Raw genomic sequence first — 288,358 nt, forward strand, 5'->3', positions numbered from 1 at the left:
CACAGGGGATGAGCTTATATCTTAATACCTTAACTACAAAAAGAAATCATTTTGTCTACCTGGGCACTAGTCCAAAGAACATTAACTATAAATGGATAAAAGAAGCATTGAAACCTTTTCCTAGGGCTATGTCTATCTGAACACAACTGAACAAGATGAGGAGAAAGCTATTTCATTAATAACAATAAAACTACATTTCACTTGATATCATCATACTGAATATTCATAATTACCAAACTATGTGAAATGAAAAGCCTTTAAAATATAGAGACTTAGCAGAAAAATTCCAACCATGTATAGCCAGGACAAAGTAGATTTCATCCCTGTTCTTCTCTAGGCTATTAGAGTTGTCTCAAAGATACTTTCAGTAAGTCAAAAGAAAAAGAACTATTACATTGTAATGTTTTTATTTAATTATGAAAAGTAGCAATTTGTGTTTTTCTATGCAATATTCCCCAGACCATGAAACATAAAAGAAGAATATCAGGTTAGTGACTTCTTGGTGGAATAAAAGTTCATAGTGGGTGATGTTAATTTCTTTTTTCTTTTTTGTTTTTTTGTCTTTGCATCCCCAGAGCTTTGAACATTACTTGGCAGGTAGTAAGGACTCAGCAAATGTTTGTTGATTGGTTGTTTCAGGACCATTTCTAGCTGAATTTCATGAAAAAGATGAGAAGAATGAAATTAATTACAACCAGAATAATGATATTAACATAAACTTATAATACAATTCAAAGATTGCAAATGGCCAGATATGGTGGAACATTCCAGTAGTCCCTCCTATCAGGAAGGTTGAGGATGGTGTATCAATTGAACTCAGGAGTTATGAGCAGACATAGGGCTAAAAGAAATCCGGTGTCTGCCCTAAGTCTGAGGCCAAAATGGGGAGCCTTGGAAATGAGGGCTACCACAACAGAGGATCAATCTAGCACAGGTTGGAAAAAAGAAACTGGTCGATGTTCCTACACTGATCTGGGATGGGTTCTGACCCTAAGCAGCATATGTTCTTCAAGTCTGAGATTTAAAAAAAAACAAACCCTCAGTTTCAAAAAAGTCTATGAAGTATTTTATATCTAGTATCTTATTCGATCCTCACAACAACCTTGTGGGATAGCGACAACTGGTATTATTATCCCCATTTTACAGAGGTGAAAACTGGGGTTTTAATCAATTCAGCGATCAGCTCTAGTCATATGTCAAGTGTCAGAGGTGGGACGTGAACCCAGGTCTCTCTGACATCCAGGCAGAAGCACTCTCTCCACTCCACTGGTTACATATTAACAACCGTTTATGAAGAGGACAAAGACTATGATTACTCTTGTACAGTCTTCTTGTGAGAGTCCATTTTCTGTTTAGAGTAGACAGACCTCTAGGCGGTGGGCGTGTTGGATGGAGCATTCGAATCACAACCAAGAAATCTTGGGTTTAGATCCCCAGCCTCTCACTGTGTGGTGACCCTGGGTAAGTCACTTCACTTCTCTAAGACCATTTTCCCCACCTGTCAAAATGGAGACAATAATAATACCCCCTCAGAGAGTAATTGGGAGGAGCCAATGATGCTCTCTATATGAAGGGCTTTGCCAGGACTGAAGGATGATATAGGTATCAATTATTTTTGTCTTCTTATGGTGCTATGGGAAGAATAGGAGATTTGAGGTCAAGCTTTGCCATTTACTACTCATTTAACTTGGGGAAAGTTATTTACTCTTCTAGTCCTTTGTTTGCTCATCTGCCAAATTGGGGGGAGGGGGATGTTCAACTAGATGGCCTTTTGTATACTGTGGCAAACATGAATGCAGACATACATGCAGAAGAGGTGGTTTCAAATCCCAACTAAGGTACTTATTATCTGGGTGACCATGGGCATGGAGTTCTCTTTCCAATGGTGATCTGGCCTGGACTACTTCCTTCACATGCTACACACATGTTTTTTTTTTTTTTTGAGGGGCAATTGGGGTTAAGTGACTTGCCCAGGGTCACACAGCTAGTAAGTGTTAAGTGTCTGAGGCCGGATTTGAACTCAGGTACTTCTGAATCCAGGGCCGGTGCTCTATCCACTGCGCCATCTAGCTGCCCCTACACACATGCTTTTTGTTGTTGACCATGGTTTGCCCATCCAGACACACTTCTGGGCAATATAGATTTTTCATCCACTTTGGATTTTTTATATAGATGATTAGGCCGATTTCATTTGTAGGACTTTGGTGAATATGTAGGATTCTGGGGTTCAGTATTATTAGTATAAGGAGCCATTGGTGGGGCAGGACACTAGAACTTAGAATCCAGAGTCCCAGAACTTGGTTCAAATTCCAGACCTGCTACTTATAGCCTATGTAACCCTGGGTGACTTACTTCAACAATCTGAGCCTTTCCTCCACCTCTGCAGGTCCAATATATAGTGTAGGTCCAATATATAGATAAATAGATGGATGGATGGATGGATGGATGGATGGATGGATGGATGGATGGATGGATGGACAGAAAGGCAGGCAGAGAGACAGACAGAAAACAAAATACTTTGAATAGAAATCATGAACTGACAACAGGAATCCTCCAATTTGGACTCAGGACAATTACCATAATACCGCAGGTCCTTTTAGGTAGTTCAAGGATAGAAAGGGAAGGATACCAGGACAAGGTTGGCTCCGACCCTGTGTGGGACTGGCAACTGAGCCAACTCACCCTGCCCTGCAGTAGGCTATCACATCAAAACAATAAACATTTATTAAGACCCTCCTCTGTGTCAGGCCCTGTGCTAAGCCCTGGGGATACAAAGGCAGGACAAGAAACAGTCTCTACTCTTAAGGAGCTTACAATCTAATAGGAGAGAGAACATGTAAATAATTATGTGTTGTTGATCCATTGTGTCTAATTCTTCATGACCCTATTTGGGCTTTCTTAGCAAAGATACTAAAGTGGTTTGCCGTGTCTTTCTCCAGCTCATTTTATAGATGAGGAAACTGAGACAGACAGGGTGAAGTGACTTTCTCAGCATCACACAGCTATTGTTTCATTTAATCCTCACAACAACTCTAGGAGGTAGGTGCTGTTACTATTCTCATTTTACATATGGGGATATTGAGGAAGACCACGGGGCAATGACTTGCTCCAGGTCACACAGAGAGGAAGTTTCTGATTCAGAATTAAAACTCAGGGGTCTTGACTCCAAGTCCAACAGACTCTTCATTGAGCCATTTATTGGACTTCATATTCCTAGTAGCAGGAGTTGAACAGCTTAAGGCTAACTGACTTCTAAATGTGAAAAATAAGAATCCTGAACTTGGAGTCAAGAACTGGGTTCAACTCCTGCCACTGACATTTTAATCAATCAAAAGTATGTATTAAGGGGCAGCTAGGTGGAGCAGTGGATAGAGCACCAGCCCTGGAATCATGAGGACCTGAGTTCAAATCCGACCTCAGACACTTAACACTTATTAGCTGTGTGACCCTGGGCAAGTCACTAAACCCCAATTGCTTCACACCAAAAATATATATATATATACATATATATACATATAAATATAAATATATATATGTATGTATTAAGTACCTGCTGTGTGCCAGGTACTAAGGTAAGCCCTGGGCATATTACTTCCCTTATGACTATTACTACCACTATTACACAACTAGATGGCACAGTAGATAGAGTATTCCATCAGGTCTCAGACACTAGCTGTGTGATCCTGGTCAAGTCATTTAACCTCTCTTTGCCTCAATTTCCTCTTCTGGAAAATAAGAATAATAATAGCATCTGCCTCTCTGGGCTCTTGTGAGGATCAAACGAGATAAAGTTTGTAAAGCACTTAGCACAGTGCCAGGCATGTGGTAGGTGCAATATAGAAGCCGTTATTATAATTAGTCATGAGGTTTTACCTGTTTCATTTGATGCAAAGACAAAACCAAAAGCTCCCTCAAAGAGCTTACACTCTAAAGGGAGAGACAGAAGGCCCAAATGTATGTGTATGTGTATGTGTATGTGTATGTGTATGTGTATGTGTATGTGTATGCGATGTTATGTTATATTGTATTACATCATATCATCATATCATATATATATATGCATATATACAAGACCCATGCAAAGTGTACACATATGTGTATACACATATGTATACATATACATAGATATATACTATAACAAGCACATTTGTAAATGTACTTTAATAAAATTATGTATATGATGTTATATGTGTATGTATATATGCATATATACACACTAGGCCCATACAAAGTGTACACAGTGTGTATACACATATGTGTACATGTACATAGATACACACATAACATGTGCACGTATGTAAATGTACTTTAATAAATAAAAATAATGGTAAATAAATTTTGAATATTTAAATTCAAATACCTTTTAAAAGTTTAAATGTTAGATTAAAACATAAATATTCACATTTTAAAGTAAATATTTGAACTTTAAAATTAAACCATAAAACATAATGTTTTAAATATCTAATATCTACAAATGTATACATGTATTGTGTTACAAGGTAACTGTGGCAAAGGCCTCTGGCAGAGGATGTCACTTGATCTGAACCTTAAAGGAAGGGGGGAGGAGACTCCAAGGGGGTGGAGCGGAGGCTCCGGAGCATTCTAGGTATGAAGGACAGCCAGTGCAAAGGAATTCAAACAGAATAACTGAACCAGAAAGTATAGAGAAGGCTGGAGAGGTAGGAAGGGGTCAGGTGGTAAAGAACATTAAATGACAAAAAGATTTGATTCTAGAGGAACTGTATGATCATGGATGGGTCACTTAATCTCAGTTTCCTAGTCTTTACACAAAGCAGATTTGACTAGATGGCTCCAGATATAAATTTACGATCAAAACTAGATGAGAACTCCAGACAATGTGGCCTTTTAATAATTTTTCAACAGCTGACATAGTTGAAATAATTAATAGAGCCTGGAAGACCTGGGATCAAATCCTGTCTTGGCTACCTACCATCTTACTTCAGGGCAATTTAAGTTACTATCCCTCATCTATAAAATGAGGGGATTGACCTAATGATCTCTAAGGTCCATTAGAGAAGACATGTTAGCACATGTAATATTCTATAAAGGTGGGCACCACTCCCTCCCCTCCCCCTGCCCTACGGTAAAGAATAACCCTCTTCTTTTCCAGATGGGAAAACCAAGGGCCAGGGTTGCGTATGCAACTTGTTCAAAGTCACATAGCTGGTTTGGGGGCAGTCATCCATGCCACCAGCAGCAAAGACATGTTGTGGGGTGGGGCAGGTGATATGTGGTAGAGGTTGCTACAAATCTGAATAAAATATTTATGGAGAAACTAATAGAAGCAAATAAGGATCCTATGTTATTTCTCGTCATATTAGAAGTTCGTAAGGACCCCTTCTCTTCTTGCATAGTTGAAGCAGAAGGTCAAAAGGAGGGCAGTTTTCCAGCTCAAACCTGTCTGCCTGGATTTGCAAAATCACTAGGTCTTAAAACAAAACTCTAACTGAAAGGCATCATTATTATTCAAAATTCCTTGAATGCCAACAGCTTGCTGGGCTGCTCTAAGAAACAGAGAATTAGGAGTCAGACAGCTGCTGAGCAGAGACAGAGTGAGCATACCCTCTCTTTGTGCCTAGGAATGCCAGGAAGGTGGGATGGAGGCAATCTGGTACCATAGGAGTGCTAGCTCTGGAGCTAGAAGACCCAGGTTCAAATCCCAGCTCTTCACTGTGGCCTTGGACAAGATCCCTGGCTTCAGTTTCTCCATCTGTAAAATGAGGCAGGGGAAGGACAAGATGGTCTCTGAAGTTCCTTCTAGCTCTAGATTTATTACTATGATCTCTAACAGAATTGCATTAAATAGGCCTCTGAAGTCCTCAGTACCAACAAGTAATAAGTAAAGTAGTAATAAATATGATTCCAGTATACTTTCCTGATGAAATCCTCAGGAGATCTGAGAGACTGCCTGCCTGCTGTGGTAGAGACGGAACCAGGCTGGGATGCAAGGTCTCCCTTGGACTTGCCTCTATGTATGAATCAGGTCAAAGGATCTCTAGCTGGAAAGAGCCTCAGAAGTCACTTACTCCAACTCCTTCCTTTTACAAATGAGGAAACCGAGGAAGGGAGCACAAACACCTCATGGGATGACAAGGAAGCCAAACTGTGTGAAAGCAGGCAGAAGAGGATGATCTAATCCACCCATCAGCCAGCCAAGCTTTCATTGAGTATCTACAGCACTGGGTGAAATTCAGGACAGAGACAAAAAATAAGTCAGTCTTTGTCCCCTTGGAATTGGCATTCTACCGGGTTTTCTCTCTTCTAGCAGGTTTTGATGCAACCACTATGTTGACAATCCTGGAATATTGTTTAATTCTAGCTTTTAAATAATTTCCTGGCATCTTTTCTAAGACTTCCTCCCTGAGAGAGGTGGAAAGAAAGTGACCCGCCCTATAGTTCAAGATGCAGTGGAAGGAGCCTGGTAGATATGGAGAAAACCGCAGCTTTGCCACTTACTATCATTGTGACTTTGTCAAGCTACTTCACCACTCTGGTCCTCAGTTTCCCCATTTGTAAAATGAGAGGAGAAAAAGAAGAGACATCAAAGGCCATTGAAGCTCCAAGTCTTCTATCAATCAACAAGTATTTATGAATCACTGTGTGCCCAGCAAGGTGCCACACAATAGAATGTCAATACAAAGAAATAGCAAAACCTGGGCAGTGCCCTCAAGCTATTTGCATGTTATCAGGGTAGACAACAGTCACATACTTAAGTACAGACAAAGTCATTTGGCCTGCGGGGAGGCCTGGTCAGTTCGAGAATTCAAAGGTTTTCTCCAAGTGGAAGGGAGGGCTGGAGCTGAGTTCCAAAGGCCTGTGAGGAGGGTTTATATATCCCTAGATGTGGGAGTTTCTGCTTCTAGTTTGAGGAAATGAGCTTGGGTTGGCAGATAGGGAGAAAAAAGGGGGAGAAAGAATGCCCTCCAATAACGATGCGTAAGGGGCTAGTGGTACCCTGAGTGTCCCCAAAGGGGAAGATTCTGGGTGACTGAATTGATCTGGAATAGGGAAAGGACAAGAGTAGAATAAGAGTGTTAGAGAGGATGGAAAGAGCGAGGAGCTGGGAGGAGAGGAAGACAGAAGTGAGGGGAGGGGGGAAGAGAAATGAAAGAGGAAAAAACTGAGGGAAGAGAAAAGAAATGAAGAGGAAAATGGGAGACAGAGAGGAAGAGAGTTGAAGGAGGAGGAAAGAGCTAGAAAGAAGAAGGTAGGGAGCTTATGGAAGGAAAGATAAGGGGGAGGAAGAGGAGGGAACTGAAAAATAAAGGAGAGGGGAAGATGAAAGAGAGAGATGGAAGGAGAGGCATTGAGAAAAGGGAGAGGTTGTAAAGAAGGAAGGAGAGAGAAGAAAGGAGAAAGGTTGAAAAGAAGGAAAGAGGAGAGATAAGATAGAGGGTACCCTGGAAGAGGGAGAAGAAAGGCGAGAGGCAGTGAGAGAGAAGTAAAGAGAGAGGGGAGAGAAAGGAAGGACGAGAAGGGAAGAGGCAAAAAGAACAGTACTGAGAGAAAAGAAAGACATGGAGGAAGGGAAAAGGGAGAGAGAGAGAGAGAGAGAGAGAGAGAGAGAGAGAGAGAGAGAGAGAGAGAGGAGAAGAGAGATAGGAGAGAGGAGGGAGAGAGAGAAAGGGGGGAGGGAGGAGGGGGGAGAGAGAGAGAGAGAGAGAGAGAGAGAGAGAGAGAGAGAGAGAGAGAGAGAGAGAGAGAGAGAGAGAGAGTCATGTGATCCACTTGCCTGCTCGTTTAAAGCGTCCGCAGCCCGTGGCAGAGCGAGCTAGCGAGCACAATCACAGCTCTCGGCACAGGGGGAGCCCGACCTGGAGCCGGCTCGTGCGGTTAATCAGTGCTGCCTCCCTCCATCCCATGCCCGCATTAGTCCCCTGAAGTTTTACAGCCACCGAGGAGCCCGAAGCGTCCAAAGAAGAGGGGACAAGAGGGGAGGGGGACGCGGAGAAGGCCACCCCTCCCGCACACGCTGAGCAATAAAGCAAAGGAAAAGAAAGGAGCCGGGGTGGGGGGAAAGGCGGAAATATGGCTGGGGCAATTATAGAGAACATGAGCACCAAGAAGCTCTGCATTGTCGGTGGGATTTTGCTTATTTTCCAAGTCATCGCTTTCCTGGTGGGAGGCTTGATCGGTGAGTAGAAGATGCAAACTTTCCTGGCCTCGTTCGGCCTTTCTCTGCGCCCCCGTGGTCTCCCTGTGCGCCCCCGTGGTCGGCTCCCTGTGCGCCCCCCGGCTCTCCTCCCTGTGCGCCCCCCGGCTCTCCTCCCTGTGCGCCCCCTCGCTCTCCCTCTGCGCCCGGGTCTCCCTGTCTCGGTCGGTCCGTCCGTCTCCCGGGCTCTGGCCCCTTCTTGCCTCCTTCCTCCGCTCTTGTTTGGCTCCTAGTTACAGTATCACTGGCTCGCTTCTATGATCTAATTAGTCTGCCCATTGTCGCTAAGAAAGCCCAGCTCCATGGGGCTCCGTGGGGCACATTTCAGTCTAGTGCCTAAGAGAAAGGCAGGGGAAGAAAAGTTTTGGCCTAGTTTCAGTATCTACTTGAAAGAAAGAAGAGGGAAGGGGGGGCGCCCGGAATCCTAAGCATGGCGACGGGGATCGGCCGGGGAAGCGCTCGCCTACAAACTTGATTTCTTTTTCTTTCTGCTCTCCTCTCCCTTGGCTCTCCGGTTCCCCCACTCCCCGCGGCCCGCCGCGCCCCCCCACCCCCCACTTTCCTCTGGCTCCCAGAGGGCGACGTAATCCACTTTGTTAAGCACCCCCGAGCCTGGGAGATCGGTGGCAGGCGAGAGCCTCCCAGTTCGAGGGGGAAGGGAGGGCACTGATAGCAGGCAGGGGTGCAGAGCGAGCGTCAGGGTGTGCTCCGAGGAGGGGGTGCGGGTTTGAGCTGGCCGCGGCCCCCTCCCCCAGCTCCCTAGGCCTGGGACGGGCCCCTGAGAGGCAAGTTTGAGAGGTCACAGCTGGGGCCAAGGGGAAAGAGCTGAGGCGAGGAATGTGTCCGAAAGGGGGTACACTTGCTCCCCTTGACTTCCAGCAAGTCTTCCCCTGCCCGCCATCCCGCAAAATAAGCGTGGCCCCTCTCCCCGAGCTGGGATTGTGGCTCTGTCCCAGTCAGGGGCCACTGACAGCGCCCCCCCGCGGCATTTGCCTCCTGCCCTGCTGGGGGCCGGCCAGAAGATCTGCGCTGTGAGACCCTCTCTTCCCTCCGGCCCCAGCGCGGGGACTCCTGGAAGCGAAACCAGGCTAGTTGTCCCGGCTTCCTTCCGGGTGCGGGCTGGGCCGGGCCTGGCCGCCCCCTCCGGGCCCCGGTGGGTGCCCCGCCTCGCGCGCCCCCCGCAGCCGGCGGGCATCCCCGAGACCAAGTCCTCCCCGAACTTGGCAGCGGGCGGGGGCCGGGCGGGGCGCTGCTTCCCGCTTGTTTGCTGAAAGTTTGGCCAGCTGCGGGGCTCCCGGAGCCTCCTCGGAAGGGAAGCGCTGGGGGAAGGGGAGGGGAGGGAGGGGAGGGGAGCCGGATTGTAAACTCTCGGTCCCTGGGCGGCAGCCCGGGGGCTCACAGGATTCCAGCTCTGATGCAACTAGGCACCTCAGAGACCACCAACTCCAACTCCCTTCATTTTGCAGACGTGGAAACTGAGGCACAGAGCGGGGCAAGGATCTACCTGCCCAAGGGGCACAGGCAGCTAGCTCATTAAGGAGCTGGGCTGGGATTCGAACCCAGGGCCTCCGACTCTCGAGCCAGTGATTTTTCCGTATCCCGCTGCTTCCCGGACTCGGGAAAGTCTACGAGTCTCTCCATGCACTGTGGAGCTGGGTTTTGGTGCAAGCTAATTAGGAGTCTGTCTGGTCCTGCAAACCGCTGCTACATCCGAGCAAATTGTTTGAACAAAGGAGGGGAGGAGGGGGTGGGGGGTGGAACGCTTCTCGGCCCGGATGAAGCCACGGAGCCCTCACGCCGCGCTGTCCAAAGCTTTGCCGGTGCCTTTGGAGACATATCCCGGGCTCTCAGCCTCACGGCACGCTGCAGCCTCCTCCTTGGCAGCGGGCAAGACTTGATTCCTTCCGCGCCTTTCCTGGCTTAGGGTTCTCCCAGGGTTCCCAGGCAGGACCCGGGCTTCAGCCGCCGCCGCTGCCACCGCCGCTGGCAGCTTCCCTCTCTCCCTCCTTGCCTCCCTCTTGGAGGCCACTAGCCGTGATTATGCGCCGGTTACAATTACAACCCTCTTGTCTCCCTTGATGAGCACTTGCACCGAGATGCCATCCGATCTTTGTGTGATTTCAGTGGCAGACCGTAATTAAAATTGCTTACACCTTGTGCGCTTGGAATTAAATTGGCCTATTATCCCTGTCTGACCTTCATCCTCTTTGAGGTTTCTGCACAAGCAAGGGGAACGGATTATGGGGGGGGGGGGAGAGAGATTGAGAGATTGAGAGGCTCCTCGCCTCAAGGAGCCCATTATCAACTGTTGCAGGTTGGCCAAGGGGTGGGGGTGGCAGAGCTGGGTGAGCATTGCCCCCCTTGCCACATACCAGGATGAAGGTCAGAGAAAGAAACGGAGCCAAGAAAGTGAGCTGGTCACTGTAAAAATCGTCTGAGAGACAGAGAATGTTGTACTTGGAACCTGGAAGGCCTAGGCTGGGATGGGCCTCCCTCGCTGGCCCAGAGCAAGCTGCTTCACCTTTCCTGATGTGGTTTTTCACCTATAACTCTTCCTGTATTCCATACTGCCCTCAGATCAGCAATTGTGAGTATCACATGAGATCAGGCACCTGAAACAGTTTGTAAACCTGTCAACTCTTTTTCACACGTGTGTGGCCATTTTAAGGTTTACAAAGCACTTTAAATGCCTTAGCTCGTTTGATCCTCATGACATCTTTGCACGGTTGGTGCAAGTATTACTTCTGTTTTACAGGAAGGAAACTGAGGCAGAAAGCCAAGTGTCTTGCCCAGAGTCACACAGCTAGTAAGTGATGGAGGTGTTGAACTCCAGTCCAAGGCCTGATTCCAAGTGCACTGGAATAGCTTCTCTTGCCTGCTATTAGTATCAGTGGAGGGAAGAACTTCCTTGTCCACTATGGGCAACAATGGGATGGCTTTCCTCATTAGGTAGGCAGACACTAGATGCCAGTCATGCCATTTCTGAGCTGGAAGGGCCCTCAGAGGCTACCAAGTCCAAGTCTTTTGTTTTATAGAAAAGGAAACTGACGCCCAGATCCATTGACTTGCACTGGCCTGAAGGTTTTCCCAGTCCAGAGCCCAGGGGCTTCCTCTTACTAGAGGACTTTCCCCCTTTTCCCCTCTTTCCCTTTACCCTCTTTCTCTCCCTTAATTGGCACTCTTGAAATAGAGGCAGAATGACAAAGTGCATAGAAAGCTGGTATCCGAGCCAGAAGACTCCTGAAATCTTGGCTGTGTGACCCTGGGTAAGTCCATTAACTCTTCAGTCCCCTTAGGTAGTTCTAAAGAATAAAAATTGTGGAGAAAGTGCTTCCCTGCATTAAGAAATGGCATTTTCTCAATGGGGAGTTCCCTAAGGAAGTGAAATTCCAAGTACTGGCCTTCTCTCTCTACATCCATCTGTGCTAGCGGTCAGGGAGCTGGCCTTGGACCCAGGAAGACCTGGCTCAAGTCCTGCCTGATGCCTCCTGGATGTCTTGCACTCCCCTCTCAGGGTTCTGGGTCTTAAGGCCCTGAAGCTTCAGACCAGCATGGAGCTTTCCCAGGCTCATGGAATCCTCAGTCCTGTCACTCTCCCTCTGGAAATTCTGGAATTTATTCTGTAGTGACTTTCTTGCATATCTGCTGTTCCCTCTCCTGCCTTCACTGTAAGCTTGCTCTGCGGGCAGGGACTGTCATCCTTTTTTCCCCATTCCCAGTTCTTTAACTACTATAAGTGGAAGGAGTGGTGCACTTGTAAACTAAGAACTTCATTTGCATTTTGATTTCTGCCTTTTATTACTTGTAGAACCATGGGAAACCCCTCAGTGGCTCTGTGCCTCAGTTTCCTTTTGTGTAAAATAAGGGGCTTGGGCTACATGGTGTCTCTGGACTTACAGCTGGAGAGCTGTGATCAGAATTGCCTGGGTTCACATGGGTAAGACATGGCAGGCAGATTCAAACCCAGGCCCTTTGACCCCAATACCGTTTCCACTGCAGTCTACTGCAATGTTATAAAAACCTAGCCTGTCTTTTCTGGGCTTGGCTCATACTGAAGACCCTGCCTGCGAGGCTGAACCCAAGTCCCAGAGTGGCCTGTCCCTACTGATCTCTCCCACCTCAGAAGGTTGCTCATATGCCTTAAGTGCTTTCCAACTCCCTTGGAGCCTTAGATGATTGTTGATGGACCCTTCCACCTTGGAATCCAGGGGCATCCTCATTAACTCGCCTACACCCCAGCTTAGTCTGTGCTTCTGGGGTTTAAGCATTTCCAGGCATTAGGGGGAGATGGGAAGAAAAGAAACATAGTCAAGTCGCCAGGCTTGTCCCTCCTGTGGGCATCAGTTCCCCCCACTAGGATCTAGAATTCCCTTTGAAGTCAGTGGGATTCCTGTATGTGAGAGGGGAGAGACACACAGGCACAACAGGGGGTTGGGGTGGGGTGGGTACACAGTCCGGAGGGGCTACAAATACCACAGGCTACACACATGCTTCTAAAATCATGGGAATGATTTTAATACCTGTCTACCGGCTGTATGAACCGGTCATTTGGCCTCTACCCTCCGGAAGGCAGGAGAGAGAGCTGGACTTGGGAATCAGGAGGGTTGTGGTATCTGTTGGAATCCCTCCTCTGACAGTAGCTGGGTGCCCCTGGGCACATCTCTTCACTTCTCTAAGACTCAGTTTCCTTATCTGTAAAATGAGTCCTGTAATAATAGCTATGATGTCTTCCTATTTCATTATCAAATGAAATAACGTCACTTAAAATAGCAAAATCGGGGGCAGCTAGGTGGCGCAGTGGATAAGCACCGGCCCTGGATTCAGGAGGACCTGAGTTCAAATCCGGCCTCAAACACTTGACAATTACTAGCTGTGTGACCCTGGGCAAGTCACTTAACCCCCATTGCCCCGCCAAAAAAACAAAACAAAACAAAAAAAACAAAAACAAAATAGCAAAATCAATTATTAAATGAAGGGGAAATTGAAAGACAGAGCAGGAAGGATTATATGATATAGACAAGGAAAATGCACTGGGCCAGAAATCGGGAGACATAATTGCTGATCTCTACCACTGGCTTGATTGTGTGACCTTGGGCAAGTCATTCCTTTGAGCCTCAGGTTCTTCATCCACAGAGTGATGAGATCAAAACATGTCCCTAAGGTCCTTTCCTGTCCCCAAAGTCCATAATTCTAACTCCTGGCCCCTTTGAACACTTTGTAAATCTGCAATTCCCACACAAGTGGTTACTTATGCAATTTTGTTACTTGTTGATTTGTATTAGACCTAAAACAATACCCATCTCTGCATTCTACTGGATGCTTCCTATCTCTAATTGAGTTTTTTAAAATAAGTTTGTTTCCCTTATTTATATCCACCTTTTTTTGGAAAACAATTTAATAACATCCCTTTGGTTTTGTGGATGGGAGTCTTATTTTTTTTCCATGTAGTCATAACTGACATTGATAAATGAATTTCTTGGCTTATGAAACCCTCATGGGGAGCTCTGAATTAAATTCAATTTGATAAACATGTATTAAGTGCCTACTATGTAGAAGGTACTGTGCTAAGCTTTGGGGATACAAAGAGACAAAAGACAGTGCATGCCTTCAAGGAGCTTACCATCTAAAATCAGGAGATGATGTGCCAACAAATATATACAAGATGAACCATGTACAGGGCAAATAGGAAATCATTAAAAAGAGGCAAAATTATCAGGCCCATCTCCACGCCAAGCCACAAGAATTATATTTCTGCTTTTAATTTGTTGTTTCCCCACATTAGAATGTAAGGTCCTTGAAGATAGGGATCCGTTTCCTTTGTCCTCACATTCCCAGGCGTAGAATTTAATGATTGCTTGTTGGTCCATAGAAACTCCTATAGTAAAACTACTCTAGGCGCCAAAGTTGGGGTTTGACCCAATGGCTTTGTTGTGTTTGTTTGGGGATTTTTTTTGAGGGGCAATAGGGGTTAAGTGACTTGCCCAGGGTCACACAGCTAGTAAGTGTCAAGTGTCTGAGGCCAGATTTGAACTCAGGTCCTCCTGAATCTAGGGCCGGGCTTTAACCACTGCGCCACCTAGCTGCCCCCTCGATGGCTTTGTAAGATCCCTCCTAGCTCAAAATCATAATGGTCCCAGGTCCCCTTTGTTTTCTATGGGATTCTCCATTCTAGAAAGGGCTTCCACCTCCATTAGTCCAGCTGATCCTAACATAGTCAGATGAGATAGGCTGGCCAGGTGTCATCCCCAATGTAGAGTTGAAGAGAAATGAAAGTCACGCAGCTCAAAGGGGTCAAAAACTAGGGTTGGAACCTCTGGCTCCTCATCAGTGTAGTCTTGCATCCATGGCTCCTCATGTCCATGGAGATGACCCAGAGAAGTTATGCCAAATGCAGAAAAGATTTTGGAAATAGTGAAAACTCCTTCAGTTTTGGAGCCTCTGTCTCCTCCAGTCCCACAAACTAAACCTTAAAAAATTGTGAGGCGCCAGACAGAACAACACGGGACTTTGGCTGTAAAAGGGAGACCTTGACAAATGGATACATCTCACATGTAGTTGTCAGACCCATCCAGTCAAGCAACATGCATTTCTTAGGCGTCTGCTGCATTTAAGTTATTTGAGCTTAAAGTTGCACTAAGACTCTTGAGACACACTGTGTGTGATTATTTGAGGAGGGAGAAATTATGAGGAATCAGGGAAATCAGGACTTCCTGTGGGAGGTGGCGTATGAGTTGAGCGGTAATAGTTGCCAGGGATTTTTTTGGTCTGTTACCATCTAAAATGAAAAACCAAGAGGTTAGGAAACTACCTGCAATCCGTCGCTTTCTTCTACTTCCTCAAATGAAAAGAAATCCCCTTTAATGCTTTTCTTTTATTCATTCTATGGACATTTTACAAGGCCAGTCATTAGCTAAGAAATATGCTCTCCCTCATTTGTCATTAACTAAGTGGGAAAGTTGAAAATTCATTTTTAATTGGATTGCAAAATGCCAGTTAATTTGTTCCTCCCAGTGGTGGGGTGAAAGGAGCAGGGATTTGAAGTCAAAAGATCTGGGTTCGAATTACAGCTCCCCATGAACACCTACCTGTTAGAATAGTAGTTGTAAAATGAGGGGGTTTGGACTGGATCAGGGCTTCTTGGTCTAGGGTCCATGGACCCCTAAAGGCTTTTTGGATAGATTTCAGGAAATCTGTAAACTTGGATGGAGAAAAAAATACCTCTTTATTTTCACTAACCCCTAACAAAGTTGGGCACTTTTTTCATTTATGAGTGTAGGCAGTGACCTTATATTCTGAGTAGGTGTCACCAGGCAGCCTCGTGAGGAGATTAAGGGCCCTTGGACTAAAGGATCTTTAATGTCTCTTCCTGATATTTAAGTACTATGAGCCCTAGTCTGGGTCGCTCACTAGCTTTGCTACCTTGGGCAAGGTCACAGAAGCACTCACAGCCTGAATTTGCCCATCTATAAAATGGGAATAATACTTTCCCTACCTGCCCTTAGGGGGATAGTGGTGAAGATCAAATGAGAGCCTGTATGTGAAAATGCTTTGTAAAATGCTGTTAAGAGACAGCTATTTAATTAATGAAGTTGGCAGCTGGACGAGAGGAAGAGTTAAAAGGGGAAGAAGAGTCTGTGCTGTCACTGACACGTATCACCCAACCTCAAGGTCACACAAAGTGTTCTTGCTCATCAACTTCTTGGTTTCAGCATCTTCTGTTAAAAAAAAAATGAAGAAAGGGGACCACTGTTTTCCAGAAGTCACAGAATTACTTCTTTTTAGCGCCTAATGAGGCCTTAGGGGCTATCTAGTCTAAATACCTGATTCTTGTTTTTATATCAGCTTTCATTTCTAATTATATTCCATCTCTTCCTCTTTCTCATTCCAGTGGTCCCCTAGGAACATAGATTTTAAAAATAGAATAAAGGAAGGGAGCAAATATTTATTAAAGGCCAACTATGTGCCAAATACTAGCATAACAATCTTGGGACATGAGTGCTATTAGGATCCTCATTTTACAATTGAGGAAACTGAGGCAGACTGTGGTTAAGTGACTTGCCTAAGGTCACAGAACTAGTAAGTGTTTAGTGCTTTCTGACTCCAAGTCAGGCTCTCTATTCACTTTGCCATCTTGGCCGTTAGGTGGATCCAACATGCGTATCAGTGGGCATCTGACAGTGCATTCAGCTCTCTCTGGGGCTGCCTCTCCTGGGTGTGAACAGCAGAGTTTTTAGCCTTTGATGCTGTCTTGGGGAAGGAGCACCACTTCACTGACTGAACTCACCAAGGAGGGCCAGGCTTAAGTAACTGTCTTATCCCTGGCATCTGCTGTATTGACCCAGCACCTTTCCTAGAAGAGGCCTTGTTGTAGGGGAAGCCCCACATGTGAGATGTACCCAAACTTTGTTTTCTAGGTTTTCCCTGGGGGTGGAGTCTGTAAGGAAGCAGAAGGTGCTGGAAAAGCCTGATCACCTCTCTTTGGCCTCCCCCAGGACTGAAGCTGGTGTATGTCAGTCCAGAGCACAAGCCTCATGAACCCCTCCCCGCCGGTAACATCTGGGGCATCGGCTCCATTTTACAGATAAGGAAACAGAGACCCCAAAAGACAGTCATTTGGCCAAGATCTCACAGGAGAAGTGGTCAGTTTGGACTCTGACCTCAGGACTTCTGCCTCCAAATTTGATGTGTGCCCCATGATACCGGTATCTGTCAAGCAGAGAATGAGGGAGCTGCCTGCCCACTCTCCTCTGCTGCCTTGTTGGTGTGTGCCCGCCTGCCAGTGTAATCGTCCGGACTTAAGATGGGGTGCATACCGTTAGCTGTCCCTCTAAGCTTCTGTTCTACTTTTGGGGGGATTTCAAATGTGTGGAATTTGAAGAGGAAAAAGAACATTGCAGATGTCTCTAGTTTGGAGGAGGGCTGAGTATGTGTATGAGTGTGTAAGTATGTTAGTGTGTGTATGTGTGCATGCAAGTTGGGGTGTGTAAGAGTGCGTGTGTGCGTGTGCGTGTGCGTGTGTGTATTCCCCCCAGCAGCCTGGTACTCATGCCCTATCCTGTGTACCTGTTGCTCTTTAGTCAGGCAGGTCTTCTCTGTTAACTCTGCCCAGTTTGGGAATCCAGGGGGATTCCTGGATGCCGTCAATTAATTTCTTTTCTTTTGCAACTGGGCTCTGGATTGGGGAACTTCACTTATGAAGGCAGAAGCATTCCTTGGGTAGTATTTCAGAACAAAGACTGGGGCCCATGATCTCCTGGGTCGGAGGAGCTCAGGATGAGGACCTGCTCTGTAACGGCAGCCTTAGAAAGTTTCCTGCAATGTCAGAGGGGAAGCACTTGGCCCAGGGTCATAGAGCCAGCATGGACCAGAGGCAGGATTAGAACCCAGGCCCCTCCTGGCTCACCTTTCTTTTCTCCTCTCTGAGAAATCCCTGAGGTGCCTTTTAGAACTGCTCGAAAACCCTCTCACTTCTCACAGATCTGAGGAAGAAAAACATGAGCCTTTTTGTAACTGAGCTTGGATTTTCTTAGTACAAAAATTAAGGATGACAACACTGAGTTGGGCAGGACAGGAAACCAAGATCACGCTGGAGCACGCTGATTTACATGCTGGGCTTCAGGGAGCACTGACGCCCTTACATTTTGGGTTAGATTTCCATTTTTGAAGGAAGAAGCTTTCTTTATATTTCTTTTGTTCCCATTGGAGGCGGGCAGTCTCCCAGAAATGAATGGAGCGAACATTTGACTTTGAAGTTTTCAAAAGTCGGCCTGGAACACAGTTCTGGAGCCAAGCTGCCCCTCCCCCAGCCTGCTCCCCAGACCAGCCAAGCTGAGGGGCTGTTTCTCAAGATCTCCTGGGCTGCGGGAATCAAAATCACCATGATCATCACCATCCTGAGAGCTGGCTCTTCTATGGTCCTTTACTTTTGTGAGCCGTGTTACACAGGCTGCCTCCTGGGAGCCTCAGGACCAGGCTTCAGGTAGGAAAGCTCAGGGAGGGGCATGGAGCTCGGGAGCCGGTGAGGAATGACTGGCAGCAGTGAGGGCAGGCGGCCTCCCCTGGGTGCGCCGAGCCGAGAGAGCCTGGTCTTTGAAACCATTTCATCCAATCCCCCGTTTTACCTCAGAAGAAATGGAGCGAGGCCCGAGTGACGGGGGATTTCTTATAGAAAGGATCTCATATATCGTCCCCTCTAACCTCCTTATTCTACAGAAGAGCAAAATAAGGCCCCCACCAACATTTAGTAAGTGCCTCCTCTATGCCGGGCACTGAGCCGCATGCTGCAGTTACAAAAGAGGCAAGAGACAGGCCCTGGCCTCCAGAGGCTCACGGTCAAATGCGGGGGGGGGGGGGGGGGGGGGGGCGGCAACATCTGTACAAAATACATGGGCAATGACTCAGGGGGAGGTGCTGGGATTGGGAGGCTAGGGAAGGCGTCCTGAAGCACCTAGTTTGGTTGGGTAGCAAGCATACGTGTGTCTAGCTATATCTATATAGATAGACGCCCATACACAGACGGGCACAAAATTCTATAGAAGATGAGCCCAAGGCTGCGTGAGGACAGACGGCGCCAGCGCGTGCATGACTAGGCAGGGCTCCAAGTCAGAGGGGATGTGGTGTTTGAGACAGACCTCGAGGGACAGGAGATCCCAAGGTGAAGGGCATGGATGGGCCTCTTCGACAGCCAGGACAAGGGGTCAGCAGAGCCAGCTGGTGGCATGTTGGGGGCCTGTGGGCCTGGACTGGGTGAGGAAGGAAACAATGTGTGAGACAGAGAGGAAATGGACTGGTTTTTGAGGACATTTGCATGTCAAGTTGTTCCGCGTGTCCCAGGAGGCCTGGAGACAGGGCCTGATGAAGCCAAGCTGCGTGTCTGGAAACATATTATGAGTGGTGTCCTAAGGTGTGTACCCGTGTGCCCCGTGTATCCCCCGTTAGGATGGGAGCTCCTCGGGAGCAGGATTGCTTCTGCCTTTCTCTGGTCTCCCGTCTTCGTACAGGGCCTGGTGTATCCTTAACGCCCAATCAATGCAGGCGACCCATTGACTTTATCAGCAGGAATGCCACTCCCCCTTCCTCTCCCTCCAGTTATCCCAGTGGACATCATAATCATTCCAATTATCTTCCTAGATAGAAACGCTCCTGCTAAGAGCCAGGGCGAGTCTGGGGATGGCAGGTTTGTGGAGGAGGGGGCAGCAGCCGGACTTCCGGGGTAAACACAAGTGACGCTGAATTATTGGGCATTTAGGAAGAACAGGTGGCAGGGGCACAGATGGGCACGCTGCCCATTCCCCTGCTTGGCTGGCAGGGCCAGCTGGAGACACTTGGAATGCACCAAGAGAGAATAGGGAGAGCCTCAAACTCAATCGGTTTTTTCTCTTAAAAAGAAAAAAAAAAACCAAACCCCTTTGAAGTTGCTGGAGTGGGATAGGGCATAGGAGATAGTGACCCAAATGAAACAGTGATTGCTTCATGGGACTTTCTTCCTAAACAAAGCAAAAAATTAAAAACTAGAAGTTTGGTCAATAGCTTTTATTTTTGTAGCAACAGGGAGGCAGTGACAGCACTGTGAACAGAATACTAGATTTGAAGGTGAGGGACCAGAGTGTGAATCCTACAGGCCCTTGATGCTGGGATCTTCACCTTTCTCATCTCTAAAAGTGGGACAGGAGGGACATGGGATGGCCTCAGCGGTTCCTTCCCAGGACCTAGAGACTCTGCATTGCAGTAACACTGTTGCAATCAGTGACTTTACTCTCTCTCAGTCTGGATTTAACAATAGCCAGCAAGTACATAGAACTCCAGAGTTAACAAAGTCCTTTTCAGAGACAGGGCACCTTGTTTGAACATCACAACAATCCTGGGGAGGCAGATACTGTTTATTAGCTCCATTTTACAGATGAAGAAACTGCTTAGCCCAGTGCCTGGAATATTGTAGGTGATTAGTAAATGTTTGACGGATCGATTGAGGCAGACAGAGGAGAAGTGACCCATCCAGGGTCACCCAGCTAGGAAGGCAGGAAGGAGACGACTTTCTGTCAGACTCCATCTGCCATCTTTTTCAGAATTCCTTTTTCATCATTTCTGACTGAATCGCATCATGACCTTGCGACCACACCCCCCAGTTTGTTTGGCTCTTCCCCAGTCGGGGGGACCCACTTTGCTTTCAAGTCTTTTGTACTACAAAGAAAGGCCTTCATGTCTTTCAGTGACAGTTGACATTGAGGTGGAAGGACGGAAGGCACTTGTTCTGAATGAATGTGACTGAGCTCTTTGGGCCACGGCCTCCCTGAGAACAGGAGGATGCTGCTTTAGCCATGTCGGCGCATGCCAGGCAGCCATTTCCCTGCCGGCTCTAGCTTTTCCTCGATCGCACAGTTATGAGAGGTCCAGCGCTCCATTATCTTTGCCTCGTTGGCATGCCTGCCCCGGGAAGGGGGATCTCACTTGTGCCATCCCTGGGCTTACAATTTTGGAAGGCCAGCCCTGCATCCTGTGCAGGTGAGGGGGAAGATCATTGCAAGGCAGGATTCTTTGCCGTCCTAGTAGCCAGCGTGGGGAGGCTTTCTCAAAGCTGATTGATTGATTGATTGATTGATTGAGAACTGGGCATTACCTGGGAAGGCAGCTTGTTCAAAGGGGAAAGAAGCCCAAATAGGGAAAGAATGACTTGTCTAAGACTTCACAGGAGGCAGAGAGAGGTAGAATTTAGATTCTTGATGGCTCTGACTCCCACTTCGATGCCCCCCTCAGATTTATCAGAGGTCACAGGTAGTAGGACAGATGGAAAGCTGGAAGGTATCAGAAAGGGTGTCTGGTCAGCCCCCATCATCGGCAGCCCAGAGACGTAGCATGGCCTAGTTGACTTGAGTTCAAATCCCAGCTCAGGTGTATATGAGGTCTGGGACCCCTCCCCCACTCCAGCCCCAGCAAGTCAGTTTTCTCATTTGTAAAAGGAGGGAGGTTGGGCCATGGCTTCTAAGGCTCCTTCCTGGCTTTAAATGTATGATCTCTCTTTTTTTTTTTTTTGAGGGGCAATGGGGGTTAAGTGACTTGCCCAGGGTCACATAGCTAGTAAGCGTTAAGTGCCTGAGGTCATACCCGAACTCAGGTCCTCCTGACTCCAGGGCTGGTGCTCTATCCACTGTGCCATCTAGCTGCCTCTAAATGTATGATCTTAAGAAGGAAGGGAAGAGGGGCCAGCTAGGTGGCACAGTGGATAAAGCACCGACCCTGGATTCAGGAGTACCTGAGTTCAAATCCGGCCTCAGACGCTTGACACTTAGTAGTTGTGTGACCCTGGGCAAGTCCCTTAACCCCCATTGCCCCTCAAAAAAAAAAAAAGAAGAAGAAGAAGGGAATGAGCATTTATTAAGTACCTTTTATGTGCTAGGCATGGGGTTAAGCACTTTACCAAGATCTCATTTGATTCCAAGAGGGCTCAGAAGCACATTGACGAGAGTGGGATGGGGCAAAGAACAGGCCAGTCAGAGCCAACAGCACCTGCTTCCTGTGCATTCCGTTTTGCACCCACATGTGCACGCCCAGGCACACCCGCACCAGGCAGCCCTCATATGCGGATTTCTGTCATTTTGGAAAGTTCATTCTGCACTGTGGCAGAGAATGCCCGGAGACTCCCCTCCTCTGTAGGGAAGAATTCCCGCAGCCCTCAGTCTTGGCAGAGGCCCCAGGAGCTCGTGGAAAAAACCCAAGACATGAAAAGGTTGTATCTGTTTAGTTCAAGGCCCCCTTGATTCTTCTCCGAATGGTGGCCCACCAGGGGACAGTGCCAGGAATCCGAGGTTCCCAGACAGACTTCCCTGCTGGGTTAGCATGGGGAGAGTGAAGGTATTAAAGTCCCAGGCTGGCCAAAGGCAATCCTTTTTTCTAACTTTCATTTGATGGGAGAGTTAATGTAAAAGGACCATTATCTAGGTCATGGAAAAGGGGAGTCAGGTGCGTTGTCCAACTGGAAATTGCAGCAACCTTTTTTCCAACAACCTCATCTCCCCAGTAAACCTTACAGGGAAACTGAGGGAGACTCAGGTGATTAAATATCCCTCCCCTCTATGTTTTACCTGCTTGTGCCCAAATTTAGGGGGGTGTGACTGGCTATGGTCCTTCAAGTTACTTTTCTTTAAATAGACTGTACCTACAAGTGTCTCCTGGTGAGCCGCTCTCCCAATGCAGACAGCCATCTAAGCTACAATTTAAAATCTTAGAGACTTCGGTGGGACATGGAGAAATATGTGTCAGAGGAGAGACTTGAAACGGGGACATTGCTGTGTCATAGTGTTATACACTTATACTAACTCTGGAAAACACCAATGTACTTTTCAGATAACCTTTCAAGTTTCTGTAGTTCTTTTTGTAAAGCTCTGGGGAATGAAACAAAAACCTATGTCTTTGTTCACCAGGGTAAGCCAATGTAGCGCAGCAAGGTCCCGATTAGTGTGGGAAATGATTGAACCCCATGGTCACATGAATTTGAATCCTTTCTCTTCAAGGTTATGATCATGGAAAATGTGATAATTGTTCTAGCCCAATCACCTCACAGGTCAGAGCATTCATTATTTTGCCACTTTGGACCCACCAAGCTGTCCTTATCTACAAGGAAGGGTGAGTCTCCTGTGGATTACACCAAAGAGAGGTCACAAGGTAGCTGTGAGACTTCAGTTCTCTTGGCCTCAGTTTCTTCCTCTGTCAAATGAGGAAGGTGGCAGAAATGTTAGCTAAAATCCCTCCCATCTCTGACATTCTGGGAAATGGACACACTCTCCCTTGAACTTCAGAAAAACCTTGTAGGGGAACAATAACCAAAGGGGCAAGGGTGCAGACAGCTCTTTAGGGTTTGCAAAGGGCTTTTCTCCCCTCAAAAGCCATGAGGTGGCTAGAAGGGAATGAATATCTTTGCTTCACAGGTGAGGAAAGAGCCTGATAGAGGCCAGTGACCCTGGCTAAGAGTAGGGACGGGTGGGGGGTGGGGTTGACATCAAACGTCAAACTTCTGATCCCTAGTGCCAGGAGCTTTCCTTAGACTGACTCAGTTGCCTCCTGAAATGTATTTCATATTGCAAGTGGGAGCCGGGATGTGGCAGGAAGCAGTTTCCCTGTTACCCAGTAAAGCTTCCTGCCCTCTGCCCCAGCCTGCCCTTGGCCTCAACAGTCTAGTGTTCTCACCAGAAGGCAGAGCTGGTGTATTTTGTTGTTTGGGGCAGCCTGGGATTTCTCTGGTGTGGGCACTTCCTCTGACATGGTGGGCACCTGCTTCGAAGTGTAGAGATGCCGAGGCAAGGTAGTGATGATAATAATGAACAATAGCTGCCTTACAGTACTTTGAGAGGCAGACCCAGGGGAAGATGATTTGTGTCTGGAAAAGAGTGGAGATTCTGGCTCAGGAAACCTGAGTGTGAATCCTAGCTCTGTCACTTTATACCATTCTACTTCCCTCTGCCTCAGTTTCCTTATTTATAAAATTAAGAAGCTGAGGCATGTGGGGGTGGGGGGGCTAGGTGACCTAAGATCCCTTCCAAGCTGGCATCCCCTGATCTATGAGATATGTTGACTCCTCTGATCCTCTCAAGCACCTCGACTTTGGGGAGGGACCTAAGCTTTCCTTGATCTTCCTCCTGGCTTTTCTTCTAACTCTCTGGACCTTACTTCTCTTCCCTGGCTGTCTTCTCACCTTGGTGGACCCCCAGGGGGCTTCCATTTGGAGGAAGGACTTGGGCACCGCCTGGAATTCCCTTGATAACTCTGCATCAGAATCTTTGACCCCTGACACCAATTCCTAGCCCCCCCCCCCCAGCCCCCACTACAAGAGGACCATCTCTCCCCCTTTCAGGACAAGGTCTCTTTCTGCTTGTATTTACATTCCTAGAGTTTAGCATATAGTATGTCTGGTGCATTACGAGGGTTAAATAGATGTTTAACAGCTGTCCTTATTTAACAAATGAGGAAACTGAGACTCAGCTTCCACACCATTTGGTGAGGGACATGGAACAAAGCTAACCACAGACTTACTTTGGGTCCTCCAAGGAAATTCCCTTCTTTCAGAGGCTGAAACAAGAACCCTGGTGCATTCCAAAACAAGAAAAAAGAAAAAGTGGACACCCCACTGAGGGTGGCCCTGAGCTGAGTCTGGAGAAAAAGCCTGAACTCTAGAGGCAGAGGAATCTTGCCTTTGATGCTTAACATCTGTGTGACCTTGGGAAAAATCATCTCCGGCGCCTCCGTATCCTTCTCTGCAAAATGGGAATGGGGTAGGGTGGACTAGATTATCTTTGAGGTCCCTTCTGGCTCTAGAGCTGTAGTTTACAGTGATCCTATGAGGAAACAGGAGTATTTTCATACCCTTTTATAAATGAAGAAACTGAGAAGTTGTGACTCTCCTAGGATCATGATGTGTCTTTGAATGAAAGCCTAGAGAGGGCTTAAAGTCCTGACCACACAGATTTGACAGCAGAGACAGTCGGGCCACCACAGAGCTCTGAAGAGGGCAGCCAGGGTTCAGAAGGGACAAGTCCAGGGTCACCTGGAGGGAAATGGCAGAGCAGGGACACAGGGATGGGACATGTCACAGCAAGCTGCCGCCATCTAGCCTCATAACATGTGGGTACCATAATATTCATTATGACATTCATTATGACATTCTTGGAGTTCTTACAACTCTATTAACTCTTCTATATCTTTTTTTAAAGCTAATAATAACTCTAATTCCCCAGCCCCTCCCCCCCCTTTGTGTACTTCATTCCTTAGTGAATTTTGTAAAGGGATACACCTAGCTAATCTCTGGTGGGGTGACATAATTATACACATTCAGGCTATTCGGGTGTGGGTTTCAAAATACATCATGGAATAAGAAACAGGATTCCTTCCTGGCTCTGAGGGTGTGGTGCCTTCCCTTCCTCTTGCTTGAGGGAATATTGTAATTTAAAATGAATTTCTCTCTCCCTCCTTTTGTCCTGCTTTTCTTTCTTTCTTTCTTTCTTTCCTTCTCACTTTCTCTCTCTCTTTTTCCTTCCTTCCTTTCCCTTTCTCATTTCTCTCTACTCCTCTCTACTCTTTCCCTACTTCTCTCTTTTTCTCTACTCACCCCTCCCAAATGCCTTGAAGGGATTGCAACCAAAAACTATCTGGTGTGTTTTCAAAGAGCAAGAAGCAAGAACACCCCGCCCTTAAGTCCAGATTGGTTCTACTGAAGAAGAAGGCATAGGTGGGGGATGGGGCAGGGATAGTTAGTTGTCATCCCTGTTGTTTGAAGAATACTGCTTTCTGAAGCCTTCCCTGTTTTGTGCGGGGCGGCTGGCCTCAGTGAGCCCAGGAATGCCTCTGAAGAGGAAAGTTCACGTCCTTACATTCCAGCCTTGTCAGACTCAGCTCAGCTAGTCATGGCATGTGGGAAATAGGTCTTGGGTTTGCATGCCTGGGCTTAGGAAGGGGCGTGGGGGCCCTTGAATGGGCAATGTCTGGTTCTCCAGTGCAGAAGCTTGGAAATACCTTCTTGTACCATTTAAAATTACACGTGGCTACTTCCAAAGAAGAGCCTCTCTGGATGGTATCAGGGGAATCAGGCAGCCCAGCAGTGTTGTGGTTGGTGAGAGTGAAGCACTTAGGGGTGAAGGATCTGGGTTTGAATTCTACCTCAAACACTTATCCACTGGGTATCCTGAACAGAGCATGCATCCTCCATGAATCTCCGAGTTCTCATCTGTTGAAGGAAAGATCTGGACTCATTGATCTCCAAGGGTCCTTGCTTCTGTGAGTCGCTAGAATTGCTTCTGCATGTGTCCTTAGGAAGAGGCCCTACCCCATTGGCTACAATCCTGGTCACCCTTGGATGAGGTGGGTGGAAGTTGCAGGGTTAGCCCTCCTTCAGGACCATCCCAGGAGAGTGTTGACCAGAGACACCAGACCCTGATGGTGGAAAGCTGGTCCAAGAAAGGGGTCATGACCCATGTGGCATCACAAACAAGAAACCTGGGAGGACTGAGGGGGGCATTCTCCCCTACCTCCATGTTGATCCCCTGGGACAAAGCTCTGGTCACCCTGTCCTTGTTATACCTCTGCAAGTTGTCCCTTTAGGTTACCTTGTGCATCTACAGGTTCCACACCAGGAACCCAGTTCTTGACCTGAAGGGTAGCAGGCTGATTCTGGCTGTGGGGCCTTGGCAAGGCTCTTTCCCCTCTTCTGGGGTCACAGAGTCAGACTGAGCAAAATGACCAAACAACGTGGCTTGTTTGGATGAGGCTGTTTGCATGATGTCTCCCCCATTAGATGGGAGCCCCTTGAGAGAATGTTCTTGCCTGTCTTTGTATCCCCAGCACTCAGCATTGTGCTTGGCACATAGTAGGTTCTTAATCCATGTTTATTGATCAACTTCCATTGACCACATGCCACTTCCTCCTTTTTATGTCTCAGATCAGGTAGAATATAAGCTTCCTGAGGACAAAGGCTGCTTCATTTTTGTCTTCTTATCCCAGATGAGAAGTCTGAGAATGGGTGGGCTTTTTCCTGTATGATACTGTAGTCTACAAAAATGATTTTGTTTGCCTTGCGTCTGGAGCAAAGTTTTCCTTAGTAAGTATTTGGTGGTTGGAATGAACACTGAAAGGATTGAAATTTAAGGAGATCCTCCCTCTCCCCTCAAAACCAGACGAAGCTCATGTGGCAAATATTGGCACATACTAGAGATAATAGGACGCAAATATTTATTTCAAACTAGTAGTAGGCTTCCACCAGTCGCGGACGACCATGGCAAACTAAAATGATAATATCTACCTCTACTCGGTTGTATTTAAAGTGCATTTGCACAGATAGGAGAAATTGTAGTCAAATGATAAAAACAAAGTCTAAAATTCTTGCCTCCGTAGCTGCCATCAATACTGTTAGCTGTGAGCCCAGTGACTTTAGGAAGGTCATGGAGTCTCAGATACACACGAGAGCTTTGCTTCTTCTCTCCCCCTCCTGTGCCCTTTTTCTGTAAGGAGGAGGACTTTTACCTTTGCCTACCTCACTGGACTGTTGCCTTCATGAGCTCTTAGAAAACTGAAACTCGGCCAATCGATGTGGTGGGCTGAAGATAAAATTCCCAGCCTTCAGTGAATTCACTGACTCGGAGAGATTGGAGTTTTAACCCATGGCTTGGGGTGATTTTTTTTCTTCCTTTAACAAAATCAAGATGGATATGATTCAGTTCTTTAGCTGGTCTGGCTAATCAAAATGCTCTGTTCCACTTGGATGTTGCCTTCACTTTTTTAGAGGTTAGTTGGAAGTTGAGGGACATGAGAGAGAGGTGTGTGGGCAGCATCCCCCTAACCCCTTGTACCTCCCCAGTTAGTGAATTCCTCCTTTCACTGACCGGTGTTGGTTGTAACAAAACCTTGCCCTCTCATCCAATGGGCTTCTTTCTTGTTTGTAGCAACCCATCAGCCAGACCTTCATTAAAGCTCTAGCCCATGTGCTGGAGGTAACGTCCAAGGGTCAACATTCTATGGGCAACCCCGAGGCTGTTTGGCTGCCTAGTCCTACTTGGCCATACCCCCCCCCCATGTTGTCTGGTCATTGTCAGCCCATGATGCTATTTATGCTGCTTCAAGCTTGTAGAGCCTCACTGTCACTTTGGGTCATTCTTAGCATCATAGATCTATAATTAGAAACAGGTGTGGGCTGGAGCCAGCTGATTGTTAAATTTTCATTGTAAATATTTACACGTTAGTAATCCACAAAGGCTACAAATTGGGGACTGATTTATTGTTTTATTGTTTGTCCAGACTTAAGAAAGTGATGCAGAAAATGTAAAAAATGCCCATTAAACTGAATTGTGGCCTGCTTATAATCCCCTTCCTCCCCTCCCCCAAAGCTGGTTGTTAAATATTCACTGGTATACCACTAACTGGAAGGAACCTTTGAGGTCATCAGGGACAACTCCCTCGTTGTACATGTGAGGGAACCAAGGCCCAGAGAGAGGAAATGAACTGTCAGAGTTTGTCTGGGTATGAAGTGGCTCCCTTGGGCTCTATATCAGGCACTTTCCACTATATGATGTTGCTTTGGCAGAGTGTCTCTACGTGGCCCTCTGTGTCACCTCCAGCTTTGATGCCACCACTGGCAGCCACCTACCATCATTCGAAGAATATTGATTGGTTCCCACAAAGTTCTGTCAGAATGGCCAGAATGGAAGCCAGCCGGATCCATAGCTCAGAGGCCAGTGGGTTGAATGCTCCTGCTAGAGGAAGGTGGTGGGTTACAGTGTCTGGGGTCCTAGAAGACTTGGGTTCCAATCCTGACTCTGACACTCACACCCCCTCAGTTTCTCCTTTTGTAAAATGAGGACTTTGGGTGCCTTCCAGCTACAAATCACGTGATTCCCTGACACCTTACTCCCTCTGTAACCTTGAGCAAAGGACGTGATTCCGCCCCGAGCCCTCAGTTTCCTCCTCTCCGGAATGATGGAGTTGGAATGGAAGGCTCCTGAAGTCCCTCATAGCTCCCAGTCTCTGCTCTGGATTGCTGTAGATAGTAAAGCCAATGATGTCCAGTGGCCTCCTGGCTGTTCCTCATGCTCATCCCCATGCCTGGGCTTCTCCCTCCTCATCTCCTGGTTTAACCCTGGTTTAAGTCCCAGTTAACACCCCACCTTTTACAAGAAGCCTTTCCCAATCCTTCCCTCTGCTGATATCTCCCATTTACCCTGGGGGTAGCTTGTTTGGGTAGTTATTCACATGCTATCTCCCCCTCCCCTTTTTTTTTGCAGGGCAATTGGGGTTAAGTAACTTGCCCAGGGTCACACAGCTAGTAAGTGTCAAGTGTCTGAGGCAGCATTTGAACTCAGGTCCTCCTGACTCCAGAGCCAGTGCTATATCCACTGCACCGCCCACCTGCCCCCATCTCCCCCTTCAGATCAAAAGCTCCTTGTGGGCAGCTCCTGCCGGGCACCTCTTTGCATCCCCAACACTTAGCAAAACACCTGGCATTTAGGATTAACAAAAGGCATCTGTGAGCCTCGGGATAGTCTTCCTGTGATGACTCTCTAGCTTCAGGAGTTCTCAGCCCAGAGTCTGGGAATTAATTGTTTTAAAAATGTTTTGAAAGTCGTATTCCAACATAGTTGTTTTTTTTTTGTTGTTGTTTGCTTGTTTTTTGGTATTTCTATTTTCTTTTATCCATTTAAAACCCGTATTCTGAAGAGGTATCCATGAGTTTGGACTGACTGCCAAAGGAGGTCATGATCCCCCCCCACACCCCCCCTGCCAAAAAACAGGTTAAGGATCCCCAGACTATTCATTCAACCAGCCTGAAGAGGTGTCAGTCTCTTCTTGAAGCCTTCCTGGCTTGGTTGGACCTGTCAGAGCCTGTGGTTTGCAAACCCTAAGGCCATCTTTATGCTATGATGAGGAATCAAAAGAGGTTTCTAGGTTTGTATCCAAGGTAGTTATTTTTGTATTTAAAAAATCTTTTTTGTAATATTTCTGATCAATTTGACAGTGCTTTACATTGGCAATAGAGAAATGGATTTGAATTCTGCCTCAATCCCTTATTCACCGTATGATACTGGATAAGCTCTAAGCTCTCTATATGTTCTGTCCCCCAGCAAAGGATAAGCTCCTTGAAGGCAAGGACTGTCTTGTGTCTCTTTGTATCCCCAGAGCTTAGCTAGGTGCCCAGCACACAGTAGGCACAATCAATGTTTGTTGATTAATTGTTGATTCCTTTCAACCTTAAAGCAGGGATTCTTAACCCGGCATCCATGAACTTTTAAAATTATATATGTATGTGTATATATAGAGAGGGGGGTGATGGATGGATAGATATAGATACAGGTAGCTATGTTTGCACAGAAACGGTTTCCTTTGTAATCTTACGGATTTTTATTTTATTCGTTTAAACACATTATTCCAAGAAAAGGTCCATAGACTTCAGGAGAGTAGTAAAGAGGTGCATGGCACAAGAAAGTTTAAAAACACCTACCTTACAGCCTACACTGCCCTTGGACCAAGCCTCTTCCCTCTCCCAGTTTTCTCCCTTTTATTCTGACACTCTGAACTTTCACTCTGCAGCTGACTCCCAAATCCCTGGTGCTTTTTCATGGTGCACCTGGTAATTTGAAGGCCTTTTAACCTCGTGGAAGCCTCAGTTTCCTTACCTGTTAAGTGGGGACTGTAATGCCTGGAGAACCAACTTCCCAGCATGGGAGCCACATGAAAAAATGCGTGCCAAGCACTCTGGAAACTTGGGCGTGCTGTGGAAATGTCAGCCGCAGTTAGTGTTGTTAGGACTTGTGAGATATTGTCGCCAAAAATTAATACCTGCAGCCCAAGCCTCTCTTGGCAGCCTCTGAACCTGTATCTCCAAAGACCTCCGGGACACATACTATTGGCACCTCAAAGTCAGCACGTCTGATGGGCCCTGGCCTTGTTGTAACATCTTGCTGTGGGAGGCTTCCCATCCACACACTCCCTTCCAGGATTCTGATTCTGCCGTTGGTGTCCAGGTGGGCTCTCCCTTTGGAGTGTAAGTGCCTGGAAGGCCAGGACTCTTTGTACCCCCAGGGCTTAGCCAGGTTTCCAAGCTCCTAAATGCTTGGTGATTGATGGAGGGAGTGCACCACACCCCAGATGGCTGCCTATTGATGCCTTTGGAGTCTTCCTGTTTCTTGGAACACAGTCCTTCTCATCTCCTCCTCTCTGGGAAGCCATCCCTTGGCTCCCCCAGTTGTTAGTGCTCTCTCCTGTGAGCCCCTCCACCCCATCCCAAGAAGTGGGAATGAAGACTCCCTGAGAACAGGGGCTGATGCGGCTTTTCTTTTACTCGCTTGTTTTTATTGTATTCACTTCAGCCACAATCAACCATAGCACGTCCTTAACAGGCTTGTAAATGGAAGTCCCTTTCTCTTTTTCTCCCTTGTTTTTCTCATCTTGTAAGATGATTAGATGACCACTGAGGTCCCTTCTAGAGCAGGCGTCTATGAGGAAATGAGTCTGGGGAGGATCTCGGGGTCAGAGGTTTAAGGCTGGAGGGAGCTTCCAGGGTGGGGCATATCTGGTCCCACTCTCCCATCTGACAACTGGGAAGACAGGTCCAGCGAAGGGAATGGACTTGACCAAGGGGACGTGGGTTATAAGATCATAGATTTAGAGCCGGGGGGGGGGGGGGGGGGGGGGAGGGGAGGGACCTTAGTAGCCATCTAGCCAATGAGGGACCTGTAGAAAATGAAGTCTTGTTCATTTCTTTGGAGGTTGTCTTTCCTGGTAGAAGGGAGCTATGTTGGGAGTGAATGGGAGAGGGGGCTCTGTTAAGTTTATGTCAGGAGGGTGATGGTTTGTACAACTGTCCTACAGAGGGCAGGAAGGAGGTCACCCATTCTACTCAGATTCCCAAATTCTCTAGAAACACTCCCGTGTCTGCCCAGATTGACTCCTGGGGCTGAGCCAAGTGGAGATGTGGGCCTCTGTCCCATGGAAGTGGAGAAGACTGCGCCCATGGAGGGAGATGGGAGGGCTCACGGCTCTGCCTGCTGCTGAGTTTGGGGTTCGGATATGCAAGGCCTCAAGGGCTCCCAGCCCCTCTGCAGTGCAGCGGGGGTCGAAGGGCAGGTGGCCCCTCTATTGACTGTGGTAGGAGACAGTTGCCCAGAGCAGGCGAGGGATAGCCAGGAGTCTCCAAGGCCTTTCTGTAAACTTCTCAAGTCCTGGGCAGGACTTGTTAGGCTTTTGTCTCTGAGCCAGCAGCACCTAGCACAGTGCCTGGCACATGGTACTTGGTGTTTTGGTTGACTATTTGACTCCAAATCTGGCTCTCTACCCACCAGGCCCAGTTATCTTTGATCCTCAACCACACCTCCCCCCACTGCCAAAATTTTAAAAACATAATTATAAGTAAGCAACAGAACAAGCATTTATTAAGCACCTACTATGTACTCAGCATTGTGCTGAGAACTAGACAGCTATTGCCTTTGATCTTCACAACAAATCTGGGAGATGGGAACTATAATTGTCCTTTTACAGTTGCAGCTTAAGTAACCAGAGCTGGAAAGTGTCTGAGGCAGGATTTGAACTCAGTTCTTTCTGATTCCAGGCTGACCATTCTATCTATTGGGCCACCTAGTTGTCTCTAACAAGAAAAATCAGTAATATGTAGAATATAACCTTTGTGAGGGCACATTTGATGAAAAACTTTTTTTTTTTTTGGTTACTGTATCCATAGTGCCCAGCACAAATTAGGCACAGAATTCAAGAATTGGGATTTCAGTGACTGTTAAGGCCAAGCCACACATCAAAGGAATCCCAGTCTTCTCAGGCCTGACAAAGGCCATGTAGAGGGACTGTCACTTCCCTATTCCTAGCAGCTCTGCCCCTTCTGTACAGTCCAAGAGCACACTGACATTTGGGGCCTGCTACCTCACATTGTTATCTCGTGAAGAGCTTGTAATCCTTGAAGTTTACTGCATATTCCTAGCATCAATAGGCAGTTAGTAAATGATTATTGAACTCAAACTGGTCCCAAGTTGGTCCTTCTGCTCCCTTCTCTGCCCTCCCTATCTTTGGCTGAAAACAGGAATGGGCTAGAGCCAGCTAAGACCAGAGTTGATGGTTAAATTTTCCAAGAGTATTTACATCTTGGAAATGGGCAAATGCAAAAAAATCAGGGCTTGATTTGTTTTGTCTACAATTAAGAAAATAATTAATAATTCAGACTGGACTTTAAAATGTGTCAGGAACACTTTTTTTTTTTTTTGGAGAAAGAGCTGGTTATTGAACATTTACTACCACACCCCTGGCTGACAAACCTACTTGGTATATCACAAAGAGCACTGAATTTGGAGGTAGGAGATATAGATTCTAGTCCCAGTTCTGTCCTAGTCTTATTGTGTGACCTTACCCTCTCTGTTCCTCATCTCCAAAATGAGAGACTGCAGCCAAAATGGCGGCCTCTCACTTCCTTACATGGTGACATTCCATCTCAGTCTTGGTGCTTAGAGCTGGCTCAACCTAACTGTCTAGTATTTAACTAGTTGGGATATATTGATATTTAGTCACTTTCTAGGTGGTGGGAATATCTGGGGGTGTGCTAGATGTCTGCTCTCTAAGGACACAAGCTCTTTGGGGATAGGGATTGGCTTCACTCTTGGTACTTGCGGGCTCTTAATAAAGGTGGATTGGTCAACAGAAGGCAGATAGTTAATGCTTAGACTAGTTTCCTCCCACCCCAGATCCCATGCTCATTCCTGACATTCACGCAACTTTTGTTCTTTCCCTCCCTTTCTTCTTCCCAAGGTTTCTCTGCCATGGCTCACTTAAACACCAAACTACTCATTTTAGAAATCTCCTTAATTGCTATGAGACTTTTAATTTGTTCAGGATAATGGTGCGAATGTCTGAGAGCTGGGAATTAAGCCCTCCAAGGTTGTTAATTTAATCAGCAGGCCAAGGTATCCCTGTCCTGACTAATGAAGGAAAGACCGCCAAATCCTTTGCACAAAGGGGCTGGGGTCATTACTGACCACCTAGTCTGAGATGAATGACCCAGCCCTGCTTTATAATGAGTTAATAAAATGTCAGACCTGGAAGGGGCCATGGGGATCGTCTTAGTGGACTCATTTAATTTGCTAGCTTGAGGTAAGCTACCCACTGTGGCCTAAAGGCTGTCCAAAGTAAATAAGACAGGTCCAGAAATAGTTTATGGGGGTGGGACAGGATCCTACTGTGTGCCAACAGCATCTCGAGGGGCCTCGGGGGTGTTGTGAACCAGTCTACAGAGGGACCAGTGAGCTGATAAATAGAGTAGGAGAGCGGAGCCTACTTCATTTAACCAACCACTCCAGCTTCCCTGGGCCAGTCCTTTGAAAGAAAGAAGGAACTCTGTCCCGATGATAAATTAGCTTGTTTATTCCTCTCCTGCTTATTTCTGTCCTGCTGTTGGTTAGTGTAATGAAGTAGAAATCCATTGTGCGTGCTCGTTGGGTGGTGATGGCCGGGCACCAAAGGGGGTAATTGAATAGAAAGACGGAATGCTGTTGGTGCCTGGGAGAAGTTAACACTCCATGGGGTCACTGGGCTTCAGGCTTCAATCAATGTGGGCACAATGCAGCCCGGCCTTTCCAAAGGGTTTGTTTATGGTGCGAGAGGAAGGGTCAGTAGTTAATTGGAAATGCTGTAGGTGTGTTTTCCTTCCCCTGAGAAGGTACTGAGCCTGTGTCATGGACGATGGTAAATAACCTCCAGGGAAGGAGGGAGGGAGTTGGGACATGGATGAGCTTTAAGAGAGCCTGGCTACTCTGCCTGGGGCTCCCCAAGGGTCCTGTAAAAAATTAAATTTGTGACTGAAGACATTTTTTAAACATCTTTATTTCCATTTCCTCTAAGTTGACCTTTTATCTATTTTGCATGTTGTTATATATATATATATGTATATTTTATATATGTATATATTTACATGCCTCTATATTTATCTCTATATGTAAATGTAGATATGTGTATATACACACATATACTCTCTGTCTGTCTTTCTGTCTATCCATCTAATCTCAGGGATTCTTAACCTTGAGTCTACGAACTAGTTTTTTAAAAATCGTTTGATAACTGCATCCCAGTACAATTGGTTTCCCATGTAATCCTTTGTATTGCGTGCCCTTCAGGTTAGGACAACAAGCATTCATGTGCCTAGCATTGTGCTTCATGCTGGAATATATTTAATGACCTGGTGCCGAGAAGGGGTCTATGGGCTTTCCCAGGATGTCCTGGGGCTCTCATGACACAGCAAAGGTGACTGATGAGCTCCTGCTATTTGCCTCCCTATGTAGATGTTGTTGTGCCTGAAGGTTAGGGGCTGTCTTTGCTGCTTCTCTTTGTCCCCAGCTTTTAGCCCAGTGCCTGGCAGAAGATGAAGCTTGCAATAAAGGTTTGTTTATGGGAGCACAGATTGAGAGCTAGCGGGGACTTTGGAAGCCGTCCTATCCAACCTCTGCAGGCTAAGGGATGCATCCAAGATCACGCAAAAATGGGATTCGAACCCAGGCCCTGGGATCGGAGGTCTAGCGCTCTTTCTGCTATACTGTGGTCCGTCTCGACTGCATTGACTTCATTGTTGATTGCTGATGTCCCTCCAGCCTCCCCTGCCTGAGGAGCCATTCCTTATAGTGAGGAAAAACGCAAGAGAAAAAACAGGATGGTTCTGCCGAACTGACAGCCTCTGGCCAGTGTATTCAGTGTCCACCCCCTAGTTCCTTACCTTGGCCGTAAGGCAGGGATGTCTATTGCCAGTTACTTCTATGGGATGAGCTAAACTAGCAGCTTCTGCCGCAAAAGAGAATTAAAGAGATGATAATCTAGGATGTTCAGTTTCTCAAGGGTAGAGCCTGAAATGCAAATGAGCGAATGCTTTGGCACAGCCAAGAAACTTAGAATGACTGGTACTCAAAAGTGTCCTGGTAAAGATTTAACAACCAGCTCCCCAAGGGGGCAGGGTGTACACTGGACATACTTTTAATTTTCATCTGTATTATTAATGTTGTCCCTGTCACTTTCTTCAGTCGAGGTGATAAATGCTAAGTCAAAGACATGATTTGTGGCATTTTGGATGTATAAATGCTCACACTAAAAATTTAACAATCAGCTGAGCTGATGGCTGGGTATTACTCTTGCCTCTATGCTCTTGGGCTATTGTGACAGCCATCAAGTCACCCCATCAGCTCCTCCCCTGGGTTCTCATTCATACAGATGCCTTTCCCACCCAAGTCCTGTATTGGCCGTGCCTGTTCTCTGCTAGGAGATGCTGGTTGCAATGTTTTCTGTCACTGACTCACCTGCTATTCTGTGACTGCTGGGAGCACTGCCCTTTTATACAAGGTGGCTGGCTCAGGGCAGCCAACATCTGGCTTAGCATCCACTTTTGGAAGGAATGACATGGAGGTCATGGACGAGCAAAGGGCTCTTTTGCACTGAACCAAACACCAGGATTGAACCCCTTGTGAGGCGCCCCTTTGATAATCCTGGCTCGTGGTAGCATTTCTGCCCCGGGTCTTGCCTTTACCAAACTATCGTCCATCCCCATAACGTCTCTGTCAGGTTGGCAAGGCAGGGTGAATGTTTGATTCCCACTTGACAGATGAGAAGACTGAGACACTCCAATGACGAGCAGTGTGTGTACGCTCAATTCTCTTGCCTCTCTGCTTCTGCAGTGGCTTCGCCTTGACTGAAGTGCCCTCTCTTCCTCTTCCTCTTGGCACCTCAGATGCCTTCAAGGCTGAGCTCTTGGGCACCTCTTCCTTGAGGCCCTCCCTGATCTGCCCTCTGTCCTCGTTAGTATATTTTCCCCCATCAGTATTATTTCTCTCCACCCCCCCACCCCCCCACCCCCGGGCAATGAGGGCTAAGTGACTTGCCCAGGATCACACAGCTAGTAAGTGTCAAGTGGCTATGGCTGGATTTGAACTCAGATCCTCCTAAATCCAGGGCTGGTGCTTCATCCATGGCACCACCTAGCTGCCCCCTCCAATATTATTTCATATGCACACATGAGTTATCCTCCCAATAGGATGTATGATCCTTGATGTGGGTACTGGTTTCCTTTTTTCCTTGTATGTTCCCATTGCTTGGCACATAGTAGGTGCTTAATCAATGCTTGTTGAATTGAGTTAATTAAAAAGAAGGCAGTGTTTCTCTAAACTATTTTCAGATTCAAGAACATTTTATTCAACAACCCCACAGAGGCAGGTAGTGAAGTGTCGTTTCCATTTTACAGATGGAGAAACTGAACCTCAGGAATGCTGACACCTTTGCCCATGTCTCACGTGATCAGGGAGCTTCAAGCAGATGTGCACTTCAAACCTGGACTGAATTTGTCAGCAAATGTTTTTTCTAAATATATCTGTGATGGGGGCAGCTAGGTGGTGCAGTAGATAAAGCACCAGCCCTGGATTTAGGAGGACCCGAGTTTAAATCCAACCTCATACACTTGACACTTACTAGCTGTGTGACCCTGAACAAGTCACTTAACCCCCATTGCCCCGCAAAAAAAATAATAAAATAAATTTAAATTAAAAATTAATAAATATACCTGTTTTGTGCTAGGAGTCAGAAGAAGACTGAAGATGGGGGCTCCTGCTGTGAGGATGGCTTTGGGTCTGTAACTGGTTAACTGGTGGCACACAGACCTCAGGCATCTTTGTACATGTGTTCATATGTATCTGCATGTATATACGTGTACATGTATGTCCACATATTCTGACACTGATTTATCTGGTCTTGGTCTCCCTCAAGGGATCCGGTCTGTTCCCCTTGGTCGGAAAGGGCAGAACTAGGAGTACCAGATGGATGTGGAGAGAGAAAAGGGGGGTTAGGCTTGGTAGAAGAAAAAAAAACCATTTTAGTTAGGTAAAAGTGGAATAGACCTACTAGATGGTAAACTCATTGAGGGCAGAGACTATCTTTTGCCACTTTTTTGTATCCACAGCCCTTAGTACAGTACTCGGCACATAGTAGGTGCTTCATAAATGTTTCTTGATTGATTGGGGAGGTTTTCATTCACCTGATGGAATGGAGCAAATTTACCCAATGGTAGGGAGTTTCACTGTTGGCTTCTTGTCCCTAGTTCCTGGCACATGCATATAGAGAAATCATTTATGAAGTGCCTACTGTGTGCCAGGCACTGTGTAAAGTGGTAGGAATACAAAGATAAACATAAAGAAAAGCCCTGACCTCTGGAAGTTATAGTAGGTGCTTAATAAATGCTTGTTGACCAATTGGAGGTGTTTTCCCTATGAGTGGGATGATTTCTTATGAGCCATGTGCAGATAGATTAAGCACAAAGCATTTTTAAGTGTTTGCTATATGGTAAGGTACTAAGCCCTGGGAACAAAGGAAAAAAAAATTCCTTAACTAATAATAGGCAGCATTTACAAAGATCTTCACAACAACTCAGGGAGCAGGTGGTATCATTTCCCCTACTTTACAGATGAGAAAATTGAGGCAGACAGAGTCACACAGCTAATAAGTGTGTGGGCTTAGATTTGACCTCGGGTCTACCCAGGCTCCAGGTCTGGTGTTCTATCTTGTCTGGCTCAGTTTCCTCATCTGTCTACCTTTCAGCATTGTCATGAGGATGAAACGAGGTGATGTTTGTAAAACATTCTGCAAACCTTAAAACAGTGCATGAATTCTATTCTACTCTTACTATTCTTAATCAGACAGTCTCTGAGGTCCTTGGCAACCTAGAGGCTCTTATTCCTCTTCTAGTGCTACTCACAAAGGTCTCCGACTCCCCCATCTCCTTTTATTACTATAGCTTATTAAGTATCTTCCTAATTAAATCAGAAAGAATCCAAGCTGCAAGAGACTGTGGTTTACTACAGTGCCCCAGAGACACAATAACAACCACTAACTTTATATAGTACCTACTATGTGCCAGGCATGGTGCTTAGCACATTACAGTTATTCATTTGATCCTTACAGCCACCCTGTTTGAAACCTGAACAGACAAAAAAGTAGATTAGGAACAAAGCCCTGCTGACAACTGAGCGCACAGCTATGCATTTTATCAAATCCCCATTTTATAGAGGAGAAAACAGAGGCAGGCAGAAGTGAAGCGACTTGCCCAGGGTGACACAGCTGGTATGTCGGTGAGGCTGGATTTGAACTTCTGCCTCCACACCCAGGGCCCCTTCGCTATTGTCTCTAGACATAGGATGCAAGTTCCTTCGGGACAAGGACTGAGTTTTACTTCCTTTTTTGTTTTTGTGTCTTCAATGCCTGGCTGCTGCTGCTGCTGCTGATGACAATGATAAGTGCTTAATTAATGCTTGTTGATGGACTAGAGAAACTGAGTGAAGTGTTGTCCTCATTTTGCAGGTGAGGACACTGCCTCAGAGAGGCCAAACCATCCTGCCCATTTGTCACATGGCCAATGAGTTTCAGGTTTGACCTTCAAACCAAAGTTTCTCTTTAAGCCTAAGCCCAACCCTCACTTTGTTATTTGTCTACGTGAATTTTCGAGGAGGTCTTGACCAAGTCATGTTCTGTTTATGCCTTGAATTGGCACCAGAGAAGTTTGTTTTTATTGGAGAAATATGGACTTTGAGCAGCATTTCTTTTTGCATATGTAATCCATCTTGTACAGGTAGCTAACTCTGTAAACTGCCCTCTCCATCCCCATGGCTGCTGGTGTAAATGCATTGTTTTTCCTATTGTTGTTGTTGCTGTTTTAAAAGATACTAGAGTAGTTTGCTATTTCCTTTCTCCAAAAAGGAACAAAAAAAACCTCATAGGCCTTGGACCTGAGATGTCCCTTGGGAAGCAAAGGGATGGTCCAAGGACTGTCCTTGGCTTCCTGGGAGAACATTAAGAGATTGGAAGAAAGCATCCCTGAAATCTGGGATTTCCAGGCCAAGCTGGATGTTGGCCAGTCCTTGGCCATTGACTGAGGCTCCTCTCAGACCAGCAGTCCTGGTGGTGGTCCGCAGGTGAAGGCTTATGGCAGCCATAGCATCGTGGTCCAGGACAACAAAGTCAGTTGGAAACACTAACATCCTGCCATGACTCACAGGTTTGCAGGTCAGACTTGGAGGAATGCGGGCAAAGGTAGGAGTTTGGGGGTAGATTGAAAGGCTGCACAGCTAAGCATATAGCAGGTGCTTAATAAATGTTTATCAATTGAGAAAGAGGGAGATTGAGTGGTACAGCCAAACGGTCATGGATGGGATGATATGTTCAGGGCTAGAGAGGAGCCTTAGACATTGTCTAGTCTAACCATTTTGCAGATGAAGAAACTGAGGCCCAGAAAGAAGTGATTTGTCCAAGGTCTTATAGCTAAGCCTTAAACCCACACCTTTTGATTCCAAATCTAGTCCTCTTCCCCCTATAAATACAATGAAAGTAAGGACGCCCTAAATGCCAGTGCTTTCCCTCTGTGAATTATCTCCAACTTAAACTGTACACATCTTGTTTTCCATAGTTGTTTGCGTGCTGTCTCCCCCACTAGACTGGGGACTGTTCTTGTCTTTCTTAGTATCCCCAGCCTTTAGTGCTATACCTGGCCTACAGTAGGTGCTTAATGTTTGTTGACTAAGAAGCTTTATGTTCTAGTCATGGCTACAGTGGTAATATTCTCTATACTGGGAACGTCTCCTGGTCTCTGTAGCTACATCCAGCCATCCCTCTGAACTGGCCCCGGAATCAGTAATCTTTTAAAAACATAAAATGCATAGCTGTGCATTCAGTTGTAAGCAAGGCTTTGTTCCTAATCTACTTTTTTGTCTGTTCTGGTTTCAAACAGACTTTGACACTATGCCCAGATTAATCTTCTTTAAAAACAAAACCAACCCAGAACAGTACGCAAACCCCCTGTGAAGTGGAAAGAACCCCCCTGTCATCTAAGCCAACGCACCCCACATCTCCTCTAGAACGCTCCTGGGACTTCCCGGGAAAGGGAAATCCATTCTCTGAGGGGTTTGACTTTTCTGGCATCCAGCCCAGAGTTTCTACCCACTTTCCGACCCCTTCTAAGCTCTCTGGCCTTCTTTGACACTATCCTCCCTTCCACACTCTCAGCATTTGCGCCATGCTTGCCTACACACGGGTCTTTACTCTGTACAAATCTTGCCCCAGTCTCATGTGTCCGTTGTTATTACTTACACGTTATTTCTCTCATTAGACTGTAAGCTTTTTTTTTTTAATCTTTTTTTTGTTTTGTTTTGTTTTTTTGGTGAGGCAATTGGGGTAAAGTGACTTGCCCAGAGTCACACAGCTAGTAAATGTTAAGTGTCTGAAGCCGGATTTGAACTCAGGTCCTCCTGAATCCAGGGCCGGTGCTTTATCCACTACGCCATCTAGCTGCCCCAGACTGTAAGCTTTTTGAGGGAAGGGAGAAGGGCTTTGTCTTTCTTTCTATTCCCATTGCTTAGCACAGTGTCTTGCATATGGTAAGTCTTAATAAATGGTTGTTGACTGACTACTTGGTGCCCCAAATGAACAGAGTCCTGCGCCTGTTATCTGACCAGAGCAGAATACAGCGGGGCTGTTGCCTCCCTTCCTCCTCCAGTACTATTCCCCTCTTAGTACAATCCAAGATTACATTCGTTTTTCTTTTCTTATAACATGCTATTGGTTCGTATTAAGCTTGTGATACAATAAACCACAGGGCATATTCTCAGACGAAATACTGTCTAGACATGCCTCCCCCAACTTGTGTTTTGTCAAACAGGCTTTTTGAACTCAGCTGTGGGACTTTGCATTGATCTGGTCATTGTAAGGAAAGCCTTGTGTAAACCGTAACATTGTATAAATGTGAAATGTTATATGTTGTTAACATGTCCAACTTGGTCTTTGCATCACCTAAATTGATAGGTGTGTGCTCATGCGTATGTCTGTTCCTTTAAAATATTTGTCCACAAGAGTCGATGGACACATTGTGTGTCTGTGCCAGAGGATGCTTTGGGACAACCAGAGCACCTGGACTCCCACCCCACCCCCACCTCTAACTTCAGCTGCTGCTTGTTTCCTTATTAATCGTCCCTCAGGGTCAAAGGCAGTCTACTTGGTATGCGCAGACATTTTTTTCTAATTGGCTCAGCCACAGCTTTGGCATAATCTCTTCTCCCATGGATTAGGTTCCCTTCTTTCAATCTCAAACAGAATTTATGGGTTTAGACAAAATCATTGTCGACCATGTAAGTTATTAGCAATATCAAGTAACGTGAAGTACCTCCAAACATTTGAACAAAGCATGTCCATGGAACACATAGCCAGGGTCACCTTCTCTTCTTTAAACCGGGCAGGGGAGGGGGCATAGGAATTGCTGAAGAAAAGGACTATTTCATTTCCAAGTGGAAGTTTCCCCAGCACAGGCCTAGAGGAAAGAACTGGGGCAGCAGAGCCCTTCTTTCCAGACTTTCGCCATTGCTACAACTGGCTCCAGCTTGGGCTCCAGCCCCAGCTCCTCCTGGAACGCATGCACCTTCTCTTCTCTCCTTCTGCTGGGGGTGGGGGGGTACTCTGCCCAAATCTTGCCCCACCCTCTCCGCCTCCTGATGTACTAAAGCTTAGGCTGAAGTTCCAAGACCACTGGAAATTCAAAACAAACTTGACTCTTCTGGTTGAGTGTACGTGAGGGCTGCCTGCCATCTTGGGAAAGTGGTCCAGTCGCTGCCTTTCCAGGGTGATCTTCCTCCATCTTCCCAGGTCACAACCCAAGGCTACAGTGGGATTTACTAAGAGCAGCGAGTGCCTTTGAAAAACTCTACACCTATGTCTGCTACCTTTGGCATTGACTCAGAGGCAGTAGTGGATAGGGATCAGCCTGAAGTCAGCAAAACCTGAGTTCAAATCCTGCCTCTGATTCTTACTAGCAGTGTGACCGTGGCAGGTCACCTCATCTCTGTGTGGGTCAGTTAATTCCCTAAGGTTAATTGCCAAAGTTCATGGGAGCAAGATCTAAGACTAGCTGCGGTCCCAGAGGCCATCAAATCCAACTCCTTCCTTTGACCAATTAGGAAACGGGCCTGGCCAAGGGAAGTGTCACACACGTCATAAATATCAAGGGTGGTATTTGAACTTGGGTCTTCTGACTCCAGCACTCTTCCAGGATACCAGGGTGCCCATAGATGAGTGAAGGAAATTCTCTGAGATCTACCATAGTGGCCACATGAGAAGGAGGAGAGAGATGAAGATTCCTTGGATGGGAACTGTAATTGTCCTCTGTCTTGTGAATGAGGTAGGAAGGCATTCTTATAAGGATAGGGCTTGTACCCAGTGACCTCTGACCTCCAGGGGGCCCCTGACAGTTCTGAGATTCAGTGTCTTCCTATTGTGGGCAGATTTATTTAAGGCCAGTGACTCACTCCCTTTTTTCCTTTTTGAACTTACTTCCTGTTCCATTCTCCTTTGTTGGAATGAAGTCCCACTCTCTCCCTTTCACGGCCTAAAAGGTATAGAGACACTCTTTGCATTGTCTCAATAGGCCCTGGTTTTCCCAAATAGTGTATATGGAGGATTAGGTCAGACTCACCCCCAGAAACTTCTTCCCCAAAGAGAAAACCCCACCCCAAAATATAAACCAGAAACCCCTGCCAGGATGGGTCTCTGACTCACAAAGAACTCGAGGGCTCTTATGCAGGAAGAATGTTGGAAGCATCCTCTGTCTGTCAAGTCCAGGGAGCCTTCTCGGGCAATAGCTCACGGGGGTTAGAGTTTTCCCAGATGTAGTCTGGCAACAATAATCAACTTTAGCCTGAAGGCCGAGTCACTTGATACTGATTCTCTAGCCCAAGGTCTGCTGTGATCGGCCAGAAGTTTTCTTCTTTTTTCCCCATAAACCTCGAATGCTCTGAAATCAGATGTCTGGTTCCAGGATCCAGCTGCTTTGGCCTTTGGGGAATTCCAATTAGGTCAGAGGTTCTGAACCCCGAGTCCATAGATTTCAGCAGGGGTTGGGGACAGGTCTCTAAACTTGGATGGAAAAAAAAATCTGCATTTTTATTTTCACTAACCTACAACTGAGATTAGACATTTTTTATTATGGATTTTCTTTTGAAAACCATGATTCTGAGAAGGGATTCATGGGTCTCTCCAGACTTATGGAAAGAGGTCTCAGCTCTCCCAGGGATCCCCCTTGGTCCTTCATCACCCTGCTCCCTTGCTTGCTGTGGCATTCTGTTCTTTCGCCCTTTGATCTTCCCTGGGTGACAATTGTTTTCCTCTCTCTTTCCATTGACCCACTCAATGTACTAGCAAGTTTGTTGTTGCTGGATGAATGAAAAGCACTTAATCCTTTTTGATGTGCCCAGAACTGCACAGAGTCCTGGGAAGCAAAGCCAAAAGGGCCTGGCATTTGCTGTCTTCAAGAAGCTTGTTTTCTAGTAGGTGGAGATGGCTGGTGTGAGGGAGGAATGGCCAGGGTGGATGTCTTGGTGTGAGAAGCCCTAGACATGAGCAGGGGAACCTGAGGGGGGCCTAGATCGAATCGACTCCCCTTTCTCCAGAAGCAGTGGGGACATTGATTTCATGACTGTTCAGGGCTGGCCCACTGAGGTTCAACATAGTGAGCATTAATTGTATGCCAGCTGTATACAGGCCCTGCTAAGATGAAAATTGAACAGTCCCTCCCCAGGGCACTTGTAGCCCACTGCACCACAGCAAAGAAGCCTTGTCTTTAGCTGCCACCGACCCCTTCTCACAATCACATTTTCAAATGCATAACATGATTCCATAGGTTTCCAAAGGAAATTGAGTATACGGAAAGACAGTTATCAACATATGTATCTTTAAAAAGTTCACAGACCCTAATTAAGAACCCCTTGGACTAGACTAACTCCAGTAACTAAGATGAGAGGAGGGCAGCAGGGCTGATGAAGAGGCTTCAGGTTATGTCATGGGAGAATCCATTGAAGGAATTATGAACATTTAGTCTTATATCTCAGCTGTAAAACCAGACTAAATGTTCTCTGAGGTCTCTCCAGCTCCCAATCAGAGACCTAGACAGGTGGATAGAACGTTGGGCCTGGAATCCAGAAGACCCGAGTTCAAATCTGTCCTCAGACACTTACTAGCTATGTGACCCTGGGCAGTTCATTTAATTGTCATTTGCCACCTCCCAGGGCTGTTTTGAGGATCAAATGATGTAATATCTGTAAAGGGCTTTATTAAATGAAAATCCCTGGAAGTGCTATACAAATACCAGCTAATATTAGGATTGTGTAGTGTTAGAGTTTAAATAAGGACCTAGTCCTTTCCCTCCCATCTGGAAAAATGAGAAGACAATCATATGGTAAGTGATGAATCTGTCAGGCTCTTTCCCATTCATTGGGACGCATTTTGAGAAGGTAGTGAAAACTTTCCCCCTCATCTTTAAATTAAGAGTATTTGAGGGGCAGCTAGATGGCGCAGTGGTTAAAGCATTGGCCCTGGATTCAGGAGTACCTGAGTTCAAATCCAGCCTCAGACACTTAACACTTACTAGCTGTGTGACCCTGGGCAAGTCACTTAACCCCCATTGCCCTGCAAAAAAAAAAAAAAAAAGAGTATTTGAGAAGATAGCCTAGGCAGGCAGTGAGCCAGCATTTTTGAAATACTTACTGTGTACAGGGTGAGCTTGGTGATGCAGTGGATAGAGTACCAGGCTTGTAGTCACAAACACTTCCCGAGTTCAAATCTGGCCTCAGACACTTACTACTTATGAGACCCTGGGCACGTCACCTAACTCCATTTGCTTCCGTTTCCTCATCTGTCAAATGAGCTGGAGAAGGAAATGGCCAACCCCTCCAGGATCTCTGCCATGAAAATCCCAAATGGGGCTGTGGGAGAGTCAGACGCAACTGAACAGCTACTGTGTGCCAGGCACCAAGCATTTATTAAATGCCTACTGTGTATTGGACCAGAATCATTCACAAAACTTCTTGTGCACCTGCCAAGCACTGTACTAGGTACTGGGGCTACAAAGAAAAGCAAAAAGCAGCCCCTGCCTTCAAGGAACTCCCTGATGAGGTGGGGGACAAGATGCCAACAACTGCCCAAGGACACACAGAAAGTGTAAGTGGGAAGGTAGCTCAGGGCAGGAGTGTGTCCTGGCCAAAGACCCAGAGGAATCCAGAAGGGTAGCCTGTTGAGGCGTTATTTTAGCTGGGCCTTGAAGGGAGCCTCGGGCAGAGACGAGGAGGGAGTGCACTCCAGGCATGGCAGGCTGCCAGTGCCCAGCACAGTTGCCAGCCAAACCCTCCTGTTTAGGGACTCAAGGAGGAAAGCTTCGAAAACAGCAGGAGCCCAGCAGCTGAGATGGAAAGCCAGAGTAGGCTGGGAGCTGGCTTCTGGTTTTCAGAGTTTGGCAATTATCTCTTGGCAAGAGGGAATTGCTGTCGAGACTGGGACGCTGCCAAGATTCATTTATTCCGTACTGTCCTGGTGGATTGCGTTTTTCTTGTTCTGGCCTTATCCTATGATAAGAAATGTGGAAGAGGTAGCAGGTGGCTTTCTCTTTTCCCTGAAATGAGATCTCTTTGTTGTGGAGAACTTCAGGGGGTCTTTCGCCAAGATTTGGAATTATTTTCATCCTTCCACAAATGTTTGTTTCAGTTTGTATTATGTGCAAAGCCCTGGGCTAGGTGGGGTGAGGATAAGAAGATGAATTAGGGCCAGTCTTTGCTTAGTTATACATGAGACTTGAGGAAGTAACTATGGTGTATCATGACCTAAAATAAAACGAACCCCTTCTGCACATCTTCCTGACCCCCAGCTTTCTACAGCCTCTGTTCCCTCCTCTCTCCTCCAGCTCCCTCTCTGGGGCTCTGCCTCAGCTCTGCTTCCTACCTCTAGCTCCGAGAAGAGCAAACAAACCAACAGCCTTTCCAGGAAAAGGCTCAGGAATCCGTTGCACAATATTTTCTGCCTCCCTGATCAAAACACCCTTCCCTTGCCAACTTTCCATTATGTATTATCTTCCTCTACTTCAGTATAAGCTCCCTGAGGGCAGGGGTGGGTCTTCCCCTTTTGTATTTGTCCCCAGCCCATAGAACAATGCTTGGCCCTTGGTAAGTGCTTGATCATTTCTGGACCTGGAAATCTTTGCAGTTTGCAGTGCACAGCTACAAGCCAAGAAACCTCACGGAAGATGGTGAGGTCATTTATCCTGATGACTGAGTGGAGATAAAGCACCTATCCAGCTACCAAACACAACATGCTGTGCTAAGTGCTTGGGAGACAGATGGAAAAATAAGATTAAATGGGGGAGTCAACCCCTATGGAAAGTTTCAGCCTCAAGTCAGATGGAAAATTCCTGACGTCCTTAAGGACAGGGCAGATGCTAAAGGCTCTTCTTTAATGAATGAGAACAGCAGGCTTGGGGCCAAAATGGAAAAAAGGCATGATGGGTGCAAGGAGGCTACAGAATGTTCCCAGTGGTGATCAGAGCTAAACTACAAGGTACAGGGTGTGGGGGACCAGGAAAGGCTCCAGAGTGTTGAGTGTTGAGAGTCAGGATGATGGAGGTTTATCCAGAGAATTGGGGTAGCGTCCACAGAGGGAGGTGGTGTGTGACTCCTCTGTGGAGACTATACAGTGGCAAGGGTGAGTACCACATAGGAGGAGAATGAGAAAGCATGGATAGGCCATGTTCTTTACCAGTGGAAGGAATGTCCACATCCAGTGAGCTTACAAATGGATTGACGGGGAGCAGCTAGGTAGTGCAGTAGATAAAGTACCGGCCCTGGATTCAGGAGGACCTGAGTTCAAATCCAGACACTTGACACTTACTAGTTGTGTGACCCTGGGCAAGTCACTTAATCCTCATTGCCCCACCAAAAAAAAAAAAAAAAAAGAAAGAAAGAAAGAAAAGGAAAAAAACCACAAATGGATTGACAAGTATCAAAGGAATGCAATTGGTATTTGACTAATGATAGGTTTCCAAGTCATCACATCCAGTGCCCAGCCCTGTGCTGTATACACAGCTCAGGGATGTCCAGAAATCAGCTTGTGTTGTCACTTTCCTACTTATCTCAGTGGTGACCTAGGGAAATAATCTATTGATAAGAATTTATTTATAAGACCAAAAAAACCCAGTCATTTCCCTTCTATTGGGAGAGAGTTATATATAAATACAAATTATAAATGCTTTGTTGAGAGGGAGGCACTAGGACCAGGGGGAAAGGGTCAGGGAAGACCTCATGGAGGAGATGGGGTTTGATTTGAGCTTTGAGGGTAGAAGGGAATCTGAGCTGAAGGAAAGGAGAGAGTAAATTCCAGGCATGGGGGACAGTGTGTACAAAGATGACCGCTTGTTACTATTCTTCCTTCTAGGTGGTAGGGAAGGGGTTGAAAGGAAGTGAAGGCTGATGGTACCTGTCCAAATAGGATTTGGAGGCACTACGTACAGGATTAAGGAAGTAGAAGTTTCTTTGTACTCTGCCCTGGCCAGACAACATCAGCAGTATGGTTGCGTTCTGTTCTGGGGGCCACATTTTCAGACAGACATGAAGTAGTTGGTGACCAGGATATAGAGAAGGATGCAGATAACATGCCATGGGCAGGCAAGAAGACTGGGAGCAGGGGTCATGAGGAAGAGGAGAGAGACATAATGGTTCTCTTCTAGTATTGAGAGATCTGTCCTTTATGTGAGGGAACAGATGCCGTTCTCTCTGACTGTCCCAAGAAGGGAAGTATGGGAGCCGATTTTGTAAGGAAGCAAATTCCTAATGAAGACGATAGATCTGCAGCTAGAAGGTGCTTCAGGGGCCATCTAATCTGTCTCATTTTACAGGAAAGAAACTGAGGTACAGAAAAGTCAAGTAATTTGCCCAAGATCACACAGAATGAAAACATTTCAGGTCTGATTTGAACCATTGCAAAGCCAGTGTGATTTTTCTCTGTGAGCTGTCTTGGCTTAGGAGGGAGGTAGTGTCCCCTCCCTGCATTGGACTAGATGACCACCGAGCATCCTTTTCAACTCTGAGATGCTCTGGCTGCCATCTGTGCTATCCTTGATCCCCACTTTTGCAGGGAGTTGAAATTTGTGGCAGTGGGGTGAATAGAGTGTATTGTAGGCTCTTTGAAAGCTGGTGAAGAAGGTGTGGGGGAGTGGGAGGGGTTGGAGGGGGGCCAGCCCTGAAGCACCACTGATGGAAGTCCTTAAGTTCATTCAGGTAGAGCCTAGAGGTGCCTCTTGGGCTTCACCAACAGAGGCTGTTTTGGGGGCTCTCAGCGCAGGAGCTGAGGGCTGGAGGGAGTTTCCTATCCAATAGCTAGTGAGTTCCTCTGGCCTTGCTCAATTTCTGAGATCACAGCCCAAGGTAATAAGTTCTAAGATGCCATAATTCACTTTCCATAGGTGGTCTTGGCACCATCCCCAGCCTTTTGGCTGAAATCCTTCTTGATCCAACACTCCAACGTGAAGTCAGAATTTCAGTATGATGAAGGCTGGCTTACCCAGCACCACAGCACCAGTCAATGCTTTCCTTTGTCGGGCCTGAGGGTGCTTGTTGTGTTTCATAGACGTATGCCCTTTAATGCTTTTAAAAAAATGCAAGAGGCTGAGGCCCATAGGTTTCCTTGTGGCCATGATTTTAGCGATAGAGATTGGAATAAATGATCGGATGCTTAGGATTTAGACGAGGAAAGGATCTTGATGATCATCAAATATGAGCCCATTTGGGTAGGTAGGGAAACAGGCCCGGATAGGAGTAAATAACTTGGGAGTTGATATACAGAGGTTCAGAGGATCTGCATTCAAATCCCACCCCATGCTACCTGTGCGACCTTGGGCTAGTCACAACTCCATGGGCTTCAGTTTCTTTAACTATATAATGAAGAAGGTTGGACTGGATGGACACTAATGTCCTTTCCAACTGTACATCTAGTATCCTCTGAGCCTATGACTTTACCAAGGTCATAGAGGTACTGAGGAGAACAAGTAGAGTGGTCAGGTAGATAGAACATTAGTTATGGAAGTAAGAAGACCTGGGTTCAAGTCTTGGTTTTGATGTCTCCCTGTGTGGCCTTGAGTAGGTCACATAACGTCCCCAGTTCTCAGTTACTTCCCTGAAAATAAAGGAGTTGGACCTCCCCCACCCCTGTTCCCTGAGGCCCTTTCCAGCTTGAAGATCTGTCCCATGGCCCCAAATGGGAAGGAGGGGTATGATTTGAACCCAGATTAGTCCTCTTCTGAATCAAGTGTTCTTTCTACTCTGATGCACGGCCTCTTCATTCCTTCCATTTCTGGTCTACCTTCTCCTTGCTCTCAATCACTCAATCCAGGAGTCACTTTTTAATAAAACCAGCGTGTGGTATATCCATAGTGCCCAGAGCATTAGATTTGGAGCCAGAAAGACCTGGGTTCCAATCTCGCCTCATGCTTACTGGATGGTATAACTTTAGGAAAATCTCTTAGCCTAAGACTCAACTTTTATTACTTATAAAATGGGGTTATGAGTTCCTGTGACACCCCACCCAATTAATGCTGGGTGATTGTGAGGCTCCGATGAGAGAATGAGTGTGTATAAAGCGCTTGGTAAAACCGAAAGCAGTGTATGTACCAAGCAGTCCAAAGTGATTCTGGGTAGCATACCACCATGTGTAGAGTCAGACACCCATCTTCAAGTCTTGCCACATATTGGCTGCATAAACCTGGGCGAGTGCCTCGGGCAACTTAAGACTAAAGTTGCAGATCAGGTTGTTGACTGGACTGGTAGGAAAGGGAAGGGAATAGGCATTTATTAAGCACCTACTGTATGCTAGGCACTGTGCTAAGTGATTTATCAATACCATGCTGTTTGAGACACTGCTGGGGAAAATGTTCTTGTCCAGGAGTTCCCCAGACCAATGCCGTCACAGGCCCAGTTTTTACCCCTGTCCTTAAGATGATAACTCATAATGATGATGTCATGGTAACAGAAGTAGCTTGGTGTGGCAGGTAGAGAACTTGCTTCAGCATCAGGAAGTCATACTTCTGATGCATCCTTCCTCGGTGACTCGGGGCACATTGCTTAATCTCCTGTGCCCTAAGTGACTCTCAGACATAAGGGGAAGAATAGGAGTTCAGGGGCACTGGTAGAAGAAGCTTCCTTCATGGGGAGTTCTCAAGACCAAGGAAGTCCCCCCCAGATTGTAGGCTAGGATGAAGAGACGACCTGGTCATGTGGCTGGGGGAAGGAGCAGGTCGCAGATGCACCAGTGCCCTCTTCATTTGCCTCCACAGCAAATTAGGGGATCCCCCCCACCCCACCCAAAGTTACTGTTGGCGAGAACATGGACAACAGGATGAGCAGGCATGGATGCCTCCTCTCTGATTTGTGGGAGGGAATAAAACCCCAGATCATGAGTGAAGATCTCTGTCCAAGAGGCCTTGACAAACTTTATGGACAAGTCTCTGTCTTTATGTATATTTTTACAAAAAGGCATGGGGGAAATCAGGCACAGCCTTAAAGCCTCCTTTGTTTAGCAGCCTTGTATGTAAGCCTTTGAATCTGGCTTCCCAGAGAAATTGGGTTCCAACACTTCTCTGTTCCCTGGGACTTAGGCCAGCCTAGTACTGTAAGCCAAGAGGAGAAGATGCGCCCTGGATGGATGGATGGATGGATGGATGGATGGATGGATGGATGGATGGCTCCTGACAAATGTCAAATGATTCTTCTGTTCTCTGGAGCTGTTCCCTCTTTGGCTCAAGGGCCGGCAACGTCGAAGGCCAAGTGTTCAAAAACACAGGCCTTGGCTTAAGGCCAGCACAAGTTTGAGCCATTGTTTACTTCCATTCTTGAAACTTCTGCTGATGAAATTTCACTGGCTTTTGTTTCTGTGGACTCCTAACAGTCACCAAAAGAAGCCCATGGCCCTAGAAAGGACTTGTCTCTTTTCCTTTCTCTCTTCCTGGTCTCCAGTGGAAGTTTAGGGCTTAGACATAAGGTTAAAAAGAGACTTAGCTTTCCTGGAGCAGGAAGTTAGTGTAATCAAACATGACAGATTCCTGGCAAGAGTCAGTTACATTTTGTTTCTACAGTCTGATGTTATTTAGTATAGCAGGGAGTACAGATGATTAGTCTCCAAATTATGGGTTTCCATGTCTTACTACTAATAATAATCATTAATAATCATGAACATTTCTTGAGCTTTTAAAGCACTTCATACAGATCATCTCATTGGGTTTTCACAACAACGTTGGGAAGTGGGTGATATTGTCTCCACTTTGAAATTGAGGAAAATGCATTTATGAAGCACTTACTGTGTACCAGGCACAGTGTTAAGCTTTGGGAATACAAATAAGGGCAAAAGATGTTCACTGCTCTCAAGGGAGGTCACGTTCAATGGGGAGACAACACTCAGTTAAGTACAAACAGGATAGAAACAGGAGAAATGAGAAGATCAACAGAGGGAAGGCCCTGAGATCAAGGTGGTCTGGGAAGGGCTTCCCGCCAAAGGTGAGATTTTAACTGGCACTCAACAGAAGTCAGGGAAGCAGCTGGAAGATGGAGCTGAGGAGGCATGAGGCACCGTCAGTGAAAACGCCTGGAGGTGGGAAATGGATCTTGCCTCAGCTCTTGATTACCAGTGCTAAGCTCCTTCAACTGGGAGCATGGCAGGATCAAAGGAAAGAACATTAAACTTCCAAGCATGGAGGGGCTGAAGATTTCTGAGGTGATTCCCTAAGGAATGTCATTAAGCATTCACATGAGGGTGCAGCATCAGAACTATAAGCTCTGGTTTTTGAACCAGCCCTAGAAAGAAGGTATTCAAACCCACAAGTGAGTTGGGGGGCATCTACCCCAAGCATGTGAAGACACCCCCCCCCACACACACACACACTCTTTGGAACGGGCAGATGAGAACAATTTCTTCCAATGGCCATGAAGGCAGCTGAATCAGATGCCGTGGAGCACTTAGAAGGTGCCAAGGTCATCCATTGCTTTCTGGGTCATGACCCGTTGTCCTGATTTTGGTCTTGCCACTGGACTTCATGAACTGGAAGGAAGAATGAGGCTTATGACTTTGTGCAACTCTGTCTGCCTTAAACCAATTCATGCGCAAGTCAAGACATCACCCCATGATGTCATTGTTCCTCTTTGAAAATGAACAATGAACAACAAGCATAAATTACCTTTTAACTAGTCTGCTCTCCACATTCCTTTCTCTTGTAGCCGTCAGCAAATCGTTCTTGAAAGCTCACCCCACAACAAAGTTCTTCCATTAATTTTGGGAAAGGATGAGAGGAGAACAGATGGCTTGGATCCCAGAGGTAGTCAGTCCTAAGATTGGGGATGTGTCTCCTGCACACCTGGGAGAAGGGATATAGGGCAGCATCAAAACCAGAAAGGCCCTAAGGGGTCTTCTAGGCCTCTGGTGAGGAAACTCAGGACCCACAAAGGTGAAGGGCTGTTTCTCAAGGTTATCCTGCTAAGATGTGACAGAGTTAAGAGTCAAACTTGTCTCCTCTAACAATATTTCATTACTTTTTCCATTATACAACATTCTTCCCAAAGGGATTCTTGGGGTGGGAGATGTTACCCTCAAAAATCCAAAACCTCCAGGGTACTTGTGGATCTTAGAAATGCCAGGTGCTTCTAGAATGAGCTTCTTAACTCGGGCTCCTTGTGTTTTAGTTAGTTTGATAGCTCCATTTCAGGTCCATTGGATTGCTTTGTCATTCTCCATATTTTCTTTTGTGCATTTAAAGCATGGCTCCAAGAAGGGGTCCAGTGGTTTCAAACTCTACAGATCCCTGTTGCCACACATTAACTTAGAAACCCACAAATTAGCATTATCTATGGTGTATTGTACTTTTATTTATTTTGTTAAATGTTCCCCAGTTACAGTTTAATTTGCTTCTGGCCTTACTTCAGGGACACATCCCTGGTCCAGAGGATTTTCCAGACTTTCCAGTGGGATCCATGACCCCCCAAAAGGTTAAGAATCCCGAATTGAGAGGAAATTTGTCCTCTCTACTTTAGTTCTTCAGGGGATTCAGAATATCATCAATGTGGGTATTTCCTCCATTGGGAAAATCAATCTAGCAAGCATTTAGTAAGCCCCTGCTAGGTGAAGGAAGCTGTTTTAGCTACTAATGATTATTTAAAAATAAAACAGAAAAACACCAAATGCACAAATGGAGCTTACAAAGAGCGGTAGTGTTGGGTAGGGGGTGCGGTGTGGATATAGCATTTTCACAGATGAATAAATAAAAGTTATAACCAAAATAAAGAATGAATGTGTTGTTTGGAGGTAGGGTCACTGATAAGCAAAGAGCCAAAGAGACCGTGGCAGACTTGGCCTGGAACTGAGCTGTGAATAGAGTTATGAGTTCAAAGAGGAAGGGCTGGGAGGCTGGGGGCGGGGGGGGGGGAGGGGGGGGGGAGTGTTCTAGGCAGAGAGGGGGCTTGGAAGTAAGAAAGGGAAGGTGGCACTAAAGGATCCTGGCCCCTCTGCACCTTCTCCTCCTGTGTGACCCAAGGCAATAATCTCCCCACAATTCTGGATCTGCCCAGCTCTCAGGACAGCTTCTGAATGGCTTAGCACTCCATGGCTACCAGTGCTGTCATCAGATTATGTGTCCCAAAACATGGCTGGAGAGAGATGGGCAGGGACGATGGGAAAGTCCATAGGCTGAGAGAATCCCAGTGGGAAGGGACCTCAGAGTTCATGGAGGTCAGTTCCCCCTACTTTATAGCTGAGGAAACCTGAGGGGATGGCTCACGGGGAAGGCAGTAGCCTGGTGCCCCCAAGCTCCTGCTGTGCTCCTTTCCCAATTTACATTGTATTCATTTTGTATTTGTATGTGTTACGTATGTAGTTAATATGTGTTCTCTCCCATGAGAGTGTCATCTCCTGGAGGGCAGAGATATTCCCCTTCACCCGTCTAGCCCCGGTACTTAGCACAGGTCCTGGCACACAACAGGTATTTTTTCAAAATGCTTATTGATTGATCAAATAAATGAACAGAAAGCACGCATAAAGTACCTACTATGAGTTAGACACTGTGCTAAGGACTGGGAATACAGATGTAATAAATAAGACAATCTCTGCCCTCAAGAAACGGACGCTATAATGAGAGAGACACCATGCACATGGAAGGAAGAAAACAAGCATTCATTAAGCACCTACTATATGCTGAGCACTGTGCGAAACCTATCTGATCTGGTCCTCCTAGCAATCCTGGGAAGTAGATCTATTGTTATCCCCCATTTTACAATGGAGGAAACTGAGGCAGACAACGTATAAGTGATTTGTCCAGGGTCACACAGCTGGCAAATGTCTGAGGTCCTTTAATTCAGGTCTTCCTGACTCCAGGTCCTGTATTCAATCTACCTCACCATCTGGCCGTATACATATAAAATGCAGCAAAATGAAATGAGGTCATCAGAGGAGGGAGCACCCTAGCACTTTCTGATAAGGGGAAACAACACAAATACAGGAGCTTTGGCACAGTGGAGGTGTTTGCTGATGATCTGCTTTCTGTGTGGTCTTGAGGAGCTTGAGATGGGAAAAAGTTCTGTGGTTTTCCAGTTGCTGAAATGAATGAGGTAGATTAGCTTCTCCCTAAGGGACTCTCCAGTCTGTTCCAGCTCCTATGGGAAGAGAAGGCCAGTGAGGAAAGCACTTAGTCACCCTTTAGGTTCTCTATCCAAGCAGGCTGAGTGTGTTTTCTGGGAGGTCCAGCATGTGGCAGCAGGTTGGGTTAGCTTCCTGTGGTGACCTCCTAGGAGAATGTGCCCAGCACCAGCAGGCAGAAATAGGCATCTTGGGATCCGTAGCACCTGTATTGATGAGATGGCAGATCTGCTGAGCTGGGAGCATTGGGGATGCGGCCCAACCATTCCTAGAAGTGCTTCCCTGTCAAAAGCAAGCTATTTTTGCTCATCACCTGGGCAAACATGCCTGATATTGTTGACCTAAAGCCAACCGGCTAGGTCTTAAATACACGAAATTATAATTCCCTTGCAAAAACAAACAGAATGGGGGCAGCTAGATGGCGCAGTGGATAGAGCACCGGCCTTGGAGTCAGGAGTACCTGAGTTCAAATCCAGCCTCAGACACTTAACACTTACTAGCTGTGTGACCATGGGCAAGTCACTTAACCCCAATTGCCTCACTAAAAAAAAAAAAACAAAAAACAGAATGAATCCTTGGCATAAGAGACCCAAATGCTGTTGCTTATCTCATGTTCTGTTCCATAGACTGAGGAAACCCTCTACCCTAGTGGGTGGGAGCACCCTCAGTTCTGCCCTGAGCTTGCATTCTCATCTACTTCCTTCCCTCCTTTTTCTTTGTTCCTTTTGTCCCTGAAGGAGATAGGACTCCCCTGTCTCTCAGCCATTGGCACGAGTTCTGGTGGATTCTTTAGGGTCTAGGCTCACATTTGCTCTACGTTCTGCCCTTATGGAAGCTGTAGCAGTTGACTTGCAATCAGAGAAAGAAGTGGGCTTCCCCATGGGGTTGGGGTTTTGGATAGTTCTGTTTATGCCACTCTTCCCTACAGAAAACTACCCGTGGGTCCTCTTTGCCTACCAAGAAAAGACAGAAATTCCATATAAGGAACCTGGTGGTGGATAGGAGAAAGATCCCTGTTCCTAGCATCAGATTGCCAAGTTTGAATCAAGACACTGTTATAGAACAAATGAATGAAAAAGCATTTATTAAGTGCCTAGGATGTGTCAAGTGCTGGGGATGCACCAGAAAAAGTGAGAACATTCCTGCTTCCTAAGAGCTCATGTTAACTGTGGAGAGATGATACCTAAGAGGAAGTTCAGCAGCAGAGTAGATAGAGATGCCTAGCAGTCCTTAGAGGTGCATCAGCAGGATGGATGGATGGCAAGGATCTTTGGAGGAGGTAGTGCCTGCTGCCCATGTAAGCTCAGGCAATCACCATGACTGTTTCCTCGGAAAATGAGAGTGTTAGGTTAGAGAAGCTCTAAGATCTGTGCTGGCTGTCAATCAGGCAACTTCCCCTGAGTGGAGGAGGTGGAATGGTACAGGTGAAAGGACACTGGCTCTAGGGTCAGAGGACTTGAGTTCAAATTAAGCTTCTGATGCTTACTACCTTTGTGACTTTGAGCAAGTCATGCGAATTCTCTGTACCTCAGTTTCCTCATGTGTCAAATAAGAGAGTGGGGCTAGATAGTTTCTGAGGTCTCTTCCCATGAAAAATTAGACAGCATAAGGGAACTGTGACATGTGCCAGATGAGCAGTGTAAATGGCGTGGTAGAAAAAAATGTGAGGAGGAGGGATATGTCTTGCTAGGGTAATCTGAGAAGGCTTCATGGAGGACGAAGACTTGGTGCTACATGTCTTAAAAGCTGTGCTAGAGTCATGGTTTTTGATTCATGGCCCATGGACTGATGTTCATGCTCCCCTGGAATCCTCTAGGTGGTCTCCTGGGTTACCTTTCATGGTGTTAAAATTGGTGAGATACTCAGTTTAGTCCCCCTCCCCCCAAGTCATTTGGTGAAATGGTAGGATGGAAGGGCTGGGGTTTGAGCAGGATGTTAAGGCTTTGACTCTTTCGGAGTTTGTATAGTCTTGGTCACCACTCACAAGGGAGGCAGTGTGGCTCAATGAAAAGAGCAGTGCTTCTAGGATCAGAGGACCTAGATTCCAATCCCACCTATGAGACTCCCCTATTCCTCAATTTCATCATCTGTAGAATAAGGGGATTTGACCAGAGGGACTCTCAGGTTCCTTCCCATCTCTAGATCTATGATCCTATGAATGTGGAGGCCCCAGGAGATTTCTGATAACAACTAAAGCAGAGGCAACTAGGGGGTGCTATCCTGCACAGTGCTCAGAATTCAAATCCAGCCTCAGACACTCCCTAGCTGTGTGACTCTGGGCAAGTCACTTCACCTTCTTTGCCTCAGTTTCCTCATCTGTAAAATGGGCTGAAGAAGGAAACAGAAAACACTCCAGTATCTTGGCCAAGAAGACCTCACATGGGGTCAGGGAGAGTCAGAAATGACTGAAGAACAGTCACTAAAGCAAACAGTCCCCACTTTGGCGAGTTCCTCTTCTTCCTGGGGCCTCTTTCCTTTTCTGGGAATAAGAAAGTCATGTTCAAGGATTGCGAAGGATCCCTTTAGCTCCAAAGCTTCTCTAATATTTGCAATGTCTGGCGTATTTTCATACAAGATGTCTGGAAGCTTATCTTGGAGTCCCAGAATCATGGATTTACAACTGGCATGGAACTTAGAGGTCAATTCCAAACCCCTCATTTTACGCATGAGGAAGGCAGTGGCCTGCCCAAGGTCATAAGGGGAATGTTTGAGTGGGAATCGAACCCAGACTAACGTTCTCCAGAACCAGTGTACCATAGAATGGGCCTCGGTTTTCTTATCTGTAAAATGAAAGACTTGGGCTCAGGATAATTCTATTTCAGTGTCATTGTCTCTTCTGTAATCCTATTTATTTGAGTTTATTCATTTAAAAACCCATTATTCTGAGAAAGGGTCCACGGGCTTCAGCAGCTTGCTAGGTGGTCTATGCCACCAAAAAGGTTCAGAATCGCTGTCTCTCAGATTCCTTGCAGCTCTGAGATCCAAGATCCTCTGAATGACATGGTGGATGAAAGATTGGAAAGGAGGCGGTTTGAGTCTCACCATAGAAGCTGAGGAGTCATTTAATGTGCCCATTAGACTGGACTTAGCTACTGAGTTTGGAATGGAGCTCCAGCCCTGCTCCCTGCACATTAGCAAGCACTGGGTGGCCATTTCTGCCTCACAAAGACTCATTTTTCAAATGGGTTGGAGGAGGAGGAATACAGAAAGGCCAAGCTCATTTTGGAAGAAGTTTGTAGAGGTTTCAATTATAGAAATCTTTCTGATTATCTGAGCTATAAATGGGACCTACCCCTGACTTGGCTCTCCCCGTTCATTTCCCCAACCACAAGAAACAGGGGCCACTTTTAATATACTGTTTGGGCTTCATGTTTGTGGACAATTTAGCTGAGTCAGGATAACTGGAGTCTCCACTGAGTCACATTTCCAAGAATAAGTCATGCTTCTGACTGGAGAGACCTGTGACTTAGGAGAGGCCCCAGTGAATCAAAGGGTGGGTGTGGGTGGAGCCTGTCCCAGGAAGGGAGGTGGGCAGTGGTGGCCATCAAGGGATGGTCTGACCATTGGACTGACTGTTCAGGATGCTGTAATGAAGGGCCTTTGAGTAGAGTTTAGGAAAGATGAGTTAGACTTGGGGAGTCATTTCTAACCATTTGTGGACTTTGGCTTTTATCCGTAGTAATCGAAAGGTCACTTAGAGGATCCTGGAATGTTAGAGCTGGAGTGGAACCTTCTGGGTATAGGACTAAGGCCTACGAGTGACCTTGTAGTCCTCATCTCTCATTGTACAGAAGAGGAAACTGAGGCCCACAGAGGTGAAGTGACTTTTCTAAAGTGGTCCAGGTAGTGACTGAGGTAGGATTGGTCCTGAGGTTCTCAAATTCCAGGCCTGCTATTCTTTTCTCTCTGCCTCATTTTACACATGAGGAAACTGAGTCTCAGTGAAGGGAAATGACTTCCAGGTCTGTCTGACAAACATTTATTGATTGCTTACTATAACTAGGATACACAGATATGTGTGTGTGCACACATGTGCACACACACACACACACACACACAGAAAACCAGACCTGACCTTGAGCTTTTTACATTTGTTTTTGTTTGTTTGTTTGTTTGGTTGGTTGGTTTTTGTTTTTTTTGGCTGGGCAATGGGGGTTAAGTGACTTGCCCAAGGTCACACAGCTAGTAAGTGTCAACTGTCTGAGGCTGGGTTTGAACTCAGGTCCTCCTGACTCCAGGGCCAGTGCTCTATACACTGCACTACGTAGCTGCTCCTTTTACATTTTTTTTTATAACATGTGTAATAGAAAATTAAATGCACAGTCATTTAAGAAGGGGCAGAACAGTGGTGGGAAGAGAGGGAAGTGAACAAAGGCTCCCCACGAGAGGGGGCACCTTGAAGAAGCCTTACAATTCTCCTGTGCAGATATAAGCATGGGAGAGCCCTGAAGGCCTGCTGGGAAAGATACCTGACACAGACCTGGAGGCCAGAGCTGAAACCCCAGGTTTGAGGAAGGCCAAGTCTCTACTTGTCTCCAATGTAGAGAGGGAAGAAAGGAGGGATTTGAACTCAGATCATTAGAGTGCTCTGCTATTGCTGCTGTTGTGATGAGAAACCTACATTCCCCTCTGGGCTTGGTGGGACAAAAGAAGCACAGAAGCCCTACCGCTGGAAGGACCTGGGTTCAAATCAAGCCTCTGATACTTACTAGCTGTGTGACCCTGTGTGAAATACATGTTCTTCATTTGTAAAATGAGGGAGTTGGACTTAGTAACCTGAAAGGTCCCTTCCATCTCCAAATCTCTAATTCAGTGACCAATGGGGAGGTTGCCATACTGGGGGATATGAAAGAGTGGGGTCCCAAGACTGCATTGGACACTACTTAGGGGTTCTTCTTCTTCATCATCATCATCATTGCTAGCACGGATATAGCACCTACTATGTGCCAGGCACTATGCTAAGTGTTTTACAAATATCTCATTGGATTCTCACAACAATCCTGTGAGATATGTGCTATTGTTATTCCCATTTTCCAGTTGAGGAAACTAAGCCTGAGAAAGGTCAAGTGACTTACCCAAGGTCACATAGCTAATAAGTCTCTGAGTCAGGATTTGAACTCAGGTCCTCCTGAATCCAGGGCTGGTGCTTTATCCGCTAACTCTGAATCTTTTGAGTCCATCTCTCTTATTTTACAGATGAGGAAATTGAGGCTGAGGTTACTTGACTTGTCCAGGGTCACACAGTTAGTACTCTTTCTGCTGTGCCATCCCTTCAGTGACCCTGGGCAAATCCCTTTAGCTCTGAGCCTCAGTTTCCTTACCAGTTAAGGAGAGCTAACAGTGCCTATCATACCTACCTCACAGAGTAGTTACCCACGACTGATTTGTGAGTCTTAACATGCTGGATGAATGTAAGTAATGTCCTCATTGGCATTATTAGGGAGGCTAGTCAGTCTGTGAACAAGCACTGATTAAGCACCTGCCGTGTGCCAAGTCCTTAGCTTCTGAGAAGAATACCTCGTTAAGGGCTGGCCAGGTGTGGTTACAATCTAGTTAACTTGAAGTAGGCTAATCAGCAGAGTCAGTCATTCTCACTTAGTTCAATCAGTTTAGATTAATCTGCAGGTGGGCCTTTGAGCATCTGCCAAATGCCATTATTTTCTCACAAGTCTGTGTTTATGGGGGGAGAGGGAACATTAGTGGCACAAAGGGGTGAGGTTCTGAAGGGCTTTGGATGCCAGATAGAAGATCTTGGAGGCCCTGGGGGCCAATGGGGTTGAGAGTTCAGGGAGGTACATAGTCAGCCCTGCACATTAGGAAAGCACTTAGAAACAGTCGATCCAATGGTTTTCTTAAACAAAAAAATATGTTTTTCTCCCTTTCAGCCCCTGGCCCCACGACAGCCGTGTCCTACATGTCAGCGAAATGCGTGGATTCAAAGAAAATTCATCAAAAATCCAAGTGGTTCTTGCCTTGGGGCCCCAACCACTGTGACAAGATCCGGGACTTTGATGAGGCCCCTCCCAGGCAGATCGAAGCCAATGACATCGTGTTTGCTGTCCATGTCCCACTGCCCTCCATGGAGATGAGCCCCTGGTTCCAGTTCATGCTCTTCATCCTACAGCTGGACATTGCTTTCAAGCTGAACAACCAGATCAGTAAGTCCTGTCCACCTTCTACCAGCAGTGTCACAGTGCCCAGGGTCAGGGTTGCCCACAGGGTGTGAGAGGCAGGACTTGGGATAGGAGAAGAGAAGGAGGAGGAGAGAGAGAATAGATAGGGAGAGGGAGAAGGGGGGGGGGAGAGAGGGAGAGAGGAAGAGGAAGAGAAAGAAAGAGGAGGCAGGGAGAAGGGGAGAAAGGAGGGAGGGAGACAGGGAGACAACAAACCCTGGATTGGAAGCCAACTGAGCTGGGTTCCCCCTTGGGATGTTGGGTAAGCATCCCGCTTAAATCACTTCGTGCCTCAGTTTCCTTACTTGTAAATTGGGGACTATCATACTTGCAGCCAAGATAGACTAGATGGGGTGACCACTGAACTTCCTCATGTGTACACTGAACACCATCCTGCTTGTAACAGAAGCAGTATGATAACAGGAGACAGGGAGCTATTTTCAAAGCCAGGAGACTTGGGTTTGAGCCTTACCACAAGATGGCTTTGGGAGCCAAGGTGGGGGGAAACATCATGTAATCTATCAGTGCCCCAGGCAACTCTCTAAGACTAGATATTGTAGAGTGGGTGCTGACTGCACTGGAGAATGCAGTTTCCTTACTAGAAGTACCCTGCACTAATGAAATCACAACTCTGGCCTTTCCTACCAGGTTTATTTGGGGAAGGTGCTTTTGCAAGGCTTCTCTGTTACTGTTCTCCTTCTGCCTTTGTGGTTATCATTGTCGTTGTATTTGAAGCTACCTGAGCACCCCTGTGTCCAGGCAAAGTGGGTGGCCACCCAAGCAGTATAATTCAAATGGTCCCACAAAGTCTCTTGGCCCCAGGTAGTTTTCCTTGTTAGCCTGCCTAGAGCCACCACCATCAAGGCACCCTGTGAGTAAAGGCATCATCTTCAGAAGAAGCTGGATTTAAAAAAATTTCACACACACACACACACACATATACACATACATATATATACATATGTTATTTTAAATATTTTGTTTTTTCCAATTACATGTAAAATGTTTAACATTACTCTTTTAAAAATTTTGAGTTCCAAATTTTCTCCTTCCCTCCCTCCTTTTCCTCTCCCCTCACTGAGAAGGCAAGCAATTTGATATCATTTTATATGTGCAATCATGTGAAACATATTTCCATATTAGTCCTATTGTGAAATAAAACACACACACACACACACACACACACACACACACACACACCCCTACACGTGTGCATCTCAAAACAAACCAAACTCCAACAAAAGGAAAATAAAGTAAAAAGAAAAGTATGCTCTGGTTTGTATTATGAATCCATCAGTTTTCTCTCAGGAGGTGGATAGCATTTTTTATCATGGATCTTTGGAATGGTCTTAGATCATTGTATTGCTGAGAATAGCTAAGTCATGTACAGTTGATCATCGTACAATATTGCTGCTCCTGTGTACAATTTTCTCCTGGTTCTGCTCACTTCACTTTGTATCAGTTTGTATAAGTCTTTCCAGGTTTTTCTGAAATCATTCTGTTTGTCATTTTTTATAGCATAATAATATTCCATTGCAGTCACATTCCACAACTTATTCAGTCATTCCGCAATTGATGACCATCCCTTCAATTTCCAATTCTTTTCTACTAGAAAAAGAGCTGTTAAAAATATCTTTTTGAGATATGGGTCTAGTAGTAGTATTGCTGGATCAAAGGGAATGCACAGTTTTATAGTCTTTTGGCCATAGTTCCAAATTGCTCTCCAGATTGGCTGGATCAGTTCACAACTCCACCAAAAGTGCATTAGTTTCCCTATTTTTCTACATCCCCTCCAACATTTGTCATTTTCCTTTTCTATCCTATTAACCAATCTTATAGGAGTGAGGTGGTACCTCAAGGTTGTTTTAATTTGTATTTCTCTAATCAATAGTGATTTAGAGCATTTAAAAAATACAACTATAGATAGCTTTGCCTGAAAACTGCTTGTTCATATCCTTTGACTGTTTCTCAATTGGACAATGACTTATATTCTTATAAACCTGACTCAATTCTTTATATATTTTTTCCACAGTTATGATTACTAATTATGTATTTCCCGACACCCTATTTTACCCTCTCTTTGTCCTTCCCTCTCACCTTTCAGCCTATCTCTCCCCCAATTTGCCCTCCCTTCTGTCAGCACCATACCCCAATCCCACTATTCTTCCTCCTTCTCTGTAGAGCAGGATCAGTTTCTTTGCCTGAGTATACATGTCATTCCCTCTTTGAGCCAATTCCAGTGAGAATGAAGTTCAATCACTGCTTACCACCATCACCCCGTCTTCCTCTACACTGTAAAAACTCTTTGGCTCTTCTTTTAGGTGAGATCATTTCCCCCATTTGACTTTTGCCCTCCCCCATTTCCCAATGCATTCTTCTTTCTCATACCTTCATTTTATTTTTTTAAAATATCATTCCATTATAGTCAACTCACTCCCTCTCTCTCCATCTATTCCTTCTGACTGCCTTAATAATGAGAAAGTTCTTAGGAGTAAAGTGTCTTCCCATGTAGGAATGTAAACAGTTGAACCTTTTTGAATCCCTTATGATTTCTCTTTCCTGTTTAACTTTGTGTGCCTCTCTCAAGTCTTGCATTTGAAAGTCAAATTTTCTATTCATCTTTGATCTTTTTATCAGTTATGCTTGGAAGTCCTCAATTTCGTAAATATCTATTTTCCCCCTGAAGGATTATATTCAGTTTTGCTGGGTAGGTGATTCTGGATTGTGATCCTAGCTCCTTGGCCCTTTGGAATATTACATTCCAAGCCTACAGCTCCTTTAATGTAAAAGCAGCTAAATCTTGTGTGATCCTGACTGTGGCTCCATATTTGAATTGTTTCATTCTGGCTGCTTCCAATATTTTTTTTTCATTTAACCCTGGAAGCTCTGAAATGTGGCTATAATATTCCTGGGAATTTCATTTTTGGATCTCTTCCAGGAGGTGCTCACTGGATTCTTTCAATTTCTATTGAAATTGGTTCTAGGATATCAGGGTAGTTTTCCTTTATAATTTCTTGAAAGACAGTGTCTAGGCTATTTTTAGATCATGGCTTTCAGTTAGTCTAATAAGTAATAAGTCTTAAATTATCTCTCCTTGATTTATTTTCCAGGTTAGTTGTTTTTCCAGTGAGATATTTCACATTTTCTTTTTTTTTTCATTCTTTTGATTTTATTTGATTGTTTCTTGATGTCTCCTGAAGTCATTAACTTCTTGTCTAATTCTAATTTTTAAGGAATTATTTTCTTCAGTGAGCTTTTGTACCTCCTTTTTTATCTGGCCAATTCTGTTTTTTAAGGTGTTATTTTCTTCAATATTTTTTGTGCATCTTTTACTAAGCTGTTGACACTGTTTATTGCATCATTGTAATTTATTTTCCCAATTTTTGCTTTACCTCTCTTATTTTATTTTAAAAATCTTTTTTGTTTGTTTTTTGCGCTCTTACACAAATTATTTTTGGGGCATGAAACTAATTCACCAATTCAATTTTTCTTTGAGGCTTTGGATGTAGCTATTTTGACATAATTGTCTTCTGAGTTTGTGTCTCAAGCTTTCCTGCATGCACAGTAACTTTGTATTGTCAGGTTCTTTTTTGTTTCTTGGCTCATTTTTCCATCTTATGTGTTGACTTTTAACTTTATGTTAAAGTTGGGCTGTGCTCTAGGGGTGGAGGGGGCCCTGTCCCAAGCCTTGGGTTTTTCATGCTGCTCTTTTCAGAGCTAGTTTTAGGGGTCTTTTAGTCTTTGGTTCTTTCAAGGTGGTAGTATCTAAGAAGTGAGGTCAGTGGGGGCAGCTAGGTAGCGCAGTGGATAAAGCACTGGCTCTGGATTCAGGAGGACCTGAGTTCAAATCCTGCCTCAGACACTTGATACTTACTAGCTGTGTGACCCTGGGCAAGTCACTTAACCCTCACTGCCCTGCAAAAAAAAAAAAAGTAATAAGAAGTGAGGTCAGTGCTCTCCTTGCCTGTGCTCTTGTTTGTGAATGACCATAAGTACTTTTTTCTACCTTGGAACTGTGACCAGGGTCCCTGTCCCTTGAGGTTGCATGCTCTAATGTGCTAGTGGTCTTCCTTGGCCTGGGTTTGTGATGCAGAGCCATGTATTGTCAATGCAACAGGGTCTTACACTCTGTGCTAGCAGAGGGTCCTCTATAACCTCCTTTCAACCAGTTGTCCAGTCCTTATACCACTGTAGATTGTCACCCTACCTCCCCCAAGGCTTGCCTGGGTGTGGCCTGACTGGACTGCCCTTCCCTTTTACCCCACTGAGACAGACATTTCTTACTGACCTAAGTTATCTCGGGCTAGAAAATTGCCTCTCCCCTCCCTCCCCCCACCTTTTATTGGTTCTGCTATTCTAGAATTTGTTTTGAGGTGTTATATTAAAATTGTCTGGGGGAGAATTTAGGAAAACTCTTGGTTCTAAATATTCAGAAGACTTTTTAAAAAGACCTGGCTGTGGGGCAGCTAGGTGGCGCAGTGGATAGAGCACTGGCCCTGGAGTCAGGAGTACCTGAGTTCAAATCTGGCCTCAGGCACTTACTAGCTGTGTGACTCTGGGCAAGTCACTTAACCCTAATTGCCTCACCAAAAAAAAAAAACCAAAACAAAACAAAACAAAAGACCTGGTTACTGGGGAAGGGCAACATTTTCCCACTGTCTCATTCACCAGTATCCCATTATCCCAAAAGACCTACAAGGAAGGGAAAATAGGGTCATGGAATCATAAATTTAATCCTAGAAGGAATCTTAGAAACCACAGCATTCAATCCCATCATTTTACAAATGAGAAAACTGAGAGCAGTTAAGCAACTTGGCCAGGGTCACACAGCTAGTAAGTGTCTGAGTCTGGATTTGAACTCAGGTCTTCCTGATTCCAGGCCCAGTGATCGACCCATGGCATCACTGGCCTTCCTCAGATGTAGCAGGTAGAGTGTCAGACTGTGATTCAGAAGGAAATGGTGTCAAATCCTACCTTGTGCTTTGTATGCCAACCTTATTGTGCTTTGCAAATGCTAGCTATGATCATCATTATTTTCCCTTTAGGAGATGATGCCACCACCACAAAGCCCCTTACCATTCTTGAACTTAAACAAGAGCAGCTTTGGACAAAAACTGTATTGATGCTCATTTGTTGGCTTCTGTTGGTCACAAGCCTACAATGATGTCGTCTTAGATAGGGGGCTCAGCAAGGCACGGTGACTTGCCTGTGGTCACACAGCTATAAAGTGTTCATGGTGGGGACCTTAGTTACTAGGTTACCTTTCAAGGCATCATCTGTTTATACAAAATAACATGGCCGACAGATTCTCATAAACAAACCCAGTTAATACCTGAAGCCAGCTTGTCCTCCAGAAACTGATGAGAGGCTTCCTTTTGAACAGCAAGGCCGGGTGGGTGGGTGGGTGGGTGGGTGGACTGCGTGGGCCCTTGCTTTCATGTGGGCAGGCTGGCAGTTGGCCGTTGGGTTTGGGGGGTTTTATCCTCAACAGCTTTGTTTGTGGATGCTCAGGTGGCTTTTCCCAGCACCACCACCCCCCTTAAACCAGATCATAAGGGAATTTTTACGAAACTTAATGGCACAGTCTTGTAACAGCACCCTATTTCCCACCGAGCCTTAGAGGGGGACAAGGACGTCTCCCCAACCCTTCCCAGGAGCCAGAGTTTGCTGGAGTTAAGAGGTTCTCTGGGGTTCATTTATTTGTTTATTTGTTGTTGTTTTTTTCCACAAAATACTAATCTTAGTTCCGTTAGAGCACCGTGGTTGAACTGTGGCCCAGGAGTCTGAGGCATTGGGTTCCAATCCCAACTCTTCCCTTTACCTGATTCCCTGTTTATATCTGAGCCAAGTCACCTCCTTTGTGTCTCAGTTTCCTCACCTGAGCACTTCCTATTTCTCACTGATTCCCAGTTGCCCGGGAGAATATGAGATGAGAGGGAGGGACAGGGACAGGATCTGTGTTTTCATTGGTACAAATAACTCCCCCTTGCCAGTGCAGGTTGGCACCTTTTCTGCTTAGTCTAAAGCAGGGGATTTCTACCTAGGGAATATAAACTTTTAAAAAAATTTTTTTTGATAATGGAATTGGTTTCCTTTGTAATCCCATGTATTGTATGGGATGCATTTAAAACCGTGACTCTGAGAAAGGAGACCCAAAGCTTCGCCAGGCTGGCCAAGGCATGTGGGGAGGGTGGTAAGAGCTCCTGCCCTGGAGAATTGACTAGACCCCTTAGAGGCTAAGTGGAGGCCAACCCGGGGAACACAGAGAACTCCCATCCAACAGTCAGCATATATTCATTAAGCACTTACCATGTTCCATGCACTGTACTGTGCCCAAACCCCGACTGAAAGTGAGCTTACATTCTAGTGAGGAGAGACAAGGCCATGAGTGTGTTTGTGTGGGTATTCATGTACACATGCATGTACATACATGCACATATACTCACACACAGTATAAGTACAAAATGAAAAAATACAAATGTCTCCAAGCTCATTAAATATAAGGCGATTTGTTGGGGGCAGCAGGAAAAGCATCCTGTGAGGTATTATCATAATTTTACAAACATATTTTACCTATATTTACCTATATTTTATGAATATAAAGAAATTTAGGCGCAATGACTGACATATCCAGGCTCACACAGATATTAAATCTCAGAGGCCACATTTGACTTCAATGACTTCAAATCCAAGCCTCTATCCACTATTCAAGCCTCTGTCAATCCCTTCCCATCTCCCCATCCCTCCTCTCCCCACATTTCTTTCTTCCATTTCCCTAAGCTAGGAGGGAGAGAATGCACAATAAGACCCCAAAACCAAAATGAGGATTCCCAGCCATGCTGGGTCATGGTTTGGGACCACTTTGACTTACTTGAGTAGAGGAATTAATTGGGTTGGAGGTCTGCTTCTCAGTGATGCAGACAGATATTAAAGACTCTTCACACTTCATCTTAGACTTCAGGATTTAAAAAAAAATAATCCCCAGAAAGATCAGCAAAGGCCCAGAAGGTTAGCTAGAGAGCTGCTCATTGTTTGGTCTGCTCTGGGATTTATCCTGGCTTCTGCCTTTTGAAAAGGGAGGGCCGGGGACTGGGGAGGGTGCCGCTTCAGGTCAGCTCCTGTCAGGGAGGAGGGAATACTGTGGGGCTCCTGAGAGCAGCCTGGTAGATCTCTGGAAAGACTTAATAAACATAATCCAGATTAAAAAAAAATATTTACCAGGCCTTGGACGCCTTCCTTTTTAGGACAGAAGTTTCCCAAGTGCCCAGCTGCCATTCAGGGAAGCCTCCTTCCAGTCCCTCCAAAGGCAGGAGGTGGTCGCAGCCTCTCAATCATGGTAGACTTGAAATAATAGGCTTAAAGGGCTGGGGGGTAAATTTCAGCCAAACAAGGGACTTGCAGATGTTTGGGAACTGAGTAATTGAGCTTCTGCTGGAAACCCATTAAAAAAAATAAGCTGGGCCTGGTCCGTGGCGAGCTGGGGTTGTTTGGACTGATCTGGCCTCCAGATCCTGCCGGGGAAGGAACCTGGTGGGAGAGATCAAAGGGAGCTGCCTTCCTGGGAGCCAGCCTGTCTTGTTCTCGCTTCTTCAGGCTCCCACAGGCCTCTGAACTATGCGGGCCTGGCTGAAGGAAATGAGCAAATGAACGAATAAACATGCATTTCCTAACCAAATATACCTTTCCTGTCGCTGTGCTAACTGCTAGAGACACACATACAAGCAAATAAGACAGTCCCTGCCCTCGAGGAGCTCATTATGATCTTAAGAGGAAGACAGCATCTTGGGGAACAGAGGGGAGACTCCCCTTCCAGGGTGGAGAGTTCTGGACGGTGGAGTCAGAGAGAATGAATGGGCACTTGATAGGGCTGGGAGACTTTGTCTGATGACTGATCTTTGCTCTAGAGTGGGGAAGGCAGGGCTAGGCGTGTTCACCATCCATCCCTGGCATGAGTTGCCTCTTGTAGACTGAGACTTGTCCAACACCATGCAGTAAAGGAAGGCCAGGGTACTCGTTCTCCAGTGTGGGTGTGTTATCCCCACTGTCAGGATCTTGGGTGAGGTCACAACATTGTGTTCATTTTCTTGTTATAGTAAATAGCCAAAGACTTGCAAGGGCAGAGGGGCAGGCAGCACCAGAGCACACACCTCATAGGTCCCCCCAAAATGGAGCCTCTCATGCTTTGTTTGTTTTGTTTTGCTTTTTGCAGGGCAATGAGGGTTAAGTGACTTGCCCAGGGTCACACAGCTAGTAAGTGTCTAGTGTCTGAGGCTGGATTTGAACTCAGGACCTCCTGAATCCAGGGCCAATGCTTTATCCACTGTGCCACCTAGCTACCCCTGCTCTCATGCTTTTATAACAAGAACAGATAGGGTTGCTCAGCCACTGGGTGACTTAGAAATGCTTTGGAAACCAATAGGAGTCCTCAGTCCAGGGTGCAGATTCTGCTCCTGCTCCTTACTACTAATGAAGCCTGCAGTAAGGGACTGGAGCACCTTCTCCAGATCCCTGAAGAAAGAGAGAAGAGGAGATGGCGCCGGCTGTAGCTTCCCAGAGGCAATGGGATATGCTGTTGGACTCAGAATCACAAACACCGGGGCTCAGATCCTGCCTCGGACACTAAACAAGGTCACATGGCTGGGTTTAGTGTTGCTCAGCCTCACTTTCCTCCTTTATTAAAGGAGTGGGTCAGACTTGGTCTTCTCTAATATCCTTCCAGCTCAAAATCTATGGTCCTATAATTCTGTGCCCTCAAAGGACCTTTCTGGGTCTAGATGCATGGTTCTCTTGAGTCTAGAGTACACATGGGAGAGCATTTAAACATCTTGTATGTGTGTATATATTATGTGTACATATGAGTATGTATTGTCACGGTGGATAGAGTGTTGGGCCTGGAGTCAGGATGATTCATCTTCCTGAGTTCAATTCTGGCCTCAAACACTAGCTGTGTGACCTTGGGCAAGTCACTTAACCCTGCTTGCCTCAGTTTCCTTATCTGTAAGCTGGAGAAGGAAATGGCAAACCATTCCAGTGTCTTGGCCAAGAAAACCTCACATGGGGTCACAAAGAGTCAGACACGACTGAATTCACTGAACACTAGCATATATACATGTGTGTGTATGTGTGTGTATGTATATGTTGTATGTGTGTGATGATATGACAACATACTTTAGTGCCCCTGACCTCGGGTCCACATGTATGTGTTTAGCCCACTTAGTCTAGCCCACTGTCCATAATGCTTCAGATGGGAGGAGGGGGTGACTCATGGAGGACCTCCTCTCTCTAGCTTCATTTCCAACCCCCTACCCCCACCCCCAAGTCCAGCATTTTCTGTCTGTAAGGAGACTGGGTGAATCAGTTTAACCACTAATTTGAGGAAAAGAAAGGGACTAGAAAATGCCCAGAGAGCAGATTATATCTCTGAGTTTTTTTAGGGTTGGGATGTTTGTTTATGCTGATTCCTGGGGTTATCTCTGTTTTGGGGAGGATCTCTGATTGAGCTCTGGGACTTCTGAATGAGAACGAACCCTTTAGTATTTGTCTTGGCTAGACGTCTGGGAACCTTTTGGCTGTATTTGCTTTGGGATATAATTATTGATAAGCCTTTCCCCTTTGGATAACATCACTCTGAAGCCTTCTGGATTGGTCCCTGGTGCCTTAAAAATGATTATTAGTTGTACATAAGAAAGACTCTAAGGGAAAGGGACCCACTGGGGCCAGTGGGGCCCTTCAGAAGTCTGGCCAAGATTGGCTAGATGTCAGGCTTAGTAATGTGCAGGGCTTGGCAATTTCCCCATAAAATGTAGGAGCCGGGGCAGCTAGGTGGCGCAGTGGATAGAGCACCGGCCCTGGATTCAGGAGTACCTGAGTTCAAATCTGGCCTCAGACACTTATCACTTACTAGCTGTGTGACCCTGGGCAAGTCACTTAACCCCAATTGCCTTACTAAAAAAAAAAAAAAATGTAAGAGCCTTCAGAGTGTCTGGGGCTGGGGTGAGATGCCTACCTGTCTTTGACCCCTTCAACCTTTTTTACATTTTATTTTTGAAAAGGTATTTATTTCATTAGCATTTATTATTTCTGCCTCCCACTGCCTTCCCCCATCCCCCATTGGACATCCTTATGCTTCAGCCAGGTTATAGTTCTAGCCATGGTTGAAAGCTTAAAGGAGGGTAAGCCTTCGAGCTAGAAGGGGCCCTGAAAGTCGCCAAGTCCTACTTCTTCATTTTACAGATGGGGAAACTGAGGTTCGCTGTAAGTGATATGCGCATGCAGGAACAGGAGCTCAGGCCCTGTCCCTCCCAAGAGCTCTTTTCTCTGTCCCACACCATTTCTCCCATACATGCTGGTTGCATTGGCTTCCTTGGTTGGGGCTGCCTTCTCCATAAGGATGGCTTCTGAGCATGTCACATTTACTGGGCGGCTGCTGGGTAGGGCAGGGTCTGCCCAGTGACTTTGCCCTGCTTCCCTGGCCCCCAGCCCCCTGTGCCTGCCTTCCAGCTGCTCTGCATCCATCTTGTAGCCACAGGGTCTCCCCCATTAGGATGTGACACCCTAGAGGTCTAGGACCCTCTTTCTGCCTTTCTTTGCCTCTCCACCCAGTGGCAGCTCCCATAAACGCCTGCTATCTGACCAATTTGCTCTGAAGACCAGGCATACCCGTCCCCAGCTGCTGGGTGGGATTTCGGAGCCAGAAGGGACCTTAGCCATCTTCTAGAAACTCATTTGAAAACAAGGGAACTGAGGCACCTCGAGAGGCTGAGGGGACAAGGTCCTGGAGCTGATCCCAGCCAGAGGCCCCTGGAGAAGCCCCGCCCCCTCCCCCTCCCCTGCTTCCAGTCTTCTGTATCTTATCTTGGGTCCCTCCATTTCCATGTCAGACCAGCACAAGCCCTGAAGTTCCTGGGACCTTGTTGACTTAAATGCACCAGGAAGGAGACAGACCAGAGATATTGGAACAGCATCAAGGAGGTACAGGGGATCTGGGTGTGGAAGCAGGCAGACTAGGGTTCAAATCCTGCCTTGAACACTTAGAGCCTGTGTCTGTATCACCCTGGAAAAGTCACTGAGTATCTCTGTGCCTCAGTTTCCCCCTGTGTAATGGAGAGGGGGATTGGACTGGAGGGCTTCCCGGCTCCAGGTCTATAACTCCTGCCGGTTCCTAAAGGACCTTCCTCCGAGACCTCCTGCAGGACTTCTCGCTTATGATTTTTTGTCATTTTTGCCACCCTCCAAAAGTAGGGTACAGCAGTTTAACAGGGTATAGAATAGGAACTTAATAAATGTTTGAATGAAGGCATGAATGTTAGGGAAACTGTCCTCCGTGCTTCGCATATTGCCTGGCCCGTGGTACAGACTCCGTCAGTGTTTGCTGGTGTTGATCGTGAAACCAATCCCTTCTCCAAGGACGCAAAGTCGTTGAGGGCCAGGCCAGCACCAGCTCGAGGGTCCATGGCCCGGCTTAGCAGGAGGGGACTTTGGACTGGAGCCGCCTCCCACCACTTGCCAACTTCATCTAGGAAGAGTCTCCTACCTTTTGAGGGCCCTCTCTCAGGGCCTGGCGGGGGTCAGCACAGCTTAATCAGTGGCCTTCGGAGCTGGGGATGCCAAAGGCTGAGGCCTGTTGTAAGGCTAGATGGCTCCTCCTTTCCTCTCTGACTTGCAGACAACACTGATCTGTTCAGGGTCCTACAGCCTGTGGGGGCTCAAGGCAGCTCCTGACTGTGACAACAAAGTCAAACCTTTACTGAGTGCTAAGCCCGGAGGCAGGAAGACCTGAGTTCAAATCCCGCCTCAGAAAAGTCGTTTAACCTCTGCTTCAGTTTCCTCCATTGTAAAGTGGGTTAATAACAGCCCCAGCCTCCCAGGGTTGTTCTGGAGCTGAGGCGGTCGTCATTGTCAGCACTTGGTGCACATTCCCTCCCCTGCCTCTCCTTATTACTCACAATAACTTTTCAAAAGTCAGGATTTTCTCATGACCTGATGGAACCAATACTAACAATTGCACCTGAACTCAAAGCACTCACCCCCCCACCCCATCTCCTAATCAGAGTGGTTCTCCCCACCCCCCACCCCCCACCCCAAACTGAAAGGCCAGGACCTGAATGTGAGCCCTCGGGAGCATCTGCAATAGGGGCAGCGTCTACAACCCGCCCAAGCCACCTTGCAAGAATTGAGTCTTAAGAGTTTGGGCAGTTCACCTTTGTTCCTAGGTGTATGAACCCCGGGCTTTGGAGTCACAAGGCTTGGGTTCAAAATCTGACCCTTAGGTGTATGACCCGCTAGATCAGTTAGTAGCTGGTCCTCACTTTCTGTAACTCTCAAACCCTGCGGTTCTTGAGAGTGACTTTCTTCATCGCCCAAACTGTAGTTGAGGCAGTGGGATTCTTCCCATGTGAAGGGGATTGGTGAATCCCTCCCTTCCCCCTCCTCCTTCCCAGGTACATCAAAACCAGCGTCTTTGAGCTGGAAGGAATCTTACATTTCAGGGACAGCTCAGTGCCCCCCCCCATCTCTAAAGAGGCCACCGCAGCCTCATTTCCTGGTTAGGGTATGTATGAATGTTATTTCCATACCCAGGGAACCCAGCCGTGTTGGCATAACAAAGGCCTGAAGAAATCTGCATGCTTTTGTTGCTGCCTTTGATCTGGGAGTAATCTGGAGGCCTGAATAATGCAAAGAGACCAGCAGGCCTTATCTCGGAATGCATCTGGGGTCTTTGTCACCTACTGAGAGGGGGTGGGGGGGGGATGCATTCTACCCCCTGCAGATTTCCTTTCCTCTCAACTCATAAGTAAGTTAGACTTCTTACTGCAAGTTTTCAACTTTAATAGCTGGCATCGCATCTCCAGTGACGGACTTGGAGTCAGGAAGACCTGAGTTCAAATCCTGCCTCAGGTCCTTAATAGTTCTATAAGCCTGGGTACTTAGTCTTTCTCAGCTTCGATTTCCTCATCTGTAAAAGGGGAGTAATTATAATAGCACAGTGGCAGTGGATAGAGCACTAGACCTGGAGTCAAGAAAATCTAAATTAGAATCTGGCCTCAGACATTTACTAGCTGGGTGACCCTGGGCAAGTCACTTCACCCTGTTTGCCTCCGTTTCTTCATCTATAAAATGAGCTGGAGAAGGCAATGGCCAACCACTGCAGTGTCTCTCCCAAGAAAACCCCACATAGGGCCGTGAACAACCACCAAGCACCCACCTCACTGGGTTGTTGTATCAAACCAGACACTCCCTGCATTCTCTCAACCCCACTGAAGTGGGGGAGGGAGTTCAGTAGATCTCTTCCTTTTTTACTTTGCTCCTAAAAATAAAATGATGCTGGGGAGGAGAGGGAAGCGCGGCATGCAGGTGGGCCAGTCTGGTGTCTTTCCTATTTGCCGAGAGGGAGGGGCGTGCTTCACCTGAAAGGAGGGGCGCTCGGGGAACTTAAACCTGGAAGCTGCCTTGAATGTGCACCCATTTTGTAGATGAAGGGTGGCCCGCACAAGGTCACATGGGAAGCAGTGGTCGGCCTCCTTTGTTCTTTTCCCTTCCATTGGGGCTCGTCCCTGGGTCACAGGATCCACAGACACGGGGCCACTCTCTGTCCACAGAGCGGAAGCAGAAGGAGCTGAGGAGAGGGGATGAGGTGGCCAGGCATCCTTTGTTCTCGGGAATGGTGGGATAGTGGGAGGGGATATTCCAGAGCGGGAGGGAGCCACAGCGGACATGTCCTCATTCAGTGGCTCTGATCCATTCACTCAGAGTCTGGAGCTCTTGGCCCGAGGGAAGCTGGACTTTCTTCTGCTTGTCCAGAGCTCCTTGTGCCAGTCACCCTGCGCCCTTACTCCCATCTGGAAATTTCCTTGCATGGAAACACATCTTTCTCATTCATTCAGTCAATCTGGTGACATAAGATTCTATATATAGAAATCTCAATTCTCAGTCTGGATGCAATTATCACCCAGGTCTTGGTGTAAATTGCCAAGGATAAATGAGGGTGGCTTCATCAGCTAATGTAGTGCTGGGAGCCAGAGCAGGCATTGGGCTCCTAAGCGATAGAGCTGGGGTGGATGGGACCCCAGTCCATTTTACAGATGCGGAAATTGAGGCCAAAAGGATGTGGATGTCCTCTTCAAGGTAGTATGTCACCAGAGCAGGATGTGTCTCCAGGTCTTCTGACTCCAGAACCAGAATTACTTCTGTGATGGGGCTCCTGGAATATTAATAATATTCTTGTACTTCCACTGTACCGTGTTGGGTGATCAGCACAGGTTTGTTTTACACATGGCCCCTGGGCTCAGCTTGGAATGGGTGCAACTAGGTGGCACAGTGGATGGAGGACCTGAGCTCAAATCCAGCCTCAGACCCTTGACACTAGCTGTGTGACCCTGGGCACATCACTTAACCCTTATTGCCCAGCAAAAAAAGAAAAAGAAAAAAGAAAAGAAAAAAAAAAAGAAAAAGAAAAAGAAAACAGAAAGGAATGGGTGCAACTGATATTTTCAACTGTGTGTGTGTACGTGTGTATACATATATACATACACACACATGGAACTTTAAGGTTTGTAAAGCACTTCAGGCACATATACTTATATGTATATATGCACGCATACGGATGTGTATGGATATTTGCCCAAGTGTATATATGGACATATGCATATGTATCTATGGTGTATATATACACACATATATATCACTTTGTAACACACTTTAGGTATAGACACACTAATGTGTATTATACATCTGTATGTATATATTGTGTTCACATATGTGTATACAGTGTTCATATGTGTGTAAATGTGTATGCGAGTAGTATAAATACATATATAAAGCTAGATGGTGCAATGGATAGAGTATCAATCCAGCTTCAGACACTTACTAGCTGTGTGACCCTGGACAAGTCACTTCACCCTGTTTGCCTCAGTTTCCTCATCTGTAAAATTATCTGGAGAAGGAAATGGGGAACCCCTTCAGTGTCTCTACTAAGAAAATCCCAAATGGGGTCGGGGAGAGTCGGACATGATTGGAGAACAACAACATGTGGGGCATATACAAATATGTGCATATGTTGTCAATGTATATACATGTATATACCCATACGTGTGTATTGTATGCTTATCTCTTTGGGCCTCACAAGTGCCATAGGTCAGTGTTAGTCTTATTTTATAGATGAGGAAAAATAGGTTCTGAGAGGCAGCTGTCTTACCAGTGATCACATGGGAAGTGTTGGAAGCGGGATCCGCACCCAGATCTCTCCCATCTAGCACTTTTCCTTTCAGTACCATGTTGTGGCCTGAAGGGGTGAAAGCTGAAAGCCACACAGCTAGTAATGGGCAAAACCAGAGTTTGAACCAGGCCCTTTGACCCCAAATCTGGAGTTCTTCCTACTCGTTTGTCCCTACTTCCTCACTAAGCCCCTACTTAATTGCACTGGCATATAAGAGAATTTCTAAAGATCCTTTTATTGATGTGAGATCACTAGCATAAATATTGGTGACCCGAAGATTTGATGTATTTATTTTTTTTTGGGGGGGGGGGCTGGGCAATGAGGGTTAAGTGACTTGCCCAGGGTCACACAGCTAGTAAGTGTCAAGTGTCTGAGGTCGGATTTGAACTCAGGTCTTCCTGAATCCAGGGCCAATGCTTTATCCACTGTGCCATCTAGCTGCCCCCTGATTTGATGTAATTTCATTCAACAAACTTTCATTAAGTACCTACTATGTGCCAGGCACTGTAATGTGTGAAAATAAAACATCAATTCTGAGTCCCTGTCTTCAGGGAGCTGATATTGCATTGGACTTCCACTTTACTCTATTTATAGGTGAAAACAAAAAGAATCCCCATTTTCGTAGTGCGAGGAGAGTTTTAAAAATTTAATCTAATTTTTTTCAATGCACAAACATTTGTTGTTTTTTCTCTCTCTTGGCTGCCTCCTCCCCTACTGCAATAAAGAAAAACAAAACCTTTGTAACAAATAGTTAGCACCCAGCCTGGAACATAGTAGGTGCTTAATGAATGTTTATTGAATTGAATTGGAATAGGTGTGGTCAAACAAAACCAAAAGGCATGAATATATCTCATAGTGTGGATGGAGGGCATCCCTTTCAGTCTGGGGGTGGGTAGGATACTTCTTCATCAGGCTCCTGAAATCATAGCTGATTTTTCCTTTGATCAGAGTCCTCGAGTCTGGAAGAAGACTTCTGAAAGGATGTTGTCCTACTTTCAGTGATTACTCAGTACCCATGCTCTCTCTTGTCCTTTGCTCTACCTTTAAGCCATTCCCTATTCAGCTAATAATAGCTCGTATTTATCTAGCCCTCTGCGGTTTGCTCGGTGTCATCTCATTAACTCCTCACAACAATCCTGGGGAGGAGGTGCTGCTATCATCCCTATATTACAGTTAAGGAAACTGAGGCAGGCAGAGGTTAAGCCCAGGGTCACCCAGCAAGCAAGTGTCTGAGGCTGAATTAAAACTTGAGTCTTTCTGACTCCAGGCCCTGTGTTCTATCCACTGCCTTTAGGAAAAGCTTCCCACAGGAAGTGCTGCCATTCTTGATCCTGAAGAAGGAAAGACTAAGGGGAGCCAGTCCAGCTGGCATCATCAGTCTGTAGCCCTGTTGTTTAGAGACAGAGCCCCTTGGATGCCCTAAGAGACCCCCCCACACACACCCAGCTAACACTGTCATCTCCAGTGCTTTCTTCATATCAATTCTGAGGTCAAAACAAGGTTCCTGGATGGACATAACAGGAAGGCAGATTTCTGGTGAATTCTGCCTCCCAGTCACAGCCATCCATGCCAAGAATCATCCATTTGGAACTGGAAGGACCTTAGAGGCTGTCTAGCTGAACCCCTATTGTACAGATGAAGAAGTTGAGGCCTAGAAAGATTAAATGACTTGCCTTATCTCTCCCAGTGACAGAAGCAGGGGTGGGGCTCAGTTTCTCTAAATACCTTGCTCTTCCCAGGATTTTCTACCTTGAGGAGTTGTAAACTCCCTGATATAGAAGGAGCTTTTCTGCATCTGTGGGGAGGCTGGGCTGGAATGCCCCTCACGTCCCTTCATTTCCCCTCATCTACAAAAAGAGGAGAGAGTAGAACTCCAGGGCCTCGAAGGTCCTTCCAACTGGCAATCTATGACTCCCCGATTCTGTTGCCTCTCGCCTTTCTAAAGAGCCCAAGCGGAGCAAGTGACCTCAGCGTCCTTAAACTGAATCACGGGCCCAGCTGGCGTGGACCCCACCCCACGTTTTATTTTAAAGAAAGCTGCAGCTCCAAAAGGAGCTGAGTTCTTAAGTGAATTGCATTTTATCTCATTTAGTTTTATATTTTTACACGTTCACTTCTGTTCCTTCCAAGTTGTTGGGTGGGCAGAGAGTGGTAGTGTACTGGAAGTGTATTTTTAGGGTGACATTAAAAAATGTATCACAGACCGGCACAGGAAGCAGCCACTCTTAGGTGAGTCAGTGCAGAAATAACCACGCTGGGTTTTTGTCGAGCGCCGAGTGGCCTTTCTGCTGCCTGTGCCGGCCAGCTCCAGCTCCAGCTCCAGCTTGGGGATGGCCTGGCCAGCCCTGGGCCTCTAGGAAACTGAGGCACAAGAGCTGTGGGCCACCTGAGGACAGCAGCTCCTTGGGGCCAGGACCCGTGTGAGTTCTAGCCATTGGCACAGAGCAAACACTTCCTAGGTGCTCGTTGGTTCATTAGGGATCAACAGGAGAGCTAAGTGTTGAGTTCCAGAGGGAGTGAAAATGTCAATATTGGGACAACCAGGCAGAAGGTTGCCTGCCATAGATTCTGGTTCTGTCCACATTCTCCCACCATAGTTACAGATAATAATGGACCAGTGTTGGTATGATGTAGGGAGGTTCTCTGGCTCATCTCTGGCCCTGCTGCCCATGGGCAGTGATGGACCCTGGAGTGGGCACTGCCTGCCTGTGACATGATTCCAAAGGTGACCTAGGCTCCAGAGCTAACAAGGGGACTGAACAGGGATCCCTGAAGTCCTCCCTCATCACCACTGGCTCCCTCTCCTGACTTCCCAGCTTCTAAAGCCTCCTCCTCTGGGGTCAGCTGGCACTTCCTCTGGGTCTTCTGTGGACCTTATTACTTACTATGGTGTTCCCCCTTCCAAAGTGAGAAGACTTTGCCTTCCTTTGTATCGCCAGCACTCAGAGGAGTGTCTGGTGCACAGTAGGTGCTTCATAGTGTAACGATTGGAATAACGCCACCTGCTGGAGACTTACTGTAGAAGAGTTCCGCCCATGAAGTGAAGGTCTTTGAGGGCAAGACCAGGAGTCTTTTCTTTGGCGTCAGGAAGTGACGCGGGCTAGTGGGAGGAGGAAGGAAGAGACTGGCACTCAGTCTCGCTCTCTTTCCTGAGGACGCTGGTGGAGAGTGGAGCTAGAAATGCTCTCTCCCTTTAATAGAAATCTAGGCCTTTCTCTCTCTTTACCAAACTCTTATTCTCCTTAATAAATGCTTAAAAGTCTAACTCTTGCTAAAGCTTATAATTTATTGGCGACCACTCATTAGATATTTTAGACAGTTTAGCTGGAATTTTAGCCCTTAACAATAGCAACTTGTAGATCGATTGATCATCCTCCATTGATGCCATCATGGAGTTCTCTAATGCCCCTGGGGTCGGCTTGATCCCTCAGAGACTGCACTGTTTCTGGATTGATGGCCAGAGAACAGGGCTGGCCAAATTGCATGGAAAAGATGGTACTTTGCCCATCCATGAATGCCTTCTAGCCCTCCCTCCCCTTCTGCCTCCCTCCCTTCCTTCCTTCCTCCTTCCTCCCTTCCTTCCTTCCTTCCTCTTCCTTCCTTCCTTCCTTCCTTCCTTCCTTCCTTCCTTCCTTCCTTCCTTCCTTCCTTCCTTCCTTCCTTCCTTCCTTCCTTCCTTCCTTCCTTCCTTCCTTCCTCCCTCCCTCCCTCCCTCCCTCCCTCCCTTCCTCCCTCCCTTCCTTCTCCTATACATTTTATTTTATGCATTTAAAAACCTAATTCTGAGCAAAGGTCTATTAGCTTCAACACACTGCCCAAGGTGACCAAGGAGCAGAGAGACATCTGGGGGTCCCTTCTAGCTGTGTCTGTATGCTGCCATCCACCCTTGCCTGCTTGCCCATGCCATGCAACTCTCCATGCCACCCTGTTGCCTCCTATAAGTTCCACTGGGGACCTTTCTGAGGCCCCCTCAGTGACCAATGGGTACAGGGGCTGCCCATTGTCCCTCAGTCTTATCCATCTTCTCCCTTAGTCATAGGTTTGTCTGGTAGTCATCTAGTGGCCCCTTGTAGCTGCTTCAACCACCATATTCCTTACCCATCACCCCTTGGGTGTTCTTCATATTCATTTCTCAGAGTCTGGGGGAGAAGGGAGAAGGGTTTCCACCCCACTGCCATCCACCACTGTAGGAAGAATCTCATGATTCAGTAGATGAGCCAAAAGTTTGAGGGGTGACTCCCATAGATGTGGACAGAGGGAGAAATCAATAGTGGGAGAAGGCAGTTGGAGGGAGGGATGGGAAAGGAGAAACCCAGGCTCCACACTACTTCTCTCTGGGGTGGCATTTTGTGGGCAGTTCTCTGGGTCTTGCCAAAACTACACCAGGGGTACCACTTATTCCCCAGCCACCCAGGGCTTCTGAGGCTGAGAGACAGGCATTCTGGTCCCAGGCTCTGGAAGGCTAGAGCAGGGCTGAGCCAAAGTCTGCGCGGGCAAGGTCCGGTGGCCCACACCTGTGGTCAAGGCCCTTGAGGATGGAGACAGGCGGGTGACTCCCGTGCAGATTGGACCCTCACCCTTGCCCAGCCAGATGAGGCCAGGGCATAAGCTTATGAGGCGGATTCTCTGTGTGACCCATGCTGGCTGGTCTCCAGCAATAACACAGCTGCTGAAACAGCCTAGTCACTGGGCGATGGCAGCGGCCCTCTGAAGGAATGTCGGTGGGCTCCAGGGTGACATTTACCTCCTGGCACAGGCCCCCAAAGAGAAGCCAGGAAGGGGCTGGGGGGGGGGGGTACTGGCCACTATCAACAAATAAACCCTTGTTTCTTTTGAAACCTGAGCCCACTCCCTTCCCTGCAAAGGCTGCTGGGTCAGTGCCTGGGGCTGGGGTGGGGGGTGGGCAGGGAGAACTAAAGCCATTTTAGGAACAGGGAAGGGGATTTAAAATGAAAAAAAAGTGGCTCTGTTTTCTGTCTGCTCCCCTCAGTGATATGTGATGATTTCAGCAGTAACCCCAATTTTCTCATCCCAGACTAAAGCATAATTAGATGAGGGGAGAGGAGGGAGGTGTGGCTCATCAAAGATCATTGATCTAAAGCTGACAGGAACATTGAGTCTAACCCCTTCACTTTCCAGAAGAGGAAACTGAGGCATAGTGAGATGAAGTAAGTGATTTAACCTGAGGTCACACAGCTAATAAATGTCTGGGGCAGGATTTGAACTCATCTTTCTGAGTCCAGGTCTGAGGTCGTAGTCACTATACCCTAATGTAATAATTATTTCTAGAATAGAATATATCAACCTTGAGTTAGAAGGGACCTCAGAGGTTATTGAGACTCCTCCCCCTCATATTGGGGGAGAGGAAACTAAACCCAAAGGGATTGTTGACTTGTCTAAGGTCACATGGGTAGTAAGTATCAGAAGGAGGCAGAATTTGAACCCAGATCCTTTGATTTTAGAACCAACATTGCTTGCTCTCATCATGTAGTAAATGCTCATCTATCTGTATGGCATAGGCTGAATGGTGTCTAATGGGCAGCTGATAAGGGGAAACCCAACCAGGTCTCTCTCCTCCCATTCTCCCCCTCACCCCTCACAAGCCCAAAGTGCTTTCCCAGAACCACCCTTGGAGGTGCGAGATACTCTGGCTGGATTTTTTTTTTAACCAGATCCTTTGATTTTGTCTATTAGCTGCTCTGGGGCTAGAAAGGGCTTCCACCAAAGCCAGTAAGAACAGCAACAATCAGCCAGTAACAAACAAACACCACCACAAGCGATGCCCATTTATTTCTGCTTTAAGGTCTGCAAAGTGTTTGCGATGTTGCCTCGCCTTATCTCACAGGGAACCTTGGGAAGTATGTGCTATTATGACCCCCATTTTGTAGATAAGGCAACTGAGGCAGGCAGGGGGGAAGTGCCTTGTCCTGGGTAAATAATCATGAAACACTCATGAAGCACCCACTACGTGCCAGGCACTGGATACCACAAGAGCCCTCAAGGAGCTCACGAACTAATCTAGCAAACAAGCAGGCTGTAATATAGCGTGGATTGAATAGGAAACAGCGAAGAGAGGGAAGGCAGAGAATGAAGAGAGGCTGGGAAAGGCTTTCTGTGGAAGGCGAGATGCTGGTTGGGCCTTGAAGGCAGGCAGGAGGCAGAGAGGAGGAGAGACATTCCAGGTGAAGGGGACAGCCAGAAAAAATGCCCAGAGCCAGGAGTTGGAGGCTTTTATTCACATCAAATATCCAGGGGAGGACCCGAACTCGGCTCTCCTTGGCACCCTTGGGGCCACCCGGCTGCTTCCTGAACAGATCTGGTCTGGAATGTGCCCCCATTAAGGAAGTGAAGCGACGTTCCAGGCTCACACAGCTAGAACGGGATGTGTTCCCGTGATCCCTCAGTGGGTTCTCTTCTCCTGTACCACCTCATCATCATCCGCAGGGCTCCCAAGAGGGACTTCTAACACAGCTCCTGAGAGGCAGAGGTTCACGCAAGTGCCTTAGAAGCCTCTAGTCCTTTCTAACTCTTCATTTCAGACTGATCAGGGGCTCTAGTAAGTCATAACATCATAGAATTAGAGGTTGAAGGCCCTGGGTCCCCCCCTTTTAAATCTGAAGAAACTGAGGCAGAGAGGACTTACAGGTTGACTTTGACCCCCTAGCCTTCCCCGCCCCCCTCTCATCCCACATCTCTGCATCCCTGCCATAGTCTGCCCTCCCCTCTTGCGTGGTCTCTTCTCTTGTGAAATTAGCCCTTCTTTTCTCTGGGTGCTCGTGTGTGGATGCCACTGTCAGGCTGTGAACGGTGCCCTCATCTATTTTTAGGGGCAGGGAATGAAAGATGCCACTGTAATTGCTTTCATGGAGAAAAGACGCAGGTAGACGTCCTCATTGACAAGTCCCGCCAAGGCTGACAAACTGTCTGCATCTCGTGCAGAAAGCTGAGAGAGGCTCCTCTGGATGTTGTGTTCCCAGCCCCGCCCCCAACTTCCCTGCCCTGTCCTGTCTTCCCAGGCATCATGGGATCTTAGAGCTAGAAGGCCCTTTGGGGCGGTTAGACCCAAGGCCCAGGCAGGGGCCGGTTCTTGACCACAGAACCAAAGGGCCCAGACTCAGCTCAGGTCAGCTTCCTTTTCCTTTACCTCCAGAACTAACACGTTGGCTTCGATGACCTCTGTGGCCATCTTCCTTATACAAATTGATCCATCAAATAACACCTCGTTCCAACCATGGTGCCCAGCACATAGTAGGTGCTTAATAAATGGAATAGCTAGCTCCAGAATCAGCAGGCCCTGGGTTTGTGTTGCCTTATGCCTTCCCTCTGAGAGTATATTCAGTTCATCCTGCATCTCTTGTGTGCACACAGTGGTTTGCATGCCGACTCCCCAAGTAGATAGTAAGTTCCGGAGCTTAGCTGGCCCATGGTAGGTCCTTGAGAAGTGTTTTCTGATTTGACTGGATTCAAACCCCAATTGAGACACTCTCCTGTGTGACCTCGAGCCAAGCACTAGTGACAAGGTTAGACAACATGGCCTTGGAGGTCCCCACCAACCTATGATCCAGGATCCTGGGAAATGCCTGTTGCTTGATGGACAAGTTGACCCTCTTAAGCCTCTCCCACTCTCAGATCCAAACCCTTTTGGAAGGAGCAGGAGGCTCCTTATGAATGTGGAGTATCCAGTTCTAGGGTGCTCCTAGAAAGCCCAGACCACATTAAGACAGTGTTTCTCCCCATTGTAAATATGTCAGGTGGTGTTGACAGAAGACAATTTGAGCCCTCTCTTAACTGTTAGACTGGCTTGAGAAATCACCCTGCTTCTTTCCCATTAGAGCCAGCAACACCCAGGCCCCAGGGGCATCTTAGGAAAGGCTCATTAGGGAGGAGATGAACACATCTCTGCAGGACCTGACCCATGGGGCTTTGTTGCTTACTTAATGTGTCTAATGAAATCCCAGGTCAGAGGGTTTTAGACAGGGAGGGACGTCGACATTAAAGAGCTTTCTGGCATCCAGACCATGTGAGAAAAGCTGGGGGAGTCTAGACTGTGCCCCTCCTTTCTGAGGTTACCCAAACAAAATAGCGGTGAGTCACGGTGCCCCTTCCATGGAAGCGATTGGCCCTGGGAGAGAGTTTCAGGAGACACAGTGATGGAGAGAGGCACCGCAGTTGGCACCAGCCGCCCAAACCCAGGACTGCAGGAGGCGGGTGACCTTTAGCAAGTAGGGTGGAGTTAAAGAAAGGCCTGTAGAAGAATTCCACTGGGGGAAGGGCTCCTTTGGGCCTCTCCCTGGGCCTCAGTTTCCCCATATCTAAAAGGACAGAATGGTACTAGGTCTTTGTCCAAAGTCCCTTTGAGTTCTAAATTCTGTGATACTGGTTAAAATAAAAATGAAAAGGGTCAATCAGTAGAACAGATTAGGTCATACCACGACATCCAGAAGATGTCAGCATCTTGTCCACTTTAGACGGCTTTAGAAATACTGCCTGCAATTCAGGATGTTCTATAAACCCAAGAACCTCCCCCACCCTGCCTCTTTGTGGGTAGATTGACAACCCAGAATGTGGTCTGAAGGTCTAGGAAGCCCTCAGTCCACTTGAGCTTGCCACACCAAAGACTCATAGCCACAGAAGGAAGATACGTCCTGGCCTGAGCCTTTGAGGGGCTTTCCTTGGTAAGCCAGTTTGGGGGTTGTTTCTCTATGGAGTCACCTTTGTAGCTAGGGAGCTGCTCCTGAGATTTCTTAGGAGTTCACAATCTCATCCCTACTAGTAGAGTTTTCTTCTCTTTCCACTAGGTTAAGAGGAGAATCTGTTGGTCTCTTGGATTTACTTCCCCTTCTAGGAGAGTAAGAAATGATCTCTGTGATCAAGCCTGAGAAAAATGGAGTCATGGTCACTGTATAGTTTGGACACAGGCTTAAATTCAGCCCCCAGACCCAAAGGTGGACTAACTCCCACCTCCCTACCTCCCAGGCCTGTTCCTGCAGAATAGATCTCTGTCCCCTGGAGGCCCAGAGTGTGTAAGATGAGCCGCCCCCAGAACTGGACGGAAATAGTGAGCAAAAACCACAGAGCCAGCCCAGCCACCTCTCTGTCTAGCGTCCTGAATGAATTTTCCATCCTAGGAACATGGAAAGCGAGATCATAGCTAGGAAGCCACCTGGGAAGCAGGGAGCTTGATTCCCTTCCACTGGGGGGTGATCGAAGGAAGCTGGGCAGCCCCCGAGGTCCCCTGGCCAGCCTCAGGGAGCACTGTGACCCCAGGGTCAGCTGGAGAGGACCCCTGTGGGGTGCAGCCCGGCCCAGCAGGCCTGCCTGCCTCCCAGCAAGCTCCCATTCACGTCGGATGCATGACCTCCTTCATCTCTTCATGGGAAGCCTTGCCCACACAGGATCCTGGGAGTCACCAAACAGGTGGTTTATTATAGTCGTGGCACAGTAATTAGAGTGGAGATGCCAGGCTGCAGAAAGAGGATGAGTCAAAAGCCTAGTGTGCTTTCCTACTACACGGGGCTTTCGATCCTTGGGCTCAAAGTGTGGGGCGTGGGAGGTGGGGAGAGGAGAGAGGGAGCTCCTCAAAGCCGAGCAGAGCATGGGGGTCCCTGGGGGGGATGAGGGACCTGGGGCCACAGAGGATCCTAGAGATGGAAGGGACCTTGTAGGTTCTCCCCAGAGCCCAGACAGGCTGCCACCCATCTCCAACATCAAGGTGAAGTCTGAAGCGACTCGCTAGACTGGAGCTTAAGGAACTTTCCCAGGGCAGGTAAATAAGCAGCAGCAGCAGGTCTTCCTAGTCTTAGGTGTCTTCATTACACCACAGTTACTAGACAGATACTCCCAAAAAGGGGAAGGATCTGGGATTCCACAAGAACTCCCAGTGTGGAAATTCTCTCTACCTCCCAGCTGGCCTCACTTAGCAATTAAGTCACAAGATCATAGATCTGGAGCCACAAGGGACTGGGGAGGGAGTGTATCTAATCCAATCTTATTTTATACATGAGGAAAGGGAGGCCTAGGGACTTGACCAGGGCCCCTAGTTAGTGCTAGAGATGAGAGTGAACCCAGGTCTTCCTGATTCCAAGTCCAACACTCTTATTAACTCATCTCCAGACCTGAGGAGTTTGGGGGACGGGGAGGGTAGACAGAGAAGTTAAGTGATCTGACCGTAATCCCCATTTGGTGTCAGAGGTAAGATTTGAACTCAGTTCACTGTGATTTCAAGCCCAGCCCTTTGTGTATCTCCTGAGTGTGCTGCTTACATTCCTGAAGGACAGACTGTGTAGGAATCACTCCCCTATTAGCTAGTGCTGGAGAGAAGTCAGAGGTGACATTGAGCATCTCTGTGGGGAGTGAGGACACGAAGAAGGAAGACTCTGAACCCAGCTGGAGGAAGAAGGTGTGGGGCATCCACATTTCCTTCAGCCCCACACTTTTTTTTTTTTTCAGGGCAATGAGGGTCACACAGCTAGTAAGTGTCAAGTGTCTGAGGCTGGATTTGAACTCAGGTCCTCCTGAATCCAGGGTCGGTGCTTTATTCACTGCACTACCTAGCTGCCCACCAGCCCCTCACTTCTGTGGAGCTCCAGGAGCTATGGTGTGTGTGGGATTTTCACTGGGATCAGATTTTCTGGTTGGAATATTTGAGGTGACAAAAAGTGAGGAGAGCTGAATCAGGCATGCCACTTAATGGCAGAACAAAAGATCTGAGTAACTGCTAAGCTCAGCTTCATTCCCTGCATGCAGCAAACCCAGTCGTGTCCTGCAAGGGCCTGGTGAGTCACAGAAAGACCAGAGTGAGCTTGGTCTGCACAGGATTACTCTGGATGGAAGGTCACTTATAAGTAGATGACTCAGAGTATGACAAAGGCCATCTGATCCACACCCCCCAGTTTCCAGATGCAGAAACCAAGGTAGAGGGACTTTTCGAAGGTCACTCATCCAGCCTAAATTTACCTCCCTGTGACTTCTGCCATCTCAGAATTCTGCCCTTTGGGCCCAACCAGAACAAGTCCAATTCCTCATCCCTATGCCAGCCTTTCAGACACTTGGAGATGTTCACTAAATCATGGATCTTTTCCTCGGTTCGTCAGCTGACCCCAGATGACATGAATCATTAAGTAGATAGAATGCTCAAAGACCTGGGTTCAAATCCTGCCCTAGAGACTAACTACCTGTGGAATCCTGGGCAAAGTGTTTGTCCTTTCTTAGTCTCAGTTTCCTCATCTGTAAAATGGGATAATAAAAGTGCTTGCTTCCCAAACCTGCAAGTAACAAGCACTGTATGAGTGGGAGCCGGTTGCCATCTTGGTCTCCCTGGTGGATGTTTTCAAGGTCTCTTCCAACTTAAAAAAAATTGATCATTCCTTTTGAGTGGTAAGTGTGCATTGGTGGTCGGTCAGCATGCATGTAGTATGTGCTTCCTCTATGCCAAACATCAGCTGCTGCTGTTCAGGTGTTTTGGGCCATGTCCGACTCTTTGTGGCCCCATTTGGGGTCTTCTTGGCAAAGACACTGGAGGGGTTTGGCCATTTCCTTCTCCAGCTCATTTGACACATGAGGAAACCTGGGCAAACGGGGTGAAGTGACTTGCCCAGGGTCACACAGCTAGGAAGTGTCTGAGGCTGGATTTGAACTCATGAAGATTAGTCTTCTAGACGCCAAGCTGGTGGCCCTAAGCATCAGCTACCATGACAAAAGTCAGAGTTCCTAACCTCAGGGAGTTTACACTCCTTGTCTTCAGGAGAGGATCTGGGTGGGGGAAGGGTCTGCTGTGAATGTGTTCAGATGCTAGAGGCATAAAGATGACTGAACAAAATGAACAGGGAAGGGAAGCAGTCTGGTTGCAGGACAACTCCCTGGATTTGTTTTACTGGTAATTGGGTGACTCAGCCACATTCTGGAATCATCTGCCAAGTGAACGAGCAAGGGGGGGGGGTAGCCTTGGGAGGCCCTTCTGTCTCCTGCAGGGTCCTGAGCAGCCAGTGCCTCCTGTGCCCACACCAAGTGGCCACCACCCCGCCCCCATCTCCCCCACTCTGGCTCTTGGCACACCTACTTCTCCTGTCTCCTTGACCATCCTGGAAGCGCCAGAGAGCAGAGACCTCATTGTATGTTGTCTAGCACAATGGCTTTCTCTTGAGCACTCTGTGTTAAATGCACAGATCAAGCTGTGGTTCGGAGGGGGCACAGTGTGCCTGCTTTGGATGACAGACCACCCGGATGTGGCATCAGAGACCCTGGGTGGGACCCAGCCCTGCTACCTGTGACCCGTGAGACCTTGGACGTCCTGGGACATCTCTGTGCTGTGTTCCTCGTCTGTGGAGTGAAAGGGTTGTCCAAGAGAGCCCTTACGGCCCCTCTCAGTCTCAGTCCCATCAGCCCCTCGGTCCCCCCCACACACACACCTCAGCCCCCTCCTCTGATCCAAGGACACTGACCTCGAACAAGTCCCTCCGTCTCCATACTACGGACGTCTGTACCAGCCTTGCCCCCTGCCTGGAGTGCTCCCCCTCCTTACCTCTGCCTCCTGCTTCTCTCAAGCCTCAGCCCAAATCCTATCTTCTATAGGAAGTCTTTCTGATCCCCTCAGTGCTTGCACCTTCCTTCCACCGATTCCTTCCCATTTATCCTGCATGTGGCATGTTGGTTCCTACTTGCCTGTTGTTTCCCCATTAGACTATGAGCTCCTTGAGAGTGGACACTTTTTGGCCCCTCTTTGTATCCCCAGTTCTTAGCACAATGTCTGGCATACAGTAGGTGCTCGATAAATGCTTGTTGCTTGCTGGACATTCCTTTTTTCTTGAGGTTTCTCTTTATCAGACTTTGGCATGTTCTAAGTCTTCTCTAGTCCCCCTGACACCCCTGACTGTCCCACTTCTTCTTGGGGGCCCAGTTGTCCCCTTCCTCTTCCTAGTTAATTGTTGAGCCTCAGCATCCCTGAAGACATCTCACTTTCTCTTAGCACTGGTCCAGGTCCAGATGGCCAGCCCAGGCTCAGACTATGGAGGCTGGACTTCCTGCCCCCTGGTGGTAGGACAGAGCCACTCCTGAAATCAATCTTTGGATTTGTTGGTCGGTTCCCTCCCTGCTTCTGGAGAAGCCCCAGTTATATCCCTGGGTCCTGCTGGATGCTTCTCGGGATGCTTTCTCTGGAAGCGCTGGGAGCAAGGTTACCCCAGACTCTGACTCACTTTCCCTGCAGGGGTTCTCCACTTAGTAACCATTTTTCCTGTGACCTCTAAAATGCCCCAAGAGGAATCATTCATTCAGGGAACAACCAAAGCCCCAGTTCTGCTTGTTTGAAGTTCCTTGGGGAGATCACATCTTGATGGCAGGACCCAATGTTCACCTTGGACAAAACCTTCTTCACGTTCAGCAGTGCCCACCCCCCCTTCATTTTCCTCATGAGCAGACTGAACCCAAAGCCCTTTTGTCTTTAGTAATAATAAGTGTTTATAAACACATATGCTACAATACATTAATATGTTGAAGATTATCATGCATATATTATAAACAATTCTATATCGTAGCCTATATTAATGTGATATATAATAGATATAATAATATATTGATATGTTAAAACATTATACTATACCATGATATAAATAAATGTAAAATACTGCAAATAGCACTTTAGGATTTGCAAAGCACTTTATCCATTATATCACTTGCTCCTCACAGAAGCCCTGTGAGGTGTTCAGTCAATAAGCATCTGGGGGAAGGAGTGTGAGCAAGCATTTATATAGCACCTATTGTGTGCTGGGACTGTGCTGAGCACATCACCCATATTATCTCATTTGTTTCTCACCACAACCCTTAATAGGTAAGTCCTATTAAAATCCTTATTTTACAGTTAAGGAAACTGAGGCAGAACAAGTGAAGGGACCTGCCCAAGGTCACACAACTAGGAAGTATCTGAGGTTAGATTTGAACTTCCTGGTCTCAGGCCCAGCACTTTATCCACTGCACCATCCAGCTATCTCTTATCATTCTTCCCATTTAATGCATGATAAAATTAAGACAAGTTAGATGACTTCCCCAGGCTCATAGAGCTAGTAAGTACTTGGGCAGAATTTGAACCCAGGGCCTTTGAGTCCAAGTCAGCATTCTATATGGTCCACTTGCTGGCTACCCACAAGAGGAGTATTCTGTCACAGAGGGTACTCAGCTTCAAATGAGATAGTGAAGCTAGGGTTAGGGATAAGGGCTGCACCCTCTCAGATGGGGCATCGGTGCCTTCTCTTTAACTTCATCTTCTAGAGTCACCTAGAGCATGGAGAGGTTCAGTAGGGTCACACAGAAAGAATGTGTCCCTGGGGGGACTTGAACTCAGCTCTTCCTGGTTCTGAGGCCAGCTCTCTATTGGCTCTGCTCTGCTGCCCCCAAAGGTCAGCTCTTGTGGATGAAATCAGGACCATGGACAGCTTCTGTGCCAGCACCATGCTAGCTGCTTGGGACACAGACAAAATGGTGGTCACACCACTCCAAGAGCTTCCATCTGACAACAATATGGAGGATGGAGTGGAGCAGGAGAGGGGAGAGGGGACATTTCTATTACCAGGCTCAGGGCAAGAGTCCAGGCCAGAAGTACCGAAGGCCTGGGTCCAGAGAAGGGGACTTTGTGAGGAAGCTCTTTGAGGTCAAAGACTGTTTAGCCTTTGTTTTTTGCATTCCTGGCACTCAAAGAAAGTACCCTGCACACCACAGGGGCATAATAAGTGCTTATTGGTGGCAGAAGATGACAGTTTGGAGAGATTGTGTGGACATTGACTGGATTGGTTTGAATGTGTGGTTTCAAAGAGGGAAAGAGAAGAATGAAGACTGAAGCACCACCGTATGCTACCTACTGTGCTGGGGATGCCGAGACAGAGGTGACATTGTCCCTGTCCTCACAGAGCTTCCTTTCTACCAGGAGGACTCCAATATTAACAACCTGGGTTACTGAGAGGATGGAAATTTGGAGGGGAGAGATGGTGATCATTTCTGGGGCACAAGGAGTTGCGGTGATTAGTGATCATTAATGTTGACACACATTAAATAAATAGTAAATGAATAACAAATAAAATTTATTAAACCCCAAAACTAAAGTTAATCAACATAATAACCATACTGTTACTATTACGCCTGTTCAAGAAAAGATTTTCTACATGCTTGGTACTAGGGCATGAACTCAAATCCACAGGGCAATATCTTAGGGTCAAAGATTCTGAGCTGGAAGAGACTGTCCAGTCCAATGCCCTTACTTTACAGATGAGGAAACTAAGACCCATCAAAGTAAAGTGACTTGTCTAAGATCACCAAGGTAGTTATTATCAAAGGTGTTTTGAACTCAGGTCCTTTGACTGCAGTGCACTTTCCACAGTGCCATGTTCATGTGTCACTTAAGGGACACTTCCAGGATCTGTGAGGAGCTTATTCCATGAAGCTCATGACCTTTGTCACAGGTTCCTTTTTCAGGATCCCCTGGGCCCTTCCTAGACTAGATTGAAGGCTCCCTCCTTGAAGGCCCAGACCACATCTTCCTTTATCTTTGTCTCCTCCTCAGTGTCTCTTGACAAGAGGCAACAGCAACATTGGTCCAGCTGACTTGGCCACAGGGAAGGACGTTGCTATTCGAGTCCGCATCCCCAACATCCCTTTGGGGAACCTGTCGGGACTCATCCAGGCGGCTCCCCAGACCGCTGCCTGTCTTTGAACTGGGCCAGCTGAGTACAAAACCAGGCCGAATGGGGAGGCTGAGCGGCTCTGAACTAAGGACTTTCTGGGCATTTCATGGGGATTATGTAACAAGGGCCCCTTTGAATCCTTTGGGATTTAATTTTCTGAAGGATATTTGCGGAAGCATTTCCCATCCTTCAAAGACTTTGATAAAATAAATGAGACAGGTCGATGATGAGGGGGTGGGGTGTACAGCCTGCATGGGGGCGGGGTGGTTCCTTGAGAATGCCTCCACAAGCCTTTAAGATCAGGGTCCGGTGTGTAAGAGAATAAAACCACTTCTAGAAGTTCCATCAGGCAGGCAGGAAACTTTATTAAGCAGGTACTAGAGATGAGCAGAAACACAATTCCTGCCCTCAAGGTGCTTGTAGCCTAACAGAGAAGATGGTATGCAAATGACTGCACCTTAGAAGAGGTAAACAGAGAAAGTGGACCCTGACCCAGCCTCACACCTGGAACAGAGGAGGCACAGAAGGCAGCTCCAGGAAGGCTCTTCCTTTTGGCCAGGATGTGCATGGGAGGTGCCAAAGGGCAGATTTTTGTTGGGGAGGAGGGAGTTCATCAGTGAGGGATGTGGTGTGTGAAGTTTGCACAGTGATTCAATTCTGGCCAACTCTGAGACAAAGAAGGTGCTGATCTCATTGGGAGAGGGAGACCCCTACACCAAGAGAATGCCATTCTGAGGCAAAAGACAGACATACCTAGCTATCTCTATATGTCTATGATGTTTTCCCTTGATGCAAGGGATACAAAGACAATGGAATTCAACCAGCATTTATTACATACTTATTATGCATCAAGAATGCCAACCAGAAGTAAATAGTCCCTGCCTTTAAGGGGTTTCCATTCTGGGGGGAAGAATTACACAACACCTGACATTTCTATATCACTTTACGGGCATTCTGGTGTTTGTGCCTCACAACTAGCTTGTGAAGTAGGTATTGTCATCCCCATTTTACAGATGAGGAAACTGAGGCTGAGAGTAGCTAAATGTCTTGCCCGTGGTCACCCACCTATTAAGTGTCAGAGGCAGGAGTTTTTGAACCCAGATTTCTCTCCTCCAGGCACTTCTCTCAGTCTCTCTCTCTGTTTCCTCCCTCTGTCTCCTCTCTGTCTCCTCTCTGTCTCCTCTTGGTCTAGGTCTCGGTCTAGGTCTCAGTCTCTCTCTTAGTCTGACTCTCGGTCTCTCTCTATCCCTCCCTTCCTCCCTCCCTCTTTCCCCCTTTCTCTCAACTACACCAGGCTGCCACTCAGATAATTTACACACAAATACATGTGAGAAATTCTGAAGACCTTGGGTATTAACAAGTGGGAGCCTGAGGCAGGGAAGGCTGATCTGACTAGAAGGTTCAGACATTCCGAGAATTCCTAGAGTTGTGAATATCCCGTTTCCTCCTCCTCTCTTGGTTCCCCAGTGGCCACAGTCAGATTCTTTAACTGCTTGGGTGGCTTTTTGTTTCCCAGGTGCTCAGCACAGTACCCAGCACATAGTAGGCACTTAATAATGTTTATTTAATCGAATTAAATGATTAAACTAGTTTTTGTTTTTGTTTTTGCAGAAGAGAATGCAGAAGTCTCCCTGGATGTCTCTTTGGCTTATCGGGATGATCAGTTCACTGAATGGACGGAAATGACCCATGAGAGGGTGCCCCGGAAACTGAAATGTACCTTCACCTCCCCCAAGGTAGGGGGGGAGGGGAAGCCAGGGTGGGGCTGGATCTTTCTCAATCCCAGACATAGGGAAGAATTTTCTTGTTTGGGACATGGAAGTGTGACCTAGGGAGCCTGTTCAGCAGAACTAGACTTGGTTTCAAGCAACCACTCAGTCAGTAGCATTTGTTAAATGTTTACTATGTTATAGATTGTGCTACGTTTAGGTGGAAGTTTTAGTTGTTAGGTCCAACTCATGACCCCATGTGGGGTTTTCTTGGCAGAGATACTAGAGGGCTTTGCCATTTCCTTCCCCAGCTCATTTTACAGGTGAGGAAACTGAGGCAGCGTGAAGTGACTTGCCCAGGGTCACCCAGCTAATAAATGGCGGAGGTCAGCTTTGAACCCAGGTTTTCCTGATTCCAGGCCCACTGTTATACCCACTGCACCACTCCTTAGGTGGAAGGCCTGAGTTCAAATCCTGGCTCAGATCCTTAATCATCAAGCATTTATTAGTCACTTCACCATGTGCTAGGCCCTGTGCTAAGCCCTGAAGAGAGAAAGAAAAAGCAAACCCAGCCTGCCCTTGGGGAGCTCACACCCCATGGAGGAGAAGGGGAGTAGGGTCCTTGGCCCATGAGAGATCACAGAGGGATCTTGTGGGACCGGCAGCTGGGTGGGCGACGTTCACCTCCAAGCCCCTTAGTGGCTCTCAGGCCAATGGTTCTGGGCCCTCTCTGACTCCAGAACTCATAGACAAAGGGACCAGGAGAAAACAGAAGTCTGGAGCCTGAAAACCTGCATCCTAACTCCTCCAAGTTCAAAGTCCCAGGCTCATTGCCTGCTCTACTCCTCTGGTCCCTAGAAGAAAGCATGTTAGACTAGATGGTGCTTGCTTCTTTCTGCCCTGAAAGTTATCACAGATATCAGAGTGGGCAAGTCTGTTAAAGTCCTTTGCACGTGGTGAGTGCTTAAAAGTCTCGCTTGCTCTCTGTCTGTCTCTGTTTCTGTCTCTGACTCTTGCTCTATGGTAGGATTTGAACTCAAGTCTTCCTGATTCCAAGTCCAGCACTCTAACCACTGAACCATACCCCTCCTCTTGGGGCCACCAAGCCAACTGTTAAGTTTTCCTGACAGCCTTTTAAACTGAGCTCTCTGACTCCCAGTCACTGTTGGGGGGCATGGTGGCCTTCCTTCTGGGCCTGCAGCCTTTCCACTGGGGAGTTCTTTAGGTACAGGAAGGCAGGTGTCGTCCTCCTCTTCACTACACGCCCCCACCCCCCCACACACACACGCACGCACGCACACACACACACACACACACACACACACACACACATGCACACACACCCTCTCTCCCTTTGTCTTCCCCAGGCCCCAGCCTCCTTTCTTCTGGGGCCGTTGCCTCCCTCCCATTCTCAAGGCAGCTTTGCCCCTCACTGGCACCCCCAGTTCTCCACGGGGTACCCTGGGGAGGTAGGCTGGGTCAGAGGCAGCCAGACTGGCCCCTCGCTCACTCCAGCCTCCAGCCTCGTAGACCCCCAGGTCTCTCTGACTCTCTTGCCTGCTGTACTGCACCCTGGGCCAGGGGCAGGGGCTCCATTCAGTGAGTCCCACAAACATTTTCTGTCTTGATGGACTCGCTTTGCTGTTGTGTGGCCTTTCTTTCCTGCTATTTTGCCCCCATCCCTGGTAGTGCCCCACATAATAAAGAGTAAACTGAGCCAAAAGAAACCTGACCCCCTGCACCCCCAGGAAGCCAAGATGGGGGCGGGGGGGGCATCTTCTGTGTTTCTGTTTTGGAGCCTTGCTGTCTGGATTTTGTGGCATTCTGCTTGGACTGTTCCTACTGTCTGTCACCCATTGTGTGTTTTCCATCAAACCTTCATCAAACACCTCATGAGCACAAGGCACTGGGTTGGAGTTTCATTTGTTTTCTCATTTCTAGGACTTAACCGGGGCTTTGGGGGCGGGGATTTCCTGGCAAGGAAACTCCCTCTACCAGCGCCAACTCACACCTCCTCTGGGGACACCGAGAGACTGAGGGTCTTACCTTGGGCCACCAGCCAGTGTACTTGCCAGCAGAGGACTTGAACCCAGGTCTTGTTGGCTGCTTCTCAGGCACTAGGGAGACAGAAGCAAAATGGTGCCTGCACTTGTGGAGGTGGGGATGTAGCACGGACAGAGGCCCCTGCGTCAGAGGAACATAATCATAGAGTTGGGAGGGAACACTCAGTCCAACCCTTTCACTTTACAGATGAGGAAATTGCAGCAGACAGGATTAAGTGACTTCTGCAGGGTCACACAGCTAGGGAGCATCTGAAACTGGTTGGGCAGAAAGATCCCTCTGTGCCTCTCTCTACACATCCCTTCTGTGTCCTAGCTTTGTGGGGAGAAAAGAGGGTGGTCTGGGGAGCCTCAGGACTCATCAGCTTCTTGATCTGGAACTGGAACAGACCCCAGTGGGTCTAGACCAGCCCTTTCACTTTATAGACCAGAAAACCAAGGCAAAGTGAGGTGCAGGAATTTGCCTGTGGTCACACAGGTGGTCAGGAACAGAGCCAAGATTCAGACTCCAGTCTGAAGGAAGGAAAATAGCTGAGAGGAAATGGGAGCTTTGGGTGAGGGAGGAAACTGGAGCCCAGGCTCAGGGTTTAGGCAAGGGAGGGAGAAAATCATCCCTAAGATTACAAGGGAAGAGCCAGGTAGACAGAGAGGAGAGGGGAGGGGGGGGTCTTCCATCTGGAGATGGGCACAGGTGCTCACAACAGACCCCATGAGCCTCTACTTCTGCTAGTTAAGCTGAAGGGGCATGAGGTCTTTAAAAAATTATCATTTAAAGTGATAAGAATAGAATAACAATTTGGGCACATGATTTAAAAAAGATTGTCTCGTTTCCACAGTGTATTTGTGGAGGGCTGGTGGGGGGAGCTAGGAATGGAGCTAACGAAAGGTGTTTGGCACAACTGCAGCCCAAGACTGCTCCTTAATTATCTGCTTCTTAATTATCTGTGGGGTCTGTGGCTCCCTCAGTGAAGCCTTCAGACGTTGAAAGGTGTGAAAAAAATGACTCACTGAATCTGTCCCCCCTGACAGCAATTTAAATTTAGTCCTGGGTGTCAGAGCTGACTTCAGAGCTGGGGGCCCTGGTGGAAGGGACCCGCCAAGGAAAGACTCAAAGTCTCTGCCACCTGCTGTAGTTTGTCCTAATTAGCTGCTCCATCAGGAGGCTGGGGGAGCGTTCCTTTCCAAATCTGTTAGCGACTCACTTTGGCAAAGTCTAGGTTCTGCTTGGAAATCTCCGCTGGATGGTGTAAATGTTCTTGTGCGCCCTATTGGCCGAGCAGATGGCCAAAGGGGCTGCACCTTTGACTGCAGTGGTTTGGAGAAGTCCCCAGTGAGTCACCTCCCTGGGCCTGTGCAGGTCCCCACCTTCTTTGAGATGTAGAGGCCTTAGGGGTCTTACCCTAGGATTGGCGAATCTCATAGAAATATATTTTGGTGACTGCATTTCAGTATGATTTCTTTCCTTTGTAATGCTATGTATTTTGTTGTATGCCTTTAAAACCATTACTCTGAGAAAAAGTCCATGGGCTTCATTGAACTCTCAAAGGATCTAAGACATACAGAAGAGTAAAGACCCCAAGGATGGTTGGCCAAAGCAGGCAGCCCCAACACTCCCAAGTGTGCAATTGGGAAAATTTAACCAAATCAATAAGAATACAGTAAAATGTAGATAACAGTACATTTTAAAACTAAGTCAATAAGAGGCCCCTAGGGATCTCTATGGATGGACCAGTGGCCCTTGTTCTATTGAAGTGACATTACTTGACTGAAGCAGGACTTGAACTCAGGGATTGATGGTTTTCAGCCCAGTGCTCATACCATTATTCCATGATGAGGCACTTTGGCAAAAGAAAGCAACCATCTCTATAGACTTATAAAGCAGTCATCTTATAGACTTGGCCTTAGACCAAGCCCCTCCCCTGCATTCTTGTTGTCTTTTTTGTTTTGTTTGGTTTTTGTATTTTGTAGGGCAGTGGGGGTTAAGTGACTTGCCCAGGGTCACACAGCTAGTAAATATCAAGTGTCTGAGGCCGGATTTGAACTCAGGTCCTCCTGATTCCAGGGCCGGTGCTTTATCCACTGTGCCACCTAGCTGCCCCCTCCCCTGCATTCTTTCTGCTGACTCTGAAGGCTTCACACACAGGACCGATCCTACCCTTCCCCCCCATTGAATCTTCGTGGACCTCTTCCCTCTTAGCTCTCCTCCTAGCCATCTGACAGCTCCTTCCCAATCTTCTTTGTTGGCTCGTCTGCCATTTTTTCATCCCTAACTGTGTGTGCTCTCCAGGACTCTTGTCTTGATCCCCTTCTCTTCTCCCTCTATACTCTTATACTCAGTGTCATCGTTAGCTCTCACGGGTTCAGTAATCATCTCTCTTCGGATTCCAGACTCTATATCCAGCCCCAGTCTTTCCCCTGAGCTTCAGACCTGGATTACCTCACAGACACACACATCATACTGGAAGTCCCAGAGATCTCTCAAACTCACCATGACCAAAACAGAACTCATCTTTGCCCATTTCTATTAAGGCACCACTCGTCTTTCTACTCTAGGGTCATAGCTTCAGTGTTACACTGGGTTCCTCACACTTCCTCACCCCATTCATCCAATTTCTTGCCAAATCTCATGTTTATCTGACTCCTCTCCACTCAGAATCACTGCTTGCTGAGATGATCACAGTGGCCTCCTAACTGGCCCCCCTGCCTCCAGACTGTCCTATCCACTGCTGCCAAAGGGATTTGGTCTAAGGAAAGATCTCCCTGTCATTCCCCTGCTGAGTGAACACTAGTACTCCCTCATGCCCCTAGAATAGAAATTCTTCCATTGATGTGAAAGCCCTTAGCAACTTGACACTTTGTAGCTGTTACCTCAGACAAGTCATTTAACCTATAACTGTCTCAGTTTGTTTCTAAGAATGAGCAGAGTAGCATCTGCCTCAACTAGTTACTGAGCACAATGGATGTTAGATTACAGTGTCTCTGAATTTCATAGACCCTCATCGTCAGATAGTGTAATGAGAATAGGATTAAGAGTCAGTCCACATGGGCTCTAATCTTAACCCTCTTAATAATTAGCTTTGAGATCTTGGACCAACTGCAAAGCCCCTCTGGCCCTTAGTTCATTTGTCCATAAATGAAGGAGTTAGAGCAGATGGTCTCTGGAGCCTCTTTGGCTTCCAAAATGCTGTGATTCTATGATCTTGTCCTTAGCTCATTCTGTGCTCCAGCTACATGAGAATCCATCTCAAAAATTTCCATGCAAAGAGTCCTTTGAGATGATCTAGTCTACCCACATCATTTGACAGATGAGGAAACTGAGGCTTAGAATGAGAGTGACTTGGCCAAGACTACCACACTAGGAAGTAGTGGGCTGTGATTCTCCATGCACCGCCCTTTGTTACGGCCTCTGTCTTGGAGAAGCAAAGTGGTGAAGTGGAGAGAGCCCTGGATTGGAGGCCATGTCTTCTCTGTCACTTCCTGGCTGGGATCTTGGAAAAGCAAATTAACTCATCTGTACTAAGATTTCATCATCTACAAAATGAGGGGGTTGTACCAGGTGATTTCTAACATCCATTTCATGTCTCTGTCCTCCCTCAATAAGTCAACAAGCATTTATTAAGTCCCTACATGTGCCAGATACTCAGTTAATCACAGTGGATACAAAAAAGGGCTTTATGTAGGGAGTGGCGCACGAGCTGGTGAGGCTTCAAAAACCAGGCTTCTCAGGCTCAGGAGAGAAGAGATAAGCATTCCAGGCCCAGAGGCAGTGGATGAATTCTAGGAAATAGGGAGCAGACCAGTTTGGCTCAAAAATAGAACCAGAATATTAGGTAGGAGCCAGATTCCCAATGCGTTTTAAAGGACAAAGTGAGGAGCTTGTGTATTCTTCTAAGGGTAGTTGAGAGCCACCAAAAGTCACTGACCTGGTGTATATCACACCTGGGCTATAGGAATGGCGTAGTCATCTAGGCAAAAGGTGAGGAGGGCCTGAACCAGAGGAGTTGTCCTGTGAGAGGGAATAGGCATGAGATGCTGCAAAGGTAGAATCAGCATGACTTGGACATGGCAGCTGTGAGAGTGATAAGCAGATTCTGAAATTGTGAGCCTGGGTGATCAGAAGAGGGTGGTGTCCTTAACTAAAGTAGGGAAGTTTGGCTACAGGAGGAGTCAGTTTAAGAGAGAATAGATGGAGTTCTGGTTTGGACATGTTGAGTTTGAGATCAAGCCGGTGGAAAAGCCAGGTGAGGATATCCAGAAAAGAGTTGGTGACAGTAGTGACTAAACCGCAAGAGAGGTGAGGGCTGGGTCTATGGATCTGGGTGTCATCTATATACAGATTAGAATGAAACCCACAGGAGCCAATGAGGTCACTGAGGGAAGATAGAGGAATAGCAAAGACCAGGTCAGAGGCTTGGGGGGCACCCATGGTTTGGGAGCAGGTCATGGCTATCCAGCAAAGAAGAGTGGGAAGGAGTAAGTGGAAAGGGAGAGCTGTGTCATAGAAACCCAGGGAAGTTTCCTCCAGGAGGAGAGATGGATCAACAGTGGGCACCATCACATTCCATTAGCTCCTTAATGTGTTCAGCTATTCCCTAGTTGATAGCCCAGTGTTCTTTCAGTAATCCCCCAGGTTCTACCGACCCAGACTTGGGTACCTCTAGAACTTTGGAGAGCCCTTTTCCCTTTTGGCCCTTGACACACATTGCCTCATTCGACCCTCACAACAACTCTGTGAAGTGAGTGCTATTATTATGTCCATTTCACAGGTAGGGAAAGTGAAGCTGAGAAGTTGAATCACATACCCAGAATCATGCAGCTAGTGTCTGGGGTAGGATTCTAACTCCAGTCTTCCTTACTCCAAGTAAAACACTGTACCACTTATAAGAGGAAGAATCTGTCAGGCTTTGAATCTAGCTTTTAAACAAAGGAGTTGTCCCTCCCAAAGAAAATTCCTTGATTAATTCTGAGCTCCCTCTACATAGCATGCTCATGTGCTAGTGTGTACAAACACACACACACACACACACACACACAACTTCAGTCTCAGGCAGAGCACAATTTGTTTTCTGAAAGGAAGCTCTCTGCCTTGTCCTTTCTGTTTCTTGCTCACGTGCACCATCTTGCCCATAGTGTGCTGGGCTAATCGGGCTGGTCAATGAGACCTCAGAGCCCCTCAGACCTAGTGGAGTCCCTCGAAATATCTGGGCTCCCATACAGAAATGTCATTTGTGACTTCCTTACCATCAGAAGTTCTATACTGCTGTATCTCCAGCCCTATCCTCTCATCTGCCCACCCCAGCACACTCTCATTTTCATGACAAGGAGCTAGGCAGCATTTGTGCCTGTGAAGAGAACATTTTGTACTTTCCCATATAGGCCAGAGCCATGAAAGTAACTTTGATCAAGCATCGTGACCATTTTCAGCAGGTAGACACTGTCTAGAAGCTTTAGAGACTGTTGACAGAGATCCCCAAATAACCTTCCTAAGACAGTGTTTGATGTCCCTCCGCTGCTCCAGAGCCTTTAACAGCTCCCTATTACCCTCCAAATAAAATTTCTGTTTTTCAGTCTGGCATTCAGAGCCCTTTAGAGCATGGCTGGGGAGGATATGCAAAGTGCCATCCAGCTCCAACCCAAATTCGGGCTCAGTGTTGAGAAACTTCCCAACCATCAGGACTGTCCCAAAGTGGAGTCACTTGCTCCCTGAGTCCCTGGGTCTCCCCCGCTCTCCCAGAGGTCTTCAGGCAGAGTGGCTTGCTGGATTCATCACTATAGGGATTCCTTGGTGTGGACTCAGTGGAGTCCTTCCAACCAGTCACATTCCGACCGTCTGATTTACTGAGTTTTCATAAAGTACTCACTGTGTGTATCCCGCAGAGAATCACAAAGATTGGCCAAACACCTCCAGTTCATTGTGTTCATCAATGTTTGGCTGAAGAAACTGGGGAGGCTTAGCCAAGTATTTGAAGAGGAATCACTTTAAGAGGGATGAGAGGTGTCCTGTTTGAATTGGGAAAAGTGTGGAGGGGGGGCGTGCTATAAAGAGGCTAATTTGGGCTTGATCAAAGGCAGGATTTCACAGTAACTGAAGCTGTCCAAAATGTCACGGAACCACATTTTTTGGAGGTAGTGAGCTCCTCCTTACTAGGTTACTCTTCAAGCAGAGGGTAGATGACCAATTGTGAGGGTCTAGGTTGGACTAAATGCCCTCAGAGATTCTGTGCCTGTGTGTGCGCTTGTGTGATATTGTAACAATACTAATATGTAGGATTCATCCACCCTCTATTTTCTAGGTTGGTCTGTTGGGGGATGGGATGGGCAAATCTTCTACATGCTTGAGAGCAGAGACTGCCATTTTTCCTCTTTGTTTCCTGGCACACAATAGGCACTTAATAAAAGCTCATTGGATGGACATGGAGCTGGGCAATATGCATTTTCCATATCTTTACCTTTTCCATCTCTTATAATGACCTTGATTTCACTGAGCAGCCTTGTCAGAGCTTTGGGACTCCCCATTATCTCATAATCATGGGCTTATCTAGGGTAGAAGTTGCCAAGACAGATTTAGGCTCATGATCTTGGGGAGAACCTCCTGATGATTTGACCTGCCCCACAGTGGAATGAGCTGCCTCAGGAGGTGATGAGTCCAGAAGACTTCAACAGTCGGTCATAAGCTGGGTGACCAATGGATGGGGGCAATGGGATCACAGGCATAGACCTGGTGGAGGGAATCTCAGAGACCATCTCATCCAACCCCCTCATTTTACAGAGAAGGAAACTTAACCCAGGGAAGCTGTGACCTGCCCAAGATCACATGGGTAGTGAGTGTCAGAGATATGATGTTGTAGAGGGAGAGAGGGAACTATTGTTCAGGTAAGGGTTGGACCCCATGGCCCCTGGGCTCCTGGGAATCTTGTTGTTGCCTCTGGCTGTGACCTGGGGTGAAGCCTTGGGGCAGTAAAGATGTGTAGAGATGCTGGTGTCGTCCTCTTCCACCACAGAGCTCAGCCCCCATACTTTCCCTCCAGACTCCAGAACATGAAGACCGCTATTACGATTGTGATGCTCTCCCTTTACTGGAAATCGGGACTGTGGCGCACAAATACTACCTCTTCAACATCCGGCTGCCGGTGAATGAAAAGAAGAAAATCAATGTTGGCATTGGGGAGATCAAGGACATCCGCCTGGTGGTAAGTGTGAATCAGGAGCCTGTTGTAGGGGTCTCAATGCTGATGGCTCCTCCAAACTTCCCACAAAAAGCCCCGAGTGCGTGATAATTGTTTGCATAGTGTCGGCTGTTTAACATTTCCCACTTGTCTCACTGCTAGCAGCTTCTCAGGGGTAGGCAGCTGCTGGTGCAATGTGTAGAGAACTGAGCCTGGAGTCAGGAAACTTGAGGCATCAGCATCAGGAGACCTGAACTGGCATTTTTCAGGTGACACTTTCTTTTCCTGTGGCACAGAAATAAAACATTGGTCTCTCAAAAAGCAATTTGCTTCCCAAGTTCAGAGAGGAAGAGACCCCTTTAACTCTCCTCCTGTTTTGATAAAGGAGAAGAACCACCCAAATCGTCATCTGGTCAGCTTTCTTGTGTCTTCTGTGTCACTGACTTGCTGTTAGACCTTGGACAGGTCTAACCTCTCTGATCCTCCCTCTCCTTCCCTCTGACTTAGTGTCAGAAAATAACATTTAACCATGAAAGCCTCCAAGTTCATTTGGGCCTTTCCTGCTTCCCCCAGTTTATATTGCACCCCCCCCCATTACCTTGCATTTTGTGTGTATATATCTTCTGTATACTTACCTATATGCTTATTTTCTGTAACTTCCTTGAAGGTGGGGATGGTCTCATTGTTGTCTCTGGCGCCCCAGTGCCCAGAGGAGGCTTAGTAAAGAAACAGGTGATTTCTCCCTAGGGGATCCATCAAAATGGAGGCTTCACCAAGGTGTGGTTTGCCATGAAGACCTTCCTCACGCCCAGCATCTTCATCATCATGGTGTGGTACTGGCGCCGGATCACCATGATGACGCGCCCCCCTGTCCTGCTGGAGAAGTGAGTCGAGATGTTGAAGTCCTCCGGTGTCCGAAGTGGGTCTTGTAGGGATAACAGCCTCCCGCCATCTCTCACCCTCCTGCCTGACCCTTTGCAAACAACTTCCAAGGGATCTGATTGGGGGGATCGAGGGGCGGCTCCCAGAAGGGAAGCTTCTCTCCCTGGGTCACATGGCTACCTGGGTGTGGTACAAGGGAGTGAGCAGAGTTTTGGCTTTGGAGTCAGGATAGATCTCGGTCGGAATCCCCACTCTGACACACTCACCAACCGTCTGACCATGGACAAGTCTCCCAAATACTCTGGCCCTTCCTCAGTTTCCTAATCTGTCCAATGAGCCTGGTGATGTGCCTACAGCAGTTGGTGGTGATGCTGGCTGGTGTTCAATCCTATGTTAAGGCAGACAAAGCACGTTATTTCTATCCATGGCCTTGTCTGGACCTGCTCCTGACAAAGGGGCTTCACCCACGTCCTGGGGTCCCACTGGCCCGAGAACCTTCTCTTCTTTCCCAAAGCTCTCTTTCTTGCCTGGAGAAGTGAAGGCCCTTCCCCTGTCTCTTCTCTCTAGAGTCATCTTCGCTCTGGGCATCTCCATGACGTTCATCAACATCCCGGTAGAGTGGTTCTCCATCGGCTTTGACTGGACCTGGATGTTGCTCTTTGGGGACATCCGCCAAGGGATTTTCTATGCCATGCTCCTCTCCTTCTGGATTATCTTCTGTGGGGAGCACATGATGGTAAGAGCGGCCAGCCACTGAGGATTTCCTGTGCCTAGGCTTCCTGGTCTACAGGGCCAGGAGGTTGTCCTGAATCAGAATTAGGCCTTTATTTAGCCCTGGAGCCTGGTAAATGGAAGGAGAATGTGGTTTAACACCATGAGAAGCACTGGGAGAATGGAATGTGCCCCACACCCAGGGAGGGTCAGAAGTTCCCTCAACCAGTGAAATCACAGGTTGGGACAAAAAACAAAAAACAAAAGGATGGCTCTGCAGGGTCCTAGATCCCAGATTTGGGGCCAGGTCCAGGACCCCTGCTCTAGGCAATGGCCTGGCTTCTCCTTCAGAGGGTGATGGGGAAAGGGCTTGGCCTGGGAATCAGGAGGACTCAGCTGGGCTCATCCCAGCTCAGCCACTGAATAGCCCTTTCACCTTGGTCTAGTGCTTTGTCCTCCGAACAGTGAGTAAGCCAGGCCAGATTGTCCCCGAACCAAAGTGACCCTCTGAGGTGGGAATTCTAGGAGATGGAGGTGACCCATAGGGAGAGGCCAGCCCAGAAATAGGGGAAGGATGAGCAGCTTCCCCGGACAGGAGAGTTGGGGGTGACTTAGTGGGGACAGGACTGGTGGGGAGTTCTTTTGCCCCTCAGACCCAGGCAGCAAGAGGGCTCCCTCTTTTCCTTTGTTCCCTTTTTTTGTCTCCCCAGTGTCATCTCCTCTGTTCTCTCTCCCCCCGCCTCCTCTCTTTCCTCTCCTTCTGCCCTCACATTCTGCCTCCCCTTCCCCTCCTCACCTCCTCTTTTCTCTCTACCCCTTCTTTTCTATCCCTCTCCCTCCCCTTTCCTCTCTCTCTCTCTCCCCTCTCCACTCCTCTCCTCTCTTCTCCCCTCCCTCTCTTTCTCTCTTCTTTCTTTCTTTCTCTGTCTGTGGCTCCCAGTCTCATCCTTTACACCTCAGTCCCTTGTGTGACCCTGGCCAGACCACTTTGTCTCTGAGCCTCAGTTTCTTTTTGAATAAAAACAGATGTTGCTGATGATACTCACAGAGTGGCCCCTGAATGGGATTTTGTAAAGGTCAAATGAGTTAATGAAAAGCACTGAGGAAATATTAGCTGTTTGTTAGGCTTCTGGGTTGAAGGGGATTATACAGATATGATATCATTTACTCCTCACCACAACCTTGTCAGGCAGGTACTAATAGTATCTCCATTTCATAGATGCAGAAACTGAGGCATGGAGAGATTCAGAGGCTTGCCCGGGGTCACATAGATTAGTAGTATTTGAGGCAGGATTTGAACCCAGGTCTTCCTGATTCTAAGTCCTGTACTCTACCCCAATGCTGGACTCTCTGGGTCACACAGGACAAAGATCATGGCATCAGACACCTGGCCTCTCATGACCGTCCCATCAAGAACTGGAAGGTCTCAGAGCCTATCCCTGTTACATGCCCTGATCCATGACTCAAACACTGCGGAGGGCAGACTTAGCTAGAATGAAATTGCAGGTTTGGGTCCAAAGTCATGCTAACGAGTGGCCCTTGTTCTTCCTTTCTGGGCACCGTGCCCACCTTCCCATGCTCTGTAACCCCAGGCTACACCTAGACCTGCCACTCCTTTGGTCACATCATTTGCTGCTGAGCTCCTTGTCCCATTGAGCCCAGAAGAAGCCTTCATTCCTCCTCCTCCTCCTCCCCTCACACTCTCCCCCTCCCCCCTCTCCCCTCCTCCCCTCCCCTTCTTCCTCCCCTCCCTCTTCTCCATCCTCCCTCTCCCCTCCTCCTTCCCCTCCAAATCTCACTTCTCTCTCTGGTTCTCTTCAGGATCAAAATGAACGGAATCACATTTCTGGCTACTGGAAACAGGTCGGGCCCATTGCCGTCGGCTCCTTTTGTCTCTTCATATTTGACATGTGTGAGAGGTCAGTAAGTGGCTGTGCTAGAATTCACGATGGTTGTCTAGGACACAGACCTCACCCTGGGCCCCACTGTCCTGGGGTCCGAGGAGCTGGGTTCAAGTCCCACCTTTGGGGGACTCTGCCCAAATCACAGGATTCCATAGATCCAGAACTGAACGAGACCTCAGAACCCAACTTGTCTGGTCCTCTCATTTTACAGACAGGGAAACTGAGGCCCAGGGAGATTTGGTGACTGAGGAGTCCAGAATCATATGCCACGGGTTGAAAACCAGAGTCCAACCTCTTCTTTTTAAAGAGAAGGAAACTGAGGCTCAAAGCAGTAGAATGGCCTGGACACTGTCACGTAGGAAATAGGTGGCAAGGTGGCATTTGAACCCAGACCCACCAATACCAGCCCTCACAGGTGACAGTTCCATACCTGTAAAACCAGGGGCTCAGCTTAGGCGGCTGGCTGGGCCCCTTCTGGCTCTGGTTCTATGACCCTACGAGCCCTCAGTGGCCACCATCTGTCACCTGCCCTGTGGGAGGTGCTATTGTGGGGGCTGGGAAGCAAACACCCCTGTTCTACTTTAATTTTACTTATTTCATTAAATGTTTCCTCATTACATTTTTTTGTGTGGGGGGCAATGAGGGTTAAGTGCCTTGCCCAAGGTCACACAGATAGTAAGTATCAAGTGTCTGAGGCCGGATTTGAACTCAGGTCTTCCTGAATCCAGGGCCAGTGCTCTATCCACTGCACCACCTAGCTGCCCCCGCAAACACCCCTGCATCCACTGCACTCCTGATTTCCCGCAGGGGGTGTTGGGGGGTGGAGGAGGGTGCTAGCACCCACACAGACAAGGATGATAAACGAAGCTCATTTGAAAACCAATAACTGTCTGTGAGCTTTGCTCTGTGTCCAGGGGAGGGTTTGACATAATTCCAGGGCCCCCCAGAGAGCTGTCCCCAAGCCCGTCCTGACCCCTCCTGCATCAGGCAGGGCAGGCCCACACATCCCATGTATGTAGACAACCCGGTCCCAACCCCCAAGCCAGGGGCCTGCTGGGGCCTCTCCTCTAAACACAGACCATTCTTTCTATGCATTTTGCATTTTCTTATCGTCCGGCCACCCCTTGTTTCTCCTGGTAGAACAGAAGGCTCCAAATGCATCCAATGAATCAACTCAAATATGGCTACACATCTGCTGCCTCCCTCCCGACTTGCCCGGCCCTGCCCACCCCCCTCAGCGCCCCTGCTACAAAGTTAAGAAAAGGAGGAATTTTCCCTTTGATCGCCCAGTGACCCCTCCTCTGTCTCGTCTTCTTTTCTTTGCAGAGGGGTGCAGCTGACGAACCCTTTCTACAGTATCTGGACCACAGATGTTGGCACTGAACTGGCGGTATCCTTCCTTGTGTCAGAACTGTTCCTCCCCCTCCCCAGAGGTGGCTCCCCTCCCTCCTGACCCTTCCCATAGGCCAAGGCTGGCTTCACTGACCCCGGCCCCTTAACAGAAGAGAAGAAGGAAAGCTATGAGGAAAAGGAATGCCAGGGTTTGAGTCCGAGCTGGGCAGGCAAGTGAGGGATTAGGATTTGCTCCCACCACAGAGAGACCCGGCCCTGGTCCCCTTTAGCTCACAGCAGCCCGAGTGTCTGTTATGTACCGGTCGGCCTCAGCATCAGGCTTCGTGGCTTCTCCATCATGGGGTGGGCTGGGGGGCCTGGGTTTGGCTCCTCATTGGGGGACACTCTTTATGAAGCCACTGATGACAGATGCATCTTGAAGTGACCTTGGTGCATTGGCAGGGCTTGAGCCAAGCCACTACTCGCTCTTATTCCAAGGTAGAGATAGCATCGAGGAGATTAGTTTTACTGGAGGGTCCTGGGTTTTGGGTGGGCTCCCCATCACAGCCATCTTCTCTGGAACTGGGCTGGAAGTCTTAGCTGATCCCTTTGAGAATGCTGAGTTGGATACTTTGATCTCTCTGAAGTCATAGGGTGAGTGCGTGTGGAAGCACTTGGGGGGGCAGGGGGGGGCACTGCAGCTCTGATTTTATTGGTGTATCCCTGAAACGGGCAGGGGCAGGGTCACAGTCAGGAGAGGTGTGAGGCAGGGCTTGCGCCCTAGGCTGAATGTGTCACACAGGCAGTCCCGAGAGGCCAGACTTTGGAGAGCTATTGATTCAGATGCAATTGGGAAATGTTTAACAAAATAAATAGAAAATGCAGTACAACACAGATAATGTTAATGTGTGGTTTTCTAAGTCAGCAGGCAGCCCCTTTCCACACGAGTTTTCTCTCTGCCATACAGGCCTCTCGATGTGTTTGCAGAGACCGAAGCTCCCTCATCTCCCTGTTATCCTTTCTCACATCCTCTTAACAGCCCCCTGGGATGCCCAGTCCTCTGATGAATGACAGTGAAGGACACTTCAAGAACACACACAAGGCTCCCCGGGCCTTGCAGTCATCCAGCCCAGCCCCTTTATTGAATAGAAGAGGAAACCAAGGTTCAGGGGGAATTGACTTGTCTAAGGTCACTGGGAACTTTGGTTCAGTGGAAAGGAGCCTGAAGTCAAATCCTGCCTCTGTTCTTCTCTTAATTATCTCTAGCCTGTCTATAGCTTGTCTCACTATATGCGTTTGCATGTTGTCTCTCCCATTAGATTATAAACCCCTTGAGGGCAGGCACTGCCTTTGGCCTCTTTTTGCATGCCCAGGGCTTAGCACAGGGCCTGACACAGAGTCCGGGCTTGTTGATCGATTGCTTTGGCCTTTCTCTGCCTCAGTTTCCTCATTTGTTATGAAGGAACTAGCGTGATCTCCAGACTTCCCTACAGCATTCGATGCTAGCAGCCCAGGAATCCTGTGCCTCTTTGATCCTAACAGTTCAGAAGCACAGAATTCTCATCCCTTGGGAGCTGGGGCAGAGGGTGGGACTGTTCTGAGGCTCTCTGGGCTTCTGCTTTCTCACCCATAAAATGAGATTCCTAATGTTCTATGACTGTCGCCCAAACCCCACGCCCTCCCACCTCCCTGCGTACAGCCAACGCACTTTCTCTGGGGAATAATTGGGCTCAGCCCTTTCAGAAGGTAATTTCTTTTGCTTCTGAATGAGTCAAATAAAATTAGTTCCTAATGAAAACCCTGGAATTTTTAGTGCCATTGAAGGACCCAGTAGGTGAAACACATTCCAAGAAAAATCTGGTCGGATCAGGGTGTGTGTGAGGAGTGAGAGAGAAAATAGGCAGAAAAGTACTTTGTTACTTTAGGCACCCGGTTGTTTTTTTTTTTGTTGTTGTTGTTGTTTTTTGCAGGGCAATGAGGGTTAAATGACTTGCCCAGGGTCACACAGCTAGTTAAGTATCAAGTGTCTGAGGCTGGATTTGAACTCAGGTCCTCCTGAATCCAAGACCAGTGCTTTATCCACTGCACCACCTAACTGCCCCACCTGGTCATTTTAATAGAATTCTTTGTTAATCTTTAGGTTTCCCATCACCTCCCTTACCCCAGTGTATCACCCACCCGCTCACAGAGCAACTATCCTTTTAACAAAATTTAAGAGGGCGGGAGGGGGGGCAACTAGATGGCGCAGTGGTTAAAGCACTGGCCCTGGATTCAGGAGTACCTGAGTTCGGATCCGGCCTCAGACACTTGACACTTGCTAGCTGTGTGACCCTGGGCAAGTCGCTTAACCCCCATTGCCCCGCAAAAAAAAAAAATTAAAAAAAAAAAAAGAGGGCGGGAGGGAGAAGCAATTTCACGAAACCAACCAACATAGAAAAAAGTCTGATACCACATACAATACCTCTTCAAGGAAGCAGAGGGAGGCATAAGATGAGGTACCTTATCAATGCTAACAATGTTGAGTGAGGTTCAGTAGCAAGATAGAGTGAAAAAAAACAACAAACCACTAGATTCAAATAAGAGGATGAGTTCAAATTCCAGTCACTTCACTCCTGTGGGACCCAGGTTCATCTTCTGTACAAGGGAAGGGTTTGGGCTCCATGCTGTCTGAGTTCTTGTTCAGTTCAGAGGCCAAGATCCCAAGAACAGAGACCCAGATGTTAAGCGATGTGTTTGTTCCATATACGGCCATGATAGGGAGAGTAACACATCAGCAGATCTGATCTGTTTGTTTCTTTAATTTGAGGCAGCTAAGTGATTGGAATTGGAGTCAGGGAGACCTGAGTTCAAATTCAGCCTCACATACTTTCTACCTATGTGACCTTGGATAAGTCACTTAACTGCTGTCTGCCTCAGTTTCAGTGTCTGTCGAAGATCTGTTGGCCTTCTCTCCTCAGTCTCCAGCTGGTTAGCAAGATCTCACACCTCCCTCAGAACATCATAGGATCATAAATTTAGAGCTGCAAAGAGCCTTAGGGACCATCTAGTTCAACCTTTTGTGGTATTTATGAAAAAACTGAACCCTGATAGGTCATCCTACAGATTGGTTGTAGGCCTTTGCCTACCTCACCTGTAGAACAGGGGTAAAAATAACTTGCTCTCCCCTCCCAGGACTGTTGTGAGGAAAGCTGCTAAGCATGAAAAGTGCTGTTTGAATGTCTACTCTGATCCCCCATTGAGAAGAGGATTGGTTCTTTGCAGTCACTGTTTCCTTATCCAAGCGTTCATTTGCCATCCCTTTGATATTATGCTCTCGATTTTTTGGTTGCTTTCACCAGGTTCATTGGCCTGTAGTTTATAAATTCCACTCTTGGTTTTTGACATATCCTTCCACAAAGCCTGCATAAAGCATGTATTAAGCCCCTACTATTTGCTAGACACTGGACCTTCACTCCCTCCCCTGTTTGATTTGCCCAAGGACTTGATCATCCGAATATGGGACTCCTGCATGGTACCCCTGCCCTCAAAGGATTTTCAGTCTTTGGAAAAATGAAAAATAGCTACCCTTCCCTGCAAGGTTGGGGGATCCATGTGCCAGACAGCTCCATCCATCTTTCTTGAGCCCAAGGACAAGCTGGGAAGTAGTTAGTTACTAAGTGTGCCACTTTGCTGTCTTAGCTTTTGATTGCTGAAGCATTGTGGCATGCTTCACATGAATGTTTGAGCTGGAGTCCCTAAGATTTAATTTTGTAGGGGCCAAATTTAATATGGGAAGAGTTAATTGGATGGCTTGCCGTAATATTGGGGTTCAGAAAATAATGAGGGACCTGTAGGCCCAAAGTTTCCTCCCTTCCAAACTGCCTTTTTTAGTTATTTCTCCCAGGCCAATAAGAAAGGAGATTAACAGCCTCTTTTCCACAAACAAATCAGGTTTTATTAATGGGAATAAATATATAACAAAGGTGAAATTAATAAAGTCCAGGACAAGAGAAAAATGGATAAACTCGCTGGCTCTAGCAAAGACTGACACAGTCCCCAAACTTGCTTCTTGCTCAGCTAATTCAAAGAGCTGGCATTGTTTCTATTAACTCACCACCTGGGGCCCGTGGTTTCAATAGGAGACAGCTGTGCAGCCCCCCCCCCCCACACACACACACCCACACCCCAGTCTGCTCTCGGAAGCTCACTGACAGGAAAAAGAGCTCCCTTCAGCGGGCATTCCCTTTTCTACATTTTCTTTCCCTCCCCCAAAAGGGAAGTCCTTCAAGCTGGATGTCGGAGAGTGGTTCCCCTGCTGACATCAGCAGTAAATGTCAGTCAGGGCAGGCCAGGTGTGGCCCATATCTAACTAGCCAGTTTCTCACACAATACTAGAGCAGCCAGGTGGGACCCCTGGGGCTCTACCAAATTCCATTATTTTGTCACAGTTTCAAACCTGCCAGGCATTTTGCTGTCTGATCCTGGCAAATTAGTTGATACCTCAGCTTTACTTTTCCTACCTGTAATACCTAAAAGAACTTGACCTCACAACATCATGGTGAGACTCGGCTGGACACAGTGGCAATATACCAATGCGAAAGCATTAAGTAAATGCCAGTTAGAATTACTAATGTTGTTTTTCCCTCTTCTAATTCTGTTTGATGGAATTGGTCCTGGGACAAGTCGTTGCTTATGGTGATGGTGGTGATGATGATATGGGCAGTGTGGTCTAGCTGATAGAGACCTTGCCTTGGGACCAGGAAGACCTGGGTTCAAGTCCAGCCTTATTTAACCACCCAGACAACTCTCTAAGATCCTAAGTTCTAGAAAGGGTGCCAACCTGCATCACTGGTGAGAGTTTCCTCATGTGGGAGTTCCCTCCACAGATGAAATTATACAAATCCTCCTCCTTCTTAGAGCCTCCCCTATGAGACCACCCCAAATGTGGTGTCTCATTCGTACATAGTTGTTTACCTATCATGTCTTCCATTAGAATAAGGACTTCTTGAGGGCAGGGAATACCTGTTGCCTTCCTTTGCATCTTAACACAGCACAATGCCTGGTAAGAGTAATGACGATGATGTTTGGCATCATCAGTCAATCTGCCACTATTTCCATCGCCCTGGGTGATGTTGAAGAGCTGGCCTTGGCATTCTGCTTTTGTCCCTTCAGCCTCCACCCCTTGGATTGTCATTTCCTTGACCCGAAGCCCTCAGATGGCCTTCATCATTGTCGCTGGGATCTGCCTCTGCCTCTACTTCCTCTTTCTGTGCTTCATGGTCTTCCAGGTGTTCCGGAACATCAGTGGGAAGCAGTCAAGCCTGTCCAGTATGAGCAAGGTCCGACGGTTGCACTATGAGGTGAGCCTTCTCCATGTGCCTCGGGCATTCAGAAGAGAAGACCAAGGAAGCTTGCCTCTCCTGAGCTTCGGTGGCCCGGGCCTCCATAGACAAACAAACCGACTCTCTCTTTGGGAGCAGATCCTAAGTGTCCAGCCACAGACTGGACCAGAACAGAGTCCTCAGGCAAGGGGGATTGATTGAAGTTGGTGACCTCCTATCCACTGAGGTGGCCCAGTGTGGAGAATGCTGGGCTTGGATTTGGGAAGACCCAAGTTCCAATCCTGTCACAGATACTTACTAGAAGTGTGACCTGTGGCATGCCATGGAACATCTGCCAGCCTTGGTTTTTTCATCTGTAAAATGGAGGATAATCATAGTACCCGCCTCCAATGGTGGTTATGAGGATCAAATGTGCTAATTTTTATAAAGCATTTTGCAAACCTTAGCGCCTTCTATAAATGAATGCCGGCTGTTCTCCCCTCTCTGAAAATAAGAATCATCCCTGAAGCAAAGCATTTCTGAGTTCTGGGAGCACTGCAGAGATCCATTATCAGGCGGTCCTGGGCACAGAGCACAGGAAAGAAGGGCAGGGTGCCAGCTGTCCCTGAAAAGGGGCACGGCATGTTTAGAACTTCAAACAAGGGTAGCATGGCGCCTGGTGGGAGTAACATGCTAGACCAGGGCCCAAGTTCCACCGGCACCAATGGCTCATTGGCTGTGTGACTCATTTGTAACATGGCTGTAATCCCAATAGTAGTGCTTTCTTCCCGGGTTTTTATGAAAGTAGAAGGTTATAATTTGTGGAAATCAGTCTACCAGTTAACAAGCATTTATGTAGCACCTACTATATGCCTGCTCCTGTGGCTATAAATGCACTGAATGAAACTACCCCCCAACACGTAAGGAACTGTTGGGGTGTGTTAAGGGCTAAAATTCTAGCTAAACTGTCTAAAATATCTAATGAGTGGTCGCCAATAAATTATAAGCTTTAGCAAGAGTTAGACTTTTAAGCATTTATTAAGGAGAATAAGAATTTGGTAAAGAGAGAGAAAAAGGCCTAGATTCCTATCTATTAAAGGGAGAGCACATTTCTAGCTCCCTTCTCCGCCAGAGTCCAGAGGAAAAAGCCCGAGACTGAGCGCCAGTCTCTTCCTCCTCCCACTAGCCCGCGTCACTTCCTGACTCCTGGTCTTGCCCTCAAAGACCTTCCCTTCATGGGCAGAACTCCTCTACAGTAAGTATCCAGCAGGTGGCGTTATTCCAATCGTTACAGTCCCCCCTGTTGTTCCTCAAGAAACAAAATGTTTCCTTGACGGAACAGTAAAAACAATATGATAACTATTGCTAACTAATAATATGTGAACAACAATATAGAAAAGGAAGAGAGGAAAGTTTTGTCCAGAGGGGCGATTTTTTTTTGTCCTCATGAACTGACGCTTTGACATTAGTCTTGCAAAGGGAGGGCCTCTGCAGAGAATACATATTACAGATGGTGTATATTATAACAGAAAGAGAAAAAAAAAACAAAAACAAAAACAACAAATCAAAACTGTTCATTTAAAGTCTCTGAAAGTCTTTTCTTAGATGTCCTCTAGGTGTAGTCGTGGAATGGAAGTCTTTTCAGGGGTTGATGTGTGGATACTGGTAATCAGCCAGGAAATTTCCTACAAAATTGAGCTTAACACAACTTTAAAATAGCTTTGTCAATAATCAAATCAAACAATGAAAGTTCTCAAAAACATGTCTAAGGGAATTCAGAATCTTAGTTGTTACACATGAAACATATAATAAAACAAAAATTGAAACATTCTTTAAAATTATAATATTACTATAGTCCCCCCCTTATGGAGGGTAATTGAGAAGACAATTGCTGCGATATTAATTATTAAAAATAATTTTTTATCTTTGTTTCATCACTTTTTGCATCATGTGCCTAATTATCCTCATGCCATTATGAGAAATTAAAAAATCTAATATAATTGGTAACAGATGTCAAGGCCAAATTCAACACTGTATTTATCATGACACCTGAGATAATTATGGGGGTTACCATAAAAGAACAGAGAAATGATGGGATATGAGCATTCCCACACTTGAGCAATATGTACTGCCCATACAGTATGCCAGGCTTAAAATAGGTGGATGGAATATATGTCCATGCCACCGAACATATTGGAAGAAACTGAGTCAGACTTAATCAGATGCATGGGATTGAGATGTCCATGGCATCAGGCATATAGGAGGGAGCATAGAAGCCAGGTGTAGAAGTGAGATGGGTGGGATGAATACTTCCAGCCATCTGTACAATATTGTGGGGAAAAAGAGAATAAAATATTAAACCAAGAGAATCCAACCTCAACATTTGTCAAAAGCCGTTCCCTCGGCCATACCTTGACTTCATGCATGTCTCCCCTCATGTGACAGTTCAGTGTCTGCTCTTGCATGTATTCCTCTTGTGATTGGATGGCATCTTGGCCAACTGGCATCTGATAACTCAGAATAAAGGCAATTAATGTCTTAAATGATAAGTTCCCATAATCCAAGTCTCATATGGATTTAAAATTGAGGATAATAAATGATTGCAAAAAATGTGAATACATCTTGACTCAGAACACAATATATAATTATGCAACAATTTCAAATAATACCCCTTTTTTAAAAACTTAGTATACAATTACTTTTGTGAAAAATCTGAATATATTTAAATACAAGTTAAAGCATAACAGAATCTCAAAGAACTTTTTTTTTTTGAAAAAAGAAAACTTTTACAAATGTTCCCCTCTTTTTTTTTTTTTTTTGGAATATGCTTATCAAAAATAATACTTCTAGAATCAATTTACACTTGCCATGGCAAACAATTTGCTAGGGAAATGCTTTAAAGAGTTTGATCAAATAATCAGTTGAGAAAAAATAACAAAAACAAACAACTCAGAATATGGGAGCACAATACTCCTAGAATTAACATTGTATTATGAAATCAAAACCATGTTTCAAAATTAGATAGATGAATGAATAGAAGAAGATACATGTGGAACAATAAAAGACAATGAAATTCAAACTAGGGAAATCTAAATGAATATGAACTTAATATCAATAAGAGTATTATAAAATATAAACTGGACCACATGACTATAAAAAGCTTTTACAAATATTCTCTTTGTTTTAGAAACTAAGTATAAAACACAATCTCAAATGCATGAAAACCTCTACGAAAATAAACCTATACCATTAATTTCAAAATGTACATATAATAGCATAGAAATCCTATGTAACCTCTGAACTGATACTATTACTCTGAGTGAATTCAGAACACTTTTGATTCCGATATCTAAAATCCCCAATACTCATATCAATACCTTGCTGCTTACTTCTACATTTCTGTAAAATATATACCCTTCCATGGCAAAAGAATCGGAGTCTTGAACTATGTTGATGATTGTCATTCTTATTCGGCTTAAGTTTTTCTTCTTTAACCCCTCTATATTGTCTGTCAGCCTTTTCACCATACAAATGCTTTATAAGATTACTAATGAAAGACAAAAGCAGGTTAGCAAAATTATGAACAAAACGAGCATATCTGGAATTTAAAGGGTTTTCTAAAGTTGTCTCAGAAGCACAGCCAGGCTGGGGAAGGGGTGAGCCTGAAGCTGCAAATGCAGTTAGAGAAAGTTGAGCATGCGCATTAGATCTTTGGACTTCCCGGGCCAGGGAAGTAATGGGCTTGGCCATGGGAGGAGTAGAGGGTGGGGTTTGGAGAGGAGGGGAGGGACCAGAGCAATTAGAATCAGACTTGATTTTGAACTCAGGCCTGGATTCCTCTTCCCCCACTTTGCCTCCAAGTGCTAGGGGATTAAAAGCTTCTAGAGGGTGGGTCATTGCCTCCAGGCATGCAAAATTAAAGCAACAATTAGTGTTAGAACTGGGAAAAGCTGCAGGAATCTCTTCAGGTTTCTCTGAAAAAGCATGGTTGGGAGAGGGAGAGATATTTCCTTGTGTGAGTAAGTTGCTGGCTCTTTTAACAAAAATAAAAAGAAAAATAGAAAATCCACAAAAACAAAGCATTAACATGATCTTATCTCCCATTTGTCTGGTTAAACAGACTAAAATCAAAAATAGGGTAATTAGGGAGTTTAAAAGGTCCATTCGAAAAAATTTGAAGGAAAACATAGCCAGTACACCAGTACTTAGCAGTTAAAGGGAGAGGGAGGGGAAATTTCTTACCCAACCAGAAGATCAGAAGAAGACTGGGGGTTAGCTTTCCTCTTCGTGGTCAGCCATCTGTTAAGGGCTAAAATTCTAGCTAAACTGTCTAAAATATCTAATGAGTGGTCGCCAATAAATTATAAGCTTTAGCAAGAGTTAGACTTTTAAGCATTTATTAAGGAGAATAAGAATTTGGTAAAGAGAGAGAAAAAGGCCTAGATTCCTATCTATTAAAGGGAGAGCACATTTCTAGCTCCCTTCTCCGCCAGAGTCCAGAGGAAAAAGCCCGAGACTGAGCGCCAGTCTCTTCCTCCTCCCACTAGCCCGCGTCACTTCCTGACTCCTGGTCTTGCCCTCAAAGACCTTCCCTTCATGGGCAGAACTCCTCTACAGTAAGTATCCAGCAGGTGGCGTTATTCCAATCGTTACAGGTGGGAGTTGGGGGAAACAAAGATATATGTGTGTGTTTATATGTATAAGTAGCACGTACATATTTGAATTCTATATACCAAATAATATATTTAAATTATATGTTGCACACAATTTAAATATAGTATGTTTATAGAATACATTTAAATTATAATACATTTAAATATATAAGATATATTTGTATATACATGTATATATTTATATCACACACATTTATACATGTATATATTTATAGCTAATATATTACAATATCTAACATATTTCTATCATATCTTTCTATGTGTATATGCAGCAAAAGTATACAGAACACAAAGAGAGCCTAATTAGATCAGAGGTCATCAGGGAGGAAGGTCAAGAGCCGTTGGGGGAGGCAGGAAAGGTTTCTCATACCGGATGGTTCTCCAGCATGCTCCCTCCTGAAAGAGGAGGGATTATGAGGTGGGGGTGAGGAGGGTGTTCCTCCCAGTTATGGTGGCTGGAGGTGGGAGATGATGTAGAAAGAGCAGAAATAGAGAAGGCCAATTTGGCTGATTCACAGAGTGCCAAAGGGAGAGTTGTCATGTCCAGCGATCCTGGACAGATAGATTGGGGGCCTGTTGTGAAGAGCTTTTAAAACTCAGCAGAGGAGTTTATTGGATCCCAGAGGCAATAGGGGGGGGTCTGCTGGAAACTATCGATTGGGGAATCACAGGGTCAGATCTGTGCTTAAAGAAAATCAATGATCCTCAATAATGGCACTAGCCAGTTTGTAAATGATAACAGCCCTCAGTTAGCATTTATGTAGCACTTGAAGGTGTCCAGAATGCTTTACAAATGTTATTTTGTCAGCTGGCACTCTCTGCCCTACTCATTGGGTTTGGAGGCATTATGGCTTGATGGGAAGAGCACTAAATTTGGAATCAATCCATCATTAAACATTTATTAAGCACCTACTATGTTCCTAGCACTGTGCTGATCACAAGGCCTGACGAACCCAGGTCTGCCTGAATTTATTCCCACGGCACCCTACTCCTTCAAGCCGGTGTTAAGGGCTGCCATTGCGAGTAAGCATAGGCGTGGCCCGGTCCTCTTTTCAGAAGTGGGCTAAATTTCAGTCTGTCCCTGCAAGCGGCTGGTCCTGTGCACCCCGTCTGCTCAGAGCAGAATCGCATTAGAACGTCAGAGCGGCTCAGGCCTAGCTTCTCGGAGCCCCTGCAGGGAATCGTAACTAGCTTAGCGGGAAATGAGCCGTGAGACTTGCCATGAATTTGATTTTCTGGTCTCAGGAACTCCTGTTTCACGGGAGAGAAGGGAACAGAAAAAAAATGGGTGCTAGGAAGCACCTGCCTCCCATCCCTCCGCCTAGGGACCCTCGGCAGCTCACTCCCTTTGTACAGAGAGGAAGCTTCTGTGACCTCTACTGTGAAAGGTGAAGCCCAGCCCTTGGCGACTGCTCCTGGGGCCTGACGAGACCTCTCTGCTTCCTCCAAACAGGGCTTGATTTTCCGGTTCAAATTTCTCATGCTCGTCACCTTGGCCTGCGCCGCCATGACAGTCATCTTCTTCATCGTCAGCCAGGTAAGCCTTCGTTTGGTGGGTGTGATGGGAAGGAGCTTGGGGCTCAGACCCCGCCTCAATTTCCCTTCTGGGTGAGGAGGCCTGGCCTCTGAGGTCCTGGGCAGGATGTCAAGCATGGGGCCTGTTGTATCGTAGGGCGATGAAGGTAACGGTAATAGGCCACGGTCCCAGCTCCTTTGTGGTGGTCGCTGAGCGTCTCTTTCTCTGCTTCTCCTTCCAACACTTGGCTTCAGTTCATGGGAGCCTTCCCTTCTCTGGCTGCCCTATTTCTCACACCCCGGTTATGTCCCATTACGGCCCAGGCCTGCCATGTCTTCCACCGTCGACCGGTGGATGGGCATCTACCTTGGGGCTGATCTTTGCTGCCACAAAAGAAGCGTGGCCGCCATTCATTTGATGTCTGTGAGGCCTGTTTTTCTCTAAAGCCATTTCTTTTGCGTCTCTTGTATTTAGCAGGTCACAATGGGCCTTGTGGTTATCCATGCTGGTAGCCCGGCCCCCTTCCTGATTATTCATTCCACAAGGGAGAGGGTGGTATCTTCCCTGAACTCTGTATACTTCTGGCCTCTCACCCAGTTATCTGCATTCAGTAGGCATTTAATAAGTGTCTGTAGAATGAGTGAATGGATGCCTTTTCATCCACCTCTGGGAGGGGAAAAAGTGTCTTCGCAAGGCTTTGTGTGAGACTTCATGGAATGAACAAGGTGGATGGTCGAGCGGATGTTTGTGCACATGCCAATGAGAGAGTCGCCCTCTTGTCCACTGCCTGCTGCACGGTCCTGCCTTAGTCCTTCCTGGTCCTGCTGGCGGGAAATCTTCCTAAAGCGCAGGCCGGACCGTCACTGCCCTACACAGATGCCTCCGGTAGCTTCCCCTTGTCTGTAGGATAACAGAGAGATTCCTCTGTTTAGCCTTGAAGTCTCTTCCCAGCCTGGCCAGCTCTACTGGCCGGCCCTCTGTTAGTCACCAGAGACAGTTTGTACTGACTATCCCTGTCAGGGGGAAGTCACCCCTGCTCTCCCCCTCCCTCACAGAGGCGAGCATCCTCCATCCCAAGCTATCTTGTATTCAACCACTTTGTGCATATTTTTATTAACTTTATATTTACGCTATACACTTGTATATGTCCTTGCTGTCTCTCCCATTAGAATCTAAGGTCCTTTAGAAGAGGGATTCTTTTATAGATGGTGCAGTGCTGGGCCCAGAGTCAAGAAGACCGAGTTCAAATGTGATCTCAGGTACTTCCTAGTTGTGTGACCCTGGGCAAGTCACTTCACCTCTGCCTGCCTCAGTTTCCTCATCTGTAAAACGGGGATAATAGCACTTGCCTCCCGAGGTTGTGGTGATAATCAGATGGGATTATATCTGTGAGCAGCTTGGTGCAGTGCCTGGCACATAGTAGGTACTTCAGAAGGGCTTGTCATGGCATTCTTGTTGAGGCGACAATGACGAGTTCTGCTATTCTAGACCGCTGATGGCCAGTGAGCAGGCGGCTGGGCTATAAATGGCAGGCGGGAAGCAGGAAGGGAAGAAGCATTCATATAGCACCTACTTTGTGCCAGGCATGCTTTATAAATATTACTTCATTCCATCTTCTGGGACCCTGGGAAGTGGGTGCTGCCATTATCCCTCTTTTAAAAGTAAGGAAAATGTCAAGGTTGAATCTGATGGTACGTCCTGGGCACCTGGCAGCCACAATATAGATGTTGGCTATTGCTAAATCCCCAGGTGCCACCACCCTGGTGTGAGCATATCCTACTCCCCTGATGGCTTCCACTGGCAACCGCTCGTGTCCCTAGCTCTAGGGAGGCTCAAGATGGGGTACTCACACTTTAGGAAGTATTTTCCTAAGTCCTGGCCCAGAGCCACCCTGTCTTTGCCCCTGAATGTTTGTTTATCAAACTTCGGGGCCCTCAGGACGGTCCCTCAACCCAGCGTGCAGCCGAAGGGCCGTGTCCTAGATCGTGAATGAGTTCTCCATGCACTGGCTGAGTCAAACGTGAGCATGTACACAGTGACCTGAATTTCACCAAATCCCTTGTTCCTGCAGCCCAGAATGCTTACCTTCTAAGGCTCATTGGATTGAGTGCAAGGCTGCTAAACCTGGGGTCTGGGAGCTTTTTTGTTTTTCAGATAACTGAATTTCAATAACTCTCCTTTGGATTTTTAAAAAAATACATGCAAACACGTGAGTCTGAGAAGTCTAAAGCCTTTCCCAGACTTCCATGGCACAAAAACGATGAAGAAGCCATGGCCTAGAATCACATCATCCACAGAGCCACAGCTGAAGGGCCTTCAAAAGCCACACTCTCATCTTACGGATGGGGGAGACCGAGGTCCAGAGAGACAAAGCACTTTCCCCAAGGTTCTCCAGATAGTAAGTGGCAGAGTCCAGTTTGGACCCAAGTCCAGTTGGATAGTCTCTCCAAATGAAGGGAGCTAAAGTTAGTGACTCGGACTAGGGAGTGAGAAATAGGACCTGGGGAGTTCTCATTTTTCTTCCCAAGCCTATCTCTTGGCTGCTTTTCTGACAAACCTGATCTGAGATCACACAATTATAGGCTCACTGATTGAGAGCTAAGGCAGACCTGCAAAGCCAACTTAATCAACCACCCATCTCATTTCTCAGGAAAAAGAAGGTAAAGGACCATCATGGGGTCTCACCGAATGGACTCCTCTCCCACCGGACCCAAGTGGGAGCTTCTGCTCGTCTTTAAAACAAAGAATCATCGCTGGTCGGTCCCAAACTTCTTTTTTTTTTTTTTTTTTTTTTTTTTTTTTTTTTTTTTTTTTTTTTTAGTAAGGCAATTGGGGTTAAGTGACTTGTCCAGGGTCACACAGCTAGTAAGTGTTAAGTGTCTGAGGCCGGATCTGAACTCAGGTACTCCTGAATCCAGGGCCAGTGCTCCATCCACTGCGCCATCTAGCTGCCCCTGGTCCCAAACTTCTAAATGTTTAATTAGCCTGGGCTTTGCGAGCACAGCAGGCCAGCCTTCAAGGGAGCTAAGCCCGTAAGGCTGTGGCTGAAGTTTGGAGGGGAAGATGACTATTACATCTCTGCAGTGTTTTCTGTCTCACGGCTGTCCCTTGTCTGTCTTTTTATATCTAGTACGAAAATTCTCCGGGGTGGATTTTGGCTGAAGGAGGAGAGAGGGGGAGCCACGTTTCAAATTCCATTAGTTCCTTACATTCTTCCTGCTGGTTTTTTTTAAGGTTTATTTATAGACATCTAAGACATTTTCGGGCATAACGAGATGTCTCCCAGGTAATGTTTTAATAGAGTCATTACAGGATTTTTTTTTTAATACCATTTTCCAGTAGTCTCGGTGGTGATGTCACCTAAAAGAAGGACCCGTTGAGTAACTTTTTGAAATGGATCCCAGGCCTAAGGGAGAGGAATGTTGCTAAAAAAACCTCATTGTGTCCCACGGCTTGCTGGGAGAGCTCGGCTGGGCTTTAAGCTGCATGAAATCGAATTCAAGAGGAATCTTAAAGCCGGGTGACCTAGAATGAGGGGCTGAGGGAGGGGCTGGAGGATGCCGTGACCCCGAGGGCTTTGTAGTTGGGCTTTTAAAGGCCTGGCATTTTTAAAGACTGCCAGCCCGGCGGCCCAGCTCTTCAGGTGGGAGAGATCAGAGAGCACGCATATGCTTCGTGGAGAAGATCTCTGACCTTCGTGATGGCCAAGCTTGGCCAGGCTGTCGTGAAGTTCCAGGTCAGATCCCACAGAGGCCATGCCCAAAGTCCTGTGGGAGCGATCATCTGCCTCTGCTTCATCATGCCCCCGTTGTTCTACTGAGGGACCCATTCTTTAGAAAGATTTTGTCAGTTTTCTCATCTGCAAAATGGGCTCAGTAACAGCTCCTGCCCACATCATAGGATCAGATGAGATAGTGCATGAAAGACGTCTGCATAAAATCAGCCCCTCCAAAAGGCTCTTTTTTTTCCTTCCTAGAGAAAGGAGCCAGTCCTGAACAATTTTCTTAGCAACAACAACAATAAAAATGTGTTTAAATAGAGCATTACAGTTTACAGAGTGTTTTGCTCCCAATAACCTCATGAGGGGGATAGTTGGAGAGAGCCTGGACCCATGATTTCATTTCACATGAGGACTCAAGTGAGGAAATAGGAATTGCCTTTTGCCAGTGCAGGTCGGCACCTTTTCCTGAACTTAGAGACTCGAGCATTGCCCAGAAGGCACTGACTGAGGGTTTAAATGTCCCACAGCCTGTGCGTATTGGGGCAGAACTGGAATCTGGGGCTTCTTGGCTTCCAGGCCAATGTTCACTCATTCTGTTCCTCCATAATGATGAGGGTGCCAAGGCTCTTCATTCAGGGGACACATGCATCCATATTAGGCATGTTGTAAAACAAATCACAGACAAAAAGAACCCCAAATAAAACTACACAAATGATACAGTAGGCTCTTAATAAATGCCTGCCAAGTTGAACTGAACCTAGACCTTCCGATGCCTCGTCGTCCTGAGTGCCTTCTTCTCAGTACGTGTCTCTTTGTACAAGTGGTCACAGACCATCATAGGACTTAAAGATGCTGTAAGGGCCATCTCGTCCAACCCCTTTGTTTTACAGAGGAAACTGAGGCCCAGATTGACGGATGAAGTTCCTTGTACATCAATTGTCTCCAGCCATGATTATCTGAGCAAATAGACTCCATATGTTTAAAATCATGTGATGGTATGAAAGCCACAAAGAACCTTGCTATCCATCTACTCTTATCTTCTCCCTCATTTAAAAATAAGGAAATGGAAACACATTTTTCCCTTGAAAAACATAACTTTGTTAAAATAACAGTATAAGGGGGCAGCTAGGTGGCGCAGTGGATAAAGCACTGGCCTTGGATTCAGGAGGACCCGAGTTCAAATCCAGCCTCAAACACTTGACACTTACTAGCTGTGTGACCCTGGGCAAGTCACTTAGCCCTCTTTGCCCTGCAAAAAAAATAAATAAATAAATAACAGTATAAAATCATGACCTACTCCCTGTGAGGTAATATAGAAATACAGTTGAAAGCAAGATTATAAAAGAAATAACCCTTCAGCACATGCCAGCAGCTCTTGTTCCAATAGCTCTTGTTTTTCCATTTTTCTGTTCTCCCTCGCCGCTTATCCTCATTCTCGTCCTCCACTCAGAGTCCAGAGCTTCTCTGGTAGCTACTGAAGTCGGTTCCAACTTTCTATACATATGGAGCTGAATCTATATTTGTACAGTATGAATCAATGTCTAAAAGTATCCACTCGAGAGACAGAGGATTTCAGGGAAGGCAAACAGCCCTCAAAGAATGCATATTTGAAGCATTAAAAAGGGGCAGAGGGGCAGCTAGGGGGTGCAGTGGAAAAAGCACCGGCCCTGGAGTCAGGAGGACCTGAGTTCAAATCTGGCCTCAGACACTTGACACTTACTAGCTGTGTGACCCTGGGCAAGTCACTTAACCCCCATTGCCTCTCAAAAAAAAAACAAACAACAAACAAACAAAAAAAAGGGGCAGAAAGCCTTTCCCAACCCCTCCTGATTCTAGTGCCTTCCCTCCGTTATCATTCGCTATTTATCTTGCATATAGCTTGCCTGATAAATTTGTTGGCTTGCTGTCTCCTCCATAATTAGACTATAAGCTCCTTGAAAGTAAGCACTGTCTTTTGCCTCTTTTTGTATCTGCAGTGCCTGGCACAGTCAGGGCTTAATCGATGCTGAGTGATTGATTTCTAAGAGATGTGGGTAAGGAGGGAAGGCATCAGGAAGTAGCCCATCCAAAGGCCCCAAGATGGGAGAAGCATGTCACTTGAGGGGATCAGGTAGTTGGAGCCAGATTGTGAAGGAGGAGTCTGTAGTTCACCCTACAAGTAAGAGGGAGCCAGCGAGCAGGAAGTCTGGTTGGAGTTTGCATTGGGAGATGAAGCAGTTTGCCCCCGGTTACACAGCTGGTGTGGAGCTGAGTTGGGAATCTGCCAAAGTCTTCTGAATTCCAACTCCCTAATTCACTGCAACTTTCTCAACCTCAGTTGTCTCATCCCTGTAAAATGTGGGGATTGGAGCCCTTCCAGGGCTTCAGTTGAAAGATTTTAAAACTTCATGGAGTTTAAAGTCAACAGAGGCTGAATGGCCACTTCTCAGGTATGTGGTAGTGGGTTTTTTATGGACTAAATGACTGCCAAGAAATATTCCAGGTCTGCAATCCTAGGGTTCTGAGTGGAGACTCGAGGTGGGTCTTGAAAAAACAGGTAGCACATGGCAGCCGACAAAGCTGAGGTGGGAAAGGGCACGGCTTCCAAGAGTGGGGAGGCTCTCTGCCCTGGACTTCTGGACACCGTGGCTTAGGAAGGATCTTGTGAGCCAGAGAACACCCCAGGGGCCAAGCAGGGTGGGGGAAGGCCTTGCACCCGTGTCATGTGGCATTGTTTGAGGGAGCCGGGGGCTGGAGAAGAGGCGACTCAGGGCATCTGGTGGGTGCAGAATTGGTTTTGTTCCCTTTGGCCTCAGAGGCTAGAACCAAGAACTGGGATTAGAAGGTACAGAGCAGTCGGTTTGGGATCACAGGAGGGCAAATGCTTTATCAATGCAGGCCACCCCAAAGTGGGAGGGGGGTCTCCCTCCTTGGAGGTCCTCAGCTGAGGCTCGATGACACGTCAGGCAGACACTGATAATGAGGATTCTTTTCCTGCCTGGGTTGGAGTCAGTCATCCAACAGGCATCGACTGAGCACCTTGTATATGCCACACAATGTACCAAGTGGTAGGGACCGCAAAGGCCAAAGTGAAGACTGCCCTTAAGAATGGAAGCTGAAAAAGCGTGACAGGGAGACAACTTGGAGGTGGATCATCTGACACACTCATACATGTGCACAAGGCATTGTTTGGGGAGGGCGACTGTGAGCATCTGGGAGAATTGGGAAAGGCTTCGTGGAGAAGGGGCCGCTTGCTCTGAGTCCTGAAGGAGGAGGGGGCCCCCAAGGAAGAGAATATGGCAAGAGAACCTTGGGATAGCCCCCAGTTCCCTGGTGTGAAGGGATGATGAATGAGCAGAGGGACTCAGAAGGACATGGTTGCTTGGCTCCCAGATCCTGTGATTCTGCCTCTGGAAAGGTCAGAGGGTGAGAGGGAGAATGCCAGGTGGGTGAATGTGAAGGAAGGAACGGCCCCTTGGCCCCTCTGATCTAGACAGGGCACCCCTGGGGTGCAGCCATCAGGGAACTCCCGGCTTTTCTACTGAATTCACATCAGAATAGGGAGCTGGACATTGGTCCTTGTAATGTACCTAGGAGAGTGCACTCACCCTTATTGCTGCATCCCCTGGAATTTTTTTCAATCGAACAATTTTTTTTAAGTGATCGCTATGCACAAAGCCAGAGACAGCTTAGTGTAATGGGCAAAGATCTGACCCTGGAGTCAGGAAGACCTGGGTCCAATCCTGCCTCTGCCATATACTGCTCGGGGACCCCTAGCAAGTCATTTAACTCAGTCAGTGCCCCCAGATAACTCTCTAAGACTAGTTTATCCACGAGTTGTTTTTGTAAAGAGCCCTATTATTTTTTATTTTCTATTTATTTTCAATACATTTTTATTGATATCTTTGGGTTTTATACCACCTCCCATTCCCTTTTAGAGAATAATGCTTTGTAATAAAGAAGTGAAGGCAGCCATCATGTATTAAGTACCTACTATGTGCGGGGCTTTGTGCTAAGTAAGGCTGGGAAAACAAAGGCAAACAGTCCCTGCTCCCAAGGGAGCTCAGGATCTAATTCGAGAGACAACAGACTAACAACTAGGCACCAACAAGTTAGAGACAGCATAAACCGGAAATCATCTCAAAGGGGAAAAGAGCAATTCGGTAAAACTAACCAGCGTTCTATGCAGTGTTCCAGCCCTTGTCCCCCCCCCCCCATCATAAAGGATGGGGGAGAAGTGCCGTCCCATATTTTTCTTGCCACAGCCTTCCCCATTTTGTGGTTAATCTTCCCCTTGACATTGTGGTCTCATGTTCTTCTGGGTCTGCTTACCTCACCTTGCATCAGTCAGCTCCTCGGTCTTTTTATGCTTCTCTGTCCTCATCCTCTTTGCCCTTGCTTACACACACAGGCATGACTCGTTAGCCGTGTGGGGGAGGGGGGGCAGCAGCTGGAAGAAGAATCCTGGAGGGGAGTTTTCTACAAGAGATGAGTTTCTAAGCCCAGACGGATGTTCCTGGCCCCAAGAACTGAAGAGGGAAGCATTTATTGCATCCCTGCGGTGTACCAGGCAGCATGGATGGGGTCCAGTCCCTGTCCTCAGAGAGTTTACTGCCTGAGAGCAGAAGGAGACAAGACAGGCACACAATCAAGGAACTACACATGAAATCATGATGACACTGATGGGGAACAGAGTAGAAGCGGAGCACGAGCCCCCGATGGGGTCACAGACTCATGTCTTTACCTTAGAAAGAGCCAACAGTCTGAGTGTGAAGAGGTGGGCATCTGTGCTGGCCCTTGAAGGGCAGGTAGGATTTCAGCCGCCACGGATGCGAGGGAGGGCTTTCCAAGCACAAGGGAATGATGGGCAAAGGCAGAGGGGAAAGACGCGATGGCACCTGGTCTAGTTCCAGAGAAGACGGCATGAGGCAGTAAATAGTGCTGAACTTGAGACAAGTAGACCTGGGTTCCAATTCTGCCTCAGATACTCGGGTGATCTGGTAAGTCACTCTCCGGGCCTGGATCTAGAAAAGAAGGGCTTGAACTCCAGGTCCCTTCCAGCTATCACCCTTTCCTCCTGAGGTCCAGGGTGAAGAGGGGGTGCAATTGACTGGAAAGGAAGGTTTGCAAAGCACTGAATGCCTGAATAAGGAGTTGGGGCTTATTGGGTAAGCAGTTAGAGGTTCTTCAGTCGGCACGTGGCATGATTAAAACAGCGTCATCATGACCATAATAGTATCTGGGGTGTAAGTCATGTTTTCTTTTTCTTCTTTTTTTGGTTGGGCAATGAAGGTTAAGTGACCTGTTCAAGGTCACACAGCTAGTAAGTGTCAAGTGTCTGAGGCCAGATTTGAACTCAGGTCCTCCTGACTCCAGGGCCGGTGCTTTATCCACCTAAGTCATGTTTTAAGGTGGCGGCCTGTTCTTCCAGGGAAAGGGCCATCAGAACGTGTCACAAGGCCTGTCTGCCCTTGGCAAATACTTTAGCATAGACCCGAGAGGTGAAATTCTCCAGGTACTGGTAGGCCCATTTCACGGATAAGGAAACTGGGCCTCAGATGACCTGCCCCAGTTATACAAGATCCAGAGATGGGGAGGTCAGGCAGAAGATGGTGACCCCAGGAAATGATAGTCTTGCTTTTGGTCCACTCTGACCACTTCTGCTTTTTTTCTCCATGACAGATATCGGAGGGCCACTGGAAATGGGGAGGCGTCACGGTCCAGGTGAACAGCGCCTTTTTCACCGGCATCTATGGCATGTGGAACCTCTATGTTTTTGCGCTAATGTTCCTGTATGCGCCATCTCACAAAAACTATGGGGAAGACCCATCCAACGGTGAGTTGACCTCTTCTCTGTCCATGGGAGCTCAAGGGGAGTTGGGGGGTTTCCTGCATACTTCCCTCTCACAGGGAGTGAGTCTCCCGGCCTGTGATGGGAGCTCACCAGGCGGCTTCCTGTGAAGGCCACCTGCCTAATAAGCCTATCTTTGAGTAAATCCAGAGGATGCAGAGCAGTAGGGTAGCAGGAGAGGTCAAATCCTGCTAGCCTGGTGACCCTGGGCAAGTCACTTAATGCTCTGTGCCTCAGTTTCCTCATCCATAAAGTTGATGAATTCCAAGGGCCCCTTCTTTGCTGAATATGTGATCCTATAATTCTTCTGTCTGACTTTGCTCTTGTTACCCATGGTACCAGCCTCCAGATGGAAAGTCTCAGGCTCAGAATTATTCATTCTCATTAAGTCCCATCGACTCTGCCTTCCCATGGCCGGGATCTGTTCACTCCTTTCTCTTTCTCCTGTGAATGCCTCTGGCCAAACACGCCTCATCTGGAGAAACAAATCCTTCTTCCTGTGTACACTGATGGCACGAGGTCACCTCCTCCCCTCGCTCCCACCCCTCCCCCTCTTGGGGCATGTAGCAATTCTGCCTTCCTTGGGGGCCCTAGGCCACCTGCAGTCTGAGCTCTCTGAGGGGACACCATCTTCTGTTCTCACTTCTCTCCATCCATTGCAGCGCATGACCTGGTGACTAACACAGAGTAGGCGGTCGATAAATGTAGGTATGAAATTCAGGGGAATTGAGTCCTATGGATTTAGAAAAGATGGTCAGCTCGGTCCAGGCAGACAGTCCCAGGTCTTGGGCAGCTAGGGCCCCCCACACCGTCTCTGCTGGGTCTTTTCTCCCCAAGTCGGCCCCTTCTATTAGAGCCCCAGCTTCCTAGGAGCTAAGGCCTGGGAGCTTCACTGTCTGCTTGGCCTTAGTCTTTCACTGGCCTTGGACATGCAAAAGATGATGGGGAGAGAGGAGAGAACAGGCTCCCAACACCCTATGTACCCTGTGGGACTGATGGGGAAAGCCAGGAAAACGCTTCTCATAGGAAAGAATGGACTGGATTCAGTTCTTGGAAATCCAGCGGGACTTTGGGGGTTTTCACTAGTGGCCAGTATTGGAGGTTGCCAAGACTCATTTAAATGAACACAGTCACTGCCTTCCAGGAGAGTGCCCCTAAAAGACAGCTGGCTCCCTGCTTGTCCAGTGGGGACTGTTGATGTCCTGTGTGCCTCTCCCTGGGCTTCATTTTCCTCTTGTATAAAATAAAAGAGTTGGGAAAGATCATCTCTAAAGCCCTCTGAGCGCTGATTCCAGGATTCCCTTAAATCCTATTTACGGGGAGTAGTCTGAGCGTGACTTGGGTCTGGATGGGACAGTGGGACAGCAAACCAGCGCTCAAGTCCCAGAGGCAGTGTGGTACAGTGGTTAGAGCGCTGTCTTTGGAGGCATTCCAATTCTGCCCGTGTGCGACCTTAGAGAAGTCATTTCAGCTCCTTCTCCCTCAGCTTCCTCATCTCTACGCTAAGACAACCAGGCTCAATGAGATCCAAGGCCCCACCCACCTCCAGATCTAGAATCCTCTGGTACAGATGAATCATGTGACCTTGATCACCCCTCTGAATTTCCTGGGACCTCAGTTTCCTCATCCACTAAACTGTGGGATTGACCTGGAGGCCCTGGGAGGGCCCTTCCAGTTCTAGATTTGAAATCTCATGAAAAGGACATCTTCTGTTTGTCGTTGAGTCATATCTCAGTCACGTCCAACTCTTTGTGATTCCATTTGGGGTTTTCTTGGCAAAGATACTGGCGGGGTTGGTCATTTCCTTTCCGGCTCATTTGACAGATGAGGAAGTTGAGGCAAACAGGGAAGTGACTTGCCCAGGGTCACACAGATAGTCAGTGTCTGAGGCTGGATTTGAACTCAGGAAAATGTCTTCCTGACTCCAGACTTGGCTCTCTATCTGTTGCACCCATATCTTTCTCTTTTCTCCCTCCCAGAGGACACCCACCCCCATAACAAAGGTTGCTACATTCTCCCTTTAGTCTTTTTCCTTTTCCTTTTCTTTTTTTTTCATTTAAATAGTATTTTATTTCTTCCCAATTACATGTAAAAATAGTTTTCAACGTTCATTTTCTGTAAGATTTTGAGTTCCAAAAATTTCTCCCGCCCTTCCTTCCCTCCCACCTCCCCAAGCCAACAAGCAATCTGATATAGGTTATACATGTACTATGATGTTAAACATATTTCCACATTTGTCATGTTGTGAAAGAAGAATCAGAATAAAAGGAAAAAACCACAAGAAAGAAAAAACAAAAAAAGTAAAAACAGTCTGCTTCAATCTGCATTCAGACTTCATAGGTCATCCCCTGGATGCGGAGAGAGTTTCCCATCATGAGTCCTTTGGCATTGTCTTCGATCATGGCACTGCTGAGAAGAGCTGAGTCAATCACAGTGGATCATCACACAATGTGGCTGTTACTGTGTGTGATGTTCTCCTGGTTCTGCTCCTCTCACTTATCATCCGTCCACTTAAGTCTTTCCAGGTTTTTCTGAAATCTGCCCGCTCATCATTTCTTTTCTTTTCTTTTTTTTTTTTTTTAGTGAGGCAATTGGGGTTAAGTGACTTGCCTAGGGTCACACAGCTAGTAAGTGTTAAGTGTCTGAGGCCGGATTTGAACTCAGGTACTCCTGACTCCAGGGCCGGTGCTCTATCCACTGCGCCATCTAGCTGCCCCCGCTCATCATTTCTTACAACACAATAGTATTACTCCTCTTACTTTTGTATAGTACAAATGTACCCAATTATTTCTTCACTATAGCCCCGTGGGGAGGGAGTGGGAGGCAGTTAGGCAATACAGTGGGCAGATCGCTGGACCTGGAGTCAGGGAGACCTGAATTTCAATCCAGTGTCAGACATTTACTTAGCTGTATGACCCCGGACAAGTCCCTCAACCCCTGCCTCAGTTTACTTACCCGTAAGATGGGGATAGTAGTCACATCTGCTTCCTAAAGTGATTGTGAGAGTAAAATGAGGAAACTTGTGAAGCTCTTTTCGAACCTGAAAGTACCAAATAAATGCTAGTGGTTACCATTGTTGGCTCTTATTATACTGACACTGGTGCCCCCATTTCCCAGACCGGGACACTGAGGCTCAGAACAGTGAGCCTTCACTCAGCTGAAGTGACTTCGCCGCACGTGGCTGGTACATGGGAGAGGTGGGACAAAGGCCAGTGGGCTTTGCCCCTTGGTGCTTCCCCAGTGAAGGCAGCATCTCCTCAGAGACATCCTGGATAGGTCTCTGTGTGACCACAGGGTCACCGATGAGGTGGGAAGTGCTGCCGGGCTCCAGAGGGCTCTGGAGAGGCTCCCGAAGGCCAGGGGGTGGAGAGAGATGGCGGGCCTAGGGAGGACATCTTCTGTGCCAAGCAGAGCCACCCCAGAGGCCACTTGGCCCCTGACTGGCCAGAAGCAACCATACCTCATCATCGGGCACAGCCTCCTAACAAGGAGCTGAGCGCAAGGTATGTGAGCAGCCGGTCAGGATGCAGGGACAGGGAGGGCGGCCCTTATCTTGGGGCTGGTAACGGGAGTTGTTTTCTCTTGGGTTGGACCCGGGGCTGCTGGGTCCTTTCCACCTCTGTCCTCCATGGTTGCACTCATAGGCAGGAAAACCCGAGGCCCAATTTCCTCTGCCCGTGACTCCTCCTGTACCCTGGAGCAAGTCACGGCCTCCTTGGCGTCAGTCCTCTCATCTGTCAGAAGGAAGGGCTGAACCCCCTGGCCTCTGAGGCTCCTTCCAGCTTGGGAGCCCCGGTGACCCCTTGGATGCTGACCCCCTCCCAGACACAGGCGCAGCCCCCCCACCCCCACCCCCAGCAAGCTGGCTTTCTTTCTTTTTGTTTGTTTCTCCCAGACCGAAGCGAGCCAGACAGGAAATTAGCTTTGCCAGGCAGCCTAGAACATCACTTTGTAGACAGAGCTGCCCGACCTTTGGAGGCTCAGGCAGAAAACCAAGGGCAGTGAGATCAGATTCATCCCGAGCTCTCGGGCTGAGTAATGGGAAGCTGTGATGATGACTCCAGCCCTGTGCGGGTCTGACTTCCTCCCTCCTTCAGCCCCCAGCCCAGAGACAGGCCCAGGCCCGCCCCGCCCCCCACCTTCCACACTTTGGCGGTTTCTCCATTTTCGGGCTGATCGCTTGCTTCCTCTCCTACAAGATCATGCACAGACAGCCCGGGGATTATCGGCATTTATGCAAAGCCTTGGAAAGAGCTTTGGCTCAGAGGGGGCACGCAAGGAGATTCATGATACGGTGTCAGTGGGCACAGCGGATCTGGAAATGTACTGGCTGAGCAGGAGCTGCCCCCACCTCCCTTTGTATCTCCTTCCTCCTCCCCTTCTTCCTCCCCCCTCCTCTTCCTTCTCTTCTCCCCCTCCTCTTCCTTCTCTTCTCCGCCTTCTCCTCCCCCTTCCCTCCTCCCCCTCCTCTTCCTTCTCTTCTCCTCCCCTTCCCTCCTCCTCCTTTCTTTCCCCTTCCCTTCTCCCCCTCCTCTTCCTTCTCTTCTCCCCCTCCTCTTCCTTCTCTTCTCCTCCCCCTTCCCTCCTCCCCCTTCCCTCCTCCCCTTCCCTCCTCCCCCTCCTCTTCCTTCTCTTCTCCTCCCCCTTCCCTCCCCCTTCCCTCCTCCCTTCCCTCCTCCCTTCCTTCTCCTTCCATCCTCTTCCTCTTTCTCCCTCCATGCTCCCCTTTTGTCTTTGCCATCTTTCCTCTGATTTTCTTTTGAAGTTGGCCTGCGCTTTGGGATTTATTTTTCTTCTAGCCAAGACATGAAATCCCTTTCTTCCCTGTCTCACCTGACAGCTCCACAGTGCCATAAGGTTTGCCAGGTGACTGACGTACATTATCTCATAGAATTTTCACCACCTTTGGGGGCTAGATGCCATTCTTCTTCCCTACTTCACCTGTAGTCAGAAAGTCTCGTATTCAAATCCTGCCCCGACAGTCTCAAGCCCGGGAGTCAGAGACAGCTTTTCACCTGAAGTGAGGAAAGACTGGAAAACATTCCACACCCGACAGGACTAGAGTGGACTACCTTGGCTTCAGAGAATGGGTTTCCTGATTGCAGATCTCCATAGGACCACTTGTTTGGAGTGTTGGAGAGGGAGATTCTGTTCCTGCATAAACTGGGCCAGATGACCTGTCTGGTGTCCCTTCTTCTAGACTCTAAGAACAGTTCATAATTATGTAAACTAGTCTGAACCAGCACAGCTCAGTTGACCCCAAACTTAACTTGAGCCATCAATATGAGATAGCCACTGATACCCTCTTTGGCTACACGCATGGAAGGATGATGTCCTGGTTCAAGATGGTGCTTGCTCTGTTGTTCTCTGTCTAGAATTTAGCCCTTCATTCTGGAGCATCTTAACTTGAGAGACAGCTTGGCATAGTGGATAGAGAACCAGCCTTGGATCCAGGAAGACCTGAGTTCAAGTGCTGCTCCTAACATCCTGGATGAGTGACCCTCAGCCAGTCAGTTAAGTTACAAGTGCTGACCTCCACTGAGAGAGTGAACTTCCTCACCAGGGAGTCATCTATTAAAGTGTAAAACCACACTAAGACTTTTGGGACACCCTGGAGCTAAGTTTCCTGACTCCCAGACTGGGACTCTTTCCACAGTGGCACACCACTCCTTGGCATAAGAAAAGACCTAAGTAGATCTGAACAATAACAGTTATCTTTAAAGGTAGTGAGCTCCCCGTGCCTGGAAATATTCAATCAATGGCTGTCATTCTGACTCAATCTCCTCACCTGTAGGAATGGAGGGGGAGGTTGGACTAAATATCTCTAGAGTTCCTGCTAGCTGTAAATCCTATGATTTTAAGGTAACAGCATGTCTTTTGGACTGCAGAAGCAGATCTCATGATTTCTAATTCATCATGACTGTTTTCTACAGGGTCAATTCATTTTAGCCAGAGCTCATTAAAGTAGTATCTACTCTGTCCAGAGAGAGTTGGCATGGGGTGGTAGATGGATGGCCAGCCTGGGGGGCAGGAAGAGTGGGGTTCAGGTCTGACCTCTGACCTCTCCTGGCTGCGTAATCTCAGGAGAGTTGATTTGGGTCTCTTAGTGCCCAGGCAAATCTCTATGACTTCCAGTCTTTGTCACTTTACTCTCTCAGACTACTTTCTCCTCTGTAAACTGGGCATCATCATGATGAATACAGAGAAGGCTGGAAAGATGTACATGAACTGATGCAGAGAGAGTTCATCAGAGCCAAGAAGAAATATACCGAGTATCCACAACAATATAAACAGAAAGAACAGCCACCCCCAAATTCAAAAGTGAATGTTGCAAAAATTGTAAAGAAAAAACATGGTCTCCACTCCACCCCTTGGCAGACGTGGGGAGTCCTCAAGCTTTCTGTAGTGCATGTACAGGATACCCCCAAGTTCTTAGCACTAAGACTCTGGGGACACCCTGAATTTTTAGACTTTTTCAGTGTATTGATCAGTTTTGCTAATTGTTTCTTCTTTTTCCTTTTAAAAATTAAATTTTAGAAATAAAAAAATACTACTTGTTAAGTGGGATTGTTCTGTGGGGTGATCAGAGGGAATGCTGGGAGAAATTGTGGTGATGCTATTAAATAAATACATTGGGAATATAAAGTTGTCTTCTTTAGGGTCACTGAAAATATCTTTGGCACAACTCCATTAGCAGGCAGGATGATGGGAATGAAATGTACTTCATCCTATTCACTCATAGTTTTGATTTCTTCTTCTTGGTCTCTGTGTTTTAAAAGCTTTTATTTCCATGTAGATTAGAGATTATGGGTGTTTGGTATGTGAACATCTATTAAAAACACAGTTCTTAAATTTGTATAAATTAGAACCGTATCTTTGCAATTGTTTACCATGCTTTTGTCTAGGATGATTATCTAGTTCCAGAACAAATCTTTTATTAAATTTTCAAGGATATTTTGGAGTCTATATTTGTGATACAGGAATGTATCTGTTTATGAAGAACAAGGAGCTTCTGGTGTATAATTTTGACTACTAGACTATCTAAGTATACAGTAGGTGCTAAATTTGTACATCTTGAAGTGATATATTGCATCGTTTCTACTGTTTCCTTGCAGTAGCTCAAAAGAAATGTGAGAGATGCAAATTTAGAGACATTGCCATTCCAAATATTCATATGGACTATTTGTGCCCAACCTGTTCTGTAGTGGTCTGATCAGCCAGTCAGACACACTGTGATGTCATTTTGGTCCTATTCGAGAATGAAGGACAACAACCAGCCAACCAGTCTCTTAGACAAACCTGTATCTGTTGATCTGTCCAGACTTCTCGAGGATGACCTCTGTAATTTCTGGAAGAATGTTGTTGTCTTTTATGGCCATTATAATATACAGATCCCCATAATGCCTCCATTTGTTTGACACTTCTTTGAGTTCATATGGATGTCACCCATGGAGGGCTTTGGGTTTGAATCTTAACCACAGTATAGGTTCCATCTGGAGGTAATACAACATTGGTTGTGTTGGGGAAATCCAGTGATGTGTGAGCATTGTCAGGCTTAAATATCATTTTATGGAGTGGTGTCTCTTTGTTCCAGAAGTCTTTGTGTAACCTCAATCTTCTCTGAAAATATCTACAGGCCCCCCTTTTTTAATGAATGAGGGTGTTAACTCTTTCTGTAGCTGCCTTGGGATAAAGAATCATTTTTTAAAAATATACTTTATGAGATTTTCTTTGAGCACTGGAGGGATTACTTTTCATTGTTAATGTTCTTTGCCTTGCCCTGAGTCTAATTCCCAGACCTGTGTTTCAGGCGATTTGGGCATTCACAGCGCAGAAGAACTACAGCTCACGACCACCATTACACATGCAGACGGACCAACCGAAATCTACAAGTTGACTCGAAAAGAGGCTCAAGAGTAGAGGCTTCAACCCCGGCTCAGGCCAGACAGGAGACTATCTCGATGGGGGCAGGGAGCGCATTGGAGAGGGACAAACGGACAAAAGCAGCCTCACGCTTTCCCTCACACAGAGGTCTCTGGGCATGGCGGCATGGACATTGTAAACTTTCCTTCGTTCGGTAGCTGGGGGGTGGGCGGGGGGCAGGAAAGCGCATCATGTATAATGATCGAAGCTCTAGTATGACACATTCTGTGACTGTTGATGACTCATAACATCTGTAGTGGGTGGTTAAGAAGCCTCACATATTGGGGCCATTCTTGCTAGGGAATGGTCTGGGCTAGACAGGAACTCTGCCAAGTGGATATTTGAATCTTGTTTCTGTTCTAGGTCATAGGATGGTGGTGAATATCCTTTGGACTCCCATGCTAGGCTGATTCCATAGGCCTCTTACTCTAGACCAAGACCACATCTGTTTTTCTATTTATAGCCTCAGTAGTCTGTTCAGTTAATATTTATGTCGTCAATAAATCCGTGTCCCTCATTGGGTATAGCCTAGTGTGATGTAACACAGTGTGGAGAAAATCCGCGTACACAAGGAGTGTTGCAGCTTTAAAACCAAATCATGTGTATCCAGTACTAACCAGTCTTGTATGGTGTAGATATTTTTTTATTTTTGCTAAACTACTCAAGTAGAGTTTATGGTATTAAATGGCCTTTGGGTCTGAAAAGTCGTTGAGCTCTGTTGTTTCTTATTCTGGCTTACAGTATGGTATTTTCTTCCCCCAAGGTTCATAGTGTCATGGACTTAGAGCTAGAGGGGATTTTAGAGGTCAGAGTCCCAACTGCCTTATTTTACAGATGAAGAAACCGAGGTTGAGAAAGATTAAATGACTTGCCTAGGGTCATACATCTAGAAAGTATATGAGGCAGGATTTGAACTCAGGACCTCCTGACTTCAGGTCTGCCATTCTATACACTACCGAGACAGCTAAGTGGCACAGTAGATAGCATGAGGTAGGGTGAAATCAGTACCACCCAAATTTGGATTCTGCCTCATACTAGCTGTATGACCCTAGAAAAATCACTTAACCCTGTTTGCCTCTGTTTTCTCATCTGTAAAATGAACTAGCGAAGGAAAGGACAAACCGCTTCAGTGTCTTTGCCAAGAAAAGCCCAAACTGGGTCACCAAGAGCCAGGCATGACTGAAAATGAATGAACAACAACAATGGTTCCACTGGTTCTTCTACCATGCATCGACCCTTAGAAGTTTCCCTCGGGGCAGCTAGGTGACGCAGTGGATAGAGCACCGGTCCTGGAGTCAGGAGGACCTGAGTTCAAATCCGGCCTCAGACACTTAACACTTACTAGCTGTGTGACCCTGGGCAAGTCTCTTAACCCCAATTGCCTCACTTTAAAAAAAAAAAAAGAAGAAGTCTCCCTCCATTTATCTGGATTCTTCCCGTGCAGAAAGGACATTCCTGTGCTAGTTTATTCAGCCATTCTCCAGGCAATATAAGTAATTTTGGAGAGATGGCAGGTATACTTCATCCAGGGCTCAGAGGGCTGCCCTTGGGTCAGGAGGCCCTGCCACACACACTGGTCAAGTCACTTGACCTCATAGTGCCCAGACAATTCTCTAGGACTGTAAGGTTTGGGGCAAACAATTTTTAAATTAAATTTTCTTTTTTCCAAGTAGCAAGCATCTGAATCCACCAGAATTTTTTTTTAAAGGAAAACTTCTGGTTTGGGGGGGGGGTGAAAAAAAAAAGGTCTTTAAAACAAAAAGCTGTAGAAAATAAGCTGGCTTGCATTAGCAGAGGGACATCTCTAACTGTTGAGTTCCCAATGGGAAGCCACAGATCTAGTCCTTGACCTGTCCTCCCCTACCCCCTTTCTCATCCTTTCACACTCTTCCCTCTAAGACTACCTTCCCTTTACCCTGTCTCTATCTGCTTTGTACATAGTTGTTAGAGTGGGAGCTCCTTGAGGCCAGGGCCTGGTTTTGTCTTTTTTGTACACTTACTTAGCATAGTGTCAGGAAAACAGTAGGACCATCCCTGCCACCTAATCTGGTAAGGCAACGTAATAGAAGTCTCTACAAGTCAAATATGCTAAATGTCCATTATGTTCTGCTGTTTTTCAGTCATGTCCAACTTCCTGTGACCCCATTTAGGGTTTTCTTGGATACTTATCAAAGATCCTGGAGTGTTTGCCATTTCCTTCTCTAGCTCACTTTACAGATGAGGAAACTGAAGCAAACAGGGTGAAGTGACTTGATCAGGGTCACACAGCTAGGAAGTGTCTGAGGCCAGATTTGAACTCAGGAAGATGAGTCTTCCTGATTCCAAGCCAAGTGCTCTATCCACTGTACCACCTTTTACTAAACAGGGATCTAGGTGGCAGCCTGGAGTAGTGAATAGAGAGCTGACTTCAAAGGCAGAAAGAGCTGGGTTCAAGTTCTGCCTTTGACCCTGGGCAATTCATTGAACACTTTTCTTGCCCCAGGCTTGTCTCTAAGACCTGGGTTCATAAACTTTGTGTTGTCTACCCCCTGATTATTGTCAGTGTGATAAAGCCCATGGATCCCTTCTCAGAATCGTGTTTTTAAATGCAGAAAATTCAGTGCATGGGTTTACAAAGTAACTCAAAGGTTATTTTTTCCCTACCCAAGATCACAATCCCTCACCCACTGAAATCTATCCCTAGACCCCCATGGAATAGAGGTAAAGAATCCCTGCTCTGAGACTGAGTTACAGAAGAATCCCCTACCTGTGCTGGTAGAGGGAGTTTGCTCACCTGGAGTGCTTCCCAATGGTGACCTCATTGGTCTGGACACTCCACCACCACCACCAAAAAAAACCATAAGCTGGTTCAGAGAAACATATGTAGATTTTTTTTCTTCTTGAGCAGGGACATTGAAGAAGGTCTGTTATTAAAAATATATATTAAGTAATTTGCCACCAGAGCAAAGACTAGGGGAGTGCTGGGCCACCCTGCTGCGCAGTGATTTCTGTGAGATGGGGGCATGCTCTGAAATCCTCACGTCTGACGGAGGAGCCCGCCCACATTTGCACCACTCTTCTAAGGGCAGATTGGTCTTGGCCTAGCAACAAACATCACCATGCTTCTGCAGTTGGCCTTCCCCCAGCCCTCTCTCTTCCAGAAGCCTGCTTAACTGTTCTTTCTGCTGCCCTTTGATGTCCGACCCAGTGACCAGCTCCCCGGAGTCTGCCCCCGGCCTATGTGTGGTCACCAAGTTAGCTCCTGAGGCCCGGGGGATGAGGCCGTTTCATCCGGCCACTGAGCTCAGGGGGGTGGTTAGGGCCGAGGAGGCTAAAAAAGGAAGCAGCCGTGGGAGGGAAGCTTGGGCTTTTTTCTCCAGCAAGTACCCAGAGTCCTTTGCCCACTTCTGCTGGATGGAAGGCTGAATCCTGCTTGTCTTCCTAACTCGTTACAAAGCTTAACTTTACATGTGATAACCCATTCCTGGCAGGGCTCTGTAGACCTGAGGAAGCAGTAGGTGTGAATCTCCCACACGGTTCAAAGGAAAACTTGGGAGGCAGAGGGCTGGTGGGTAGCAATCTATGAGCCCAGGGATCTTCAAGGAAAGGCAGTGTGGGGTAAGTGGATAGGGGGATGTATTTGAAATGAGTATGACATGGGTTTGAATCCTAGACACACGAACTGGGTCATCCTGAGTCTCAGCCTCAGTTTCCCCCTCTGTAAAACAAAGGGGTTAGACTTATTAGCCTCTAAGGTCCCTTCTAGCAATAAATTTAAGAGCCTATGAAAAGGGTCCAGGATAATCTCTTCTTTTAAGCATTAAGAGCAGGGATGAGGGTCTTCCTCCCACCAGCTACTATTAACCACCATAAACACAGAAGCAGAAAAAAACAAAAAAGCCAACCACAAGCCCCACACAAATAAAAAGTCACTTAATTGAGGTTTGATTTGTTAGGAACACAAGATGAACAGCCTGAGGGAAAAGGAGGCAGAGTTCCCTTGAACTACCCTTATCGCAGTGCCTTATCACTTTGGGAGTCTCTGTTCAGTTCTGGCAGCCACAACTTAGGAAGGACATGCATAAACCAGAATCCAGCCAGAGGAGGACAAGAAAGATGGTGACAAGCCTGGAACCCAGGTCACCTGAGGAGCAAAGGAAGGAATTAAGGATGTTTAGACTGGAGAAGGAGTTTGGGGGGAGGACTATCCAGTGACGCTGGGAAGATAGGAAGGGCTAGTTTGGGAAGAGCTTGAAAAATGAAATGGAGGGGTTTCCATGTTATACTAGAGTTTATGGGGAGTCACAGGGTCACATCAAAGAGATGTTGCAAAGGTGAAACTTCAAGGTTTGGCAATTGATTAGATACATGAGGGGACAGTGAGGAGTAAACCTCCAGTCCCTCAGGCCCAGAACCAGAATCCTCACTCTCTTTCACCCCCATATATGTTGCCAAGGCCTGTCAATTTCACCTCTACACCATTTCTTGTAGATTTCACCTCTGCAGCATCTCTTGTAGATTTCACCACTGCAGGTTCTCCTGTAGATTTCACCTCTGCAGCATCTCTTGTAGACTTCACCTCTGCAGCATTTCTTGTAGATTTCACCACTGCAGGTTCTCTTGTAGACTTCACCTCTGCAGCATCTTTCCAATATGACCCATTTTTCCTCTGACACTGCCCCCAACCTGGTGCAGGCCTTCATCACCCCAGGCCTAGATTATCACAATAGCTACTGGTGGGTCAGCCTGTTGCAGTTTCTCCCCATTTACTCCATTCTCCATTCAGTCACTAAAGTGATTTTCCTAAAGGGCAGGTCCAGTCATCATACACACACACTCAATAAATTCCAGTGACTCTTTATCACCTCCAGAATCAGAAAAACAGGTTTTTTTTTTACTCTAAACCCAGGACTACTTCCACTACCTGAAAGCTGAGTGCTGGACTTGCAGTCAGGGAGAACTAGTCTCAAATTCTGCCTCTGCATCTTACTACTTGGAGCAAGTCATTTCCCTTGATAATTCTCTACTAAAGTCACAGAAGAGTTATGATTTGTGTTGGAGGAAGGAATGCTCATACCGGACCTGTGCTCCTCACAAAAACATCATGGCTCCTTCACCTAGATCATAGATTCAGGACTGGAAGAAATCTGAGGCCATCTAGTTCTAGAACTATAGATCTGGGGTTAGAAGGAACTTCAGAGGCTATCTAATCCATCCCCCTCATTTTGCATATAAATTCCAAAGAGCCAGTCAGTCAACAAGCATTTATAAAGTGCTTACTATGTGCCAGGCACTTTGCCAAAAAATAGGGACACACAGAAATGCAAAAGAAAAATTGTTTAAAGCAAAAATTAGAAAGCTTGACTTGCTAAAGGTCACACAGGTAGCACACAAGAAAAGAAGAATTAAAATCCAGATACTCTGACTCTAAAAACAGAGTTTTTCCTTTGGACCATAAATCCCCCAACCTGACTAAAAAATTGGATGTGATTTTTTTTTTTAATTCAGCATAAGAAAATAAGCACCTCATGTACAAGCTTTAGGCATCCCTTGTCTCAAAGAATACAGATGATGCCATCTAACTACTCTGAAATGCTAGGAAATTTTGTCTAACACTTAAGTCATTCAACTAATAGATTTGTAGGGTTAGGAGGCCCCTTGGTGAGGGAGGACCAGTTACAGTACTCTCTGGTGAGAAGCAGCCCATCCCAGGCAGTCTTAACTCATTGTTCTTCCTTATAGTGAGGGGAGTCTGCTTCCCCCTGGTGGTCCTTCGGCCCTCTGCAGTTTTACAGAGATAACTGAATCTCTTTTCCACATGACAGCCCTCCAAATATTTGAACACAGCTCTTCTGTTCTCTCTTGGGTCTCCTCTCCTCTCCTCTCCTCTCCTCTCCTCTCCTCTCCTCTCCTCTCCTCTCCTCTCCTCTCCTCTCCTCTCCTCTCCTCTCCTCTCCTCTCCTCTCCTCTCCTCTCCTCTCTTCTTCTTTTCTTTTCTTTTCTTTCTTTTCTTTTCTTTTCTTTTCTTTTCTTTTCTTTTCTTTTCTTTTCTTTTCTTTTCTTTTCTTTTCTTTTCTTTCCTTTTTCCCCTTTCCTTTCCTTTTCTCTCCTGTCCTTTTGTTTTTTTCAAAAGTGTTAAACATGGTGAGTTCCTTTGCCTCTCACAGGGCAAATTCTTCGCATTTCTGGTTTTGCTCCTCCTGTCGCATTCTCATTCCAGTATTTCTTTCCAATTGTGGTGTGGCCCGATCTGAACACTCCTAATGTGGTCCAAGCATCTGGAGGTTGAGCAGGATTCTTACCTACTCTACTTCGGACTCTGTGCTTCTGTTTTGTGTCTCTGTCTCTGTTGATTCCTCTCTTTCCCCTCTTCTTCCTCTCTCTCCTTTCTCTCTTTCCCTGTTTAATGCAGTTGACCCAGACTGAGATGACAATAAACTAAAATGCCAAGTATTTTTCATATGACGTTATCTAGATATGTCTCCCCGGTCCTATACTTTTGCAATGGATTCTTTGAACTATATTTTCGGGCTTTACATTTGTTCTTCTTAAATGTCATTTTCCTCCCACAATTCCCCTTCAATTTGTGGGATTGACTGGAAACTCAGTAGAGTACTTCAAGCATTGGTGGTTTCATTGGAGTGCGTGACCCCTCCACTGATACGATCCTACCCCCCCTCTGCCTTGGTAGGTGACCTTCAAGAGGTGCCATGACCAAAGAATACCCCACCTTCCCACCAACATAGTGATAAATATGTATTCTGTGGTCAGCCTTTGAGAGCCCAGAGTCAAGGAAGGACTCTTGAGGAGCTTATTTCACATACACAGTATGATATCTTCCATTCCCAAGGCACTTTAAGGCTTGTCAAGCACCAAGCATGAACTCATTTTATCTCATAGATTTAGAGCAAAGAGGAACCTGAGAGGCATCTAGTACAACTTCTTCCTTATTATACCCACTTAACAGATGAAACAGGCTCACAGGCATTCAGTGACGTGCTTATGGTCACACCGCTAAGAGGTGAAGGGGCAAAGTCCCAATCAATTTCCTTCCTGACTCAGTCAGTCCAGAACTTTTCAGAGCCAGGGAGGCTCAGTATCTTCTTGTCTGGTAGAGCCTGTGTCCTCTTCAGAATAATGCTCTAAAATGAACAAAGTGAAACACAAGATTGCCCAAGAAAGCAATTGCATTGAAATAGAATTAAGAATATGTATTAGATGACTTTGAAGGCCCCTTCTAGCTTTCAATATGTGCTTCTATGCAGAAACATATTGATAAATATTTTAACAAGTGGCTGGAGGAGTGTGGGGGGAAGGTATGCAAGGCACACTTTTAAGCTTAACTTGCATTCTAATCACTTACTAATCACTTTCTTAAGTCTAGACAATCAGCAAAACAACAAACCAAACCCTAATGAGCATTTTTACCTTCCTGAAGTATAAATGCTCAAACTGAAAATCTAACAATTAGCCTGAGGACCATTTGGAGCTGACTCCCACACATCCTTTCTCCTGTCATTCCTACAGACATCAGTGAATACCCAGCACACCCAAGAAGACCTTGTACATGTCATTTCCCTTTTGGGCTTCCCTCAGAGTTCTCTTCTCTAATATAGGCAAGTAGGAAGCCCAGTGGAAAGAATACTAGGCCTGGAGTCAGGAAGCCCCGAGTTCAAATCCAGCCCAATAGCTATGTGACTGTGAGTCGGGCACGCATCTATTAGCCTCTCTGGACCTCAGCTCCCTCATCTGTGGGGATAATAGAACCTACCTATTAAGGGGCTTTCCACAGATCAAATGAGAACATAATTAATATGCTCTACAATCCTTGAGGTGCTCTACAGATGCGAGGTGTCATTACTACTAGGGGGGAGATCAGAAAGATTACCTCATGCACCTCCATGAGTCTGAGTCTCAGAGAACAGCTCTGTCCTTCCAGGCCCTCCCCAGACTCCAGAGGTGACCAGGCATGCACCACGTGACCTAAAGCTGAATGGATCCTCCCCTCCTCCCTCCTCTTCCTCGCTCTCCCTGAACATCCAGAGATTTACCAGGGTGGAGTCCTGGTTTCTCCGAGGTTCTGCTAGCCAGAGCTTTCCCTTCATTCTCCTCCTTCACCTGGACTCTTGGAATGGTCTCCTAGCTGGCCTCCCCCTCCTCTTGCACATGCTCGGTGGTCACACTACCAGGCTAGTGTCCCTAAAACTGCTCGCCAATGCCAACTCCTCTTCTCAAAGCATCAACCAATCAATAAACATTTATTAATCACTAACTGTGTACAAGGTACTGTGATAAACGCTGGAGAAACAAAGACAAAAGTGAAAACTGTCCCTGCACTCAGGGAGCTTATATTCCGCCAAGGGAAACAAAATGTGCACATGTCAGCATATAAAAATATATTCATAATAAATACAAAGTGGTTTCAGAAGGCTGGGAAAGGTAGCAGGTAGAAAGCTGAGCTCTGAAGAAAAGGACTTGGTGCAGTGGATGGAGCACTGAGCCTGGAGTCAGAAAGATCTGAATTCAAATCCAGCCTTAGACATGCACTAGCTGTGTGACCCTGGGCAAGTCCCTTAACCCTGTTTGCCTCGGTTTCCTCATCTGTAAAATTACCTGGACAGGGAAGTAGTAAATCACTTCAGTATCTCTGCCAAGAAAACCTCAAATGGGGTCCAGGAGAGTCAGACACTGACCAACAAAATGATTCGAAGAGGAGGTGAGGAAGGAGCCCACTCCAGACGTGGAGGACAGCCTGTGGGGGGAGTGATGGGATATGGAAGTGTGTATGTGAGGAACAGCAAGATGGCCAGTCTGGCTGGACCCGAGAGCTTGGGGAGGAGAACCATGCAGAACAGATGTCATTTGGCGTTTTGGATGACTACAGAGTTGCAATTCAGCCCTTACACTGATGCACTGGGGGTTTTGCAAAGCTCTTTGCTACCCTCTGCTGGCAGGAGTGGGGAGCTTTCCCTTGATCACTAACAAAGATGGCGACAGATTTCAAAGACCCATTCTGTAACCAGGCATTCTAGGGTCCTCCTTGGAAGAGATGTATGCCAAGAGAGCTCCTGACCATTGCTGGGCAAATTCCTGCACCTCCCTAGCACACAGCAGTGTTATCCTGATGACTGAGGGTCCAAATGGACTATAAACTTACTCAATTGACATTCAGAGACCGTGAGGTATACAGGAGATAATAATCATGCTGGATGTTTATTTATTGATTTAAGGTTAATGAATCCATTTACATTAATACATCCTCTCATCTAATACTCACAGCCACCCTATGGGGTAAATACCTTAGATATGATCCCAAACGTATAGACAAAGACACCAAGGGTCAGTGGAAGCGACTTGTCCAAGGTCACAGAGAGAACAAGTATCAGAGACCACGCTTCCAAGGCTCTTTCCATGACATCTTCCCGCATTGGTTTTGGAGTTGGACCACCTGAGTTCCAGGATCTGCCTCTGCTGCTTACTGGCTGTATGATCTTAGATAAGACGTGATGTCTCTCCAGACCTCAATCTCCTCCTCTGTAAAATGGGGAAACTGGACTATATGATTGCTATGATATTGCATGCTAAGGGTGACAAAGTCTTTTCCTCCCAAGCCACGAGGTGGGGAAAGTGTTATTTATCTCAACTGATCCAGAAAGTGTGAGACAGAGAAGTGGTGTGGTCAATGGGGACTAAATGTTGGGATTGGGATTTGGACTAAGATATTTCCTGATTGTGGAACCAGGTCTTCACCTCTCCGCCTTGGTGCTTGGGTCCCTTCCAGCTCTGAATTATATGAACTTGCAACTAACAACCATTAATTAAGCTTCTTCTCTGAGCAAAACACTATATGAGGTGATAGCAGTACAAAAATGGAAATGACAGGGCTTCCCTGCTATCAAGGACCTTACAGAGGGCCAGGATGGGGAATGGAGATGTAACATGTGTGTGTGTACACACACACACACATATATATATGCATATGTGTGTACATATTGTGGTATGTGTATCTATATAGTGTGCATGTGTATATCCATCCATCCATCTAGCTATTCATCTATCTGTGCATCATTTATTTTCTATTCATTCACCTGTCTATCCATCCATCTTTCTATTCATCTACTTATATCTGTATGCATCTATCTATGCATTCATCCACCCACCCATCTATCTATCTGTCTATCATCTATCTTTCTGTCTGTCTGTCTATCTGCCTGCGTATTTATGAAGAATGTGATAAGGGCAAGGACAAGATCTACCCACATGGTCTCAGGCTGGTTACTCCAAAGAGCCCTGAATTTGGAACTGGAAGGCTTGGGTCTATAGCCTGTCTGGGTCATTTATGTCACCTGTTTAAGATTAAGTTTTAGAGTCGTTGTTGGTCTGCATTGGTAGAGGAATTTTCTTTACCAGAAGCTGCTTATGCTCATGAAATCACAGATCTGGATCTACATATATACCTCTGTATTGATAAAGAGAAAAATGGGGTATAATCAAATTTCCTAATGAATTTGTTATAGTATATATGTATGTTGTGTGTTATCACACACACACACATATATATATATATATATGGTATGTGCTATATGTTCTATATGTAATATATACTATGCACACATTTATATATACTGCACCAGGGGGCAGCTAGGTGGTGCAGTGGATAAAGCACTGGCCCTGGATTCAAGAGGACCTGAGTTCAAATCTGGCCTCAAACATTTGACACATACTAGCTGTGTGACCCTGAGCAAGTCACTTAACCCTCACTGCCCTCCAAAAAAAAAGTATATATACTACTGTGGATGACCCTGAGCAAGTCATTTGAACCTCTTGAAGACCTTGGGTTTCTAGTGTCTACAATGCAAGGAGCTGGATGGGTGATGTCCCAGATAAATTAAGATGCAAGTGTAGATGATTTGCCCCTTTGGGTGACCGGTCTGCTAAAGCCTCTGGGACCCCTTCTGAGGAAGGTGTTTTCAAAGGCATAAAGCCCAACAGCTGTTATTACAGAAGAAGCCGGTGAGGCTGAAATGTACTTACGAAGGCTCCAGTTCTGAATTTATGATCCTACAACCAAGGCCGAATGTCCTGAGAAACTTGAAGCAGCAGAGAGCCTTTTGCACTTGGGAGAGAGTGGAGGGGTTTTCAATCCTGACTTTGTAACTGACCATCTTCCTCCCTGTCACTTTGCTCTAGTCTAGGCCCCCATTTTTAAAAGGGGGAGGATAGGGGGCAGCTAGGTGGCACAGTGAATAAAGCACCGGCCCTGGATTCAGGACCAGGGTTCTAAACCGGCCTCAGACACTTAACACTTACTAGCTGTGTGACCCTGGGCAAGTCACTTAACCCCCATTGCTTCTCAAAAAAAAAAAGATAAAAGGAGGGGGATAGATCAGGTATCATCTAAATTCTCTTCCGACTCAAAACCAACACCCTTAGAGTCCCCCAACCCAACCAGAGCCCAAGCTCCCTGTTTTTGATGGTCATGACTGTTTTTCTGGTGTTGAGTATTGAAAGGGCATGTGAATATTTGGGAGGCCACTCCTCCTGGCTTCCTTTGAGTCCCAGCTAAAGTCCTGCCTTGTACGGGAAGCCTTTCCTAAGTTATAGCTCTGCTCCAACCTAGAACTGGGAGGAACAGATTCCAAAGGGTGAGAGAGGAAGAGAGGAACCAGTGAATATAGAAATTAGAAGAGAGCTCTGCATTGATCAGATCCTGTCTATACATGATCTATAACATACTTAATAGGCCAAATCGGTCTCCATCTAACCAGCCTCTCTCTAATAGAAAACCTCCAGTTTGATTCCATAAGCAAATTAAGAGAGTATGGAATTGTTTATCTGTCAGATTTATGGGCAGAGGAAGAATTTAGGATCAAAGAAGGTATAGAGAGTAAAACGGAATTTAAAATAGATCATTTTGATTATATAAAATTAAGAAGTTTTTGCACAAACAAAACTAACATAAACCAGATTACAAGGGAAGCAGAAAACTGGGAAAGAATTTTTAAAAGAAATATCTCTGATATAGAGAACCGAGTTAAATTTATAAAAATACAAGTCATTCCCCAATTGATAAAAGGTCAAAGGATATGAACAGGCAGTTTTCAGACAAAGAAATTAAAACCATCTACAATCATGAAAAAATGCTCTAGGTAACTATTGATCATAGAAATGCAAATTAAAACAACTCTGAGGTATCACCTCACACCTATCAGAGTGGCAAATATAAGAAAAAAGGAAATATTGGATGTTGGAAGGGATGTGGGAAAGCTGGGATGCTAATCTACTGTTGGTGGAGTCGTGAAAAGATCCAACCATTCTGGAGAGCAATTTGGAACTATGTCCAAAGGGCTATAGAACTGTGCATAAACCTTTGATCCAGTAATACCACAGCTAGGTTTATATCCCAAAGACTTGCCCCAAAAGAGAAAAAAGAGCATTTGTACAAAAATATTTCTAGCAGCTCTTTTTGTGGTGGCTAAGAATTGGAAATCAAGGGAATGCTCATCAATTGGGGAATGGCTAAACAAGCTGTGGTATATGATGGTAATGGAATATCATTGTGCTATAAGAAATGACAAGCTGGATGAGTTCAGAAAGGCCTGGAAAGACTTGTATCAACTGATGTATAGTGAAGTGAGCAGAACCAAGAGAACTTTGTGCACAGAGACAGCAATATTGTTTGGTGAAGAACTGGGAATGACTTTAATATTCTCAGCAATAATGGGGTGGCTAGGTGGAGCAGTAGATAAAGCACCAGCCCTGGATTCAGGAGGACCTGAGTTCAAATCCGGCCTCAAACACCTAACACTTACTAGCTGGGTGACCCTGGCAAGTCACTTAACCCCAATTGCCTCACCAAAAAATAAAAAAATTAAAAAATATATGGTCTCAGCAATACAATGATCCAAGACAGTCCCACAGGACTAGTGAAAAAGCATACTATCCACCTCCAAAGGAAGAACTGATACTGATAGAGCATAGACTGAAGCCTGCTATTGTTCACTTCCTTTCATTATTTCTTTTATTCAAGTTTTCTTATACAAAATTACTAATATGGTAATGCTTTACACAATCATACTTGTATAACCTATATCTTATTGCTTACTGCCTCAAGGAGGGGGGAAAGGAGGGAGAGAAGGAGGGATAAAAATTGGAACCCAAAACTATAAATAAAAATGTTTATTACTTAAAAAAGAAAACTCCCAATTATGACCCACCAGCCTCCCTCCCAAGTCTTCAAATCTAGGTGCCAAACACCCCCAGTTCTTTCTACCTAGCCCCATATAGCATGACCGTGAATGAATGCATGAATGAATGAATGAATGAATGAAGCATTTGACAGGTCAAAGGTGCTGGTGATAAGAACATCCCTTTCTGAATCTTCAGGAACTGTGACTGTAGTACCTGCAGGAGGTGGGTACCATTCAGCTGCCTGGCCAGGTTGTCCATGTCCTTCCAGATCAGAGCTATTTAATCTGTGGTCAGAGAACTTTTTAAAATATCTTGATAACTGTATTTTTACAGTTTCCTATTTAATACTATGTACATTATGCATTTAAAGACCTTATTTTGAGAAAGGATCTATAGACTTTGTTGTTGTTCAGTTCTGTCTGACTCTTCATGACCCCATTCAAGGTTTTCTTGGCAGCAATATTAAAGTGGTTTGCCATTTTCTTCTCCAGCTCATTTTACAGATGAGGAAACTGAGGCAAACAGGGTTACATGACTTGTACAGGGTCACACAACTAGTATGTGTCTGAGGCTAGATTTGAACTCAGGTCTTTCTGATTACAGACTGGGCACTCTACTGCACCATAGGCTTTGCCAGACTTTCTAAGGGGTCAGAGACACAAGAAAGGTTAAAAACCCCTGCTCCAGAATGTAACACATCCTCTAAGATCATCGTGTGTGTGTGTGTGTGTGTGTGTGTGTGTGTGTCTGTGTGTCTGTGAACTTTAAGGCCCACCAAGTTCTGAAACTTTGTGACTCTAGAGTCTGGAGGTTAGTGGTCTTCCCACCGCGGACCCCTGCCCCTCGCCACTTGTCTCCTTCCACTTCCTCTGGGCCACAGGGAGTTGGCCAGAGGCTGACAGATGCCTCCATACCGCTGCTGGCCACCAGGTGGCAGTGCTGACGACGGTTCCATATGGGATCCAGGAAAAGAAATAAGGAAGTCTATTGAGTGGTTTGTGTTGAGCCTGGGGAGGCTCCAGTGGTTCAGGGAAAGGACCCCTGGGCCTGGGTCAGAGAACAGGGTCCAATCCCAGTCCTACTAATCAGTCCCTGGGGCTTGGGACAAACGCTTCCTCTTTCTAGGCTCCAGGATCCTCTTAAGAAAGGAAGAGGAGTCAAGGAAGATGGGTTGGTGTCTTTGGGATGCAGGCACCAGGGCTCTGAGCTCGACCCTTGTGACCTGGGACAAGTCTCGCCTTCTCTGAGACTCAGTTTCTTCATCTGTGAAATGAGGGGTGGAGCTAGATACCCTCCCAGCCTCCAGCTCCAGAGCAATGGTGCTGTGATCTCACAAGGCAGGGCTAGAGGAGAGAGGGCACTGGGCTGGCTTTGGGGTTGGGGGACCTGGATTCAAGTCCTCCTCTCACAACCACCACCTGTGTAACTTTAGGCAAATCCCTTAACCTCTCTGGGTCTTGGCTTCCCCATCTCAAGGTGAGGGGGCTGGAAAGCTGGTCTGTGGGGTCCCTTCAAGCTTAGGTCTGTGGAGCGGTGGGATTCAGTAGCAATAGAAGACCCCTAGAATCTCTCTCCAGAGCTAAAAACACTAGACGTGCCCACGGTGAGGTTGCTGAGCACCACAGTAACCCGGTAACCATGATTTCATGAGAGATGATGTCCGTGGTCACTTGTCAGCTCTATGACCAAGACTGGTTTTGTCTTCGCTGAGGAGGCCCAGAGCCCGAACCAAAGGCCTAGAACGGGCCTAGAGTCCCAGGAAGATGACTCAGACCTAGTCCCAATAAGACCTTTCCTAAGGGATCAAGCTCTCCTTGGCTTCCATGTAAAGTGTAAAGGGGGCTGAAAAATGTTTAATAACTGATTCTCAACAACAATAACAACAACAACAAAACCTTCTCATAATACCATAAGCCCGACACTCTTTTAAGTTTGATCTGCATCGTTCTCATTCTCTCCATCACTTTATTAAGTCTAGACCAACAACAAAACAATAAATCAAGCCCTGATCCATAGCCTGTGCTGATGTCTGAAGTGTAAATGCCCCCCCGCTGAAAATGTGACCATCAGCTCTTAGTAGGGGCTGGCTCAAGCCCACCCTGACATGAGGTGACATGAAGCCCGGTGAAAGAGTGTCCAGTAACAACAACCACAAGAGCCACCACCTTACAATAGGTTTAGATATCATGGAATGTGGCATCAACCAATGACCAAGCATTTATGAAGTGACTGCTATGTGCAATACACAAGCACTTATGAAGTGACTGCTATATGCAATACATAAGCATTTATGAAATTACTGCCATGAGCAATACACAAACAGAATCTATGAAGTGACTGCTATGTGCAATACACAAGCACTTATGAAGTGACTGCTATGCTCAATACACAAGCATCTATGAAGTGATTGCTATATGGAGTACTCAAGCATTTATGAAGTGACTGCTGTGTGCAATACACAAGTATTCATGAAGTGACTGCTATATGCAATACATAAGCATTTATGAAATGACTGTCATGAGCAATACACAAACAGAATCTATGAAGTGACTGCTATGTGCAATACACAAGCACTTATGAAGTGACTGCTATGCTCAATACACAAGCATCTATGAAGTGATTGCTATATGGAGTACTCAAGCATTTATGAAGTGACTGCTGTGTGCAATACACAAGTATTCATGAAGTGACTGCTATATGCAATACATAAGCATTTATGAAATGACTGTCATGTGCAATACACAAACAGAATCTATGAAGTGACTGCTATGTGTAATACACAAGCACTTATGAAGTGACTGCTATATGCAATACATAAGCATTTATGAAATGACTGCCATGAGCAATACACAAACAGAATCTATGAAGTGACTGCTATGTGCAATACACAAGCACTTATGAAGTGACTGCTATGCTCAATACACAAGCATCTATGAAGTGATTGCTATATGGAGTACTCAAGCATTTATGAAGTGACTGCTGTGTGCAATACACAAGTATTCATGAAGTGACTGCTATATGCAATACATAAGCATTTATGAAATGACTGTCATGTGCAATACACAAACAGAATCTATGAAGTGACTGCTATGTGTAATACACAAGCACTTATGAAGTGACTGCTATATGCAATACATAAGCATTTATGAAATGACTGCCATGTGCAATACACAAACAGAATCTATGAAGTGACTGCTATGTGTAATACACAAGCACTTATGAAGTGACTGCTATATGCAATACATAAGCATTTATGAAATGACTGCCATGAGCAATACACAAACAGAATCTATGAAGTGACTGCTATGTGCAATACACAAGCACTTATGAAGTGACTGCTATATGCAATACATAAGCATTTATGAAATGACTGCCATGTGCAATACACAAACAGAATCTATGAAGTGACTGCTATGTGCAATACACAAGCACTTATGAAGTGACTGCTATGCTCAATACACAAGCATCTATGAAGTGATTGCTATATGGAGTACTCAAGCATTTATGAAGTGACTGCTGTGTGCAATACACAAGTATTCATGAAGTGACTGCTATATGCAATACATAAGCATTTATGAAATGACTGCCATGTGCAATACACAAACAGAATCTATGAAGTGACTGCTATGTGTAATACACAAGCACTTATGAAGTGACTGCTATGTGCAATACATAAGCATTTATGAAATGACTGCCATGTGCAATACACAAACAGAATCTATGAAGTGACTGCTATGTGTAATACACAAGCACTTATGAAGTGACTGCTATATGCAATACATAAGCATTTATGAAATGACTGCCATGAGCAATACACAAACAGAATCTATGAAGTGACTGCTATGTGCAATACACAAGCACTTATGAAGTGACTGCTTTGCTCAATACACAAGCATCTATGAAGTGATTGCTATATGGAGTACTCAAGCATTTATGAAGTGACTGCTGTGTGCAATACACAAGTATTCATGAAGTGACTGCTATATGCAATACATAAGCATTTATGAAATGACTGCTATGTGCAATACACAAGTATTCATGAAGTGACTGCTATATGCAATACATAAGCATTTATGAAATGACTGCCATGTGCAATACACAAACAGAATCTATGAAGTGACTGCTATGCTCAATACACAAGCATCTATGAAGTGACTGCTATGTGTAATACACAAGCACTTATGAAGTGACTGCTATGTGCAATACACAAGTATTCATGAAGTGACTGCTATATGCAGTACATAAGCATTTATGAAATGACTGCTGTGTGCAATACACAAGCACTTATGAAGTGACTGCTATTTGCAGTACACAAGCATCTATGAAGTGATTGCTATGTGCAATACACAAGCACTTATGAAGTGACTGCTATGCACAATGCACAAGCATCTATGAAGTGACTGCTATATGGAGTACTCAAGCATTTATGAAGTGACTGCTGTGTGCAATACACAAGCACTTATGAAGCGACTGCTATGCACAATACACAAGCGTCTATGAAGTGACTGTTATGTGAGCAGTGCTCTCTGAGCTGGGGAAACAAAGATAAATGCAAAACAATCCCTACCCTCGGGGAACTTACATTCTATCAGGGGAAGCAGTGGCTAAATTGGATGACTCTACATCTACTGAAAATGAATCATGACCCTTTTGGTGATATGTTCCCTTGAGTCCTGAGACAACCTGCATTTGCAGTGAAAATTCAGGCAAGGGACTTGTAATGTGACCTAGAAAAGCCTGTGTCCTTGGAAATCGGGGCTAGCCAAACTAGGAGAAGGATGAGAGAAACAATATTGGTTACACATGGCAGAACTGATCCCCATGACTGGTCTGCCAAAATAACCAAATTCCTTTTATTGGACCAATATATACATATGTGTATATAAAACAGACATGATAAAAGAGTGGTTTTGCAGGGATGGGGGAGGTGCTGGCATCTTGGGGGTGGGGCAGGATGGCCTTGGGTGGACTGTGGCACCGGAGCTAAGCATGGAACAAAGCTAGGAATTCCAAGAGATGGAAGTGAGGAGTCCTTCCAGCCATGGCAGGCAGCCTATGCAAGGACATGGAGATGCACTGAGTCATTCATTAAACCTGCATGCTAGGAGAGTCCTTGCCCACAAGAAGCTCACATTCTAATGGGCAAGCTCTCAGAGACCTGTTTACTGGCCGAGAAGACAGAGCCTTGAGCAGTGGATGGAGAAATAGAAGGGACATTTGGGCTGGTTGTCAGAAAAGCCACCCAAAGCTGTCGCTCTGTGAAACGGGCTGCCTCAAAAGGGGGTGAGCTCCCCATCACTACTGGTCTGCAAGTGGAGTGGGGATGGCCACTTGCTGGAGAAGTTGTAGCTCAAGTTCCTCATCAGGAATGGGTTGGGTTCGGTGACCAACGAGATCCCTTTCAACTATGAGATTTTAGGATTCTCTTGGAATCTTGGCCACCCCACACCCCCGCTAAGAAGGTCAGCACGCTGGACCTGAAGGCAGCAAAGCCCTGGGTTTGAACACCACCCCAGACTCTAGTTACTTTGTGTGATCCTAAGCAAGCCACTTAATGCCTTTGAGCCTCAGTTTGCCCTTCTGTCAAAGAAGAATAATAACAGACTCTCGTGGCCTTAAGAGACTCAGAAGAGCTAGTATCTATAAGGTGTTTTGGAAACAATTAAGCCCCATGTAAATGCCAGCTATTATTATTCTCACGCTGGTGTGTGGCTTTTGCAAACCGAGCAGAGACTTCAGAAGCCACACTAAATGTGTTTTTTACTGTCTCTGGCTGACTCACACTCTTACATGCAACTCCCCCACCTAAGGAGACAGGGTTGTTTTTATTGCAGCTGCAAGTGTGGATGCTGGGTGATTCAGAGCCAGAGCAGATCCAGGATGTAATAAACACAGGGAGAGACTTTTCCTCCTCAGTTGGACATCAGGGTGATGAACCTCGGGGCCAGGAGGATCCTCCCCCCCCCAACCCCCACCTGAGAGTGGACATGATACTGACCTGATCCTGACAAAGTCTGGTTCTTGAAGTCCCTGTACCCCAAGCCCAGAGCTATACCTAGAACTGTGCTTACACCTGCCCTACAAAGAACCAAGGAATCACAGATCTGGAGACAGAGACCTCACGGGCCCTTGAGTCAGACCCCTTCACTTATAGATGAAGCCAGAGAGGCCGTAGAATGAGAGATTGAGAGCTAAAGGGGGCCTCCTCTAGCCCATTTTACCAAGTAGGAAAACTTCACCTCAAGTGCAGGACACACTGCTAGCGTGCATCAGAAGCGAGACTTGAACCCAGCTCCTCTGACTCGGGATTTAGAGTCAGACGTGACTGGAACACCAGACAACAACAAAGACGGTCAGAGTGACATGGGATGACAAGGTGGTCTTTCGCCCGTAGGATACTGAAAGGTGGCGCCTTCTGATAGAGAGGATGTTGGACCTTGAGTCCAGAAATCCTACAAGAAAACCTAGCTTGGCTCTGTGACCTCCTGCGCCTCCATTCCCTCATGTGTAAAATCGGTGTCATCAAATCTTCCTCACAGGGTTCTTGGTGAGGCTCAGATGAGGTCATCTGGGCGAAGGTTTGCTCCTTTTAAAGGATTATGTAAATGTCAGTTATCATCCTAAAAACCATTAGGCTTTGGTGCATCTGATCCTGTTCTCGAAATATTCGAGTTGTTTTGGAGATAGAGACCTTGAGAACCTTGGTAGGAATGAAGGAACTTCAGCCCCCTGGCTCCTGCCCAGCAGGGAGGGGTTGGGGCAATGCCAACTGGTGGAAGAGGAGTGACAGGGCTGATGAGGGGGTTCTCTCTGGAATCTGTGGATAATTACTGAGTCACCATGCCCATTTCCATACTGGTTCAGGTTTTGCCCTGCTCTTTCCTTACTATTATCCTATAAGGCTGGTAGCTCCTTGAGACAGTATGGGGTACTGGGTAGAGCACCAGACTCAGTGAGCCCTGGGCTCCAATGACATCTCAGATCCTGATTAGATGTGAGACACTCGGCAAGTCGGTTTTCTCTCTTTGTAAAGTGAGAGGTTGGATTCAGCAGCCTCTAAGCCTCCTTCCCCCAAAGTGATGACCCTTTGACCTCAGACAATGAGCCCAGTGGATCCAGGATCTCACAGACTGATGTGTTCTCTCTAACAGGGGAATTCTCTACCTGGCCACACCTTGTCACCTGTACTACTTTTGTCCTTGTTCTGCCATAGACCTTCCTTAAGGGGGATGGGGGGAAGTGGGTGGGCCTTTGTCCAGTTCTCCCAACATTGGGCACTAGTAAAGGACTTGACATCTGTTATCCCTCGCTCTTTGATACACGACTAACCTACTTCCCTTTCCAATCACTTATTTGTTATGATATATTTCAGGTCACTGTGTCTACTAGGACTCTCTCTATTTTCCTCTGGGCAACTCAGAATTCTTATTCCTTAGAGATTATAGAAACTTATGATTTTACACCATACAACATCATGGGAAGAGTAGGGAAATTTTTAAAAGATGAGGTTTTTTCGTTTGTTTCCAGGAGAACCTTGGGGTCATTGAAAGGGTCATATAATTTCCCAAATGCAGTCTAACCCATTCATTCACTTCAATTCAATTCTGGTCTCAATTCACCATCTGGCTGAAGTATTTATCTAAGATATAGGCACTAATGAATGTTATGTGTTACTGTAGTTTAATATATGTGTTTAGTAGGTGTTTATACAATGGCAATCATATAAATGTGTTAGAACTCTTTTATTTTTTGTGGGGCAACTGGGGTTAAGTGACTTGCCCAGGGTCACACAGCTAGTAAGTGTTAAGTGTCTGAGGCCATATTTGAACTCAGGTCCTCCTGAATCCAGGGCTGGTGCTCCATCCACTGCGCCACCTAGCTGCCCCTAGAACTCTTTATTAAAGAAACGCTTACATACACAAACACACACACTCACACTCACACACACCTGACCAAATGACCCAGGGCAAAGTCATCTCTCTTCCCCTTTTCCATTTTCCTCTTCTGTAAAATGAAGACCAGTTAGAAGGCCATTACAGCAGACAAGGAAAGAGATAATAAGGGCACACCAAGTCTTCCAAGATGTAGAAAACAAGGAAGAATTAGAATGGAAAGGAAGAGAGAGATGTAAAAAAAAAATAAGGAAAGAGTATTGGATGTGGGTTCAAATCCTGGTTTCACTACTTAATGCCTATGTGACCTTGGTCAAATATTTCAACTCTTAAGACTCGGCTTCTTCATTCTTAAAGCAAGGAGTTTGGTCTAGATGATGAAGAGGAAAGGTCTCCTTTTTGAGGAAATAGATTGACTGCCCTTATTTAGCATAAGACATTCATTCCTTCATTTATCCATTCAACAAATATTTATTAGTCTTCTGCCATGTGCTAATTGCTGAAGAAGATATACATTATAGCCCAGATTCCCTTCTGCCGCGTCTCAAGCATCTTATCTCTCCAACAAGATGGTAAGCTCCTTGGGTGGACAGGTAGTCCAACTTTGTGTTTTCTCCTAGCCACTGAGATCAGTGTTTTTAGTGAGGTGGCTGTGTTCAGTTCTTGGGTTTCCCAATAAAGACACGACCCAACTTCCCGGACCAACCCAGAAATGATTTTGAAGACAGACTCTCAGAAGCTCCAAAGTGGGAGGGACCACAGTCCAGCCCACGCCTGAACAATAGTCCCTGTTACAGACACTCAGTAAGTGGGCATGCAGCCTTTGCTTGAAGACCTCCAACGAGAGGAAACCCATGACCTTCCAAGGCAGTTCATTCCATACTGTGACAATTCTAATTATGAGAAAGTTTTTTTTCCCCTTACCATCAAGCTTAAAATTCGGCTTCTACCTCATGCTCTGGGTTCTGTCCTCAGAATAAACCTAATCCCGTTACCATATGATAACCCTTAAAATACTTGAAAACAGCTCTCGTATTCCTCTTATTCTTTCTCTTCCTCAGGTTAAAAAATCTTTTGTTCTTTCAACCTATCTGCACATGGCATGGGCTCTTCACTGTAATTCCTCTCCTCCGGACACTTGCTAACTTATCAATGCCCTCCCTAAACCCAGAACTGACCTCCACACTCCAGAGTTAGGATAATAATTACAGAATACAGAAGGATCATCACTTCCTAGTTCTTGGAAGCTATAGCTTTCTTAATGGAACTGAATTTCCCATATGATGTTGCTGATTCACATTCAGTGAATTCCCCAAAAGGGTGGTCCTAAAAGAAAAACTTGGCGTCTCTCCATTATCTAACCAACTGTTAAAACTTTTTACCACAGTCTATTATAGTTCATCTTATATGACTTGGCCTTGTGGTAAAAAAAAAAAAAAAAATGAAAGTTTTTTAACAGTCGGTTAGGATAACTGAAAGACGCCAGTTTTTTTTTAGGACCACCCTTTTGGGGAGGAGACTAACGGCATGAGCTACGCACACCAGTCCGCCTGTGACGCACGCCAGATTGCCTGCTAGCACTCGACTTCCGGGGTGCAAGCTTAAAAGGCAAGGAGAGAACAGAACTGGGTCCTTTTTTTTCCTGCTCCGCTGGTCTCCTGGCTGCGCTGCACAGACAGACGCTGACTGGAGTGCGACTCGGCCCGGCTCTCTGTTAGCAGTACGCGCTTGACTCAGTCTCTCTCTCTCTCTCCCCAAAGGTGGCCTTGGGTTTTTGGTGAGTTTTATGCGGAATATAGACCAAGCTTAGACTTAAGACGATTTGCTTTGTATTTCTACTTTCCTATCCCTCTAATCAACATCACCTTGTAACTACCATACAATAAAAGCTCTAACTAGAAAACCAGAAGCTTCTTCCATTTACTAGTCTGGGAGATAAATTTAGGGAAAAGTTAGGTAGGGGAGATTTATGATCTAATATCCAATTTTAAATCTCACAGTCTGATGTTCTGGTCTGCTGAAGTCCTTTTCAGTTCTGCCACTATCATGCAGAGGGCCAGCTAACCCCCTAGCTTTGTGTCCATTGCAAATGTGATGAGCATGCTGTCTATACCTTTTTCCAACTCACTGATAGAAATGAGTCAGTGTAGTACAGTGGCTTTTTAAAGCTATATTAGGAAAAGCAGGAAGATGAAAGATGGGAAAGGACTTTTGCTCTGGTTGGAGTAGTGATGGAGAGAAGGCAGAGGTATTCAATTATTATTTTGTTCCTTTTTTCTCTGCTAAGGAGAAAGATGTTTGGAATAGGAAGGACTGAAAAAAATGGCACATGGGAAGTTGAAAGAAAAATAAGAATGGGGAATTACAATAAATCAATTAATCAAGTATTTTAAAGCATCTACTATGGGCCAGGCTGAGAGACTGTATCCCTTGACACTAACAAACTGATAAATGCAATTGTGAAGTCACTATTAGTGGTCCCAAAAAACGTATGGAGAATTGGAGAGAACCTGAAGGAGATCCTGCTGGGGCACAGAAGGTAAGCATCCCAAATTTCAAAAGAGGGAAGGTAATATGCAAGAGAGCTTGACTTCAACTCCTGGCAGCCTTCTAGACTATCGGCAACGTTTTAGTGACCATCGGGGAAAGAAAGCCGTCACCTGAAGAAGCTCACATGTCTTCATCAAGCAGGGGTCACTCCACACTCACTCACTTCCCTTTTTGTCAGGGTAATTAAACTAGATCAGAGGAGTGATCTCTCTCATTGAGAGGCACATCAACCTAGCGAATAGCAGGAATCCTCAGCAATCAGCGTCACTCAGTTCTCCTAGGCTTTCCTGCCACTTGAAACAAGAGCACAAACCACCCAAGTGCGGAATCCCCAGTCCTAGATAGCTCAGAACTGGGGCAGGCAGCTACCGGTTTGGCGGAGAGGATGGGAGATGGTATAGTGGGAATAATTCTGGATCTGGGATCAAGAAAGACTCCACTGCGAATCTTCCCTTTGATCCTTGCTAGCTCTGGAGCCACAAGCAAGACATTTCATGTCACCGAGCCTCAGTGTCCTCATCTGTAAAATAAGTATTGATGATCATGCCTTTAGAACTTGCCTCCCAGGATTCTTAGCATCAAATGAAATTGATTGTTTGATTAAACTTTAAAACACTCTGTGAATGTTAGCTATCTTCACTGGGTGGTGTAGGTACATAGGATTTTGAACTGGAAAGATCCTGGTACAGTTGAAAGACCACTGACTTTGGGGCCAGAAGACCCCTCCACAGTGCTTGTGTAGCTCATGTAAGTTCTGAAATACCCTTGTCCCAACTCCTGCTCCCACTGAGGAGTCAAATCCTCAGAGCTGGCTACAACTCCCCCTCAGAGTTCTAGAGGTTGATTCCAAGGGATCAGAAGTGATTCTCTAATACCACTGACTCAAGCCCCTCCCTCAAGATTATCAGTTGGGAATCACTTAGCCAGACAGCCTTAAGTATCTTTTGGAAAGAAGTAAAGATGATACAATAAGAATGTCTGGGGGAAGAGGGGACCCACTAGGTGGCACAGGGGATAAAGTACCAGCCCTGGATTCAGGAGGACCTGAGTTCAAATTTGACATCAGCCACTTGACACTTACTAGCTGTGTGACCCTGGGCAAGTCACTTAACCAACATTGCCCCACAATTTTTTTAATTAAAAAAAAAAAAAGAATAGCTGGGTAAAAAAAAAAATAGTCTATTCTTAAACAGTTATGAAACTCTTTCCCACAAGTACAAACAGAATCCAAGGGAAAATGGATTTTAGCTTAGAGAGCATGTGTGGCAAAGGGTTAACTCACAGTTCCCCCTTTATAGAATGTCCAAGAATCGTCCCTCAAGCAGAGGGAATCCGCATCCAGCTGTCCTTGACTCCTGCTGCAGACACTAGGATCAGCTGATGGGAAGATGGGAGGGGTTTTTGCTCCAAGGTTATACTGCTAGGGCAAAGGTCCGGCCATCCTCCAGACCCTTCAAGGTCTGCAGGGTCCATTCAAAAATGTATCTGAAAGGGCTGGGGTAGAGAAGGGAACTTGGCCAAGGTTAAACCCAAAGCTTCTCCCCACCCCCACCCCCATCCCCACCCAGGCCATTTCTCTGAAGGAAGCCACACTCTAATTTCTGGAATCCTCCCATTCCAGTTAATTTGATGCTTTTATTCAAGACCCAGAGGGCAGAACAAAATCCCCAGCCAACTGGAACAGACTTCTTGCCTGATGTCATTTCGCTTCATCAAATGGTTTGCAGAGACTTTTGGCACTTAGTCTGAGGCTCATGATTGAGATTTATAGATTGGGCTTCCTTTCAACGACTTTCAGTTGGGTCCCCTCTTTCCCTTCCTCTCTGTATCTGTCTCTTTCTCTGTATGTCTCTCTCAATCTCTCTTCTCTCTGTGTCTCTCTCGGTCTCTGTCTCTGTCTCTCAGTCTCTCTTCTTTCTCTTCACCCCTTCCTCTCTGTCTCTGTCTCTTTCTCTCTCTGTATGTCTCTCTCAACCTCTCTTCTCTCTGTGTCTCTCTCAGTCTCTGTCTCTGTCTCTGTTTCTGTCTCTCTCCCCACCCTTCCTCCCATACACTTTGTGATGCCCCACCCATTGGCCTGGGAATTGATTAAGACATCGATTCATCGATTATTCTACTTCCTACTTATGTGCCATTGGACAAATCATTCAACCTTCCTGGGCCTCTGCTCTTCCTTAAATGGGATTATCAACCTAGCCAGCCTCTTCTGATCCAGATCCAGATCCCTCAGTTAAAACTTCCTCCTTTCTCTAGGCCAGGAAACTGAGGCTCAGAGAAATCAAGTGATTTGTGCAGGGTGACATGGGAAGGAAGTAGCAGAGCTGGGATTAGAAAAAGGAAGGGGAATAAGCATTTATTAGGTGCCTGCTATCAGCCAGCAACTGTGCAAAAACCTTTACGAATATTACCATTGGACTGTCACAGCAGCACTGGGAAGTGGGTATATAATAATATATAATAATAATAATATATGACTACTCATTTTGCAAATGAGGAAACTGAGGCACAGGTGAAGTGACCTACCACGGGTGACACAGCTCCTAATTTCTGAGGCCAGATTTGGACTCAGGTCTCCCTGACCCCAGGCCTAGCCCACTATCCACTATGCTACCTTGTTGCTTCTCAGCCAAATAGAAGCCAGGTCCTTAGGGTACCAGACCAAATATTATCTAGCTCCCTGATGAATTCTGGAATTTTGCTCTAGTTTGGAAATTAAATTTAAAAACTCTGGAAGCTGACCCACCCTTCTAGCTTACTCATATAATATGCTTTGAGGTTTGCAGATGGGTTTAAATCATTGATTCTTTTATCTTCACATGTTTATGAGATGCTCTTATTGTTGATCCCATTATTAAATGATTAAACTGAGACCAAGAGAGGTTATGTCAGAAAAGATGGTGGATTACAGAGCTGAAGGGCACCTGAGTGGTCATTGATTCCACTAGCCTCACTTTACAGATTAGAAAACTGAGGCCCAGAATAATTTCAGCAGCTTGTCCAAAGTCCCATGACCAGAGAGAAAAGGTGGACCTGGGACCTGGACACGTGTCTCCTGACTCCTGGTCATTCATTCATTCAACACATATTTATTAAATACCTACTTGTGCCAGGTGCTGGGCTAGACACTGAGGATGAAAGAAAGAAGTCTGCTCTCGAAGAACTTCAGGTAGAGCCTCCTATGTCCAGTGGCACCTGCACAGAGTCTCCGAGGGATTCCCAGGAGCAAAGGTGAGGAAGGAGAAGCCGGGGTTTTTTTCACAGTTTGGCCAGCTCTGGCCCCCAGCTCCCGGCCACACCGTTCTCCCCAATCTCAGAGCTAAGACAACACAGCTGCGCCCTCGAGCTGGAGGGCCTCCGCTCTTCCGGAGACTCCAGACTCCTGGGAGAGTCTCACAAAGGTGATGGAGAGGGGAGGGTGGGCACTGCAGAAGGTCCTGCCGCCTGGGACTTCTGCCAGGCACTGGGCATGGCTGCCATGGGGTGCCAGTTTGGGAGGCCTGGCACTGCCTTCCCTCCCTCCCTCCTTCCCCCTGCCCCAAGCTTCCCACACCCAACTCTCCCAGGCTAAGGTAATGACTCACTCCTTTGTTTCACCTCCTCGAGAATTATTGGTTTGAATGTTTCCTCTCTCCTTCCTGGGTGGCTCTGTTTATCCCAAGGAGGATAAACAGGCCCCTAACGAGTAATTATGAATAATACCTTGTAGCATCAAAGCATCTTCCTTCAGAGAAGCCCAGAGCTTTTGGCAGAGACTCACGGTGCTCATCTTCTTGGGATGGCCAGGACAGGTGGATGCTTGGCTCACTGAATGATCAGAAGGCCAAGGCACTGGACAGCTGCTCAGCTACTTAGCCCAGGTCATAGCCCTGGTGGAATTGGGGCCAGAATCCTGGAAACCATGGTCTTGTGGGAACCATGATATGGTAAGGTGTCATTCCAGAGAAAGCAAGAGCTTCCTTATGCATCCAGGAACAGGGATGCGCGGCCTGTGAAGGGATGTGCGGCCTGTCACTGAAGGTATTCAAAGAGGGACTGGATCACCACTCATTATGAATATTGTAATAATAATAATAGCATTTATATAACACTAAGTTCCAGGCACTGTGCTAAACGCTTTAGAAAATAAATATTATCTCAATTGATCCTCACAACAACTCTGGGAAGTAGATGCTATTATTATTAAAGTTATAATTGTAGTATAATATTACATACTATAATTACTATATAATTACAAACTACAATTACATTATAAATTATATAAATTACAGTATATAGCATATGCAATAATACTATATGTAAATGATAATTACATGCTAAGATTATATAATTATGTATTACATACTATACACCACTTGTCATATACACTTATATTTCTTATATATAATATATAATTATACTATATACTACATAAACTATATGCTAATAATTGTATGCTACAATTGCCATATAATTACATATTACAATCATACTATACACTATTTGCCATATACAATTTCATTTATTAAATATCATATACAATTCTACTATATACTACATATGCTGCATGCTAATAATAATTATATACAATTACTATATAATTACATATTGCAATTATACTGTACACTATTATATAGTTATATTTATTATATATCATATACAATTACACTGTATACAACATATACTACATGTTAATAATTATTATATATGATAATTACATTATAATACCGTTGTATAATATTATATTCTATAATTGCCATATAATGAAAGGTTTTAAATATAATTTCCATCTTGTAGAAGGGGTTTGTGTGTCAGATAGGAGTGTAGAAGAGTCGGCAAAGATGATCCCTAAGACTCCTTGCAGCTTGATGACCATGGAGCCTTCTTCACTGACTCTTACAGACTCAGACTTCATCCCCCAGCATGCAGAGTGAAACAAAGAACACCACAGTCAACTTTCTGTTAACAAATGTGATCAGCAACAAATGAACTGTCCTATATCAATCCCTTTTCCTCCACTCACATGGCAGTCATCGAAGTTCGGACCATCGTAACTGCTCATCTGGGCAGTGGATGGATGGATGGATGGATGAATGGATGGACGGATGGACGGACGGATGGACAGACGGATGGATGGATGGATGGATGGATGGATGGATGGATGGATGGATGGATGGATGGATGGATGGACGGATAGACGGACAGACGGACGGATGGATGGATGGATGGATGGATGGATGGATGGATGGATGGATGGATGGATGGATGGAAGGACGGACGGATGGACAGAGGGATGGATGGATGGATGAAGGAAAGCAGAGAAGGTGGAGTATGGAGATGAAGGTACCTCCCTCCCACAGCCATTAAAGGAGTTAAGGCTGGCCAGCCTCCATAAAATGGAGGCACTCACCAATGGGAGAGGGAGGCCAGCAGAGAAGAGATATTACAGGGTGAGAAGGTCTCAGGGGATGATGGGTTCCAGGGTGAGAAGACAATGGGGGATGATGGATGTACAGGGTGAGGCTGCAGAGGAGGCCAGCATTGAAGTAAGGAAAGATTAGAATCCCTTGTATCAGGAACATGTTCCCTCCTCACTTCTACTTGTCCTCTTTCAAAGCTCAACTCAGCTTCACCTCCTGCCTGAGATCCATCCTGCTTCATTCTCCCCACCCCAAAGCTATCGTATTTACCCCTTATTTATCTGTGTCCACAGGGATCTCCCCCAATACAAGGTAAGCTGCTTAAAGGGAGGGACGGTTTCTTTTCTGTCCCATCCTTGCTGTCTAGCACAGTTCTTGGTACATAGTAGGTGCTTAATAAATGCTCATTGATTTTGATTTCTGTAGTACTAAAGTGCTCTAGTTTATAAAGTATTTAACACACATGACCTCATTTGATCCTCATGAGATAGATGGTATAATTCAGTCAATTAAATTCAACAAATGGGGTTGGGGATACAACAATGGCCACCAAGGGCTTGTCTTCACTGGGGAAGAGGGTGAAGAGAGGAAATGGGAGGCAACACCATTGACACAGAAGATCAATACAAAGTGTGTACAGTGATTCAAGTACTTTCTAAAGGGAACATGCTAGTAACTGGTGAGTGGGATGTACTTGAACCATGCCTTGAAGGAAGAGGGGAGGAAGGCATGCATTCCAGTCTCACAAAGGCATGGGGATGGGAAATAGAACATCGTGTAGAAGGGACAGGCTGTGGTAAATTTGACTAGACATGAAGGGGAGTTCTCCCATTGGTGAGTTCCTTCCAGAACCCCCATTTTAAGGGGAGATTCAGGACGGCCATCCTTTTTTCTTCCCAGCTCTTCTTCTGACTCTGTGAACTTTGCCACCAAGCCCCCTAAATGCAATAGCCTATGTCCATAGTCCATATAATGTACAATAAGGGAGAAGGCTTTTCTTATTAGAATTTCTCCTTTAAAATCATGTTGCACCACATAGGCAAAGTCTACTTAAGTGTCCACATTGTTCCATTGAATCAAATTTCCCAAGAGACTTTAAGAAACACAACCTAACCCATTGTCAAGACCATCACAATGAAGGCTCCTTCATTTTCAGCTCCCCTTTATTTGTTGTCATCCCTAGTTAGAATGTAAGCTCTTTGAGAGCAGAGATCATCTTCCCTTTACCTTTCTTTGTATTCCAAGTTCTCACTATAGCGCTAGTATACAATAAGGGCTTAATAAACACCTTTTGACTTCCCCTGAGTAATAATGAACTAAGGCAGGAAAGGTGTAAGTATCATTCCTTTTGTCACACAGTGAGAAAGTATCAGAGGCGAGATGGGAATCCAGGTCTCAGCTGACTCTAAATCACAGAATATCAAAGCTGGGAGGAACCTCAAAGGCCCTCTAATACACCCATTCTCTACCAAAAAGCTCATTTCATAGGCTTATAGATTTAGATGTGGAATAGATTTAAGAGATCATCATGTTCAACCCTTCATCTTATAATTAGGAAACTGAGCCCCAGAATAGAGAGACAGTTCTGGAGTCAGAGGTCCTGGATTCAAATACTACCTCCACCATTTACTTATCTCCTTGAGTCTGGACTTCCTCATCTATAAAATGAGAGTCGGATTATACAGTATTTGGGGTACCTTCCCACTCTAAATCGATCATTTTTTTACTTTCCCGTAGTCATGGGAGGGCAGGATTTGAACTCATGTCCTTTAATTCCAAATCTCTTGCCTTTCCAATTGTCCACACTGCCTCCTCCTGTTTCCCAGACACAACCAGCCAGCCTTTACTTGAAGACTCCAAGAAACAAGTAAAGTAACCCCCTTCCATTCAAAACATTCTATGGGACTTATGGACAGCCTTAACTGTTAAGGAGCATTTCCTTTTATCAAACTTAACCTAAGTTGAAATTTCTCCAGTTGTTCCTAGTTCTGACCTCTGGGGGCCAAGCTGAATAGGTCTAATCCCTTCTCCACATGGATAGCCCTTCAGAGGAGGAAAGAGAGGTTTCATCTCTCCTATGTCCAAGTCTTCTCTTCTCCAGGCTAACCCATGCCCAGTTCTATCACCTGATTCTCATTTGGAATGATGAGAATGCCCCTCACTATCTTGGTCTCCCTTTTCTGCATATGGTCCAGTTAATCATTATGAAGAACTATACTCAACAGCATTGCATTAGCCAAACTAAGCTTCTTTATCCTCTGTCTGGCTTTCTTTTCCTTTTAAATCCAGTTTTATATTGTTTTCAATTCTAAATTCTCAACCACTCCTGTTCCTTCCTTCCCTCCACCCATAAGAAAGTAAGAAAACAAAACCTACAGTCAGGAGTGAAGCGAGGATGTCCATTATCACCTCTATTATTTACTATTGTACTAGAAATGTTAGCTATAGCAATAAGAGAAGAAAAAGAAATTAAAGGAATTAGAGGAAACAAAACTATCACTCTTTGCAGATGATATGATGTTATACTTAGAGAATCCTAGAGAATCAACTAAAAAGCTACTTGAAATTATTAACAACTTTAGCAAAGTGGCAGGATACAAAATAAACCCGCATAAATCATCAGAATTTCTATATGTAACCAACAAAGTCCTGCAACAACAGATAGAAAAAGAAATTCCATTTAAAATAACTGTGGTGAAATATGTTTAATGTTATTATGTGTGTGTGTGTATATATATATATATATATATATATATATAACCTATATCAGATTACCTGCTGTCTAGGGGAGGGGGGAGGGAGGGGAGGGAGGGAGAAAAATCTGAAATTGGAAAGCTTGTATAAATAAAAGTTGAGAACTATCTTTAGATGTAACAGGAAAAAATACTATATTAATTAAAAAAAATAACTGTGGCAGGGGCAGCTAGGTGGCACAGTGGATAGAGCACTGGCCCTGGACTCAGGAGGTATTGAGTTCAAATCTGGCCTCAGACACTTGACACTTACTAGCTGTGTGACCCTGGGCAAATCACTTAACCCTCATTCTTCTGCCCCCCCCAGCAAAATAAAATAAAATAAAATAAAATAATTATGGCCAAAATAAAACACTTGGGAGTCTACCTGCCAATAAAAATACAAGAACTATATGACCAGAACTACAAAACACTTTTCACACAAATAAAGTCAGATCTAAACAACTAGAAAAATATTAATTGCTCATGGGTAGTCCAAACCAATATAACAAAAATGAAAATCCTACCTAAGTTAATTTATTTATGTAGTGCTATACCAATCAACCTATCCAAAAATATTCTATAGATCTAGAAAAATAATGACAAAATTCACCTGGAAAAACAACTCAATGATATGAGAATCAATGAAAAAAATAGAAAAGAAGGTGGTCTAGCAGTACCAGATCTCAAATTGTATTATAAAGCAGTAATTATCAAAATAATCTGGTACTGGCTAAGAAATAGAGAAGTGGATCAGTGGAATAGGATAGATAGAAATTATACTATAGTAATCTAGTATATGATAAACCTCCAAATCCAAGCTTTTGGAACAAAAACTGATTATTTGACAGAAACTGCTGGGAAAACTGGAAAACAGTATGGCAGAAACTAGGTATAGACTAACATCTCACACTGTACACTAAAATAAAGTCAAGATGGGTACATGTTTTATACATAAAGGATAATACTATAAGCAAATTAAGAGAGTATGGAATCATTTATCTGTGAGATTTATGGGCAGAGGAAGAATTTGAACCAAAGAAGATATAGAGAGTAAAACAAAATATAAAACAGATCATTTTCATTATATAAAATTTGAACATTTTTGCACAAACAAAACTATTCTAACCGAGTTTACAAGGGAAGCAGAAAATTGGGAAATAATTTTTAAAGAAATATCTCTGATAAAGGCCTCATTTCTCAAATATATAGAGAACTGAGTCAAATTTATAAAAATACAAGTCATTCCCCAACTGATAAAAGGTCAAAGGATATGAACAGGCAGTTTTCAGACAAAGAAATCAAAGTTATCTATAGTCATATGAAAAATGCTCTAGATCACTATTGATCAGAGAAATGCAAATTAAAACAACTCTGAGGTATCACCTCACACCTATCAGAGTGGCAAATATAATAAAAAAGGCTGGATGTTAGAAGGGATTTGGGAAAACTGGGATACTAATCCACTATTGGTGGAGTTGTGCAAAGATCCAACAATTCTAGAGAGCAATTTGGAACTTTGCCAAAGGGCTATAGAACTGTGCATACCCTTTGATCCAGCAATACCACTGCTAGGTTTATATCCCAAAGACATCCTCAAAAAGAGAAAAAGACCTATTTGTACAAAAATAATTCTAGCAGCTCTTTTTGTGGTGGCTAAGAATTGAAAATCAAGGGAATGCCCATAAATGGGGGAATGGCTAAACAAGCTGTGGTATATGATGGTGATGGAATATTATTGTGCTATAAGAAATGACAAGCAGGATGATTTCAGAAAGGCCTAGAAAGACTTGTATGAACTGATGTATAATGAAGTGAGCAGAACCAAGAGAACATTGTGCACAGAGACAGCAATATTGTTTGATGAAGAACTGTGAATGACTTAACTATTCTCAGAAATACAATGATCTAAGACAATCCCAAAGAACTCATGATAAAACATACTATCCACCTCCAAAGAAAGAACTGATATTGATGGAATACAGATTGAAGCATACTATTTTTCATTTTTCTTTTATTCAAGTTTTTTATGCAAAATGAATAATATGGTAATGCTTTACTTAATCATACATGTATAACCTATATCTGATTGCTTACTACCTCTGGAATGGGTGAGGGGAAGTAGGGAAGAAGGGATAAAAAATGAAACCCATAACTATAAATAAAAATGTTTATTACCTAAAAAAACACATTACAATTGTGTCTACTTAAGCAAAACAAATTTCCACATTAGCCATGTCTAAATAAATATGTCTTAATTTCTACTCTGAGTCTAGAAATGTATAGCATATTTTATAATGAGTGATTTGGAATTGTGGTTGCTCATTGTGTTGATTGGAGTTCTTAAGTCTTTCAAAGTTGTTTGTCTTTATAATATTGTTATCAATGTGTAAATTGTTCTCCTGGTTCTGCTCACTTCACTCTGTATCAGTTCATAAGTCTTCTCTGTTTTTTCTGAGACCATCCCCTTCATTTCTTACAGCACACTACTATTTCATCATATTCTTGTACCATAACTTGTCCAGTCATTCCCCAATTGATGGGCATGCCTTGCTCTCACTTTCCAATTCTTTGTCACCATGAAAAGAGAACTGCTACAAATATTGTACATTTGGGTCCTTTTCCTCTTTCTTTGATCTCTTTAGGGTATAGACCTAATGGTAGTATTTCTAGGTCACAGGAGATATACACAATTTAATAGCTTTCTAGGCACAGTTCCAAATTGCTTTCCTGAATGGCTGCACCAGTTCACAGCTAACAATACATTAACATATTAGTTTTCCCACAGCCCCTCCATCATCTGTCATTTTCCTTTTATGTCAGCTTTGCCAATCTGCTGACTGTGAGGTGGTACGTCAGAGTTTTTTAAATTGAATTTCTCTAATTATTGGCGATTTAGAGCTTTTTATATGGCTATTAATAGCTTAGATGTCTTCTTTTGAAAATTACCTATTTATATCTTTGGATCATTTATCAATTGGCAAATGGCTCATAACCTTAATTTTGATCAGTTTCCTACATATCTTAGAAATGAATTCTTTATCAGAGAAATTTGCTGCAAAGATTTTTCCCAATTTCTTGCTGCTTCTTTAATTTTAGCTGCATTGGTTTTGTTTGTGTAAAAACTTTTAATTTTATGTCATTAAAATTATCTTACTTCCCATGAAACTCTTTCTCATCGTTAGTCATGAACTATTCATAGCAGGTAATTTATTTCATGCTTCTCTGATTTGTTTATAATGTCTCTCTTTATTTCTAAATCATATACCTATTTGGAACTTGTCTTGGTATGTGGTCTGAGATGTAGGTCTATGCTTCATTTTCTGATAGGCTTTTAGTCCACCTGAAGTCATCAATCCATCCTAAGGATAATACACAATAGGTGGTTGACAGGTGCTGAAAACTACTAGGAAAGTGTTGAGTGTCCCCCAATGAAATCATTTGCTCAGTTACCCTCACTTTCTTAGTTCCCCCATCAATGCCATTGAGCGGCAACTCTTAATATCTCCAGGGTCATTCTTCTATGTAACAGGGTAGCACTTCCTTCTGGGGCACTGCCCCACACACTCATTTTCAGGCAAGGTGCTGGACAGCCACTGCCACAGCTGGTCTAGGGGTTCTACTAGCTAAGCCTAAAGGGCTAGGTTTTCTAGTGTTGTCACTCATAAGCCCTATCAATGTGATTGATACTAACAGTTAACTAGTTGACTCCATTAGCTTTAATAAAAAAGTATTTCCTTAGACCAGGCTTCTATTACAGACCCCTTTAGCAGCCTGGTGGACCCAATAAACATTTTCTCAGAATAGGGTCTTTAAATACTTAAAACAAAATCCACAGGATTACCAAGGAACCCAATTATATTGAAACTCAGTGTCTGGCACAAAGTAGGTATCTAATAAATGTTTATTGATTGAAATACAGTTCTCAAAACAGATTTTTAAATAAATTCATTGATCCCAGGTTAAGCTTTGGAGAAAGAATAGTAAGAACAATTAGTACGATACTTTGCCCCTTTGCTCCTCTGTGGTGTCCTCCTGCAGTTTGCTGCCCACACCTCATCTGAGAGGGATGATTGGCTCCACTGGGCTGGGTCCTCCAAGGGTGAGCATCTCCACTCTACAGGTCAATCAGATCCTGGGCTGGGCTGACCTGGGGCTGAGCCAAGCACTTGGCTGCTACCACCCCACCCCATCCTCATCAGCTCCCATGGATTCAATGACTCTCTCTGGGCTGACAAAGGGTTTATTTATCCTACTCTAACCTCTCTGATGACCTGGAGTCTCACATGTCCAACTGGCTTGCAGACACAGACACCATAAATTCCAGCCATTCCTAATCAAACTCATTATCTTTCCTACTCAACGCTCCCTACCTCCAAACTTCCCTATTACTGTAGAGGGCTCCACCAACTTCCCAGGTGTCCAGGTCCCCAGCCTAAGGATTATTGACTCCTTCCCATCTTCAGTCCCCATGTCCACCAGGTCCATTTTTACCTTTACCTTGTATACACCCGTCCAATGCTCTGACCCTGCCCCCACCCCAGGGAAGGCCCCCCCCATCATCTCCCCATGGAAGGCACCTGCCTGCCTCAGTCTCTCCCCACTCCAGCCCATCCTGTCACCTCCAGAATTAGATAGGAAACCCTCTGTTTGGCGTTCAGAGTCCTGCACACCCTCGCTCTCTCCTGCCTTTCCAGTCTTCTCATACCTGTCTCCCACTGATGCTGCCTTCCTGGCTACCTAATGACCAAACCCCTCCCTCATTGTCTCTGGTGGTCCCTGGGGCCTGGAATGCTCTCCCTCACTGTTCATCGCTGCCTACTCCCTTCCCTGACTTCCTTCTAGTTTCCACTAAAATCCCACCTTCTGCAAGGAACCTTCCCCAACCCTCTTAACTCCAGTGCCCTCCCTCCATTAATTGTTTCCTATTTATCCTGAAAAGAGCTCACTTTGTATATCCCTGTTTGCTTGTTGTCTCCCCCATTGGATCGTGAGGTCCTTGAGGTCAAGCACTGTCTTTTTGTACGCCCAGTTATGAGCATAGTGTCTGGTACATAGTAGGTGCTTAATAAATGCCTAAAGTTCCCATTATGACCCTCTAATTTTTCATGGAGGGATGTAAACAGCCCACTACATTCTGAAGGATCAATGCAGGACATTCACACCCTGGATGCAAATGTTTCTATATAATTTTTCTCAATGGATTTTTTGTTCATAAAAGTACGTTTGATGGCTGGGATTCTTGGTGTCACCTCATGGGTATGAGTCGACAGTGCTACGCCTCCCACCCTGCTGATTTCCTCCTTCACGCTTTTCTTGAGATGAAGGTGGATGGAGGGGGAGCAGACTGACAGACTCACTGGAGGGCCTGGGCTGTGGCCTTCTGACCAGCAGCGCCCACTAGCAGTCTAACACGGGCGCCAGACACAGGAGAAGTCGAGGGCAGGAGCGCCAGAGGCCGGCGGAGGGCCACGGCTGCCTCCCAGAAGACTCTCCAGCCGCCGGGTTTCAAGTCTTTTCACACTAAAGCTGGTAGCCTTGCTCATCTCAAAACAATTAGGAGATTTACACATTAAACATTTCCCCTCCTCTGGTTACCTTAGCGACCATTTCTAATGTACAGAATCAGCCAGAAATGACTTTCTATTAAAGGTCTCCCAGAGGGAGCTGTGTTGAATGCTCTGGATGCGGAGTAAGGAGACCCAGGTTTGGGTCTGGGGAATTAGCTGTGGGCCTCAGTGTCCTTATTTGTAAAATGAGGGTGTCAGACTAGATGAAGGGTCATGTGCAAAATTCTTTCAGGTGAAAAGACCCCAGCACAGCTATAAAATGTCTGCCCTAGCTGTGTCTTTTTTTACTTAATTCATGTCTAGACTTAGACTCTTTCTTGGGGGTTGGAGGTGTGTGAAAGGAAGTGGGCAGGATGTTTTCCAAGAGAAGCTGCCCGGCCAGGGAAGGTGAGAGTCTGCTAGATGACCTCTGATGTTCTGTCTAGCTTTAAATCCAAGTCAAGTCAACATGAGCGTATTAAATGCTTACTGTTTTCCAGGCACTGTGCTAAGTGGGGGGACCCTGACCTCGAGGGAGCTTACAATCCGTGTTCAAGCCAAGATCCATGTGGGATAAACTGGAGAAAACCAACAGAAGGAAGACACTGGCATTTAGGGACTACAGAAAGGTCCATGCAGAGGGTGAGACTTTAGCTTGGACTTGAAGAGGCCAGGTAAGGATGAGGGTTGGGGGCAGCAGGTAACATGCACTGCTTAAGGAAATACAAAGAACATGGAAGTCGGTTAAAGAGCGAGGGAATGCCAACAGCTGGGCTCAAAAACTGGGTGAGACACAGACAGACGAACCGTTCAGTGGATCTGTGGTCTCCATTATGTGCCCGGATCCCAATCCAGTCACTCCCCTCACAGATCCATAGATCTGTGATTTCCTCCTCAGGGGGTGTCCCATAAGCAAAACCCAATCTTCCTTTGTTGTCTGTCTATGTCCTGTGCAGGTTGGGATCCCCTTTAAGGATTCCGAGGAGAGGGCAAAGACCACATCCCGCTGATGCTCTGGGACAGACCCCTCCCCATGCATGACACCCTTGATTTGGAGGTTTGAATGGAAAGATCATGAATTCAGGGATTCACAGTTGGAAGGGACCTCAGAGGGCATCTAGTCCCCCCGGCCCCCTAAAAGTATAGTCCATCTTCAAGCCCCCCAGCGCTTCCAGTCTGCAATGATTCCAAACACTACTACCAGCCAAAGGGCTCCAGCAAAGGTTTTGAGGAAGTCAGAATGTCTCTGTCAATCGATTTCATCGACAAGCTTTTGCCAAGAGCTTATTGTGTGCCAAGTGCAGGGGAGGTACAAGGAAAGCAGCCCCCAAGCTTGAGGAGCTAAGTACATTTTGTTAGGGGAAGCAGGTATGTATTTCCTAGTGTTGTTGTTCAGTCTTTGCAGTTGTGTCCGACTCTCCATGACCCATCTGGGGTTTTCTTGGCAGAGAAAGTAGAGTGGTGTGAAGTGACTTGCCCAGGGTCACCCAGCTAGGAAGGGTCTGAGGCCAGATTTGAACTTCAGTCAGTCTTCCTGTCTCAGGCCTGGAGGTCTACCCAGTGCGTCATCTAACTGTAGGGGTCTTCTGGTGCCTTCCCTCTGTTCTAGCTCTTTCCCTCTTATGATTACCTCCAATACTTCCCATTTATATCTTGTTTGTGAATGATCATTCTCACGTTGTCTCCCCCATTAGACTGGGATCTCCTTGAGGGCAACTGTCTTTGAATCCCTGGTGCTTAGCACAGTGCCCGACACATAGTAGGCCCTCCATAAATGTCTGACTGTGTATCAGCCTATGTGTGTATATGTGTATCAATATGCATATACAAAATAAATGGACAAATGCAGGGTAATTGGGAAGGGAGATCCTGGAGAGGAGGGGTGTGGCTTGAGACAAGCCTAGGAGGAAGGCAGGAATTCATGCATCGCAGGCACAGGGGACAGACTGCAAATACCCAGAGAGAGGAAGTCGAGTGTTGTGCCAAAAGAATAGCGAGGTCAGCAGTTAGGGGGATGATGGAGCCAGTAACGGCCATGACTAGATACTGACACTGTCCAAAAGGCCACTAGATGGCGCCATAGTGCATGGAGCTCCAGGCCTAGGAACACTCCTCTTCCAGAGTTCAAATCCAAGCTCAGGCACTTCCTACCTGGGCAAGTCACTTAATCTTACCTGCCTCAGTTTCCTCCTCTGTAAAATGAGCCGGAGAAAGAAATGGCAAGCCACTCCAGTATCTTTGCCAAGAAAACCCCCAATGGGGTGAGGAAACATCGGACACGACTGAAATGACTGGACAAGACTGTCCAATGGAAAGCATTTATGGAACACCGTAAGGCTCACAAAGTGCTTCATTACACGATCTCATTTGACCCTCCTAAAAACCCTGTGGAGTAGCTGCTGTTAATCTCCGTTTTACAAATGAGATACCGAGGCATAGAGGCTGTGACACCCCCCCCAATCCAATTTAAATAAGGAAATAGTCCTTGTTTCAGAGATCTCCATGGCAAGAAAAAACGGGGTATATTTGGGGAGTTCAGAGCTCCCACCCAGGGAACCTGGGAAGATGTATTCATGGCAACCCTCCTTCGCGGATACTGAGACCAGCTCCCCCCTTAAAAGCACAAAGTTCACAAATTACAGAGAAATTTTTTATTAAAAGAAAAAAAAAACAAAGGAGAGAATGAGTAACCTTGAGTGAGTAACCATTAGTTGCAAAGGTCTCTACCCATCCACCCCCCAGAGTCATTTATTTATTTATACACTCATTTGTAATTCAATCCTTCAATGGGCTCACGATGTCATTGATGTGGGTCCTCCCCCATCCCACCCCTGCAGATCACGGCTGGTCTTTGTTCTCTTCTCCTGTGGGATTTTTATTCATGACTTCACATAAATCCCTATATAGAGAATCCACACTCTGGAGGTTGTCCCAAGATTCTTTTAATATTTCTTATTTAGCACAGACTCTGGCTTGTTCTCACCAGCCTATCCTTGGACTGACAGGGTAGGTCCCCAGAGTGTGGCTACTACCTCCCCCTTCAGGGTGAGGGACTGAGGGTGGCCAATCCAACATGTTCCTTCCAGCGTCAAGCGACCAGTTACCATATTGACCAATTAGCTTGAATTACCTTTTGTTTTTGTTTTTGTTTTTGTTTTTGGCAGGCAATGGGGGTTAAGTGACTTGCCCAGGGTCACACATCTAGTAAGTGTCAAATGTCTGAGGCCAGATTTGAACTCAGGTCCTCCTGAATCCAGGGCCGGTGCTTTAACCACTGCGCCATCTAGCTGCCCCTTTTTGTTTTTGTTTTTTTAATTACCTTTTGCAGAGAGATATTTACACTTAAAGCCTTCTTATCACCCAATGGTAAGCTACCAGGGAGCAGAGTCCCTGAGCATGCTCTGAAGTGGAGGGGAAAGTCCCATTCTCACACCTTCTGGTGTCACAGAGTCCCCCCACAAAGACCGATGACATGACTCCTGCAAGCAGCAGCCAGGTTATCGAGCATCTGTCCCTGTGTCTATGGTCAATGTCATCTTGTTCTGGGCAAAGAACTTTGGACTGATTATTATTTTCAGCAAACTCCAGGATAGGTCAGGGCCTTTTCCTGTCTTCTCCTTAAAATAAGTTTCATTTATGCCATTTAAAAAAAAATTTTTTTTTAGTGAGGCAATTGCGGTTAAGTGACTTGCCCAGGGTCACACAGCTAGTAAGTGCTAAGTGTCCTAGGCTGGACTTGAACTCAGGTCCTCCTGAATCCAGGGCTGGCGCTCTATCCACTGTGCCACCTAGCTGCTCCTATGTCTTTTTTTTTTTTTTAATCAGTGATTTCTGGAAAAAGTCCTCTTATTCCAGGGGAAAAATATGTATATTGAACCCTAAGAAAAGTAGTTAAGCAAAAGCATGTGAAAGAGCGACCACATATGGCAGCATAGACTAATCCATCCATCCTTGGTCACTGAGTCAGTGCTTAGTATGTGCTAACCACTGGGCTCTCTGGGGAAGCAAAGAGAAGAATAACCTCACTTCTGCCTCCTAACGAGAAGGTATCAGAAGAAACCAGAGATGCTAAGAGGCAGAAGTGAGTTGGGAGAAGAGCCAGTGCAAAGTCCCAGGGATAGGAGATGGAGTGTCTTGGGAGAGGAACAATGTGGGCCCAAACAGGTCCGTGGAGGGGAAGAAAGTGTCAGTCCTGAAGGGGCAGGAAGGGCCCCGGTGGTAGAGAGCTGTGGATGCCAGAGGAGGTGGGGGGTGCTAGGTCTGTGGAGCACTGGAGGAGGAGGGGACAGGGAAGGTCCCTCGGGAGTAGAGAGAGATGAAGCAAGGAGGCCAAGAAAGAAGCTGTGTCTGGGTCAAGCTGAGACAGGCCTGGAGACAAAGGCGTGACTAAGTCAACAGAGAAGAGGGGACGCTGCCAGAGGGTCCATTTCTTAGGGAAGGGGAAAGGGGCCTCTCGATGGGGGCAATGCTGGTGCTGAGCTTGACACTTGGGTCCTCCTGCTCAGAAATCCTGGCATGAGGGGGAGGGGAGGGAAGAAAGGGAAGGGTCCCTCATGCGGGAGATGTGTGCAATTTGCTGCGGAGAGTGGGTGAGGGATCATCGATGATTTAAAAACCAAAAGAGGCCTTAGAGTACACCCCACACACACACACTTACCTTATAGATGAGGAAATGGAGGCGAACAAGGTCAAATGACTTGCCCAGGGTCATATAGCTAGTAAATGACTAAGGCTGAATTTGAGTGCTGGGCCTGAAGTCAGGAAGACACATCTCTTTGAGGTCAAATCAGGCTTCAGACACTTATCAGCTGTGTGACCCTGGGCAAGTCACTTCACCTTTTTTGTCTCAATTTCCTCATTTGTAAAATGAGCTGGAGAAGGAAATTTCAAACTACTCCAGTATTTCTGCCAAGAAAACCTCCAATGGGGTCACAGCTTCCCAACTCTAGCAGCTGGGCTACAAAGGTAGGAAGCATCAGAATTGGCATTAGAACCCCATCCTTCTGACTCAGAGTCAGGTCTCTTTCTGTTGCTACAGAGTCCTACCAATGGATGCTATCACAGCCCCTCACTCCTAATAAACCAAGCTGGACTCAAGGCCTGAAGAAATCCAAGAGGAGATGGGCCAAGTATTTAAACCTCTGACTGGGCACCCTGCCTGGGGCCTGAGACTCAGAAGCCCAGCATCCTGCCCCACCCGCAGCCCCGAGGCTTCAGATTAATTAGGGAGCACTTATTAAACAACTTTGGGTAGAGATTAGAACAGGGCTACAAAATCAAAGAATGCTTATATTCTAGAGCAGGAGACAGCTCATACGTGTGCGTGAGCATGCTCCTATATACACACATGTACATGAACAGGTGCATAGATACATGTGTGAACATGCTTGCACGTGTGTGTGTGCATACAAAGGAATTGTGTTGGCTGAGGGATGGCTTCATGCAGAAGGTAGCACTTGGCCTGAGCTTTGAATAAAATGGCGAATTCTAAGGCATTTGGTGACATGCATTCCAGTCACTGGGGACCACCAGGGCAGAGTCATGGAGACAGGAGATGGAGCTTCTTGGGTCAGGAACACTGAGGCCAGTTTGGGGGGACCACAGAGCTTGGGGAGGGGTGTAACATGTAATGGATGCTCTATGTGTTCTCCATCCTGAGGGATTGCACCCCTGGAGCCCCTGGGGGGAGAGCAGGGGAGCTGTGCCAGGTAGGCCAAACCCTCCTCACTTGTGTCATTTTAGGCAGACCAGGTTTGGGGGGCCATGCTTTTCCTGTTCGGGAGACAAAGAACTGCAGAGATCAATGCACGGCAAGTCACCCCCCACTCCTCTCCGCTGGGAGGACACACCAAGGCTGGAGGAGCAGCTTGTGTTTGGAAAATAATAAGGCTGATCCTTTGCAACAAGGCACTTTCGAGATTCCTGTGGTTGCTCCCCAACAGCTGCAGGAGCTCAGGAAAAGACCTTGCCTAGAAACCGAGTTGTTGGGAGGATGAAATGAGCTCAAATCTCAGAGAGTCACGATCCGGACTAACTGTGGGGGAGGCCGGTGGGGGGTCGTTCCTGAAAGACAGGCGGCTTCTGAGACTCCTGGAGCCAGGAGAGACTCCTGGGCTGAAGGGGCAGAAAACCTCGCTCTCCCAGGGAGACAGCCAGCCCTCCCACTGCAACAGGAAAACAAGGGCGGCTTGAGACCGCCCAAGAACATTGATCGTGAGGGTACAAGGATGCTTATATTTTAATCCTTAACATCATGCCTGGCCAATAGTAAGTTGATAGAATAGCTTGTAAAATCTAAGTAGAGAAGGTTACATTTGTGTCTCTGTACCGCCGGCACCTGGCACTTAGTAGGTGTTTAATAAGTGCTTATTGAATAAATGTATAGAGTAGTCAGTCAGCAAACATTTATCAAGCACCTAGCATGTGCCAGGCAATGTGGTCTCTCTTACTCTTTGGCCCTACCCACTCTGTGCAGATTGACAGTAGGAAGTATAAACAGAAGTGACAGGTGGAAGGGTCATGAAGAAGTATTCAGAAGGGACACAGTGACCTCTTGGTCTCCATATATTTGAATTAAAGAAATCAAGGTTAGAGATAGGATATTTCACCCTGTTCTATCCCCAAATTGGAAATTCAGGAAAGAATGGGACAAGGCCAGTAAGTGGGGGCCCAGAGCTAATCTGATAGTGTAAATCCACATCAACCACCAACTAGATAAAGCATCTACTTTGAGAAAGATAAAGCTATAGGCTAGAAGGTCCATTCACTCTGTGGGAAAATAAAAAAGAACTTGTTACCTTCCCTGCCCCTTTTCTGTAGAAAGAAGGGGAAACAGTGAGTTTTTAGAGGGAAAACAATTAGTTCCATTTGGGAACAATTGAGTTTGAGATGTCTATGGGATACCCAGGAAGCAAGACCCCGAAGGTGATGTAAGGTTAGAGCTCAGGAAAGACATGAGAGTTAGCTCTCTAGAGTCATCTGCTGAGAGAACTAATCAAGCTGATAACATCAATCAGTGGATGGAGAGAGTGAAGAAAAGAGGACCCATGACCACCAGGGTGAGACACAGATGATGATCCAGCAAAGGACCTGAGAAGGAGAAGCCAGACAGGATGAAAAACAAGAGAGAACAGGACTGGAAAAGCTCAGAAGACAGATGGAAACTGGAGCCAGGCTGAAGGATGGCTAACAGGGACTTCTTGAAGGGACAAATAATGACACGGGCAGAGTTGATTTTGTAGAGCATCTCAAAGGCAGCAAGAGGCATCATTTCATTTGGTCCTCATACTTCAGTGGTCATAATAAAGAGCTGACAAAAGACTGCCATGGAAATAATTGTAGCTTCTTATGGATATCTGTTGCTGAGAATGAAGGAGCGAAGACATTCTATAAGGAACTCAATAACACTCTCCAAATTAAATCAATATACACTTTGATACTCTGCAACTTCGATCAAAGGGGAGACCAGGCAATGATGGAGAAAAATAGTTTGAAAACTATGGATCAGAAATAAAGGACAAAGAAATACGAAGCCTCATAGAATACTCATCCCATTAGAATATTAGCTCTTTGAGAGGAGAGATTGACTTTTTTTTTAATATTAGTGTCCCCAGTGTGTGGCATATAATAGGTGCTTAATGACTATTGACTGATTGATTCATACACAGAAAGCTTGCTCCTCTATATTGTGAATATGTCCTATGTTCAGGGAGAAAAGAGTCAGAATGTATGAGACATGATAAACATTGAAAAACACCACAAAAAATAAATTGATCATATGTAATTTTTTAAAAAATTGATTATAGTTTAATAAGTAGGAAGTAACTCATTATTAATGTAGAAGTCATTCCTTAACTCTCAGTGTAGTTAGACCACTGACTTGTTAAAGCAAAGATCAAAATTGCTACAAAGCTGGGAGAAAAAATAAAATGAAGATATAATATAATAAGATATGTAACTAAATAACTTTAATCTTACCCATTTAAATGAGTTGTTGGTGCCAAAGACAGAATTTGAACAGGTAAATGTTGGTGTCCATTATAATAGCTTCATGTAGTAATTTAACACACACAAATCAGCTCTTTCTTCTATATGTAAGAGTGTGGTCAAAATCTTGGTATCTGAATAAGGTGAGCACAGGTCTCAATCCATCAGTCAATCATAGGCATCTGACTAAGTATGAAAAGTCCTTCAAACTGTTCTGTAGGGATAATGCATAAGAATCCTCTTCGGATGGACAAGGAAACTCGGCCATACTCCAAGATGGACCGAGGGCCATCTGTAAAATTCCAAGTTAGTTATAAGTGGATTGATTAGTAAAGTTGGAGGAAGCATAGAGTTCAGCTAAACCTACAAAAAAGGAATTACTTGTGTGTGTGTGTGTGTGTGTGTGTGTGTGAAGACAGCTTAGGTTTTTCCTTTCCCCTCTTCACCCATACACACTTTGGCCACCTTTTTTTCAAGCTTCAAAGGGTCAGTGGATTTGACATGTCCCAACTTCCCATCAGTGCCCAAGCCATAACCCCAGATCAGTTAACAGTAATGTCTACACCAGGAGCTGAGGACAGATGAACAAATATTCACAATGCTTATAGGAAACTACTTAAGCACTCCACACGTAGGACAAAAGGATTTCTAGTAATAAGGAATGATGAGTTACCCCTTTATAGAGGCTCACTAAGTGGCCACTTTCCCTTGAACCCAATATGTTTTTGTGAGAGAGTGTGGCACAGAAATTTGGAGGGAGGGGGTATGTGTGTTTTGTACCAGCTGTTTTAAATATCACCTTAGTCAATACCCCTTCCTAAAAGCTACGTCAGACTAGCTGACTAAATGATCCTTAACGGATAATATTTGAGGAAGCAAATCAATGGAGGCTTAGGCATTAAAGAGCCATCTCTGACCCCTCAGAGATACTCCTAGAACCCCAAGGGAGAGATGTAGTTAAGCTTTAGGGACCCAACCAATGAGGGGACTACATTGATAAAAATTATTTTTTAAATTATGTGAAGAATCTAAATGCATTTGGGGAATCTTTAATGTGGCTATTAGGTTTGTGTAAGTGATACCATATAGGAGACCACACATTTGCTATCCTATAATTTGCAGTTATTGATTTTTAACCATAAAATGCATTTGATTTGGTAGAGCAGAAGACCACTTTAAAGACTCTCTTTCAACAATCTTTCTCCCACGCACACGTCAAAATTATACAAGATTCTTTGAAAGATACAAGAGAGATGACCTTGTTTGACAACTCTCTAATCATTCACACAGGACCACTTCAAAGCTGCCATGATGCCCCTGCTCCGCTATCACTGCCCCCTCCCAGAATACTCCAGCTCCCTTGGGGAGCTGGGAGCTGGCAAGTCCTGATTGCAGAGAGAGCTCCCCACATCTAGACCGGCCCCACCCACCTGACCATGCAGACATCTTCTCACCGTGTTGCCATGAGGGACTCTTAAACTGTAATGAAATCTGCACCCTATTGCTCCTGGAAACGAGGTGTCAATCAGATCTACTATATCTCTCTTCCCCATCTCTGTGACTGCCCTGAGCCAAACAGCCTGTTACATCAATGCTCCCCATATGTGCTGACTTCCCTTATTAGAACACAAATGTGGAGTGGCTCACTTTTCCTATGTTTCTCTAGTGCTTAGCACAGAGCTTGGCACATAACACGGGTTAAATAAATCATCTCAATTCATGCATTCATTAATTTGGGACTTAAAACAGGGAAATGTATGTACACATGGATCTCTGTATTTACACATACGCATATATATGTGTACACACACATACATACAGTCTTTACCAAGGTCAAATAGGAGAGCCAATCCAGCATCAGAGTAAAAGAGGGACTCTCCCTTGTTAGAGGATGGTTTGTCCCTTGGAGGAAGACACTGTGCTAGTTGCATTAAGCCCTGAAACATGGGAGGGTGTCCTGGCTGAGACCCATGACCCCTCATAAGAATCTGATTTGATGAAAAAATCAGCTCAGTGCATGGCTTAAATGTAGGCAACTAGAGAGATGCAGCTTCTGAGGGCAAGATCACTTTCCTCTGGGCAAGGGAGGTGGCAGAGTCAGGGAAGTGTTCCTAGAGGAGGGGGCTTCTGAGTCAGACCCTGAAGGAAAGGAGGGACTTTGACAAGTGAAGATGGGTTTGGGGGTAGAACATAATCCAGCCACAGGGAGGGCAAAATCAAAGGCATGGGGAGGAGAGAGGATGAAATTGGAGAATAGTTCAGTTTATTTTTTAAATTTTACTTATTTTATTCTGAACTTAAGAAATAAAACAAGCATTTCCATAACACAGTATTTTTTTAAAAAGATGATTGTACATGGAACTGTGAATCTATTGTGTGCAACTTGATATTCCTTTTAAATATACCATAGTTATCATTTAACATTTTCCTTTTCCCCCCACCCCCACCATTAGACACAAATATGTGTATGTATGTATGTATGTATATATTTACATGTATGTGTATATATAAAACACCATTCTATACACACATCTATTTATCATTGATTTCTCTGAATGTGGATAGTGTTAGAAGGGACAGGGGAAGGGAATAAACATTAATGTAGCACCCTATGTGCCAGGCGCTGTGCTAAGCGATTTACAAATATTTAATCAACAAACAACCCCAGGAAGTCGATGCTATTATTACTCCCATTTTACCACTGAGAAAACTGAAGCAGGCAGAGGTTAAGTGCCTAGACCAGGGTCACACAATTAGTAAAGGTCTGAGGGCAGATTTGAACTCAGATCTTCCTGATTCCAGGTCCAGTGTTCTATTCATTGTACGACCTGTTATTGTTGTTCAGTCAGTTGTGTCTGACTCCTGACTTTATTTGGGGTTTTCTTGGCAAAGGTACTGGGGGAAAAAAAAAGATTTGCCATTTCCTTCTCCAGCTCATTTTACAGATGAGGAAACTGAAGCAAACAGAGGTGAAGTGACTTGCCCAGGATCACACAGCTAGTGAGTGTCTGAGGCCAGGTTTGAACCCAGGAAGAGAAGTCTTCCTGAATCCTGGCCTGACCTCTCCATTCACTGTACCACACCTAGTTGCCCCAGGGTACTACCTCGATGCCTCTAAAACACAGGCTCTGTGAAGAGGGATAGAGTAAGATAGCTAGAGAGAGCTGGGAATCAGCTAGTAAAAGGACTTTGAATGCCAAAGTCAGTAGTATGTACTTTATTCCGGTATTAGTGTTAGAGTCAGTTTTTGAAGAGAGAAATGACCTAGTCCCGCCTATGCCTTAAGAAAATCATTAGGACAGCAGTCATGTTTGGAGATGGACTGAAGAAAGGTGGAGACTGCAGACAGGAGAGGTCTGGCCTCTCTCCTCCCACTTGCATCATGTAAGGGGGGGGGGGCATACAGCTCAGATTGGGATTCCTGACCCAATATGGGCTCCATCTCATCCCCCAGCCACCTGCTTCGACGCTGAAGAGGCTGGAAGGAAACCGGCCCATCAGGGATGCCTGGCTCCATGGGGTGCTTTATAGAACTAGCAGTAAGGAGAATCTCATTACCCAACCACAAATCCTCAGCTCCCGGCATGGTGAGGAATTGCATTTGTTAATAATCAAAGCCGCCTCCTCCTTTTTCTTCTCCCCCTCTCCTTCCCTCCCCCTCCTTCCCCCCTCCCTCTCTTCCTCCTCCTCCTCCTCCTCCTCCCTTCCCTCCTCCGCACTGCGCCTAAAGCTTGGTCGGCTGGGGTGTAATGCCACGGTGTTAGTACCCAGTGAGATGAGAACAATTTCCCTGCAACGGTGACTAATTAACAGCAGAAGGAAAGGGCTTCCAGCCGCACGAATCCGCAGACGCCCGGGTTTCATCTGGGGCGAATCCAGCCCATAAAAGTCCCTATTGTCAGAAGACGCGGTTTAGCAGCGTCCAAGTCCATCCCTTTTGTGCGGGGACATTCCTGTGTTCTTGGCAGTGGCCGGGGATGCGAAGGTCCGGCTGTCACGGTTACTCTGAGAACACGCTGCAGATGACTTGGCTTTGCTTCTAGGGGGTCACTATTTGATGGGTTTAGCTTAAAGGGGGAAGGAGAATGGAAAGCTTTGGGACACAGGACAGACTGCTTAGCCCGCAGGCCCTTCACTCAGTTTAGAGCTCACGGACCCTTCGGGCAGTCTGCTGAGCCTGAGCATGCTTTCCCGGAATGGGATTTTCAGGAAAGGCTACATTTGAGTTAGAGGTTAGTGAAAACATAGATTATATATATAATATATACATATTAGTATATAATACACACATACATATATAGTATGTGTATATATGTGTGTATACATATGTAGATAGATACATAGACTGACCAGCACATCTGTGAAATTGGGAAAAACACAAATATAAATAGAATGGGGAAAAACATATACGTGTATACACACATATACACGTGTGTACACATATGCAAACATATGTACATGTGTGTATATTAAAACTGTGGGGGTGTTCCCCATTCAATTTCACAGACCTCTGGGGGTCCCTGAACACTAGAATAAAAACTCTTGTCTTAGCCTAAGCTAACAAAACCTGCTGCATTGGAAGAGACTTGAAGAACTGGGTTCAACTCTTGACCACCATTTCCTGATATGAGATGGGGTAACCATCTTATTTTCCTCACTAGTTATATCAGGTTCATCTTAACCATCTTGACACCCCTCCCAATGCTGTCTGTAAGAACATTTGGTCAGCATTAAGGCAGCATGAAAAGATGACTTGCTATCATTACTGTTGGGGTGGCATTCAAAGCATATAGAGTAAAATAGACATTTTGCACAGTCTGATTCTTGCTACCATTCTTGCTTTTCCCCAGCACCCCGAGTCTCCCTCCATCTCCCAATCCCATAGATCCGGTTAAGGGGCTGTTGTTGTGGGATGCATAGTCTTTGCCTCTCACGCTCATTATCTTCCATAAAGGCTCTGCCTCAGGTACCTCCGCCTCTGTGATACCTTCCCTGATTCCCCTAGGGTCAGCGCATTCTCCTGCTTGATGTTTTCTTTGTAGGATCCTCACCGGAGCGTGGGTTGTGTTCACTGGTAGAGTCCATCAGTCCCTCAACAGGCATTGGAGGAATTGTGGTTGCAAAACAGGGGGGACCCAGGCTGGTGTCTCTCCTCTCACACACACACACACACACACACACACACACACACACACACACACACACACTGCCTGTGGTCCAAGTCAAGTGAGAGAAGCTCCCAGTGTCCCAAGTGGCTCTAAATAGGGTCCTTAACTTGGGGCTGTGAGCTGGTTTCTAAAATACTTTGCTAGCTGAATTTCAAGATTATTCATTTCTTTAGTAACCCTGTGGGTTTTATTTTATGCACTAATAAATAAATAACACAAGCACAAATAAAACATTATTCTGAGAAAGTCTTTGGACTTGATGAGACTGCCAGGACCCCTGCTCTAGGACAATGGGGTACAATCAGCACTGGCAGAGGGAGTGGCCTCACTGGGGAGTTCCCTCTATCAGTAAAATCCCAGGGACAATCCCTATCTTTACTACCATCTCTGCCCAGGGCTAGACTTTAGGAACACACAACCAAAAATGAAAGCGCCTGCCCTCACAGAACTTACATTCCACTGGGAATGTATAAAGAAAAAAACAACAAGTAGGTAGATAAACACGTACAAAGTAAAAACAGGGTGCCCCCAAAGCCTAGGTGGAGTTCTGAAAAATCTTGTATATGACGATTTCAAGGGGAAGTGCTAGCACCTGGGGGAAATCAGGGAAGGCTGCATGGAGAAGGAGATGATTGCCTTCAGTTGTGAAGGAAGCCAAGGATTCTAAGAGACCAAGGTGAGGAGAGAGGGCGTTGTGGGCAGAGGGGACAGTGTGGGCAAAAGATGTATAGAGAGCATCCCGTTCAATTATTGATTATCCGTGGGACTGAAGAGAGCATTGAATTCCAAGTGAGGGGGCACCTATGCTGGAGCCAAGAGCCCCCGGAGAGCAGCAATATGCAATAAGCCGGTGAAGGCAGGTGGGACCTGTGTTGTGGAGGGGTTTAATGCCAAACAGGAGTCGTAAACTTCTGGAAGGCAGGAACTTCTGATTGCTCTGTATTCCAAACACCTGGTATGCTGCCTGCGCCCCATCGGGAACTTCAATCTTTGCTGAATTCTGAGGTGTTGGGAAAGGTGAGTGCAATCAGCTGAATGATGGTCGAGTGCTAGGTAATAAGGGACACTTATTTACATTATGGTTTACAATATACAAGCATTCGCCCCGTGATTGCCTTGGTTCTGCAGAGCAGCCCTTCAAGGTGGGCACTCAGGTAAACAATTCTTCCTCCCCTTCAAGTTATGCTTTCCCCTATAGAATGTAAACCTTTTGAGGGAAGGGTCAATCTTGTTTTCATGTCCACAATGCTCAGCACAGTTTGTGGTACATAATAAGTGCTTAATAAAGGTGCGCACTCTCTCTCTCTCTCTGTGTGTCTCTGTCTCTCTCTCTCTCTGTGTCTCTGTCTCTCTCTCTCTCTCTGTGTCTCTTTCTCACTCTCTCTCATGCTCTCTTTCTCTCGCTGTGTATATATAGTATTAATCTATCCATCAACCTCTATCCATCAGTTATCTACCATCTATCTATATCTATCATCCATCATCTCCTTCAACCAACCCTCTCCCTCACTATCTGTATCCCTCCATCCATATAGTTATATAACCATCCATTTACCTCTATCTATATCTTTCTCTCTACATTTATCCATCTATAGCTATCAACCCACCAACCTCCATCAATTATCTAACATCTATCTCTATCATCTCTTACACTATCTCTGTCCATCCATCTACATCTGTCTGTCTACCTATTTGTCTGTGTATCTATCTGTCTGCCGCCTCTCTTTCTCTCTCTGCCTGGAGTCTTGCAGCTAACATATGGAAGGTCCAGGCCCCAGGCTGGCTGGCTCCATACCCTGCTTTAGGCGGTCTGTGCTTGATTTCCAGTTTTACCTAGGCCCCAAAATCCAGTCTTGCCAGTAGGCATCCTTCAAACTGGAACAGGTTTCCAAGGAGGTGGGAGGGCCCTTTAAGAGGTAGGGTGGAGAAAGCGCTGAATTGCCAGGGGAAAGATGTGGGTGTGAAGCCTGGCTTTGTGCTGAGGGATGAAGCTCTGAACCTCAGTTTCCTCATCTGTAAAAGGGGGTAATGAACTGATTTTGGGAGGTAAATGAAAATATCCACAAAGGCTCCCCTCGGGAGTGACCACCCAAGCAATCCAAAGTGAACAAGCAGGGCTCAAAAGAAGGAACAGGCGAAGATACATCTCCCCTAGCCCTTCACAGGAGGTGGGTGACCCACAAGTATGCACATATTTTCACACTTTTCCAATGTACTGACCAATTAAGCCAATAGTTTCTTTTTTTCCTGTCTTTTAAAAAATGACAGCTTTTAAAATGTGGTAGGGCTCTCTGGGAAGAAGGAAGAAAATGAGCAGTAAGTACCTACTATGTGTCATGCAGTGTGTTAAGTGTTTTACAAATATCTCGTTTGATCCTTACCACAATCCTGGAAAGTCAGGGCTATTATTATGTACCACCACAGCCCGTTTTATAGTTGAAGAAACGAATGCAGATAGAGGTGAAGTGACTTGCCCAGGGTCATATAGGTAGGAAGTGTCAGAGGCCAGATTTGAACTCAAGTCTTCTTGACTCTGTATGCTATGCCACTGCTAGAGGAGGAGGGGGAGGAAGAGAGATACTGGGTGTGTTGTGGTTGTGTTAAAAACAAAAGACAACAATATATTTACTAAAATTATAAAATACCCAAGAATCACAGCACCTACTTTATAGGGCTGCTGTAAGCAAAACGTTTTGCAAACCATCAAACATTTTAGAAATGTTAGCTCTTATGCATGATGGGGCCCATCTGTTCAGGACGGCTGCCCAGTGGATACACTCATGCGGAAGTCAGGCAGAGGGAACTCGGAAGATGCCGTCCAAGTCTGCATGACGTACGACTTCTGTTCTGACCCTGGCATGGACCGACTCAGAAGAAAGTAAGCAAGCAAAGTCGGAGCCAGGTAAACAAGAACTGCAGTGACAGATGTAAAGGGGCCAAGGCTGGAACGTGGCGGCTCGATGAGCGATGCGTGGGGAAGCACATCTTCTTCCTCTCTCCAAAGACGTGGGAGGACCTGAGGCCTGGTGTGCACAGGAACTTCTGAAGTGGAGTCCAATCCTCTCATTTTACACTTGGGGAACCTGAGGCCCTCAACTCCTCACCATCTCTCACCTCCCCTATCCAGAGTCTCTCCTCTGACCCTTCCGCCAGCCTGGTGCAGGATCCCATCACCGCAGGCATGAACAACTGCAGTATTTCTGTAACTGGCTGCCCACTCCCAGTCCATTTCCCACTCACTTGACATTCATCTTCCTCAAGCCTAAGCCTGACCACGTTAACTCCCTAGTCAACAGACTTCATTGGCTTCCTCTGTCCTTCAGCATCAGATATAAAACCCCATGTTTGGCTTTTAAAGCCCTTCACAGCCTCCCCTTCACTCCCTTCCAGTATCCTTCTGGTATTCTTTACTCCACATACTCTGAGGACATGGCCTCCTGGCTCCATCTCCAGACCCCAGCCATCCCCCATGCCTGGAATGCTCTCTCCCCTCATCCATCTCTGTCCATTGACTTCCTTCTAGTCTCAGCTAAAACTCTACCTTCTACAAGAAGCTCTTCCTCATCCCCTTTTGTGTCAGAGCCCACCCTCAGAGATATCTCCAGTTTTTCCTGTCTTGATCTGCACACAGTTGTTTACACGTTGGGACTTAGTACTGTCTCCTCCATTACACTCTAGGCTCCTTGAGGGCAGGGACTGTCTTGGTCTCTGTCCCCAGAGCTTAGCAAATGCTTGTTGACATGACTTGTCTTTATTTTGCTTAGCTAAACTTCTTTGTTATCAATGGACATTCCTTTGGGGAAGGGATTTGTGGGAAATGACAGTGCTGTTTCCAAAAAATCAGTCACATATTTAATTATTTTAAAAAGAAATGTTCTTCATAAAGACTTATTGGACCACAGAGCTAGAGCTGGTGGGAATCTCAGGAATTACTGAGCCTAATTACCTCTTTTTGTTTATTTTTATGTGTAACTTTTGTTTTGCTTTTCAATTAACAAGCATTTATTTTCTCTCCTTCCCACCTCCCCCTCAATTAAAAAAAAACAATAAAACAAATATGCATATTCAAGAAAAATACATTCCCACATTGGTCACATCCAGAAGATGTGCCTCATCCTGCACCCTCTCTGTCAGGAAGCAGACAGAAGGCCTGGAACTCTGGAATCTTGCTTGGCACTGATTCTTGGGTCTTTAAAAGTTACTGGTCTTCACACTGTTGTCACTGTATAAATGCCTTCCTGGTTCTGCATGATTCACTCTGTATCCATTCATGTAAGCTCTCCCAGGTTTCTCTGAACCACCCCTTTCCTCATTTCTCACGGCTCAATAATATGCCATTATATTTTGGCACCATATTTTGTTCAGCCATTCCTCAGTTTCTAGTTCTTTCCCTGCACAAAAAGAACTGCTATAAATATTTACAAAAATACCTGTCTTTTCTCCTTTCTTTGAGCTCTCTGGGGGGTGCAGAACACCTTCGGTGTGCAGATGAGGCATTGGGGTCCAGGGCCCGGAGGTGAATTACCCAAGGTCACACCAGTAATAACTATCAGACGAGGAATTTGAACTCCACTTCTTCTGACTCCAGAGCCTACCTTTTTTCCCCATACTAGAGCATCACGTTCAAAGCCGGCCCGGTGAGCACCTACCAAGGTAAATATGAGGCCCTTGCCCCTTTTTGAAAGGGAACAGGGAAGCTTCTTGTCTCTGCCTTAACAACTCTATTTTCCTAGCCGCAGAGCACATTCAGCTGCTCATGAGGGATAGCCCAACTTAAGCACCGAGGTTAAAAATAATACAGGAGAGAAGGGAGAGAGATAATGCATCCCAGCACGATCCGGCAATCTGCGGGGTTCTTTGTAAAAGCCTGGCAAGCTTTCTTCCTACAACTTGTAACGGGGAGACTGCGGCTTCCAACACGGAATGCTAACTAGAAAGCAGAGGCGGGGGTGAATCTCATTTGGCAGGAGGCCATCCTAATTAAAGCTGGCATATGCAGCCCCTCTCCAGCACTGCGGGGGACAGGGACAGGGACAGGGAAGGAGAGGCAGGCCAGTGGGGCGGAAAGGACACTCACTGCCTTTGCACCTAGAACACTTTGCCACTTAATAACAACAACAACAACAGTCCATGTTTAGCCAGCATCTACTACATGCCAGGCACTATGCATTTGCATCTTACAACAACCCTGGGAGATAGGTACTATTATTGTCCCCTTTCCCAGATGAGGAAACTGAGGAAAACAGGTTGAGTGATTTGCCTAGGGTCATGCAGGTAGTAAGAGAAGGGGATTTGAACTCAGCTCTTCCTAGCTCCAGGCTCAGCATCCTGCTTCCCTGCTTAACTAACTGTCCCAATGGCCTTGAGAAAGCAATCTTCCCTTCACGGGCTTGAGTTTGCTAATCTATAAATGAGGAGCTGGCCCGGAGCACAAGGAGTCCAGGATAGATTTCAGCAGGGCCGTGAACTTGGAGCGGGGGAAAAGACATTAACGTCTGGTTTTCTTTGTAATGCTATGCATTTTATTTTATACCCTTAAATGTATTCTGAGCTGGGCTCCATCAGGCTGCCACAGGGTCTCTTAGATGGAGGCTTCTGTGGCTGAGCACAGTCATCTCTGCCAGCTTCCTGGGGAGTCGAGACACTGTGGGCCCATTCAGAGGACACTGCCCTGGCCACCAGGGCCAGCAGCTTTCTTACCCACTCCCCATCACCAAGCTCCAGGCACTGACTCTGAACCGTTGCCAACCTTGGGCCTGCTGGATTCCCTGGGCCAGAGATTTATTGCACTTGCTCTCTGCTTACCTTTCTCCTACTTCTGCCACAGCCACTGACCATCTGCCTGCTCAGGACGCTGACCCTTTGTCTCCACATAGCCCTTGTATGAGCCATGGTCTGGGGCTGGTTTGCCAAGGATCTCCACTGATGTCCTACTTTAATGCCTCACCAAGGCAGGCAGGGGACCAGGACCTCTGAAGGACATTCCAGTAGAATGTGGGCTCTGGAACCAGCCCCCTACTGGGTCAGCAGCATGGCACAGGGGAAGGAGTACTAGACTTGGAGTCAAGAAGACCCGAGTTCAAATTCATACAGATATATGATGCTTTGCAAATCTATACAAACTATATCTATTATTATCATCATCTCTCAGACTCAGTTTCCTTATCTGTCGAGTAGAGACAATACTATCTATAATACACCCTACATAGGAGTATTGTGATGATTAAAAGAAATGTAGTAGATAAAAGTGCTTTGTAAACCTTAAAGCACCATCCATTGTCAAGTGTTGTTGTTGTTACAAATGGTGGATGGTGTAGTAGCACCAGCCCTGGAGTCAGGAAGACCTGAGTTCAAATCCAACCTTGGATACTCAGATAGCTGTGTGACTCTGGGCAAGTCATTTAACCATCTGCCTCCATTTCTTCATCTCTAAAATCAGCTTGAGAAGGAACCACTTCAGTATCTTTGTCAAGAAAACCCCAAATGGGGTCAAATATGATTGATTAACTAAGCAACAGCAATGAGTGGTTTTTACTTTATCACCTAAGGTGATGAGTTTTGTTTTTCCTTTAGCTACAACAGTTCTGCTCAACGTAATCCATGGCCGGGGCCTCAAATGCTGATTTTACAAAGAGGAGACAACTTCTCCTACCACTTATCACTCTCTTGCTCATTTTGTCCCTACACTGCTTTGCTTCCGGGAAACCTCAAAATCCATCTGGACTATAGCTCATGTCTAATTTCCCATAGATATGGGTATAAGAGAGAAGATTCAGCACTAAACAAGCACTAAAGGTGATAATAGATATGGCAGGTATAGGACAGCCTTTATTGCGACCCACAAAAAGGCAAAAAGAACACCAGGGCAGCTCAGTAACTCATAAATAGTCTGCCCAATTCTCCCTCTTTGGTGTCCCACCGGTTCTCAGGACCTCAAAGGTCTTCATACTCTTAACATCACCCCACGATATGTTCTTTCCTCAGAAGGAAAATGATCTTATAGTTACAAGGGAAGCAGTTCCTTTCACATTTTGTTGAGTCCTTCACTTAATCCATAAAATGGAATACTATACAGGCAATCCATTTTGGAAACAGTCTTAGGGATATTTGACAGGCAACCTCAATATTCTGGTGAGTTGTACTTTCACCTCTAGGAGCCCATAGAGGTATCTAAGGATTTTGATTCCTCCCACCATAGAAAAGAACATGGGTTTGCTAATGGAAGAACCCCCTAATATCTTGGTGATGCTCTCTTTCACTCTGGACACCCTCCCTACGAGACCTTTCATACTATACCTTGAAATAGTAGTCACTTGACTGTGGCAGAATTACAATGATCAGGTACAGTTGATGTAAGTCAGGGCACAATGTCCCCTGTTCTTCAGAACCTAAGGTTTCTACCTTTGTTTCTTTGAATATCTCACACACAGCCTCCCCTAGCACCTGTTTAAAATTTCTGCAGCCAATTATCACCTCTTCCTAACTTGGTCTTCCCAAGTCCACAGGTATTCTCTCCTCTCTCTCACCTCTTAGACAACATGGGAAAGACGTACACTTGGTTTTGCTCCAATACTGTAGTGAGTTCTTTCTTGTTCTAGGGACCCATGTAGGCATCTGCCAGTCCTTCTACCAAAAGGAAAACAATAAGCTTCCCATTCTATCACTGCTCAGTCCCTGAGTTATCCCTTGCAAGAGTGAAGAGAAAAGCCCACATTTTTGCTCCCTCATACCATGTCTTCAGACATCCCTCTACCTCTGGGGAATCATAACATGTTCTTCTCCCTCCAAGAGGTTGGTGCTGCTCAAAGAACCCTCTTTTTATGCAGAAGGATAGATTTCCCCAGTTCTCAAACTTGGGGTTGCTAAAGAGACAATATCAAGTCTGGCACTATCCAGGAAGCCCCATTCTCTCTTAAAAAGGCTGGATAGTAGAATCATGCTGCCCAGAAAATCTGGCCTCATTTATCTAGGAGAGGTTACAGATCCACATGGGTGATGGGTATGTGCCACATCAGTGGATTGATGGATACCAGAGGTATTCAAGAGGAAAAGAGGATATACACAACTGAGTCACTTCAACAAGCATTTATGAAGCCCTTACTCTGTGCTCCAAACTGGGGGCACAAAGATGAAAAGGAAGACCTTGCCCTGAGGTAATCAGATGAAATTGTAGATGAAATTGAACAACAGTCTCCAAGTGGATGCTGCCTAACTTTCCATATTGCACCATACATATCATATGGTTCCCCAGGACAAATTTGGTCCATAGCTCTTTGGGCTGGGAGCTTTGGCTCTCTTGTATGCTCCTAAAGATAAGAATATCTGCTCTGAAACATCCCCATGGAAGGTGGAGATTTACGTACCTGGCCACCCTGGGTTGAGCATCTCTGTCTATCTGCAACCCCAGATTCACCTTCTGACAATAAAGAAACTTTCTTGATTACACAGCAAAGCTTTGAAACATCCTTCCCAAACTTGGCTCTTGCCCTGTTGACTTTCCCTTTCCCCAATCAAGAGAAGTTAGGGAAATATAAACAGATCAGAGAATCACAGGCTTTGAGATGAGAAGGGAGGTCAGGGGTCATCTAATCTAGTTCCTTCATTTTATAGAGGAGGAAACTGAGACCTAGAAATGTGAGGTACTTTGCCCAAAGTCATAGTTTAGAAATTAAAAGGGCTTCATTTATTTATTTATTCATCTATCTATCTATCATCATTTATTTTGGTCTGGACCTATAATTTAATGGTACAGAAAACTACTAGTGTTGAAACTCTCCTCTGATGCAAGTTGGTAGCACACCCCCTAATTAGAATGCAAGCTTTTTGAAAGCAGGGATTGTTTCATCTTCGATATTCTCTCCCTAACGCCCAGTCCTTGACTGGGGCAGGGAGGAACAAGCTGGTTCCCTCAGAGTCACCCAGCCCCAGTTTGTCAGACCCAACATTAAAACCCAGATCTTCCTGCCTCCATGACAGGAATACCACCACCGTCCTGTCAGGGACATTGTCCAGATTCCACCTCTCATTTGTGATGTCTCTGTGACCTAGGTCGGGTCTCTTAGCCATTCTAGTTCTCAATTTCCTCATCTGTAAAATGAAAGTATCGGTCTAAATGATGCCCAAAGTCTCTCTAGCTCTCAATTTGTGACCCTAAGCTGCTGTCAGCTTCAAATACCACAACATGGGTCAAATAATTCATAAACTGTAAAGAATCATGTGAGAGCTACTTTTATTACTACCTTGGCTCTCTTTTTAATGAATTAGCTCATTCATTCTACAAGGCTGTTAAGTTCCAATCCACCGCGCACTGTGCTAGGCACTTGGGATACCAAGCCAAAGCGCACTAAGCCTTTTGGGCCCTTTCCAACATGTCCGGCCTCCTCTGCTCTTTCTTCTCCCCTCCTCACGACCCATTCCCTCCAGAGACAGAAGAGGGAACTCTGTTCTCTAGCTGGTGCTCGCCCCTCTACCCATAATGCACACGGATGCAAAGGTCGCCCAAGGACCTAGTCGATGGTAATCGCCCACGGAGACACTACAGCTGTTGTATCAATTTTCTCTTCGAGTTATTCTTCTTATGCCTCATTTACCTTCATTTCATTTCCTAGTCGCTCTTACTCAAACTCCTCTTCCCATGGATCATCTGAATGTATCTCCCGGGTGTGTGCCCAGACACAGGAGAACGGCTCTCATATTCCTCTTCATTCTGAACGATAGCTTCAGCACCGAAACAAACCGTCGGGCACCCTGCTCCTGTGGCCCCTCCCTCTCAGTGGAGGACGGAGGGCTCTTTCCAAGCGCCTCCATTTAAGGATTCCCAAGCCCACCTTGTCTTCATTTCCCAGCGGGCCACTCTCCATCATGCCCTCGGGCAGATGCTCCCTTCCTTGGAACCCTTCCCCATCTCCGCTCCTTTTTTGTGTCGGCTTCCCCAGGAGAATGTCAACACCCAAGGGCAGGGACTATTTTTCTTTTTGCTCGTCTTTGTTCCGAGGGCCGAGCCCAGGCTAGCACATAGTAACGTGACGAATAAATGTGAACCACTGACCACTTAACTATGTGGAGAGCGTCCGCCTGGAGTCGTCCTCCATAGCCTAGTGAATGACAAGGAGCGTGGCTGTTCTTGGAGAGCACTAAGGTGCGCAACGTGGTTTATGCACTTTATCTCCTTTGGCGCCCACACTCCCCCCATGGGGATTGGTCCCAGAATCACAGCATTTGAGATTTGGGAGGGACCTCGTGGCCATCCACGAAAGAAAGCCCCACCAGAAACCGGACAAGTAGGCTTTCGGTTTCTGTCTTTAGACAAACAAGCAGCTCATTCCACGCCCAGACAATTCGAAATATAAGGACGTTTTTTCCTAACATGAAGCCTCAATTTACCTGTTTGTAACTTCTCCCAGGTTATCCGGTTCTGTCCGATGGTGCCAAAGAAGACAGATCTCATTTCCTCCTCCACACATCACCTCCAGGACCGACTATCAAAGCCCCTGCCATTCAAAGTCCTTCCTAACCTGCCCCACCCCTCCCCTCCATGTTTCCAGTCTTCTTCAATATTTTTTTTTGGTGAGGCAATTGGGGTTAAGTGACTTGCCCAGGGTCACACAGCTAGTAAGTGTCAACGGTCTGAGGCTGGATTTGAACTCAAGTCCTCCTGAATCCAGGGCTGGTGCCTTATCCACTGCGCCACCTAGCTGCCCCCATGTTTCCAGTCGTTTTACACCGCCCCCCTCCTCCCCACTCCCCGCCCGTGTCTGCTGCCAGGCAGTGACGTGGACCTCGGCCACTTCCCCTGGTGGTGCCCATGCCTGAAAGACTCTCCTTCCACTTTCTTCACTTCCTACCTTCCTTGGCTTCAAGTCCCAATTAAAATTCCACCTCCTAAGGAGGCCTTTCCTAAGCCCCCTTAATTCTTGTGCCTTCCCACTGTTAATTACATCCAATGTATCCTGCCCATAGTTTATCTGTATGTAGCTCTCTGCATGAAGTCTTTTCTATTAGGAGGTAAACTCCCTGAGGGCAGTGACTAGCCCACTGCTGGACACAGGGTGAGCACTTAATAAATTATAATTGACTGACTGATTCTAAGAGGACAGAACCCTCCATTCTCCTTAATGACCTGGAGGGATGATATGCCCACACTTGGAAACACAAATAGTGGCATCTGACTGGGGCAGAATTGCAAATATCAGGCATAGTTGATGCAAATCAAGGCACAACATGCCCAGTGGTTTGTTATCCTTGTTTCTTTGAACTCTTTGTGGGTATTTACATTGCAACCCAAGCACTTTTGTGGCCAATTATCACCTTTAACTAACATGATAAGCCCACCCAACTTCCTCTCATTCTCCACAACTTTACAGGCACACCCACAAGTCTTTCATTCTTGGACCAACATCCCATCTGTTTTTACCAATTTGCCCCAATCATTAATGTCCTCTTTAATTTGTTTTACTGGGGCACTGGATGGTGCAGTGGATAAAGCACCAGCCCTGGATTTAGGAGAATCTGAGTTCAAATTTGACATCAGACACTTGACATTTACTAGCCATGTGACAGTGGGCCAGTCACTTAACCCCATTGCCCCACTTTTTTTTTTTTTTTGCTTTACCCTCTAATTGTTGCATTTACCTTTCCTTTCTTACCTGGACTTGTCCTGCCAATAGCCTTCTCCTTATTCAGGAGCTGACCTCTTCAGGTTATCCTCCCTAAGTCAGAGATAAAAGGATAAATAGTGTAAGTGATGGTAAGTGAAAGCTTTTTAAGGATCTGGTTCATTCCCATCTTAAGCCTAGTTGCTCTTTAGGTTTCATGAAAATTTTACAGCTCGATCTCATTACATATTCTGATTTCAGATCAAGAATATTGAGCTTCCTAAGGACACACAAACAAATGAGAGGATTGTTTTATCACATATGCAGATGAGGGACCAGTTAAGAAATGACTAGAAAACAAATCATTGTCCTTGATCTTGCTCTTCTTAAAGTAGAAAATTGGGTTTAGAGATTGTACTCCTTCAAATATTCCTCAATTTCTCTCAAATTCCACCAACCTCTGGCCTATCTCATTAGCCCTGACCCCTTCTGGTTGCCTATATGATTTCCTTCTCCATATCAGATTCAATTCTTTCTTTTTATGTTCCTTCTCCCACAGAAGCCAGAAGTAGGAATCCAGAGAGTACAAATATGGTTATTATCCCATTTCACAGAGGAGGTAACTGGCAGTCAACAAGAATTTAATTATCAAATATTTACTAAATAGAAGGCACTGTGTTAAACTCAGGCTGTGTTAAACACAAGGAAAAATAATCCTTGCCCTCAAGAAGTTTACATTCTAATAGATAAAGATCATGCATGAAAGAGGAACTGAAGTATGGGGTGGGGAATAGGCATATACTGGTAGCTGTGTGGTGGTTAAATACGGAAAATGAGAAATAGCTTGGTCTGGGGCCTTTCCTCCAAATGAAGATTTGGGGAAGGACTCACCAGTAGAAGGGACTCGGAGGAACTGAGATAGGAGGAAACTGAGTGATGGTGGCTCAGATGACTTGTTAGTGGGGGGAATGAAGACTGTTACTGGTCTGCCCTAACCAAGTACAATGCTCTTGCCTTCCTATTATTCATTGTACTCTAACCACAGACTAAAGAGAATACACTCAAAGGTACACAAGGTTCCAAATTACAAAGTACAGATTATAATTCCTGTCAATATAGAGATTTCATTTTATATTTCCTTTGTATTTTCTCCCAGAACCTAAAATGAATAAGAATACTAGCTAGAATGTATACAGTGCTTTAAGGCTTGCACACACACACACACACACACACACACACACACACAGATATGTATATGTGTGTGTTTGTAAAATGGGGAGAATGTGAGGATCAAATTTATATATAATATATAATACAACAATATATTATATATTATATGTACATATAAAATTTTGATCCACATATATATGTGAGGATCACACACACACACACACACACACATATATGAGGAAACTGAACACATAGAGGTTAGCTAGTAAGTGACTGAGAAAGGATTTCAACTCCTGCCTTCCTGATTAGAAGTGCACTGTAGATCACTATAGATTTAGAGCAATGGAGGAAGCCAGGCCAGAGGACTTCACACCAGAAGAGTCTGAGACACCTCCTAATCTAACCCCTTTGTTTAAAAATGAGGAAGCAGGCCCAGAGAAGGGAAAAGGAAGAGGTGACCCATATAGGAATGAGCACACCACTAGTACACCAAGTCTCCCATGTCAAAAGCCAGGGCTCTCTAAACTCTTCTGAGCTGCTGTGTTCTCATGTTTAAATTGGAATGAACAATGCTGATGCTGACTTAAGAGCTCTGCAGAGATTCCCCTGTTGCAAGGAGGAAGTGCAGTGCAGTGGAAAGAACACTGAATTTGGAAACAGAAGACGTGGGTTCAGATTCTGATTCTGCCCTGTACTAGCTGTGTGACCTTGGGCAAGTCACTCATTTTCTCAGAGCCTCAGTTTCTTTGTAAAATGATGGGATTAGACTAGAAAGCCACTAAGGTTACTGATGGCCTTATATCTATGATGTGATAATGACACCCATGATGCTCTTTGGCAAATTATGGACATTCCTTGGGTCTCAGTTTCCCCATTTGTAAAAAGAAGGACTTTGACTGTTTGACTCCTAATGTCCTTCCTAGCCCTACACCAATGAACTCATGACTGCTTCAGTGACTGATCCCTCAGAAAAGCACCCAAGGGGGAGGCAGCATCTGTCCAGTCACCCTGGGCACTAGCTGTGGACGGCTGGTGGCCGGGTCTGGGGAAGCTTGGGGAGGCAGGGGAGTCGGGCCTCTCTGAGTCTTGGAGCAGATTCATGGTAACCAGGATTCACTCCCTGGCATCACCATCCCCCACTTCCTCCTCCAGAGCCCACTTCATTATTCAGACTTCAGGAAGCTCTGCCAGTGGAGGGAGCCTCCCCCATTCCTCTGGGGGGTGAGTCACTGTTGGATTTCTTTCCCACTTGTGGAGGAAGAGCATTTGAGTCAGTCAAGGCCCAGGGCCGACAGAGTTGCTCTATCTTGGTATATAAGATGGTGGAAGCTACCCAGCCAAACAGACCTCCAAGACCTAAAGGGTGAGAGCTGGACCCTCCTGCCTTTCTTTGCAGGAGGGAGGGGATGGATGCAGAACATTGCATATCCTATCAGACTCAGTTGATGTGTTGATTCTACTGACTTCTGCTTTCTTTTTTATTACAAAGGGATGGTGGGAAGGGAGGACTTTTATTTGGAAATGATAATGATATAAAAGCAAGGTATGTAAATTTATAAAATTTAAAGATTTAGGGTTGGGGAAAAATTTAAATACCAGTTCTAAATGAGAAAACCAAGACCCAGAGATGAAGTGACCTGCTAGAGGTCACACTGCCAATCAGTGGCAGGATCAGATCTAGAACCCAAGGCGTTGGCCTCTGGGATCTTGGACTATGCAGTGGATCTAGAATTTTAGAAAGACTCAAGTTTCAATAGCTTCAGACACTAGCTGTGTGACCCTGGGCAAGTCATTTAACTTCAGGTTGCCTCAGTTTCTTCATACAATGGTCATAACAGCATCTACCTCCTAGAGCTGTTGCGAAGATGAGATGATATTTATAAAGTGGTTTGCAATATTAAAGCACTATAGAAATGCTAACTATTATTACTATTTCTGCATTAAATCAGAAGAGGAAGGCATGAGGTGGCCCACGCTTCCTGTAACCCAAGTGAATTCTTCTATAAAGACATTCAGAACCACTCTGCTGTAGATGGATATAACATGATTTGCAACTGGAAACTTTCTGTCCCTGGAATGATGGATGCCATAGGGTGAAAGGTGGAAGGAAATATCTTTCAAGTATTTTTCTCTTTGGAAGCACAAAGTGTGCTTCTTCTTCTTCTTCTTCTTTTTTTTTTTTTTTTAGTGAGGCAATTGGGGTTAAGTGACTTGCCCAGGGTCACACAACTAGTGAGTGTTAAATGTCTGAGGCTGGACTCGAACCCAGGTACTCCTGACTCCAGGGCCGGCGCTCTACCACTGCGCCACCTAGCTGCCCCCAAAGTGTGCTTCTTGATGACAACAAGTTACCCAGTGCTTAGAGAGCCCTGAGCTCTCTCTCTCAACCCCAATCCATTGACAGGTTGGGTCCCTAGAACTAAGCATCTACTCTGTCTCTCCTCAGGATTCTCCTAAGAGTTATTCTAATGCTATGAGCTTGAGTCCCCATTGACTCTATTTATCCCATATTGATCAACCAGATAACAGCTCCTAAATATCTTCTAACTAAAGATTAGTACCCCAATATCATTTTGATCAATTAACATCAATCAGTTTTTACTAAGAAGATATAGGGGGGCAGCTAGGTGGTGCAGTGGATAGAGCACCGGCCCTGGAGTCAGGAGTACCTGAGTTCAAATCCGGCCTCAGACACTTAACACTTACTAGCTGTGTGACCCTGGGCAAGTCACTTAACCCCAATTGCCTCACTAAAAAAAAAAAAAAAAAAAAAGAAGAAGATATAGGGGGCAGCTAGGTGGCGTAGTGGATAGAGCACCGGCTCTGGAGTCAGGAGGACCTGAGTTCAAATCCGGCCTCAGACACTTAACACTTACTAGGTGTGACCCTGGGCAAGTCACTTAACCCCAATTGCCTCATCAAAAATTTTTTTGAAAAAAGAAGCTATAGAAAAAAGTACAAAATCACTCTTCCTCTACCACCAAGGGCCCTGGGCAGAATTAGTTTAGAAACATAAAGTGGTCAATACAAAGCATTCTCCCCACAAAGTTCATTTCTCGGTGCAGCAGAGCTGACAGAGGAGTCAAATCCTTTGCTGCAGAATAGAGTGTCTCATATGCCACTTGAGGTCATGGCTGGGCTGGGTCAAGCAGGTCAATCTTCAGGGTTTGCACTGACTCCCTGAGTTTGGCTGCTGGCAAACTTTCCTATGGACTCCAGTCCATGAACCTGTTTTTACATTCTGACATTTTGAACTTCACAAGGTCATAGCCTATATATAGGCTATACATAGGCAGTCCATCTCCTATACTCATTCACCCCAAAGCAGGAAAGAATGAAACACAAGAAATAGGAAAACAGATGAGGAAAGCGTTCATGGCTTCATGTGGCCAGGTGGGGAAAGTAGGTTGTTTCTCTGTCTCTGTCTGTCTCTGTCTCTGTTTCTGTCTCTGTCTCTCTCTGTCTCTGTCTCTCTGTCTCTGTCTCTGTCTCTGTCTCTCTGTTTCTGTCTCTCTGTCTCTCTCTGTCTCTCTGTCTCTGTCTCTCTCTCTCTCTCACATTCTCTCATCTGTCTCTCTCATTATCCCTCCATCCATGTAATTATATACTTATAGTAGCCAACTCACCAAGCCCCTCTTCCTCCACATGGCCTGTCAGCACTCTGAGAACATAGCACATATTTGAAGGATGGAGTCCCATTATACAGTTCCCCTTTCCATACAAATGCCATTCTTTGGTGAGAAGGTAAATTCAATAATGGAAAAGGATTTGTTAACTAAGGTGAGTCATATGGTTCAATGCAATGTTTGGAATCTTTCAAAATCGACCGTGTTTGAGAGACAGTCTCTTAATTAAGACAGGGAGGGCTACTGTGCTTCTGGCATTGCTGTGGGGTCATAACCTCCCAAAGCCACAATTCTGTCATCTATCCAATGAGAAATCTGGAATAAACGACTCAGAATATCAAAGCTAGCAGGGGCTCAGAACTTGTCAGACCTCACCCAATCATGAATCCCACTTAAAGTTGCTGACATTTTTAGATCCCATTTAGAGTTTACTACATCCAATTCAATTCAATTTCCTCCACTATAAAACAAGGAGGTTGGACTAGATGGCCCCTGAGGGTCCTCTTCAGTTCTTGATCTGAAACCAACATTTCTGAAGTATCTACCTGGTGCCGAGCACTGTCCAAGGTACTGGAATACGAAGTCAAAACAGGAAAATAAAATTTATCCTTCGGGAAATTACATTCTGTTGGAAGAAAACAAATACAAAGTACAAACCAAGCCAGACAGTCAATAAATGTTTGTTAAGCTTCTACTGTGTGCCAGACACTCTGTTAAGCCCTGGAAATTCAAAGAAAGGCAAAGAACTGCCCTTGTTTTCAAGGAGTTTCTAGTCTAATATGCAAACAAACAAGACATATATATATACATATATATATATATATATATATATATATATATATGTCCACTGGAGATAGTCTACAGGGAGAGGGCAGCTAGGTGGTGCAATGGATAGAGTGAGGAAGATCTGAGTTCAATTTGGGGGGGGGCGGGGCAATGGGGGTTAAGTGACTTGCCCAGGGTCACACAGCTAGTAAGTGTCAAGTGTCTGAGGCCGGATTTGAACTCTGAGTTCAAATTTGACCTCAGACACTCACTAGCTGTGTGACCCTGGGCGGGTCCCTTGGCCCTGTTTGCTTCCATTTCCTCTTCAGTAAAATGAATTGGAGAAGGAAATGACCAACGGCTGCAGTATCTTTACCAAGAAAACCCCAATGGAGTCAGAAACAACTGAAAGGACTCCCCAACAACACTCTTCAGTTACATTTATATAGAGCTTGAAAGTCTGAAAATTCTTCAAATCATTTCACTCCAAGACCTATGATAACCCTGTGAGATGTAGGTGCTACTATTCTCTATTTACAGATGAAGAAACTGAGACTCAGAGAGTTTAAATGACCTCCCCAAGATCACAACAGCTTGTGTGTGAGGCAGGATTCAAACCCAGGTCTTCCTGACTCTATGTCAACGTTGTATCCACCCATACCCATGCTACTGGGCAGAATCAGATAGGAGACTTGGAGCCGACAAGAGTGGAAGACTAGGAAACATGGCCACTTCTTTTCACAGAAGAGGAAATGGACGTGCATGCTAAGAATTTGAACCCATGACTCTACCATGCTCCCGCAGCCTTCTTACCTTGGAACCTCCTCTTCTTATTGGTGTGCTCTTCCCTGGCTCTGAATCTGAAAAAGCACCCAAGCCAGAAATGCTCCTTCCTTCATTCCTCTTGGGCTCCATTCTTGACTCTTGACTCGACTTCTGCACACCTGCTAGCAATACTTACCCCTACCACCTCCCTGATTTTCAGCTCCCTTTTATGTGAGGTCTTCCCCCATAAGAATATAAGCTCCCTGAGGGCAGGGACTGTCTTTCTTTTTGTTTATGTCTGTATTCCAATTCTTGTCACAGTGGTAAACCACATACTAACGTTATCTATGTTCGATCATATTTTGATCAGTATTGTTAAATATTTCCCATTATATTTTAATCTTACTGGGGCTATACTAGGGAGTGTGGTGGCCTAGATGACTTCTTTTATCCCTTCCAACTCTAAATCTAGGGTCCCATGGTCCTGATTCATGCCCCCAAGAAGTTCTTTCTCTTGTTTGAACCTACTCTGGGCCAGTGTAAGCCCTGCCCTGAGACACACATGCCAGCGCTGTGTTTCAGAACTCCCTGGAGCTCCTTAGCGTGGGCTAACAAGCTCTCCAACTCTACTCTTCCCTTTGTGCTTCGGTGGTGAGGCTACCATGTTTTCTTCACAGGACATTTCACTTGCAAAGCATCTGAGGCTCCAGGAGTCCAGATTAGACGAAGCAATGGCCCCACATTCTGGCAAGGCCACAGTGGGAGTCTTGTCTTCCATCCTGGCCTCCACATTTAAAGAGGGGAAATTGACAAATTAGCCATCTGCAGAGAAGGGCACCTGCGGTGGCCAGAGACAGGGGGACAAAGGGGGCTTCAAGGCTAAAAGGAGACATGACCTGTCATCAGACAGCTGGCAGGCCACCAGAGGGGAAGGGGTAGGATTTGTCCAGTGGATGGAAATGATATATTTGGACTATGAGACATTCTGCTTGGGGGATAACCCACTCGGCTTTGGAACTCCTGCCAGAGGCCTCCGTCTTGATTGATGAGTATGTGGAAGCAAATTCTCATAGCATCATGGTCCTGCTGTGCTTGACATTTCACCCTGGCCATCTTCTTCAATCAACCAACCAACATTTATTAAGCACCTATTATGTGCTAAGTGCTAGGGATACAGGTATACTCAATCTTTTCTCACAAAGAGCTTCCATTTTAGTGGAGGACACAACGAGGACATGTATTTTCATGTGTAGCCATGGATATGCTGAATAAATACAACTTAAACAGTAGGTAGTTTGGGGGGATCAGAAAAGGCAGAGGGGGATCTGATGATGGATCAGGGAGGAGAGGGTGCATTCCGAGCATGTGGTACAGCTGGGCAAAGGCAAGGAGATGGGGAATGTGTGAGAAAATGTCTGTGTGGTACAGTGTAGGGTGGGAGGGAGAGGGTACTGTACACTGAGGGTAGAAAGAGATTGGGGCAAGGCTGGGAGGGGCTTTACAAGCCAAACAGGAGTTAATATTTGATTCCAGAGCATGTAGGGAGACACTGAAGTTCGAGTGGAGGAATGACATGATCAGTCCTCCTTGGACATGGAATGAGCAGTAATAACCAGTTTCTTACTCATTTAAATAGTAATCAAGCATAACTGCTAATATTTACATAGCACCTACTATGGGCCAGGAACTGGCTTTACAATTATTACCTCATTTGATCTTCACAAAGAGAACAAAGAGAACCGGAACAACAACCCTGGGAGGTGAGTATTATGTTTAACCCCAGACAGCAGCTGAGTTACTTGCCAAGGGTCACACAGCTAGTAAGTGAATGAGACTTGGTTTGAACTCAGATCTTCCTGACTCCAGGTCCACCATGTAGCTGTTCATTTAAAGGAACAGGAGGCAGATTTGTACTCAACATAATTTTCTTTAAAAACAAAAAATTATTGATATCTTTTGCTATTCCATGACCTCCATTTCCAAAAATGCCCCTCCATATATCGCCTTCACCTCCTGAGAAACCCATCCCTCATTACAGAGAATAAAAAAGAAAGAAAGAAAAAGTAGTTCAGCAAAATTAACCAACATACCAATGGAGTTGGATAATGCATTCACTGTTCCATACCCATAGTCCCCACTTCTGCAAAGATGGGAACAAGATACCTTTCCTCTCTTCCTTTGGTTCAAACTTGATTCTTATAATTGTACATTAAAATGTTTGGGTTTTGAAGAAATAATTTTCTAACAACTAAAGTGCCCCCCCACCCCACCCCAAAGTGGAACAGATTACCTTGGGAGAACATGAACTCTCCATTGCTAGGAGTTAGGTGACCATCTTTCAGGAAGAACATAGATGGCTAATGTGTACCCAGCACCTCCCACACTGCCTGGCTCATAGGAGTCACTTAATAAATGACTGTTGGTTTGAATTGCATTGAATTGGACAGGAGAATGAAGCAGACACCCTTTTAACCTGGAGACGTAATAATAACTAGAAAGTATATAGCGTTTTAAAGTTTGCAGAGCACTTCACATATGCTGACTCATTTGACACTCACAACTCTCGGAGGTAGGTACTGTTGTGCCCATTTTACATATAAGGAATCTGAGGCATAGGGAGGTGATGTGGATGGATCCAAAGAGTATCAGACCTGACGTCAGGTGAACCAGGTTTCAGTCTTGGCTCTGCCAAGGGCTAGCTTTAGGATCATGGGTAGGTGACTTAACTTTTATGAAATTCTCTTCCTTTGTATGTAAAACACAGAAAATAACACCTTATTCCATTTCTTCATCTCTAAATAAGGGCAATCATCTGAGCATTTGAAGGAGAGATTAACAGAATAGATGGAGTTTTGGAATCAGGAAGACCCAGATTAAAGTCCTGAGAAGTCTGGGCTGAGTGACCCTGGACAAGTCACTTCACCTCTGAGGGCCCCCAGGCACCTCTTTGAGACTGTTACCTGAAAAGATATTGCTGATCTCCCCTTGTAAAGAGAGTCCCTTCACCCAGAAGTTCCCCCATGCCATTGAAATGCAGATATGGGTCAACACCTGCTTTATCTCCTTCACCAGGTTGCGGTAGGAAAAGCACTTTTTCTTGCTCTAAGCTGTGACATAAACACAGCTTCTGATTCTGGCTTTTCCTCCTTGGTTTGAGGAGCATCTTCACTGGGAGACAGTACACAGCAAGTGTAGTCCATAGTCGGGTTAGGGATGTGGCTTTGAAGGAAGACACCGACCGCGTCGTTTTGTTTTTTCAACTGTTTTGTCCTACTTTATAAGGTTATAAGAGAACCAGAACAAAGCCTTCACACACCAGAAGGCTCAGAACTTTCGGGCTGGAAGGCATCTAGGAGGCTACTGAGGGAGGTAGTTCCACAGGTAGTAAGTGACAAGTAGAATTCGAACCTCAGTCCTCCGACTCTTGCCACTCACTGTACCAAGGAATTTCTTAGTGCTTGATAGCGGACTTCTGAAATCAGAAGAATATCTATGCAAACTCTGAGCTGGGGGATTGCCCTGGGCCAACCAGCCATACCCATTGGCCAGCCCCAGCAGTGGTCTCCAGGTGGGGTGAGATTGTGGGGGAAGCCCTGAAGAGAAGGACACAGCTGGGGTGTGGTGGAACTGATTGCGGTCTCCACCCAGCTGTTTGCTGGAGAGAGCCAACTTAGTCTGGGCTACACTAGGGAATGTGGAGGCAGATTCAAGGAAGTCACAGCCCACTTAAAAGCCTCAGGCTAGGAGACTGGGCAAGGTGAACACTGTTTGAGGCTCTGAGGGAAGAACCACATTAGGAGACCATCCCAGAAACACAGAAGCCCAGGGTCAAGGTCAGTAACAGACACTGAGGTGCTGGGGAAGGGGGACAGGGCAGCCTTGGGAGCCAAGGGTCCCCTTCATTGGAGCCCTCCAAGGAGAGGCTGGATGGCCATTTTGGGGCTTGTTGAAGAGAGGGTTGGGTGCAAATTGGACTCGGTGCCCCCCTGCAAGTGCCTCCTGGCTTGGAGATTCTGGCTTCCTTGCAGTTCCTCACCCACAATAAATACTCCATCTCAGAGCCTTTGCATCGACTGTCGCCAGTGTCTGGAAAGCTCTCCCCCTCAGTTCTATTTTTTAGCTTCCCTGTCTTCAAACTCTACTCCAGCACCCCTCAATTTCGCATTTTGTGATCTTCCAGTTGCAACTGCCCTCTCTCTTTTACCTTCTCTTATATGCCTATGTACTCTATCTACTTCTACACCTACATATCGCCTCTCCTGATAGAATGTAAAACTCCTTGAGAGAAAGTACTATTTCTTTTTGGTCCTTTATATCCAGTGGCTGCACATAGCAGGCACTTAATAAATACTTGCCAATTGTTTCTGTTAAGGGACCTAGAAGCAGGGAGATTTAGTCAGGGTTGTTGAGAAGGTCCCAGTGCCCTCAGAAATAGCACCTCCACCTTTTCCTCAGTATTTCAACGGTTTTAATAAGGGAAAGTATTTTTCTCTGATATTGAGAGAAAAGACTTATGATTCAGATCCTCTTGGGAAAAAGGAATGGGGGACTGCAACTCATACTAAGGTGTAAATGACTAAGTCCAGAGTTTGTTTTTGGTTTTCCTGAGAGATCTTGATTGGGTTGGGGTGAAAAGACTCTGCAAGCTGGAATATTCTATATAAATAGGTATTCTACATAAATTAGTCTCTACCAAAAGACTGAAGGAAGGGCAAAGGAGGCTTGAGAGAAGGGTGAAATGAAGAAACTAACCCCCAAAATCAAATATTTGGCAAATTGGTCAAGAAGGAGATCTAGAATGGTGAGTTGAAAGAGGCCATAATGTCCCTAGAATCTCAGATCTTCAGCTGGAAGGGCCCTCAGAGTCCACTAATCCAACCCCCTCATTTTACAGATGAGGAAACTGAGACTGGCCAAAGTCACGGGTGATAGGAAGTGAGTAGTAGAGACATGATTCATACCAAGCCTTCTGGCCACAAATCCAGAGCTCTTTTGATTGTGATGCACTGGGGACTTGCTGAGGAGGAAGAGCCCTGGGTTCTGAACCTTATTGTGTCATTGTCCTCAGTAACATGGGCTTTCTTGTGAATAAACTTTCGTTTCCAAGCATTGTCTCTTCTAATTATGAAAGTATTTTATTATTTTCCAGTTACATGTAGAATTAGTTTTCAACATTTGTTTTTGTTTGTTTGTTTTGCGGGGCAATGGGGGTTAAGTGACTTGCCCAGGGTCACACAGCTAGTAAGTGTCAAGTGTCTGAGGCCGGATTTGAACTCAGGTACTCCTGAATCCAGGGCTGGTGCTTTATCCCCTGCGCCACCTAGCTGCCCCCAAGCATTGTCTCTTCTGATAGACTAGAAGCTCTGTCAGGGCAGGGACTGCTCTGTTTGGATCTTTGAATCTGAAAGGTCTACAACTGTATGTGTGGCACATGGTAGGCAGTTAATGTTGATTTGGGGAGATACATTCTTGAAATTAGAACTTATTCTTTCTTTTTCAAAAAATTGTGAACTTAATCAACACCTATAAAAGCAATCCATCAAATAAACTTCCAAATCAAGGTAAAAGTCTTTTTCAGCTCGGCCTTTTAAGTGAGCAGAACCCAATAAATGACCAAGAACAAGTAATAAGCACATTACAAAGGAGAAAGACCACTGGCTCTAGAGTTACAGGGACTCTTCTTCCCCTGGCCCATATAACCTGTGGGACCTTGACATTCCACACAACTGTCTCATTTTTCTTTTCATTGTACTGGGTTTTGATGGCCGACTTTGTCCATCTAACTGCATGTCACAATAAGTCAGAGGCAGGGGTCCCAACCAGATAATTTGTGTTTTTCTAAGTCATTCTGAGGCCTGCAGGGATCCACTTCTATTTGAGTTTGACACTACTAGTCTATATAATAGGTATTCTTCATCCACTTAGTGTTTCTTGGGTGCATGGTTTGTACAACAAACAAGCAAAGAAAATGATTTTTGTTCTTTTTCTTTCTCAAGACCTGCCCAAAGTGCTGGACAATTTTGACTCCATTTTCCTGCCAAGGACTCTCTTTCTCTTTTTTGTGTATATACCTATGCAAACAGGTCATTCCAAGAGTTATAGCATAGTTTTAAGCTATTGAAGCTTAAATTCTAATTATTTAAATAAATACATTTATTTAATCATTTAAACAAAGGATTTAACTTAAGTTAATGTGATTAAAATTTAATAGCTTAAATTTTTAAGCTATTAAAGCTTAATGTTGCACTAAGACTTTTGGAACACCTTAAATCTACACCCTATATATGCATGTCTATTATGTCATATACCAAATGAACACAAAATAGTTTGCAGAGGGAAGATAGTAGCAGCTATGGGAGTCTGGTCCAAAAACATATTCTATACCCTTCCATTGATCTATCACAATCCTCCAGTTGTTGGATATGTAGATTGCTTTACTTTTTTCTGTTATGAATAGCTAGCATGAGAATGGTTTTGTACAGAGAGGGCCTTTCTTCCTTTCTGTGGTGTCTTTGGTGTATTAGTTTAGCAATGGAATCACTAGGTCAAAAGGGCTGATCAATTTGGTGACTCTCGACTGTCATATTCATCTGTGAAGTGTTTGCAGTGGCTGGTAGTGAATCCATTATTTCTTTAAGGATGTGAAGGGTGTCTGCGGTGGTCAGGGTTATAGGTTATTTGTGGTCATCCATCAACTTAGGAAGACTCAGCTCTCTCTAGACGCACCCCATTAGTGTCATAGTTTCACAGCTGGGACTTCAGAAATAGTCATCTAAGGTGGCATGCTTATAAAATCTGATCTGCTGGATCTGGGAAGGATGACTAACTTACTGGATGACAGAATTGGGATCCAAAAAGGTCTTGACAGGCCAGACCAATGGACTGAATCTAATAAGATAAAATTTAATAGGGACAAATGTAACATCCTGCACTGAGGTGGAAAAAAAATCTTCCATTCGAGGATAGCAGGGGGAAGAGGTGGTTAGGTAGGCATTCATGTGACAAAGAGCTGGAGATTTCAGTGGATTGAAAATTCAGGGTGAGCTAACAATGGGAAGTGGCAGCCCTCAAAGTGGCTGCTGGGAGCGAGGGATTCCCTTTAGACCGGAGAAGGTAAGAGTCCCCACTGGCACTCTGCACTGGTCAGATTGTACTATGTGTATCCTTCTGCCTGTCCTGGTTTAGGAAGGACCTTGAAAAGCTGGATTAGTTCAAAGAAGGTGGATAGAGAGGAGAGGGACTTGGATCATGACAAATAACAGACATAGAATACTGGATCTGGGTTCAGATTCTGCCTCGACACTTTCTCAATGTGTGAGCATGGGCAAATGGCTTAACAGATCTGAATCTATAGGATGGGGGCAATATCATTTGTAGTGCCCACCTGTCTAGCAGGGCTGCTATGTATGACTCAAATGAGGTCACAAATGTCAAGAAAGCATTTTGCTAACCTTCCCGTGTTAACTGTTGATGGCTGTTGATTATCATCATTATCATGACCACCATCTCTATGATCAAAGGTACAGGAGGCATTTATCCTGGAGATGAGGAGACTTGGTGGGAGTATTTGAATGTCCAATACACAGAAAAGGGAACTGACCTGATCATTTGGCCCTCTGTTATTGGGAATACGAAGACAAAAAATGAACAGTTCCTACCCTCAAGTGGCTTCCATTCTCCTGATTGGAAACGACCCATTTGCAGATAAGTAGAGAGTTTGCTCAAACTGAAGAGAGAGAGATCAGGTAAGGTTTCTTGTAGGGAGCAGCCCTTGGTCTGAGTTTGGAAGGGAGAGAGAAGGAGTCCAAGAGATGAAGGAGGGAGAACATTCCACTTGTGGCAGACACCCTGTGCAAAGGTAATGAGGTAGGGAAAGCCAATAGGCCAGTCCAGCTGGATTATACTGTGTGATGGAGAGTAAGCAGGGACAGTCCTGGAAAAGCAGGCAGCAGCCAGATTGGGAAGGACTTGACACGCCAGGCAGAGGCATATGGAGTTTCTCCTGGGACAGGCCATAGGGATGCACCTTTCTGAGTATCAGCTTCATCCTCTAACCAGCAAAGGGGTTGGATTAGATGCTTCTTAGAAGCCTGCAGCTCTGAAATTCTCTGATTCTAAGACTGATCCCTGGCTTATCCTGGACTTCCTTCTTGCCACAGTTAGGAAAGTTCTCTGATGTCAACAGAATTAAAGGGACCGCAGGAAGAAGAAATTCTCTTGAAGGTGTGAGGACTAGTATAAGAAGCTGCCAGCTAGCAATCTTCCCTTGAATGTAATGAGCTGGAATGTTTCTTTGGAAACTTTCCTAGACTTCCAGGTCAGCGCAAGCACTGATCGTATTCTGTCTGCATTTAGCTGGCCGTGGCATCGACAGATGCCCGCCCACCTCCAGCAAGGGCACTGCAGGCAGCCTGAGGTGCCGGAAACATCGAAGGAGGCTTGTTCTTTTCCTGGAACTTCCATTCTCTACGAAGAACTGGAAGCCAAGACAGAACCTCGAATTAGCCCTTTGAGGAAAATGTAAGGCAGACCTGACTTCATTGATTAAAATACCCCTGGACAATGTGGGAGACGACATCCTGCCTCCGCTCCTATGTAGCCAGTATGTTGATTGCTCTAATGGGCCCTGAAATACGAATGTTATTTTTAGCTGAGACAAAAACACACCTGCAAGACTCTGGACCAGTTCAAGCCTGGGAGGAGACCAAGTTTCAGGGGTAAATGAATTTGTAGTTTTTTCTTCTCCAAAGTCCAAGAAAGGTTGTATTAAGTAGCATTTGATGGAGGAAAGAGTTTAATGGACTTAGTTATTGAGCACAGATCGAGAAATGGTCTTTTCTGGGTTCTTTATTTAGTCCTGGCTTGGGACTCATCTATGCAAGGAACTGCCGGCATGGGAACCCCCTTCACTGACATAGAGCAGTAACCCCTCTTCAACTTACAGTCCTAGGAAATGGATTGGGGGCCTTACCTGTGGCCACATAACTAGCAAATGTCAGACTGGAATTGGACCAGAGTCTCCTGGCCTGGGAGCCCACCTTATTTGCTATGCACGTTGCCTCACTAGGCTATTGATCCCCCTACACTTTTTCACTGACCCAGGATCTACAATTTGAAGACACTTCAGGTCATCAGACACAAATGTAGGCAGTCAGACAGCATGGTGACAAGGAGGGTGAGCCTGAAGTCAGAAGGCCATGGTTCAGATCCTGCCTTAGACTCTTACTAGCTTGTGACCCATCTCTAAATGGGGATGATCATGGTGCCTATTTCATAGGAGGTTGGGAACTAGTCAGAGACAGACCCCCGGGGGGCCTTTTAGCTTAGAACCCTGACTCAGGGGGCTGGGGAAGAAAGTATCTCCACTTGCTGAGGATAAGGAATGGTAAGTAAAGGCTGTTTGTACTTTCTAAAGTGCTTTCTTCCCAAGGAGGGGTGGGTGGAGAGAAGGTTGTAGAAGAACTAAGCAACATGGAAGAGTAGAGATTTGGAGTCAAGGAAGACTTATGCAGGAATTCCACCTCAAAGACAAGCTGTGTGACCCTAGACCAAGTCCCTTAACTTATCTGAGTCTCTGTTTTGTCATCTATAAAATTGGAATGATAAAAGTATCTAACTCACAGGTTTGCTGTAAGGACCAACATATCATTTCTTTTTTCCAGATGAGCAAACTGAGGCAGAGGTTAAGGGACTTGTCCAGGGTCACACAGCTAGTAAATGTCTAAGGGAGTATTCCAAGTCAGGAATGGTTGATTCTAAGTCCACAGTGATAATTACCGAATCTCAGAGCTGGAAGAGATATGAGGTCATCTAGTCCAGGGTATCCCAGGCCATATGTACACACATGTGTATATATACCTGCACATACACACACACTTATTTATATATGTGTACATAGAAATACGTGTGTGTAGAGGTTCCCCTCCTTGACTCCCTCCCTCCCTTTGGCTCCCACTACAAGGCAAGAGCCCCTTTCAGAGGCTTCATTTTTCTTTCTCTTTTCCAAGGGTCTCCCAGGGCTTAGGATCTACTGAGTTTGACAATGTGAGTCTTGGCAGGTCCTGCTTTGAAAGCAGTGGAATAACTTGATCAAGACCACAGAATTCAGCTATGCCTCCTTACCAAAAGGTTCGGGCCAAGAAAGCAGAGGTAATCTTCAAATGCATTAAGAGAGATGTTGAACTTGGGACCAAGGAGGCAATGGCCTTGCTCTGTGCTGTGCTGGTCCAATCGTATCCAAATTCTTGTGTTCAATTGTGACACCACATTTTAGGAAGAATGGTGATTAGATGGATAATGTCAATCAAGCATTAAAAACCTACTGTGTGCTGAACACTGTGTTAGGCACTGAAGATACAAGTACAAAGAATGAAATAATCCCTGCTCACAAGGAGATTACATCCTAAGGGGGGGGATGACGAGCACTGATAAAAGATATGCAATGTAATCATAAAGTTAATATATTCAAAGTCGAGGCTCCAAGGTGGTTTATGAGGGAGAGCACTAGCAGCTGGGGGAGATTTGTGATGAACGTCCCAAAGAGGGCAATCAGGGTGGTGAAAGACAATGAAATCCCACTATGTTCATGTGGTAGTTGAAAGAATAAAGGGTGTTTAGTCTGAAGAACTCTGGAGAATGGGGGAGGAGGAAGAGACCTCAGGATGATAACTGTCTTCAGATGTGTGGGGTAGGGATAAAGTGCCGTATTTGAAGCCAGGGGAACCTGAGTTCAAGTCTTGTCTCTGACACTTAATAGTTGTGTGACCCTGGGCAAGTCATTTGATCTCTATCTGCCTCAGTTTCCTCATTTGTAAGAGAGGGATAATCATTGCATCTTCCTCACAAGGTTGTTATGAGAATCAAATGAGATAATATATACAAGAAACTTTGCAAATTGTAAAGTGCTAAATAAATGCTTAATATTATTAATCATTACTATTACTATTATTATCATTCACATAGTTAAAGGGTCTTGTGGAAGAGCAGTTAGGCTTGTGTTGCTTGTCCCCAGTGGACAGCAGAAGCAACAGAGAGAGCTGCAAAGAGACCCATTTGGACTTGCTATAAGGAAAAAGAACAACAGTCTTCCATCAAAGACTGGATGTCTGCCTATTGGGAATGCCATAGAGGAGACTCCTTTGGAGTCTGAGTGGACATAGCCCCTGCAGAAGTCCATGGATGGGCTGTGCCTTACACCAGTGGAAGGAATTCCCGTGTTGACGAGATCAGGGAGTCTATGAAGTATGAAAGTATTAGTGGCAAGTTCTAAACTGGGAGATTCACCAGCCACATAGTCTTTGGTGAGCTACGTCCTCCTCTGGCCCTCATTTTCCCCATCTGTAAAACAAGTGGTTTGGTCTAGATGGTTTCTATCCCCTTCAACTCTGAGACTCTTTTATTAAAATTATGAATGTATAGGCATTCGTTTTGTTGTTGCTGTCATTTGGGGTCCCACGTTTGCCTACAACTTGTTCTATCATTATGGGAGAAAAGAGATTAATTAGATGGTTGCTGAACTGCTCTCAAGCAGTTTTAGGACACCCCATAGCTATAACCATAGTTATGATTGTCATCAGAACTGGAAAAAATAGAAATGAAGATTATTTGTAAGGCTTTTTTTCCCAGAAGTGTCCCAAAGTAGGGAGGAAAGGCAGAGAAGAAGCTAGCGAGCAACCCAAACTCAATTGTGTAGGAGTTTTCAAAGCTCATCCATTGACTTTCAGAGTATGATAGAAAACTTGGAGGGCATTTGATCCAATGCTTTTAATTCTCAAATGAGGAAACTGAGGCCCCAGAGGAAGGTGACTCATCCACTGCATGTTGCCTAGCAAGGGGCTGCACTGATCATTAATTTGGGAAATTGTGAAATGAGGGGTGGGGGAAGAGACAATGGGCAGCCATGCCCAGTTCTTTCTGTCCTCACAGGGAAAGACCAAAATGGCAGCAGGAATTGAGGTTGCAGTCACATTTTAATAAGGCATCAAAGGTTCAGGGGAAAAGAGCACAAAGGTATTGAGTCAAGGGGTACAACAGTACAGAGACAGAAAGTGTTGGGATGCAGTGGTAAAGGAAGGCAGGCAGTGTGAGGAAGGGGATGGGGAAAGAGAGGGGCAGAGAATACCACACTCACAGGTTAGAATTGGAAGCACTCAACAGCATGAACTCATAAGAGATGGAAGAGGGCTGGAGGTGGGCCTAGGAGTTTGGGGGTGTAATTTTATGGCGTTTGGGGAGGAGAATAGGCTAATTCCTGTCTGTGCCACCATGGGGTTAGTTCATTAACATCCAAACCATTTCAAAGTTGTCGTAAAGCTTTAAAGTTAACATGTCCACATCATTTTGAAATTATCAGCGCCATTTGCAAACTGCTGGTCTGGGTCTTGTCTAAGATTGATTTATCACAGGAGCAAAAGTTCCTGCCAGCAAAGAGTCATTGCATTCCCCTGATTCTGCCCACATTACCAAGACATGACTTTTTGGTTAAAATATAAATGTATAAATGGCACCCATTCGCTCTTTGGAAAGGTTTACATGGACTCCCTTTGGGATCTTCCTTCCTGCTGTTGTCACTATACTGACCACTCTAAATCTACCAACGAGAAGCAGGGAGGGCTGGGCGGAAGGACCAGATCAGGATTCCATTTTAACAGTGTCCAGCTGTCTTCCCTGACACCCCAAACTTGGATAGAGATTTATGAGGCCTTGGTACCGAATTAGCGCTGGCCTCAGGCTAAAAGGAATGTTTGATGAAGGGGGCAGGGGAACACCAATGGCTTCATAACATAATCTTGCACAGGAACATGAGAAATCAAGCAGCAGGTCATGGGGATCTGGTGCCTTGCCCACGGAAAAAAGAAAACCCTATATTGGCCGTGTTCCCAAATACATGGCGCATGCTGTGCCCAGAGTCCATCTCCTCTCCCTCAGGAGGTAGGTCACACTCTGCATCGTGGGGCCTCTGGAATTGTGGGGTGATCATTGCCTTGATCTGGATGTGGGCAGTATGCATCTTCCTGAGTCCTCTGGAACTGAGACTGGTCATTGTTCAGTAAGCATTTATTAAGGGCCTCCTGTGTGCCTAGAACTGTACTAAGGACTAGGGTTAAGGACAAAGGCAAAAACAGTCTATTCAAATCATAAGGACACGTGAGAGAATGGTGTGCACTAAATGTATGCAGGGTCAGTTTGCCTCCTTTTATTAGGATATTATGCGGGCAATTTTCATGTTAACGGGCACAGACTTTCAGTCCTACCCACCCCCGCTTCTTTGTTGGGTGTCCTGGCAAGTCTGTTGAATGTGAAGTCCAGGTTCCAATCCCCAGCCGTTTTTTTGTTGTTGTTGTTCATTCGTTTGTTTTGTTTTGTTTTGTTTAGTGAGGCAATTGGGGTTAAGTGATTTGCCCAGGGTCACACAGCTAGTAAGTGTTAAGTGTCTGAGGCTGCATTTGAACTCGGGTACTCCTGACTTCAGGGCTGGTGCTCTATCCACTGCACCACCTAGCCACCACCCAAGCCAACAAGACACTCACCTTGGGAAAGGCAGTTAGCCTGTTTATACCTCAGTTTCCTCATCTGTAAAATGGAGGGAGGTGGTACTCCATGAACTTGAAGGTCTTCACTGCTCTAGATTTAAGATTCCCCCCCTCCCTCCTACACACACATGGAGGGGGCGGTGAGTGTCTTGTTGGCTTGGGTTGGTGACTTGTTGGGCACCTGGCCCCTCTGCCTGGGAGGGGAAGAGGCTGACAGGCAGGACCTTCCTTCCCTTTAAGCTCCAGGAATCAGAGCCTGTTGGTGACAGTTCTAATAACTACATCTTAGCTTTCTGCTTTTTATAGCAACAGGCTCTCGAATTGGGAGAAGGGAAACTCCCGGCGCGTGTGCCAGTGGTGGATGGGTGGCAGGGCTTGGTGTTTGCCTGAATCTTACAGGGGAAAGGAGGGCAGAGGCAGCTGTGCTGCCAGGGGCACGGGTGGTAGGGAACTAGAGGCGGGGATCTGCAACGTGGAGGAGTTGCCCGGTCTCTCCTGGGAGATCCTGTCTGTCCCAGGGAGCTCCAGGAGCCCTGCTCGCTCTGTGTGGTGCCCGGCCGCCCACAGGGTTGCGTGGGGCAGCCTGGCTGGCTCACTGGAGGGGGTGGGTTTATTTCTTTCTGCCAGAGCGGATCCCCACTAGCTGGCTGGATGTCCCTCTACCACTCTCTCCATGAATGGGACTGTTCCATTGGGTGGAAACCTTGAATGAAAACTAGGGAGGTTCCAGTCTGCTCTGCTCTTCCAGGAGAGAGGAGGAGAGGAAAGGAGAAGAGAGGAGAAGAGAGGCGAGAAGACTGGAGAGCGAGCACCAATCTCGGCAGCTCTTGGCTGACCTGGTGCCCTCCTCACTCAGGACCCTCCAACCAGCCTCTCGTCTCCAGCGCTCCCAGGCTGCCTGGTGAGACCCCCTGGGCAGCTGCAAAGGTCTTTGAAGGCCCCACCCCCTCAGCCCATCAGGCTGTTCTTGCCAGGTTTTCCTGGGCTAAGGGGGAAGACAGCATTAGGGATGGGGGGAGATGTTGAGTCACTTTGAAGATTTGGATTTGTCCCCAGAAAGTAAGAGCTAGGTGGATGGGCACTTGGGCTTTGTTTCCTGGGAGGGCTCTGGATGTTTCTGAGGGTGGAAAAGTCTTTTCTGGGCTTCCCCCCACCCTGAAAAGTGAGAAGGAAGGAGATTCTATGAGGTAGATGGATTCCTGTCATAGCCCCTCATCCCAGAGGCTGGGCTGAGTAATCTCTGAAGTCCTGGACAGCTCTCCATCCTGAAATGCCCCAGAGCAGACTGGAGGCAGGGCCGGAGTGCAATGTTGGGTGTTTGTTTTCCCCTGCTCAGGTTCTACTTAGCCTCATCCCCCAGGGTGTCTGGTCTGTCTGCCCTTGGGAAGGCTGCTGACACTTGTCTGTGCAGCCTGTTCTAGGTTGGGGGATGACAGGGGCTCTCAGTACAACCCCGAGGCGATACAAGGCACCCAATCTTTAAATACTCCTCCTGCCGCCCCCTGCCCCTTCTGGCTGTGCCAACAGTCAATGTGACCTTTGATACATGGTTGGGGGTGGGAGGTGTGTTCTAAAAGTTGCTCATGTTGTCGTTTGGGTTGGCAGTGAAGATTGGGCAAAAGGTCCCGGAAATACAAATGATAAATGACTCAGGTTTGGACTGGGGCTTAATGCTAAGGGAGTGTTTCTATGCACCCACCCGCCCCACCCCCGCCTAGCTCTCTAAGGACACAGTATTATTGTCTTCACCTAACACCTGAGGAAATGGAGATAAGGTGATTTTGAGGTCACACTGCTGCTTTCTGATGGCACCTCCCTGACCCCCTTCAAGTCCCTGTCCCTTCAAGACAGAAGCTCAGAGTCCCAAGGGACCTTGGAGCAATCCAGTCTAATCTGGGAGCACAGACCCAGCAAATGGTCCTCCAGTCTTAGATCAATCCAATTCGGTAAATACCTCTTAAGCTCCTACTATGTGTCAGGCGCCTTCTAAGCACTCAGGAGACAGCCCACCATACTTTCTGATAACATGGTTAGGAAGTTCTTTCTGACATTCCTTGTCCAGGCTTCAGAGCTAAAGTGAACAAGTCTGATCCCTCTTCTATTGGCAGCCATTCAAATACTGGAAGGCTGCATTTACTAAGCCCCGACTGTTTGCCAGGTGCCAGGTGTTCTTCGAGGGACAAAAATAGCCCTGGTCCTCATGGACTAGGGGAGGTAACAGATGCACACCTAAGTCTATGGAGCAAATTTTGGAGGAGACCCATGATTCCAATGGCACAGGGAACTCCTAATGAGCAAACCACTGATGCAGATAGGCAGCTACACTTCAACGTAGAGTCTTAGCCAGTAGCCAAGGACACTGAGAGGCTAAGGTACTTAGCCAAGGTAATTCAACCCATCAAGATCAGAGGCGGAGTTTTAAATGGAAGCCTTACCTGACTCGGGGCCTGGTTCTCCAGCTAGGGCTTTCTCATGAAAAGGACCACAGGACTGGTTCAAATACCGCCACTGATGCTCTCTGTGTGACCTCAATTGGGCGATGCATTTCACCCAAGAATTAGATGCTTGTTGGGGATGGCTCCCTAGCCCTCCCAAGGTCCCCCTTCTCTTGTCCTTTATCTACAAAGTAAATAGAAAGGTCACTTTGGAGGGGAGGGCCAGCGGCCGAGGGCATCTGAGCAGGTTCATGGTGAGGGGCTGCTTGAGCTGCATTCTGAGGAAGCCAGGGATCCTAAGAGACATTAAGAAGGAGTACATTCTGGGAAGGGCCAGCCACTTTGCTGGCAATGTAGTAGTGATGCGATGCTAGGGTTTGCAGGTAGCTTTACAAATGTGACCTCATTTGATCTTCACAACAGCCCCTGGAGCTAGGCACTATTATTACCCCATTTTACAGATGAAGAAACTGAGGCAGACAGAGGGTGGATGATGTGCCCAGGGTCACACAGCTAGGAAATGTCTAAGGCTGGATTTAAACTCTGGTCTTCCTTATTCCAGACCTAACACTCCAGCCACTGGGCCACCCAGCTGCCTCCAAGGCAAACAGAGATGAAGTGACCTGCCCAGGATCACAAAGTATCTGAGACTGGATTTGAACTTGGGTCTTCCTGACTCCAGGCTCAGCACTCTATCCATTTTCTTGTGCCACTGCATATTCCCATTGGGCTGGGATCAATGACCATATTTTACATAATTATAACTTCAAGTAATGTGAATTTGAATACATGCTTCTACTTTAGGAGATTCATTATTCCCACTAAATCAGGGCTGAGCTGTATATGACAGGGGAAAATGTACAATGAGTCTGAAAATGAGGCATTTTGGGAAAGTCTTTAAATGTCAAACGAAGGTGTTCGAACTTGATCCTACAGGAAATAAGAAGTTGCATGAGCTTTGTGAGCATGGAAGTGCCTCAGTCAGACCCAAGTGTCATTTTGGCAGCTGTGAGGATAGTTTGGAAAGGGGAGAAGTTTGAGGACAGGAGTCCAATGAAGAAGCTACTGCAATGGTCTAAGTGGAAGGTGATGAGAGTCAGCACTGAGGAAGAGGGTGGATGAGAGGGAATGGACAGAGATCTCTGAAGTATAGTCAACAAGACTTAGAACTGAAGGGGTGGGGGGTAAGGAAGAGAAAATGCAGGCGCTGGGAAGGACTGGTGGGACCCCTGGGAGAAACAAAGGCGTTTGGAAGAGGGGAGGGTTGGAGCAAAAGAGAATGACTTGTTTTGGACACCTAAAGTGTATGCACTTGGAAGCTCAGGAGGGAGACTGGGGCTGGATGTGGAGAGCTGGGCACCATCTTCATAAAGATGAGAACTAAACCTCTGGGAGCACATGAGATAAGACAGACACAGAGAGAGAATGTGTAAAGAGAATGTCAAATCAAACAATTCCAATTGGATAAACATTTATTAAGCACCTATTGTATGCCTGGCCCTAGGCCACGTGTTTGGTATAGATAAAAAGGAAGTCTGCCCTCAAGAAGCTTACATTTACTAAGGGAGTGGGAAGGAGAATGTCCCACTAAACAGACAAGTCAATAGGATGTCATTTGTGGGGCAGTGGAAGGCAAACAACTGAGAGGAACACAAAAGGCTGCATGGAAACAACAGTCACTGAACTGAGCCTCAAAAGGAGCCAGGCATTTGAATCTATCAATAAGTTTTGATTGAATACCTCCTATATGCCACTGGGCTAAGCCCTGGAAATACAAAGAGAAGCAAGGGGGCAAAGGAGATAGCCAACCAAGCACTGATGAGCATGAAGCACCTACTGTGCGCCAGACTGCTAGCAGCTAGGAAAACAGGCCAAAACAAAACAGTGCCTGCCCTTAAGGACCTTCTGTCAGAGGAGAGCAGAAGAGACGGAGGAGAAAGTAGAGGAGGGTGTAAGTAAGTGTACACTTGTCCTGAGCATAGAAGGGACCCACAAAGGTATTGGCAGCAGATAGAATGGGGTCCAGAAAGCACTAGGTCAGTGTGGCCAGAATGGGGAGCTGAGGATAGAGAATAATATGAAATAAGGCTGGAGGGGCAGCTAGGTGGCACAGTGGATAGAGCACTGGCCCTGGATTCAGGAGGACCTGAGTTCAAATCCGACCTTAGACACTTGACACTTACCAGCTGTGTGACCCTGGGCAAGTCACTTAACCCCAAACTGCCTCACGAAAGAAAGAAAGAAAGAAAGAAAGAAAGAGAAGAAAAGAAAGAAAGAAAGAAAGAAAGAAAGAAGAAGAAAGAAGGAAGGAAGGCTGGAGAGGTGGCCTAGAAGCAGACTGTGGAGACTTTAGATGTGGTGCTTCTAGTGAAGGGGGAATGATAAGGTCCAACTTGTGTCATTCGGAAAGTTGTGTGTATGGAAGACAATTGGAGAGGGAAGAGACTGGAAACAAGGAGAACAACTAGGGAAGCTGTGGTAATAATCAGAAGAAAAATGATGAGGCTCTTAGCAGAGTGCCTGGCACATAGTAGGTGCTTAATAAATATTGATGGGGTTGGCTTATCGGAGACAGGGGCAGTGGCTCTGGGGCTGAAGAGAAGGGGGATAGAAGAAATATGGTTGAGGAACTAAAATCAGGGTGGACCGCAGCCAGCTCTCTCATGAGTCAATTGTTGTGAGCACTTACCCCTACCACTCAGGGCTTGGTTTGTTGTTTTGTTGGCTTAAACTGAAGATGATGGAGAAAATGGGACCGATGCAGGTCCCCCATCAAAATATGGAGAGCCTTTTTGGAGAGCCAGAAAGACCCCAAGGTGGAAAATGCATTTGGTTAGCGATTGGCGATGGGGCGGTTGAGGACTTGATTGAATGGCCTGAAGAGTCCAAGGTTCCTAACCTGGCCAGCTGGATAGATGGCGGTGCTTCATGGTCTAGATGGCAGGCACCACGTACAGAACATGAAATCTGGAATCAAAGGACATGAATTCAAGCAGTCCTACCAACGGACTTCACTTAGGAGAGCTCGTAACGCTCTGGGCCTCATTTCCCTCACCTGTCAAAGGAGGGGGCTGGAGGAGGTGGTCTCCAAGGTGCTTTTTCCATTCTAAAGCTGTGCTTCTCTAAGCTATATTCATACATAGGTGTGTACAAACTAGAGACGAGTTATTTGTGGGGGAAAAGATACCAGCAGCTGCTGGGGCAGGACAGGCTTCATTCACAAGATGATGCTTGAACTACATCTAGAAGGAACCAGGCATTCTAAGAGACAGAAGTAAGGAGGGCACCATTGCATTCCAGGTATAGCCAGGCTTGGAGAGGGGAACGAAGTCCTGTGTATGAAGAACAGTGAACTGTCCATGATAACGAGGCTGTCAGATGTATGAAGGGGAAGGAAAGTGATGTACAATAGAATGCAGAGGAAGGAAAGGCCCAGGTTAGGAAAGACTTGACTGCTTCCAAACAAATTGGTCCCTATTTACTCCCAGAAGGGATGGGGAAGTCATCAAAGATAATTGTGAAGGAGAGTGACGGGGTCAGACCTGACTGTACTTTAGGAAAATCACTCTGGGGGGTATGTAGAAGATGGGTTGGGGAAGACTGAAGGCAGGGAGACCAATTAGAAGGCTCTTATTATTGTCCAGTCAGTAGTGATGAAGCATATCTAGGCTGCGGCTATAGGTAGAGAGAAGGGGACAAATGCTATAGATGTTGGAGAAATTTACAAGCTTGAATAACATGCTGGATGTGAGGAGTGAGGAAGAAAGGAGGATTGGGAACCTGGATGACTGAAAGGATAAGGGTGCTCTTGACAGTAACAGAAAAGTTCAGAAGAAAAGATGAGTTTAGAGGAAAAATATAACTATTCTATTTTGGACATATTGAGTCTGAGATGTCTACAGATATATCCCATCTAAATGTCTTGTAAGGCTGTTGCTGATGTGGGATTGGGTTTCAGAAGAGAGACTCGAGTATATAGATCTGGGATGAAGAATACATTAGGAGATATCTGAAAATAGATGATGACTAAACTCATGGGAACTAATGTATTCCCCAAATAAGACAGTGTTGACAGAGAAGAGAAAGGGGCTCTGGCTTCCTACAGATCATAGGCATAGTGAGCCAGTACGGAAAGGATAGTCAGATATGAAGGAGGAGGGAGAAGGAGAGGAAGGGGAAGAACGAGAAAAAAGGGGAGGAGTGGAAGGAAGAAGAGAGGAGGAGGGATCACAAAAACCCAAAGAGGAAGAAGTGGCCCATAGTACCCACGCAGCTGAGGGATCAAGAAAGGATGAAGACTGAGACAAGGCCATCAGATTTTGTAAGGAAGAGACCACAGGTAAATTTGGCAGTGCCGAGAGATGGCCCGGTTTTTCTGGACTTCAGTTTTGTAAGGATACAAGTGACTAGCCCTGGTCACACCTTTTGACCCACTACTGGGCATAGACCCAAGGAAGCCAACTACACCCACAGCCACTATACTAGCCAGTGCATGCTCTCCTCATCTCACACCGAGACTATGCAATAGCTGCTGGGGCCTCAGCCGGCCCTTAAGCCTCTCCCCACTCCACTCCATCCCCATTTAGCCACCAAAGCCGCCTTCCTAAAGGGAAGGTCCAACCATGTCAGCCCTCCCCGGTACTCACGAAACTTCCCGGCTCCCTGTGGACTCCAAGCAATTATTAAGTGCCCTCCGTGCTTGGCACAAATACAAAGTCTGGCGGCTCAGGTCCCTTCACAGCCTCCCCCTCCTCCTTCCAGCCTTCCCGCACCTTACACCCCCCCACAGAACACCCCATCTCCTGGGTCTGGGCATTTTCTAGTTGTTCCCCGTGTTTGAAGTGTTCTCCCTTCTCCTCTCTGACTCCTGTCTAACCCAACCGAAAAGCCTTTCTCGATTCCCCTTTATGCCAGTGCCTGGAGCTTGGTATAGCGTCCCCTTACATTGTGAGCTCCCTGAGGGCAGGGCTGCTGTTTGCGTTGGGCGCCGCGCAGGCTCTTAATAAAGGCGGGTTGGTCTATTTCCCTTTGAGACGTTCTCTTAACCCTACCCCTAACCCTCCTACGCCAGGCCAAAGACGCCTGCCCTCTTTAGCACCAGGATAGGCAAAGAGGGGGGTGGGGGGTCTCTCGTTCTCGCCCCTTCCCAGAAAAGAGGAGTGAAAAGAAGGGTCTCTTGTTCTTGCCCCTCCCCAGGAAAGGGAGGGAGGGTCTCTTCTTGCCCCTCCCCAGAAAAAGGGGGTTCTCTTGTTCTCGCCTCTCCCCAGAAAAAGGGGGGTCTCTTGTATTTGCTCTTCCTTAGAAGAGTATGGGGTCGGGGAAGTTTCTTATCATTGCCCCTCCCCAGGAGTGTGGGGGGAGGGAAGGTTTCTTGTTCTTGCCTCTCCCTAAAAGGTGAGCGGGGGAGTCTTTTTCTTGCCCCTACACAAGAGAGTGGAGGGAAAAGGGTCTCTTGTTCTTGGCTGTCCCCAGCACAGAAGGGGTGTATGTGTTTGTGGGTGTGGGGTCTCGTATTGTCACTCCCCGAGAAAGGATAGAAGGGGTGGGGGGGGGGGTCTCTTGCTCTTCTCCGGGACTGAAGCGTCTGCCAAGGGTTTAAGCGCATGCGCAAGATTGCAAACCAGCTAGGCATGATGCGCACGCGCAATACCAGTTTAAACCAGTATAAACCTTCCCCTGCAAACATTCCCACTAACTAACGCGTATAATTTATCTTGGCGAGTCTGCGGTAATCTCGCGATATTGGACGTGAAAGGCCCTGTTGCCAAGCTCGCTGCCCCACTCCCCAAAGAATTATATAATTGTATACCGCCAACATTGGGGGGGAGGGGGGCGGTAGCACCGCCCCCCAGGCTCAACAGAAACAGAGAGCCTTCCTATAGGCTGGATTCAGGCGGCCCTAGCAACGGGGAAAGAGGGTGGGCGGAACATGGTTACCTCCTTTTGCTGATTGGACAAGCATCCAGCCCTGAAAAAGCGGAATGGGCTGGGATTGGCCGGACTGTGCGAGGCTCTGTCGGACCGTGTCGTGATTGGTCGGAGCCCGGCTGGGCGTTTAGACGGGGTGCTGTGTCTCTGCAAGCCTCAGCTATGGCTCACTCCCCATCCCTGGGCCCCTCCACGCGTGCTGCTGAGTGAGGAGGAGAAAATGCTGCTGCTGTTCTGCCCACTACAGATGCATGTTACACAACCTCACCTGGACCCTCCCTTCGGGTGGCACCTCCCTCCTGCACTGCCTCTCCCCTCTCCCTGGCATCTCCTCCAGACCTCTTCCTTCCTCCCTCCCTCGCTTCTTCCCTCCCTCCCTCCTCTCTCTCCCTCTCTCCCCCTCCCATGCCCACTAACCCTGAGCCCTCCTCTTTCCTCCCTCTATACTGCTTCACTTGGTGATCTCATCAGCTCGAATGGATTTAATTATCATCTCTATGCTGATGGTTCTCAAATCTATTTATCCAACCTTAACCTCTCTCCAGACTCGCGTCTCCAACTGCAGTCCAGACATCTTGGAATGGACGTCCCTCAGGCATGTCCACAGGCGAACGGGTGGTCTCTCCCCCTGCCAAACTTCCCTGTTATCGCTGGGGGTACCAACATCCTCCCAGTGCCCCAGGCTCGCAACCTGAATGTTACCTCCTGATTCTGTCCTAGTCTCCCTAGCTAGTCAGTTACCAAGGACTGTTGATGTCACCTTCACAGCATCTTTTAGATGTGCTCCCTTCTCCCTGATGCTGCCACACCCTGGTGCAGGCCTTCATCACTACTGTCTGGGCTGCTGCAACACCTTCCCCATGGGTCTCTGCCTGTTCCAGATTGTCCTTCCCTAAGGCCTCCCACTATGACCATATCAGCCCCCTACTCAATACACTGCAGTGGCTCCCTATCCCCTGTGGGATCAAATAGAAAATCCTCTCTCAGAACCCCTCCCCTCCACGTGCCCTCTGGTGCAGTGACCTGGCCTCCTGACTGGTGTCCCACCTCTGGTGTCCAGTGTCTGCCTTCAAGGCCCAGCTTCTGCAGAGCACCTTTCCCAAGTCCTCTTCTCCCTGGTGCCTTTCCTCTCATGATCATCTCCACTCTATCCTGTCTATAGTTTGTCTGAACATATTACTTACATGTTGTCTCCCACACTGTCTTTAGCCTTTTTCTGGAGTGTAGTTCTTAGCATATAGTAGGTGCTTAATAATTGCTCACTGACTTTTCACCCTGGTAATCCATTCTGCCCTGAGGTCCCTCCTCTGCTTGGTTCTTAACAGAAAGTCCATTTTAAGACAAATGTTTGGGTTAAGTATCTCTTGATCCCTTTCTGGACTTGACTCCTGACTCACCGTACTTTCCCCACCATGCCACCCTCCCCTTTAACTTTTCTTTTGTGTGTTATCTTTCCCTACTAGAATGTAAGCTCTCTGAGGGTAGGACCCGTCTTTCTTTTTGCTTAGAGTCATATTCTTGGCACTTAGTGCAGTGGTTAATATAGTACATAGTAAGTGGTTAATAAATGCTTGTTAACTTGACTATGTACCAGGCACTATGCTAAGTGCTAGAATTAAAAATGCAAGCAGATAACCTTTAGTTTTTACAAAGCACTCTTTGTACATTATTTGATCCCTAAACAACGCTGGGATCTAGGTGTGTTTTTTTACCTCCTATTGCTGACCAGGAAACAAGGTTGAGAAGTGAAGTGACTTGCCTAGGTTCACAAAGCCAGTCTGTGTCAGTGGTATAACTTGAATCCAGGTCTTTCTGGCTCCAAGTCCTGAATTTGGTCCTGTCTTCTCTAGGGTTGCCATCCCCAATTCCCCCACTTCTCAATTTCCTTGGCTTCCTGTAAGATTCAGCCTGAAGCTCACCTGCTCTAAAAAGGCTTTCTATTTGCCTGGCCTTCTCAGATTACTTTTCATCTAATCTGAAAATGTCTCCTGTGTATCTTGTGATTGACATCAGCAGTGTCTCATCTTTACATCAAGATCCCTTCAGGCCTCAGATTGGCTTAGTCTTAAAATTGGAATATCATCCATGTTGCATTGTATTTTTATTTATTTTGTTAAAGATTTCCCAATCCCATTTTAATCCGGCAGTGTCCTTACTCTGCAATGTTGTGGGCCTGGTGGGGCCTGCAGGCTGTGTGTCTGATACCTCTGATTTGCATGTCATCTTCTCCAAAGGAATTGAAGATTCTTGAGGGCAGGATCGTGTCCTCGCCTCTCTCTCCACCACCACCCCCTGACCCAGAGAGCCAAATAAATAAATGCTTCCTGACTATCTCCCACAGTTTGACTAGCTTGGTGATTTTGCTTTCTAAGTACAGTTTGGCACAGGGACCACATAGACCAGTCTTCTTGCTGTATCTGGGAATCTCAAGGCTGTAGAAGGTCCAAGGACTCAGGACCGGAGTGATTTGGAATGACCCAAGTCCAGAGGCAGAGGTGTCGATTAATCTGGCCACCCTCCCTCCAGCAGAGAATGCTCACTTCTTAAGGGCAGGACCTTTACATTCTAGATTTATGCTGCCAGTGCTTAGTCAAATGTCTGACCCAGAGAAGACACCTCATCAATGCTTGCTGATTGTCTGGGGTCGCTATAGGGGGACTGGGCCATAGAAATGCACAGTTGATTTGCAGAGGCTTGGGGGAAGGGGGATTTGGTAGAGAAAGGGCAGGAGTCTTGCCTGGCCAGGAGCTCAGGAAGCAGAGGGAGGGAGAGGGGAAAAGGGAAGGGGAGGGGGATTTCTCCTTGGAAATCTACCATGCTGACCCTCAGCTGAGTGTGTAGCTGCATGGATGGATGGATGGAGGGGATGGTGACCGTCCAGACTGCCTCTAGATAAAGCTAACCTGTGTATTGGGAATTGATAGTAGGATCAATGACCTAAAGCTGAAAGGGACTCCTAAGCCATTTGGTCCCAAACCCCCATGTTGTGGTAAGGAAACTGAGGTTCAGAGAGGGTAAACATTTTGCCCAAGGTCACACAGCTGCTGGAAGAGCTGAGGTCTGAATCCAGGTCCTCTAACTCCTAATCTAGCCTGTTTTTCCCCAATAGTCTAGGCTCCCAGCCCCCACTGTGGTGCCCTCCCTTCTCCATACCCCAGGGACCAGAGCTAGAACAAGTATTAAGCAAGGGAGATTTGCAAAGCTGGGGAAGGGGGAGGGGGCAGGTTCCATAAATAATATTTATAAACTGTTCCCCGCTACCCCAAGCCTGCTATGCCAGTGAGATGTGTGTTGATGCCGTTTGACATTTTTTTTCTGGGGGGAGGGGGCGCAGAATTAGCTGGCTGGGGGCTCTGCAAAGGAAAGGACAAGTTTGAGTGAGAAATTGCCTTTCTCTGTCTCTCTCCTCCTCCCTGCCCGTCTCCTAGATTCCCCCAATGGCCAGGTAAACAGAGAAGCTGAGTGGGCAAAGCTGCCCCCCTCCCAGCCGTGCCCCACCCCCGAGTTGAGATTGCAGCCAGCAGCCTCTCACTCCCCAGCTTGCCTGTTCAGATCACAACAGCAGGGGTAAGCAGCGGCGGCGGCAGCTGTTCTCACTCACTCCAGCTCGAATTCAGCTTCCGAGATGCCAGAGCAGAGCAACGACTACCGTGTGGTGGTGTTTGGGGCAGCCGGAGTCGGAAAGAGTTCCCTGGTCCTGAGGTTTGTCCGGGGCACTTTCCGGGAAACCTACGTGCCGACCATCGAAGACACCTACCGCCAAGTGATCTGCTGCGAGAAGAGCGTCTGCACCCTCCAGATCACCGACACAACAGGTAGTCACCAGTTCCCAGCCATGCAAAGGCTGTCCATTTCCAAGGGTCACGCCTTCATCCTGGTGTACTCGGTCACCAGCAAGCAGTCCCTGGAAGACCTGCTGCCCATCTACGAGCAGATCCGCCAGATCAAAGGCGACGTGCAGAAGGTCCCCATCATGCTCGTGGGCAACAAAACCGACGAGGACCAGCGGGAGCTGCAGGCCAGCGAGGGGGAGGCTCTGGCCAACAAGTGGAATTGCTCCTTCATGGAGACCTCGGCCAAGAACAACTCCAACGTTCAGGAGCTCTTCGAGGAGCTGCTCAACCTGGAGAAGAGGAGACCTGTGTGCCTACAGGTGGACGGGAAGAAAGCCAAGCAGCCCACTAGAACCGACCGGCTGAGAGGCAAGTGCTGTCTTATGTAAGCCCCAAGGGTCGCCCAGCAGGACCCTTCGCTTTCTCTGCATGGTGTCTGGCTTAGGGGCATGGACTACTCCCCCCTGTTGGAAAGGGTCACCCACAGCATCACTGATTTTTTTTTTTCATGAGGAATCTTAGCTCGTGGTTCATGCTATTTAAAAAAAAATGGATCCGAAAAAACGTCCTTTGGGGGAGGGGGGTGGGAGAAAAACCCAAATGTGACCAAGACATTCAACATTTACTGGAGGGGGAGGGACTAATGACTCTATTGACTTTACACACAAAAAAAAAAAAAGAAAAAGAAAAACAAGAAACAAGACAAATCCGGCGGCATCCAGCATTCACTGTGTCGAAGTATTCTGAACTTTGAAGAAAATATTTGCCAAAACCCCCAAATTTGAATCCCCAGGCCAGGACGTGTTTTGAATAATGTCATAACCCCCCTTTTTATAATACCACGAGTCATATTGCTTTTTAGCATTTGGGATTGCTTGACCAAGAACCCCTAACTTGCCTATGCTGTAAATACTTTAAGAACCCCATCTTCAGAATTCACCTTGAATCAATTTGCTGTTGAGTCTGGAAGACCTAATTCAGAAGCCCGGGAAGCTGTGCTGTCTCGACTGGTAGATTCAGGGGTGGAGAGGAAGATACTCGCTTACCAAAGATGTGCTTAGATGTCTCAGAAATAAAGTTCCAATCGTGTGTGTCTGTGTGTGTGTGCTTGTGTGTCCGTGTGTGTCGCTCAGCAGCTACGGAGGCATGTGGCCGTGATTTAGGAATAAGTGTGACTTATTAAAGCTCTTCCTTGCATGGAATCACCCGTGTCCTGTTGTGGTTTTTCTCGACAGCGTGGGACTTGGCTGCATTTGGCAGGGGAGCCCTTAAATGGCTCCTGGCTCAGGGCCCAAGGCAGGATCTCAGAGGGAGGGAGGGAGGGAGGAAGGGGGAGAGGGAGGGGGGAGGGAGGGGAGAGGGAGGGGAGGGGGGAGGGAGGGGGGAAGGAGGGAGGGAGGAAGGAAGGAAGGGAGCGAGCCCCTTCTCCCTCGGGCGATTAGGATCTAAGCCGATCTCTCAGGCCCCCTGCAATGCAGGGGTTGCTTAGCTCGGATCTACCCCCTCTTGGTCACTAGGACTTCTCTGGAGGGAGCAGAGAGGAAGCAGGCAGAGCAGCAATAGAGAAGAGGCAGATCAGAGGATTGGCAGCTGGGGACCACTCTCTTCCATAGTTCATCTGCTGCAATACCCTCCTTTTTCAGAGAAGGAAACTGAGTCCCAGGCAGGGCTATTCACCTGCCCCCAGATACAGGCAGATGGTAAGTAACAGAACCCCTTCAGGATTCAGATCCAGACCTTCCACCTCCCTGCCCAGAGCTCTATTGCTATACCTCAGTCCCTGAGGGAGAAGCTCTGCCCATGCCAGCAGCAGCAGCAGTGGCAGTAGCCACCACCACCATCACCACCACCACCACCATCACCATGGCGTTTCTGGAGCCCCTGCAGGCTTTCAAAGTGCTTTCTACAGGTTCAGTCATTTGCTGCATCTTGTTTGATGACCTCTAGAGGAGGCAGGTGGGTATTGAGCTGGGGGCTACCTTAAGAGAGGCAGCACTGTAGGACTAGAGAACAGGCCTCCCTCAAAGACAGGAAGACCTGGGTTTAAGTCCCATCTCCGACACAAACTGGCTCCATGACCCTGGGCCTGACAGGTCATTTCTTGGGGCCTCAAGGAACTGATCTGCATTGGTGGAGGGAATTTCCTGACCAAGAGTTCCCATTGCCAGTGAAATCACAGATGTGATTCCAAAAGACCAAAAGACAGTTATCATTGTGGAAGAAGGAGGGGGTTGTATCTGCAGGGGGAGGGGAGGGGGAAGGCATGTTCCCTTTCCTTTGGTGGGATGATTGAGGGAAAATTCTATAAATCCCTTGATGAAAAGAATGCTCAATCAATAAATATTTATGAACCACCTGCTTTATAGCAGGCACTATGCTAAGTAATGGGGATACAAAGGAAGGCAAAAGATAGTCCTCGTTCTCAAGGGGCTACGTGGGGGGAGACAACGTGCAAATAATGACTGTTTAAAAGATGTATACAGGATGAATTGGAAAGAATCCGCAGAGGGAAGGCTGTAGCCTTCAGTGCCTTGATTAGCCTTCATTAGCATTAAGGGAGGTCAGAAAAAGCTTCCTATAGGATGTGAGATTTTCACAGGGACCAGAGAAGGTAGGAAAAGGAGGGGGAGGGGGCAGCCAGAGAAAATGCTGGAAGCCGGGAGATGGCATCTCTAGGAGGAGGGACAACCAGGGTCACTTGATCCAGGCTGGGGGGGAGGGGCATGGGAGAAGACTGAGGAAGGCTGGGAAGATGGGGGGGGGGAGCCCTGGGTTATGAAGGGCTTTGAATACCCCACAGAGCATTTTGTATTGGATCCTGGAGGCCACAGGAAGCTACTGGGGTTGACTGAGTAGGGAGGGTGGCACAGTCAGACCTGTGCTTTAGACTGAATGGAGGATGCCCTGATGGGGAGAGGCTGAGGCAGGCGGACTCCTCACCACCACCAGCCCACCAGCCTCACCAGCCCCACCAGCCACGGCAGCCACGGCAATGGTCCTGACAGGGTGAGGTGACCAGGGCCTGGACCAGGGTAGGGAAGGCAGTGTCAGAGGAAAGAAGGGGCCACATGAGAGGTATCGGCAGGTTTGGGCAACAGAGTGAATATTGGGGGAAGAAACTTGGAGCCCAGGAGATACCCCAGAAGTGGAGGAACCTCCAAGAAGAAGTCATTTTTCTGTAGCTTTTAAACAGATGAAAAACATAATCCTCAACCCCTTCTCCCAGAATTCCTCAAGACCCCTCCTGTGAGCAGCTTCCTTGTCTCCCCCACCATCAAGAAGATCCCACTCTAGTTTCCCCACAGTTCTTTTTATCTTCATTTGTGCCCTTGCCCCTTCCCCTGGTATTTTATTTTTCTAAATCCATTTTATATCCCCCCAGGGAAAGGCAAGCTCACTGAGGGCATGGACTATTTCCCTGTATCTCAGCACCTAACACCACACACTTTTAGTCCAGACTTGTGCCTTCCTCGATGTGGGGATGTCCTCGAACGGAAACTCCCTTCACTGATGCACAACTCACTGATAGCTTATCAGAGACTTGGAGTTGCCTGGGATTACGGAGAGGCTGAAATCATTCATCCAGAGTCTCCCAACCCGTGTCCTCCTGCAAGGCTTGAACCCAGGTGTCTTCTTGACTCGGGAGGCCTCTCTAGTCACTCTGTCAACCTACCACACTCCCCAGTGTGGGATGACCAAAACACTGAGGATGGGTGTTTCTTCTCTTGTCTTAGCCAGGTCAAGGCTCTTTCCTAGTCTGAAGATGGGGGCGGGGGAAGGAGAAAAGGAGAGAATAAGCACCCAACATCTATTATGTGCCAGGAACTGGGCTGGCTTTTTTACAAATAAAGCTGTCCCTTGGAAATAGTTGTACAATCCCATTTCTAGAGAAGAATGTTCTTCCAATGTATCATGCTTTTGGTTGGCTAAAATGGTAGTCTTGGGGGGGGGCAATTGGGGTTAAGTGACTTGCCCAAGGTCACACAGCTAGTAAGTGTTAAGTGTCTGAGGCCAAATTTGAGCTCAGGTCCTTCTGACTTCAGTGCCAGTGCTCTATCCACTGTGCTACCTAGCTACCCCTAAGATGGCAGTCGTTATAGTTCATTAGTAACAAAAAAAAAAGAACAACTTGGAGGCAGCTAGGTGGCACAGTGGATAAAGCACTGGCCCTGGATTCAGGAGGACCTGAGTTCAAATCTGGCCTCAGACACTTGACACTTACTAGCTGTGTGACCCTGGGCAAGTCACTTAACCCTCATTGCCTCACAAAAAAAAAAAGAACAGCTTGGAATTTGGAAAACACCCCATCAACTTTTATATGATTGTCTATCATCATCCTCATTGTGATGAGGATGATGAATTATAGACTGGGTCTCCTTATCTTGCCTCTGATGGAGATCCAGTGACCACTCAGGGCTCAATCCCAATACTGATAATCCCAGAAGCTTTGACTTGCTCCCCTTCTCCCCTTGGGCCTCACCATGTTGGTGCCAAACTCTGCAGACACCCAATAGGCTTTAACCAACCCCACTGCAGCTCAGAACTCCTGAGTTCAATCGATCTACCAGATGTTAACCTCCTTAGTAGCAAGGATAACAGGAGTGTGTTACCTCACACTTTGACCAAAAAATGGTTCACAAACAACACAACTACCCTTTATCCATTGGAAAATGTCTTTGTTGTTGTTATTCACTTGTGTCTGACTCTTTGTGACCCTATTTGGGGTTTTCTTGTCAAAGATACTGGAAATTTCCTTCTCCAGCTCATTTTACAGATAAGGAAACTGAGGGAAACAGGGTTAAGTGACTTGCCCAGGGTCCCACAGCTAGGAAGTGTCTGAGGCCAGGTTTGAACTCATGAAGATGAGTCCAGGCCTCCCACTCCATCTACTGCACTACAACTAGCTGTCCTAAAGCACTTTGCTATGTGGCTATGGGATGCTCCAAAATGATGAAATGCTACTTGGGCAAACTTGTCCAGTGTCCCTTATATGCAAAGCATTGGGTAGAGAAAGGAGATGAAGAAGCAGTCCTGGCCCACAAGGAGCTCCATGTAACACAGCCACAAACATAGACTGAGTAAAATGGAGGAGGGAGAGACCCTGAGGTGAGGGGAGGGGAAGGATCTCTGTAATTGTTGGCACCTGAACCACCTGGGTGACTAAGGATTCTCAACAAGAAGAGATTCCAAGCATAGGAGGGGTGTGGGGAACAAGAGGATAAGGGAAGCAGCAATCTAGGGTTAGGAATGAGGGACCAGGGGATACCCAGGGCTCTAAGTAAAGGGGTGTCAAGACCAGTTTGGTCGGAACACAGAGGACATGGAAAACACTTTTGGAAAAACATTTTGTTTCCACAAAGATTATAAATGAGGCTGCTCAGTATGAGATGAGTAGCCAATCTTTGCCCTTAAAAACATTAGAAAGTGTGGCCTGTAAACGTTGGCTGTTACTTTCTAAAATAAAAATGATAGCTAGCATTTATATGGCTCTTGAAGATTGTTCATGATAATTCAGAGTGATGATAATAAACAATGATAGTTTATAAAGATCTTTACCAATATTATCTCATTTGAGTCTCACAACAAACGTGGAAGGCAGGAACTCCGATTATCTTCATTTTACAGATGGGGAAACTGAGAGAGAGAGAGAGAAGTAAGTGATTTAGCCAGAGTTACTAAGCTATTAAGTAACTGAGGCAGGATTTCAAATGGGGTATTCCTGACTCCAAGCCCACCTTTTTATATTGCACCTAAGAGACCTATTGATAAGAGATGGGAACCAAGCAAGGAGGCAACTGGATATGGCTTTTCACACCTGTCTTTCCATGATATCCCAAGGTGGGGAAGGAAGACCTTCTACCAGTGCCTGATCCAGGGAGTTGGGAACATTCTGTCCAGATACGAGGTAAGTAGGAAACAGACTACATCTAATAAAAAGCTAGTCTTTTGTTAAAACCTAATAAAATCGTTCCATTTACTGATTGAGTTGAGAGAACTTCCCTGGAGCCATTCTTGATCCAAACCCGGCTCCCCAGACCATGTAAGAATCAGACAGGAGGCCTCCTGGGGGCAGAAGAAGGGCTAGGGTTTCTCTCTCAATGCCCCTTGCTATGCTGTGTGTCTCAAATACGTGACATGCATGTGGGTTCAATGATGCACCACCAACTTTGGTGATAAGCCCTTATGTCTACATCCAGGGTACCTCCTGGGGAATTGTGGGAAACTGGCAGAATGTGGAGTACATGCAGTCAGGGCAATCAGGGACCCCCTGGGGTATCAGAGGGTGTCTCTGGGGGAACAACTTGGAGGTCCCAGGTAGGAGAGCACACAGTGCCTCCACTGAGCATGTTGGCCTTGGAGTCGGAAGACCTGACTCCCCTGGGCAAGTCACATTACCTTTCCATAGCATCATATATTGACAGCTACAAAGAACCTTCAAGCCCCTTATTTTGCAGGTGGGGAAACTGAGGCCCAGGGAAAGGGAAGGGAATAAGCATTTATATTCACTGAGCTAAGTGCTTAAACGACCAAAAAATAAATATAACCATATTTGATCCTCACAATAACCCTCTAAGGTAGGTGCTGTTATTACCCCATTTTACAGATGAGGAAACTGAGACAGAGTGAAATGGCTTGCCCAGGGTGGCACAGCTAGTAAATGTTTGAGGCCAGATTTGGATTCAGTTCTTAACTCTAGACCCAGAGCTCCACTTCCTGTCCTACCTAGTTGTAGACAGCCCAGAAATAGGAGGCAGCTTTTGCTAAGGTCATATAGGTGACAAGCAGCAAAACCCTTGGACTTCAAATCCAGTGATCCTGTCTCTCAGTTTCCCCATCTATAAGATGGGGTCAAACTGTACTATAAAGTGATAGTCATCACAACTACTGGTACTGGGTAAGAAGTAGAGTGGCAGACCAATGGGAGTGAATGACCCCAGTGATCCAGTTTTTGACAAACCCAGAGATCCAAGCTTTGGGGACGAGAACTATTTGACAAAAACTGCTGGGAAAACCGGAAAACATTATGGCAGAAGCTAGGTAATGACCAAAGCTTCTTAAACTGTGGGTTGAGACCAACCCCATATGAGGTTGTATAAGTGAATGTGGGGGTCTTGAAAAATTTGGCAACAGTCAAAGGTTATTTATATCTATTTTATATACCTATATACACAGACTTGAGTAAAAAATTTAAGAAGCCCTGGTATAGATCAACATCTTACCCCATATACCAAGATAAGGTCAAAATGGACACATGATTTAGACACAGAGGGTGAAATTATAAGTAAATCAGGAGAGCGAGGAATAGCTTACCTATCAGATCTATGGAGAAAGGAAGAATTTATGACCAAAAAAGAGATAGAGAGTATTATGAGATATAAAATAGATAATTTTGATTATATTAAATTAAAAAGCATTTTGTCCCCAATTGATAAATGGTCAAAGGATATGAACAGGCAGTTTTCAGATGAAGAAATCAAAGCTATCTATAGTCATATGAAGAAGTGCTCTAAATCACTTTTGATTAGAAAAATGCAAATTAAAACAACTCTAAGGTACCAGTTCACAGATATCAGATTGGTGAATATGACAAAAATGGAAAATGATAAATGTTAGAGGGGATGTGGGAAAATTGGGACACTAATGCACTGTTGGTGGAGTTGTGAATTGATCCCATTCTGGAGAGCAATTTTGAGCTATGCCCAAAGGGCAACCAAACTGTATAACCTTTGACCCAGAAATACCACTACTAGGTCTGTATCTCAAAGAGATCATAAAAAAGGGAAAAGGACCTACATGTGCAAAAATATTTATAGCAGCCCTTTTCTTGGTGGCAAAATATTGGAAATTAGAAAACTGAGTCAAATTTATAAAAATATAAATCATTCCCTAATTGATAAATGGTCAAAAAATTGATAAATGGTCAAAAAATATGAGCAGTAAGTTTTCAGACAAAGAAATCAAAGCTCTCTATAGTCATATGAAAAAAATGCTCTAAATCACTATTGATCAGAGGAATTAAAATTAAAACAAATCTGAGGTACCACCTCACACCTATCAGAATGGCAAATATAACAAAAAAGGAAAATATTAGGTGTTGCAGAGGATGTGGGGAAATGGAGATGCTAATCCACTGTTGATAGAGTTGTGCAAAGATCCAACCATTCTGGAAAACAATTTGGAACTAAGCCCAAAGAGCTATAGAACTGTGCATACCCTTTGATCCAGCAATACCAGTGTTAGGTTTATAACCCAAAAACATCCCAAAAAAGAAAAAAAAAGACTCATTTGTACAAAAATATTTTGAGCAGCTCTTTTTGTGGTGGCTAAGAATTGGAAATCTAAGGAATGTCCATTCATTGGGCAATGGCTAAACAAGCTGTGATATATGATGGTGATGGAATATTATTGTGCTATGAGTAATAACAAGCAGGATGATTTCAGAAAGTCCTGGAAAGACTTGTATGAATTGATATATAGTGAAGTGAGCAGAACCAGGAAAATGTTGTACACAGTTACAGCAATATTGTTTGATGAAGAATTGTAAATGACTTAGTTATTCTCAGGAATACAATAATCCAAATTCCAAATAATTCCAAAGGACTAATGATGAAGCATACATCCACCTCCAAAGAAAGAACTGATATTGATTGAACACAAATTGAAGCATGCTGTTTTTCACTTTATTTCTTTCATTTTCTTCTTTTTTTCCAATTTTCTTATACAAAATGACTAATGAGGAAATGTTTTATGTAATTGCACGTGTATAACCTATATTTAATTGCTTACCACCTTAGGGAAGGGTGAAGGAAGGAGGGATATAATTTGGAACTCAAAACTTTAAATTAAAATGTTTATTAAAATTTTTTTTTTTTGGTGAGGCAATTGGGGTGTGACTTGCCCAGGGTCACACAGCTAGTAAGTGCTAAGTGTCCTAGGCCGGACTTGAACTCAGGTCCTCCTGAATCCAGGGCCGGCGCTCTATCCACTGTGCCACTCAGCTGCCGCTTATTAAAATTTTTAAAGGTTAAATATAAAAATATTGGAAATTAAGGGAAAGCCCTTTAATTAGAGAATGGCTAAGCAAGCTGTGGTACATGAACGTAATGGAATACTATCATGTGTTAAGGGCTAAAATTCTAGCTAGTCTGTCTAAAATATCTAATGAGTGGTCACCAATAAATTATAAGCTTTAGCAAGAGTTACGTTTTTAGCATTTATTAAGGAGAATAAGAATTTGGTAAAGAGAGAAGAAAAGGCCTGGATTCCTATCTATTAAAGGGAGAGTGCATTTCTAGCTCCGTTCTCTGCCAGAGTCCTCAGGAAAGAGAGCAAGACAGAGTGCTAGTCCCTTCCTTCTTCCTCTCACTAGCCAACGTCACTTCCTGATGCCAAAGAAAAGACTCCTGGTCTTGCCCTCAAAGACCTTTGCTTCATGGGCAGAACTCTTCTACAGTAAGTCTCCAGCAGGTGGTGTCATTCCAATCGTTACACATACAATAAGAAATGAACAGGTAGATTTCAGAAAAACTTGGAAAGATTTGTATAAACTGATGAAAAGTGAAATGAGCAGAACCAGTAAAATATTGTACACAGTATCAGTAACATTGTATGATGATCAACTATGAATGACTCAGCTCTTCTTAGCAACACAATGGTCCAAGACAAATACAAAGGACTCAGGAAGGAAAATGCTATCCACATCCAGATAAAAAACTGATTGACTTTGAATGCAGATGGAAGCATACTCTTTTTTTTCGCTTTATTATTTTTCATGTTTTTTTTTCTTTTTATGTTTCTTCTTTTATAACTGTGACTAATAATGAAATAGGTTTTACATGATAGCACAAGTATAACCGATATCAAGTCAATTACCATTTTAGGAAGAGGAGAAGAGAGGGAGGGAGAAAATTTTGGGACTCAAAATCTTGTGAAAATAAATGCAAAAAATTGTTTTGACATGTAATTGGAAAAATATCCCAAAAAACATCAAAATATCAACAAAACGAAACAAAAAATCAATTTCCTGTCAGGCCTCATTCAGGGTCTTTGGTCATTGAAAGAGGCCACTGACCAAATTTATTGGTTACTACTATAATAACTAATAAATTGATCTTGCTTAGAATCTTGTCCCTCAGTTTGCTTAATTTCAATTAGGATAGGGGCTATAAATATTTTTGAACATCCTTTGTTTTGTTTAGAATCCTTCCCTCCCTTAATTTACCTCCTTATTTCTCCCTTTCCCTCCTCTTTACCTTTTGAGTGATATATATTTTCATTCCCAACCAGGTATATCCTTCTCTCCTTTAACCAATTTAGAAAGTGAGGTTCCAGTGTCAACTACTGCCCAACCCTCTCCCTCTGTTTATATAGATGTCAACGTGCACACCCAAATTATGTGAGGAAATTTTTCCAAACCCTTCTCTCCCCTCCCCCTGTATTCTTCTTCCCTTCTTCCTATTGTTTTTTGGCTATCATCAAGACATAACAGAACCACTCTCAGACAGTATCCAGTTAGACTTCCTATATGACCCCTGGTGATTGGATTCAGAGGGGATACATGTATCATCTCCCTATATTTGTATGTAAGCAGTTTATCCTTTTTCAGTCTTTGATCATTCACATTTATGTTTTTATGTGTTTGAACTTCAGAGTTTCTCCATAGTTCTAGTTTTTTCATCAGGAATGCTTGGGAGACTCCTATTTCACTAAGAGTTTCTTTGTTTCCCCCTGTAGCATCACATTTGTTTTGCTGAGTAAGTTATTCTTGACCACCATAAATAAATACATATTTACAGCCAAGGGAAAGAAGGGTTTTACACAAATATAAAATGGGGTAATAGTTGCACGAGTTACCTTACAGGGCTATTTCAGGGAAAGTTCTTTGTCAACTGTGAAGTGTCTAGTAATGAGAACTCTTGTATCAAGAGCTCATATTTTTACAGCACTTTAAGGTTTACTAAACTCAAGAACAACTGTTCTTGATATTTTGGTCTTCATCATGAGTCCATTTGACAGTCTGGTATAGCCTATGGGCCCCCTACTCAGAATCTTGATTGTAAATGCTGAAAATAAAATACATATGATTGCAAAGAAAACCAGTTATATTGAAATCTAGTTGTCAAAAAAAAATTTTAAACATATTGCAAGCATTAATTAAGCTCCTAATTCGTGCTAAGCATTGAATTAAGTACCAGAAGTTTTTTAAAAAGGCAAAAAAAGTCTGCTCTCAAAAAGCTCATAATCTAATGGGAAAAGAGTGGGGAACAACATGAAAACAACTGTGTAAAAATAAGGCATACATTCAAGCACATACTAATATATACACGCGCATATATATTTGTACATATACACACATAAACATGTGGTAAGTTGGACATCACCTCTGAGGGAAGTCATTACAATTCAGAAAGACTGGGAAAAGTCTGTTGTAGAAGAAGGGACTGTGGCTGAGACTGCAGCGAAGCCAGGACAAAGAAATGAACTCTAGAAATAGATTATGTCATTTGACCCTTAGAACACAGTCAATCAATAATCATTTATTAAGTGCCTACTAGTTTCTGGGCACTGGGGGATACAAAGAAAGGCCAGCGGCAGATCCAGCTCTAGACGGGGAGGCCACAGACGAACAGCTGCGTACAAATAAGCTATAGACAGGAGAAATTGGAGAAAATCAACAGAGGGAGGGTACTTGCATTCAGGGGGATGGGAAAAGTCTTCCTGGGGAAGGAGGCTGGAGACAGCAGGAGGCAGAGGTGAGGAAGGAGAACATTCTAGGCCTGGGGGACAGCCCTAAAAAATGCCCAGAGCTGGGGCATCAGGCAGGAACCACAGGCATTGTTTTTCCCCATTTCACAGTTGAGGACACTGGGGCTCAGGGAGATGCCCATGCCCATGGTCACCCCAATGATGCTTCCGAGGCAGGATCTCGGAGACACCCAGAATCAAGTGCCAACAAAATGCTCCATGTTTGGTCATTTGACACACAACTCAGGTCAGAATGAATTGGGCACCTTCTCAGGCCTCGGTTTCTTCATCTTTAAAATGAAGAGCTTGGAGACATCTGGGGTCCCTCCCAACTTGAAAGTCGGGATCTTATGATCCTATGTTAAGATGGGTCTCCAAGGTCATCTTCTCCAGCTGTCTTCCAACCCAAATGCCCTCTCTGGCCTGCTGCAGCAGGTGGTGCTCACCCTGCTTAATTGAGCATGCAAACTGGGGCCATAGTTTTAGAGCTGGAAGGGATCCTTAGAACCGGGAAGAGCCTCGAGGTCTATCCCGGGAGGATGTGCTGAAGGTACCAGGCACAAAGAATGAAAGACCCAGCAGTGTGTGTGTGTGATCTTCAGCTTCTCCTTTGTATGGCTTATTTGCACACAGCCCTTCATTATCTCCCCATGCGCATGGGGAGCTTCTCAGGAGCAGGGATGTCTCTCACCTTTCTCCATATCTCCATGGCACAGCACAGGTACATAGTAGGTACTTAATAAAAGCTCATTGCCTTGACTCGATAGTTGGGCCTAAGTATTTTAAGGATTGTCCTTATGGAGGAGGGACAAGATGTTCTCTGTTTTGGCCCCAGAGGACTGAGATGAGAGCAATAGATAGATGTTGCAAAAACTAAATTGAGTTTCCTAACTTCTAACTCTCTGATCCTATGATTCTCTGATTCTGGGACTTCAGGTACTGGAAAATCTACCTCTTCCCATTTTACAAATGAGGAAACTGAGGCACACAGTGGTTAAAGTCACACAGGTAGAAGGATTTGAACCTATATCTTCTCCAATCTCAAGTTCCAAACTCTTTCCAGGAACCCACTATGCTTTTTATATGTCAGAGGCCAGCCTAATTTCCATGAAAGCCCAAGGATGGTTATCTCATTTCAGGATAAGGCCTAGATCTAGGATTTCATTGGTCTAAAGAACTCCCCAGTTAGAGATCTCCCTCTGAAAATATAGCTTAGTATCTTCTGTGTAAGCACTAAGAGATTAAGTGACATTCCTGGAGTCACACATGTGACATGCGACACATTATATGTCAGAGACAGCCCTTGAACCCCGGCTTCAAGGCTGGTGCTGGCTCCCAGATATACCACCCTGTTTCTTATTACAATTCATTTAAATTCAGTTTAGCAAACACTGATTAAGCACCCATTATACACTATAAGCTAAAAATATGACTTATATATTTAAAGTGGAATGACTATAGAGAGAAATCAGGTATGACCCTCTCCCTCATAAATCCTCTCATGAATTTAATGATCATCTTTATCTCAAACCTACCTATCCTGCCTTAACCTCTCTGCTGACCTCCAACTAACTGCTTTTCAGACATCTTGAACTGGATGTCTAGTAGACATGTTAAAGGTAGTGTTTCCAAAACAGAACTCATTATCTTTTCCCCCTAACCTCCCCACCCCATCCATCCTACCTTCCCTATTACTGTGGTGGGAAACATCATCCTCCCAGACTGGCTCACAATTCTGGAATCATCCTGGATTCCTCACTATCTCCAAGCTAAACTGTTGCCAAGGCCTGTTGATTTCACCTTTGCAGTCTCTCTTGTGGATTTCACTTCTGCAGCATCTCTTGTGGATTTCACTTCTGCAGCATCTCTTGTGGATTTCACTTCTGCAGCATCTCTTGTGGATTTCACTTCTGCAGCATCTCTTGTGGATTTCATCTTTGCAACATCTTTCAAATACACCCCCTTTTCTCCTCTGACACAGCCACCACTTTAATGCAGGCCCTCATCACCTCACTTCTGGACTATTGCAATAGCTGCTGGGGAAGGGGGAAGGGTATGCCTGCCTCAAGCCTCTCCCCACCCCATTTTACATTCAGTCACTAAAGTGATTTTCCTAAAGTGCAGTTCTGATCATGTGTCCTCCCTACTTAACAAACTCCAGTAGCTCCCTATTATCTCCAGGATCAAATTCAAAATGCTCTTTTTGGCATTCAAAGCCCCTTATAACCCATCCCTCTTCCTCCTATTTAATCTTCTTATATCTTACTCCCCAACACATACTCTTTAATCCAGTGACAATGGCCTCCTAACTGTCCCACTCCATTTCTAATCTCTCATTGTCCTTCCTACCTGGAACTCTCCTTCCCCCTCTCTATTGACCTCCCTGGCTTCACTTAAGTCCCAAATAAAATCCTGTTTTCTAGAGAAAGCCTTCTCCATCTCCTCTTAATTGTGTGCCTTCTTTATGTTAATTATCCCTTATTTATCCTATATATAGTTTGCTTTTTACATATATTTGTTAACATATTGTCTCCCCTGATAGACTTGTAAGCTCCTTGAAGGTAGGGACTGTATTTTGCCTCTTTTTGTATCCCTAGCCTGGCCCATAGTAGGTACTTAATAAATGTTTATTAACTGATTGATTCATGCAGCTTTGAATTTAAATAAGGAACACCCACAAATTACTGTGGGTACACAATATAACATGGTATTCGTGTCTTTGTATTATAGAGGAACACGAAAGACTTCCAACGTCTGACTGCTGAGCTGGGGACATTCAGCCGTGAAAAGAGGTAAGCAGTAGAGAGCACAGAACTAAATGAAGCTTTTATTATGAGCTAATAAAATGCTTGTGTTCCCTGATCCTGTGCACTCATCGCCTCAAGCTTTTTCTTTGTATTTCTCAGCACTTAGCATAGGGTCCTGCACCCAGTAAGCCCTTAATAAGTACTAGTTGGCTGATTGATTATGTCACATGTGCCCATAAAAGAAAGACATGTTGAAGACTGAGCAAGGAAAGAGTGTCTTTTCCTCCTTCCTGCCTTCCCTGATGCTGATCTTGAGAGGACTTGTCCAAATCCTACTTCTGACACCATTTCGATTGCCTCATCTTAGATAATCATTGGCGAAATCTTTTCATACATTCTCATGGATGATGTGCAGCACATGATCCTGGAGGAATTCCTTTTGGATGACAAGTTCTCTAGTTGTTCCTGACTATAGAAGACTTCGTTCTGAATACCTGAGGAAGGTCTATAACATGCAGTTGGATGGACAACCCAAAGAGGTGGTCCAGGCAGGTGCTTTTAGTGAATTCATGATTTTTCTTGAAACATCGTTTTTTAAAATCCACACTATTCATCCAAGGGTAATGGATGGTTTTTGAGCCAGAAAATACTATTCTCCAAAGAATGACAGTTGCAGGTCACCCAAACAATAATGGAAGGTTCCTAGCAGATGTGAATAGATTGTGATGCATTTCCAATGAAGAATTAGGCAAGAGAAGCAGCATTAAGGCTATTATCAGAGATATCTGATGACTAGAAAAGAAACTGGGTCAATTATGTATTGAGTTGAGGGAATAATCAATGTATAGGGAAAGCCTTTGTGCCCCCAATGGCATCCACATAATGTCAGGAGAGCTGTGCTAGGAAGACCCCCAGAATACTGGGAATACCCACCTGTGGAAGATTCACAGGAAGATTAGGATTACAATAGAAAGTCACTTATTAAGTGCCCACTAAGTGCTAGGCAGACTCGACTGGGCTTCAGTTTGCCCCATGGGAGGGAATATCAATGTCACAGATTCAGGAGACTATCAGAGCATTCTCCACACCTGTGGACACATGGACAGGTTTTAGAAGATCATTTCTCAATGAGACCCCACCATTACTCCTTTTACTTGGTTGTGATCCAATGGCAAAAGATCCAGGCCAGGAAGAAGTCAGGATCCCCGACTCTGCCACAAGATGGCCAAGGGACTTTTTGAAGATAGAGTATGCAATGGTATATTTCTGCTTCAGCCAGAATGGTTTTTGTAAGTCTTTCTAGAGTGGGTAGATCTCCTTTTTGGATAGGTAGTCAGTCTCTCCACAGGCCAGGCTATCAAGAAAATGAAGGGTTCCTAAAGGAACTGAAATGAGCCTTCAGTGGGCAAAAGAGGAGATGGGAGAATGAGAGGAGACCTGAGGCAGAGCAGTGGTGATAACCCTTGAGGAGATGCTGGAGAATAGAAATACTAAACAGCAGAGAAAGGGAAGGAAAAGAAAGGACTGATTACAATTAGAACTCAAGAATGGATAGGCAGCTCTTCTTGAAGAGGAGAGAGTTCGGGGCAGCTAGGTGGCGCAGTGGATAGAGCACTGGCCCTGGAGTCAGGAGTACCTGAGTTCAAATCCGACCTCAGACACTTAACACCTACTAGCTGTGTGACCTTGGGCAAGTCACTTAACCCCAACTGCCTCACAAAAAAAAAAAAAGAAAAGAAAAAAAAAAGAAGAGGAGAGAGTTGGGTATTCCAAGGAGGAGGAGGAGGAAGATGCTGCTTATCATTCTCAGAAGGCCAGAGTAGAGCCATGGAAAATGGTAAGAGAAAGACAATCCAGTAAGCATTAAAGAGCCAGATCTCTCTATTGTTATCAGGTCGATAGCTTCCTCTGTACCTCTGAGCAGGGAAGCACCAACTGAGCTTCTCATGAAGGAAACTTCCAGAAGGAGCCTAAATTGTATTGCAAATAATTGTGAGATTTTCAGCAAGTAAATGAAGACCATGAGAGCATGTGTTGTGTTTTCCTCAGTGCTGCTAATTGAAGGCAGAGGACGAAGATGAGAAAAATTAATTTGGGAAGTGAACTGGTGAAGGATGTGGTGCGCAAGAATGGAATTTAGATTTCTGGACCCATGCTTAGGCACCCATGTATAGAGATGCACACCACTTGGACAGAAAAAAGAAATAGATGAGTTTGCAAAACAAATCACTAGCCCAGCAAGGAGGTACGAAATAATAGGCATGGAGAACTTCAGCTCTTCATACATCTCCTGGAGCTCTATGTAAAAACAAAGGAGCTGATAACTTCTCAACTCACCATAGTGATCATTTCATTCTTCAAAAAGTAGAGGAGCCAACAAGGAGAAATTCCATGGTGGATTTGATTCTCACCAACAGGGAGGAGCTGGTGGCTAGAAAAGAAATTCTGTGAACTCCATTGGAAAAGTAATTGTCTATCTTAACATTTTGTGATGGGAAGAGGACATCTGAGCACAATCCAAAGGGTTCAGAGAAAAGATGGGCTGCCATGGAATAAAATGCCACAAGAGAAGTCAGTCTAGGATGGAGGGGAAATGCCAAAGACAGGGATTATGAATCACAAAAAGAAGCAAATCCAATGAGGAGGGAAAATGGGATTTTTCTGGAGAGACTGATGTGAATGAGCAGGGAAGCCACTGATCAACATATATTTTAGAAAGAAATGGGGAGGGCAGAGCCAAGATGGCGGAGGAAATATATTAAATGCACAGAGGTCCTGATGCAATCACCCCCAAAACAGCAATAAAAGAACCCCTGGAGTAGAAAAACACAGAAAAATATGAACTAAGATTATTCTCCAGCTATAGATAGATTACAGCGGGCCATGAGTAAAGTCCAACCCCGAGATCTCACTGACAGAGACCCCATCCTGGAGGAATTTGCCCCAGAGCCTCTGAATCAGTTATAGCACCAGCAATTTCTAGAACTGAGCATGCGGTCGAGTGAGAGAGCTGAAAGGCTGGCTGGTGGGGAAGTGCAGGGGTATCAGCAGGACATAGGGAGGAATTCGGCTGTCCCACCCCAGCAGGGAACCAGGAAGAAATCCTGAGCGGCAAGAGGCCTGGGTAGGGGAGGGCCGCGGGCTCGTCAAAGCTAAGAATTACACCACAGAAAGCTTTGCTGGTTGGTTGTTTAGTAAGTAGGCTTGAGAATCTTCAGACCAGAGAACAGGCCAGGCAAGAGTAAAACCTGCCCCCCTCAAACCAAAACATGTGGCACCCTCTAAAGCTGGGAACAGTAGTGGAACTGAAAAACAGGGCCCCCCCAAGGGAGAGTTTAAAGTCAAGTAAAAGATGAGAAAGCAAAGAAAGTTCAGAAGTATAGAAAGCTTCTTCAGTGACAAGGAGGATCAAGGGGCACCATCAGATGAGGAAATCAACTACAGGGCCCCTACATCCAAAACTTCCAAGAAAAATATAAACTGGTCTCAAGCCATGGAAGCTCTCAAAAGGGACTTTGAAGAGAAAGTAGGAGGGATAGAAGGAAGATGTAGAGATAGGGAGGAAAGAATGGAAAGAGAAAAGTGAGAGTGATCCAGCAGAGTCATGAGAAAAAAGTCAACAGCTTGAAAAACCAAATGGAAAAGGTTATTAAAAAACTGTCTGATGAAAATAATTGCCTAAGAATTATGATTGAACAAATAGAAGCTAGTGACCTTATGAGAAACCAAGACACGGTAAAGCAAATCCAATTGAATGAAACAATAGAGGGCAATGTGAAATATCTCCTTGGAAAAACAGCTGACCCGGAAAATAAATCCAGGAGAGATAATTTGAAAATCACTGGACTACCTGAAAACCATGACCAAAACAAGAGCTTAGACACCATCCTCCAAGAGATTGTGAGGGGAAAATTGCCCTGATATTCTGTTTTTGTTTTTGTTTTGTTTTTGTTTTGTTTTGTTTTGTGCAGGGCAATGAGGGTTAAGTGACTTGCCCAGGGTCACACAGCTAGTAAGTGTCAAGTGTCTGAGGTCAGATTTGAACTCAGGTACTCCTGAATCCAGGGCCGGTGCTTTATCCACTGTGCCACCTAGCTGCCCCAAATCGGGTTTTTTTGGGTTTTTTGGGTTTTTTTTTTTTTTTGGTGAGGCAATTAGGGATAAGTGATTTGCTCAAGGCCACACAGCTAGTAAGTGTCAAGTGTCTGAGGCCAGATTTGAACTCAGGTCCTCCTGACTCCAGGGCCGATGCTCCACCTAGCACTGTGCCACCTAGCTGCCCCCATGCTCTGATATTCTGAAGCAGAAGCTAAAATAGAAATTGAAAGAATCCACCAATCACCTCCTGAAAGAGATCCCAAAAGGAAAACTTCCAGGAATATTACAGCCAAATTCCCAAACTCCCAGGTCAAGGAGAAAATATTGTAAGCAGCTAGAAAAAAGGAATTCAAATACTGTGGAGCTCCAATAAGGATAAAGCAAGATCTAGCAGCTTCTATATTAAAGGACCGGAGGGCATAGAATATGATATTCCAGAGGGCAAAGGAACTGGGACTACAGTCAAAAATCACATACCCAGCAAAATTAATCGTAATCTTTCAGAGGAAAAAATGGGATTTCAATGAAAAAGAGGACTTTCAGGCATTCATGATGTAAACACCAGAACTGAATAGAAAATATGACTTTCAAATATAAGACCCTGAAGAATCATAAAAAGGGAAACAGGGAAAAGAAATCATGAGGAACATTAAAAGGTTAAACTGTTTACAATCATGCATGAGAAAATAATACTTCCAACTCATAAGAACTTTTTCAGTAAGGAATACACAGAGGACACAGGTCTAAACTGAATATGAAAGGATGGTATTTGTAAAGCATTTATTTTTTGTGTATCCTTGTCCTCTGTGGAGTAAACAGGGTGGGTTGTCTGGTGTCTCGGGCCAGATTTGAGTTCTGGGCCTCCTGGGTCCAGGACTGGTCCTTTGTCCACTGCGCCACCTAGCTAAGCCATGATGACATCTTTAAAATAGGGGTGAGGGATAGGAGGAATAGACTGGGGGAGGGGAGTAGGGAAAAGTGGAATGGGGAGAGGTAGCTCACATGAAGGAAACAAGAAAAAAGCCTATGGAGGGGAGGGGAAGAGGGGAAAGGAGTGGGGGAGGGAGTGAACCTCACTATCATCAGAATTGGCTCAAAGAGGGAATATCATACATACTCAAGTGGGTATAGTAATATATTTTTGCCCTGAGGAAAAGTGGAAGGAGAAGTGGAAGACGGAGGGGGGTGGGGGGAGAAGAGGGGAAGGAGGGAAGGGAAGTTTGGGGGAGGGAGCTGTAAAAAGCAAAACACCTTCGAGGAAGTTGAAGATGTTCTGCATAACAGCACATGTATGACATATATCGAATTTCTTGATTTCATAAGGAGAGTTGAGGAGGGAGGGAGGGAGGAAGAAAAATTTAGAAAACAGAATTAGCTCAAAGGCCTTAACCTTATCAGAGTGGTCTCAAGGAGGGAATAACAAGCGCACCCAATTGGAAAGAGTAATCTATTTAACCCTAAAGGAAAGTAGGAGGAGAAAAGGATAAGGAGGGAAGGGTGAATGAAGGGAGGGTAGAGCGGGGGAAGGGGCACTCAATAGCAAAACACTTTTGAGGAGGAATAGGGCAAAAATAAGATAGAAAATAGAGTAAATATCATTGGAAGGAAATAGGGTGTAGGGAAATAGTTATGATGATTGACTACAATGTCAAAACATATGGTACCTACTCTGCTGGGCTATTGTGAAGAAAATTCTCTGTCAAGTTCAAGGTACTATATAAAAATTATGATGAACAGGATGCTATCAGGAAAACCTGGAAAGACCCACATGAACTGAAGCAGAGAGAAATGTACTATATACAAAATTAAAGCATTAGTGTAAGATGATCTGCTGGGAAGCATGTGGTTATTTTCAGCAAGGCAATGATCCAATATAACTCTGAATAACTTATGAAAATTGCAGTCCATCTACAGAGAAAGAACTGATGGTATCTGAAAACAGACTGAAACACATTTTGTTTGACAATTCCTTAATCTGAAGTTTTGTTTTTATTTGTTTTCTCTCACAACCTAGATAATGTAGAATTGTCTTCCATGACTACTCATGTATAATTTATGTTCAATTGCTTGAGTTCTTGGGGTGGGGGTGGGAGGGGAGGGAGGAAGAGAAGTTGGAACACAAAGTTTTTTTTTAAATTGATGTAAAAATTTGCTTTTACATGTAATTTAGAAAATAAAAGTCCAAAAAAATTTTAAAAAGAAAGAAATGTACAGAAGATGAAAGCAAGGCGAGGCAAAAAAAGATGAATATGAGTATGTCAGTTCTCTAAAAATGGTATCAGGAACATGGAAGCTAAGAATGGGCTCGGATTGGCCAAGGAAGCTAAGAACAACAAAAAGAGGTGGGATTTTTTGTTTACTTATCTTTAGCTATAGTCAGACAAAAAGGCAACTTGAAGAAGTGAAAGGCGCTTTACTTGAGGTAGATGGGAAAATGACACCTGACAACAACATGAAAACAGAACAACAATCTGCTTAACTCTCACTGTATTTTTCTTTTTCCTGCCAAAGAAAATGACAGAATAAAAACCAGCTAATAGAGAGTTTATACCCAAGATAAGAAAGCAGATGATAAAGGAGCATCGAGTTGCCCTTGATGGCCCAGAAGTGCTTCCTCCCATCCCTTCAGAGATGGCAGATGTGATTTGCTGAGCTGCCTTCAGTGACACTGGAAAATGGGTGAGCAACCAGAAACTAGAGAGAGAAAGGCAAATGTTCTGATCTTAGGAAAAGAAGAGAAGAGAGCCCGCCAACTCTAGGCCAGTAAACTGAACTTCCTAAATTGGGAAGATTCATTGAATAGATGTTTGGCAAACATCTAGAAAGGGGAGCCATGAATACAAAGGGCCAGCCTGGCTTTATCCACAACAGATCCTGCCAGAATAACATCATCTTTTTTGACGGAATTCATAAACTTGGGGAATGGTGTAGATAGAGTTTTCTCCAGGTTTTATTCAAAGTTTAGTCAATAGTCAATAAACATTCATTAAACACCTACTATGTGCTAGGCACTACAGTGAGTGTTGGGAATAGGAACACAAAAAAAGACAGTCTCTGACCTCAAGGAGCTTACACTCTAATGGAGGGGGAGGCAACATACAAAAGAAAGCTGAAGAGGGAGAATAGGTACTTGGGTATAGAGGCATGGTGGAGAAGCGAGGAAGGAAGAGAATGAGGGAGGGAGAAAAATCTGGAACTCAGAATCTTATAAAATGAATGTTGAAAACTATCTTTACATGCAACTGAAAAAAATAAAATACTATTGAGATTTAAAAAAAAAAAAAAGATCATCTTCCCAGCTGAGTGGAGGATGGATTTTTGTGGGAGGGACTTGAGGCAGGCGGAACCCCCAGCAGCTATTGCAATAGTCCAGGGGTGAGATGATGAGGGGAGATTGACATTGAAGAGAGGCTCTGGAGGTGGAAATGACAGGACTTGGCCACTGATTAGATAATGAGGGTGAGAGACAGTGAGAAGTTAGGAGCCTACATGACCTGGAGCTGCCTTCCACACTGAGATGCAAGGTAGAAAGAGGGGAGGGTTTTGAGGAAAGGTAACAAGTTCAGTGTGGGGTGTGTTGAGGGTTACATGTCTCCTGAACATCCAGTTTGATATGTCATATAGACAGTTCAAGATACAAGATCAGAGGTCAGTAGAGACATCAGGGATGGACAGGTAGATTGTCACCAACAAAGAGATGATCACTGACACCCGGGGAGATGAGGAGATCACTAAGTGGAACAGTAAAGACAAAGAAGAGAAGAGGGCCTAGGAAAGAGCCTTAGGCAATAACCACCATTAACTGGCATAGCCTGAATGAAGACCAGCAAAGGGGGTTGAGAAGAGATGGTCAGATGGGTTAGAGAAGAATAAGGAGAGATGGTGTCTTGAAAACCTAGAGAGAAGAAAGTGTCAAGGAAAAGAGAATGATCATCAGTATCAAAGTCTGCAAAGAGATCAAGGAGAATGAAGATTGAGAAAGACAATTGTTTAATAATTATATTATATATATAATATACCTATTATATATATATAATCATGTGTGGCATACATATTATTTAAAATTATATATTATCTAATGAATAAATATCTAATAAATTTAGATTTAACCCATTGGTAACTTTGGAGAGAGTAGATTTGGCCAAACGTGCCGTGGATAAAGCACCGGCCCTGGATTCAGGAGGACCTGAGTTTAAATCCGGCCTCAAACACTTGACATTTACTAGCTGTGTGACCTTGGGCAAGTCACGTAACCCTCATTGCCCTGCAAAAAAAAAGGATCAGGTGAGAGGGGCAGCTAGGTGGCGAAGTGGATAAAGCACCCTGGATTCAGGAGAAACTGAGTTAAAAATGTGGCTTCAGACACTTAATACTTACTAGCTGTGTGACCCTGGGCAAGTCACTTAATCCCCATTGCCCCCCACACACACAAAAAAAAAAGAATCAGGTGAGAAGAAATGAAGTGGAGACACTGGTTGTCTCAAAGACTTTCACTACACATTGTCTGGCACAAAGTAGGCACTTAATAAATGATTGTTGATTATTGTAAACAAAAAAGGAGGCTAGTGGAGATAGACAGATCAAGTGAGGTTTTCTCGAGAAGGAAGGAAGCTGAAACCTATTTGTAGTCGGTTGGAATGACAGAGGAAGGAGGCAACCTGCCAAAGACGACAGGACCTCTCATGCATGTAAAGGAAGGAGTTTGCCTTAGTGAGAAAAAGGAGCCTTTCCTCACATGAGACGGGGTGGTGAGGTTATTGTGGCAGGAGGCATCTGGGAGAGAGGAGACAAGTAGGAGGGGAGTAGAGGGGACTCGGCCAAGTGACACTGGTGCTTTTAAACGTGAACCATGAAGCAAAGTTTCCCACTGAAAGAACCGGGTCTGAGAGAGTCATGGGACTGGAGAAGGAAGGAGTAGGTTTGGAAAAGCTGTTGCAAGTGGGATGGCAAGTCAATTAGGGAATCAAGCAAGGGTCGCCTTGCTACAGTGAGGAGCCCGCTGAGATTGTGTAACCTACATTTGTGGGGGACCACGTCTGCTCAGTGTCATGATTTTCTCCAGCTTTCCTCAATGGCATGTGTGCAAGGGTAAAGGCTGTGGGTGGCGAGTATTGTCCAAGGTTGGTGTTTGTAAGGGCAAAGATAAGGGGCCAGAGACTCCAGAGAAGTATATTGCTGAGCTGGCTCTTCAGGGGATCCAGATAAGGAAAGGCAGTGGAGGGGTGATGGCCAGGGAGAGAACAGAAGGACCAAAGGTTTAGGGGGTCATGGTGAGGAGGAAGAACAGGCTTTAGGGCTGCAAAGGCAGAGGGAGAAGTGGGATGACAGCGTATTATGATCATATGAAAGAATGTCAGAGTTCATGAGCATGGGAGTGGAGCATTGGTGAGTGATGGCAAGGCCCAGGGTATGACCCCCTCTGGGGTGGAGGATCAAGTCATGGAAATGAGGAAGTTCAGGAAGTGAGAGGTCGGGATATCAGAGGGACTATCAGTAGGTACATTGATGTCCCCTAATATGAAGAAACTTGCCCAGGGTCACACATCTAATTAGAAGCAGGGATAGACCCAGAACCATCAACCCCTATCTGGCTGTCCACCAATGCTATCTGGTCACCAATCCTGCCTCCTAGCACGTGCCCCAGTACTGCCACAGCTTTTGAAAAGGGGGTATAAATTGACTGCCTAGTGGGCTGATGAGTCACTTTTTGTTTCTATTTCCCCACACTTAATAAAGTGCCTGGCACCTACTAAAGTCTTACTAAATCATTTTTCATTCATCTATTCATTCATTCCATTAGTCATTCTTAGTCAATTATTCTCAAATCAGCTGGTTTCCATTAAACTACCTTTCCTTTTTTTTTTTTTTTTTAGTGAGGTGATTGGGGTTAAGTGACTTGCCCAGGGTCACACAGTTAGTAAGTGTTAAGTGTCTGAGGTCGGATTTGAACTCAGGTCCTCCTGACTCCAGGGCCGGTGCTCTATCCACTGCGCCACCTAGCTACTCCAAAACTACCTTTACTTTTAGCCATTTATCTTCTCTTTTCTTTCAGTTTCCTAATCTGTGAAATGGGCAGGCTGAATGATCCCTACTCTATCCACTTCCCAGGATTGTTGTAATGATAAAGGTACCATGCATATTGAGAAGTGTGATTATTATCATACTTAATCAATGTTCTTTTGTGCTGTATGCATTCATGAAGCACCTGCTGTGTGCAAGCTGAGGTGTCATGTTCTGGAGATTCAAGAAAAAAAAAAAAAAACACCAGTCCTTGCCCTCAAGGAGCTTAGACTCCTGGGGGAATCATGTGAGGAGAGAGAGAGAGAGAGAGAGAGAGAGAGAGAGAGAGAGAGAGAGAGAGAGAGAGAGAGAGAGAGAGAGAGAGAGGGCGCACCCCCATAGGGGAAGATGAGAATTCTAAAGGCAGGGCTGAGGGGGGAAGGCATTCTGTAGGGAAAGTCTTTGCAAATAAATACCTGGGAGGGGGAGATGGAACACCCACATTAGTAAATAGCTGAGAGTTGTGTTTGGCTTGCATATTCAGTGAGTGAAAGGAGAGAGATGTGAAAATCAGGCAGGAGGCAGAGTGTGCCTGGCTGAGAAGTTTTCATCTAATTGTAAAGGCTGTCCGGTTCATCCCGGCCCCTGAATCATCGGAGGCGAGCTGCCTGCGAAGCACCGTCCAGATTGATCGAGTAGCCTTGATTCTCGCCCGAGACCTTCTCCACAGCACTTGAGGCGACAGCATTGAGAGAGGAGCAAGGTTTGGTCCTTGTTCTGACAGATTTAATTCCACTCCCCCAATTGCGAGAGGCTAGAAAACAATCTGAGACTCTCCCAGGCTTTTCCCCACATCCCCTCCCTCCAATAAAACCACCAATATTGGACAAGTGTGTATGGACGTCTCTGTGGATGGGTTCATGCTGGGTTCGGTGGGGAGATGGTGTTTGTGGTTCTGAGCACCTAACACAGTGCCTGGCACATAGTAGGCATTGTTTTAAGTGTTTATTGGTCGATTGACTCAGATGTGAATTCTTGGCTCTGGGGTAAACACCATACAAATGCACTTGGGAGGGAAAGGATGAGGTAATGTGGGGAGAGACCTCAGACCTCTAGAAATAAGGTTCTGTTGGGGCACTAGCCCTTGGAGAAGAGGCAGAGACCCTGAAACACCATCAGTAAAGAAAGAGGGGAGGGCTCCTCCTTGGGCAGCTAGGTGGCGCAGTGGATAAAGCACCAGCCCTGGATTCAGGAGGACCTGAGTTCAAATCATGCCTCAGACACTTGACACTTATTAGCTGTGTAACCCTAAGCAAGTCACTTAACACTCATTACCCCACAAAACAAAACAAAAAAAAAAAAGAGGGGAGGAACTCACCAGGGTCTGGCCCACCAGGGCTAAAGAGGCTTAGCTCAGTTATTTTTTAGAGGCAACAAGGTGAAATGGAGTCAGGGAAACCTGAGTTCCCGTCTTGCTTCTGATATTTATTAGTTGTGTGCCCCTGGGCAAGTCACTCAACCTCATCTGTAAAGTATATATAATACCAGCACCTACCTCTGTGTGCCTCAGGTTAGATAATAAACCATTAAACATTCATTAAGCAATGATTGTGAGCCAGGTACTTTGCTAAGCACTCAGCATACCAAAAGAAACAAGAGATAGTTCCCACCCTCAAGAAGCTTCCACTCTGATAACCTAGGCAAAGCCCCTTTCCAACTTTGAAGAGCTGTGTAAATCAATGCTAGCAATTACTACAATTACTCAGTCCACTCTTGGCTGTTGGCATGCTTTCTCCATCCAAGTCTGGTGCAGTGTCCAGCACATAGCAGACTCTTAAAGGTTTTTGCCTCCAAGGGTTGAAGTGAGTGAGGCAAGGTAGCCCTTTGCCCAGTCTTAGAGAAGTGTAGGATTTGGGTCATAGGCTTGGGAGTGAGGGCAAAGCAGATTTGTGCAGCTGAGGTAGAAGTGGGAGGGCCCTGGGGGCTCCCCTGAGATGGGAGTCCTGGCATTCTTGTGTTGGGATGATGGGCACATTGCTGTCAGAGAAGCTGCCTTCTAGGAGGGTTCTGTTGCAATTACATCCAGAATGTGCTGGTAGGAATCTGCAAAAAACAGCTTTGCAGCCACCATCTCCTTCTGGAAACAAGCAGCCTGCCTGCCCAGGGGAAGTTCACAAAGAGTCAGGGATTGCTCTGACTTTACTTGGAAGTAACAACACCCAGGAGTGGGTTTGGAATCAGAGACAGAGGCCCTGAGTGTGAATTCTGACTGCTAATTCCTTCCTTAATGGCTTTGGGTGAGTCATTGCCTTTTCTGGGCCTCATACTCATCTGTAAAATGGGGGACCTGAGCCAATGGTCCCTCAGATTGTTTGGGGGCTTATGAGACTCAGTCTTCTCCCTTGTAAAATGTTTAAGTGGGTCAAGGCCAGGGGTTCTTAACCCCTTAATTTCAAAGGACACATGAATGGGAAAGGGAAAAATACATCTTTATTCAATGTGATTAGTTTCCTTAGTGGCGCTCTTTTTCTTTTATTCATTTAAAGATGTGATTCCGAGATGGGGCTCATAGATGTTGACAGACTGACTGGGCCACAGTATCCCAAAGGTGAAGAATCCTGGGTCTAGATGTTCTGTAAGTCTCCCATCCAAGTTCAATCCTTTTTCTATGGTGGGTGGGGGGAAGGCAGAACTATGACTCTATCCAAATAGGGGATAGCCAGTGTTCAGACGTAGATTAATAACTGATCCCTAGCCCAGAAATCTGTCTAGGGGAATTGTGTCTGGGGAGCAGGGGGAGTGAACATGAGAGGGAGAAAGAGAAAGGGAGGGAGGTGGGAGAAAGGGAAAGAGGGAGGGAGGGAAGGAAGGAAGGAAGGAAGGAAGGAAGGAAGGAAGGAAGGAAGGAAGGAAGGAAGGAAGGAAAGAAGGAAGGAAGGAAGGAAATAAAGGAAAAGGAAGGAAGGAAGGAAGGTGAAAGGCAGGAAGGAAGGAAGGTGAAAGGCAGGAAGGAAGGAGGAAGGAAGAAAGGAAGGAAAGAGAAGAAAGGAAGGAAAGAGAAGGAAGAAGGACCAGAGGGAGAAAGGGAAAGAGAATGAAATTAAAAAAAGAAGGAAAGAAAAAGCGGATTTGCAAGGCATTATCCAGTGGGCTGGGGCTTCCTTGAGGTTAGTAGGAGTGAAGGAGGGGTGGGGAGAGTGAGTCCCTGGTCTGGAGGATGCTATTTCTGAGGAAGGTGGTGAAGGTCCTGGATACGGTGCCAGGTAAAGACCAGCTGAAGGTCATGAGAAAAGAAAACATGGGAGGTCTCCTTCAATATTTGAAGGTCTGTCACATGGAAGAAGAGTGGGCCTGGCTCACTGGGACCCAGGGTCCTGCATAGAGCAGCAGAGGCTGTTGGGTCTTGGGGGGTCTGGAGTCTTCTCCCAGTCCTCATACTCAATGCTCTTAAGAAACTGGGGTGAGCCCCTTGGCCTCAGTCCCCTCCTCTGTAAAATGGGGGCATTGTCCTGGATGACTCTCGGGACCTTTCCGGCCCAGTGGCTGGGGGGTGATGGCCCTCCTGCTTCTACATAAATGGCTGACCACCTTCCCTGACAGATTGGCTTGGTGCCCACTCCCACCAGCATTCCCAGTTCAGCGAAGAGCCTGCCCATACCCAGTGACTTCCAGCAGCTCCCCTAAGTCTCCAAGAGGACAATGGGCAGAAAGAGCCCTTTGAAATCAGGCCAAGGTCTCCCAGGGAGAGAGGCCAGAGGCAGCCTTCCAATCAGGGCTTTCAAGATGCCCCAGCCTTCCCCAGGCTGTTGTGGGAGTGAAGTGCTTCCTCACCCAGTCAGTGCTGCATAGACAATGGGATCTTCTCGCCTACTGAAATCCAAGCCGGCAAATATTTATGAAGCACCCACTGTATGTAGTGCTTTTCTCAATTATGATCTATAAGCTATGGGGCCCTTGGGGTGCTGGGGCAGAGATAAGAACCACTTGCAGATTGGTCAGTCCATCGGCAAGCATCTTCACAATGTCATCGGTCGTCTTAGAGAATAAAGGACCACCGGTGACAACAACAAGGGTCTGTTAGACTGTGACAGCTCAGGAGGAGAATACAGAAAGAAAAGTGCAATAAATAGCCTCTGAGCTCAAAGGACTTCTGCTCTATCTGGAGAGGCAACTCCTCAACTTAAGTGAGGAGGCATCAGACACAGAGGGCAGCGTAGCCCCAGCACCAGGAGGGCCCGAGTTCAAGTGTGGCCTCTGATCCAGACTGGCTGTGGGTGGCCTGGGACAAATCCCAGTCCTCTCATTGCTGTGGGTGATTCTCCAAGATTCTCATTTTCAGTGAAGGTTCTGACTTGTGTTGGGAGAGGGAGATTCTCATCTGGGAGTTCTCTAAACCCAATTTCAGGTCCAGTTACTCCAAACAAACAGATCGTTTGATGAGATTAGGAGGATGTGGGGGTAGGAATCGGAAGGTGGGGATCGCTTCAGAGGAGATTTAGTGAGAAGAAGACATCAGACTGTGGAGGGGAACATGAAGAGCATTCATTCTAGGTATGGGGAACAGCCTAGAACGCTGTCTTCCAAACATCGACTACTCTGGCTGGACTTGGAATGTGTGGAGGGACAAATAAATAAGGGGATTAAGTAGGAAGGGGCTTAACCACCAAACACAGGAGTTCATACCTGTCTGCTGCTGTTCATGACTCAGGATCCTCCATCCCAGCTCTGCTGGGAGTAATCACTTAATAAGTGTCTATTGACTAACTGCTCTCGGAGACAATAGGGAGCCATTGGAGCGCATTGAGTAGGGGAAGGACGTCGTCAAAGTTGTGCTTGAAAGGAAAATCACTTTGGCAGCTGTGACAGGGCTAGATTGAGGAGGGAGAGGTGGGGGGGACCAATTAGGCAGCAGCTGCAGTAATGCAGGCAAGAGGTGGCAAGGGCCTGAATTAATAATAACAATAATAGCTAACATTTATTCAGCACTCTAAGGTTTACAAAGACCTTTACAAATATTAGCTCGTTTTATCCTCAAAATGACCCTACGAGGTTTTTAAGCTGTTATTATCCCCATAGATGAGGAAACTGAGGCAGACAGAGATGACTGACATGGGTTATCATGAGGATAGCATGAGAAAATAATTCTAAAGCAATTGGCACAGTGCTTGGCACATGGTGAGCTTTCAATAGGTACTTATTCCCTTTGCCCCCTTAAAGTTTGCAAAGGGTATGGACAAAGGAATGCTGAACTTGGAGTGAAGAAGAACTGGGTTCAGATCTCACCTCGGATATTTATTAATTTGTCAATCGATCAAGATTACTGAGTGCCTACCATGGGCCAGGCACTGTGCTAAGCACTGTGTAGTTCAGGGCAAGTCACTGAATCTCTCTGGGTCTCGGCCCCATCCTATATAAAATGGGTATAATCCCTCTAGCCCTCTCTCCCTCTGTTGTGATGGGCTCAAGACAGGAGAGGAGTCTTTCTGACCACCAGGCAGACAGTCAGGGCCCTTCCCATGTCCTGTGTTTCCATGGCAACGCCTGGGTGCCTAGCAAAGCCTGGTTACATATGTAAAGCATTTTGCAAAAAAAAAAAAAAAAAAGCCTTCTGTGTGTCAGAGATTATGACTCTGATTAGGGGCTGAGGCCTAGACCTGCTAGAAGCTCCTGGTAAAGGAAGCCTTCTCCCCCAATGCAGGGCAGCATTTTCTCTACACCCACTGTAGACCCGGTGTAGAGCAGAGACACGAGAGGTCAACATGATTTTCAAAATGTTTTCCTTTCTAATAGGATAAATATTATACCTAAATACTTATGCCTGTGGTGTATGTAAATAATATCTAAGATCTTTTCATTTCTAATATGGTAAGTAAGGACCGAGAGACATAACACAGAAACAAAAGTTCTTGGAGAGAATCCTTAATGGCTTCTAAGAGGGTAAGGGGGCCCTGGGACCAGAAAGTCTGAGCCCTGCTGCTCTACCCCTTGGTTTTAGAGATTGCTTTGGGGATATGGAGACGTGAAGAGTCTGACCTAGGGTCCCATATATCAATGGCAGGACTTGAACCCAGGTCCTCTGGCTCTGAGGTCAGTGGCTCTCTCTTATTTGTCATTGTTGTTGTTGTTGTTATATCAATGATAATGATAATTATGAGAAATAAAAAATAAATTAAATTCTAGAAAATAAACAACAACAACAGCAATAATAATAATCTATAATTTGGCATCATCCAAACAGCCATATGAAAGAGGGCTAGGTTTGGTACCCAGCCTTTGAACCTTGCTCAGATTCCTGCTCTCTCATTTACTGGCTATATGACTGTGGACAAGTCATTTTCCTCCTCTGGGCTCATTTTCTTCAGCTTTAACAATGAAGGGACAGAACCAGATGACCCAATGAGCTTTCTAGTTCTAGTCCTAATGTCCCTCTGAGAAAGGGCTAGATCTGACTTTCCATCCCTTGACCCCAAAGTTGGGTGCTAGGAAGAGGAGAGCTGGCTTTGCTAGAGATGTTGGAGTTGTCTGGGTGTGTGACAACAGCTACAACATATCCAGTGTCAAACAGGGCTAAGGGGTTGGTATCACCGACTCCACTCCCCCCACCCCCGCCCCTGTCCAGGACAAGTATGTTGCATTTGAACTCTCCCCCAGGATTCTACCAAACCCTTACTGACTTTTGGAGTGCCCAGGATCTGCCATAGGCTCCAGTTCCAAACTGTGGTATTCCCTCAATTGTAGGGAGAGAGGATTTCCATACCCCAGTCCCCTTTAACCACTAACAAATAAGACGGGACAACAGAGTATGAATTCACAGGCATAATAACAAATATACAGACAGACTCCCCAACACATGAACATAATCCTCTTCCTCGCTACCCACTCCCTACATCCTACTCTGGGGAGACAAAGGGGATCGCACTCATAGCTTAGCTCAGTTTTCACACAGGGCAGTGCCAAGTCCCAAATCCAAAGTCCCTCTCGGTCTTGAGCCCCAACAGCCTGACTGCCCTGGGCTTCCCTTGCCAGACGACTGGCCCCAGCATCACATCCCTCCTGGAATCCAGCATCTAAGGTCTCCACAGCTTGATACTGATTCTGGTGGAGCATCTACTTCTCATATCAGAAAGGAAGAAGGAAAATGGAATGGTAGATCCGATTCCAGGGCACATGGGGCATAAAAGAAGAGACAGAGGAGAAGGAAGAGCATCCCTTACCCCCATCACTGGGTCAGTGGGTGGCACTCTCACTGAGGGTTATCCAGTTACTCTCTGGACACAAAACAGTACTGAGAGTATAACCTGTCTCGGCTCCTCAGCCCATGTAGTAGGAGAACACAGGCTGTCTTCTCCAGGAAACGAGGCACCTCTGTGTTGGGCAAGCTGGGCATGCTCCGATGTCTCCGCTACAGCCTGATTTGCTAAACTCTAATTCTTTTTAAAGAAAGTGTATAATTGTAGGGGCAAGGTCGTGTTTGGAAAATATCAATGGTTTAGAAATAAATGTTTAAAAAAAAACATTAATTGTAAAAAACAACTATATGAAAAGGAAGAAGAAAATCTGGACTACCTCAGAACCTGTATGCAATGGAATGATCCCTGGTTCCAGAGGATTGATACTATGGCCCATTTCCCTTTTCTTGGGAGAGGGGTAGACTATGGGTACGGGACATTGCATACACTGTTGGATGAGGTCATTTAATTAGTTTTCCTTTGTTATAAGCAAGGGTTTGGGGAAGGGGTGAATGGAACCAAGAAATGCCTGAAGTATAAAAAACAAAAATCAGGAAGACTTTTTTTTAAGTGAATGGCCGTATCAATGTGTGGTCCCTCTCAGCCTACAGCATCAGGGTTCTCTTTCCATCAGAGAGACGACAGCAAGGTTAAGCCTCTGGAAGAGTTACCCAGATCAGAGGCAATGAGTGCCCTGTTCCAGCTTAAATCAATTACATTTTTAATGCTCCCATTACAGGCTGAATCTCAGCAGAGGAAATGCATGCCACGGACTTATTATACTATTCAATTTATGCCCCAAATAAAAGTTTAGTTGCATTTAGCTCAATTATAAAGGTGGACCTTTGACCTGGACTAAAGTCAAGACGCCCATGCACACAACTGGATGGTGTCACAGCAGTTTTTTCTTATTTCAGGGCTGAAAGTATACTTTGAAAGTCCCCCAATTCCAGCCTAAACTGGTATTTAGTCACTAGAGGCATGGGGGAGGCGAAGGATGGGGGTGGGAGGGGACCCTGGAATCACTGTACACTGACTCGAGGCTTCAGATGAAGTATATTTAGACCAGGAATGTCCCCTCTAGCATAAGCTGTGGCAGACTGGATAGAATTCTGAGCTTGGAGCCAGAAGCTGTGGATTCAAATCTCACCTCAGATGTTGGGGTGACCCTAACTGAGCCTCAGTTACATCATGTGTAATATGGAGACAATAATACCTTTAGGTCAGACCTCACAGGATCATTGTGAGCCTCACAGGAGACAGGGCTTGGAAAACTTCTTACAGACTTTAAAGCAGGGAATGAATGCCACTATTTCTCTTAATGTTATCTCATTCTTGTCTTTTTCAATGAAGTCCAGCTGGAGTCAGCCCTCAGACCAGACTTTATCCTGCTCTTACTCTCAGAGATGGAATGTTCTGTGACCTCTCCCACTGGTGGCTAAAATGACAACTTTGGTCATTGACTGTGGGTGTTGGGATGAAAGCTCGTCTTCTCCAGCCTCATGGAAAGGATCAGGGACAGCGGCCACAGCAGTAACAGCTATAGTATAATAATATTGTGTAGCATGATAGCTGGCACAGTGCTTTCAGCTTTACAAAGAATTTTACATATATGAGCAGACAGGCCAAGGGGATGAGGTTTTTCCCCCTTCACCTAGGTCTATTTTTTTTTTTTTTAGTGAGGCAATTGGGGTTAAGTGACTTGCCCAGGGTCACACAGCTAGTAAGTGTTAAGTGTCTGAGGCCAGATTTGAACTCAGGTGCTCCTGACTCCAGGGCCGGTGCTCTATCCACTGCGCCACCTAGCGGCCCCTTCTATATTTTTAAAACTTTTCATGGGTATGATGATAAAGCTTTGTTTTTAAGAGGTGTTGTTGTTGTTGTTGTTGTTGTTGTTGTTGAGTTTGTGATGCCTGTGGGAAGTTCAGTGGTTAGTGACATGGTACTAGAGCTCAGGGGAGGAACTAGGTCAGAAGATGTAGCTCTGGGAGTCATCTGCATAGAGATGGCAATGGAGCCCATTGGAGCTGATGAGGTTACCAAGCAAGAGAGTATAGAGAGAAAAGGGAAGAGGGTCCAGCACATAGCTTGGCATCTGCATCCAATTAGTGGTGTGATATAGATGATGAATCACTCGATCCATTAGTCAATGCACAGAGTAGACTGAGACGTAGGGATTAGACAGCTAGAAGGAAAAGCAAGAGAGGGAAGACTATCCAGAGAGAAGGTGGTTCATAGTGTCAGATGTTTCAGAGAGGTCAGGCTAGATGAGGAGGAAGAAGAAATCATTAAATCTGATGATTAAGAAAACGCGGATAATTTTGGAAGGAATGCTTTCAGTTGTGTGATGAGTCTGGAAGCCACATCACTGAGGTTTAAGAAGATAGTGAGAAGAAAGGAAGTGGAGGTACCAAGAGTAAGTGGGTTTTTAGAGGCATTTATATGAGAAAAAAGAGAAAACTTATAGGACTGTAGTGGGGAGGGGCAATCAGTGAGGATTTTTAAAGAACTGGGGTATGAGCATGTTTATAAGCATAGGGAAGAGCAATAGAGATGGAGAGGCCGAAGATTAGAGAGAGAGAGGGTGGTGATTTGAGAGAAGATGGAAGGGCATGGGGTCAACAGTACGATCTCTATGTGTAAAAGAGAGCGAGGTTCTGACACATCATCATAGCCACTGGGTCATGGGCTTTTTGCTAAGTATTTGTTAGCTGCTAAATTTTACAGCCCACAGCGATGAGTTGCACGGTTTCTACCATTTCACTGCATATTTAAATTCATCACAAGGATTGGGTTCCTTCAAGATAACCTTTTGGTAATTTCTGGTGGCAGCCCATAGTTCTGAATTCACAGGATCAGAGATGACAAATCTTTCCCTGTCCACGAACAAACCCTCACAATCAAGCTCTTTGTCTCCTGCTTTATGTTTTGTCGGTTGAGTTAATATGATGGTTATGCATGGAAGGCCGTAGGTCCTGTGCCCTGTTCCACAGGTCTCATCTGGAGGCCGTATCTGACATATCCAATGGCGTGTGTTTATCATTGGCATTTCCCTTGGCTTACGGATGTTTGCTGATTCCAAAGGTATTTCTGTGGGATGATGATGACAACAACAACCATGATAATTTTGATGATTAGAATGGAGTAAAGTCATCCATGAAATAGGTTTTGCTAAGTTTGGCCCAGAGTGTACGTGTTAGGGGAAAAGGGGATTCGAGAATCTCTTTTTGGAATAACCCATAATGTTGTTAGAAAGAGACACAGGGCCAAGGACTACTGCTAAATTAAGAGCTGACCTTCACGACCAAGCTCTAAATTGGATGTGATTACATCTTACCTGGACTCAAAAGTCTGACATCTTGCTAAGACTACAGTCTATCCTCATCACATCATTTACTGTTGTGATGATTAAGGATCTTCATAAGGTTTACCATCCCCAGAAAGACCGCACACCCTCCCCAGGGCTATTGCTGGCTCGGCTGATGCTGATAGCTGTCCGTGTTGGGTTGACTAGAGTCCTCAGACCGTCCTCCCACACCCAAACTGACCCATTTGGCCAGAAACATTTGTACTTATCACAAGTTGGAGCTGGAAGGTGCCCTACAATCTCAAGATCACAGACTCCTAGACCTAGAGTGGGGATGGGTCTTGGAGGACACCAGGTAAGGCTCTCTCCTAGATAGATACATTGAACCCTATAGAGGTAAAGTCACTTGCCCAAGGTCACAGAGCTAGTTGGAAGCAGAACCAGGAACAAAAGTCAGATCTTCTGCCCTGCAGTCCCTAGTTTCACAGCATAATGTAAGGGAGAAGGCCCTAGATTTGAATCAAAAGACCTGGATTTAAATTCCAGTTCTGTCACTCACTGTATGACCTTGGACGAGTCACCTAACCCTTCTGTGTCTCAGTTTCCCCTCACATAAAATGAGCAGGCCTCCAAAGTTCCCGGTAGCTCTAAACCTGATCCTCTGAGTAAGCAACCAATTGAAGATAAAACCCAAAGTGTGGTTTGCTGCTCAGGACCTGTTTCCCTAGTGTTGACACAGCAATAATGCCAGTGGTGGCTGGCATTTATATAGTGCTTTAAGGTCTCCATGAATTATCTTCTCAGATCCTCAAAACAGCTCTATTAAGTTGGTGCTGCAGATATTGTCAGCTTCAACTTAAAGATGAGGAAACTGAGGCTCAGCTTAGCACAGGAGCATTGAAGTCAAGAGGAGTTGGATTCAAATCCCACTTTGGATGCTTCACCAATCAAGCATAAAACATTTATGAAGCACCTGCTGTGTGCCAGGCACGGAGCCAAGTGCTTAGTGAATCCACCCATGCCTCAATTTCCTCATCTGTAAATGAAAGTCAGACCAGTCGGCCTCTGAGGATCCTTCCTGCTATGGATCTGGAGCTCCCCGAGATTGGGAAGGCTAAATGATTTACCCGTGGGCACAGCGCTACTATCCACAGCGAGACTGTACTTCCAAGTCCAGCCTTCTCTCTACCATCCCAGACTGGGCACAATAGATCATTGGAATGGGATTTGGGAAGCCTGGGTTCTAGTAACTTTGCTGTCAATCACTCCAATGTTCTGGATTCTGGATGCTGCTGACCCTCCCACCCTGCTGTGTGACTTCATTTTGAAACTGGAAAGTGGATAAGGGATAATGGAAACCAAGTCACCAAGGAAGCTTTATCAAGTGCCCTTTGTAACTCAACCATGGGCGTCTGTGTGTGTTAGAGAGAGGGGGCCTGCTGTTATGGAAAGAGCACAGCAGCACTTAGAGGTAAAGTGAGTGGTACCAAGTCCTGACCGAACACTTACCAACTGGATCACCCAGCAGATGAACTCTATGAGTCTGTTTGTCATCTGTAAAATGGAACGATAATGATCTACTCAACCTGCTGTAGAGGGTCATTGAGAAGATCGAATGATGATCAGATGAAATCATTGGATCATCGGGCTTGGGGACTCTAGAACTCTAAAGAACTGAGAAGTAACAGAGAGTTGGCTTTGGAGTCCAGAGCATAAGGGTTCAAGTCCCAGATCTGGCCCATACTGGTTCTGTGGCCCTTGGTAAATCACTGAAGTTCTCAGCGCCCCCGCTATTTCTCTAAGACAATCAGTCCTGGAGGTGTAGCCTTTCCACATCCATAGAGGGTGTCCCCCCCCCAATACTTCCTATTCAGATGAGATCACAGCTCCAGACAAAAGAATAACTTGTATTTATATGATGCCTGAAGGCAGGAGGATCATGGGCTCCTTTGGAAGTCTGGTGAAACCTGTGCATTTCTTCCTACAATCATGTTTTTAAATTGTAGGAAATATTAAATTTCAGTTAGAGGTTTGTAAAAAGGAAGATGTCATTTTTACCATCCAAATTTCACAGACCCCTTGAAATCTATCCACAGACTGAAGTTAAGATCCTTGGCTCTAAAGTTCAGAAAAACTCTCCTCAAAACAATAACAGCTAACGGCACAGAAGGCACTTTACATAGGCAGAAATGTTGATAAGGGGACCCAAGATCCACTGAATCTCCCCCACCCTGCCCAGTCCATTCTGTTAAAATGACAGCATATAAAGGAGGGATAGCAGAGAAAATGAGATGTAAGTGTTCAGCACTTCCAGACTCCCTGGCTTCCTTCCAGGCTCAGCTAAAACCCCACCTTCTGCAAGAAGCCTTTCATGAAACCTCTTAATACTAGTGCCTTCTCTCCAATGATTATCCCCAGTTTATCCTGCCTAGATCTTGTTTTTATGGAGTTGTTCAAAAATCATCTTCCTCATTAGACTGTGATCTCCTTCAGTGAAGGATTCATGCCTTTGCCTTTCTTTATATTCCCAGTGCTCAATGCAGAGCTCAGAAAAATGATGCTTAATAAATGCCTGTTGACTTGACTTTATACCAAGTGTAATCATATGTGGACCTTAAAATGGGAGTATTGAACTGGGAGCGCATCATTAGCATCTTTTAAAGGAAATGTGTGTTTTTTTAAAAAGTCTTCACATGTTTTTGCTCCTGTAGGAGGTGTGAAGAAGTCGTTCAATTAAACTTGACTGAATTATAAGGCAGCCAGCCATTAATCTGATAGCCTTTTGAAAATGATCTAGCCGGCTCTGCAGGGTGTCAAGACAGGACAAACTCTGCCAGTTTAGATAATCAACTTTGGCAGTCTAGAAGAGAGCCAACTATGGAAGAAAACTGAAGTTCTCAAGAATAATATTCTCTTGTCTTTTGTTCCTCCTTTAGAGCCTAGTATAGGGAAGGAGGGAGATTTCTTTTGCATACTCCCCTTCCCTCAGCATTACCAATGGCATGTTAGAGTAAAGCAATTTGCCCAGTTGGGGATGCTATGCCCAGCAGAGAAAAGGTGTAGAGAAGACAGATACAGAATTGCAGAGATGAACAAGTCCAGCAAAAATGCTTCATCCAGGTAGAAAACCATAAAAGTAGAAAGGATGCAGGGGTCCTATAGTACTGGGAGTGTTCCTATGCATATGACATGTATGTGTCTATACATCCCCCCATCCTATAATGCTGCGTATGGTTGTGGGAAAGAACACAAGTTTATGGGTAGAAATATTTAGTAGCTACTGTTTTTACTATGCCATTCCAACAAATACCTTTGCTTTGAACTCATAGTTTCTTTGTCTGACCAGTAAGGGTGAATGTACCACTTGGGGCTCATCAGCTATAGTTTTCAGATTGTGGACTGACAAGAAACCTTGAACTTGGAGTAATCATTCTTTAAGGGACCAAACCAATTTCTACACATTGGGATGGGGGGGGGGACATATGAGAGGACAAAATATGCATACCTTATTTGAGTTTCACAAAAACCATGGAAAGCCAGTAATGTAGATGTTATGATCATACTCTTTTTTTTTTTTTCAGATAAGGGAACTGAAGTTCTTGGAGGTTAATTGACTTGCTCGTGGTCACTTGGTTAGTGAGCATCAGAGACAGGAATTACCCCATCATGCTAAGCTGGCTCTCATAACAACTCCATGTATAAGGTAGGTATGCCTATAGAAAAATCAACTGCCTTCTCATTTAATTTTTAAAGGTTTTTATTTGTCATTTCTTATATTGCCATGGGCATCCCAATTATCCCTCCCCATTGCAGAGAGCCCTCCCATATGACAAATAGTAATTTTAGGCAGGGGAAAAAAGTCAGCAAAACTGACAGATTCATTGAAAAAAGTCTGAAAACATGTGCATTGTGTAACACCTGTGCACTTCCCACATCCCTGAATGGGGAAATACGGAATCTTTTCCTGTATCTTCAATAAAGCTCTGCGTGAGCTTTTGAATTTTGTTACATTTACTTGGACTTCTTGGTATGTAGATGTTCTTTCTGCTGACATTGCTATAGTTACTGCATATATTGTTTTCTTGGTTCTGTTGACTTCAATCTGCATCAGTTCATGTAGATCTTCCCACGCTTCTCTGTATTCATCACACACACACACACACACACACACACACACACACACCACTTCTTACAACCTAGAAATCTTTGATTATATTCAAGTACCACAATTTGTTTATCCATTCCCAAAGTGATGGACATCTATCTACTTTGTTCCCAACTCTTAGTTATCACAAAAAGTGCTGCTATAAATATTCTGGAATATATGGGGACTTTTTTTCTTACTGGTGGCATTCTTGTGGTATGAGTTCAATAACTGAGGCTCTGGTTTAAAGGATATGGACATTTTTAGCTGCTTGATTTGCATAATTCCAAATTGCTTTCCAAAATGGTTGTATCATTTCATCACTCCACCAACAATGTATTAGTGTGCCTATTCTTCCACAACCACTCCAACATTGACTGTTACCATTTTGTGTGTGTGTGGTTGTTGGCAATTTGTGGGGTGTGAGGTAAAACTTCAGAGGTGTTTGGATTTGGATCATTTGGATTTGGAGCATTTTTTTCATGTGGTTTTGAGTACTTTGCAATTCTTCTTTTGAGAACCATTTGGCGATATCCTTTGAATATTAATCTATTGGTGAATGACTATAAATAAGTTTTTTACTGGGTAACAGGTTTTCTACTTTATCAAATACTGAATTATTGACTTCGGCTGTTTCTGATTCTTCCTTGTCTAGTCTGTTTCATTGCTCTCTATATATTTTTTAACCAGTACCAGATGGTTCTGATGACTACTGCTTTATAATTTAGTTTATGGTCTACAAGTGCTATCTCTCCTTCATCCCTGCTTCTTTTCATGATTTCCCTTAATATTCTAGATATTTTGTTTTTCCAAATGAATTCTATGATTATTTTATCAAATTCTGTAAAGTATCGCCTTGCAATTTGATTATAGAACAATAGCTTTAAAGCATAAATTAATTTTGGTAGTATTGTCATTATTGGGGGTAGCTATGCGGTACAGTGGATAGAGTGCAGGCCTGGAGTAAAAAAGACCTAAGTTCAAATCTAGCCCCAGACACTTATTAACTGTGTAACTCTGAGCAAGTCACTTGACCCCTTTTACCTCAGTTTCCTCATCTATAAAATGCACTGGCAAAGAAAATGGCAAACCACTCCAGTACCAAGAAAACCCCAAATGGGGTCAGGAAGAGTCAGAAATGACTGAAAAACAACTGAACATGAGCAACAACAATTGCCATTTTTTATTATATTGACGTGGCCTAGCCACGAGCACTGAATATTCCTCAGCTATTTAAGTTGCTCTAATTTCATTAAGGAGCTTTGGGAAGTGAATCCTCAGATATCTTATGCACTTTGCAGTTGTTTGGAATGGGATTTTCCATCCTATTGTCGTTTCTTGTGTTTTGTTATTATTACATAGAAATGTTATTATTGTTGAGGATTTATTTTGTAGTGTGAAACTTTGCTGAAACTATTAGTTGTCTCGTTTGGTAACCTTGTTGATTCCCTGGTTTTCCAGGTAAACCATTATATCATCAGGAAACAGGGGGCAGCTAGGTGGCGCAGTGGATAGAGCACCAGCCCTGGAGTCAGGAGTACCTGAGTTCAAATCTGACCTCAGACACTTAATATTTACTAGCTGTGTGACCCTGGGCAAGTCACTTAACCCCAATTGCCTCACTAAAAAAAAAAAATTAAAAAAAATATCATCAGGAAACAGACATTGTTTTATTTCCTCTTTAACTATATTCCTTTAATTTCCTTCTCTTGTTTTCTTGCTATTGCTAGCATTGCCAGAGCTAGAGCAAATAATAGTGGGGAGAGTGGGCATTCTAGTTTTGTTCCCATATTTATTAGAAAGGGTTTTAGTAGATCTCCATCATATAGGAAACTTGCTTTGGGTTTTAGAAAAATGCTTTTTCATGATGTTAAAAAAAAAGTCCCTCTATGTGTATATTTTGTAGGGTTTTGTTTTGGCTTTTACCATAAAAGAGTGTTTTGCTTTATCAAAACTGCATCTACCTCGGCAGCTAGGTGGCGCAGTGGATAGAGCACCAGCCCTAGAGTCAGGAGTACCTGAGTTCAAATCTGGCCTCAGACACTTAACACTATCTGTGTGACCCTGGGCAAGTCACTTAACCCCAATTGCCTCACCAAAAAAAAAAAAAAAAAAAACCTGCATCTACTGAGGTGATTTGGGGGTTTTGGATGTTTTGGTTTCTAATATGATTGATTATATCGATTGTTTCCCTAATGTTATACAGTCCTTGCATCCCTGCTATAAATCCCATTTGATTAGAGTAAGTGATTTCTTGGATAAATCCTTAGAGTCTATTTGATAGAAATTTGTTTAACTTTATAAAGTGTAATTAATCATTAATGATATTGGCCTAAGATCCTTTGTGTTTTATTTTTCCCTGCATTAAATATTGGAACTATATTTGTCTTATCAAAGAATTCTGGTAGGGCTCTTTCTTTCTCAACTTTTGAGAATAATTTGTGATATATGGGTACTGTTCTTTTAAAGTTTGATAGAATTCTTCTGTGAATCTATCAAGTCCAGGAACTTTTCTTTTGGTAATTCTTTTACAGCTACAACTATTTCCTTTTTTGAGATCAGGTTAAGATCTCTATCTGGTCTCCTGATGGTTTGGGTATTGTTTTTTTATTTTTTAAGGTATCCTTCTATTTCTTTTCTGTTCCCAGTTTTGTTAGCATATAACTGTGTACAATATGTTGACTTGTTTCTAATTTTTAAATGTATATTCAGTTCATTAATCTTCTTTTTTAAATTTTGTTAATGGATGTTTGTGAGAGTATGATTGTTTCCCCTGAGGACTACTTTAGTTACATCCCAGAAATGTTGGCATGCTGTCCCATTGTTATCACTTTCTTTTAGTTATTAATTGTTTCTATGATTTGTTTGTTGACCCACTCATTGTTTAAGATTTCATTGTTACCTAGGGAAAAACTTGATATTTGATTTAAAAAAAAAAACTGCAGGAAAAACTAGAAAGTAGTCTTGCAGAAGATAGATGAGGCTTACACTCACACCATACACCACACTCCACAATACATTCTATATGAATACGTCTTTAATATTAAAGATCATACTATTAAAAAGTTAGAAGAGAAATAAATCATGTACTTCTCACAGCTATGAATAAGAGATGTATTCTTGTTTTGTTTTGTTTTTTTGTGAGGCAATTGGGGTTAAGTGACTTGCCCAAGGTCACACAGCTAGTAAGTGTTAAGTGTCTGAGGTGGGATTTGAACTCAGATCCACTACGCCACCTAGCTGCCCCAAGAGATGTATTCTTAATCAAGCAAGAGTTAAAAGCAATTAAAAAGGGGCAGCTAGGTGGCACAGTGGATAGAGCACCGGCCCTGGAGTCAGGAGTACCTGAGTTCAAATCCGACCTCAGACACTTAACACTTACTAGCTGTGTGACCCTGGGCAAGTCACTTAACCCCAATTGCCACACTAAAAAAAAAAAAAAACTTAAAAAAAAAGCAATTAAAAAGATAGTTGATTTTTATTTCTACAAATTTGATTATTTATAACTGAAAAGTTTCTGCACAGACATTAATGCATCTAGGATATCTCTGACAAGAGCTTGGTATCCAAAGATAAACAATTAATAGGCCTATATAAGACTAATAACTATTACTCAATAGATATATGGTCAAAAGATACAAACAGTTCTCAAAAAAAGAATGTAAAGTATTCACAGACACAAGAAAAACTTTTCTAAATAATTAATAAGAGAAATGTAAATCAAAACAACTTTGAGTTTTTATCTTACACCCTACAAATTAGCAATAATTAAAAAAAGAAACGGCAACAGTCAATGTTGGATCAATTGTGGGATGATAGACACAATGATACATTAATGGTGGAGCAATGAAATGGTATAATCATTTTGGAAGGCAATTTGGAATTACGCAAATAAAGTGTCCAAAAAAGCCCATTACTGGGCTTAATTACTTAATTACTTCACAAGGAAGTGATAACTAAGAATTAGAAACAAAGTAGATGACTGTCACCTTGGGAATGGCTACATAAACTGGTACAGATTGAAGTCAACAAAAACAAGAAAACAATATATGTGGCAGCTACAGCAATATCAATGGGGGAAAAAAAACTATACACCAAAAAATTTAAAGTTTCTTTCAGCATAATATATTTCCCTTATTTATTCCTTTTTAGTTTTTGAATGTTTGTTTTTGCTTTGTCAGATAGCATGATTAACTTCCACTTTTTTAGATTCACTTGATGCATAATAAAAAAAATTTCCCCATCCCCTCAGTTTCATTTTATATAAATCTTTGTGTGTGTGTGTTTTTTGTAAGCAACAGAATGTGGGGTTTTGTGTTCTCATCCAGTCTGTCATTCCTTTGTATGGTTTAGTACAGATTTGCAAGATAAGTCACTGGGGCTGCATCTTGAGCTCTGTTGCACCTCTGAACACATTATCTCATTCTCTCCTAAATTTTCTAGCGGGTGCAAAATAGTCTTGCATTATTCAAATTTCCTTTCCTTTGTATTTGAGACTCTTTCTCCTGATCTCTTGGGGAACTTGGTATTTATGAACTGAATTGTTAAATGTAATTACTATGTGTCTTGGACTTCGCAGCCTTGTTTTGGGGGTTTTCCCCCCTGCTTGAGGCAGTCTGTGAATTTTTTTCCATTAGAATTTCATTTTCTATGTTCAGAAGTTCTGCGCAATTCTCTTTTTTTTCCTTCATTAAGGTTTAAAGTTTTGCGTCCTGTCATGTTCTTTTTAAAGACCTGTGATCCTTACTTTGCTTCTACAAATCCTGTCTTCAAGATCAATATGTTTTGCTCGAATAGTCTGTTTTCTTTTAATGATATTGTTTTTGCTTCTTATTTTTGGTTACTTTGCTTCTTTTCTTGCTTTCTATTGGCTTCTTATTGCTTGTTATTGTTATTGCTTCTTTTCTTCTTGAGTGTCCTGCGCTTCTGTGTATTTTCATTGTCAATCTAATGTTCTCTCTTTTGTTTCTTTGGTGAGGCTTGTCATCGCAGATTCTAGCTTTTTTATTCAATCGATATTTTTGCTGTGTAGGCCATAAATTCTGCTCTCAAAATTCTCATTTCTTTTTTAAATCACTTAGGAACAGTGTGTTGTGGTCCCATGTTCTCCCATTCCACAGGGTCCTTTGTCTCATCAAAATGTTATGGACCAGGGGCGGCTAGGTGGTGCAGTGGATAAAGCACCAGCCCTGGATTCAGGAATTCCTGAGTTCAAATCTGGCCTTAGACACTTGAAACTTACTGGCTGTGTGACCCTGGGCACTTAACCCCCATTGCCCCGCAAAAAAAAATTTTATGGACCTAGCACCCCAGAAGTTCTCTGGGGTACATCAAAGAAGCTTCTCCTTGAGAAACTAAGCCAAAGGACAGACACACCTAAAGAGAGAAGTGGCACCAGATCGGGCCTGAGCTAGCTCCAGGACCACCACCCTTCATCCTAGCCTCCCCCACCCCTGGGGAGATAAGATTAGCTGTGGCTGCTGCCTTTGTGGCAGGAGGAGGAGAGAGATGTCTTGAGAGGCCATCCCTCACCCAAATCCCCCAACCGCCACCAGCGGGAGATGGTCCTCCCCCAATCAGGGAACTTTCCACAGTCAGATGATCACTCCCATGGGAGTGATCTCCTGCTGGAGGAGATTGGTATCCCAGAGCCACACCTCTGTGCCATTCCTTCTCCCCATGAGAAGTCCAGGGATTTCTCTCTTGGTTTCCTTTCCCTAGCACCCTAAATAAACTATTATTTTATTCTAATTGGTTTTGTGTGCAAGAGGGTGTAATTCTTTAAAGAGGAATTCCTAAGAACCCAAACCCCTACCTCATACCCCAATCCCAAACCCCTAACCCAGACCCCCTACCCTATTCTCCCCATAACAAAAACCTGGATCATTTTCCTTTGTTTTCTAGTATTTATTCACAGATTCCTAAATTCTTTTACTAGGCCTAAAGGCCATAGTTCCTTCTTCTTTTCTGTTAATTTATCTGGTTTCGTTCACAGTCCTTGAGTCTTCTCATTCCTGAAATCTTTGGTCATTTCAGTCCCCCCTCCCCCTGCCATGCCCCACCCCTGTATATTTTCCCCATCCCTCGTTTCCTGACTCTGTCTTCTCTGTGTTTTTGTTGGGGATTGGATCTCAAAGTGTCTTAGCCTCCTCCCACTCTGGGCCATCCATGGTCTGTTCCCCAACAGGCTTTCCAGTGTTCATAACGAGCCCCAGCCGGATGCTGTGCCCTTTCCCTTAGGCTTGGTGGAGTCCTTTATGGCTCCCCACCTTCCCGCCCCCCATACATGGTGTCCTCTCCTGGTGACCTGTCTCACTCCCTCTGTTTCTTACTGAATATGTGACTTTGGGGAAATTGCTCAGCCCCCACCTCCTGCCAGTTTTCTGTGACTGTTTGACAGTGTCTAAGTTGCATTGCCTAAGAGAGTCTCCATACCAACACACTCCCCACCCTGACATCGCAAAATGTAGATGAATAAAAGCAGGATTTTCCTTCCTCCACATGCCACTGTCTACAGGCAGACCAATCTCTTCATCTGCCTCTCACCAGAACCCCAAACTCTGCCCCAGGGAAACTGTGCTTTTGTCTTGGCCTGTCCAGAACCAGACCTCCATGCCGCTTCCTGACTGTGTCTACACTCTATCCCCAAGAGGCTACCTCTCCAATGTTCCTTCCCCTTTTACAATGGAAGCTCTTTGAGGACGGCACTGGCTTGCTTGCTTCTGTTTTGATCCCAGCGGTGGAAATAATTTCCCTTAATTGCTTAGTAAATCTCTGTCTCTCTTTCTCTCTCTCTTTCTCTGTCTCTCTTTCTCTCTCTCTTTCTCTCTCTCTCTTTCTCTCTCTCTCTTTTTCTCTCTCTATTTCTCTCTCTCTCTCTCTCTCTCTCTCTCTCTCTCTCTCTCTCTCTCTCTCTCTCTCTCTCTCTCTCTCTCTCCCTCCCTCCCTCTCCCTCTCTCCTTCCCTCCCCAGCAAACCTTGTTTTTCTCCATTAGAATATGGATTGTTATAATTTGATATTCAGACAGAAGAGAATCTTCTTGGTGAAAGCCTGAAGCTCCTGTTTTCTGTGAGAAGGATCTCTTCCCTCTCTTGTTCACTCTTTCCAGACCAGAGAAGAAAGCTCTAAAAGAAGGAACAGAATTATTTTCTTTTAATGAGGCCTTCATTGTTGTTCTGTCTATAGGGACTTTAAAAAAAAACCACCTTATTAAGTGAGAGTGCTTTGTCAATCCAGTGGATATGAGCAAAGCCTTCTGTTTGTGAGCACAGAGGGTCCACATCCCTGCAGACATTCAACTCCCCCAGTGGTTAAACCAAGTCCAGTTGAAATCACCAATCAGAGGATTTCTCCTCAGCAGTTGTCAGCTTTATCTGCAATATCCGGTAGGGCTTGGAGAGAAACTCGATAAGCTGATTGAAAAAATAGAAACCCAAACCACTGGTGGAGACTTGCTTCCCTGCCTTTCATCTGGGGGGTCCCAACTCAACCCCAAGGATGGGGTTTGGCTCAGAATGGGGACACTGTGAATACAAAATGGGCCTGCTGAGGGAGAAGTGTCAGTTACTACCAAGGTTAAAAGCATTTAATTAATTTGTGTTTCAATGTTTAACATATTATTTTTAAAATGTATATTATTTTAAATATACTTGTATTCAATATAATTCAATATATTTAATATTATTTTATTTAGTATGTATATTTTAAACATATTTTTTTATATCATAGTCATTTGGGGATATCTTTCTCACACTTAGATGAACCTTCCCTTATAACAAAGAAAATCAGCTCAACAAAGCCAACCAACACCATGACATACAGAAATCCGAGCATGCGTGCCATGTTCTGTACCTGTGGCATCCCACTTCTTAGCATGGAGATGAGAGATGCCTTTCTTCATCTCTTCTTCAGGACTATGCCTGACCATTACAATGAGTGTTCAGCTCCACTTTGGGGTCCTTTTTGTTTACACGATTGTAAGCATTGCTTGTATTTTCCCTGGTTCTGCTCACTCCAGCTTGTATCTGTTCATACAAGTCTTTTCATATTAATTCTGAATTTCCCACACTCATCCTTTCTTAAGGTATGCTAGTTTTAAGTTTTAGTCACATACCCTAATTTGCCCAGTCATTCCCTCACTGAGAGATTGCTCACTCGGGGTTCAGGTTTCTCTGTGTACCCCAAAAGTGCTGCTAGGAATATGTTGGTATGGGGAGGGCCTTTTGGCCTTTAGTGGTGGGATCTCCTCCTCATCCCCATTCTCTATCTACAAAGTCTAGAAGTCAGAGGGAAAATGTAAATGGTGAAAATAACCAGGACAAGCCCTACTCCTTGTCCAGTTCTCCAAATACTGTTCTCCTCACTGCCCCCTCAGGTCCAGGGGCTTCCTATGAGAGCTTTGACAGATGCCAGCTGCTTTGTTTGCTGTTTAATGCCAAACTAACAGCAAGTTGCCTTTTGGAGACTTGATACATCATTTCCCTTAACATGCTTCATGGGCCAGGGCAACAGGCCACCATGCTCCTCTTGGCAAAGCGTGTTCCACTTCCCCTCTTCAGGCCTGCCTCCCATGGCCTCTCTTCACCAGTCCCCAGCATCCTGGAACACTTGGCACAAGCACCATCCATCAAGGAGGACTTGACCCCCCACGTCAGTGCCTCCTCCCCAAACCACCTTGAGGAGGGTTTGCATCTGCTGAGATGTAGGTATGTTCTTTGCCCCCGATAGAATACAAGCTTCTCAAGAGCAGGCACATTTATCTCACTTCTGGCTTTTATCTCCACCACTTAATACAGTGCCTGGCACACAAGTGCTTCTTCCTCCCTCCCTCCCTTCCTCCCCTCCCCTCCCCTCCTCCCCCCCTCCTTCCTTCCTCCTCCCTCCCTCTCCCTTCCATCCTTTCTCCCTCCCTCCTCTCTCTCTCCCTCCCCTCCTTCCTTCCTTCCTTCCTCCCTCCTCCCTTCCCTCCTTCCTTCCTTCCTTCTTCCCTCCTCCCTCCCTCCCTGCCTCCCTTCCTCTCCTCCCCTCCCCTTTCCTCCTTCCTTCCTCCCTCCCTCCCTCCTCCCTCCCTCCCCTCCTTCCTTCCTCCTTCCCTCCCTCCTCCCTCCCTCCCTTCCTTCCTTCCTTCCTTCCTTCCTTCCTTCCTTCCTTCCTTCCTTCCTTCCTTCCTTCCTCCCTCCCCCCTTTCCTCCTTCCTTCCTTCCTCCCTCCCTCCTTCCCTGCTCTCCTTCTTTCCCCTTCCTTCCTTTCTCCTTTCTTCCTTCCTTCCTTCTTCCTTCCTTCCTTCCTCCCTCCCTCCCTCCTCTCTCCCTCTTTCCCCTCCTCCCCTCCCCTTCCTCCTTCCTTCTTTCCTTCCTAGACTTTTAAAAAATGTATTTCTTTTATTTTTAATTTGTGAAATAAAACAAGCATTTCCATAACACAGTAGAATTTTTAAAATATATATATATAATTGATTGTACATGAAACTCCAAATCTATCATATGCAACTTGCTATTTTTTTAAGTAACAAAGACTATTCTGAAATGTCAAGAGTGGGGAAGCACAGTCACTATGGAGAGTCACTGGTTGATTGATTGGTTGATTGATTACCCCATTTTGCCTCCCAAAGCTTTCCCTCATGGAACCCATTTCTCTCAAGACTCTCTTTGTTCTCTATAACCCCACCCCATAACATCCCAGATTCACTTCCCAGGGACCCTTTTAGCCCCGCGCCCATCAGGGCTTCGCACTCCTTTCTGTGACCTCGCCCCCCAATTCATCCCCTTATCCATTAAGGCCTCATCCCATCCCCCTGTGCCCCTTTGCCCTCCCCCATGCCTGTGGCCACTGGAGCATCTTTGTCAGCTATGCACATTGGACAAGTAAAGGTCTGATAATAATCAAAGTGAATGCTTCTCTTGTGCTTTACAGTTTGCAAAACATATTACAAATGCTACAAGTCTCACAGCAGAGTAGCCTTGTCCCTGGAGAGGTAGATGCTCTTGTTGTCTCCGTTTTACAGATAAGGAAACTGAGGCTGAGAAAGATCAAGTGTTTTGCCCTGAGTCACACAGTTAGTAAATGTCTGAGGCAGGATTTGACCTCAGGTCTTCCTAAGTCTTAAGTTTCACCCTCTATCCATGTCCACCCAGCTGCCTCTGCTCAGCCAGTCCCTCCACTGATTGACGTTGCCTAGAATATTGAGGAGAACACTGGATTTGGAGGGAGAGGACCTGTGTTTAAAGCCTCTCTTTGCTCCCTACTGGCTGTGTGACCTTGGGCAAGTCACAGTCTTTGAGCCTGTTTCCTGCTCTGTGAAATGAGAATGATGGCATCTGATGGCCCTTCAAGTTCTAAATCCTAAAACCCTCCCCTCCTCCTTTGCCTCACCCATCACGAGCCATTTCTGCTCCAGCAGCCTCCTGGCAGTTAGGGGAATTTAATTTCTCCTCTAAAACGAACTAGATGTCATTTGTCTCCAAGAAGTTAGCAGCGCATTCCACGCGCCTTTTAAGAGCCTTTATCGAGATTCACAGGAAATGAATCAGGTGGCACTGGAAATTCTCATCCACACTGGCTGGGAATTCCTCCCCCTCCTCCTTCCTGGGTCCTCACTGGAAGAAGCTCGGGAATGCTGCGTGACATCAGGTGAGCCCGCACCTGCTTTACCTGAGTGTGTCTCCTCCTCCTCCTTAAAAGAGGGATGGTAACAGTCCTACCCCCTACAACTGAAGCTCATGAAGATCTTCGGAAGTGGGAGTCTTTCTTCATGGCCACATGTGATTGGTTTTTTGTTTGTTTGTTTTTGGTGAGGCAATTGGGGTTAAGTGACTTGCCCAGGGTCACACAACTAGTACTGTCAAGTGTCTGAGGTCGGATTTGGACTCAGGTCCTCCTGAATCCAGGGCCGGTGCTCTATCCTCTGTGCCACCTAGCTGCCCCATGTGATTGGTTTTTTACTGGACATCGAAGGGTTTTCAAAGGACCTTGAGATCGTCAGGTGTAAGACACGCTAAGGGAAAGCGTGGAAGGATTTCATTGACGCAGCCCTGGAATTAGACTGGAGGGGATGTTCCTCTGAGCCCTCTGCAGCCCAGCTTCACCCAGGGGCTCCCTTCTTCGACCAGCCCATAGATGGCCACCTCCACAAAGCCTTCCTTGGCCCCTTTCCCCAGTCAGAAGCAATCTCTTCCTTGTTGATGCCCTAACCCTTTACATTCCAATTCAGTTTAACAAACACCTACTATGTGGCAAGTACTAAAGCCAAGGCTGAAAATAATCCCTACCCTCCAGACATTTGCACTCTACTACAGGAGGCATTCAGATGGGACAGTGGATAGAGCCCTGGGCCTCAAGTCAAGACCTGAGTTCAAATCCAGCCTTAATCATTGTATGACGCTGAAGAACATATACTTAAAATATATAACTTATGGGTCTCAGCTACCTCCTCTGTAAAATGGGAACAGTCACAGCCCCAGCCCCCAGGGCTGTTGGAAGGATCAAAGGCAATACTTTTTGCATGGTGTCTAACACACAGTAAGTGCTCTGTAAATGCTGTTCCTCCCCTTCTTGCCCCTGCTGCTGCTCCATTTCTGCTGGATGCCAACTCCAGATCTTCTTATGCAAATCTCTTCCCACTGGGTCTCCTGCACCCAGCCCTTCTGATAAGAGGCTGACGTGCTCTTTGTCGATACAGCAGCATCTCAACCCTGCATTTCTGAAGGCAGCCCTCTTAGGCACAGCAGACAATGAACACCCAGAGAGGATATGTTTCCTCTCTTTATTCCCCCAGCCTGAATGTTCACATGGTCTCTTTGTCAGGGAAGTCATTAATCCAGAGCTGGAGGAATGGAGACAGATAGACCCAGAGGGAAATGGCTCGCTCACTATTGGAGCTTGGCCCTAATGTAGCCTCTCCCAGAACCTTGTTGGTGGTGAGCACACAGAGATGGATTTGTCGACACTTGGATTTAAATGTGAATTATAGAAATTATAGAAAGCATTCCCATTTTGTGTCCTCCGACTGGACCAGAAGCTCCTGGATCCCCAGTGGCCAGCGTGGTGCCTGCAGAGTAGGTGCTTAATAAATGCTTATTGACTGATCCAAAAGAATGGGGGGGGGCCTGGCTACTGACCAGCCCATGGGAGAGGGTTCAACTTCTCTCTGCCAGAAGCTCAGATTGGGAAGGAAGGGGAGGGGTTCCTAATCTGAGCTGCCTTTGGCCAAGACCCCTTTGTCCAGTGCATCCTACAAATATTCACCCATTGGCCTTTGCCTGAAGACGTGCAGGGGGTGGGCTCTCTCCTTCCCTTCTGGAGAGCTCCACTCTTGGCAAAGCTTTTTCCTCAACATCAAGCCTCTGTTTGCCTCTTTGCAGGCTGTACCCAAATTCTCTCCCCCTGCCACCTTCCAATCTCCTCTTCTTTAGGCTAAATATTTCCCATCTTGGTCCTCCCATCCTCACCTTCTCTGCTCACCACTCCCCTATATATGGTTGCCCCCATTAGTCATCCAGCTGGGCAGGACTTGGCATTGAGGTAGAGGGCTGGACTTGGCATTGAGGTCAGCAACATTGTTTGGGCTTGTGGTGTCCTCCAGCCTGGAGGGGTGATAAGGGGTCATGAATATTCAGCTGAAGCTGGAATCCGGAAGAGCTGGATTTGATGCCTGCTCCTGGTGAGACCCCCCCCCTCCTCCCAGCAAACTGTTTTCCATCTCAGTGTGAGAGAAGGTAATGATGCACATTGGTAAAGACTGGTACAGGCAGTTCTTAACCCAGCCTCCAGCTCAGGTCCTTACATACAGGAGGTGCTTAATAAATGTTTAGACTTAGCACCAGGGTACCAGAAAGACACATGATCCCAGTGGAGAGACAGGGAGCCTGGAGAGAGGAGGAGGGCCCCAAAGATGTTAGCTGAGAGGAAGGTGGGAGAATAATTGGGGCAAAGGAAGGTGCCATGAGATGTGGTAAGAGTCCAGGCCTCCTGGAGCCCAGAGCAAAGAGGAGGCCAGAAAAAGTGGAAAGAAACATCTGATGGGAGTCAAAAGACCTGGATCTGAGGCCCAGCTTTACTACTCCTAAGGACCTTGAGCAAATCACTTTCCCTCCCTGTACCTCAGTTTACCCTTCTATAAAATTAGGGAGTGGCTACAGGGTCCTTCCAACGCTCAGATTCTGTGATACCTCCCTCCCCAGGTTGTTGTGAGGGTCAAAAGAGACCACGGATACAAAGGATTTTGTTCCTCTTTCATCACGACTTCATATAATCTGGTGTACACTTTGTATTAACTTATCTATAGAAGGGCTCCCTCAGCCCAGCGGAATATAAGCTCCTTTCAGGGAGGACCTGCTGCGTGTCACTCTCTCCAGGGTCTGGCAAGAATATAAATGTCAGCTGTGAGTATTCCTGTTGTTAGTATTCTTGTCCCTTACCAATGTGATTCTTAGTAAGGCATGAGACTTACCAGCTGGGAAGGGAGGCAAAGTGCTGGCAGAGCTATGGAGAGAGTCTTTATCTCTCACCCTGTTGGGTGTTGTTGTGAAAGGCAGAGCACCAGGACAGCTCACCACCCTTTCTCCTCCATCGTCTTTGCTGGATGGGCTGAGTGACTCCTTCCTAGGCCTTGCCTGTCTCCTTCCATAGCTGTGAAAATGCTTCAAGGTGGGATCTCTTCTCCATTCACTGCCCTCTCTTCTTCGTTCTCCTTCTCTCTGGAGATGTGACCAACCATACTTTTAGCCTGGGTCAACGTTACGGCCCATCTTCCTCTCCAGGGACACAGCAAGTTATCTCCCTGGGACTTTCTCTACCGCGCCTTAGAAACATCTTCACCCTGGAAACTAATTCCACCCCTGGACCATTTTTCATACTGGAAGTCTCCTTTGCCCCTGTAGTCTCTCCCCCTGATTGGTCAGTGCCTATTAGAGCTTCCATTTTAAGGATGAAGCCAAGGCCAACCACGTCTTCATGCCTCTTTAGGCTGTATCACTAAGCTTCTGACCCATCCCCGATCTAGGGGCCTCCTCCGCCCCCTTTTCGGCTCTCTTTTCTGTTTTTTTTCCCCCCACCCCCGTCCAAGAATGCGAGCTCTTTGGGGCAGGAGTTATCTTTCTTCTGCTTGAGTTTGTATTCCCAGTGCTTAGCACAGTGCCCGGAAGATAAAAATCATTTAATAAATGCTTCATGACTTGACTCAGGCCCAGGCGGTCTGCTCCTTTGCTGTTATATGGAGTTTATAGCAAAAGAAGAGTCAGTAGTGACTCACAATAACTCCTAGCCCCCAGCAAGGAAAATTCAGAGAGAGGTTGGGCTCTCAGCCCTAATTCTAATCTCTCCTCTTAACCCTTTCCCTCCCTATGCCAGCAAGGCAAATAAGAGCACAGTGAGTGTTTAGGTAAAAAGAAGCAAGAGGAGCATGCAGGAGTATCTGTTACTGGACAGTGATTGGAGGGAAAGCTTCTTCTTTTTTTTGGTAGGGCAATTGGGGTTAAGTGACTTGCCCACGGTCACACAGCCAATAAGTGTCAAGGGTCTGAAGCTGGATTTGAACTCAGGTCCTCCTGAATCCAGGGCCGGTACTCTATCCATTGCACCACCGAGCTGCCCCAAGCTCCTTTTTTAAAAGAGATTTCCTTCACTCTTAGAAGCGTTGGCTATAACCAGCAGCTTTCACCTTAGTCTTTTCTTCAGGTCTGTCTGCAGAGGCCTGAGGACCCACCTTGCTCTGCCCTTTCTCTGCTGCAGCTCCCACTGCCTTTGGGGCTTGCCTTGGAGTCTGTTCTGTTGGCTGATGCTTGGGAATGTAATTCCTTAAGTCTGTCTGGGGCAGGGGAGGGTGGAGCTGGAGGGCCCATCTACTGGCTCCCTCCTCTCTCAGTTGGCTTTCTGTCTCTGTCTCTCTGTTTCTATCTCTGTCTCTCTGTCTCTCTCTGTCTCTCTGTGTGTCTCTCTGTCCCTCTCTCTGTCTCTCTCTCTTGTCTCTCTCTGACTGTCTCTCTCCCTGTGTCTGTTTCTCTCTGTCTCTCTGTCTCTGTCTCTCTATCCGTCTCTCTGTCTCTCTCTGTCTCTCTGTCTCTTTCCCTCTCTCTGTCCCTCTGTCTCTCTCTGTATCTGTTTCTCTCTGTCTCTCTGTCCCTCTCTCTGTCTCTCTGGCTGTCTCTCTATCTCTGTCTCTCTCTGTTTCTGTTTCTGTTTCTGTCTGTCTTTCTGTCTCTTTCCCTCTCTCTGTGTCTCTCTCTGTGTCTCTCTGTCTCTTTCCCTCTCTCTGTGTCTCTCTCTGTGTCTCTCTGTCTCTTTCCCTCTCTCTGTCCCTCTGTCTCTCTCTGTTTCTCTCTCTCTCTGTTTCTCTCTGTCTCTGTTTCTCTCTGTCTCTCTGTCTCTGTTTCTCTCTGTCTCTCTGTCTCTGTCTCTTTCCCTCTCTCTGTCCCTCTGTCTCTCTCTGTTTCTCTCTGTCTCTCTGTCTCTGTCTCTCTGTCCCTCTCTCTGTCTCTCTCTGTTTCTGTCTCTGTTTCTCTCTGCCTCTCTGTCTCTTTCCCTCTCTCTGTCCCTCTGTCTCTCTCTGTTTCTCTCTGTCTCTGTTTCTCTCTGTCTCTCTGTCCCTCTCTCTGTCTCTCTGGCTGTCTCTCTATCTCTGTCTCTCTCTGTTTCTGTCTCTGTTTCTCTCTGCCTCTCTGTCTCTTTCCCTCTCTCTGTCCCTCTCTCTGTCTCTCTGGCTGTCTCTCTATCTCTGTCTCTCTCTGTTTCTGTCTCTGTTTCTCTCTGCCTCTCTGTCTCTTTCCCTCTCTCTGTCTCTCTCTCTGGCTATATGTGTCTCTTTTAAAACTGAACATGACTTAAGTTCCCTCAGCTCAAAGACCGAGATCTTACACATCACTCTGAGGGATTCAAGGGATGGCTCTAGACTACAAATCCCAGAATGCCAGGGAGCTCTCCAATGCCTATTACCTCACTGTCTCAGAAGCTGGTCCTCCTAGAATGCAGCGCATGGAAAGGTAGATTGGGCTGCTCATGACAGACTAGCAGCATGGATTTATCCTGCAGGCCATGGTAAGCCATTACAAGTGATGAGGCCTGAGGAAGCAGGGGATTGGAAATGACTTAATAGAAATTGGAGTCCTGGTATTTTAGGTCCCTGCTTTGTAAGTCGCTTTTGAAGCAGACAATTCTGATTATCTGGAGCTTGAGCAGGCAGGATTTGGGATTCTGTCTCTGATTATCTGGCTCGGGCCCATTTTGCTGCTCTATCAGACGGTGGAAAAGAAAAGAAAAAGGAGCCCATTTCAAACCAGCTCCTTCAGTTCCTCATTGAGAAGGGTGAGGGAAGAGGAGAAGAACCAGGAATTTTCATTCTCCCTGGTCCTGACTCCTTCCTGCAGATAAATGGGAAGTGGCTGGAGTGGAGAATTTTCAAAGCCTTGGGGGGGGGGGGGTTGTTCTGTTTGGTAGAAGAAGCGATGCTTGCCTTTTCAGTCCTGCGGAGTGGACACCAGTTAGCAGTCCTTTGAATCCCAAGAGCGACTTACTTTTCTCCAAAGGGCAATCAGAGAACATTCAGTGAGAGGGGACTTTAGAATTCACCTAGAAATCAGCATCGTTTTGCAGGTGAGGAAGCTTACAAAGGCCCAGAATGGGGGGCCGACTTGGCCCGTCTCCCCCAGCTAGCCCCAGGAAGAGCTGGTCTCTTAACAACTAGTGCAATGGAATTTCCATGAACTCTTACCAAGTTTTTAGGGATTTGCTTATCTCCACTCACTTATCCCATGTGGGTCAGGGTCAGACCAGGACAGCATTAGAAAGCAAGTGAATCATGCAGGTTGGTAGAGCAGCATTGGACTGAATTGAAATGTGACTGCCCTGGAAAAAGCATCAGTGCCTTTGGAGGCCTACCTTGGTACCTATGATACCGGACTGGGGGTCAGGAAGAGCAGGGCTTAATTCTTCCCTCTGACACTTACCAGCTATATGACCTTGGGAAAGTCATTTAACCTTGCTTGGCTTCAGTTTCTTATCTGTAAAGTGAGAGAGTTGGACTTTACGGCCTCTCCAAGTAATTCTATATGAACTGATTGGGATTTTAGCATTTCCACCTTCTGTGGGACCATGGACAAGTCTCTAGTTCTCTCCTTCCACAAAGAATGACTGTGATAGAGCCATTCAGCTCTAGATGAATGAATGAATCAAGCATTTATTACGTGCTTGTTGTGTGCAAAGCACTGTGGGTACAAATAGAGCTACCCCTTACTCTCAAGGGCTCCCATTTTAGTGGAGGAATCACCACACATGGAAGGATCCATGGGCGAGTCGGGTGGAAAAGTCCTGAGGTTCCACAAGACCAGCAGCAAAGCAGATGTGGATAATCCTTAGCTATCATTTCCACTGATCAACTCACCATTTCCAACACTGAGCCTTTGGACAGGGCCGAGGACTGGGGGACCCTCAGCCACTGTGGCTGCCGCACCTGCAGGAAGCGTTCAAGGCCGCGTCTCCCAGGATCATGCCTGTGAGTATGATAACCCTACAACCTTTCTTGGAGAACCATCCTCTCTCCTGCCAGCCTGATAACCCCAGCTGTCCCCTGACCACCCACCAGGCTTTCCTAGTCCTGCCCTGACTGGTTAGTCTAGGGACTGCGGGCCCATTCCTCCACTTCTCCCCATTCTACCTAAACTTCTCTGGCCTGGACTCATCTCCCAGGTCTTCATTTAGCGGGTTATTGAGTCTTTTTTAAGGTATTAATTGGCAGTCCAGTATAGCGGAGAGGATACTGTATTTGGAAGATTCCAATCCCCTCTTGGCCAGGGACCACCTGGGTGACTGCACAAGTCGCTTTTCTTGTCGGTCCTCAGTTTCTTCATCTGTAAAATGAGACACATGAGCGGACTGCCAACACAGAGGATGAAAGACAACTTGGTATGGTGGACAGGACGCTGGACTTGGCACCAGGAAGACATGGAGTCAAATCCCACCTCCCATATTTACTAGCTACGTGACCTTGGGTGAGTCACTTAACCAGTCTGCGTATAGGTTGTCTGTGAAGTCCATTCCAACC

General features: G+C 45.7%; 2 protein-coding genes across 2 annotated transcripts; both read left to right on the forward strand.

Moving 5' to 3' along the window:
• The first annotated feature begins 7,739 nt into the window (after positions 1-7,739).
• On the forward strand, positions 7,740-137,677 carry WLS (Wnt ligand secretion mediator). Its single transcript, XM_043999425.1, has 12 exons — positions 7,740-8,155; positions 61,069-61,341; positions 93,850-93,974; positions 103,036-103,197; positions 103,921-104,057; positions 104,623-104,791; positions 106,588-106,685; positions 107,997-108,060; positions 113,198-113,341; positions 119,429-119,512; positions 128,874-129,027; positions 136,853-137,677. The coding sequence occupies exons 1-12, from the start codon at positions 8,050-8,052 to the stop codon at positions 136,960-136,962; spliced, it is 1,626 nt and encodes a 541-aa protein (XP_043855360.1). The 5' UTR covers positions 7,740-8,049; the 3' UTR covers positions 136,963-137,677.
• Positions 137,678-219,364: 81,687 nt separating this feature from the next.
• On the forward strand, positions 219,365-232,225 carry DIRAS3 (DIRAS family GTPase 3). The gene is made up of 2 exons (XM_044005046.1): positions 219,365-219,761; positions 230,652-232,225. Exon 2 carries the CDS (start codon positions 230,849-230,851, stop codon positions 231,443-231,445), a length of 597 nt encoding a protein of 198 aa, XP_043860981.1. The 5' UTR covers positions 219,365-219,761; positions 230,652-230,848; the 3' UTR covers positions 231,446-232,225.
• The last annotated feature ends 56,133 nt before the right edge of the window (positions 232,226-288,358 follow it).

The sequence above is a fragment of the Dromiciops gliroides genome, chromosome 4 (genome assembly GCF_019393635.1).
Source record: "Dromiciops gliroides isolate mDroGli1 chromosome 4, mDroGli1.pri, whole genome shotgun sequence".
Taxonomy (NCBI): Eukaryota; Metazoa; Chordata; class Mammalia; order Microbiotheria; family Microbiotheriidae; genus Dromiciops; species Dromiciops gliroides.

Coding starts and splice junctions, on each gene's coding strand:
- WLS (XM_043999425.1), top strand. CDS start 8,050: ATGGCTGGGGCAATTATAGAGAACATGAGCACCAAGAAGCTCTGCATT. Junction 103,198..103,920: donor TCAAGGACATCCGCCTGGTG/GTAAGTGTGAAT, acceptor ATTTCTCCCTAG/GGGATCCATCAAAATGGAGG. Junction 104,792..106,587: donor TCTGTGGGGAGCACATGATG/GTAAGAGCGGCC, acceptor GGTTCTCTTCAG/GATCAAAATGAACGGAATCA.
- DIRAS3 (XM_044005046.1), top strand. CDS start 230,849: ATGCCAGAGCAGAGCAACGACTACCGTGTGGTGGTGTTTGGGGCAGCC.